Source organism: Nuphar pumila, chromosome 8 (genome assembly GCF_984573655.1).
Source record: "Nuphar pumila chromosome 8, dmNupPumi1.hap1.1, whole genome shotgun sequence".
NCBI classification, from domain to species: Eukaryota; Viridiplantae; Streptophyta; class Magnoliopsida; order Nymphaeales; family Nymphaeaceae; genus Nuphar; species Nuphar pumila.
The window spans coordinates 124,939,728-125,228,085 of NC_143256.1; the positions used below are offsets into that span (position 1 = coordinate 124,939,728).

Genomic DNA, 288,358 nt, shown 5'->3' on the forward strand with positions numbered 1-288,358 from the left:
AAACTAGATCTGAATGTATATTTGTCAGAAATTTGTAGATCCGAATGAGTTCGAATCCAAAAAAATCCTGATCAAATAAGTTCAACCCTATTTGCATTCAACTCCTCTTTCCAGATCCAATTCCTAAAATAATGTCACAACAAAATGCAAAAATTCCATATAGAGGCCGCTAATTGGAAAAATGAGCTTTACTTTTCTGAATTTTCCGTTATGGGTCCAAGCTTTTCAGAAACTACGAAATAGGGACTTCATGTTAGAATCAGTCATAAAACAATGATTCTGAATTTCTTTTTATAAGAACGGTCTGTTAATAGTTCTTAAAATCTTAAGGCAAATATCAGAAAAATTCCAAAAGAGAACAGGCTTTTTGAAATAGTGGCAAAAGTTTACCGTTAATGAAAATTTCCAAAAATTAAAAAATCATTCAATTGGTGGTTGACGTTTGTGTAAGCCGCCCAAAATGACTAAATTCCCCAATGTTATTTTGCAACAAGGGGAGTAATAAATGAACTGTTACATAAGGACAAAAATGTCTTTCGTGTTGATAATATTTGACTACTACTAAATAAATAAAATAAAATAAAATAGGTTGTTGACATGAACGTTGGAGGGCTGTTTGTTAATAGAAAATAACTCAGGTCCCTTTTCTACAATATTAAAAAAATGGGAGATGAGAAAGGAGAAAATAGTGCTTTCTCTTCGACGATTTTAGCGCTAAAAAAACGCACAACCGTCCAGACAGGATTAGGCATTGACCGGACCGGACCGACTGACTCGGCTCGACTCTGCCCGACCGCTGGTGAATTGGTCAAGCATGCTTTCTTGTTTGGTGTTCTCGGACAGCTCTTTTGGCTCATGATGCGATTTAGCCTGGGCTTGACTTCTTGTGTTGAGTTGTGCATGGTCTGGTTTGGTTGTGGTATGGGCTGGGGAAGATCAAGGAGACTTGTTCAATTGCAGTAGGGCTTAATTAGACCCTGGGCTTGCCGTAAGCTCTGGTTGACCGATCAAGATAACTGATAATCCAAAGAGCCGAGAATTACCGATTGGTGGTGAAGAACGCATGATTAGAACTTGGTTGACGCGGCTTAAGTGATGAAGGTTTAAGTCAAACTAAGACTTTGCTATTAAGGAGTGCACAACAACTCACCTGCCAAGTCAGCTATGTTTAAAAAATTGTTGGTGTTGGAAGCACGCTGTTATTGAATCAGGGACATCAATATCATAAATCTCATTATTGGGATATTCTTAGCAATAAAAATATCTCATGATAAATTAAAAATAGAAATTTTGTATACAATATTAAGTAAATAATACAAATATGATAATCAAGATTTAATATCATGATTTGTCTGGGCTTGGGATGGTTTATTGAAATAAATTACTTGTTTTTCTGTTTTTCTTGTGATTCTATTATGCATGAAATTCAAAAATATATTATAATTTTTTTAACATATTTTGATTTTCTAGTTGTGTGTCCCTTGCCTTATTGTCACAGTAAAAAAAATACTTCTCATTTTTAGTGCGGTGAAAAGGTACTTGGCAACTCTTTACACCATGATCGACACACAACTTGCCTAAGAGGAAGTGCAAAAGCTTTGGAGTGATGAGTTATGTAAGCTTTAGAGAGTACTGAAGCTAATTCAAGACCGTGCATATCCCATGCACACTTAGCACAGCTGAAGTCTTAAAGATGTTAAGTCGAGCCGTTTCAAACCAGAAGGTCAAGTATCAAATTCTGCAAGGTACATGAGCAAACGAGGAACCGAAGTTGAACAAAGTCACAGGTGACCTAACACGCCCCCGTGACATGGGTATAAGAGAGTAGAGTTGCAGGTGGGCTAACATGCCCATGTGGTAAGAACATGTAAGAGTAGATGCACTTGTGATAGAAGTTGCACACCAACACTTGCTTGTCGAAGCACTAACGAACACATTGTATTGTCTCGTGCTGCCATCAGCATGAACTTTTCACTTAGCAACGTGCACGTTACTATAGACACCACCGCGACACATACATCATGACATGCCACATCTTGCGAGTGACAAACAAAGTTTGATACATGCCCCTATGCTATGGCATCAATCTCTCTTGGGCCCCTTCACCTGTACCGGCATGCATGGTTTCCCCTTGATAAATATAAAAAAAAAAATCAAAATATCAACATCTGAGGTGCCCAACCTGAACCCTAGATAACCAATTACAGACATAGAAAATTAATGTTGACTTGAGTAACACGTGGATCAGGTTTGAGCTAAGATTTTTGGCCGATATTTGACCCAATTGGAAAGTATGTTTGTGCAAAAGAAATATATTCTATTTTTTTTTTTAATTATGTGTTTGTTTGTTTTTTGGGAAATAACCACACTATATGGGTAATTTGACACATTTTTCAAAATATCCTATAATTTTTTATATTATCTCTATATCCAAAATCGTAAATACCCAGTTTTGGAATGTGCTTTTCATCCTTTGCATGTGCAGAACTTACGAAGCTCGCATGAAATATCAGACTTCCTCATTTTGTTCGAGTTTGACATAATGTTCACAAATATTATTACGTGAACTTCGTGAAGTCCAAAAAAAATGTGAAGACCTTATTTAAAGTGGGAGTTTGTTGCTCCTTAGCCAATTGCTCATTAGATCAAGGTGATTTTGGTGGTAATGAAAATGTATTTTTGTCTAGTTTCTTTATTATTTTTTATATTTTCATAATCTTTCATTTTTTGGGTCAAAACGCCCTCTGAAAAATAAATTATTTTGTTATTTAAGTCGATAGAGCATGTTTCTATTTCGGTTTTGAAACTCAGAAATGAGAACTCTAGAAGGGTTTTCGATTCTCACTCAAAACATAAAAGTTATAGGCACAACAACTGTAAAAACACAAGTTTTCAGCGTTGGATAGAAGAGATACAGATATGAGAACATAAATTGTTTTATTAAAAAAGTCTAATATTTGTGAGGAAATTTGCATATATAGGAGAAAGTTTATATGTGTGAAAGGTAAAAAAGTCTTTTTAAATCCAGATATTTACGATTTTGAACATGGTGAGGTTATAAAAAATTATAAAACATTTTGAGAATTGTGTCAAAACCCTACGATCATTTCCTATTTTTTTTTTTTGCTCGAACTAAACCCAAAACTGAGTGCTTGTTGCTTAGGTGGGTTTGAGTGCACCATGACGGGCTGAAAACCCTACCCATGGACAGCCCTAATTAGCTGATGATTGACTGCATTGAAGTAATCACAAAAAAACACTTTCACTAGAATATGTTTGAAAATTGTATTACGAGACATTCTTGAACTCAAGACAAGAAAGCTGTTTTTTTTGCATTTATTATGTGGATCCCACCACATATTTTCTCACAGACATGTTTGTTTTGCTCTCTCTATATGAAAGAGGTTTTATTTCCTACGAAAGAGAGCTTCTTTCATAGAACAAGGCATGAAACAAAAGCCAATCAAGATTGGGTTCTATGGGACAAGCTTTTTAACACCTAAGCTAAGCCTTGATGGACCAATTGACTAATCCCAATTGATCCTCGTTGGACCCAATCCCAGGTATGGGCCAGACCAATCCAGCCCACAGTCTTAAGCATAACCATAAATATTGGCAATTTTTTGAAAGTTTTATCGTGATATTTGTGAAAATCAATATAATTATGAAGACATGATATATTTTCAAAACATCAACTATTTTAAGAATGTCATGTTTTTCTTGCAATATTATCACACTATTAACTTAATATATATATTTTATCTATTTAACGTTTTTTGTTATGTTTTCATATGAATTATTATATATTTTCTTGATTTAAATATGCTGCTATTTTCTCAATATTTTTTCTGAGAAAAGCAAAAGCGGATTTGGTAATTTGTCTGCCTGTGCTCTGTTTTCAAATGGCAACCACAGGATGAGACTTGTCATTGCCATAAAAGAAAGTCTCTTTTGCTCTTAAAGTCTTTAACGTATGCTTTCTGATTACGAAGGCATCAATGTCATACTGATAAGGATGAACATTTTTTTATGATAAATAATGCTGAGGAGCGAGGACATAATCAAAAGTATAAACGAAAACTGGGCCCCCACGTTTGCCATGAGGGGCGAGTGGCGCCGTTGCTTGACTTTGAATGCTTCAACAACTTCAAGTCATCTCTCTCTCTCTCTCTCTCTCTCTCTCTCTCTCTCTCTCTCTCTATATATATATATATATATATATATATATATATATATATATATATATGGGTAACACATTGGTGCTAAGAAACATGCTAAATGGGTTTTGGTTTTTTTATGGTTTTTCACGGTTTCGATCTTATAAATGTGTTGGGCATAGTTGATTTATTAGAAAATTCACACCGGGATAAGGTGTTTTCTATGAAAAAAATTGATATGTGGAGCCTCCAAAGTTTACAAAGATTTAATTTGGACAGTTGATTTTTCAAACTTTATAAAAACACACCATGTGTGAACGCTTCAAGAGATGATCCTTATAAAATCAAGTATATAAATTATATTTTACAGTTAAAATTTAAAAATAAAACAAAAAGCTCATTTTAGCATATTTCATTAAGCATGAATATATTAACACACACACATATATATATATATATATTTGAAAAATCACAAGCACATGTTATACCCACTCAATTCAACCTTATATAGATGCGTTCATCATGACTTGTTAGTTTTGCCAAAGATCATATCCTTTATGTACAAATATTTTTTTAATCATAAAATTATGGCCTATTATGGGGTCGTTGATTTTAAAAGTCTTTGAAAAACTAACATGTTGCAAATACATTATTTGCAGCCTGTTTTCTATTGAAAAAAAAACTACGTATATCACATCTATAATGTTAGATATACAAAAAAAAGTGAAAATAATAGTGTGCTCTATTGGATCGTATATAAAGAAGGTAACACACACATATATAAAATTCATTTTTATCGATTCCTTTTTTTTTGCTTCATTTATTTTTTTATTGTTTAAGAACGTAGCTTGTAGAACAGATATGTATAGTTAGCAAAGCTTCCTTTATTATGCATATTTTTTAAATAAATCTTTGAAAACCAAAAAAACAAAGTAAACTATTTCCATTTTAAACTACAGCTAGGAAAAAAAGAGACTAGTTTCCTTAAAATAATCATTTAAAACATGAAACGTCATATTTAGAAGAAACACTTTTCAATAGAATTCTATTGATCGAATCTGAAGCTTGAATCCCATAATTCTTGTACTCTAACTTGATATATATATAGTTGAGAGTATCATTGAACCCCCAAAATCAGACAGAAATTGAATGTGCCCATCACGCGCCAAGTGTAGGCAAAAAAGCGCTTAAAAGGTCTTTTTTTTTAAATATGTGCGCCCGATTTTCTGTCAGATCTTTTTCCATCTTATGATACACCCTACTCTTTCTCTCACTTTATATATATATATATAGGGTAATACATCCATGCTAAATATAGCATGATGCTAAATGAGTCATTTTATTAGATTTTCAGTGTTGTTTCAAAATTATGTTCATACAGATGTGTTCAGCGTGATTGATTTACAAGAAATCAATATTTGTATCATGCATTTTGGATGAAAAAAATGGTATTTTGAGCCTCAAAAATTTATGACAATTATAGGTCGTTGATTTTACCTATTTATGCATCTAATTCAAATGTTCCGAGAACTGCTTCTTGTAAACATAAACATATATATCACATCTGTATGGCCAGAATTTTGAAAAAACACCCAAAATCATATAGCATGTTTTATTTCGCCCTGCACCCATATATATATATATATATATATATGTGTGTGTGTGTGTGTGACTGCAAAGATGCAAGTCAATAGCGGTAATATATCTCACCACTATTTTCCTATTTCTCGCTGCTATAGGCATATAACGGTGAGAATTCTTACCGATAAGTCATAAAAAAGATGGCCTTTGTTGAGTAATAACGATGACATTTATAGCTTGCCGCTAAAGAGTGAACCAACACCGGCGATGAATCTCGTCGAAACTGAAAATACCAATAGCGGCGTGACAATCTTTAACGTCGAGGTTGTTTTAATGGCAATATAGGATATGATGGCGAGATTCCTGACTCGCCACTATAACAGCGAGATTTTTATCTCACCGTTATAGGTTATAATGGAGAGAATTGACTCACTGTTATAGGTAATAACAGTGAGACAGGGATTTTGCCTATAACGGCGAGACAAAGTTCTCATTGTTATAAACTATAAACCTGCGAAAAAAAATTCAAATAATGCTGCCCTGTTTGTTCTAGGCCCATTTGAAATGGACGTTCAATCAACTCTCACAGATTGTGTGTTATATCATCTACTGTTGCTGAATGTTTTCATGGCATGATGCTAGTGACAACTAGATCTAACAGCAAAAACTTGGGACTAGTGAGATGCGGCCATCAAGGGTCATGTATGACCAGCAACCTCTTTGGTGAGCAGACTTTGGAAAGCAATTTGTTTGATGAGCAAGCAATTTTTTTGCAACACATACCATTAGAAACAAAAACACAAATAAGCAAAGTCTGTAATGAAGTGGATCAAATCCGGAGAATATGCAAGAACACACACCTCAATCAAGTAGAATACTTGATTGGATAATTACACCACCCACACAAGGGTCAAATGAGAAAGTATATTGCATAGAAAACTTTCTTGAAAAAGAGATGATATAATACAAAGGCCTATTTATAATACAAGAGGCTAAAAGGGGCAGCCAATATAGTTGTTGGGCTGCTCCCAACGGTCATATTTATGATTGTTGGGAGCAACTTCAACAGCTATATTGGAGCTGGCCCAACAGTAAAAAACAAAAAATTATAAAAAACAAAAAGTCAAAAGGTGAAAAAGGGTTGTCAACCCCTAATGGGCTGACGCCTATTACTATAAAAAGATTGCAATATCCTTGTTGGGTATTTCAGTTACAATACATGTATATATATATATATATTATATTTTAACACCCCCCCTCAAACTCATGGTAGAACAATCGAGAGTTTGCCAAGTAAGAAGTGAAATCTTGGAGACGGAAGCGCTTTGGTGAAGAAGTCTGCTAATTGATATTCAGACGGAACATAGGGCAATGTGATGGTCTTTCTCAGGAATTCTTCATGAACGTAGTCGCAATTCATCTCAATGTGTTTCGTCCTCTCATGAAATGTATGATTGCTTGCAATGTATATAGCGCTCTTGTTGTCACAACATAATCTTGAAGGTTTTGCAATATAAACCCCCAAGTCTTCGAGAAGTTGTCTTAGCCACATTAACTTAGACGTAGTTATCACCATGGCACGATACTCAGCTTCAGTGGAGGAAAGTGACACCTTCTGCTGCTTTTTGCATTGCCATGAAATTAGGGAGTCACCTACAAATACACATAAATCAGTGGTTGAACGTCTGTCATTGACATCCCCTCCCCAATCAGAATCAAAATATGCAATGACTTCTAGTGAAGAGGAGGTTGATAAAAACAAGTCAAGATTAATAGATTTTTTAATATATCTAACAATTCTCATTACAACGCTCATATGTACTGTAGTGGAAGCATGCTGAAATTGACTAGCAGAATGAATAGCATGAGATATATCAGGATGGGTAATAAAAAGATAAGACAAAGCCCCAATCATTTGTTTTTAGGGCGCTGGATCTTGCAAGGGCTCTCCGTCATCTTTCTTTATTTTATCATTTATGACTTCTGGAGTATCATCCAATTTTTTATCTAAGAGTCCTGATCTTTCAATGATTTTCGTTGCGTATTTAGTTTGTGACAAAAAATAACCACGATGTGAGTAAGCAACTTCTATTCCAAGAAAGTATCGTAAAAAACTAAGATTTGTCATATCAAAGTTGGCTTTAAGCACATCTTTGATATGGTTAACTCTCAGCTTATCATCCCTTGTGATTATCATATCATCTACGTAAAAAAGTAAGATCACCATTTCTGCATTAGAAGACTTAACAAACAATGCAGTGTCAATAAAACAAGATTTAAAATGAAGTTGTGTCATCACATTACTAAACCTATCATACCAAGCTTTGGGGGCTTGTTTCAAGTCATATAAGGCCTTACGTAACCGAAGGGTTTTCTCATTTGCTAAATCCAAGCCTGGTGGAAGATCCATGTACACATCTTCATTTAAATTACCATTTAAATTACCATTTAACATTCATTTGAAATATAGGTCATTTTCTAATTGATGTTATAGCAATGAGAGTTTTAATAGTGGTCATTTGAGTGACTGGGAGAAACGTCTTATTATAGTCTATCCTATATTCTTGATTGTATCCATTGGCCACTAACCTAGCTTTATATTTTTTAATGTTTCATTGTATTTGGTTTTTATCTTGTATACCTATCTGCATCCTATAGCTTTTCTTTCTTTAGGTAATGTTTGAATTTTTCAAGTTTTTGCTCTTTCCAATGCTTCTAACTCATTGTTCATGGCCTTAACCCATTCTTGATGATGTTTAGCCTCATGGTATGATTGAGGTTCAAAATATGAGTGAATGACCATTAGACACAATTTATACCTTGGTTCAAAAGAATCATATGATACAAATCTACTAGGAGCTTTTGAAATTCTTATAGATTTTCTAAGGCTAGAAGAATCTTCTTCTTGGTTTTGAAAGTATCTTTCTAGGGCACATGGTGGGTGACCTTTGGTACGTCAAGTATAGGTTTGTAAATTATTGTAAGATAGGTCTATATCATCAAGATTTCTTCTCGCATTCTTATTTGCCTCATGCATATCTTCACTTTCATTAATATTTTCATACTTATCATTGACTAGGTCAAAGAGGAATGAATAATCACAACTCTCTTGGATTTTTTTTTTTTGCTAAAACCGTTTTCATTTTCAAGGAATGTAACATTTTGGGAAACATACAATTTGGTTCTTTCAATGTCACAACACCTATATCCCTTTTGGTTTTTGGCATAGCCTAAAAATACACAAGGAATTGCTTTAGGAGAGAGTTTATCATTCTTTTTGGTAAGAACAAAATACTTACACCTGAAGACCTTCAACCTTTTGTAATCAGGATACATTTTACAAAGTTTTTCAATAGGGGAGACATTTTCAATATTTTTTGAAAGCATTCTATTTATCAAATAGACCGCCGTAAGGGCAACTTCGGCCCACAAATCTTATGAAACATTTTTAGATACTAGAAGTGTTCTAGTGGTCTCAATAATGTGTTTGTGCTTCCTTTCGGCAAGTCCATTTTGTTGAGGAGTGTATGAACATGATTTTTTATAAACAATCCCATTTAGGTCAAGATAATTTTTAAACTCTTTTGACACAAATTCTCCCTTGAAATCAGTTCTAAAGATTTGAATATTGGTTTTACATTGATTCTTTATATAACTATGAAATTTTTTAAAATAATCAAATACTTTTGATTTATGTTTTAGAAAGAATATCCAAGAGTATCTACTATAATCGTCTACAAACACAACATAATAGGAAACACCTCCTTTGGACACAACCAGAGTTGATCATCATACATTCGAATGCACTAATTCAAATGAATTCTTAGTTATAAGGTGTCTTGGTCCAAAAGGTAAAGACTTCATTTTGCCAAGAATGCAATTTTCATATACAAAATTTTTTCCTTTACAATTTGAAATAAATGAAAACAATTGTAATTTGGTCACACTAGAGTGTCCTAATCTTTTGTGCCAAATTTCTATATCTTTCTTTTCCACAAAATTACAAAAAAGTTGTTTTGGTAATTCAAGATTGTCCATGACATAGAGATCTCCTCTTCTATGACCTCGCCCAATCGACTTCCCAGACTGGAGATCCTGTATTAGACAACCATTAGATGAAAAAACTATTTTGTAACCATAATCCGTAATTTGAGAAACCGATAAAAGATTTAAATTTAATTTTGGTACTACTCTAATGTTTGATATGTGAAAGATAGGTGTTTTTTGATAAATACCAAAACTTTTAATTTTCATAGATGTGCTATCGGCAGTTGAAACGCAAGAATCATTTGGATTAAACTTGCATTCAGTCAATATAGACTCATTAGGGGTCATATGAAATGAAGCACCGGAGTCAAGGATCAAAGAGGTCTTACCATGGTTGTCACTTGTAGATATGACCGCTCCCGAATAAGAAGTAGCTTGAGCTTTAAGCATAGGTTGTAGTGCCTCCATTAATTGAGCTAAAGAGAGCGAGCCGATGCATTTGGAGTCATCTATTTCACTCTTTTCAATCGAAGCCATTTTTTTGTCTTATTTATGATCCTCCTTCTTTCTTTTTGAACAAAAAGGTTTGATGTGTCCCAGTTCATAACAATGATAACAAATAATTTTTCCACTCTTTTTAAAATCATGATCACCCCGCTTTTCATAGTTATTGGGATTTCTACCATTCTCATTTCTTAAAAAATGAGGTGGTTTATAGCTCTTGGTATGATTTTCGGGCTTTGACATAGCAAGCACATATTCTTCATCTTTAGAAGTGGATGACTTTTTCAATCTATTTTCTTCCATCGTTAATTTTTTAAGAGTTTCAACTATGAAAGGGACCCCTCCTCTATGAAGAAAAGCGGATTTAGTTCATTCAAATTCGAGCCTAAGCCCATTTATGAATTGATAGAAATGCTCTGCTTTGATTTGATTTTTGCGGAGTTCAACATCTTGTAGGCAATGCCACTTTGGTTCAAGAAGAGTCAATCCATCCCAAAGGAGAGAGAGAGCATTGTAGTATTCCCTTATGCTCATCTCTTCTTAAGCCATGGTCCTTACTTTGTTTTGGACATTACATATATGTGTGATATCCTTAAGACTATATATGTCTTTAAGGTATTTTCATGCATCACTAGCGAAGTCAAACTTCGCCAAACTAGAACACTTGTGGATGTCCACACTATTGATGAGTCATCCAATAATTTTGGAATGACCCATCTTCCATTCCTTCCATCTTTTCTCATAGTTGAAAACGACTTTAGTCATTTCTCTCCTTGAAGCGCAACTTCTTTTTCATTCTTGATTTTTGTAAGAATGACTTTATGCTCCTTTTTTGTGCCGTCAACCAATCCCCAAAGTCCCTTTTCCCATATTTTATGTTTTACTATGGATGCCCACATCACATAGTTTGTGTTATTTAGGCATATGGGAATGGGGGCTATTAACTCCCTCTCATTCTCCATTTACAACAAGTGGATAGAGAGAGAAAAAAAAGAAAGAGAGAACGAGGAAGAAAATACAAGACTTTTTTTCAAAGTGATTCGCTTTTCAATGCAACAATTCATGATTTATTGTATTTTGCCAAGCTCACAATTCTCCTCTTGATATTGTCATGATCTTCTCTAAAAATGACTTTTGGAACACCCAAGCTTTGATACCATATAATGAAGTGGATCGAATCTGATGAATATGCAAGAACACACACCTCAATCAAGTGGAACACTTGATTGGATAATCACACCACCCACACAAGGGTCAAATGAGAAAGTATATTGCATAGAAAACTCACTTGAAAAAGAGATGATATAATACAAAGGCCATGAGGCCTATTTATAATACAAGAGGCTAAAGGGGGCAACCAATATCGTTGTTGGGCTACTCCCAACAGTCATATTTATGATTGTTGGGAGCAGCTCCAACAACTATATTGGAGCTGGCCCAATAGTAAAAAACAAAAAATTATAAAAAAATAAAAAGTAAAAAGGTGAAAAAGGGTTGACAACCTCTAATAGGCTAACGCCTATTATAGTGAAAAGACTAAAATACCCTTGTTGGGTATTTCAGTTACAATACATGTGTGTGTATATGTATATGTATATATATATATATATATATATATATATATATATATATATATATATATATATATATATATATATATATATATATATATATATATTAACAAAGTCATGTGTCTCAAACCAGACATAGAAAAGTATAAAATCAATGGTTGAAAAGTTGAAATTCTCCATTCTCTTTTCTTGCTTATGTCTTGCAAAAAGTGCAGAACCAAGAGCCCTTGTACCAATATTCTCTCTTAGTACTTCATCACTTCTCTTTTCTTGCTTATGTTTTACATTTTTGGTGTTAACTGATCATCATATTTTTGGTGCTGATTCAAAACATTGGTCCAATCCAAAAACAGTAACCAAGAATTTTTTGTAATGTTTAAAAAAAATATGCATTGCCCAATATTTGAGATTTCATATTAAACTCAAATATCCAGTTAAATTAGGTCATCCCTTTCATAGTCTTTCTTGTTCTCAATTCATAATAGTAGTGACCGAAAATGCATCCAGAAGACAGTAAGAGCTAATTCTCTGATCAAAAGCAAAAATACAAAAATTCTTCTTACTTTTGCAGAATTGTTGTATGGAGAACCTTGTTGGCTTCTTTCTCTATAACATCGTCTTAACAATTTCTTGTGCTCTTCATCCAGAAGCTTGTTTTCTTCAAATAGCACTGAAATCTAAAATGTAGAACTCGACTTCAATAGAACTTCCATAATAGAAACAATAGGTGTGCATGAGAGAGAGAGATCCATGCCTCTCCTACTCTGTGAAGGTAAATTCATAGGTGATCTTTGTCATGATGAAGAGATTCAACTGCTGCAGCCAATGCTACTATGTATCGCATTGATGGCTTCAGCCTGGAAGGATTATTATAAAATTGATGAACAAAAAAATGTCAATATAGAGCACACAATATTGATTGCTTTATGGACTTGATATCAAAGTAGAATACTGCCCATAAAAAAGGAATTCTTCAATTGTTAAATGTCAAATTTATAGTTTACATTCAAATATTAAAATGTGAAATTTACTCATTACTTCTTTTATATCCAGATCACAGACTCTTCACAATAGTCATTCATGAGAACAAGAAATGACCAATAGAATAAATAATTTGACAAAGAATTACCTCATAGCAGAAAATGTTCAGAGATAGATTATCTGGTTCAAGAAATGACATTATTGATAGAATCTAGCATTACTGTAGTCACATCTGATGCTGCAGAACCATTGATTAAAAATTGTCTATCAAGCTGAGTTTAACCACCTTGATAATCTAGTGATATTACCTATTGTTTTAATCATTTCTAAATCCTAAGATATAAATGAGTTTGAGCTCTCAACTTTGCAAGTGTTTATTCCTGCATTGGGCTCAACTACAAACAAGAGATTCTTGCTACTATTAAAATATGTTAAACTGATTATCAACAAGACTAATTGTGAGCATTTCGTCTCTCATGTTTTTCCATTGCTCATCTGAACTTTTGATTATACTAATGTGTGCATACAAGAAGAAGTCTTACGCATAGCCATTTTCCTTACAAAAGGACTTGTTAGTCAAGTAACAGAATAAGTTAATCTACCTTGCACTCAGGTGTTGCCTCTTAAAATTGCAGTTGTTGCAATGCTTGTAAATGCACTACTGTGTAAGCATTGCGACAACTATACACAGTAGACGGTGGCCCTGCTTGTGATGTCCCTCATGGCTATGCGCAGCATACGGTAGCACTGTTTCAAGTTTTTTTAAATGTTTCAGGGAACTGCTAACTTTTGTAGCTTCTTTCAATGGTGTTGTAACTCGAACGATTTAAACATAAAGCTTGAAGGGAGGGTGGAATTTTTGGCGGCCAAATTTTAGTACATGCAAATGAAGAACTTCGACAACTACGTGAAGTAAAGGAGCATTATGAGGTCCATCAAGCATCCACATCTCACTAAGTAGTAGTTTCTAGATCACAAAGTTTGAGAATAAACAATTATGTAAACTTTTATTACAATAATGAGTGATCATAATGTTATATGACCACCAAAGAAAGTAACTTTTTCATTTTTTCAGTTGGATTTTGTGTAGTTTTTGCAATGGGTGAGGGATTAATCATGTTTTCTTCTCATCTTTAAGGTGTAGAATGGTTTTATTTAGTTATTGAAAGCCATTATATTTTTATTAAATTTCACTGTGTGGTTTATGTGATGTAAAGGGATTGATCGTGCCTCTTTTTCAACTTTTGGATATAGAAAAATGATTTTATTTACTTGTTGAAAATCATTTTATTAGTGACATCATTTTCTTTTTTTTTCAAAAAAATTATGCAACTGATTTCCGGCTCTCCTCTACGAGTAGTTCCTTTTTTGTTTTGTTTTCCTTGAGCTGCATAAATGCATACATGTATAGTATAGTATGTCATGTTAAGTGGAACAAAAGGTATGAAGCAACTTGCAATAGTTGAGATAATAAACTGATGTTTGTTGTGCCCTTAATCAACTGGGGAATCTATTTGAGTCAGTTACATTATGTCTGGCAATCTATCCTTAAATTACAGGAAGTTCCCTTCAATGGCCTCTACTAGACATTTTTTTGGGTGTTCTCCCCATTTCAGGTCATTAATGTCTTGCTTATCCTAATTGATGCTGATACCCTTTGTTTCATGGTGCCAATTGTTTATATGTTTATGGTTGTCGCTCCTGATTCAAATTGATGTCACATTGTTTTGTGTCTGATGAACATTCTCTTAGGGCTTGTCTGTCTCATGGATGCGTAAGTGAAAGCCTTTTCATTTGGAAGTCACTTTTCATGTTTGTTTCTAGAGATGTCAACCAATTGAGTCTGTGCTATCTGGTTAATACTCAAATACATATTCTTTATGCAGTTTTACGTTCGAATTCAAATCCAACCAAGCCCAAATCTAGCATGCATCCTACCTGATTACATATAAAACATGTGTGATTAGCTAATCTGATGTGGATTTTGTCTACCACAGGACTTTCAATGGACACAAACTAGTTTGATTGTCTTCGTCTTGTTCAAATAATCAACAATTAAATTAGCAACTGATTACCCTGATTTTATGCTGAGGTAGCACCTTCATGAATTGTGGTTAGGCAAACCATAAGTAAAAACATCTCTTAGCATGTTTACTTTGATGGATTTTTGATGGAATTCTGTTACAACATCATTTAGAATGCACGGGATCACAATCTCTCAAAACAATGTCATTATCAACTAAATCTTCATTTGAATGCAACACCTTCGTGCTTTCAACTTTGCTACATATGTTGTCATCATTAACACCAACATTCTCATCAATAGTATGAGACTGAATCTTAATTTGTGCCAAGTCATTTGATGCCTTGTCTAAGATATTTGAGTAGTCATAACTTTGTTCACACTCCAGTGCATTACTGATACATTTGTTTGCCTTCAACAAAAGCATATATTTTTTCATAATCTCAGATGATTTGCTCGATATTGATGAACAACCTAATTGATGTATGACACCACGCTTTGCATTCTTTATCCATCTTTTGAGGATGTACTTAGAAGGTAGTTCACGAATTTGTTCCATCTAAAAAACTGAAAACATGTAACAAATGATTCCCATAAGTGACATTGACATATTAATTCTTGCATGCTTTCCCCATATGTAATGATGCACTTTTTTTCAATAACACAAAATTTTATCTCATCTTTCATCGCATGTGTCACGTTATATGTTTTAACTTTAACTTCACTTTAAACCTTTGCAAAACAATTAATAGATTTCAAATATTCATCCTTTAATTTTGAAAACATTATTAGACTGAAGACTGTTCGCAGTTGAAACTCCATTATGCTACATGTTTGAATGGGTAGATTTTCTTCTATTATTCGAAAGTCATGTTTTTTTTGTAACATCTGTTCAGTGCAATATCATATCTTTCTACGAACTGGTGCAATGAAGTATGTACATCAACCCACTTCTTAAACAAGTTTTTCATTGTTTCGCTGTGTTGAGATGTAAACATTTATGTCGTAAATGTATTATTGCAATATGATGAAGCCCATACAACACAGTCTTCCCAAAGGTCCAACATCCACTTATATTTTGCATATCAAGATACAAAGATATCATCTCATACCATCTAGAATCAAATTCTTCAATTATTTTTTAATTATCAAACCATGCATCCCAATGCAGTTTAAAACCTGAATAACTTTTATACAAATTCCCTATATATCCTAGAACCTTTTTCATGATATGCCACATGCATAATTGATGCAATGTATTTGGAAATACCTCTTTTATTGCTACAAACATTAATGGATTTGAACCAGTGATAATCGAGACTGGAGGATGATCACCCATTGCGCGTAACCATTCTTAAAAAACCAAACAAAGCTTTCTATTTTTCCTATACAAGTAACACACATCCAATGACAATCGATTATTTTTCCTTAGCACTTTATCATTTTGATTACATTATTTGTTGTGAAAAATAAATAGAAATTTTACCATCATCATTTTTCTTGTTTTGTATCAATGTAGAACCTAGCTACCCTTGATTGAGTATGACGATCAGGATCTATCCCCTCTGGCTTCATGTTCTCTATCACCTATTTCATCCCCTAATAATCACCACTAAAGCCTTTAGCATGGATCTGACATAAAAATGCAGTGTGGGCTTGACGTTTTCTTTCTCCATCATCAGTAAAACATATGCAAGCTTCTTCTTGTCATGTCTTTTGTAAAATAGTTGGTTACACGAAAATGCAATCAAGGGGATCCTTTATCCCTCATCGGATTAAACAAATGCTCTGCGTCTTGACATTGTCAATGGACATGCAGTTAGCCAAGAGTGTTCTATTAACTATTTCAGTTTGCATGGATAATGGAATTTTCATGGTATAAATCTCAGCATGCCATAAACTTTTGCAATCAAATTCATGTCCAACAATTTGACTATGAAAAAGGTTACATGTAAAAACATCAGCATTGATTGTATCTGATCCATAACATCAGAATTTTGGCAAACATGTCTTAGTTATTTTCTTTGTCTAATCTTCTTGATGACTTATGGTTTCAATTTTGGGATCAGGGTGTCAAATTGGTTGTTTGCTTATAGATTTTTTATTGATTGCTTATAGATTTTTGGTTGTTTGTTTATAAAAAAAATTTTGTTTACTTATAGACTTTTGGTTGTTTGCTTGTTTATAAGGTTGAAGAAGGTTGAAGCTATGGACAGAAGTTTGTGTTCTACAAATCTTAATGTGGCAAGAAAGCTAGACATGTCTGTTAACAATAGAGACAATGTTGACAATGTGGAGAATTGTGACAATGTAGATATGTGTTTGGTTGTGGATGATGATGAGGAATTTGTTACAGAATTAGATAAAGAATATGATGTTGGTCTTACATCTAGTGTTTTGGAAAATAAAATAAGTAAAAAATGTCACTACAAGGAAAACCCTGATTAGCGACGATTTTTTTCCGTCGCAAATTAGCGAAGGAATTAGCGAGAGAACATTATCCATCGCCAATCTTTGAAATATTTTTGAAATTAGCGATGGTACAAATTCTATCTCAAATCTGTCGCTAATTATCGACAGATCGACGACAAAAAAATTTCTCGTAAAAACTATAGCAACTTAGCGACGGATTAGCGGTGGAAAAATTCCCTCGCTAATTCCGTCGCTACTTTTTGATTTAAACCGTCCCACCTAAGGCGCACAATTTTCCCTCTCTCCCCCGTTCAAAATTTAAACTGATGTGAGATTTAAATCGTTCCCAAATGAGCGTTCTTGTGAGCAATTTCCCTGCCTCCATCCTGATCTTCCCCTTCGGCCCCATCGGAGCCCAGGCGTCGAGGATGTCAAGCGACCACTGGCAAGGCTCGTCGAACGATCCCGCTGGCCGATGATCCTGCTGGCCGATGAAGCGGAGCCTTGTGCTTGCCGTCGTAAGGCTCGCCGGACGATCCCGCTGGCCGATGACGACCGCCGCGACGACCGTCGAGCCATCGCCCAACTCTGACACAGCAGAGGAGGGCAGGGGAATCTCGATGAAGGGTGTGCGGATCACGAGGCAGCCCCTGTACCTGGACATACAGGCGACGTCACCGGTGGACCTGCGGGTGCTGGACGCGATGCTGCCCTTCTTCACTGGCTGCTTCGGCAACCCCCATTCCTGCACTCACCTCTACGGCTGGGAGTCGGATGAGGCGGTTGAGCACGCCAGGGAGCAGGTCGCTTCCCTTGTGGGCGCCAACACCAAGGAGATCTTCTTCACCTCTGGCGCCACCGAGTCCAACAACATCTTTGTCAAGGGCCTCATGCGCTTCTACCGCGACAAGAAGCGGCAGGTTGTCACCACCCAGACCGAGCACAAGTGCGTCCTCGAGTCCTGTCGCCACCGGCCTCATCTCCGTCATGGCTGTCAACAACGAGATCGGTCCATTCTGACCTCCGCAAGACCCAATCGAAGATCTTGGGGCCAAGGGAGTATGAATTGCTGGGATCCGGTGGTAGGTCGTTTTCCTCCTCCACCACCACCGACGAATCCGTCCAAGTCCGGCCTATTGCTGCCAGAATACCGCCCGACAGGGAGCAATTTTTTTTATTTTTTATTTTTAAATTTAGCAACGGATATTATCCATCGCTAATTTAAAATAGCGAAGGACTCACGACGGATATTATCCATCACTAATTTAAAATAGTGACAGACTCGCGATGGATCATTTCTGTCGCTAATCCATCGCAAATTAGCGATGAAGGTAGCGACAAATAAGTTTGTCGCTACTTAGCGTCGAAAAATTCATGATGGAAGCTATCCGTCTCTAATCCGACGCTAATCCGTCACTAAATTGTTTTGCGACGGATTTAGGTCGTCGCTAATCCACATGTTTCTTGTAGTGTGTGTGCTAAGTGTGTCGTTAGAGTATATACCTATTAAGGGCATGGAATTTGAGTCATGTAGATACATATGACTTCTACCGTAGGTATGCTAGGATGAGTGGATTTGATACTAAAATAAATACTTCAAAAAAAACAAGAAGAGTATTTGTTTGGAGACAATTTTCATGCACAAAGCAAGGCTATAAGCGACTAACATGAGAGTTAAACAACAACAAAGTTATTAAGAGATGTGGTTGTAAAGCAATAATGACCATTCAATTATGTCCCAATAAAAAAATGGATGTTCATAATATTCGATTGAAACACAGTCAGGTAGTGCATTCTCCATTCAAAATAAATATGCACAAGTCAGCAAAAAGAATCAACATGCTTCAAAAAAATGATATAAATACATGGTCTAAATTAGGTATGAGACCTTCTCAAATGATGAATTTGTTTGCCGCTGAAGCAGAAGAAATAAAAAATGTTTCTTTTACTAGAGTGCATATTCGAAAGAAGAATAAAAAATATCAGGGAAAAGATTGCCCAATTGCATTATAATATTTTATGAAAAAGAAGGAAGAAAATGCAGATTTTTATTATGCTATTTAGGCTGATGACAATGGATATATCTACAATTGTTTTTGGGCTAATGCTAGATCACGTGAAGATTATTATTATTTTGGAGATGCAATTGTATTTGACACAACATATAAAACAAACAATTATCTAATGTAGTTTGCTCCATTAACTAGAATTAACCATTATAATTAGAAGAACGTAACATTTAACAAATGCATGAACTGAAACATTGAAGCAACCACAATGCCCCTGACATCTTGAAATGAGAGGAGAGAGATTAATGAAACTCAATCTCAGTAACAAGACAATATAGATGACAAGATAACAGCCTTATAGCTAATGCCAACTTACCAAAATACGATTAAAATGCATATAAACTATCTACCTCAATAATAAGATGGACAAGATTAGGATCACTGCATAAAAAGAAAATTTAAAGATCATGCCAATGATCTAAAGCACCGATGCTCTCTCTCTCTCTCTGTCAGATCGAACCATAAAAAGAAAATTTAAGAAAATGTCAAGCTCACATTGCATTTTCATGTCAGATTCATCGACAAGGAAAATTATGTTCCGTCATGCTGGTTTTGATCATGCACCGATGCTCTCTCTCTCTCTCTATATATATATATATAGGTCAAAATTTAGTTCGATATGAAAGCATATGTGGGTTAACCTAGATATACTACACTTGTGACCAAATTGTACCCCATAGTAATGTGTGAAACACCAAAAATTCATCAAGACTGAACAAATGATTTCAAAGGATTTATATTCAAAGAGGCAAATGAAAAAAAAAATGCACAAAAAAGTAAATCTCGATCAATATCTTTATTGTTTTGAAAAGAACTTTTTAAATATAAATTTTCATGTTATAGACGTCTCTCTAAAAAAATGAACCTCTTTGCATATTTTTTGAAGAAATGGAGTTTCATTTTTCCTTTTTTGATCTTCAAAGATTCATTGGAAAAAACACATGTTTTAACCATAGCTTTGGTAAATGTGATTGTACCCACCTGATGTGTATTTGATGATTAGAAATATGAAATTTATGCCAGATCGAACCCTATATTTCGCCCTTTAGATGCTTAAAAACATATGCTTCAACCTTATAATTACAAGAATTGGTGATATTTAAAAAATACCATGATTTACTGCAATATTTTAAAATGAAAAAACCAAAAAAATTATGATATTTTAAAAACATAGAAAATTACCGAACTGTACGGCTAATTTGACACGTTTTCTAATTTTTTTCTATAATTTTCGCTATTCTCCTCATGTCCAAAATCGCAAAGGCCCAATTTTAAAAAGTTCTTTTTACTCTTTGCACATGCGAACTTCTTAAATATATGTGAATTTCTTCTCAAATATATAACTATTTTTTGTAGAACAGTCTCTTTTCTTAGATCTGTATCTCTCCTAACCGACGTAGAAAACTTGCATTTTTATAGTTGTTGGAAAGCTGAGATACAAACATGTAACTTCTCTGTTTTAAGTAAGAACCAAAAACCTTCTATGATTCTCATTTCTAAGTTTCAAAACCGGAATAGAAGTATGCTTTGCAAACTGAAACAGGTGCGACTGCACCTTTTTTGTCTGTTCTATGCTATTTTTTGGCCAATTTTACTAGAAATCAAGAAAAATAAAAAATAGAAAATAGACAAATCGAGTAGTTAGCTTTCCAATGCCACCAGGATCACCTTCTATTTTGATTTTGTAACTCAAAAAAAGAATACCTAGAGGAGTTTTTGGCTCTAACTCAAAACAAAAAAATTATAGGCTTGTGTCTCTGCCTTCTAACGACTATAAAAAAAACACATTATTGAAGTCGGATCAGGGAGATACAAATATGAAAACAAAGACTGCTTTGCAAAAAATATATATGTAATTTTTCTCCTAAATATATGTGATTTCCTCAAATATAAGAAATTTCCCCCTTATATATGCAATTTTCCTTATATATATGCAGACTTCCTCCTAAATATGTGATTTTCTCCTAAATATATGCAAAGTTCCTCTTATACATGCATTTTTTCCTAAATATATGCAAAGTTCCTCTTATATATATGTAATTTTCCTCCTAAACATGCAATTTTCTCTTAAATACATATGATTTTCTAAGTTTAACAGGATGTTCATACCTATTTTTATGCAAACTTCTGAGATATATGCAAATTTAGTTAGATATTTGCGAAGTTTTGATGTTTGAGTTGAACAGAATGTTCATACTTATTTGTATGCGAATTTCCTCATTTTATATGGACATTATCATTTTATGAATATGTTTTATTCAAAATTTCTTGTTTTATGCAAACTTCCACATCTTCACGTATATGTTTTGTGGACTTCCCCATCCTCGCGTATATTTTATGCGGACTTCCTCATTTTATGCAGACTTTCTCATCCTTACCTATATTGAATAGTCTATCTTTCAGAGGAAGTTTCTCACCAACCGTTCATTAGATTAAGGTATTATTGGTGGCATTGGAAAGCTAATGTCCTAATCTGTCTTTTTTTTAATGTTTTTTCATATTTTTTGTTCAGGTGACTAAAAAATATAATAAAAAAGATAGAAAAAATAACTGCACTTGTTCATCTCTTGTTTTGAGAACGCTATCAGGTCTGTATCTCAATGCCCGTTTGTCGCTTTTCAGTGAATGAGGTATTGTTGAAAAGATATTTTTATCTAGTTTTTTTTTTTTGAAAACATTTATTTTTTGGTTCAAAACATCCTCTGAATATATAATGTTTGGTTGTTCTAATCTGAATAGTATGTGTTTATTTCAGTTTTGCAACTCAGAAACGAAAACCCTAGAGGACTTTTCGGTTCTAACTTAAAACATGAAAATTATAGTCTTTTATTTCAACTTTCCAATGACTATAAAAACAAAAGTTTTTTTTATGTTAGATCAGATATATATATATATATATATATATATATATATATATATATATATATATATATATATATATATATATATATATATGAGAAAGACTAATTTGCAAACAAAAACCACATATTTGGGAGGAAGTTCACATATATAAGTTCACATGTGTGAAGGGTAAAACAGTCTTTTAAAATCCACATATTTAGGATTTTGGACATGAAAATAATATTGAAAATTATAAGACATTTCGAAAAACATGTCAAATTAGCTGTACAGTATGGCATTTTCCCCTTAAAAACATCACCAAGGTTTCTCACATCACAATTTTACTGTAATATTGCACTTCTTTTAAATACTAAGGATGGTTATCCTGGATCCAATGGCTGGACTGAGAGTTCTTGGAGAGTAGGTTCAGTACTTGGGCTGAGCAGTTGACAATGTACTTGGGTCAGGTAAAACACAGAAAATCACTGCATGAAAACAGTGAAATTGTTGGGCGTGTTGCGTGTAGGGCTGGACAATGGGTGAGCCAGGCTAGCCCAGCCCGTTTAGTGGATGGTTTTAACTGAGCCGTTGATGGGCTGGGCGTGGTCAAGCTTGACCCATTGGCCAACTGGTTCGGGCCAGTTCCGAGTCTAATGCAAAGTTTGTGGCCCGCCTGTTTGGCCCATGGGCCTAATTTGGACTGGGTTGCAAGTCATTGTATATTCACAATATTTCTCATTGATTTCCTTGAAGTCATAGGTTCTTTTAACAAAAATTCTGAAAACACAAAAGAAGAATAGATGGGATCCAAGATGAATCAATTTTTTGAATCACATACTTGATTTGATTTCAATATATATAAATAAAAAACCCGCAGGTAGCTCGTTAGCACGGTCCCATATTTTGTTGGGTCGGGCCATGGGCCACTGGCGAGCGGCTGGCCTGTCATCCAGCCCTAGTTGCGTGTAGCGACTGTCATTGTTTCACACATTGATTTTCCGTGTTTTGTGTGGGCCGAGTATACTTAAAAAGATCAGCCTGAGTACTGGATCTGATCTCTGGTTCTGGAGTTCGAATCCCATGGTGGTTATTTCCCAGCTTGCCTTGCAAAAAAAAGGGGATGTTTATAATAGACCCCTAAGAGACGTGAACTTGATTGCAAAATATGCAATGAGAGAGAAAGAGAGAAAGAGAGAGAGAGTGAGAGCAAATTAAGCACGACGTTATCATTCCTGCTCTTCTATAGCAGCAAAACTGAATATTCGAGGCTATGCGCACAATAGCACAACTCAGAACTATATGATTCCAATTTTTTCTTTGATAAGTTAGTGAGATGGATTGATCACAGAAGACCAATATCGAAAGGGCGCAATTGCCAATGTCTCAATTCAAGAACCAAGTGAACAAAGCAAGGAAAATGGAATCCAAATTTCAGTAGAAACCTGCTGCAAGCTGCTGTATTGATATTGAACTTGCAATAGCCCTACATTTGGTTTTATTAGATGGGCTTCTATTTCAAATGGAAGCTGAAAAATGACCATGCAAGGAAACTATATGGTGCGGAGTCTAGACTCTGTTATAGGCAACCGTCTTGCTGAACAGGCGACGGATGTAAATAACTTGAAGTAAACTCGCAACTGCCAATGCCATGTACTCAACAACGGTATAAGAGTATAGCCGCCTCCTGGTGCTATCATTTGCTGTGTTTCAAATTATAGTCAGATATCTTGGTTAAAATGTAAAACAAAAAGGCAAAGATCTAATGAATTGAGAGACTGCTAATGTCAGGTGGTTGATCATGAAGAGTCGTAGAGGCCCAGTACATGACAACGTCTCATGAGTTGGGTTCCACTCATCCCCTATGCCATCCCCCATCTTCATGCCCCTCTTAAATCTTATGATGCAAGGTGTTTTGAAACAAATCTGACCTTATAGGTATATTCGGCATGGTCAAATTAACAAGAAACAACCCTTTGTTCATATTTTGTTTTGAAAAAAATATGAATTTTTGGAAAAAAATCCTGCACACAAATTGGATTTCAGCCATTTAAGCATCGATCTCTACTAAACTAAATGAATGATGCAGATTACATCTATGGAGTCAGATTTGACCAAAACAATTTGCATCAATAAATCTGAAAGAGGGGTATGCAGATAGGGATGAGTAGAACAGATTTGACATCTCATAGGCCACACAGCTATAGAATGCAGGCCCACTAAAAAACGATGTCATGTTGGCTGTCACATAAAGGATTCGATCGCTTGATTTTAGAAGCATGTTACTGTATTCGTTCCAATCAGTGACCCCCACACTCCCTCCCCTTTTTAAGGAGGGGTGCAGGTGTGGAGCTAGGCGTGATCAGGCCAGAGTGTGCTCTGACGGTATTGAGCACTTTTGGATGTTGTTGAAATCAAGATGAACGGCATCCAAAACATGTATCAATGAGATGTCCGATGGACCGCATCGGAATGGTTTAAAATGAACAGCTCACAATGAGCTTGTTCACTGCTTTGATGGGTGTTGCTCATTTTAAGATGAACGACATCCGAGGCAGCTCTGATGCGATCCTCGCGTCTGGAGCATGGTTGTCACTAAATCTGATTACTTGATCTCAAGTGTGAATATGAATCTCAATGGATTCAGATACATCCGATATCGAACCCGATTCTATATCCAATTAGTGGAATTTCGTTAAGAAAATTGAATCTGATTAGCTCTGAGTCCAAATCCATGTCCGATTAGCTCACATCCGATTACTCGGACTTGGTATTGGCTACATCCTACCCCGCCCGAATCTGAACAGTTTACATCCCAATGTGTGAAGAGTGGTGTAGCTGATCCATTGTCATCATCAATTTATGATTTACTAGTTATTCCAAAAACATGCATGAGAGATATATATATAGAGAGAGATTACTCTGCCGGTGGCGTGCATCTCGTGCTTTCAAGTACTTCTGCTCTGCTGTAACAGACTCCAGCGCTTCCCTAAGCTCAGCAATCTTCACATTCACAGGATCCAAATGCTCTGCAACAACAGGTTAAGTAGTAAACATGAGCCCAATCACAGGCATGCTTTTATACATCACCATGGAACACTCACCATCCTTCACGAGGTCATGCTCATTAGGTATGTGACCGATGTGTATGTAAAACGACACAGTCTCAGGTGATGAATAAAGATTCTTGAAGCAGAACTTGTACGTTCCACTCCTTGGAGCCTTCAATTGAAACTTGTCACCAGATGTCCCCTCGAGGGAGTGAACCACAGTTCCTCCTGGAGATGTCACCTGCGCGCGTCCAAGAGGAATTTAGAGACGTGTAAAGCCTAGCAGCACGATGTTGCCCAACAATGTCTTTTTTTTCTCGATAATCCAAGAGAAAAAATCCACATCACCAACTGCACATTGGCTGGCCTTGAGGTCCTCCCCTGCCTGCCAGGGACTACACCCAGCTTCGACCTAGCGGCAAGGGACGCCACCCATGGATTTCAAACTTGTTCAAACTTGTGACGTCCCGTCAATTTTGTTGGCATTCACAATTCTAAATTCGAAGCGCAAAATTTTATATAGATCATCTCAGCAGTACTAACTACCAAGAACTCCGGCGAAAAGCGGACTTGTAAGAACATGAAGGTTTTTAGAGTGAGTTAAAACTTAAAAGCATGGAAACGTGTTCTAATGTGTCAAAGTTTCGTGATTATTAACAAAGAGTGGACATGTTACAGTGATGGGTTCACTGCAAACATATGTTATCAAACGTTCAAGAGGGTCATCTTATGTCATGGCATGGATGAAATATTCTAAGAGCAAAACAGAAAAAAAGAACTCGCTTTCTTAGCAATCAACCTGCAAAAACCATAAACAGAACGTAGAAGCAAAATGCCCAAAAAACAACCCAAGAGAACTGTTAGAATTGGAGAAGGAATCAACATGTGAATATGTGATACCATCAAATCTACTTTTCTCACAAATTGTCGAACAGTAATCCCTAAAAAGATCATAAACCATAAAAACAACGCCAATTTATACGGAAACATAATGGCAATCCAGGCAGTCGACAATTCAACAGCTCGCTACAAAAACCCATCAAAATCACCAAAAAAATGCGGGAAAGAGAGAAAGCAGATCAGGTCATATTTTAGATAACCGATCAATGATCATATTCAATCCTCACCGCACATCTCACTTGCGAAACTGTGCGATTGGGGCCCACGCACATCTGCATCAAGTGTGGACGTGAGGTAGGGATTGGATTGAAAACAACCGAAGATTCAGTTATTGACCTGATCTGCTCCCGGAAAAGAGAGAGGCTCACGGTGAAATCCATGCCCGGGTGATCCGATTTCCAGAAGACGTCGTGATCGGTGACGACGAAGTTCCCGGAGATGACGTCTCCGGCGTAGAGGACGTGCTCGGAGACGCACTCGACGTCGTTCACGGTGACCGATAGCGCTAATGACCGCGGGAAGAGGTGCGAGAGGAGGCCCAGCGAGACGAGGAGGCCGAAGACGAGCCTCGATCGCTTCCTCCTCTCCTCCTCCACCGATTCCCTCATCCTACCGATCCAATCGAAGAAGAGCGAAGCAGCGATGACGAAAATCGGTGAGAAAATCAAATTCCTGAGACTCCGATTCGATTCCCTCAACATATGAATTCCCGAGGCTTCTTCGATGCGATTCCTTCAAATCGAATTCCCGAGGCTCCTTTGCTACGATTCGTTCAGATTGAATTCCCGAAGCTTCTTCTATACGATTTCTAAACCTACTTCTGTACGACTCTCTCTCTCTCTCTCTCTCTCTCTCTGTGAGTTGGATGGAAACAATGGCGCCGTTCTCAGGTGATGGTGATCATCCGATCGCCCTCTCCAAGACCAGTTTTAGTTTGGGCCTGAGTTAGAAGAAAATTACTAAATTGACACTGGTGGGGCGCAGATCCCCTGCGGTGGCACCGGGCTTGGATCCCGGCAGACCCGGCCCCACATTGGACCTGGTCTGGATCAGGGTTTTAGGTCCTGATTTGTTAGAAATTATGATGGAACCCGGTTCGTCTAATAATTGACCCGGGTTGGGTTGGTTTGCGGATTATCCGGCACACGTGTGCTTAGCAACCTTGTTACTAAGCTTTGATTTCGATTGTACGGTACCTATTTTCCATGACCCAAGTTCTACAACGTAACGAGCATGACCTCTGAGAATTGTGGCTACAATTATTTTTTTTGTTTTTGTTTTTGTTTCATGGTTTTCATTGATTAGACCTTATATATTTATTCTTTATAATTTATTCTATAAGGAAACACACTTAAGTTCTGCCCATCACTTCATATGCGACTACCAAAATGATGATTGTAATTAAGGAGGTCAACGGATTTGGTTTACCCAAGCCCGACAGGAGGTATACTGACAAATAAGAAGACCCAATTAAGACTCGAATTCAGACCATATATGAATCCAGGTATAGTTTGTGAAATTTTATACTAGATCCAGGCCCGATTGAGTTTCGATTAAGACTTACAAATCTTCAATGTAAAAATAATAATAAATATTATTTTACCGAGTATTGGTCCATGTAGTTCTTATTGGGTCTTGGTATGATTTCTCTTATAGTTGACCTGATTAAACTTGGATCCAGACCCGATACCATACCCAAAAATCTAATCTAAATTTGGTTCTACTTGAGTTAGAACCAAACCTGATCCATTAATACCCTTAGTTGGTACTACACAACTACCTAGACGGATGTTCGGCCCTACACATCACCTCATGAACAACAACTTAACCCAGGCCACGTCTCCATGCGCTTGAAATTATAATACTTTTCACAAATATGTGGAAGCAATTATCAACCTATGAAGATGGGACAAACATTGACACCCCTCCAAATCAACAATCAAATCCAACAACATTGAGAGCTATATATATATATATATTTTAGCGATCTACACTACCCATATCACTCACTAACGCCAATACACTTACTTCTCTGGTCTCATCCCACCATACACGGTTGAAACTACCTAATGTGATTTTTGAAAGAATTAACCCTAACCCACATGCACGTACCAAACGCTCTATACATGAGAAACTCTTATCTTGAATTGAGAGATTCTTAACCAAATCTTCAAAAACATCCTCTAGTCCACAGGCATAATGTAGCACAACATCTGTACTGCAAACATCGATTCAATTACTCATCGCATGCCATGCTACCGCCGCATGTCACTTGAACCCAAATCCTGATCAAATGGGATCGGGACTTGTTCGTACCTAGTTTATACCGGGACCATTAACCCATACAAGTCTATAATTATGTCGTACCCAAACTTGAACCCGAATCCAGATTAAATTTAGTTGCAACTTGTTTATACCTGGCCTAGCTTATACCAGAACCCATTAACCCATGCATATCAACAGTTTCAATCATATCTAAAGCTCAATCAAATTGGGTTGAGTTTCGTCTCATTTTTAGATCTGATTTTAAAATGACCCTAGTTGTTTGTACTCGACCCGATGTGCACCGAAATATATAAACTTATATGCGTCAATAAGTTCAGTCACACCCATTCTCAGACCCTGACCCAACTCAAAATTTGTCTGGTTCGGATATGATTTGCGAGTTGATCCTGCATCCTGCATCCTCATGTCCACGTATCTCTGTAACATAAATTGCTAATACCGAAGCGGTTTGGCACAGTGGAGGAAGCCTCGGCCACTAGACGGATGGGAGGTCTGGGTTATATTACCATGAGTGTCAAACCCCTTACATAAATGAGGGCAAAGGATAAGCTTTTGCTCACCCGAAGCTGGGTGACTTCTTGGGTGGAAGGGGTGCTCCACTGGTTTACACCGTCAAGTAGCGATTGTAAATAAGGCCGACTTAGCCAACGTTACGTGACTAGGTCTTTGATCCGGAGCGTGTTTGGGACTTGTTTGTACCTAGTTTATACCCGGACCATTAACTCATACAAGTCTATAATTATGTTATACCCAAACTTGAACCTAAATTCAGATCAATTAAGTTGAAACTTGTTTATGCCTGGCCCAGTTTATACTAGAACCCATTAATTAACTCATGCAGATTGATGGTTTCAATCATAACGAAAGCTTGATCAAATTTAGTTGAGTTTGGTCTCATTTTTAGATCTGTTTTTAAAATATATAACCCTATTAAGACGCTAGTTGTTTGTACTCAACCCAATGTGTACCGGTACATAAAAACTTATGTGTCGATAAGTTCACTCGCACCCATTCTCAGACCCCTGACCCAAATGAAATTTGATCTAGTTCAGATATGATTTCGCGGGTCAAACCTGCATCATGCATCCTCAGGTTCGTGTATCTCTCTAACATATATAGATTGCTAATACATGGTTGGTCAGGTTTCCATTCCCATGAGTGTCAAAACCCTTGCATTAATGAGCCTTGAGTCACTCGGTGAAGACAAAGGTGGCGAACCAGACAATATTCCACAGCTCGGCATCTGACATCATCAACCCGTCCGACCTAGGGGTGGCAATCGGGTCGGGTTGGCGGGTCAGCATACCTCAACCCGAACCCGACCCGTTTATTAAACGGGGTCGGCTGTGGCAAACATGAACCCAACCCGTTTAATAAACGGGTAACCCGCCAACCCGGTTTAATAAACCGGGAAATCTCTGGCGGGTTCCCGGGAGATCTGCGTGAATCCGGCATCTCCGGATGATCTCTCCCCATCTAAATCCGCCCCCTCGCGCAGAACACCGGCAGGCGGAGCGGCGGAGGTGCTGACGGGTGCGGCGCCACGGCCGGTACGGATCATCTCTTCTCTCCACCGGGAGGCGACTCCAAGAACGAAACAACAAAAGAAGAAATCGATAAAAAATAAATTTAAATTTGACGGAAAAAGGAAGCGAGGAGCACAACCTACCGTACGATCTGGATAGAAAAGATTTCCGCGAGAAAGAATTCGTAAAATAGTTGAGGGATGAAAGGAACGCTCACTTCTGAATGGTTCATGGGATCTTCTCCGGCGACGTCCAGCGGGCGCGGTCCGCCAGATGAGCCCGGAGAGGGCTTCTTGATCAGCAGTTTCCGGCAGCCGGATTCCTCTTTCCCGGGCCACGTCTCGAAGAGGGATTTGAGCGAGAGGACCTGCTGAATTGCCTGAGACTTGTTCCAGGACGGTCGTCGCATTCCTTCACAAGAGGTAGAAGAAGAGGAAAGAAGGAAAAAGAGTGAGAAAAAGATCGCCGGAAAACTCTCTCGATCGCCGGAGAAACAAACATGGCGATCTATTCTTCTTACTTATGACCGAAAGCCTAAGAAAGTAATAGAGAAAAAGAAGGAGAAGTGCAAAATCGGACCCTTCTCCTTAAGATATCTCCGGCAATCTTCGCGCGTGAGCTGCGAGATGTCATCCTCCGTCAGCTCCCTCAAGGGCTTGTCCAGCGGCGACCGGAATATTCCTACCGACGCCTTCATCCTCCACCACTTATCCAGGTTATCATGGTCATTTCAGACTAGGGGTTGGCGGGTTGACGGGTTGGCGGGTTGACCCACCCGCCTAACCCGTTTATTAAACGGGTCAGCCGGGTTGGCAGGTTGGCATACCCCCAACCCGAACCCGACCTGTTTAATAAACGGGTTACGCGGGTCGACCCGTTTATTAAACGGGTTGGCTTAAGCCCAACCCGAACCCGCCTAAGAGGCGGGTTGGCGGGTCGGGTCAGAAATTGCCACCCCTAGTCCGACCTGGATTGCGTGGCTGCACCTTTGATCATGGGCACGAGCGAGGCCAACAAGGGCGGTGGTACCGGGCCTACCGGCAAACCACCACAAGCCTCCTCTACCCAATTGGGAAGCCAAGTCGTTGCCCTTGGTCAACTCAACCGCCATGGCTAGCCTGCCATTGATCTGCTACGGTGCAGCCCCATCGAACGCCAGCACGTCAGAGAACTTGGTGCTGACTTGTCAGGTTTAAGACGAGTCAGCGTGTGATGTGGAAAGATGGTGATTACAAGTAAAGGATTAATTGGTCACCTTTTCCTTTAGTGGGGGCAGGGAGAGGAGAGTCTGAGGTGGGTGACGTCACTAGTGGTGCTTGTTTGTTCTTTGAGCGGTCCTGTACAATGAAAAACTTGTCAAGGAGGATTATCACAATATCCAAGATTAGCCTCCTGTTCTGGATAACTGGATGCTTTATAAAAAAAAAAACACGCTTTCAAACACCAACAGGTTGAGTATCCAATCCATCAGGGTTAGGGGTCGAGTTAGCGGTGTCAATGGGTCGGGTTTGGTTCGGACCCAGGTGAAACTGGACACTGGTTTTTGGGTAGGGTAGCGGGTCCAGGCTCAGATCTAATCAGACCCACCATAAGAGAAACCATATTCAGACCCGATAAAAAGTACATGAACCAGACCCAGTCCATACCAGGTAAAATAATATTTTTATCATTTTTACATTGAAAATTTGTGGGTCTTAATCAGAACTCGGGTCAAGCCCGGGTATGGTATAAAATTTCACAAACTATATCCGGCTCTATGTATTAATTATCAGACCTTCGGGTTCGGACCCGGGTCTTCTTATTTATCACGATACCTGGACCCTATAGGGTTTGGTATGGGTCGGGTCCTGGTAAAACCGACCTGTTGACACCCCTAATCAGGGTGCTCCTGAACCAACACAAGTAAGGTAATCGGGTTCGGGTTTTATCAGATTGATAAATGGAAGCTTAAACCTGACTCATTTGAATTTAAAGATTATTTAAAATACATATTTTTGCTTAACCTGACCCACATATATATTACTCGGACCAATTTCGTCTTAGCTCCAAATTATATTTGGGTTGACATTTTAATTCTATTTTCATGCATAGGTATTTCTTGGATACCAAACACAAACCTAAGCCGCTGACAAGCTCTGACTTGGATACCCTTTCTTTAGGAGGCGGCAAAACTACCAGATACAATGATATTGCAATCCCCAGTTTTGAGGGAAAAATTTTCCATAGGAAAAAGTACTCTTTGCTAAAATCTAATATCTCAAACTACTAAAGAGTCACCACGATTTAAACCACATCAAATGATATCTAAGAATTGTCACTCCTACCATGTGGGAAGTTGAGAAACTAAGTCCATCCTATAGTTTTCCAACATCAACCTATCCAAACACCTTGCATGAAAATGTCGTTTGGGACATTTGAGACATACAACTCACCTCGAGATCGAATACAAAGAGTGAGACTGACGTGCCTCTAACGTGAGGGGCACATCGCCAAAGACCTCCATTTCCCTCCAATGAGAGGCCTTGATGGTGCCACGATGGATTGAAGAGCTGCTGAAGTGGCCATCTGATATTAGCTTACCAAATGAGTTTGTAAGAGAGGCGAAGAGGAGTTCCAAGCATAGTGACAAATATCGTGAGAAATTGTGATTTATGAATTCGGCAATTTTTTGCTAGATTTTTCAAAATATCACATGATTTATGAAAAAATATAAATACCATGATTTAAACATGATATTTACTTTTTAAATGGCTATTTATCATGAAAAAAGCATGTATTTTTTAAAATAAATTTATTAATATTTTCTTATAAAAATAAATTTTATAATTTATAACTTATTTTTTTATTGCCAAGATTTTGCCAAAAAAAAAAAACGTTGGTCACTATGGTTCCAAGTCCAAGGAGAGAGTGCCTTTGAGAGATCCTAAGAGTTCCAATGCCTGTTGTGATTCTCAAGTGATGGGGACAGAGTTTGATTAGGCATGATGACATCTAGAAAGTTTCAGAGAAAGTGAAAGAAGGCTTGAGATTGGTTTATAGGGATGGAAACAGGTTGGACTGGGCCAGATTCAAGATTCAACAGTGCTTTTGTAGTTCTTCCTCTTCAATAAATACTTGGGAATGATTTTGATTCATTGGGTATACAAGCCAAGAATTTTAAATGGATTTATAACCATTAGAATGGTACGTTGCTCTTACATGTTGACATTTTTTTATGTGTCGACATATATTCCTCGAGTGTCAACATATCATCATCTCAGTCAACACTTCATTCATATTTTCAACATTGATCAAAGCTCTTTTTTTTCAGTATATGTTGACATTCAGATTCAGGGGTTGACATTCAGATTCAGGGTTCGACATTTTACTTTTTGATTGATGAAAGGGTTGACACTTGCTTACGGATGTTGACACTTCTGTGCTCAATAGATATTCAATCATTCAGTTGCTAGAGGTCGATAAGGCATTCAAGGATGTCGACGCTTCAATCCTGAAAGTTTATTCTTGTTGATTTTTTCATGAGTCAGACACTTCATCTTTATGGGATGACACTTTGAGCTCAGTTCAAGCAGGTATGAGTTTGGTTTGCCGAGATTCGACATGTCATTCATGCGAGTCGACATATATTGCTATTGAACTTTTGTTTTTGGGCTCTTCACGGGTCGATACGTGTTTTCCATGGGTTGACACTTAGTAAATTCTTTGCATTTTTATTTAAACACCTCATTTCGAAGTATGATCTTTTTTACACTTCTTGAAGGAATTTTTTACACTAAAATATAAATATTTTCTGCACTTAATGTCAATTAAAATTCATGCACACTTAAGGTTTAACCATTAATCCTTTAGAGAGTTTTGTTATCATCGAAATCAGTCTAAAAGTTCAAAGTGTTCATGGGAAATGGTATAAAGATGAGTTTTTGAATGGATGATTGGGTTGGCCATTTTTCTCTTGTGCGTCTTTTAAAGGGTTATAAATTTTTTTACAGTGAACTTAGAATTGAGTCATATTAAAGTTCATAAAGTCATTCTAGAACCTTATAGGGATAGGTGTGTTATTTTTAAACCTTCCTTGCAGGTACCTGAAATAATAAAGGAGTTAGTGGAGGAGGCGCCAAGGAATGCATTAGAGGCAGATAAACTTGTGTGTTTGGATGAAAAAGGTTTCTTGGTAAACGAAGTTTGGGAGTCCATTAGATATAAGGGAGAAATGTTCAAGCTAGCTGAAATGATTTGGTGCATAAACCGTAGCCCAATGGGGGCGTTAACACTTTAGTTCTCAATTGAGGGAAGTTAATAGTAACTAAAGAGATGCTGAAAAAAGAAGATTCCAATTAGCGAGCATTTGTGGTCTATGCATGAATTTGGAGGAAAACGTAGATCACATTTTTTATCTAGGAAGAGTGGACCAGCTCTACAATGTTGTGTCATACTTCTCGCAGGTTTGATCTCAGGGGAATGGAATTTATGAGATTTTGAACATTACTGCTTTTACCCTCAATGAGATTCTTAGGATATTTTTTTTTAAAGGTAAACTAGGGTTAGGCAGACCCCCACCAATTATTATTCAACGTACGACTGGGTTTTGAACCTGCAATGACCCACCACAAGGAGATGTGCACTGACGACTCCTACCAACTAAGCAGAGCCCCAGTTGGTCAATGAGATTCTTAGGTTCGTCCTAAAGGTTTATCAATGGGTCAGGTTTGGTTTGGACCCAGGTGAAACCTTGGACCAGATTTTTGGGTATGGTATCGAGTTCACGACGACGTCAAATATTAGAGTTTAATAACTTGGTCACAATTGAACTAGCAAATCCACACTTTTCATGGCTTTGGCGATATACGGCACACGAATTAAAAACCCTAGATAGATCTAGGCCACTCATTTATGTTGGCACTTTATAAAATAGATTTATCCATATAAGAGAGTACATGGTTAATACAATTTCTCCTTATATAATAAATTATATTATCTACCATCACCATTACAATTACTACAACAACAACAACAACAACAACTACGCCTTCATCCCAAAACAATTGGGGTCAGCGATATGAACCAAAAAAGAAATTCATTTTGGGTCTTCCACATGAATCCTTTTCCTCCAATCATTTCTATCCAACGCCATGTCCTCGGTGAGGTTCAAAGCATTCATATCCTTTCCTATCATCTCCATCCAAGTCTTCCTAGGCCTACCCCGACCTCTTTTAACTAATATATTTTCCCATTTCTCCAACCTTCTAACTGGAGCATCATTAGGCCTTCGCCGAATATGTCCAAACCACCATTACAATTACTAATTGCTATAATTATTAAGGTTGCTTAAACTTGATAATGTTCTCAAAAACATTGTTTCATTTGAAACCATGAGGTCTCTCTCTCTCTCTCTCTCTCTGCCTGCACGGAAGTGAAGAAAAGAAGACCTAGAAGACTGGCTCTAAAAATGATTGCTGAGTTAGCTGAGCTTTTTTTGCTAGCCGTTGGCATTCTATTCCTCTGTTTTATTTATTTATTTATTTATTCTTTTTTGCTTTTCCAGCCTTCCCTTCTTATCCTCCCCCATCAGAATGGTAATTGTGGCATTGACCTAGCTACCTTTTTAAGCATGGTGTGGCAGGTTTTACAGACCTCCACGGCTTTGTTGCCCAAGCCCATCAAGCTTATCCACCCCTTTCTCGGCTTTCTCTTTCTACTTTCTCTCACTAAGGAAAAAGGATCCTAAGCATGAAAATAAATATGGTTACATATATTAAATCTTTGTACTATGCAAAATAAAGATGGTTACATATATTAAACTTTTGTACTATGCAAAATAAAGATGGTCACCTATATTAAACCTGTGAACTATGTCGCATAGCTTTGCAGATTCATACATATGACTCCATTTTTGTAAAGTTTTTTAATATTAGTATATAAAGGGATACGGAACGATTGGAGTATTTGAGTGATATAGATTAATTTTGGACAACTCATACCCAAATCTAGTGGTCCATACTGTACACCCTGCTAGGAAATATAAACAAAAATCATTTCACATAAGTCTTAGAAGTCATAATACCAATAATAAGCCGATCATTCATATACCAATGTGCATTGGAGTACCCTAACGTATGAGTTTGGATTTCAAAGGAGTCCCTAAGAATTAACTCATGGGTCTTTTAGGATCCTAGAGGGCTGTTGTTGCCCAAGAAGCATCATGAGATCCCTTCTCTGAGATGCAAAAAAGAAAAGTAAATATTGACCATAGTGACATATGGCTACAAATATTGATCTCTTTTAAGCACAAAATTAGGTAGGCAACTTAAGTATATCTCTATCTCCCTACCCTAACTTTTATTTACATTTTTACTTATCTTCCCCGTCCCAATAGGTAAATCTGAGGTGGTGACTTAGGTAGCTTGAGAGCATAGGCAGAGGGGGGGGGGGACAAACAGCCCAGTCCTGCCTCCCGAAACAGTTAATATATATATATATATATATATATATATATATATTGTAAAAGCCCATTCCTAGCCCAGCCCTGATTCCATATGAAATAGATTTTTATCCCTTTTTTTAGCCCAGTCCAGCCCTGACTGCAGCAAATAGTTTGATTTGTCCATATGAAATAGTTTTTTATTAATAATTGTAGCCATTTTTTATTTTATCTCAAAAAAAAAAAATTGGGGGGTGCTGCCCCCGAACCCCCGACTATCAAACGAGTTTTTTTCTTCCTACACCGCTGTTTGCCCCCCCCCCCCCCTCACATGAATCCAAGCTACGCCACTGTGCTGCCCCCGAACCCCCGACTATCAAACGAGCTTTTTTCTTCCTACACCCCTGTTTGCCCCCCCCCCCCCCCTCACATGAATCCAAGCTACGCCACTGTGCTGCCCCCGAACCCCCGACTATCAAACGAGCTTTTTTCTTCCTACACCCCTGTTTGCCCCCCCCGCCCCCTCACATGAATCCAAGCTACGCCACTGTGCTGCCCCCGAACCCCCTACTATCAAACGAGTTTTTTTCTTCCTACACCCCTGTTTGCCCCCCCCCCCCCCCCCCCCCCCCCCCTCACATGAATCCAAGCTACACCACTGGCTTGAGTAATGGCGTCATTACATACAAACACCTTTAGATCTCATATGCACAAGTTTTGAACCAATCCGACCTCATGGATGGATGGATTCACATGTTGAAAATAGTGGGAACCAGTTTGTGATCATGTTCTTTCGATGGGGTTGGATTAGATCATACATGGCACTTAGACAAAAAAAACACAAATTTTTGACCCAGAAAAGTATCACACATTGTACACCGCCGATTTTTGAAGTCTTATAAAATCATGTCTGCATGCGGTGATCGTACCATTCAAGAGCCAATTCCTACTAAATGAAACATGTAGATCACATATGCAAGATTACTCTTATAAAAAAATGAGCCGTTTGTAGGCAATGGCAACAGCAATATATATATATATAATGTTGGTACACAAGCCAACTCGTTTAATTCAAAGATGAGCCAAGCTCAGCTCGGTTAAATAATGAGTTACGAGCTCAATCCACTGGTAAAGGAGCCCACCCCAAACATAAACTTTTCTTCACTCACTCACTCTCGAGAATGTTGACCAAATACCAGTTGCTGCAATTGGAGCAGTAAAATAAACAAAAGGAAAAGAATGGCCGATAACTTTTAACAGTAAAGAGGCAAAATTAGGGTTTGATGCAAGCAGGGCTAAAAGGGTAGGCCGTACCAATTTCTTCTTAGAGAAAAACCGGAAGTGCACACGTCACCCCTTCACGCGCAAGAAAACCTTTGCATGCACTCAGATCTCATTCTCTGCACTCCCCCCCCACCCACTCACATGTAAGTCTTTGCTAAACCATGGACAAAATTTACCAAAATACCCTTTATATATACCATCGTATATCCCTACTGATACGTAGGGGTGCCAACCGATCGGCTTTGGTTCGGACCCATGTGAAACCAGACCTGATACCGATTTTCGAGTATAGTATCTGGTTTGGATTCAAGTTTAATCGGATCCTTCATAAGAGAAACCATACCCGGACCCAATAATAACTAGATGAACCAGACCCAAGCCATACCCGATAAAAGAATATTTTTATCATTTTTACATTGAAAAATTGTGGGTCTTAATCAGAACTCAGGTCAGGCCTGGGTCTGGTATAAAATTTCACAAACTATACCCTGATCCATGTATTAATTGGATCTTCAGGTCCGGACCCTGATCTTAATCGGGTCTTCTTATTTATCACTACCCGAACTCTATAGGGTTTGATACGGATTGGGTTGGGGTAAACCGGAACCGTGGACACCTTTACTGGTACGGTACCTCTCAAATGGCTTGTTAAAGATAACCTCAAATCATTAACATTTTTAAATAAACTGAATCATCTTGTATGATCTGGAAAAATATATGGTTCCACAATTGCATTTCAAATTAACAAGTAATTTACCATACCGATGTTATCTTTAGAGATTTCTTCCTTCAAAAAAAAAAAAATCACATACACACACACACACACACACACGAGCTCAAAAAAAAAACAAAAAAAGAACGTTCACAAATGCAAATTTCCCTACAGATAACTAATTATAAAGATGGTAGCAGGAGAGAGAGGAGAATGATGATGGAATTGTGGAATTGTGTGCCAAACTATCAACTCCCCCTACTGGTATAATAAACAAATACAAGATGGTAGTAGTTAAAAAAAAAGTAAAAAGGAACATGGTAATAAAAATGTGCGTCAAACTATCAACTCTCCCATGAGTGAGTAGCAGGGGAGGAGAATCGGAAGCCAGCAAGAGCAGGGCTCCTCAGGGAGTGGTCACACTCGTAAGCACTCACCCCAACATTCTCCACCCCACCAATGCAACCCCCCAAGAAATCCCTTGTGAACTGGCTCTTGTACCCTTCCTTCTCAGCCAACATTGCATGTAAGCCAAACCCATCATCACAGTTCACCACCTCCCCAATTGACCCACCATGCCCTTCTTGTGCTAGAACTGAGACCATCTCTGCTATCCTCTCCTCCATATCATGATGCTGCAGGTTTTCTAGGCACTCTGGTGAAGCCTCATCCTTTGTAGTACTGAAGTGCTCAACTGCCAAAAGATTGTTAGATTGGTTGCTTAGAGTTGCACCCATCTCTACTGCTTTTTGCAGCAAGGCAGTTGCTGTCATGTGAGGGAGGGGAGGGAAGGAGAGGCTAAAGGGGTTGGTCATGAGCAGTGCTTGTTGGGTGTCTTGGTGTGGGAAGTCTGCGAAGGTGGGTTTGTGGGGAGTGTGGTCTAGAAGGAGGGAAGAAGAAGGGTATGGCTTTTTATCTAGTGGGTCTTGGGGGTTGTCCCATTTGAGGAAGAGGGTAGGAACTTGGGTGAAAGATGGGAAGCTGGGAAGGGGAGATTGGGTTGTGGGTGGTAGGGTTGAGGAGGGTAGGAGAGGGTTTAAGTGTGCTGAGAATCTTGCACTTTCTTCTGTCAAGGCGTCGCAGAAAGCCCTGTGGGTTATGAAACTGTCCTTCCTGTGCCAAAAGAACAACAAAAAGACAGACAAACAGTGGTCAGCATGAGTCATGAGAGAGAGAGAGGACAATAATAGTTGTAACACACAGTAATTGTATATATCAGAAATTTGAGCATAGGAAACAAAGCATAACAAAGAAAAAAATAACGTCAACATAGGATTCATTCCCTTATTTGAATTTAAATTTGTCATCAAACATAGGCATTCCTTCGAGGCCAAAAAGGAAAAGAAAAAGGGATTATGATAAAGTCATGAAGCATTCATGTACTTGGAGGTTTTTGAACACGCATATATGCAGGTTCTAGTCTCAAATTTTTAAATTTTAGTAAACAAACCATGCAGCACATCAGACTCTCCAAATGTCTCAAAGCTTTAAAATGAAATATATAAACCATGCAGCATAGCAGATTCTACAGATGGATCTACGTCCCCAAACTAAGAGAATTTTGAAGAGAAACTAATGAATTGTTTTACATTGCCTCCATATCTTCTGACATAAGATCATTACTGGCATCAGAGTCCAACAATGAAGTTCAAAAAAATGTTTTCACATTGGCATATTTACCTATATGAATTGAACTCACAAAAAAATTGAGAGACTTCATTTTAGGTTGGCAAAAGAGACCCAAAAAACAAAAGAAAATCACTTTTTTGGCAGGTTTCATGAGATAAAAATCTGGCATCAATAGGTGCCCAAACTTATGAAAACTGCATTTATGGTGTGTGTGTGTGAGAGAGAGAGAGAGAGGAAGAATTCAGTGATAGGAATGGTATGCAAACCATTACATGCCATCCCAGACACCCAACAAAAGGAACATTTTTGAGGAAACTAATTAGTGTTTTTTCATATAGTAACTGTGAGTACCTAGAGAAAAGGGTTCCACAATCACATCTGTATTCCCTTGTCCCACATGTCTTTGAATGAGCCTTCCAGTCAGACTGGACCGCATAGCTCTTTGAGCACTTCTCACATTTCCACTTCTTCTCCCCATGCTTCCTGCAGAAATGCTTCTTGATGCCTGTGAGGTCACCCAGAGCCCTGGAGGGCTCATGGTGGATGCAGGATGGTTCTGGGCACACATAAACTCTCTTTCTCATCTCTTTGCTTGTTCTCTGCCTCAGCTTCCATGGCAGATTATGGCCTCTTCTGTGGAGCTGGAGATTCTGCTCTCTCTGGAACCCCTTGTTGCAAATCTCACATATGAACCTGTTGGTAGCCATGAGAGTCTTTGGAGATAGAGCAATAACTTCTGCATCAGGATCTGCGCAGCCCCACAGTAAAAAACAAAAGGATTAGAAATGAGATAATTATAGGATTGGAGTGAACCAAACATAAAAAAAAGAGAGGTGAAGTTCCAACCAACCTGGGTTGCCAGGGAGATTTCTTTTCCTTTTCACAGGCTGTTGGTGGGAGAGAGGAATGAGAGATGTAAAATTGGGAGCCTGAGCTCCTATCCAGAATTCTGCTTTGGTATTAATGTTACCATAAGAAACGCAGTCCTCTTCAGAAATTGAACTGGACATGGTGGCAGTGGTGGTGATGAGAGAGAGAGAGAGAGAGAGAATTTTTACAATTCAATCTCTAGCACTAATGTTACTAGAAAACACTGGCCTCTTCTGAAATTGAACTGGATATGGTGGTGGTGGGTGGGTTACAGAGAGAGAGAGAGAGAGAGAGAGAGAGAGAGAGAGAGAGAGAGAGAGAGAGAATTTTTTACAATTCAAACACTAGTTTGAGGAGTTCAACAGTACCCATCCTCCTTTTTGAAGCTCAAATCCCCACCTATCCATGAAAAATCAGTTGTTGAGGGCTAGGAAGACATCATTTTCTTTCCCTCTGGAGTACTTTCAGAATCTGGTGGACTTCACCAAGACCAAGACCATCATTCGTTGAAGCAAAAGAACATAAAGGGAATCGGATCTCGTGAAGGGTAGGGCTTATGATGAGTGGTTCTCAGAAAGAGTCGCTATCCCACTCTGGGTTGCTTGTCAGAGAGGGTCTGCAAACCCAAAAAAACTACAACGACTTGACCTTAAATCATGAACACCATCTTTTCTCTGCCCATGGGAAACGGTGTCTCTTCAAGAAAAATATCACAAACCCACCCTCTTATAGAATAGTGAGCTTACAGAGAGCCTTAATTATCTTTCAAGATATGGAAAATAGAGAAAATAGGAATTGGGTAGTGAAGATGGGGTGGTGTACTACTATCAGAAGGGTAGATGTGAGGGATATTGTGATGATTATGATGGGAGACTGAGACCCAACGTCGGCAAAATACCGAATTAGCAAAAGTAGATGGGAGAAAAGAAAAACCCACAAGCCAGAAAAAGGAGAAAGAATACTGCAAAGCAGAGCAGATGAGGCCGGGCTTAAGAGAGGAATCATCCAGATTCATTCCAACATTTTCTTTTGAATTATGACGTGGGACTTTCTGTCTTTTCCTCTGCTCATTGGTGTTAAGGGTAGAGAGTGGTTACCTTGATTTGGGTGGGAATGAATTTTAGGGTTTTAGAGGGTTAAAAAGGCCTAAGTAAAGGCAGCTGCACCACTGCCCATACTTATATTAACATAACTTTTCAATACAATACATGATTGATTCGTTGATCGACTTTTAGAGATGCAGTTAGACTCTCTATGGTAAACCTATGTCAAAAATACACCGCAGGCTTTCTTTTCTAATTTGCTTTTCCAATTGTCAGCATTGCTTTTGCTTTTCTTTACGATGTTGTAAAAGCTCTTTTATTTTAAGATGCTTTATTAGCTTTCATGTATTAATCAGTAACCCGAGGATAACTTTATATCTTCAGGCTCATTTTTGTTGAAAAAACCTAGGACTTAAATTTTAGGGAAAGCTCAATTCTTTCTCCCTTTCTCGTATGTTTTTGGTGGTTCTTTTTTTTCTGTTGGCACTCTTCCATTGAATTTAAAACTAAATATTTTCAAATTTATTTGCTCCTAATATGTGCAAACACAATTTTCTTTTAATACTGCTGTATATGGTTTATAAGAAAAATTAAATTTTGTGTAAATATATGAACTTAATTAGTTTTTTAATCCTAAATATGAAACTCTGTATTTATATTGAGAAACCATGTCCTTTTTTACTGAAGAAAGATTTTATGTCCCTTTAAATTAAAATAGTTTATTTCCCATTATTTGAAAGATTATATGTCCTTTGAAATTAAAATAGTTTATTTCCCGTTATTTTTGCACTGAGCAAAATCTTTTCCATTCACATCGTGGTTTTTCTTAGTTTCGTGGTTTTTTATGAACACTAAAATCTCATCCCTCAACTTTTGTTAAGCCACAATGCGCAATAACCAATTACTTTTGTTTTCCTTACATCATTAAGACCAGCAAAAGAAATTATAATAGGAATTTCTAATTTACAAAATAAAAAATCCACTTAATTAATTTTTAAGCTGTATGATATGCTCCTTTACCTTGTTTTTCCCTCCATGTGTGTAGCTAGTTAAACACCACTACAGTAATCTCTCTCTCTCTCTCTCTCTCACACACACACACACACACAAATATAAATTCACTTTGGTTCTTTTTTAATTAGTTTGCCTGCTTTTTCCCACATGAAGAAACTCGAGGCTGTTCGTGTTGCATCATCAAGTATAACAGAACTTTTTGCTTTCTTTAGTTGCAATTTTTTTTTATAGATTGCAAACAAAAGCCACAAAACCTATATTTGATTCTTCTCCTTTTATTTTTGTATTGTTAATTCTGTTGTCTCTCACTCTCTTTTGATCCGGTGCATATGTGTGCGGGCAGAAAGTGCACAGGATTAACCTCACCATGGAGAATTTTTGAGCTCTCTTCCTTTCCTTTTTTACCTTTTTATATTCTCCCCCAGAGAGAGAGAGAGAGAGAGAGAGAGAGAGAGAGAGAGAGAGAGGTTATCCTAATCTGTTTGTGGGAGATAGCCTGGTTCTGCTTATGATATGGAAGACACCTATTCGGTTTGTGTCTGAAACCAAAGGTGCTGATCCTTGTCGGCTGTGTAGATCCAATGTAATCTGGACCCAATATCAACAGATTAAAATAAATATAGACCTACTTTTGTCTCCCATCATGATCAACCAAACACAATCAGATCATAAAACCCTCATCATCTCAAGATTGGACAACGATCAGCTTGGATTCAGAACAGAACCGAACAAACCGGATCCATGCACACAATCTCTCTCTCTCATGTGAGTCCGGATCGGTGCAATCACATGGCACAACTCTTTGTGCATTAAGCACCTGATCACCCTCCATCAAGCTTTGGACCCACAATTTACAGGCCCTGTCCCCAAGATGGAGGGTGATCAGGTGCTTAATGCACAAAGAGCTGTTCAATCATATCGCACCTGATCTTTTCACCTCTCGTGTTGGTGATTGTTCAATCAATTTGGTTGCCCACTCCCTGCAGGCATGTCCGATGCCTAGGGATTCATGGGGGGCGGAATTTCATTAAAAAATATTTAATATTTTAATTATTTGACCTAGGACCATGGTTGCTTGTTACTCAAGTGCATGTTTGCAACTTGGAAGACATTTTCTTTGTCATGATAAGCATATAGAAAGAAAATAAATAAAACAACAATTCTGGCCATTCAGTGTTCACTCGTGTCCAATTAGGCCAAAGTGTCAAAATATCAACGCTAGTTCCTTGGTCAAATATACACACGCTAGGCAGCCAACCTTAAGTTTGTGAAAACGACAGTACCACATTGTCTTTATTTTAACCAACTTGTCCAAAAACAGATCCCTATACTTGGAACTTTAGGATCTTGTATATATATATAGAGAGAACTGAACATATTAGTCCCCCTTTTTCGTTAGGTCTCGTTAGGCTCCATAGTTTGAAGTGTTTTATGATAGATCTGAACCGTTAGATGTGTTTATCATGCTTGATTTAGTAGGAATCAACCCCTGGATCATGTTTTTTTGATGAAAAATATATTTTTATGAACCACAAAAATTTGATGTCTTTATAGCCATTGATTTTTGGATCACCAAATAAACCTGTATATAGGTCAGATTCCGACGATACAAAAGTTGGTTTCCACTAAGAAAACCTATAGATCACATCTAGTGTTAGATGTGAGAAAAAATACTAAAAACTATGACTTTTAAGGGGCTTAACAAGAAAAGGGGCCCTAAGGAGCGCATTACTCATATATATATATATATATATATATATATATATATATATATATATATATATATATATATATATATATATATATATATATATAGAGAGAGAGAGAGAGAGAGAGAGAGAGAGAGAGAGAGAGAGAGAGAGAGCATATTAGGCCCCATTTCTCATTCTGCACCGTTCTCCCCTATACATTTTAAGTGTTTTATGATAGATCTGAACCGTTAGATGTGTTTAGCATATTCAATTTAATGAGAATCCACTCTTGGATCATGTTGGGGGCAGTATCATGAGGTACTGACCCTCACTAACAGCAGTGTCCATATTCATAACTATCAAGAATGACATGAAAAAAATTTGGGTTTTGGAACTTACTGCTTTTCAGATCCAAAACCCATCTACGTTGTGAACTTTGAGAATTGGATGATGGAAGTTGGACAACCCTCAGATTCAATAGTCAATGGTGGGCTCCAGTACAATCTCAATCATCCTCTGATTCATCATATGTACAGAAAGAATGGGTCCAAGCTTATTCAGACAAGCACCTCACATATCACCTATGGGTCCCAAGCACGTATAGAATCGTGCCATGTGTGACACGCACAGCTGCCAACTTGGACTCTTTCATAAATAAGTCGATTTTTGCCAGCCAACTTAGATTCCTAGAATCATCACCTACTTCCTCAGTATGAAATGCACAGCATGGACCCTAGGGGATAGCAGCGCAGCAAGGTTAAGTTTCAGAATTGATAGCCGACAGCCACTTTGGTGGAGAGAGCCAATGCAATGACTATCAATGATCTTAGTCTAATTCACACGTATCTATCAATGATCTTAGTCAACACAATGAAAGGGAACAGAAGAAAAAAGTTCCCCTCTATGATATCCGTAAACATTTTGGTCATGTGGTGTCCCTACAGAGAAAAGGATATTTGTTATCACAGGAAATGCAAATTCTTGGACCACAGGGCTTCCAAGCATGTAAAGGATGATGTTCCCTGTATTAATCTTCGTGCTTTATGCTTTTCCCTTTCTTCAACAGGTTATCTGAAAACTAGAAAGGAATATTATCACCCACTTTAGAACTTTAGACAAATGACACCCAAGGCTTATCTTAAAGATACACAAGATCACTCAATTTCTATTTCCAGAAAAATGTTCGCGCACGAAAGCCGTGCCTTCATAAATAGATATCAAATCAATTTTCTTTTCCTCTCCAAAACTGTTAACAGCAAACTTAGGTTCAGCAATTTATGAATAAAACTCATATGACAAAGTCCAAGGCTGGGGACCCTTTCTAAAAATGATACCCTCTAGTTCAGCAACCACTACTCTGAAAACAAATGCTTTCAGACAAAATCCAACACAGAGAAAGTAGGATCGCTCATGCACAGGCAAGAGTGCTTGATTGAAGTCTTTGAACATCTTTTTCCTGAATCATCACCATATTTTCCAATGGAAAATGAATTGGTGACTGCTGGTTTGCGATTTATGGACAAAGTCGACAGACCCACGAGCAACATCATCCAATCTTTCAAAAAAGGTCCAGTCTTTCTACAAAACAGGAGAGATGCCATGTTGATTTGTATATATTGCAGAGAGGAAGTAGTAAGAAACTGATTACCAAGCTTCTCAGTGAATTGCAAATGGACTCCTTTTGTTCCCAAACAGCAAAAGAACAATGGCATAGAGAGTCACCCCAGGAGATCCTTCAATCTCTAATTTAAGGTAAAAACTGGACAGACCCCTTCTAGTTCCACACCCTATATGATCATTTTTAGATCGGCTTGGCACCTGCTATATCACTTCTCTTTTCTAGACCACCAGTCCTAAGCTAGCTATCAGATGATTGTAGACGCTTCCTAGTAGACCTCAGCGGCTCAGACAACAAATATCTGCCTTCTTTAAAAACAATACAAGGCAATATTGGTAAACCTGAATTTGCGGCATTGGTCAGAACATCAAATTCTTTCATTAGAAACCAGGGAAAAGAGAATTTTGGCTTCCAATTCCACCAAATTCCGTCCAAACAACCTAAGGTTTGAAATGCTGCTAGAATCAAGTTTAATGTATTTGACAGAAGGCAGTGATGTGTGTTCACATTTGTTTATGACATCCAACAAGAAGCTAATAATAAACCAGCAACATAGGAATGTATTACTAAATACCTGAGACAGAAAGCAGCTAAGAAGCTAAATAATTGCACAGACTTGGCCAACTTATTACAAAAATCAGTGTGTATCAAAAGCAGCTAAGAAGCTAAATAACTGCATAGACTTCGGCTAACTTATTACAAGAATCAGTGTATAGTTATCTAAAAGAAAAAGTTGTTCATACCTTTGCTTTCAACATACTTTGGACGATTGTCCTATACCTGCACACCTGAATGGCCGATGGCAGGCCCCACTAGTGGATTTGAATCGTGTCCATAGCTCTCTCTCTCATTATTTGCTATGCATTACAAATTATGGTTACAGAAAGGGAATATGATTAGAGCTTGAAACCAGATTAGATTTTGCGGTAATTCTTATTCAATATTTTCCGAGTTTGTATTCATTTATCTGAAGCTAAAGGGAAAAATTATGCCTTTAATAGAGCTTTTGCAACCAATTTACATAACATAAAGAATGAACAGATACTTCCCACTATAGTATATATATACATCGCCCACGCTCACTGAGCACCATCATGAATCAGACACGTGGAGTAGATGGAACAGGCACAATTCGACCACGGCCATCCTACACAATTTGCACACCTTCATGAGTAGTCTCTGCAGCCTCTTCAGCATAAGCCTCCTGTTTCATGCAGAAACAATGATTATTTGTAAATAACATCTAATACAAAATGCCATTTCATTTCATAGGAAACTTTAAACTGAATAGAAGTATGGCCGAGGCTTCCATATTAAGGGGCATAGTGATGTAAAACGCCAAACTGCTGTCATAAAACAATGATAATGCACATCACTGATTGACAGATTTTTTTTCTCTTTGTAAAATAAGGATACTTTTTTAATAATTAAAAGGATGCTAAATTAAATGGAAGCCACTGTTTGTCATCACTTTTTCTGAGAGCAGCAATTAATAAACTATGACAACTTTTTTAAGGCATGCCATATAGGATCACCTAGGGACGTTCCAGCAGGTTCAAAAAACAATACAGCATGGCAACAAAACAATATATCCAGATCTATTACTAATTAGAGTGGTATCTCAAGCATCACCCCTCTATGTGGAGATGTCTATCTTATTAACTACTGCAAGCACTTTAATAATTAATTATTATGTTTACAAGCATATCTGTAGCTAAGATTAATGAAATAAGGAGAAAGTACTCTCTTAATAGAAGTCATTAGAAGCTGAGCATGACTTTAGATGGTCATATAAGCATAGTGACAAAAGTTTAAAATACATTTTTTTCGGCAGTAAAAAACTCATAATTTTGAATTTTTTGTTTAAATCTCACTTTTTTCTGTAAAATCTCGGCAATAAAAATTAATTTTAAAATATAAAAATGTTTTTTATAAGAAAAATATAAATAAAAATCACACAATTTTTTCATGATAAATAGCTGTTTAAAACGTCAATATCACATTTAAATCGAGATAATTATGTTTTGCAGAAAAAATCATGATATTTTGAAAATAACGCGAGAAATTGCCGTTTTTAACTTTCATGTAATTTATCGCGATATTATCGCGAGAATTTCATAAATCTCGTGATATTTGTCACTATGAATATAAGTCAAAGTAAGCAGAAAGATGATATTTTGGAAGAGCATTGGTGGCCCAAAACATGGCAACTTATTTAAAACCCAGAATGCTAGGAGTCTTTTAGCAATAGTTTGCAATGTTATCTTCTGTAGATACAATCTTTGAACTTGTTATGGGCAAAACTTTATATATCTTTGAAGGAGGTTTTACAAAGTGAATAAAAACTGCATATGATATCTAAAATGTGTGAAACTGAGATCTCCGGAAATAGAGGTCCGCTCTCTCCCTACCAACAAGTTGCATAAATAGTCTATGGCAAAGGGTCATATTCAAGATGTGAACAAATTGGGTGTTTTAGAATCGGATGTGCACATTCATGCAAGATCCGGTGCTCTCTTTGAAATATCAGCTCAAGCCAACATTGTGCCTCTGCCATTTTCTGCAAAGTTGGGCATTTTAGGAATAACAAAGAGTGAAAGAAAGTTCTGGGGAAAAGTGCCACACCCCAAAGCTGGCTGTAGTATTTTCCCAGGGCGTTATTACAAACACAAAATAAGTCAATTAATCATTTTCATTTCCAACATCTGCTAAAAAGGGAAATGTTCAAAATATTCTATGCAGTGCATCTTGTTCACACATGCACATACATACACAGATGCAAACACATGCCCACACCACTTATTGCCATTATGTAAGCACTAATGCATCATTTACAACAAGAAGATCAATAACCAGTTCTTGTATCTCGACATGTCCTTTTTCTGACAGAGCAAAGGTCATTAACATCTTGCCCAGCTCACTAGGAAGTTAAAAATTGGCATACAGCTTAGACTCCTTTAAGTGTTGCTCAGCTTTGTTTCCCACCCAACCATTGTGTGTTTTAATTCTATAGATCACTATAGATCAGTTCCTTTATACTAATGGGAGCACTGACTACATCATGAAAACCTTGAACTTGAGACTAAATATGTAGAAGTGGATTCTCAGTGTGTTGAGTAGTTGAATCCCACTTTAGCTCCTCATCTTCTTTTGAGCAGCATGTAGATTTCATCATGAGATCATACCTGCAAGTCGTCTCAAGAACTTCAAACTCTCACAGTTTATCTCAGTCACCTTGAGTTTGAGGGGAGTGCCAAATTAAATGCTTTTCATCATTAAGTATGGGGAATATCTGTCAGTCTTTTTTGAATTATGTACTGTAGGCATGAATTCAATCAGTGGTTCTTCATCCTTACTCTGTTGTCAGCAGGGTATTTACACTTCAGAAAATTCTTTTGACTGTTCACAACTTCACACAAGAGAACCAACAAATATGCATGAAAAATCTACTTCCATGGGCTCGAAATTAATTCAAACTTATACAATGAAAAAAAAATACACTAACAAATAAAAGATAATGAAATTTTAGCACTAAGTAGAAGATTAGAAGGCTGACATGAAAAAACAGTACCTTCACAGTGCAAAAGCAATGAGATGTAAAGAAAACTCTGATATCAAAAACAAAAAAAAGACACAACAACAACAAACAACAACAACAATAACTACGCCTTCATCCCGAAACAATTGGGGTCAGCGATATGAACCAAAAAAGAAATTCATTTTGGGTCTTCCACATGAATCCTTTTCCTCCAATCATTTCTATCCAATGCCATGTCCTCGGTGAGGTTCAAAGCATTCATATCCTTTCCTATCATCTCCATCCAAGTCTTCCTAGGCCTACCCCGACCTCTTTTAACTAATATATTTTCCCATTTCTCCAACCTTCTAACTGGAGCATCATTAGGCCTTCGCCGAATATGTCCAAACCACCGTAAACGATTCTCTCGCATCTTATTTTCAATGGGTGCAACACCTACCTTCTTACATATCTCCTCGTTCCGAATCTTATCTTTTATTGTATTTCCACACATCCATCTAAGCATCCGCATCTCAGCTACACTCATTTTTTGAATATGATGTCTCTTGGCAGCCCAACATTCCGTACCATATAGTAAAGCGGGTCTAATAGTCGTCCTATAAAACTTTTCCTTCAACCGCAATGGCATTCTACGATCGCACAGCACTCCAGTTGCACTTTCCATTTCATCCACCCAACCTTTATCCTATGATTTACATCTCCATCAATTTCTCCATACTTTTGAATGATGGATCCCAAATATTTGAAATAATCATTCACCGGTATTTCTTGCTCACCAAGCTTCACTACACTCCCATCACTACTTCGTTGCTTACTAAACCGACATTCCATATATTCAGTCTTACTCTTACTCAACTTCAAACCTCTAGCTTCCAATGTCTGTCTCCATAATTCTAACTTAGCATTAACCCCAGCTCTAGACTCATCAATCAAAACAATATCATCAGCAAACAACATACACCACGGTACATTTTCTTGAATTGATCTCGTAAGCTCATCCATCACTATCGCAAATAAGAAAAGACTTAAAGCAGATCCTTGATGTAACCCAACCGTTATCGGAAAATTGGTTGTCACCCCTTCACAAGTGCGGACATTGGTTACTACTCCTTCATACATATCTTTAATTATACTAATGTACTTGAGAGAAACACCTTTCTTCATCATTGCCCACCAGAGAACGTCCCTAGGTACTCTATCGTATGCCTTCTCTAAATCAATAAAAACCATATGCAAATCTTTGTTCCTCTCTCTATATCTTTCAATAAGTTGTCTAAGAAGATGTATAGCTTCCATAGTTGATCTTCCAAGCATAAAACCTAATTGATTATCCGATATCATGACAACCTTCCTCAACCTAGACTCAATCACCCTCTCCCAAAGTTTCATAGTATGACTCATGAGTTTTATACCACGATAGTTTGTGCAATCTTGTATATCACCCTTATTCTTATATAAGGGCACCAAAGTACTCTTCCTCCACTCATTAGGCATCTTATTTGTTCGCCAAATCAAGTTAAAAAGATTTGTCAACCATTCTAAACCTTTATCTCTCAAGCATTTCCAAGCCTCGATAGGTATACCATCTGGGCCAACTGCCCTTCTTGATTTCATTTTCTTCAAAGCCTCTGCAATTTCTTTCTTTTGAATCTTGCGCATGAAGTCACGATTTATCTCATGAAAAGGAATGGAGAAGTCTCCAAGAACTTGAGCATGACTATCATTAAATAGCTTATCAAAATAATCTTTCCATCTCTCCTTAATCTCCTCATCTTTGACTAAAACCCTTTGCGTTTCATCTTTGATACATCTAACCATACCCAAATCCCTCGATTTCCTATCTCTCATCTTTGCAAGCCTATAAATAACCTTCTCGCCTTCTTTGGTATCCAACTTGTCATAAACCTCCTTATATACCTTAGCCCTCGCGTTTCGAACTACTTTTTTAGCTTCCTTCTTTGCTATCATATATTTCTCCAAATTCTCATTATCACGACTCTTACTTAGATTTCTATAACACTCTATTTTAACCTTAATAGCTAATTTGACATCCTCATTCCACCATGATGTATCCTTACCTATTGGTGCACTGCCTTTAGACTCACCCAATACCTCCTTAGCCACTTTTCTCATGCCACCCGCTATCTTATTCCACATTGATTCTGAATTCTCCTCGAGACACCAATCAGCTTTCTTAACTACCTGCTCTACAAGCATTCCTTGTTTAGCTCCTTTCAGTGCCCACCACTTAATTCTAGGATCTATCCTATGTCTATCCCTTTTGCGGCATTGTCTAATTCTAAGATCTAAAATTAAGACTCTATGTTGTGTAGCTACACTTTCTCCCGGTATAACCTTACAATCGATGCAACAACCCCTATCTCTCTTTCTAAGTAGGAAAAAATCTATCTGACTCGTATTAACCCCACTTTTAAATGTTACTAGGTGAGACTCCCTCTTCCTAAACCAAGTGTTTGGTAAGATCATATCATAGGACAAACAAAAATCTAAAATCCTTTCTCCACTTTCATTTCTTTCTCCTATACCATAGCCTCTATGGATACTCTCAAATCCATCCCTACTAACGCCTACATGTCCATTAAGGTCACCGCCGATGAAAAACTTTTTTCCATAAGATATCCCTTGTACTACTCCATCTAAATCTTCCCAAAATTGATGCTTAATGGAATCATCTAAACCTACTTGAGGTGCATAAACACTAATAATATTAATAATATATGTACCTAATACTAATTTAATAAGTAAAATTCTATCACCCTTCCTACGGACCTCAACTACATTATCTATAAACTGACGACTCATAACAATCCCTACTCCATTCCTATTCCTATTTATTCCTGTATACCAAATCTTATATCCCCAAGGTTCTATCACTTTTGCTTTCTCACCTACCCATTTGGTCTCTTGTAGACATAAAATATCAATCTTTCTCCTACACATAACATCTACTAACTCTACCAACTTACCAGTTAAAGACCTTATGTTCCAAGTGGCTAACCTAATTTTATGGTCTTGGACTAACTTCTTTACCCCCACCCGTCCAACAAAGTGAGGGAACCCTTGCCTATTTGACACCACACCCGAGCGCCGGTGTGACGCGTCGCTTCTGTGCGACGATCTAGCAACCCTTGCCCATTTATCACTGAAAGGGGACGATACCTCGTGGAAAAACGAGGCTCAGGCTTAACCCTTAACCTGAAAGGGGACGATACCTCGTGAAAAAACGAGGCTCAAGCTTAACCCTTAACCTGAAAGGGAACGATACCTCGTGGAAAAAAGACACTCACTGAAAAAAATTAAATGAAAGAAGTGCTAAAATAACATGACAAACTTGGATACTTACACTTACTTCGGAAGGCAGGTCCACAGGAAACAAGTGTATAGAGCTGGGGTTAAAACTGACTCCACTGCAGAAGTTCCAAAGCAAACATAAAAGAAGAAATCAACAATATATATTTATGTTAATTTGATAAAAAGATAAAAAGACAAAGATTAGCAACAGGAGACCAAGGTCAGATAAAATCCAAAATTAGCCAATGTTAAAAACAGGTTCATGTTGACAAAAACACAGAGATAAAAAAAGGCTAGCACTAAAGCAAAGAAAAAATCTCTGGAACAAACCTGTTAGAAAGAACTAGCTGCCATACATATGGAATAAAAAACTCCTCTGGATGATGCTCTTGTTCATATGTAAATCTTAACTGTGTAAACATCTGTTCAAATCCAGCCAATTACAACTTTGCATAAAGAGATGATCACTTGCTATCACTGATTTTTCAAGCAATTATGGCAAGATAAACTGGGAAAGATTAGACACCAAAAGATGTCAAAAAGGCCAGCTTGAGGAGGAATACCAACTGCACTTTACATTACTTTACCTTCATTCCTTCACCTCGCCAAGATCGACAATTAATGATTATGATTTGTAATACCTTCTCAACAGACCATCCACCATCCATACTTTGTGCATCCATGCGACTATTGAAGAAATCCAACACCTACAGCAAATAATGTTATCAGTCTCAAGAATATATTCAAATAGAAATTGTTTAACAGATCTGGCAGACCTTGAGAACTTGAACCACAAGAATTTATCAAACAGGAGGGAAGTTAATACCGTATAAATGTTTTCAAGAAGTTCACTAAACCGTGGATGATTCTTGAAAGGCTGAAAGACCTCCTGCCGGTGCATTATTGCATAAACAATCTGCTCCAAAGGAAAAATACGAGGGATGTCAAGTATCAGATGTACCAAAATCAGTTATACCATTATTTTTATCATCATCATCATCACACCTTGGCCTAGGCTGTGACTCATCAATCATGCATATGAGATTGAAAAAAATTGGTAACTAATATTTGTACAATACCTCAGGATTTTGAGGCAAAGCATATGAAAGAATTGCATTTAAGATTTCCAAAACAATTCTTAGGAAATCTGTGTAGATGTGTAGCTCTGATGACTGCACAAAATGAAAAATCAAGTATTATGAACATGTAAAATGTCCATTCAAATATGTTATATGTTGATGGCTTTAAAGTTTAAACCAAAATCAGCAATATAAAGATCATGAGCCACACCATATCTTCTGCTATGTTGTTTCCTTCAACAAAGCCAGATTCAATCTTAAGAATCTTGTCATTACTGGTCCCTGCTAATTTCATGTACCTGAAGGAATAATGCAAACTCAAACACTGCAAAATATCAAATATTCTGAGGGCCTTTCTCAGAAAAGCAAGATTGCTTCTGAAAAGTAGGACCATCTAGACTTCCTGACTTCACCTGCCAAATTAGCAAAGTTCTGAGTAAAAAAAAAGCCAAGTGTAGCATACTTGCGTGAAAGCATATCAAAAAGGCTAACCAGCCTTTGTGAAGCATATGCACTCAAGCAGTGGACATGCGGAGCCATGTTCGCTAAAGTTGCAAGACAGTTTGTGTGAAGATAGACATCCTGGAAAATTTTAACACATCACAAACAACACCTAACAACAAAAACAATTTGATTATAGGCTTGTATGAACAAAACCTCAGAAGTTCTAAACTGATATGCAGTTAAAATTTAAAAATGAAAAAACATAGGATTTATGTTTACACGTGTACACTGTACTAACTTTGCCTTTTTGGCATGGAAAAGATGTATGAGCCTTTTTGGCATGGAAAAGATGTATGAACTGCATGGGAGTTTTTCTGTGTTTTCTTATGTACAATTGCTCAGTAGTAAAGTTGAGCTACTCGGGAACAACTTAGCAAAAGCAAAAAAGCACATGCAGATGAAGATATCACATGGTTCGGCAACATACCTGCAGTTTTGATAGATTGTATTTTACTGTTCTAATGAGTATCACAACCATCAGAGAACCAAGAGACGTATGATGCAAAAGGCGCTCTCTATACCAAGGAATGTTTGGAAGTATCTGAAAAAGAATCCAAAATCTAATAAACAATAAATCAAGGGAAAAAGTACATAAAAGATAGCACTAGTGAAATGACAAATCAACTCTTACCAGCTTATGGATGCTGGCATTGAAAGATGAGTCTTGACTTAGTATGAGAAGGATTATCAACAGCATGTATATCTGATTAGAGGTCCTCTTTGAAGCATCATATAGCATCTCTAGTACAGGCATCAGCTATCCATAAAATTGATTATAGATACAATAATCAGATCATTGTGCTATGCAAGCTAGAACTGCTTGATAGAAAAATATTTTGAACACAAAACAAATGCAAAGTATATTGTGTGCAGCCTGCGTGTGTGCGTCTATGTAGTCAAAAGCCCCGACTAGTCACCGACTAGTCCGCCTAGTCAGTCTAGGCGTAGGTAAAACGCCTACACTTTGCAATTCCTAGGTGGGTACCTTAAAAGGTACCAATTTTGCCAACTAAGGAGCCTAGTCGCCGACTAAGCTGCCTCCACCTAGGCACGAGGGCAAGTTATTGATTATATATATATATTGTTATTTTTTTGTATATATATAATTATATATGTGTGTGTGTTTGTATGATTTTTTATGTGAAACCATGAAAACATGGTTAGTTATTATATATATATATATATTATGTGTGTGTATATGTTACTTTGTTTTTGATGATTTTTTCTATAAAAGCCTGAAAGCATGATTAGTACTATGAATTATGTAATAAATTATTTATATATGCATGTGTTATTGTGCTTCTGTGTGAAAGGTTGAAAGCATATTTTGTTGATTATACTGAATTATGTTATGAATAATTGAAATATATATATATATATATATATATATATATATATATATGTGTGTGTGTGTGTGTGTACAATTATATATATGTATATTCTGGTTATGTATATTAATATATTTTGTGAAAGCATGTGTAATTTTGTACTTGTGTAATGAAAATATCTTATTAGTAAAAGAATTAAACATATTTTTATGTATATTTCATGTACTTTTTTTATTGGGGTACCGACTAGTCCGGCCTAGTCCTCGACTAGTCTTTTTAAGGGTCTACCGACTAGGCATCGCCTAGCACTTTTGACTACATAGGTGTGCATGCAAACACGTGTCATGAATGAGGTTACACTAGCTTAAGTTCCTTGAGAAAGAAAAATGAAAAAGGAACTCAAGAAGACCTACAATTCATAACAGACACAGCGACGATATTGTTAGAATTCCACTTTGGTACCTGTATTGAGAAAGGAGAGAGAGAGAGAGAGACGAAGAAAAGGATACAAGAGGGGGCTGCGGCTGTCACGATTTCTATATTGAAATCGTGACCTAAAACTGTGCATTTATATTTGCATTATAGAGGTATGGATCCGGGTCTGGTGTATCCAGACTCGATTAATAAAAAGGTTTACATGGCTCGGGTCCTCTGTACATAATCTTTACATGGATCGGGTCGGATCCTTGGTCAAATCCTTTGCACCTTTTTCACCCCCCTTCAAGTTGATCATGGTTTTGGACTATGAACAACTTGCTTTTAAGCATCCAAAAACGATCCTTTGTTAACCCTTTGGTAAATATGTCTGCAACCTGCCTTTCAGTACTGACAAACTCAGGCTCAATCTCTTTTTCTTCAACCTTTTGTCTCACAAAGTGTTGGTCGATCTCAATGTGCTTGGCACGACTGCGATGTACTGGATTGAATGATATGTTGATAGCACTTTGGTTGTCACATAGCAAGGTAGTGTGGGAGATCTTTTCTCCTACTTCAGTTAGTAGATGCCTGATCCATGTGACTTCGGCAATAGCAGCAGCCATGGATCTATACTCAACCTCAGTGCTTGATCTAGCAATAGCCTTTTGTTTTCTACTGCTCCTAGAGACTAAATTTCTTCCAATGAAGACACAATATCCTGATGTAGATCTTTGTTCGTCAGGATCTCCTGCCTAGTCTGCATCACAATATACAGTAAGTCCGTGCTCATCTTCGCCATATGACTGTGGTGAATATATCAATCCATCTCCAATAGTCTCGTTCAGATATCTAAGGATTCTCTTGACCGCTTCCATATGTCCAGTACGTGGCACATGCATAAATTGAGACACTTGATTGACTGAATAAACAATATCAGGTCTAGTGAATGTGAGATACTGTAACATTCTTATTATGCTTCGATACCTGGTGGGGTCATCACACAGATCTCCACCATGAGCGTTAAGTTTTTGATGAAGCACACTCAGAGTTCTTAGAGGTTTGCAGTCTTTCATGCCTGCCTTGCTGAGAATATCTACGGTGTACTTGTGCTGAGTGAAGGTCAAGTCATGAGCTTGGTTATCAACTTCTACACCAAGAAAATAACGTAAAACTCCAAGATCTTTCATTTTGAACCTCTGACCTAGTAAGTCTTTTACTTCTTGGATGTGGCCCGCAGAGTTTCCTATGATGATAATATCATCGACATAAATTAATAAGAGTGATCAAAGGCTGACTTTTAAAAATAAATAATGGTCCAGCATGGAACGTGAAATTCATGTTTTTGAATCTCTAGCGAGAAACTATCAAACCAAGAGCGAGATGCTTGCTTCAGACCATAGATAGCGCTTTTTAACATGCACACATGGGTTTTACAATTTTGTTCTTGATATCCAGGGGGTTGCTCCATGTATACTTCCTCCTTCAAATCCCCATGCAAGAATGCATTTTTTACATCAAACTGACTCAACTCTCATCCATGTTCAACAACCAGAGAAATGATAATTCGAATTGTTCCCATTCTTACAACCAGACTAAAGGTCTCATCATAGTCTTGTCCTGCTTATTAAGTGAATCATTTTGCCACAAGCCTTGCCTTATATAGTTCAATGGTTCCATCTGGCTTGTACTTTATTTTGTAGACCCATTTACACCCGACAACATTTTTGTCAAGTGGTCTGGGAACAACTTCCCAGGTTCCACATTCATGTAAGGCTTGCATTTCATCATTCATGGCTTCTACCCATTTGGTAGAAGTGGCTACCTGATAGTACATGATGGGCTCATCTTCCTTATTGATGGCAGTTAAAAACTGTTGAAGATCCAAGGAGAAGTTGCTATAGCTAACCCACCTATCAATAGGATGTCGTATGCAGTTTGATTTTCTGACCTCAAGATTATGAGAGGGAGTAGGATTGACGACTGAGACATGATCTATGTCACACGGACTCGGCTAAGGAGGTGTTGCACCTGAGTCGACACGCCCCGACACGGGTGCGGACTCGGGTGCGGCTTAGGACTCAGCCCGGACTCGGTCAACGCCGAGTCGAACTCGGTCAACGCCGAGTCGAACTCGGTCAACGCCGAGTCGAACTCGGTCAATGAGTCCAGGCCGAGTCCGTCCACATTTTGGACTCGATCAACTTTGACCGAGTCCAAAAATGTCTATTTCGACTTTTAAATTACATTTTGGATCTGGGTCGGGTCGGGTCCGGACCCGACCCGACCCAAATCCAATTTTCTTTTGCAGTCGAACCCTAAAAGGGGTTTATCGACAGGGGGAGAGGCTTACCCTCTTGATTTTGCTTCTCCCCTTCAGCCCCTGCAGCTTTCTCCTACACCCACGCCGACGATCCAGACTCCGGCGACGGTACGCACAGGCAGCCATTGTCTCCCCCTCCGTCAACAGGTATGTCGATCAACCCTCCCTCTGCTCGCAGAAGAGGGGATCAGCCCCTCTCTGTGCCTCCTATTCACAGAGGAGGGGCTTGGCCCCTCCTCGTTTCGCTTATGCCAGGCATGCCCCTCTGCTCGCAGAAGAGGGGCTCGCCCCCCCTCCCTGCACCCTCTGCTCGCAGAAGAGGGGCTCGGCCCCTCCCTGTACGTCTGATTCATAGAGGAGGGGCTCAGCCCCTCCTCGTTTCCCTTTTATTGTAGGGGTAAGAATTAGGAGTAAGAGAAGGAGGGGGCTCGGCTGACAGGCCAAGCCTTGCCACGCCGAACAACAAAGGAAACGAGGAGGGGCTCGGCCCCTCCTCGTTTCCCCTGCTGCCTTTGGCTTTTTGGCAAGGCGAAGCCCCTGACACGGATAAGTTTCAGCAGGGGCTTGCCCTGCCCCTCTTTTTTTGTGTTAGATAGGGGGTAGCTCCTATTACTATTATTTTGAAATTTGAAGTGTTTATTAACTTTATTTTATTTACTTATTTTCTTTTTAGATTTCACTTTTCAGATATAATGGCGAGTTCTAGTGGTAGTGTCAATACATTTGGTTCAAGTTCTAACCCTGAATTAGAAGTTTCTCAACCACTTTGGAGGCTTGTGACAAAAGGGGTAAAAGCTAGTAGTGGTGGTGGTGGGAATGTGCAGTTTCATTGTAATCTATGTAAGACTGTTTTCACAGGTTCTTATACGCGTGTGAAAGCACATCTTTTGCATATTCGTGGTCAAGGAATTAGGGCATGTTCTGGGGTTGACAAAGACATGTTAAAGCAATTAAAAAAAGAACAAGAGGAAGCTGAAAAGAAGAAAATTGCAGAGATGAGAAGCGATTCGATTAATTTCTCTTTTCCTACTGCTAGTGATATACAAGAAGAGCTTTTAAAGAAAAGAAAGATGGAAAGCAATAAAACAATACAAGCATCATTCAAAAACATGGCAAGAGCAAAAATTGATAAAAAGATTGGTCAATTCTTTTACTCAAGCTCAATTCCTTTTAATGTAGCTAGAAGTCCATACTGGAAAGATATGATTACATCTTTGGCTAATTGCAATTTTAGTGGTTATGTGCCTCCTAGTTCAGAAAAACTAAGAACAGTCATTCTTGCAGAGGAAAAAAATAGAATTAAAGACTTGTTAGAGACTCAAAAATTTGCATGGAAACGACATGGAGTGTCGATTGTTTCTGATGGGTGGACTGATATACAAAGGCGACCACTGATAAACTTCATTGCTTACTCACTTAATGGGCCAATCTTTTTTAAGAATGTTGATGCATCTGGAGAGTATAAAGATGCTGAATATTTAAAAAGATTATTTGTCGGAGTGATAAAAGAAGTGGGTGAAGAAAGTGTGCTGCAAATCATTACTGACAATGCTCCAGTTTGCAGTCGTGCAGGAATGAATTTGGCAAGTGAAGATACATATTCACATATTTTTTGGACTCCTTGTGCAACACACAGTTTAAATTTGACACTTAAGAGTATATGCAATCCATCAAAAGATGATGCACATGCACATGAAATGTGCTTATGGATTGAGGAAATAGAACATGATGTTCGAAATATTAGAAATTTTGTTGTAAACCATCATCATGCCCTTTCTATATTTAATAGGCATTCTGATCTCAAGTTACTGAAAGTTGTTGAAACTCGTTTTGCTTCTCTCATTGTTATGATAAAAAGAATTAAGCAACTCAAGAATGCATTGATGATAATGGTGGCTGATCAAGATTGGGATTTTTATCGGACTGAAGATGATGTCAAGGCTCAAGCTATCAAAAAATGCATCTGTGATGATTTTTGGTGGGATAAAATTACATATTTTGTTGAATGTACAGAGCCTATTTGGGAAATGTTGAGAGCAGTTGACAGAGATATACCCATGCTTCATAGAATTTATGAAATGTGAGACAATATGATTGAAAAAGTTCAAAGCATCATTTTTAAACATGAGAAGAAAGATATTGCACTTGATGAATCAGAATTTTACAATCATGTACATTCAGTTTTAGTGAGAAGATGGGATAAAAGCAATACACCTTTGCATTGCATGACACACTCTCTCAATCCAAAATACTACGCAAAAAAATGGTTGACAGCAGGTGTTGGTCGTGTTTCTCCAAATGAAGATCATGAGATATCAAGAAATAGAATAATATATTTGGGAAAACTTTTTAATGATCCTCACATGTTTAAGGTTATAAATAGTGAGTTTGGCAAGTTTTCTACTGGGAGATTTGATTCTTTAGCAACACTTGTGGCAAGGGACGAGGAAGATCCCCTTAATTGGTGGGCAACATATGGATCAGAGACACCAAATCTGCAACGTCTTGCAAAAGTTGTTATCCCAACCTGCTACATCATCTTGTTGTGAAAGAAATTGAAGTACATATGCTCAAATTCACAACATTAAAAGAAACAAACTCACTAGTAAAAGAGCAGAGGATTTGGTTTATGTTCACTCAAATCTACGATTAATTTCTCGCCGCACCAAAAAAGAGTATAAGTATTTTTTTTTTGTATTCAAAGTTTGTATTTAAATATTTGCATTCAAAGTTTTAAGTTAGATACTAATATAGTCATTTTTTGATGCAGTTGTGGACCATCCAAGAATTGAGATGTAAATCCAGAAGATTTTGACTTTGAGGGAGAACATAATTTACATACTCTCAACATGGACTACCTCGATCCTGTTCTTCCCTCTAATTCAGACGATGAGGCAGATTTATGATAAGTTTTGTTGTTTATCACACTCACAAGCTTCTTTATGTGTTATATTTTGGTAAGTTTGTGTTGTTAAGAATTGCTTTTTTATTTTTGCTTTAAAATTTACAATCTTTATGTGTTAATTTATTGTTATATATATAATTATATATATTTAAAATATATATATTTATAATATATATATATATATAGCCGAGTCTCCGTGTCCAAATTTTTTGGAATTGCGCCGCACCCGCACCCGCACCCATGTGACATAGGACATGATTTGAATGACTTGATGTTGTCGGTCTATGTCTAGAATAGACAATGCCTTTGTATTTGCCCGGTACTTCCTTTGCATTCTGCGATCCCGACATTCCAGTGTTCTCAAACATCTCTTATTCTTGCTGCACGCAATCTGAGGAACATGCTTCATTGGAGCCAGCAAAAAGTTCTGAGCTCAGCCAGGGATAGTAAACTTCAGTTGACATATTCGTTGCGTCAGCTCCGTGATCAAAATTTTGTTCATCAAAGACAACATTTCTTGAGATTCTGATGCGTTTGTTGGTGGGATCATAACACTTATATCTTTTGTAGTCATCTGCATATCCCACAAATCTACACTTCTGGGCCTTATCCTGAAACTTGTTTCTTAGGGACTGATCAATATGCACATAGCAGACACATCCAAAAACACGCAGATCATAATAACTAGGATAAGCTCCAAAAAGACAGTGATAAGGAGACATATTTTTCAGAATAACCATAGGCAATCTATTTATCACATGCACAACATAATGGAAAACTTCTGTCCATAGGTTGATGGGAAGATTGTTGTCATGAAGCATACTCATGGCACTTTCAATGATATGCCTATGTTTTCGTTCAGCAATCTCATTTTGTTGAGGGGTGTGAGGACAGGACACCCTTCTTCCTATTCTGTTATTTCGAAGAAAAGAAATAAAATCACGGGATGAGAATTACCCACCTCCATCACATTGAAAAAATTGAATGGACTCAGAAAATTGATTTTTGACAAAGGAAAGAAAATTTTGAAACAAAGAGAAGACTTCCAACTTTTTTTTTATGAAATATATCCAAGTGTATCGAGAATAGTTATCGACAAAGATTAAATAGTATCTGCTCCCAGATCCAAAGGCAATTGGGGTGGGTCCCCATACATCAGAACAGATTATCTCAAAAGGTTTTGAAGCTCTCTTATTAATGGAATGAAAAGGCAATACATGACTCTTGCATGAAAGACAACTGAAACACTTGTGACTGCTCTCATCCCCATTGAGACTTTCTTTTGGAATGAGATTATTAGAAACAAGTTTCTCAATAAAATGACTTCCACAATGTGCTAATCGACTATGCCATAAGAATGACTTATTACATTCAGAAATACTAAAAACATTAGCAGAAGAGGATGAACACGACTCTAATGAAGGCTTCAAATTCAGATGAACAGGGCGAACAACATGACATGGAGCTTCATCAAAGACATACATATTGCCTCGTCTCTTTCCTTCAGCGAATGTTTCCCTCGTGCGTAGGTCCTTGACCTGCATAGAGAAGGGAGTGAATTCAACTGAAGCATTATTATCATCAATAAGTTTGGAGACAGAGACAATATTTTTTTTAATGTCAGCAACATGAAGAACGTCAGAAAGAGTAAGAGTGGAATGTGACATGGAAATGACAGTTTTTCCAACATGAGAAATAGGATGGTGGGATCCATCTCCAGTGACAATCTCACTTTTTCCAAAATAAAGAATAGGGTTAGAAATCTTACCTGCATCACCTGTCACATGAGTCGCTGCCCATGAGTCGACAAACCAAGTGCCTTCATCACTCTGCTTCAATTTCAACTCTGACAAGGCAGATATCAGCAGATCTTTAATCTCTCCACTGTCTCTGGTATTTGAGAATTTCCTTTTGGTTTCTATCTATGGACCCTTTCCTTTATTCTCTGGATTATGCCAACAATTCGCCTTGATATGCCCCTTTTTGTTACAAAGGAAGCAAGTAGGGATGGATCTTGATCCCTGCGCATGAGCTTAACATATTTGGAGTAGGAAGCAGACCACGCCCTTCGTGTCCACTTCGCCCTTGTCTTCCTCGTCCTCGTCCTCTACCATAAGTCACTCCTGTGGCAAAAACTTCTTGAGAATTTGTGTGAACGTGGGATTCTTCAGAGAATCCTTTCAGAGTCATTTCGTACAGGATCAATTTGGCTCGTAGCTCATCAAAAGTAGGGAGAACAGGAAGGCACAATAGTGAAGTGACTATCATATTGTAGTCAGATCCCAATCCACTCAGAGTTTGTTGCACCATGTCATTGTCACTTATGGCACATCCTATAACGGCAAGCTGATCTGTGATGATCTTTATCTTGTTCAAATATTCCATGATGGTCATGGAGTCTTTTCTTAACAATTGAAATTCTCTTTTTAGAAAAACCATCATTGCTTGAGAAACTTGCGAATATGTCTGAACCAGTCATTCCCAGAGTTGTAGTGTTGTACAATTGTCGGGAATGGCAACAAGGACCTCTTGAGATAGAGTTGAGGTGATGTATGCAACAACTGATTGATCTTTCCTTTCCCAATTGAGAAATTCTACATTTTTGACATATACGATCGAACTCGCCCCTTGATCATCTTTCTCTTCTCTCGGGACAAATTTTGGTGGGACTGAAGTGGTTCCATCCAGGTGACCTAAGAGACCTTGGCTCCTTATAAAAGGAATAATTTGTCTCTTCCAAATCAAGAAGTTTGAGGTATTCAACTTTTCATAAACGAGTTGGTTGAGAAAACTTGAAGAAAGATTTGAATGAGAGGAATAAGGATCCGTAGAGAGTAAAATTCAACAAGAGTGTTCACGAAGTGCAAGAGTTTTCACGAAATGCTCAGCCTTTTTTTTTTCTTTTTTGCGGCTATCAGATTCAGAGAATAAAGGGACTGAACCTTTTCCTAAGCACTCCAGAAAACTGAGATTGACGTGATAAAATAAACTTTCCCACGTTAAATATATTTTCAGGCAAGTAGCAGAAATAAGAATAAGGAAGGGAACTACACAGTAAACATATATTTGAATGTGCAATAATAGGTGCGTGGAGAAGATTGGACATAGGAAGATCGAACAGACAATAGCAATAAAGGGAGGTCAAGCAGGCAATATCAAAAAAATTAAAATAGGGATCGTGATTGGTCTGGTGTTTCACGTGAGTCGATTTCAGCGATTCACGTGAAACACAGTCGCTCCTTTTCACGGTCTGGGTTCACGTGAACAAGATTAACGTGAATCTCAAATCCAAGAGAGAAACAAGCCCACGTGAGATGTGGGTACATAGAAAAATTCAGGAAAGAGAAGAAGAATGAGAGAAGAAAGGAAATGAAGAAGAGTAGAAAAGGGGAGAAGCGAAAAAACTCAAAACTCTGATTGTCGCACCTGACGAAAACTTTTTCCGACCCTTAGACAGATCTCGGCTCTGATACCATCTTAGAATTCCACTTTGGTACCTGTATTAAGAAAGGAGAGAGAGAGAGAGAGACAAAGAAAAGGATACAAGAGGGGGTTGCGGCTGTCATGATTTCTATATTGAAATCATGACCTAAAACTGTGCATTTATATTTGCATTACAGAGGTATGGATCCGGGTCTGGTGTATCCAAACCCGATTAATAAAAAGGTTTACATGGCTCGGTACATGGCTCGAGTCCTCTGTACATAATCTTTACATGGATCGGGTCGGATCCTTGGTCAGATCCTTTGCACCTTTTTCAGATATGACACTAAAATATCCTTTTAGCCACTTAGGACCATGAAGCATAGTTGGCAAACCGGGCGATCTAACTTGGGAATCGCTCGAGTCAGATTGGATCGCCTACTTACTGGGCCGCCGATTCAGGCAAGTCCTGGTTTAACCAAGATCGGTTGGGAATCGACTGGCTCGGTAAGATGACTAGGCGATTCAATCTCAATTCACTGAGTTGTTTTGGATTTTGTACCGGTCTGATTCGATATGAACTGATTTAACCCTTTAAAAGGGATTTTTTTTTAGAAGGGCTTGTTGACCCTTCTTGTTCTCTCTCGCCCCTTCTCAAACTCGAACCTCAGCACTCCTGAGCGACCACAAACAAAGGTTCTCTCTCTCTCTCTCTCTCTCTTTGAGAGGTGAGCCGAGGCCCTTCTCTCTCTCTCTTGTTGAAAATGGTGAAAAACCCTCAACAGTGTGTAGTGTGGGGTTTCCTTATAATTTTTAAGATTTTTTTACCTTTTTTTCTTTGTAATCATTAGGTTTTGCACAGCTGGGGATGTTTGCACAATTTTTTGTCTTTGAGTGCATACTGTGTGCTGCTAAATTATATGCTGCACATTTTTTATTTTTCTAAAAATTGGCATATAGATTGTAGAATATGGGAGTCAGGAGAGGCATCAGAATATTACAAAATGATGCTTGCAACAGGTTGAAAATTGAAAATTTCAGGTATGCTTCTTTATTAGTTTATTCTGTTATGATATGAATTAAATTATTAATGGAATTTTATTATTTAAAACTTAGAAAGTTAGTGATTACTAGTTTACTTGTTCAATTTTTACTTGTTTCATTTCATTATTGTTCTTATGTAAGTGCAGATATATTACAAAACAATGCTTGCAACAGGTCGAAATTTGAAAATTGAAAATTTCAGGTATACTTCATTATTAGTTTATTCCGTTATGTTATGCATTGATAAATTTTATGATTTTCAACTTAGAAAGTTAGTGATTACTAGTTCACTTGTTTCATTTCATTGTTGTTTGAAATATTTTTTTATGCAAATCTTTTGTAGTTTCTATTCTTTGATGCTTTGATTTAGTGAATTTGATGCTTGGAGTTTGATTATTTGCATTCACATTGTAGAAAACATAGTGTTATATTCAATATTTACAATTAAAGTATAATTAAAAAAGACTAAAAAATTTTAGGTCCTAACCTATGTCACATGGGTGCGGGGGTGCGGCACTTTCAAAAAACCCGGGTGCGGCAAAAATATAAAAAATTATATATATATAAAGTCCAAAAGTTGGACATAAATGACCTTGGGTGCAGTCAGGTTGACCGCATTGGGTGCGGGTGCGACACCTAGTTGGAGAATTCCTGTGACATATAGGGCAAAAAAATTTTCTTGGCAAATTTTTTTCAAGTTCGAAAATTGAACCAAAATGACCCTGGGTGCGTTGACCGCACCCGGTGCCGCACCTGCACCCGCATCGCGTCGACGCAGGTGCGACACCGTGCTAGCCGAATCCCTGTGACATAGGTCCTAACTCGTCCAAGTTACCGAGTCGACCCGTTGACCCACGAGTCAGGGGTTGGGCGATTCGAGTCTGAGTGATGGGTTTGCCAACAATGCCATAAAGAGCCACCCAGTTATAGTAGCTCATTATGGTGCTTCTAGGGAGCACCAGATATCAAACAAGCACCTGCATTTTCCCATGTCATACACAACTAAAATTTAGGGGACAACTGATGCAGAGCAGGCCCAGAACACCCCATACCCAACAGCACACAGACGTGTTTCGGGTATGGGATCGAACCCGAGACCCGGATCCAGTTGAAGCCTTTAAATAAACTTCTTAGGGTTGCGTGCATGTGGAGAGAATATTGAATTTGGCAGCAACCATTTTTTCTTGAGCAGCTTTCCTTTGATTTTTTTTTATTCCGTCCATTGTTGGTCTCATTTTCATTTACTTTCATTTTTTTTATTCCGTCCATTTTTTCTTTGCTTCCGTTTGATTATTTTGTCGTTGCTCTGTCACATTTAGCCTACAACAGACTATTGGATTTTTTTTTGAAAAAAGCTTCTTGCCTTTGCTTCAGACGCACATTCTTTATTGCGTTTTCCTTTTCTTCTGTCAGTTTCAGTGCTTTGTTGATTTTTCTATTAGTCGTGGCTTTTCATTTCACTGTTAGTATTATCAAGTTGTAAACATTTCCAGTCCTTAATCCCCTGTTGTTTGATTACGTGAAACTGAGCCTTACTTTGCTTCATGTCGTTCCTGCGTTATTATATGTTGCACGACTGTGCATTGAAGGAGCAGCCACGACAGCCTGTTAACGGAACAACACCGATTCCTCCCTGCAGCACATCGGTACCCAGGAACGTGGGTTGTGAGATGATCGAGTAGCCTCAACGTCAGCCCCATTATTGTATCAATGTCGCCCCTTTAGCTGCACCGAAAACGTGTCCACGCAGATACCCATTACGTGAGGGTGGATCACGGTTGCCTCACTGCATCAAAATGGTATCAGAGCCCAACCCCTCCTCCTTCGTCAACGGCATGACGCAAGACGCGAGGAACGGTCCTATGAGCAGAAAGGCACGAGAGGAGATCATGAAGCGACTACTCAACAAGTTGACGGAGATGCAGGAAGATATGCTATGCCTAGAAAAGGAGGTAGCCGGTCTGTCAAAGCGTATGGACGGGGTCAAAGCACGGATGGATGCGCTTGAATCCAAGGTGGATGGGCACGCAGTGCAATTGAATCAGTTAGGCGCGCGCGCGATTAACCCTGTTGATACTATCGTCGTCGATTCAACCCCGATGAGGCTCCAGCACACGGCGCGACGAGAAGACGTTGAGGAAACCTTGCATAGGAATGCAGGTTGCGGCAGTTCTCCCCATCTCGAGTCAGCAGCGACCCCGGGTTGCCCATGTCTGGGTACCCTTCAACCGAACCGCCAAGGGGCGCAGCGGGTCGCGACGACTGCATCGCAGATCGGGCCTCAGTTGCAGGACCACATCGTTACGTTGGGTCCTGTCACAGGCCTGGGCTCGTGGCCTCGCACCATGGGGATCGCGCCACAGTGTGGGTCGGACCTGCAAGGCCCCGGCGTCCCACTGGGCCTTGCTGGGGACCCGAATACCTCTGTCCGACCCGAGAAGGTAGTAACCTTCCCCCTTGAACCCGTGTGTGGGAGCCATAAGGCGACAAACCCATGAGTGAGAGCGGGGGGACCCGAGTGGACGGGTCTGGATGCAATTGTGGTTGTTAATGTTCATCTTGGCGGCATTCAAGAAGTCGCTTTGCTATTGAATCAAGCTTCATTACAGCGTGGCATGTTCAGGGTTGAGCATATCAGAAGTTATAAATCTGAAGTTGACGTTGTGAAGGAGACAGGGAAGCGTTGCAAAATGAAAGGGGTGGTAGATTTTGGAAAAAACGCTCTGTGGGTATGGTAGGGTGGTCAGTCTTGATGATGATGGATTCCCATTTATTGGGGACAACTTGCAAGCTGGAGATGTGGTCATTGGTAAGTTTGCAGAGTCAGGAGCAGATCACAATTTTAAATGGAATTACTTATCTTCGATGTGTCTGATCTATATGCTTACTGTGGAGAAGATCAGTCGTCGGAGCCGACTTCTTTCCAACTCAAGGAGAATGATGCAGAGCAGGCCCAGAACAATGATGCAGAGCACGTCCCATACGCAACAGCACACAGACGTGTTTCGGGAATGGGACCAGACCCGAGACCCAGATCCAGTTGAAGCCTTTAAATAAACTTCTTAGGGTTGCATGCAGGTGGAAAGAATATTGAATTTGGCAGCAGCCATTTTTTCTTGAGCAGCTTTCCTTTGATTTTTTTTATTCTGTCTATTGTTGGTCTCATTTTCATTTACTTTCATTGTTATTTCTTTGCTTCCGTTTGATTATTTTGTCGTTGCTCTGTCGCATTTAGCCTACAACAGACTATTGGATTTTTTTTTTTTTAAAAAGCTTCTTGCCTTTGCTTCAGACGCATGTTCTTTAATGTGTTTTCCTTTTCTTCTGTCAGTTTCATTGCTTTGTTGATTTTTCTATTAGTTGTGGCTTTTCATTTCATTGTTAGTATTATCAAGTTGTAAACATTTCCAGTCCTTAATCCCCAGTTGTTTGGATACGTGAAACCGAGCCTTTCTTTGCTTCACGTTGTTTCTGCATTATTATATGCTGCACGACTGTGCATTGAAGGAGCAGCCACGGCAGCCTGTTAACGGGACGGCACCGATTCCTCCCTGCAACACATCGGTACCCAGGAACGTGGGCTTTGTGCTGATCGAGTAGCCTCAACGTCAGCCCCATTATTGTATCAGCGTCACCCCTTTAGCTGCACCGAAAACGTGTCCACGCCGGTACCCATTACGTGAGGGTCGATCACGGTTGCCTCACTGCATCAACAACTATCTTCAGTCAACATGCCCAGAAATTCCTTATTAGTTCAACTCCCACAGAGAGTAAGGGCAAGAACTTTCAAAGGGCCAAACTCCAATTACCTAGACATAAGAAACTTAAAAAACGAAAGCAAGCATTTTCCTTCAATAGGAAATACAATCAATAACAAACCCCAGGATGGCATAGTATGTAACCATAAATGAGCTATTTAAGTTGTTGAAACCAATTTAGGACTCTCATCAGCAGCTAGAAGATAGATACTCACCCTAATGTCCCAAAAATTTCAAATCAAGTTAACATTGTAAACCTACACAACTTCATGGAACAAAATCAAAATGAATATCATGTTATATTACAAAAAAATGAAATAATCTATCCAAAGAATGAATGCAAATAATACAGGTTTTCTATCTCATCCAGAGAAGCTAGGCATTTCCCAACATATATTTACAAAATAAAACAGAGCACCAGCAGTTTCAAAGCTAAACATGGATAAGTAACCTGCAGATACATACCAAGGTATCCAAATCAGTCCGCACCAAAACATACTCTAAAAAATCAGAATTTCCATGCACCAATGAATAGAGAAGTAAGACGGAGGTCTCATCAAACAAGTACCTGCATCAGTAAGGGAAGATACTTACGGAAGATCCAAAGAGCCTGTAAAAGAAATGCCTGATTCAAACAGGATACAAAGTGCTTCGCTGACCGTTCACCATAGCCAATCACCATATATATGCTAAAATACCCTTGTTAGATAGTATGATATCAGATTTCCTTGAAGAAAGATAACATTACCAATATAGTGTGTTTTGTCATGGCACTTGCAGAACCCTACTTGCTTTTATCTCTGTTTCTACTGAAAATTTATATGCATTTCTTGACACAAATTACTGTTAAAATATGTATATATATATATATATATACATATACTTATATATATACATACGTATATATATAAGTATATATATACATATATGTATATATATATAAGTATATATATATACATATATGTATATATATACATTTTTCCTCTTCTTGAAATACCCGATAGGGGTATTCTTGTAAAACCACATGTAACCCTTTTCTTTTTACATTTTTTCTTTTCTCCTTTTTTTCTTTTTTCTTTTTATTTTCCCTTTTTTGTAAGACCACAAGGGCCCCACACATGTAGTCGTTGGGGCCCCAACGGTCAGATTTATGACCGTTGGGGCTCCCAACGACTACATGGGAGCCCCTTGTGGTCCCTTCCTTAGCACTCCCTCCTCTATAAATAGAGGAGGTTTCTCCTCTTGTAAGCATGGATTTTTCACCCCTCTCATTCTTTCTTCAATAATATTCAACTTATGACTTTGAGTCATTTTCTACTTTTGTGAGTTTTGTGTGCACACCTTTAGTGTTTGTGTTCTTGGCTCTTGGTGTCACTCTTAAAGAGTGCTTTTGCTCTATTGGTGCTTCCGCCTCTTTTCATTACAATTACCACTCAAGCCTAGCTCCGAAAGATCAACCAAACCAATCACCAAGAGGACAAATACAACTCATAAAGGCACTAATAGGTGGACCATCATGATTTTCTACAAACTTGTGGGACATGCCAACTATTTTTCATGTATGCAGGCATGAAAAATATCTTTGTCCATTGGTACTAGTGACTACTTAATTTGCATATTAACTGGAGATTAAACCATAGTCACTCAGGTTTCTCATCATGGATCATGGGTTGTCAAGACCCAAAATCCATAATATACTGGGGTAGGTTTGAACTGAAAAAAAAAACAGTAAGCTTGGCATTCTCGGAACTCGGTGACTCGGGCGAGTCAACTCGGTGACTCGGGTGAGTCACGGTTTTTATTTATTTTTATAAAAAATTAATAACAAACATATGTTTCATAAATACAAAAAAAGTTTTTTAAAGAGCATATTCATTTGAAATATGAATTTCTCACATATATATGTATATATATATTAAAGAAAAATCTTTAAAAATATTTTAGTATCTTATACAATTTTTAGATATATTTCTTTTTTCTTAAATATAAACAAAGCATTTGATCATCTTAATATCATAATATCTTTTGGTTGATGGGTTCTATATTTTTTCCTAGTTAATAGAAATTTTTATGGCTATATTATATTTTATATAATATTTTTTATATTTTTTCCTAGTTAGAAGAAGCTAGTGTTGGTGCCTAGTGCACCATGCCTTCATGATAGTTACATTAGTACTCTTGTCATGTGTATGTGCAAAACAATAGTCTCATATCGATGGGAAGGGGTGGAAGGTCCATCCAACATATATTATAAATAGGCCTTCCATCCACCCAACTCATCCTACTTTTGGTAAGGGCCTTAAATGTAGCATTGAAGGTTGTGCCTTCAATTCACCACTTTGCTCATTCAAAAGTAAATGGTGTTTTACTCTATACTTTTGATTTTTTTATTTATTTATGGCTATTACTCGGCTGATTCGGCCGAGTCAATGCTAAAACTTGTTGACTCGTCCGAGTTTTAGCTGACTTGGCCGAGTTAACCTAAGGACCTGGCTGAATTTGGTTTAAACCGAGTTCACCTATTTTTTTTTACTCGGTTTGTTGCCGAAATGAGTCAACTCGGCCGAGTCACAAGTTGACTCACTGAGTTTTCCAACTATGCTTGGCAGGGAAGGTCACAACTGACACCATTACAAACTAACATAAATAACTTGGTAACTATTAATTAAGTACTGCTCTTCAGTTATGTGGTCAAAGACTCAAAGGCTCTAGGCAGCACCTAGGCATTGTGTATGGCCCTAGAAACCTAAATACCATATAACATGATATAATCTATAATACTAAGAAATTCTGATGTAGTATGTTAGAATGCAGAAACCGGTCTAGTGGAGATATTTGCAGCCCAAAAATTAAAGTGGACACCTGCTTTACAGATGGATAAAAAAGGGGGGCTAGAACATCAAGAAAGAGGTACACTTACACTCCAAGAGTGTCAAATAGAGAAGCAAAAGGCAGCCTAACAACTGGCCCAGTTTGTGCATTACCCTCCACATCTACCCGATCAACTGCAATATGAAGCTGAGTTAAAATCGCAGTATGTCCAATAACATGAAGGGCTTAAAAGTGTAACCACTAGAAGGTATGATCTTACATTCAATGTCCCTCGCATTCTCTATGGCCCTGCAGTAGGGGTTCTCATGAAAATATGAATTCTCCTTAAGATGGTCATTAGCATTGGTACTCTCTTCAAACAGGAAGGATTCATCAAAAATAATATGCTTCCGATAATGAATGAGAATAAGTAAGATGAGAAGACTGTTATCCGCCAAAGAACTTCTTGAATTTTCACCGCTAGAACTGACAAGATAGTTGAATGTGTAATATGGAAACAGAACAACAGTTGCTGCCAGCAGCATCTACCATCAGTTTGTTTCAGTTTATGCTCAAAACACAAAAAATGTTAAACTCAGATGCTCATTAAGAAAATATGCAAGGCCAAACACAGATTAAAATGCATGAGGTCTGAAATATATCAAGTAATACCCAAGATGTAGAAGCAAGTATTGCATTTTGACACACTAAAGCATGTAACAGTGTAACTAAAAGTACGAAGTGTGAAGTATGAACTACAAATGAACAAAAACAGAGAAATAAAGTATATAAAGTATGATGTTAATCCCTTAATATTATAAATTGCAAGGCCCTTGTGCTTGCCATTATAAGCAAGAAGTGATGCCCAGTGTTTCTCATAATGGAAACTGCTATTATTTCTTCATTTTAAACTACTCCATTATGTCTTCATTTGTTTGTTGACTTCTTTTCTCACCAGATATTTGATCCACATATTATTCTAATATATTTTCAAGCATAACATCATGAAATGGAATTCCAATTTGAACAGAATAAAGAAGGAAAAATTATTTAACATTAAGAGAAATATTTCTTTTCTGCTTAGTGACCACAGATTCAATAAACTTTCCTGCATCATCCACATACCTTTAACCCCAGAACTCCCACACCACTATGTTAATATGTCTAACTGCATTCCTTAAATCACATGCAGATAACAAAACTACAACATAATATATGGACAAGCTAATAGGAGCTTTTTCACACAATCTCAGAAGCCTACAACAAATATGTGCACTGCATCCTCTCTTTCTCATCCATAACATCATACATCAACTCCAGCAGCCAATGACTTTGAATAAAAGAGGAGCATAACCATATAATAAACTTTCCTATTATAGGTGATGCCGCGATGGAGCTGCATCTGAAAGAGTGAAAGCGAAATTCAAAACAACAAAACAGGAAGCAATGAGGCACAACCTGATATTAGCTTAACCAACCATTCAATTGAAAAAGGAGACTATGTGGAGACAGATGAAAAGGCAACTGTTTGGAGGCATAAACCTACAGCCCAAGGCAAAATAGTCATTTAACAGAATCAAGGGCAGGTTAACTTCAGAAGAGGTATGCAGATCTATTTCAAGTATATCAACTGGATCAATTACCCGTAAAGCCATTTTGTAGAACAGAGTTGTAGCATTGAAAACCTCAGGAAGATCCTGGCACATTCTTGGTGCAATTATCCACGCCTCATCTCAGTAGTTTATCTAAAAGGCCAAAGGCTAAATATTATACAGATATGTTACAGGGATTCGGCTAGCAGGGTGTCGCACCCGCGTCGATGCGACTCGACGCGGGTGCGGGTGCGGCACCGGGTGCGGTACCGGGTGCGGTCAACCCGTCCTTGGGTGCGTTGACCGCACCCAAGGTCATTTCGGTCCATTTTTTGGATTTTTTTTTTAAAAATTGCCCTATGAAATGGGATGCAGACCCCTAACAGAGGAAACCATAAACCCTAAGAACGGCAGGAAAAAGAAAAAAGATAGCGACAATGGAAAAGAAAAAGGAAGGAAAGAGAACTAGGGTTAATCTAGAGATCCGATAGATCGAACGAGCAAGGGATCCACCTCAGAGCTGGCCGCAATCGGCGACGACGACGGGCTTGGAGGTTCGGGCGGAGGTGGACCCGACCTTCTCGATGGCGCGGACGACCTCCATTCCCTCGACGATCTGACATAACATGACGTGTTTTTCGTCGAGCCACTCTGTCTTCGTGGTGCAGATGAAGAACTGCGATCCGTTGGTGCTGGGGTCGGCGTTGGCCATGGAGAGGATGCCCGGGCCGGTGTGCTTCTTGATGAAGTTCTCGTCAGCGAACTTCGCGGCGTAGATCGACTCACCGCCGGTGCCGTTTCCGGCGGTGAAGTCACCGCCCTAGCACATGAAGTTGGGGATCACGCGGTGGAAGGTGGATCCCTTGTAGTGGAGGGGCTTACCGGAGCGGCCAACGCCCTTCTCGCCAGTGCAGAGCGCGCAGAAGTTCTCGGCCGTCCGCGGGGTCACGTCGGCGAAGAGCTCCATCACGATCCAACCGGCAGGGGAGCCGCCGATGCTCATGTCGAAGAACACGCGGGAGTTTCCGGCCATCTTTGCCGAGACGCGTTTCAGCTTTCCAGCGACGCTGCGATCTCGTGGATACGACTCAGACGGAACCCCACCATGGTTTATGTAGGGGTGTGCTGGGGTTATTATGTTGCCTTTGTTCATTCCTGGCTGTCGATTTTGTCCACGTGGCATAATCTTGAATTGCTTAGGGTTTTCGTACCTAGGGTCTGGGGTAACCCTGGTCGGTGCCTTAGCGGGTTGGCTTAACTAGGGTTTTAGAGTTGACCTGAGTACGACACGGTTAAACACTGGTTAGGTTCGTGGGAAGAAGGAATATTCGATAAAAGCAATAAAGATTCCTTACCAAGTTAGTTTTTCTCCTTTGTTTTTACATCAATTAAAAACTTATTTTCAATTGCATTTTTATAATTTCGATTTTGCCCTTTTATCTCTCCTTATACACAAAGGATGTGATTTCCTCTTCCCACAATAAGTCTTTTTTTCTTCTAAAAACCAATCTCTTTACTACCAAAGAAGGGATTCTCTTTAATAATTGTTCACGTTAGTGCATCTGACGACAATGTTCAACTAATTGGTGGTAAGAAGTTTTTTTTTTATTTATAACCCCAAGAAACGACACTCGGCATGAAGACCTGATCGCGCTGGCTCAGCCTGTCATACTTACGGTCATCGTGTCCTGTTGGCAGCATAAAACTTTGAGGCTAGGACCCCCCTTCTATATATATATATATATATAGAGAGAGAGAGAGAGAGAGAGAGATAGATACATTTTTGCCCCTGCCACACCCCCGCACCCATGTGACATAGTATTTGATTATTTTACAGACTATTTCAGAAAAATGTTATCTCTTTTATGCCAAAATATCTTGTGCAATAGAAGTAAAAAATTCTATCAAATAAGTGAAAATTATACTTCTTGTTGATCGTTCAGAAATTATACTCGATGAAAATGTACATACCAGCTGCAGAACCAACTTTTTGTAGAACACCAGATTGGCCTCCAGATATGGATGGATAAGATGTAGAAATTAAAGGCATGTGAGACCTTGTAATGTAAGTAAGCAACAACTTGCGAACAACAGAACCTACTAAGGCATTTTCCTGCAAAAAGAAAGATCACAGAATCAAGCAAAACTACCTAAGAGTTACAAAATTCACAATTAAGAAATTTCAGAATTCTGGATCATTACTTGAACCATTGCAGCATCAATGAATGGATGAACATCTTTTGGCCCTGGAGAAGGCCCAAAACGAAGCTGGGTTGACATAGCCACATGCATCAAGTTAAGCACCTCATGATGGAGGAGACATGAATGGGAACTTGCAATGAAGTACAGTAGAATTATCAGCAAAGCACAAATATGAGCTAGTAAAAGCAGGAGAGGATATTTCTTCAAGAGAATAATCAAGATATACCTTATTTCTGACACGCTGATAAAGCTAAGCAAACCCCTTGTTATGAAAATTCCAATACTCTGATCTGCCATAAACAAACCATAACCATAAGCTCACACAGTTAAATTCCTGACAATAAAACACAGGATATCCCACTACTCTGAGCATTAGTGCTTTCACAATTAATGACAAAGTGACCAATTACCATTTGGAAAATGTTTGTGCATTTCTTCTTCCTCAAGGTTGAGATAGAGCTCATCGAAGTTGTCACTCTTCGAATTTTCAATCAAGTACTTCAAGAAAATAGATGATATATGTGCTGCATTTATAGCATTCAAGTAAAGAGTGGACGGCCCAGAACCTGCAGCTGTTAATTCTTGTAAACACCAAACCAGAATTATCATAATCTTGGCAAGATGTCTCGTGTAGTAGTTATTCTGCGCTGCATAGGAACAAAGGAAACAAGAACTCCATGAGCATTCAAAGAATCAAACTTCATGAACAAAAAAAAAATGGCAAACCAAATAATGCAAAAAACACAAGAAAACCAATTCTACTAGATTATGTAATAGTGTAATGGTTAAACAAGATAATGGATAGAGGTATGATTTTTTTTTTAATTGTGCTACAGGCCATCAACACATTCAATAAGAATAGCACACAAATATTATGGACAAGAAAATGTAATACTCATCACAACCAAGAGGGTAACATGATAGATGTTAACAGCTTCCATTATCATTAAACTTCAAGCTCCTTCCAAAAAATGTCCATCCCACTATTTTAAAAGAAGAAAATCAAGAAAGTTAGGCATGATCAACAAAGCCAGAGTTTTCACTGAGAAAGAAAATTAAAACATCAAGAAAAACACTTCCAAATACTTTATCAAAGAAGCACATGGGCCATCACATGAACAACATAACTGGTTCACTGACTGGAACAGACAATAAACCCAATTCTACTAAGTATTAGCTACCAATTGTGCAATGGCAACAATTTTACTCTTTCTAGTTATCACGCGTGACCCGCACCACTCATTCATTATCACATCTATGTATAAAATGAATATACTTTCATGAACTTTCACGTGCACAAGACATCACTTGACCCTGCTTTTTAGGTGACGGGGAGGGAAATTTAACTTTAATCAGTGCTTCACCTATAACCAAAAAGTTGAACAGGTATCATGTGCACAGAGATCTAGATAGGGTTTATAGTTTCTGTAATTTGGCGGTGCTGTCTATTTATGGCCGTAAAAGGATTGTACAGGTCCAAGTAGTTTTTCCAATTTGGTTACTGGACTTTAAGTAACACTCTGGACGACGAATAAGCCTACTGATAGCTCATCTAAACAATTATTTCTACTATTCTCCTATCTCGACTTCTCTTTTCTTGACCTTCATTGTGCAAATTGATCAATTACCGAACACAGATGTCCCGCCAAGCCCCGAGAGTACTGCCCAGCAAACACGAAGCGAGTTAACCCCCAAACGTCGCCAAGAATGTTTCGATTATAACCACAATGAACCCATTTTACCGCTAAAACTACTAATCACAGTCCAACCTCAATGAAATTCTGGTTGCGGAAGTGAAGAGAGCCCGCGATGTTTGTTTTCGGTACACACGATTGCGAATTCGCGCAAGAAGTAATTCATCACAGCAGAAACGAGGGCGTTCCAAATCCATCAGAAAATACTCATCAAGAGATTCACTGTGATGCATACACGAATACAGCTCAATTCTATTCAGCATTTTGGAGGGAATTATAAAAAATCTTTCCGGAAAATCGTTCGAAACGTGTGTGTGTGTGTGTGGGGGGGGGGGGGGGGGGGCTGAGATGGACAACTGACCTAGAGAGTGGCAGGCATTAAAGACCCTGTCCTGCGACCACGGGACGGCCAAGGGAAGCTGGAGCAGCTCTTGCCAGAAATCGGACGAAAGCGGGACCGGTTTCTCTCCGATGAAGACGCCGAGGAGTCGCTCCGAGTCGTTCCGCAGCCGCGCGGCCCTCCTGGGAGTGGACGGGACGCCTCCCATGCCCTTTCCCTCTCCGGAACCCGATTCTCTCCGACTGAAGGAAGCTAGGGTTCGCAGATCCTCCTCCGCCGCGAGTTCCCGAGACTCATCCGCACCAGAAAACGCTAAACCCTAGAAATGCACAGAGAAGAAGAAGAAGAAACGAGGGATCAAAGCGAGAGAGAGATTTTTAGGGTTTTGAGTCTTCGCTTCTTCGTTCTCTTCCTTCCGATCGATTGCTTCAGTAGGACGACGAGGAAGCTGACGAGAGAAGGAGAAAAAGGAAATTTACGAAAATTGCAAATAAAATGATTGTGATATTATTAAATGGGACATTATTGGCTACATGCGACTGCACCGTACCCTCGAATAGAAGCCATCTTTTTTCCTTTTTCTTTTTTTTGGGTGAGCAATCCGATCTACCTGGAGTGTTTAGTCAACAAACAAGCTTTGTGTAGTGTTTAAGCCTTTAAGGAGCTTCAAAGATCAATGGTCTTAAATACATTAAGATTTTGCGATTAAAAAATAACAGTTTTTACATTGGAACCACTCAATCCAATTTGTGTTTCCTAATGGATGAATTATGTCCTATTAATATTTAAAAAAAAAACATCATCGACTGCACATTGGCTGGCCTCTGGATGGTAAAACCCTTAAGGTCTTCCCTATAAACTTAAAAGTATACCCAGTTTCGACCTTGCGGCAAGGGATGCCGCTAGTGGGTTTCAAATTTGTGATGTCCTGTCAACTTTGTGACATTTACAAGATGTTTCAAACAAATGAGATGAGCCAACACCACTTTTTTTTTGTCAATTCTATATTTATTTTTAGTCTTAACATCGTAGATGTGTTTGCATGTTTTATTTAGTGAAAATGAACACTTAGACATCTTATTACGACATAGGCATGACTTGGGAAGGCTTCAAAAGTTTTTTTTTTCAGACAGAGAAAGTTTGTGGTTAGGCTGACTCTACCTGTTTATTAAATTGAAATCAAAGAAAAAAAATATTACAGGAGGAGTCCAAGCAGGACCCCTATCAGAACATGGACAGGCCAAATTAGAAAGATCATTCAATCCGCATTTAGCTTTTGCTGCACCCAAAGTCCGACGTTCGGGACGCCCCTGATTACCTGTTACACTAAGGATGGCAGTGGACCGAGGGAAAACGAGCCCACCCTGCCTCGCACCATTTGGACTGGGGATAGAGGACATGAAACGAGAATAAAGGTTAAAATCAAAACGTGTGCGGGGATGGACTTACTCTTTCCCCAACCCTACCCTGTCCTCATCCTTGATCCTTCTTTAGAGATGGCAGTGGACTGAAGGGAAACCGGGTCTCGCCCCGTTTGGACCGGGGATGGAGGACATGAAACAAGGATGGAGGTTAAAATCAAAACCCATGCGAGGGTGGAGACCCTTTCTCCCGCCCCGATCTACTGCCATCCCTATGCTGTACCCTGCAGTCAATAGTAGTAGATTTTGATGGTTCCAAAGCACAAAGTGTTTTCAAATCCTTGAACTGCCCCTGAAGAATTCCATAACGTGAAATACTTTTTACCACACTTAAAATCATGATTTTAGGTAAAAAGTCATGTTGAATCTGTCTATGAAGTTAGATTGGATCAAAACAGCCTGCAACTGTATGTGTATGATCTAGTTGAGTTTGTAAATGCAAACATTTGCATCAAATACTAACCTAACCATGTTGAATGCATCTATAGAGTGTGACTGATAAAATGAAGCTTGCACTTAATGAGTTTTTTTTAGAAAGTATGGCACTCTATAGTGTAGCCAAGTTTTTTCTTATTAAAATATCGGGTAGATATTTGGTACTAATAAAGGTATGAAACTAATTACAGTTTTTTTATATTTTGGTCATTTTTATAATAGATCGAACCCTTACATAAGCGATCTATATAATTTGTTTAGTAAGAAATGAGGTTTTGAATCATGTGACTGCAACATGTAAGTAGATTTTCAAAGGCTTGGAAGATGAAAAGCTCACAATCTAACAAATTTTGATGACCCAAAAAATCATGTTTTAACATCTGAAAAGCATAATCCAAGGTCCAATTAGCAAACCGTGTTGAATGCATTTACCCGGTGAGATTTAGACGTTAGGGATTTAAACGGTTTGGATTCAGATCTGATGTGGCCAATACCATATTTGAATAATTGAATGTTGGTTAAATGGACTTGGATAGCCAAAAACTCGTACCCAATGTACTTTTTATATGTAAATGGATTCAGATATCCATCAAATTCAGATATTTGTCAGACTAGGTAGTAAAAAATCAAAACCATATCCATATCCCCTTACCATATGCAACTAAAAGTAATCGAATTTGGTTGGACATTGGATAAACTCATCCTTAAGCGAGATCAAGAAAAATCCTAAAGTTCACATCTTTTAAGAATTCGAGTCACTGGCCATAAAGATTCAGAAACTAATTGGGCTAAAAAACTTAGATCGCTTTAACTTATCCAAAAACTGCACCTCAATCATTTCCGCTCATCGACATTTTAAACAAGCTTGTGTAAAAAAAAAACAATATGAGAGAGCTCATCTTGATTAGGAGTGCCAACGGGTAGGGTTGAAACCAGACTCAAACCTGATTTGATATGCTGATATCAGGTTCAGATCCTGATCCAATCAGACCCGAGAAACTGTACCCAGATTCTATAAGGATTACATGAAAACGAATAAAATTTCATTTTTTATCTTTTTCTACATTGTAAATTTTAGTCGAAACTAAGGTTGGGCCTGGTATGAAAGTTCACAAATCATACCCAGCTCCATATATTAATTGGACCCTTCGGGTTCACCCCGATTTCTATTCAAACTTTCTTATTTATCACCAAACCCTGACCCTATAAGATTTGGTACTGGTGGAATGCGGGACAAACTTGACCCATTGACACCCCTAATCTTGATACGTTCTCAAGTTGTTATAGTTTTTTAATATTTGTATGTGTGAAAACCATAATATTAAAAGCTTCTTAAATTAAATCTTGAATGCATTTCTCATATTAAAAAGTTGGGTTTTTTATTACAAAATTTACACTAACGATAAAAACTACACATATAATAAACAATTTCCCCTTTGACATCTATTATTAAGTCGATGACCCCATGCACTTAACTATGAGATAGGTAAGGTGCTATTTGGCCCTTCAGTTGGAGGTGCCAGCTGGTATGATACGGCTGAGTGTTCTTATCAAAAGTCTTAAAATTCATTTTAACAATAGGATACAAGTTCTATGATCTTTTGAGGTCGTTTTTTATGCAATGGCACTGAATGCTTAGCATGCATCTCCACTGCTAATGACCATCCATCTCAATATTTCGAGATTGTTACCACACAATGCCAAGTCCACACCCATCTCAAAGAATGCCAAGATGGGTGGCTGTCAAACAGGACGCTGCATGCCCACCATGAAGTGATGCTGCATACAATATGAATTCTTATATATTTTTATGGTATTTTCTACTTGCTTTCCACCCTCATGCTTTTTTATACACAACCATCTTACCCCTCGCACGTTTGAATGAATGGAATCCAACCTATTGGTCGCTTTGATAAAAAAAAAATCAGTTTTTGTGTTATTTAGTTGTATGCCCATTGCTTGATAGCAGATTGCAAAGCCAATCCTCTCATAAGTGAGTTACATTATGATGTTTCTATCAATCTTGTGCGTTTATTACAACCTATAGATTCTCGTGATCGTGGGGTTGACAGAGGATTTGAGATAGGTTTTATTATACATGACTTTCTTTAAAGAGAGTTTATCTCACCCACAATTATATCATGTCAGTAAAGTATGCTCCTATATATAGAAGAAGGGCTATTAATAATTTACCTTTTTTGGGTAGCCGTTTACTCCATCCATTAGATACAATGTTTTACTTGGAGCATATCGAGAATGAAGAGATCTTTCTAGATAAGACCCTCAACCAGGGCGATTTCATTCACTGGCAATTTTACCCACTAATTAAAGAGTGGGCCCTCCTCTCTTTTTGATGAAAGAGATTCTTCGTGAAATATGATCATGATTATCAACATTATCAAAATAATTTAATCCTTCTTTCTAAAAAAAAACTTAACAACTAATCTTGCTTTAAATTTATCAATGCTATCATTGGACTTTAATTTTTTCTTTAATGGCAATCGAGTCGGATTGGCGGGTCAGCATACCTCAACACGAACCCAACCCATTTATTAAACAGGTCGGCTGTGGCAAACACGAACCGACACATTTATTAAACGGGTAACCCGACACGACCCGATTAACCCGTTTAATAAATGGGTTGGGTCGGGTTGGCGGGTTGGGTTCGGGTAAACAGGTTGACCCACCCGCCTAACCCGTTTATTAAACGGGTTAGTTGGGTTGGCATACCCCTAACACGAACCGACCCGTTTAATAAAAGGGTTAGGCAGGTCAACCCATTTATTAAACAGGATAGTTTAAGCCAAACCCGAACCCGCCTAAGAGGCGGGTTGGCAGGTCGGGTCAGGTCAGGTTTTGCCACCCCTACACCCGATGACTTTCCTTTCTTAAGGTAAATCAATCAATTCTTAGACCTGTTTTTTTCAATTGACTTAATTTTCATGTCCATGACTTTTATCAAACTCAATTTCTTCATACATGGCTGAAAGATTTAATATGACTCTTCTTGATATGGTTAGATGCATATTATTTAACTCTTCGTTATCCAAAGAATTTTGATAAGAAGCAATACATACGATAACATATATTTTAAGCAGAGTTTCATGTAAAGTTATTATTTCAACCCCCTGTGAGTCTTGAAAAGAAAAAAAACCTAGTCTAAGTCATCTTCGTAGATATGATCATGTAGTTCATATAAAAATTATAGAGCAATCAAGAAATAAACTTGATACCAGATCTATAAAGTGTATTTTTATTAGATATTTCAAAGAATCTAAACGTTATAGATTTTACCACCCAAGTAAGGGTTTAATGAAAAGTAGAAATATAATATTTTTGAAAGATCAAAACATGGAAGAAGTTATTTCAGAAATAAATGAAGACGATCCTCTTGATCTACAGTATAATTCTGATGACATGCAAGAACCTATAAGTAACGACAAACCTTATGAAATAACTCATTCTTCTCAACAATCTCAGGTTGAACACAAAAGGTCTAGAACTCCTTTGGTCTTACTTAGATGACTATTATGCCTATCTATCAAAAGAAATGTGTTATACTTTAGACATGAATAACATACTAGATAACCTGTCATATGATGAGGCAATAAACTCACGTGAGTCAACAGATTGGGTAAAAAACATGCAAGAGAAAATTGAGTCTATTAAGAAAAAACAAATCAGAAAATTGACTGATTTACCTGATAAAAAGAAAGTCATCAAATGTAAATGAATATTAAAAAAGAAATTCAAGTTCGATGGTAGCATTGATAAATTTAAAGCAATATTAGTTGCTAAGGTTTTTTTTCAGAAAAAAAAGATTAGATTATGTTGACACATATTCACTTGTTGTAAAATTCGTCTCGATAAAGATAATTCTTGGGATAGTAGCTCACTACGACCTAGATCTACATCAAATGGATGTTAAAATCATCTTTCTTAATAATGAGCTTAAGAAAATCATTTTTATGGAGCAACCTAAAAATTATATAATAAAAGCGAAAGAAGATAAAGTATATAGGTAAAAAAAAAATCATATACAGACTCAAGCAATCATCACGTCAGTGGTACTTCAAGTTTCTTAAAGCTATTACGTCATTGGGGTTTATGGCAAATAAATTTAACTACTTGTTTATGTCTGAAAAAGTGAAAGTAAATTTGTTATTCTCTTGTTATATATGGATGACATTTTTCTAACTAGAAATGACAATGTTATGATTGTCAAAACTAAGTCATTGTTAAATTATCAGTTCGAAATGAAAGACATGAGAAAGACACCGTATGTTCTTGAAATTAAAATCACTCGAGATAGAAACTCTAAACTTTTAAGCTTTGAGTCATGAAAGGTATTTAAATCATATACTCAAAAAATTTAAAATGAGTGATTGTAAGTCAGTTAGAACACCGATGATAAAAGGTGTAAAGTTGAGTAAAAATGATAGTCCAGGTGAAACATGAAAAATTAAACGTCTTTTATGCTCATGATGTTGAAAGCTTGATATATGTTATGCTATACACTAAGTTTAATATCAGTTTTGTTGTTGACCTCGTTAGTCGCTATTAGAATAATCCTAGTTGGTTACATTGTCAAGCAGTAAAAAAAAAATATTTTAATATTTAAAAAAGACTATAAACTTATCGTTTGAATAAGCCTCTTCATTAATGATTTCAAGAAGTAAATAACCAATTGGTTAGCCCAAATTTATTATGATAATTAGGCTGCAATCTCTCTTATAAAGAGAGATCATTCAAAAAGTAAATATATAATGGTAAAGTAGCTGATTGCTTTAACAAATGATATATCAAATAAAATATTCTCAAAACATGTATCCCTCTATGAAATTAAAATATGTTTAATAAAGACATATGAGAAACTTAAAATATAACTCATTCAAAAAATATTAATAAAAGTAAAACACTGCAATAGTGAGAGGCTAAATCCTGCATTGATAGATGTTGATAACCGTGATCATGTTTCACAGATAATCTCATCCGTCAAAGAAAGAGAAGAGCCCTGAAACCGCCTTTACCCCCGACTGAGGATTTTATTTAGATAAGTTTCAAGTGAAACAATATATTTGATGACAGCTACCCAAAAAAAGAGGTAAATTCTCAACCGCCCTTCTTCTATAAATAGGAAGAAAGCTTACTCACTTTATACGATTGTGCGTGAGACAAACCCCCTTTGAAGAAAGGGGTATATAATCAACCCTATCTCTAATCCTCTGTCGACCCCACAATCACGATCCTTCACATGTGACATTGAAAATCACCAGTGAATGATTTTCAATATCCACCACCTATCTTGGTGGATATAAGGGCCTAATGCCTCTTAGGGATTTGGCGTCCGGTGCAAAACAATTGAAAATCACCATCAATAGTGATTTACAACATAATTTGATCCAAAACCCAGTTTGAGAATGCCTATGAACAAACAAATCCACACTTCAATGGCAGCAAACTCCAAAATATTCAGGAGAGAGAGAGAGAGATGCTCTTCGTCATAACAAAAAAAAACAGATGAAACTTGCCTCGCGTTCGTGAAATTTGGAACTACAAAACGTCACTTGGGGCTGGAACCCAAGAAACCCAGTTTTTCTGTCAACAGTTTCACATCGGAATGACTGCTTCCCTCACCACAAACAATAGATTGCTCTTCAATCTTCACGTTCGCACTCCACAGCTCGTAAAAAAAGTCCAAGCCAGAGCTCCCTTCCTCAACATCCACTTCCTCTTCAAATTTCCTTGTGATCTCATCGTTCAACTCAGTTTCAAGTCTCTCTAACTCAGACAAATCAAACTCATACCCATCTTCGATACCACCAGAAACCATCCCTATTTCAACTTCTTCCTGCCCTTCAAATCCTGTAAATGCATCATTCAGACCCTTTTCTTCATCCTCTTCTGGCCTCCCCTCAATAGGCCTTCTCCTCTTCTTGCTAATAGCTTCTTCAAGTTCCTTTCTTTTCTCATTCTGCTGCAACATCTGCATTACAAAGGTGGGGTTCTGCATTGCTCTAGCCAAGAAGGTCATCATCTGCTGCTGCTTTTGCTCTGTTCCCTGGAGCCTCTCCTCCATGGCTCGAAGATGCTCTCTGGTGTTCTGCTGCTGTTGCCTCAGTTTAACCAGCTCTGCCACCAACACAGCCTTGTCCCTCTTCAGCATGTCGATCTCTCCTTCCAAACCAAAATGCCCAACTTCAACACATGCCCCAACTCCTTGCTGATGAACTATCTGGGAAGGTGGCGTCCTCCTCTTCATGTTGATTAGTAGATGCTTCTGCCCTCTAAGAAACCCTTCATTTGCAAACTCCCATCTGTCTGGGTCAACCTTTCTGAAACCCTGAGAGACAAATGCAGTACCCAGTTTTCAGATGAGTAAAGCTGCAAGAAAGAAACCTAAAAGCAGCCAGGGAATCACAAAGTAATCTAAACAAGTGCAGTATAAGCTTCAAATCATTAAAAAACTGACACGAGAGAGAGGGAGGGAGAGAGAGAGAGAGAGAGAGAGAGAGAGAGAGAGAGAGAGAGAGAGAGAGAGAGAGAATCCTTTTTAACATAAAGAAATTCTTAGTTTGTCCTATGAACTCCTGAGGGGAAGGTTTTGTATGAGAAAAGACAAGAATTCCAAATAGAATGGTCTGGAGTTCAGTGGTATATCCTTAAAACACCAGAACAGTTGAAATCCCTCCAGTTTCACAAGGATACTTCAATAGTTCATTTTACTGTCGTGTTTGTCATCGTATATACTGTTCTTGATGGGAAATTATGCGAAAACGATGGGTCTCACACTATTTTAATCGTGTCCGCGTGACATCCCTCAAGATTTTCCCATGTCATAAAAGTGTCATTCCTTAAATTCAGTTTTATACCATTTATTTGTTAAAGTAAAAAATTCTATAAATGGTTGCCTTCAAAATAGAAGAGCTCAGTAAAGATACACTAGTTTTTTAATTTCACTAATCTGAAAATGATTGGAAGACCAAAAGCTACCATAGATTATTGATTTCTCACATTTGGGAAGTTTGGAGCAGATAGTTGGTTGATATTTAACCTAAACTAACCATAATCATACCCTCTCTATTCCATTTAAGGTTCAAAACCTATGTTTCCAAGAGTGAGTTTTCACCCCAGTTTAAGTTGGGGCCATATTTGCATAAGCATGATCACATATAACAAGCAATAAGCATATCAATTATATCACCATGTTGGTGGCTTCAACCAATCTCGTTTCTTTGATCTGACGTGAGTCCACCATCCTAATAGGAAAATAGAACAGAAAGAGGTTATTCTTGACTAGGCATATAAAGGGCAAAAAATGTAAATGCGGGCTTTTTTTCTCTTTTTTCTGACAAAACATAGAGATCACAACCTGTTACATGGCATCATAAAATCCCACGTATTTGATGCAAATACTGCCAAAAAAACAAAAGAACACTTAATGCTCTCATTTTCTGAGGTTAGGAAGGGGGCCAACGGAAATTGTGGAGAACGACAAAAAAACGGGGAAACAAGAAAACATAAAAATCAACAAATACAAAAGAGTCCACAAAAAACTGCCATCTACCAAGTGGTAATCAAAAAGTAAGTTGCTGAACGCATCAAAACCGAACTTTGGTGCTTCTAATCAAACACTTGGTGGGTCTCTTCTGCTTCAATACTGGTGCTTTAATCTTCAAATTTTCTACCACTTTTTTTCCAAGAATCATGCTCCGGGAAGTTAAACCAATTTCTTCATTTTTCCCAATTACTTCCCGGCCAAATTCTTGACTTAAAAATAATTCTACTTGCCGAATCTTGCTGGTTTCAAAAACCTATACTCTGTAACACCAAATAAGGAATCCACCAAAACAACATTGAGACTCATCGTCCAAAAATATCCATATGGAAACTAAAATCCTAGGAAAAAAATACTCGGAATCCAACATTGAGATTACTTACATATGTGTTGAGCTGCCTAACAAAACTGGAGAAGTTGTTGTGTTTGAAGAATCTGGGCAGCAATTCCATGGAAAACCTGTGAGAGTCCCAAACAATGAAGCTGTTCCCCGTTGCGGACCACGAGACCAGCTCGTCCGTACTGGGGTCGTTCACCATGTCATAAGTTTTGTTCAGAAATGGAGGTGGGCTCGGGTCATGCAGACCCTGCAACGGGAGAGGATGGAATAAATTGGGGTCGGAGGAAGATAGTGCCTCTTGATTTATCTCCTCCTTCACTGAAGTGACTGAAGGATCATATGGCTTCATGATTCCCCACAAAAAAAATGATCAAAGAAACTGCTCTCAGTCTTTGCACAAAAGCAGAAGTGCTAAACACGGAATAGCGGGTTAGAGAGAGACGCTGGATTGAGCCAAAAAGAAAAAAAGAGCCCAAAATTGCTGAAAATCCCGATGCCGTTAGTATAATTTTGTGTAGGTTAGAGAGAGAAACCCAGAATATATACGAAAGAACGTATGCCTTCTGCCAAGAGCAAAGAGGCTAGAGAGAGAGAGGAAATGAAACAGTCGACACCCAAAAAAGACGAATAAAGGAGTTTCAATGTTTACAAAGAAAACAAGGAGAAGCAAAGAAATCAATCGGTTAGAGAGAGAAAGTGAAAAACAAAACAAAACGGGAAACCAAAAAAGATGAAAGAAAACTTACAATCTTCACCAGAGAGAGAGAGATTAATGGGCCATACTGTGAGAAATGAATCTACACGTGCCTGACTTTAAGGGTATGGAATGAAATGATGACAGGAAAGGCAATTTCTAGAGAGACGACCGATTTTTTGATGGTAACGGACAAGATGTTCTGGTTAAGAAAAGTATTGAGAGAAATGAAGCTATGGGTGCCTCTCCTATGATGGGTATGGGTTGAAACCAAGGCAAAAAGGGGAGTTTCTAGTGAGAGAAAACGGTTTTTTTTATGGTAAGAAGAAAACCTTCTGGTTAAGAAAAATGAACCAGGATGGAAGGGCGAGGCATGGAGGGATGAAATGGCTTGGTGAAGGAAGGTTCTAGACTTTCAATGGAGATAATTTTGGATGGATGCACCTTCGGAAGAACCTTCTGGAAATTTTCCTTGGTCACTGCTGCATGAGTTTTCCTAAGGGGTCACCAAAGCACTACTAAAATAGTGGTGGATGATACGCATAAACACCTAAAAATCAAGCAAACAATTCTAGACGCGTGTCTTCTGAACAAAAGATATCATGTTAACCCAACGTATGTAAATCTGGCAGTCCTGGCGTTGAACTTGACTTTTGGGTTTACCTCAAAGTCACAGTACTTATTAAGAAAGAAAAAATAATCTATATTGAACAGATGACAGCTGTAAAGCAAAGTCCATGAGTTATTAGCTGCCACGTTGAAAAGTTTAAAGGTTTTCCGATAAAATACCCTTATCATTGGCTTTAATGCCAAATGCAACCAATATTTGCAATTTACAGCATTTACATGGTTGGAGCTTGATCTTTTGGTTTTTTCTGTTTTTTTAAGCCGCTGGTCTGTCAACGGATCAGGTATCCGATCTATCATGGTTCACCCAACACTAGGGCGCAAACGGATCGGACATGATTAACCGAGTTCAACATGTTATTTCCGAATATGGATCCTTTAATTGCATTACTTTTGGATTAGTATGTAGATACTCAAATTTTTAGAATATGCAAAAACCCTAAAAAGTCCACCCATTATGACCATGGGAGGACACAGGTTGTTGTCGCCTGTTCGCTCCCCCCCCCCTCTCCATGTCGTGGACAACAGAAAAGGTTTTGCCGCCTCTATCTCTCCTAGTCAGGATGGCAAAACCAATTCTATCATCTTGATATTGGACAACCCTGACTTTGTCATCCCTTCCTTAGGGATGACACAAACAGGGCCATCCCTACCTCTCTTTTGTCTCCCTTTGCACATACTCTATGAGGTTTGTTTGGGATGGCACCCATAGGTAGGGGTGGCAATCGGGTCGGGTTGGCGGGTAGTGTCTGCGGGTCAACAAACCTCAACATGAACCTGACCCGTTTATTAAACGGGTCTGCTGTGGCAAACACAAACCCGACCCATTTATTAAACGGGTAACCCGACACAACACGGTTAACTCGTTTAATAAACGGGTCGGGTCGGGTCGGGTCGACATGACCCGATTACACTACACGGCGACCAGTTTATTAAACGGGTCAAACCGATAACATAGACCTGATCTTTCAATAATTCAAGATTCAGAAGAGGCGGAAGGGGTCTGAATAGAACAAAGAGACCAGTTCCTATTCAGAATAAAGGAAGAAATCCAAATCCAAAAAGAGAAACAGAAAAGAAGAAAACCTCCACCTGTTGAGAAGAGAAACAGATTTCCCCCGGAAGAAGAGGATCGGGATGAGAAGAAGTAGAGCGTTCACGACGAATGACAAGAAGTTGTATGCGGCTATGTCGAAGAGCAGCCAGAAGGCCGAAGCCGCCACGAGGACTGCAATGCAGACATTTCATTGCTTCCATAACAGAATATCAGCAACTGCAAGAGAAAACCCTATCTCTGATCAGCAATCGGCACCCAAAACCACAAAAACTCTGGTTAATTCCATCTCAAATCGAGTAGGAAACCAGCGAAATCAATAAGCACAAGGCCGATTGAAAATCGTGATAAATGCAGACAAAATTTTTTCATATGTGGTAAATATTCTAGAAAAGAACCTGCTTCCCCACCGAGGGATCGATGAATGGACTTCTTAAGGTTAGGGTTTTTTTAGGAAGGAGACGACTGGTTCTTGTCCATCTCAAGGAGAGGAAGACGAGAGAAATGTGAGGAGAGAGAGAGAGAGGAAGAAGAGCAAGCTTCAGTCGGGGCTCGACCAAAACAACGGGAGAGGTCTCAGGCTCTGCGGTTGCGGCTTGTAAAGTTAGGAGTCAGGGTTAGGGTTAGATAAGTTAATAACTTAATGTATATACATATATATATATATATATATATATATATATATATATATATATATATATATATATATATATATATATATATATATATATATATATAAACGGGTTGCGGGTTGCGGGTTGACGGGTTCGTGTAAACGGGTTGACTCGCCCGCCTAACCCGTTTATTAAATGGGTTAGACGGGTTGACGGGTTGGCATACCCCTAACACGAATCCGACCCGTTTAATAAACGGGTTAGGCGAGTCGACCCGTTTACGACACAAACCCGTTTAAGCCAAACCCGGCTAAGAAGCGTGTTGGCAGGTCGGGTTGGCGGGTCGTGTCAAATTTTGCCACCCCTACCCATAGGTACCATCCTACTTTGGGGATGGCATCTTAATTTCCATCCTGCTCTTAGGATGATACTTTAAGTCGCCATCCTACTCTTGTGATGGCACCCTAAGTTGTTTTTGTCATGGCACTCCAAGTTATCATTCTACTCCTAAAATAACCTCCCAAGTTGTCATCCTGCTCTTATGATGGCACCCCAAGTTCTCATCCTGCTTTTGAGATGGCACCCATCCACCCTGACTTCCCTGTCTTAACCTTGTATCCAATTCATCTTTCCTGTAGGGTCATATCCCAAGTGTCTTGGATGGCAAAATTGTTTGTCGTTGGTGCTTAGGATGGCATAACGGTTCGACCGTCCCACCTTGAGGATGGCCCTAGCTTGGCTGTCTCACCCTAGTGACAACCATGGTTTGGTTGTCCCACCCTAGGGGATGACCCTAGCTTGGTTGTCCTTGTTTTGGGATGGCAAAAGGTTGTCATTCTTGTTGTCTGGTTTTCATGTGTCCCGTTTATATGAAACCACGTTAAAGTAATGTCGTCTAGCTTTGGGGATGACACACCTAATGCCATCTAGATTTGGGGATAACAAAATAGTTTTGTCGTATGGTCAATGGATGGAAAAAAGACTTGTCATCCCTCAGAATATAGAGATAAGCTTGATAGCTTATCTCTATCCAGTTCCAACCAATTCTCTCCCTTTCTGAACATTTTTGAAGAAAGAATGAATCTTTTGGATGAATCTTATCCTCATTTTGGGATATACTTTGACCCATTTGGATTGGATCCAAATCAAAAAAATCTGATGATCCGTATCTCATTCAGAAAACTATAAATAAGGGCCTCCTTCTAAAACTTGATCATATGAAAATCTCCTATACTCTTCTCTTTAAAGTTGTCATACCTACAGAGAGCTGACGTTGAAGTGATTCAACAACCAACTTACCTGCGTGGAGGTGCTATTAGATTTAATAAGAGCCTAAAAGTTAAACGAACCCTCGAGCTCGAAAAAAGTGAAATTTCAGATCATTCTCTGGGATTCGTTCATTTATTTTGAATTTTATTATTTTAAGAATGGATATTAATACACTTTGATCCCTACTTTAACTTTTTTTAAATAATGCATGAGTTGGTGTGATGACGGGTTGCTCGGCAGCGTCAGACAGATCATCATCGTTCTCTTTTTCGAGGGATCCATCTTCGTTTTGGATATTTTATATTAAGTTGGATTTTTGTTAAGACATGTAAACTAAGAATTTATTAACTATTGTTTTGAATTAATTTTTTTAATTAAGTTCTTTAAACCCAGTGGTGTGTAGTTGTGTTATTGTAACCAGCCCAAAATTTGAATCAGTTTCAAATCTACTATTTTACTATGTTTGCAAATAAAAAAAATCTTTCAAAATTTTTGATAAAATTTTGTGGCATTATAACTTTGGTATTAAAGTTTAGAAAATAATTTGATGATTCTCGACATGTTCGGCTATTCGACATCACTGTAAGTATGTTCCAGCCTTGTAGTAGTAATTTCTGAATTGTTTTAAGAGTTCAGAAAAACCTTGTGTGTAATAAAAAATCTAGAAACATAACTAGGGACATTTCATGATGGGTTTTTAATTAGAGACTCACCCTAGTTCATTCTAGCATTGTTTAGATCACTTAAGCAAACAGATGCAATGATATAATAGAAACCCTGAACAACCTCGACGAAGTTGTAAGACAGTAGGTTAAAGCCATGCAGGTCATGGGAGCCAACCTGCAGTAGGTGGCTTAGGATAGGCAGGTCATTGGGGGTGGCGGCATATTTTATAAAAAGTTTATAGATATGACCCCACCTACTTTCTCGAAGAAGACAAACCTCGAGGTAGTCGAGAATTGGATTAGGGAGATCAAGCAAATCTTTTGTGTTCTCGAGGTCCTGAAAGACTGAAAGGTTGGCTTTGGGACATATTGGCTTACGAAACACGCAAAAAAAAGTTGTAGGAGATCAATCATACATTCAGATTTTAGGATGAACCAATGACATGGGCGCAATTCCTAAAGGTGTTCAATGCCATATACTTTCCAAAGCACACGAGGGACAAGAAGATGTAGAAGTTTATCAACTTGAAGCAGACTGAGACTTTGGTGGAGTATATCACGAGGTTTCATAATTTGGAGTGATTTTGCTCTAATCTGTACACGGAGGATCAAGATTGAGCCATAAAGTTCACCCATGAGTTAAAGTCAGGCTTGAGAATAAAGGTCTATACATGTGGGCCAGGATCACTAGACGAGACCATTGAGGTAGCCACTCTTCTAGATGATGATTGGGTAGATGGATAGAAGTCCCAAGGGAATTCATCTTGGCAGTCCTCGGGTGGCCAGAAGTAGTTCGACGGGAAGAGGTTTACACCACTGACTAAGAAAGGCAAACAACAACATCAGAATTTGGGAGCATCGTGCCCTAAGTGTCATCATTTCTATCAGAAGAAACATGTTCTCTTGACACGAGTGTATAACTTCAATGCAGACAGATGTGTTATTTTGCCAGGGAGTGCCCTCAGAAGATGCTCAATGGAGAGAATCAAGTAGCAGGAGGTTAGCCTCAGCAGCAACGCCAATAGCAAGGGCAGAAAAAGGTTATTGGTTGTGTCCATGCCATTGCAACAACTGAGTTGGAGCAGGATGCAAACATCATTGAAGGTATCATCCCTATCATCGGCTATAGTGTTAGATTTTTTTTCGACACAGAAGCAACACATTCTTTCGTTGCCACACATTTTTCTTCTATATTAAATCCACCTTTTGTTACTTTGAGTTATACTTTAGAGATAGTTACACCTTTGAGAGATAGGACCATCGCTCATAATTACTTGTCAGACGTAGAGGTATTTGGTGTAAGTTTTATAAATGATATTTTTAAAAGAATATTTTCAATAAAACTTTTGTTCAAACCGAACACCAAATAATAAAAAACAGTTCACACTAATGATGAAGGTCAGGTCGAACTTAGAGAACGGGAACAAAATCTAAGTATTTCACACAAAATCATACCTTTATTGCCTTAAAAAAAAAAAGTAGCAAACAAGCACTAAAACCTATTACAAGATGTTCGAGTAGAAAAAAAAATTAATACAACCCAATTAAAATTGGCCTAAGACCCTACTTAACTAAAAAAAAAAAGGAAAAAAAAAATGTAAAGCAAAACGCCTCTGCTCGCGAACCACAATCCTTATATGTGGGTGTCAGGAATCTTGGTGCATCCACCTCAATGTCAACCACCTAACCTTGCTTCTCGCTCACAACAACCACCTGCACAAACACAAACACACAACCAAAACAACGAACTACACACGACTATGTTAGTGAAAAATAAAGAAATGAGAGCATTAAATATAAAATAAAAGAATAAAAAGATTCTAGACACAGGTCACAACATGATTTTGTTGGTTTTTGAACAAAAACATAGTGTCCTCTGTTTTAGAACACGACACCCACTAAAAAGTTCACAAAACAATACTTAAAAACTGCAAAAAATGCTAATTTTGCCCTACACGATTTAGAGAAACATTTGTTATGGATAGATTCTTGTAAAACAACAAGACAAAAAATTAAACGACATTGAAGCCTAATAAAATTTTGTAAAAATGTTCGTGACACACTACAAAATCCAACACAATTTATGGAATCGAAAAACTTTATAGAAAGTTACATAAAATGATGACTACAAACTGAAAAACATAAAACCGATAAACAGGAGATTTTTGGACATCATTCGGGAAAATAGTTCGACAATCTATAAAATGGATTTGAATTCTGACAAAAATATGCAAAAATAAACTAGATGCATCCAGAGACCTAGCCCAATTAATGGATTTGAAAAATACATCCTAAATCTCCAGATATGTACAAAACAATATTGGAAAACAAAACCGAAATTCAAAACTAACATTTTTTTTAACTCGACAACTATTCTAATTATTTATTTTGCTACAAAAAAAACTCTAACTAATAAGATTAACAGATTAGAAAATGGATTATTCTTTTAACTAACAGAGAAAATATCAAAAATCAAAATAAAAATACAGCTAATAAAATAAAATGAACTAGATCTAGTCGGCGTCTAGGGTTGGACGATGGCCAACTCTAGGTGTCGGTTTCTTTCTCTCTTTTTTTATTATTTATCAAAAAAAAATATCACAAATAAAAATGTAAACTATATGCTGGAAGAGTAAATTTAATTAAACTAATATAATGTATAAAAAAAAATAGAAATAAAAAACTAGATCTACGATCGAGAGGAAAAGGTAAGGAGGTACCGAACCGGCTGATCTGACAGATTGGGTTGAGGAGAGAGAAAGTTGTGGCCTTGTGAAGTGTGCAAACACCCTATGAAGTTGATTCTCACGTTGATCCTGCAAAAAAGTCGAAAAGAAAATAGAGAAGAAGGAGGAGAAAAAGAAAAGAAAATAGAGAAGAAGAAGAAGGTGAGGGCGTTGGGAAGAGAGGGTTTCATGTGAAATGGAAAGAGGAAAAAAGGAAGAGGGTGTGTGCTATAGAGAGGGCCAAAATTGATCTCACACCCCTCTCTTGCTTTTTAGGTTAAAAAAAATTTACCAAAAATCAAATTAAGTTAAAATTATTTCAAACTAATACCTAAATATATCCTCATTTATACAAACAAAGGTGACGCCTAAGAGGAATGACATTTTAGAAATTTTCACAATGGATTTGGGACACGTGTGGGTTAGATCCAAGATCTGTAAGATGACATTTTGGGCTGGATCTGGAACTGGTTCTTCTTAAAATTCGATCCAAAACCATAAAACAACTATAACTTTATCATTTTAACTCTGATTTGGACGAAATTCAAACCATGACTCCTTGACACCAGAAACAATATAAACTTGGGCATCAAAAAAATAAAAGACACATAAATGCATGAATTTAATAATAAACATGAATGAATTTTCATGCATTATCAATATTGATTATAGGGTAGAACTTATCTTTCAACTTGATCATTCTGGATGTGATCGATTATGATGTGATTTTGAGGATGGATTGGTTACACGAGTACTATGCTTATATAGAGTGTCATGGGAGATAGATACATTTTTTTTCACCCAAATTAGCTCATCTTCGAATATAAAGCGGGTAAATTGATAGAGAATATGAAGTTGCTTTCAACAATAAAGGCTCAACATCTGGTCGAGTGTGGTTGTGAGACCTTCTTTGCAAGTGTTTCATTGGTCGAGCCCAAACTGACCCTGTTAGAGGATATAGTGGTCGTGAAGAAGTTTAAAAATATTTTTTCTAAGGAGCTACCTGAATTACTTTCTATGCGAGAAATGAACTTTGCTATAGAATTGGTGCTGGAAACAACCCCAATATCAAAACTCTATATAGGATGATACCAATGGAGCTCAAGGAGCTCAAAAAGCAATTGCATGAATTGACAGATAAAGGTTTTATTCGACCAAATCTGTCGCCATAGGGAGCACCGATGTTGTTTATCAAAAAGAACAGTTTCATGTGATTTTGCATCAATTTCAGGATGTTGAACCAAGCCACGATAAAGAATAAATACCCTTTGCTGCAGATCAAGGATTTATTTGATCATCCATAAAAGACTAAGGTAAATCCTGACTTGTAATTTTAAGATTTGATCTTCCGAATTTATACCTTAAAGGAAAGGAATAATTGCTAAGATAAAGATTTTTAACATGATTTGTTGGTTGTTTACATGTATTTTCCAAGATCGATCTGAGATCGGGCTATCACCAACTTAGGATCAAAGATGATGATATCCCTATGACACATTCAGGACTTGATGCATGCATTACAAGTTTGTGGTTATGCCCTTTGAACTCACAAATACCCCAACAACATTCATGGACCTCATGAATAGGATATTCAAACTGTATTTGAATATGTTCGTGATTGTTTTTATCAATAATATTCTGATCTATTCAGAGAGTGAGGAGGAGCACAAAGAGCACTTGGAGATCATTATGAGAATTCTTAGAGAATATTAATTATATGTGAAGCTCTCTAAGTACGAGTTTTGTCTCAATTGGGTGATGTTTTTGGGGTCATGTCATATCTAAGGATGGAGTTTCAATGGATCCTTCTAAGGTGAATGATTTTTTTATGAATCTTAGGATGAATTTCTGAAATTTCTTGGATTCTAATAGGTAAAATTTTGGTATTCTAATAGATGAACGCAGTTCTAAATTGAGAACAACCCAAAAATATTAGTGGCATTAGGAGTTTTCTCGTTTTGACAGGGTATTATAAACAATTTATCTACGATTTCTCACAGATTGCATTACCAATGACGAAGCTTCTCTGTAAGAGAGTGAAGTTTGTTTGGGATACCAAATGCAAGGAGAGCTTTCAAACACTGAAAGAAAAGCTTACGACTGCTCTAGTGTTGACTTTGCCATCTAGGCAAGGTGGTTTCATCGTGTACACAAATGCTTCAGGTACTGGCCTGGGGTGTGTTTTGATGCAATACAAAAAAGTCATTGTTTATGCATTTTGTGAACTGAAGGTTCATGTGAGAAACTACCCTACTCATGACCTAAAATTAGTAGCAGTGATCTTTGCCTTGAAGATTTTGAGGCATTACCTGTATAATAAGCAGTTCGAGGTTTATACAAACCATAAGAACCTCAACTACCTATTTATGCAAAAAGAGTTAAATATAAGGCAGAGAAGATGAAACAAATTCATAAAAGATTATGAGTTCACGATTGCTTACCACCCAGAAAATGTAAACATTGTAGCAGACACCCTTAGCCCTAAGGCAAGAGGAGTTTTGGGGAGCCTGTGGAAGTCGATAGAGGATCTCATCGAGTAAAGACCTTTTGGATATGAAGATGGTAAAATCAGATTTGTCAGTATTGCGGTGGTAACCGAGATCATAGAGCGGATCATAGAAAAGCATAATGATGATCCCAAGTTCACTCATATGGTAGTTGCATGTCCGGAGGACGAGTTAGCTTTACACCTGCCTGGGGACAACTCTAGCTTCGTCATCCCTGTTCTGGGATGATAGAAGGTTTTGTCATCCCTGTTCAGGGCTGACAAAACATTTTGCCATCTTTGTTCTGTCTGGTTCCCATTTGTCCAGTCTATATGGGACGACATTAAAGTAATGTTGTCTAGCTTTAGGGATGACACACCTAGTGCCGTCCAGATTTGAGAATGATAAAATAGCTTTGCCATATGGTCGGTGGACGACAAAAGTCTAGTACTCCAAATGTGGAGATAAGTTTCATGACTTATCCCTATCCAATCTCAACCCATTCTCTCTCTTTCTGCGCATTTTAGAAGAAAGAATGACTCTTTCGAATGTGTCTTATCCCCATTTAGGATAGACTCTGGCTCATTTGGACTAAATTTGAATCAGAAAAATCTGGTGATCCATGTCTCATTCAAAAAACTATCAATCGAGGCTTCTCCCTAGAACCTGATCATCTAAAAATCTCCTGTCTGAGTGCTAGCCATAGCGAGAACGAGCCCTAACCCTATCATACTCTTCTCTTTTAAGTTGTCATACCTACACGGAGGTGCTATGATTCAACAGCCATCGTACCTGCACAGATGTGTTATCAGATTAAAAAAGAGAGCCTAAAAGCTAAACTGACCCTCAAGTCAGAAAAGGGTAATTTTTTAGATCATTCCCTTGCATTTGTTCTTTTATTTTGATTTTTATTATTTTAAGAACGAATACTAATACACTTTGATATTTAATGCATATTTAAGCATCTCGACGGTGTGATTTGAGCTACGGAGATCGAAAAACTTGCTTAGGTCCTACCTTCCCATCAAACGAAGGATGATCGACGCTTGTATACAGGTAAGTCTCACCTTTGCCTGGATCCTACATTCCCGTCATATCTAGAGTTGATCTGAATCAAAATCCGATCAGCTTGCATTTTTTAACATGTAAATAGTTTTTTTGTGTTCTAATTTTTTTGGATCTAATATTATCTTATGTATTTCGGATTTGGATCAACCATACCTCCTTAGATCTACTGTTTATATTTCAAATTCATATTTAGCAAGATCTGACCCAGATCTGACAAGTTTGCTACCGAACATGCCCAAATAACAATCAGTTGAGTAAGGGTAACCAATGTTTCCAACTGATTATATGACACAAACCAATATTGATGGACACATGGGTTTGGATTGGGTCCAAAATTTAGACCCGTAGTGAAAACAGGTCAGGTTTTAAGTATTGTAAATGAAGACCTGAACCCGAACCCAAATGGTATTCAATATTTTAAAACCGTTCCGATTCAATTCTGACTCAATTATGTACCTGAACCCGCTTTACACCCGAACCTGAAATGACCCATGCCCTATCCGACTTCATACCTGAACCAGTTCACTTGGCCAAGTCAGCCTGTTCAGAACTCGTTAAATTTGAGTTTAGGTTGAAGTGAATCCCAGAATATTACTCAAGAACTCATTAAACATGATATATCGTTGTTATTTTTTGTTTCAACTTGAAATGATTGGTTGGTATCAAAACATTCTTTTTATATTCAGATTTTGGCATTATCAAGAATAGTTAATAAGTTTTATATTTGTTAGCATATACTTTTAATAAATAGTTGATTTCATTAATTTACTGATAAGTAATTAGGTCTAGAATACCAATCACATCAAGACCCAAACTGAAACCCAAACACGTTATACTGTCCAAACTTGTTAACCCATATGAGTCTACTATTTTCAGTCATATCCAGACCCAAATCAAAACGGGTCTATTAAAGAACCAAACCGATTATACACTACCTAATGCATACCTGAACCTGTTAACTCATATGGATCCATCGTTTCTAGGTATTCTTGAACTTAAATGAGATTGGGTCGGGTTTGGCTCTTACTTTTAGACTTGATTCAGAATCTGAGTCTGTTAAGACCTGACCCGAACCCCACCCGATTACACCCTTGGAGAGAGATATAAACAGTTTGGATTTGGATCGAATGTGGCCAATAATCAAATGTTGCCTAAGCCTCGTCAGTAGGAGCGGGCAACAAGCCTGAGATTTCAGTGTAAGCTCTAAGCTGGATCCAGAACCGTAACCGACCCACTTGACACAGTTTCAACTTTCAAGTCAAGCATGACTTGGCCCACATCCGACCCATTCACGATTGTAATCCCTTGATTCCATCAGCTGTTAGGGGAACTCTGCCAAATTCCACTCGGACTTGCAGTTACCAAACAGTACCCAGAGAAGCCATATTGGTCTCTGTCATCGCTTCACAAGCAATGTCCAAAGCCCAGACAGCCCCCTGTCGTAAACACAGCCAGAAAATCTTTACATGATTTCAATGTTGTCAGAATCAATTTCCCAATCGAATCAGTTTTCAGAAAAAAGGAAAAAAAGAATCGAATCATTTTGACCGACTCGGCCTGTTTAAAAAGTGTTCACACAAGGGTCGGCATGATCTCTATGTTGGGATGGGTGACTGTCAGTGGCAGCAGAACGGCTTACTGCAAGGGCGCTGCATAAAAAAAATGCCTCCGTTAAAAAAGAGGTCATTTTTTATGCAGCGAACACTACATGCTTAGGAAGCAGCTCCACTACTGCTGACCATCCATCTCAACATTTTTCAAGATAAAAACCACACCTATCTTGAGAAATGCCAAGATGGATGGCTGTCAGGCAGGTTGCCGCATGCCCACCAGGCAACGACACTGCATTTAGTGTGAACCAATGTTGTCAGTATCGGTCCGAATTGGCCTATTCGTATCGTATACGGTACAAGGGCACGAATCGGCCCTTTAAAAATCGGCTAATTCGGGCCAAAATGATTCGGCATGACCGATTCAGAGAATCGGTCCTGCCTGAATCGGCCAATTTTCCATGAGTTTTCTGTTCACTTTTTATTTTTTGTTTTTCACTTCAGTTCCGCACCGCTGCCGGCTGCACTCGCCTTTCCGCTTCCGCCGCTCCCAAGTTCAGCCAACCCTACTCCTCCTCTGACATTGCACTCGCCTGGTCGCCCCTCTGTCGTTTTTTCCGGCGACACTCCTCTGCCGTCATCGTGGTCCGTAAGTCGGTAACCTTTCTCTCTCTCCGCTTCAAGCCGAAGGCAGGAGGCCCGAAAGAGAGCATCGAGGATTCAGGACGGCCATTTTTCTAACCAGCTACTCTGGCCGGAGAAGGGTCTCAAACATTGAAGTGTGCTTGTGTTTAAGCCATCTGATCATTTTCTCTGATTCAGCTTAGTTCTTGAATGAAGTTGATGCTGTTCGAGTTTTCTTTTCTAGTTCAATTATCAATTATGAAATAGTGTAACTGTTTTTGGTGCTTTGTAATTCTAGAAGCTGTTGTGATTTTAGGGTTTGGTTTAGTATTTTACTGTAGTTTTTGAAGTCGGCTGCCAGCGTCTCCACTTCACCACCGGAAGCCTCCTGGTAAGCCTCTCTCTCTCTCTGGGGGTTATGAAATGCAATTATGAGTTTGTGAATGCATGTGAAATTGAATAATTGCATATTTTTTAAGGGAGATTGTGTTGTGGTTATTGTTTACTTTATATGTTATAAATTGTTTATTTTTGTATTCTTTTGAATTATATTGATTTATTTTTATTTTTTTCTGATTTTTAAATATTTTTCTGATTTGTTAACATTTTTTATTTTTAAATTTTTTTTATTAAAAAAATATTTTTAAATAGATCGATACCAATCAATCGAGACAGGTCCGATATGATACAGCCCAATACTGTCATTTTTTTTGAAAAAACGATACAGGTCCGATTCTGATATGACAACATTGATGTGAACACTTTTAAAAAAGAATGGTATGCAGAAAAATTGTCGGATCAATCTCTGCCTCTCACATGTTGCACATTCTGTGAAACATGCTTTTGGGAAAAAAATGCATTTTGAAGGAAATTAAGACAATATATACACGCACAAGCCGGGAAAACTTAACAAACAGATGAAATTAGCAAACATGATGTGTTTTTCTGTGGAATTAACAACGGTCCAACCAAACACGCCTTAAGCCTGCAGAATGATATGCTAATGTTGGATATTTCAAACATGGTGAAAGCAATGACGATCATCCATTAAACTGATAGTTGGATGGTAAAGCCCCACTATCATTAAAGTCATCTATTAAACTTTAAATTGGAACTTTTAAAACCATAAGTTTGGGCGTGGAAAATGAATGGAAACTGAACTTTACATAAGAAATATCAAATAACAACTTTATTGATATGATTGCCTTTCAAAAAACTTTATTGATATGAGACATTTTACAGAAAGAATAAAATGTTCGCTTGCAAGTATCACCTTCAAGACGAAGGGCTCGGATCATCTGTTGGTAGGGACTCGTGAACATCACCAAGTTGACGGGGACGTCACTATTTCGAAACCCATGGGTGTGCGTCCTTTACTGCAAGGCCGAAGATAAGCATACTTCATACTGGGCAAATGGGACCTAGGGTTTTACGCTAATGAACTTGGTGAGCAAGATGGTTTCTTCCCTAATTATCTAAAGAAAGAATCACCTTTAAGACTTGTCATAACCAGAGCTGGCAACTATAAGCTTTAAAAGTAGAATCCATGGTCGCCTTTCTCAAGTGCTCCTTGCAGTATTCGTTTGCATAAAAATCCACCTAGAAAAATGATGGCATTGATTCCTAAGCACATTCCGCATCTTAGCTTGTCATCAGAGTTCCAAATTCCTGCCTCCAGAGACGAATCATGGTTGCTCTATATCAACTGGCAAAATTTAAAAATCTCTGAGAAAGCTCAACCTCTGAAAATCCACCAGCCTACCATGTGAAGGCCAAACCAATGTTCCTCTTTGGAATAGCCACAACTGCTGGAAAAGTCACACGCATTTCCTCTTTCCTTTCTATTTCTCATCGAACGAATGAGCAAGAAGGAAACATAACTAGACTGATGAAAAGCCCTCATATTCTTCTCCCTAAATATGCCTGCATCATTTCTAGCTTTTCTTCATTTATCTAAAAAACTTCAGGAAAGATATTTGTCGATCCTGTCATAATCCAAAATAAAAAATCAAAGCGAAGCAACTTTATAACTTCCCTCAAGGATCCTTTGGTCCAAAACGACCCATGAAGCCTGGCCCAGAATGCTGCTCCTTCATTCTCTTCCATTTGCCAAATTCCCAAAATTTCTTCCATAAATACTGAATTATTACTATATGCTGACTGCATTGTATGCTGCCTTCTCCGATTTTCTGCCCTGGTTTCCCTCATGCATCACACAGGCTTTCACAAAACATGGCTTTGGCCTTCAATGGCAGTACCAAATATAGGTTTCTAACAGTCAAATCTGGTACTGATGTAGATCTAGAACAGATCTCATAATCAAGGTGCTTCAACTTCAATTCCAGAAGACTGGCCTTCTGTGCTTCAAACACTATAAAAATATGGGTCTCCAAGAGATCAAACATGAATGATTTTTAACATTGCGATATCCTGTCAGACAAATCACATGGGACTTGGTCATGCTTTAAAAATTCAAGGAGATAATAGTGAACACAAACACCTTTCGTGTGCTCAATTGAAAACACACATGACAATACCTCAGGCTGAAACTAGTTTTTACATTCGGACCTGATGCAACGTAATACAGGGCATGCTTAACTTTGGAGTTGAGGATGAAAGTAAGGGTGCTGAAGAGCATCGTCTACGCTTATTCTATCCACCTGCAACATATACATTCCTCCACTCATTAGTGATAGTATACTGCCATATAGAACAAATTTGGCATTCATAAACCAGAGTCACACCAAAATGCAAGTGTGCACACACCAAAATGCAAGTAAAGTGTGCACGTATCCATCAAGTCTGCCAAGAAAAAATAAAACCTTCCAAGTAAAACTGACAAAAAATCTACCCTGGAACTCTATTAGGTAACATGAAAATCTCTTAAACAAAATCACCCAATCATTACAAGGTTACTCTCTCTCTCTCTCTCTCTCTCTCTCTCTCTCTCTCTCTCTCTCTCTCACACACACACACACACGCACACACACACATATATACCCCCATAGGATTCAAACCCAAGACCCCTCAGTTACGAGGGTGAGACCTAACTGTCTACCTATCTCGTTGGACCACAATTTTCACAGCTAATATAATTTGATTTCATAAAGTTTTTGTTTAGATTTCTGAATTTCTCAGTGTTAATATTATTATGAAGTGAGTTGCTTCTGGTTGCCTCAGGGTGGCTCTTTTAAGAACAATAGACTCAACGACATCCATCCTCAGGCTCGCTACAATCAAATTTCGAGTGTATTAAAAGTTTAATGAAAGCTTCAGTACAGCACAAAATAAACCCCTGCCAAGAAAATAAATAAATAATTGATTTTTCTTTTTAACTCTTTCGCACTCTCGTTTCAAAGCATGTGTTTTTTGGTCCCTTGTAAAATTTCTGGTGCAGATTTAACAAAAACTTGTCAGCATACTATTCTGATCACAAGATTACAATATACTTTGCTAAAGATAATGGATTTTGGTACAGGAAAGGTGTAGGTTTGATAGCCCTCAAGTCAGACATGGTTCTTCAAGGAGCTATTTCAATATGACATAGTTACAAGGGGAATGTGTAAGAACCTCATTTAAAAAAAAAACATATAATTAAATTATTGCAAGATAATCGATATTTGGGTTGGAATCTGCATTTTGGATCTAGGATCCATAAGAGATCCATATGTAACATATATATATATATAAAATAATAATAATAATCATAATAAAAGAAAGGAGTGTTGTGCGATCGTAGAATGCCATTGCGGTTGAAGGAAAAGTTTTATAGGACGACTATTAGGCCTGCTTTACTATATGGTACGAAATGTTGGGCTGCCAAGAGACATCATATTCAAAAAATGAGTGTAGCTAAGATGTGTATGCTGAGATGGATGTGTGGAAATACAATAAAAGATAAGATTCGGAACGAGGAGATACGTAAGAAGGTAGGTGTTGCACCCATTGAAAATAAGATGAGAGAGAACCGTTTACGGTGGTTTGGACATATTCGGCGAAGGCCTAATGATGCTCCAGTTAGAAGGATGGAGAAATGGGAAAATATATTAGTTAAAAGAGGTCGGGGTAGGCCTAGGAAGACATGGATGGAGGTGATAGGAAAGGATATGAATGCTTTGAACCTCACCAAGGACATGACATTGGATAGAAATGATTGGAGGAGAAGGATTCATGTGGAAGACCCATAATGATTTTCTTTTTTGGTTCATATCGCCGACCCCAATTATTTTGGGATGAAGGCATAGTTGTTGTATAATAAAAGAAAGGAGTTTAATACAGGGATCCACAGTTGGATCCATTCGGATCCAACCTATGGATCCATATTGCCTGTAAGGTGAAGACCTAGGATGGTTGGATCTCGGATCCGGATGGAATAGCTTAAAGGCAACCCGATACGGGTTGCCCGATAAAAGAATAGGTTGTTAGGGTTCTGAACGAACCCTAACACACAAGAATCGTGATGGGGAGGGAGGCAGAGCGTAGCTGCCGGAGGAGAGCTCTTCTCTTCTCGGGTTTTCCCCTACAAAGAGGGACTTCGAGTCTGTCTCTCTCGCTCTCCTCTGCCTCTCATCCTTCATCTCTCTCTCGTTCTCTCCTACCCTTTGTCTCTCGTCTCCCTCGATTTCTCGCACGACAGCAGGACCACCGGCGTCGGCAACCTCCCCAACCACGTCAGCCACCTCCTCCTCACCAGAACATGTAGGTTTTCTATTCTTTGTTTTTGGTTATGCTATGGGTCGAGCATGGTGCGTGGGTTGCTTTTAATGGCTTCCATAAAACCCAAATCGGCAAATTTAGGGGTTTTGACTGAGATAAACCCAAATAATAATAATAAAAAAAAAAAACACAAGCTTGCGACTCAAATAGGGGGTTATTAAGTATTCGTAGAATGCTAGTCAAGCATGAACTACGGTCTAGTCAACCTTTGTATTTAGTGAACCACGAAATGCCTTTTTGCTTCTGTGCATTTGTATGCAATGATACATGTCTGCACAATCTATATATGAGATGAATTAGGTAATCCCTTGCTATTTCTGTGCTTTTGTATGCAACATCACGTACTGAATGCATGTACAACATTTGCATTAGATAAACCACGAAATATACACGGATAATGAATGAAGATTTGGGCTTCATCTGCTAAATGGCGATACAGATTCTCGTATTTATTTTAATGAGCAAACCTATTATGTTATAAGATGGCCTCCTAACATTTTGTTATTCCTCATTTAATTAAGTAGCAACTCCTGGTTCTCATTGATTATTTTCGTTGGAAATTCCTGTTTCTGCATTATTCGATTATGAGTAGGTCGTCTACTTATAGCCCCATATGAGAATTGCAGTAACTATTGACCTTTGAGGACAACTCAACGCCAAATACACTGATATATACATACAGAGTCAGTTCACCTGTGATTGGTTGCACTACCTTTCAACCTCAAAACAAAATTATGGATTTTAGTTAATTATATACTTAACCATGGGAATACCTTGCTCTATCTCTGTAAATGCTTTATTAGAAAGCCTCTGTATCCCTTCGATGGCTGCTTTGAGATTATGAATCTATCAACATTCATGAAGTTTCAGCTGAGAGTTATAAAAGTCAAAATCATTTTATTCTTTACCCATTAAAAGGTTTAAGGCTTCTTCTATCAATGCGAATGACTGATTCTTCAAGGAGCCATTGTTTCTGCTTGACATTAAACTGTGTACTTAAAGCAAATTAAAGGTGGGAGAACTGTTAGTATCAAGTCAACTGTTGAATGACCAATGGCTGATAAAGAGCCTATTAGCCACAAGGGTGTAAGAAGCATAGTATCATTGATTGCAAATGTTCAAAGTTGGAAGATTGCTAAGTGATGTTTTTCCAAGCGGTAATGAGACTTGAATGGACACATGGTTATTAGGGTAGTGGCTATCATTTTGGACTTACTGCTGAAAATCATGATTTGTAGCTTTTTGAGAATATGTGTCTTGTTTGGAAATCAAAATGCCTTTTAAAACCGTCAACTAATGTATGAACAATAATATATGCACTTAATCAGAACTGTGTGGCAGCATGGTCTGTCTGTCTGAGACAGAAAGACAAAATTTGTTTTATGTTGAGAAACTTTGGGTTTTTGCACAGTTCAAGGTCTAAGCATGTACGGGACATACATAAGTTAATTCAATGTTAACAAATTTATGTTGATAACCCTATCTGTTATTATATACATAAAGTTGAGTTTTTGAATATTTAATGGCACATGTTAGCATGTTTTATAGTTTGTAACATGTGAGATATTTGATGTATATTAATAAGTAATTGCAAAGTTTGTTTTGGTACAGGTGCATACATGATATGAATGTGTGCAACTCTGAAATTCAATTCCTAGGTTCGGGTTATGTTCATGTGTGTGGATGTTAACATATGTTATGAATGAAAAGTTTCATGTGCCTACATTTATAGGACATGTTTAATTATCGCACATTTATGAATTAGTTTCAAGTGCATGTGCATACATGAAATCTATGTGTGTTTGGCATGTACAATCCTCCATAAATGTTTTCATGTACTTATGAATAATGAATGAATGCATGTGTATTAGGTGATTACATGAAAGCAATTTCACATTGATGGTGAACACATGCATATGACTGTGGTAGCTCATGCACATTGTTAAATTGGTATGAATGAATGTACATTTGGAATCATGTTGGTATCATTGCATAAATTGCATATTGTTATGATTTTTGCATACGATTCATCGATGGTCTAAATGAATCATCACAGGCCTGGAGAGCCTTGAGCTTTGGGTTGCTCTTTCTTTAATTGCATCGCATAAATCACATTTATACCATGATTTTAATTGTGTTGTTTTATTGTTGTCACAGGTGGTAAACCGTGAAGAGCTGCGCATACTGATTTGCGAGCTTATGGTTGCATGTTGATTTGCAAGCCTATGTTATTAATTTTGCATGTTGATTTGCAAATGTAATTTTATTGCTCTATATTGCACTGTTCTATGTGGTTCCACGGGCGGGAGTCCCGTGATGGTTCTCGCAGGGGTAGATGCGAGCTTTTGCCTTATTTTTGCATGTTGAATTGCAAAACTCAATAATTAGCTTTTAATAAAAAGATAATGAATAAGAACAATGTAATATATGTTCTGGGATATCTCATCTGAAGTATGAGAATTTTAGAGATCCGGTCTTGAAGAGACTGAGGATACAAAAAACTCCGTGTGCTTTATTTTGTCCCCTGAACCCGATGTTGAGGTTCTTTCTCCTGACCACGGTTTTAAGGAGAGTCCGCCACTTTACCTGTGGGTGGTGTGTTTGACACAACTGTTGTTTTGGTACCAAGAAAGTGACACTTGTGGGTGTGGGGGTGTCCCTAGTGTCCCCGACATTAAATGTGAATGTTTAATGTTCTGATGGATGGTGTGGTTTCCTGATATCGGTCGAGGGCTAGGTTTGGAACCCATTAATAAAATACAAATTGTGTGTTAAGCTACCCTGAGAACCTAACTTGACCTAGAAAATTCCACCCATCTGGTATATCCACGGGCAACAGTAATTTAAAAGAGGAACTTAAATTGTATACATTTAATAGGGCATGCATATGGAAAAAGAAAACCTTAAGGAAAGATAATAAAGTGTTCATGCATTGCACATAAATCATGCATATTTTTGCTATGCATTAGGACATGCATCTTTTATCTATTCATTTAATTGTTACATGTTGGGGAATGCATGTTGTTTAAGTTCTAATGCATGTTAAATATATTGCTTACTTACATTATGATTCCTGTTATTGATGTATATTCTGCATGCTTAATAATTGTTTCATGTTGTATGAATGTTTACCTGAATTATGTAATTTTCATAATCGCATTCTTCTGAATTATTGCATGAATTCGTATCTGTAGTTATGAGACAATTAAATGATGCTATTGATGTTACCTGTCAGTTAGCTTCTGATAAATTGTTGATTGTCGTAGCGTAAATCTTTACTTATTCTTGTATATGCTGAAAATCACACTCAGCATCCACACCAGATACTTGACACATGATATACCTGCGAGAAAATTTACAGTATTTCCTACTTAGACAGTTGTAGTCTAATTCCTATAATTTACCATTTTTCAGGTGATTGAGTAGAGTTTATGAGCGGCTGCGGGATGAGACTTCGATCAAGATTTTGGATTTATTGTTCTCGGGATAGCTTGAGTATGTTGTTATTCATTGATAATAAAATGAAATAAATGGTTTGGCTTGCTCCCTACTGTAATGTTCTGGAATGCTTAACCTTATAGTAGTACTTGTTTCCGCTGTTATAAAAAAAATTTCAAAATTTGGGTTGAGATTTCGGGACGTTACAGAATGGGCCTGAGGTTGTCCCAGACACCAACAGTAGGTTCATTTGAGAGCTAAAAGAGTGGCATGCATGATTATAGGTCATAGCACGGGCCACTCATAAATCAAATAAAGGACCTGGCCATTATGGTTCCACAAATTTATACAGCTACACAATACATGTAATGAACCGAGTTCAAGAATACCAGGAACACAAACTCAAAAAGGGGCAAAATCACAAGACCCTAGGGGCACTCACAAAACCACACAAAGGCAAACACACATATAAAAATAATATTTTTTAGTTATAATAAAATGCACAAAATATGTATGAGCTACAAAGTGGGGAATTGCGCCATATATATACGAGAGAGAGAGAGCCATTATGATGGTCTAATGGCTAGCTATCCTAAAGACTAAAAATGCCCTTATGGGCAATACAAAATAAATAAAAACAAAAAATATTACATATTGAACCTAAAAATACATTCTAAACTAAATGAATATATATGGGTGCTTCTATGGTGGTACTGTACCACTATAGCTTATGGTGGTACACACTTGATTTACATATATCTAAGCTCCAAAGCAAAATCTAACCGTTTAATCATTTTTAGCATATTATATTTATTATTTTCAGCTGTTAAAGTTGACTCAAATATGATGTTTTATGCCATCTTTAAACCACCGTTATTTTCATGAATTGTGAGCCGTTGATTGTTTACCGTCTCAAAAATGAAATCTTATGATGTATTAAATATGATAAAACCTTCTAATATATTAAATAAATCATCAAACACATTTGTCTGTTAGATTTACCATTTGGTGGCTAGATCTATGCAAACAAGAATGTGTACCGCCAGATGGTGTATATATATATATATATATATATATATATATATATATATATATATATATATATATATATATATATATATATATATATATATATATAGTACCAACTTCTTTCACAAACCACAAAGACTTGTCCAATGAATTCTTTATGAAGCTACAGATGACTCCTTGTAAGATCGGGACTGTCAGCAAAAGTTTCAGATAGTTGATACATGTTCCACTATATATATATATATATATATATATATATATATATATATATCCCTAGCCTTCTTGTACATATCTGTAATAGTAATCTAGTAACGCAAATGGCCATTGATCAAAACTGGGGCTGGACCTTGGCCGGCTTTCTGGGCAGCCTGGAGCAGTTGATGGGGCATGGCCTGGGCTGCCCAGTCAAAAAGACACCTAAGCAGGGCCAGATTGAGCAAGCTGCAGAACATTGCCCACCGCTAATCATACCATCATCAGTGAATTATTAACTTTACTTCAAAACTTGATCCTTAACTTATAACGAGATCAAGGCATCTTCCAATTCAATCTTAAAAGAAGGTACAAGTATGGACCCATGTAAAACAAACTAATAAACAAAGAATGCAATGAATCATGTTGCCCAAGTCACCTCAAAATAATCCTTGCACCACACACACGCACCCCCACTGCCACCACCACCAACAGCAACAACAACTGCCTCCCTAAAGAGTCCATTCACCGAAAAAAGCAAAAATTTGCATCTTTTGCTTTACTATAAAGCATAATATATAGGAAAAATTCCATATGTAGCATTTGTTAACAAATAAAAAAATGATCCTAGAATTATGTCAAGAAAGACTGCAATGTGTCATGGTCACAAGACTCACAGGGTGCCAGGTCAATAATTGACGGACGAACCGCAATGCCCAAATATTGGGGAACCTGCAAAAATTGAAAGTAATAAGCTTTAAGCATAAAAGATGCTAAGATAGATGTACATTTTTGTATGTATACACCTAAGTATACTTAAGTATACTTATAGGTATTCCATTTGTAATTTTTCCTTTTTTGTTTCTATCACTGTATTCAAAGAATACTTGATGTATACCTATTGGGACCTTGTACTTTAGTATGTATAATCTTATTTTCCAGCAAGGGTATACATAACGTACACCTATTAGGATAGAAGTATATATAATGTGAACTTGTAGGATAGATTAGGATTATTTTTTGCATTGTTATTTATTTATTGTTATTGTTTATGGCTGGTCCAACTAGCCATTGGACCAGTCAATGGGCCTTACTATCCATTAGGAGAGTCAAACTAGCTGTTAGACCATCCTAAAGGCGAGTATTTTCAAGTCCCCTTTATATATAAAGCCAAGACCTCAATGTGAAGAGTGAGAGGGGATGAGCGTAAATAAGAGTGTGTGCTTTAGTGCTTTGTAGTGAGGTTGTATTGTTTATTTTTATATATTTTTGTTATTAATGAATTTATCTATTTTATTCTATTTCTTGGTGTTCTTATGAATGTTCAAATATGTTATTCATTATTTTTTACTAAATGAATTATGTTTATGCCTATGTCACACGGACTCGGCTAGGGGGCCGAGGTACCCGCGTCGACACGCCCCGACACGGGGCGGACTTGGTCAACACACCTGGGCCGAGTCCGTCCACTTTATAGACTCGGTCAACTTTGACCGAGTCTATATTCGTCCATTTTTAAGGCAAAAAACTAAAAAAATTTAATGTTCTTTATTTTTTTTAAAATTATATATATAGCCAGACTGTGTGCACAGACAGTCACAGACTGTGTGCACAATCACATGGCCAGTGCTATCTTATTACTTTGATCGTTCACAGTGCTATCCTATTAATTTATTGTTATATATATATATATATATATATATATATAGCCGAGTCACCGTGTCCAAAATTTTTGAAATTGTGCCGCACCCGCACCGATGTGACATAGGTTTATGCATTTAGTTCCTTTTGTTTTTCTTTTTTGTTGTGTCTGGGTTCCATGCCACTTCATGACAAACCATAAAAGAAAAAAATCTACATAATAATGAACAAAAGATCAGACAAATTCATCTAGAAAAAAAGAGCTAAAGCTAGAAACAAACCCAAGTTTAAGAGGATCCTTCTCCTTCACTTGTTGTGAAAAAGCTTCCTCGGTACATTTCCAAGAAGCAAGCCACGAACCACCCTTGACATGAAAACATAATTCCATTAGTGTACATGCATGATTATCATTATGGATGCAAGCACAAGCATGTTTATTAATCGTGATGGAACATTGATCTATAAGTCAACAGAAATGTAATGTTATATGCGCAGAAATGCTGCAGCAAGTCAGATGAATCCACATGAAAAAGGTTCCAACTTAACCCAGTTCACTAGAGAACCAATAGTTTAAGCATGTCTAAATAATGTAACTCACGTGCTCTCTTTTTGTACCAGTAGAATAGTGGTGTGGTGAGCTTCCAGGAACCAGAATGCACATTTCCATGAACGCCCTCAATCTGACAATGACATTTGTTAAGAGTTATTGGTGATAAAAGAAAAAGGAAAAGTATCAGAAAATCCATAATAAATGATGACAAACAAAAGAAGGAAAATATCATCAAGAAAAGATAAGTTTCATTTTTGTGTAAAACTTGGTTTTGGTTATGAACCAGCTTGCAGTATGTCTGTTTTTGTAAAACCCGAGATTTCTTATTTGAAAATATCTCAAATTTTTCAAGTTGGGCCTAGATCCACATTACGGATCCAGGACCCATAAAGGGGGGGGTAATTAGGATTTATTCATTTGAAACCTTGATTTAATGATAATAATGAATAAATAAATTTTTTTAAATTTTAAAAAAAATAAAATCTAATTTAATTCGAGGATCCACAGTGGATCCATTTGGATCCACTTGTGGATCCATATCGATTGGGGCCGGGTTACGGGTCTCGGGTCCGGACCCGAGCCGCGCCCCTGTGTAACAGCCCTTTTAAAGAAAGGGGCAACCCGATAAGGGTTGCCCGATAGGTTTGTTACAGAAAAGGAAAGGGGGGGCAGGAGGGGGTTACGCAATGCGTAACCAACTCCTCCCATCTCGGCATGGAGAGGGCCGATAAAAGGAGTGGAGAGGGGAGTTTTCCCTCTTCACTCGGGCACTCTCTCCTCCCCCATCTCTCTCCCTCTGTCAGTGTGTATCGGAGAGGAGGAGTTTGCCGGCGAGCTGCGGCAACCAGCAGCCATCAGCGACTGCAGCGAGTACACCCCTGTCGCGACAGCAACAAGGAGTGTCAGTCGCGGCCCTACCTTCGCGTCCCCAGCCTTCGATCGCCGGGAAACCCATCGGAATCAGGTACGGTGCTTCTAACGATTCTAGGCGAGGGATCGAATGTGGTTTCGATTTCGTGCAAATCCTTTGGCGATGAGGGTCCATGGGAACCCTATTGCGTAACACAGGAACTGCCAGTGTTCTGCGTATATTTTCTGTTCTGTGTTTTATTGTTTTCCAACAAAATGAATTCGTGTCAGGTCATTTGGGTTTTGGGGGTCTTGGCTGATGGACCAACCAAGCTTGGTCTGGTTGATTGATCAGACCTCAGCCATGATAGCAGGCCCAGCCGAGCTATCGGCATGGCATGTTGTGTGCTTCACATCTTTTGGGTGTCGGTCGTGACTTGTATGAGGAAAAAAAAAAGGATTTTTGATAGGCTGTGGGCGTTAAATCCACAGGAGTTTTCTGATTTTTGAGTATCGTGTATCGACAAGAGCTGGGGGTTTTCGACTCTTAGTGTCGGTCAACCCCAGATTTGGGGATTTTTGACTCTGGCCCTTGAAATCGAGAGGTCTCCGACTGTAGTATCGGGTAAACCCAGTTTTGAATCCCGATTTTCATGGTTGAATAACCCGATTGGGGTTTTTTTTTCGGTTGTTGATTCACCCAGATTGGGTTTCAGATTCTTGTTGATTAAGTAATCCCAGATTGGGAGTTTCCGGTTCTTGGATTCGATAAACTCAGGTTTGGGGGTTTTCTTTATAGAATTGGTGAGCTGATAATGATTGTTTTATTCAGAACAATCATAGTATACATGTGTTAATATATATGTTGGCCGATTGCATCTATTAAAAAAAAAATATGGTGGATTTCGGATTTTTCCTAACAGAAGGGTTTTGTTCACGTTATGAACCTATATATATATATATATATATATATATATATATATATATATATATATATATATATATATATATATGAAAGGGGTATCTCAACTAGGTCGAACTTGTAGTTCTTGTGAAACCATTCACGATTTATCTACCTGTGCATTTATGGCATATTTTCTTACTGTCTCTTTAAACTCGATCTGTTAAAGGAACTGAATCTGTCCTTTCCTTGTGGATATGCCTCTCAGTGTAAACTCTAAGTAGCTATGTTATGATCTTACCTGCCTTATATTGACTGATGTTCGGAAAATCAAGGTCTCACCTTCTGTAAATCGAATTTCAGAATATAGGAGTAAATGACAAGCAAATACAATACATAATATAGTGAGTCAATGAAACTAAACCGGAATGCTTTACCTGTCATACCTAGTTGTAAACCTGTTCATCTGAAATCAACATCTGTGGCCGTTGAACCAAGTTTTAAATGGATATTTCGTTGTAACCTGTATAATTCTAGTGAAAATTCTTGTTATTTAATGTTAAATGCATGATTTGACTAAGGAATATTCATTTGGTTATTATGTGAATAGCTGATGGGGATGTATGCTTTTTCATGTATGTTGTTCAATACGTGGTGAAATCGAGAGTATTGTTGGCTGGACTGAATTGTCTATATTTTTTTTTTAGCTAGGAGGATGGCGGGTCCGGGATTGGTAAGCCCGACCATCCTCTCTAGCACACACATAAACTTACACTTCTACCTGGTGAATATGTGAAGTATTATCTTAGCATATCCTTTTACTGATTTTATAATCATGAATGTGATCATGGATAGGTTATTGACATTTTTGTGAGCACGTATGCTTGATGAGAATCTGTAATGGTACATGTACACTCACACACTGAAAAGAAGACATGGGTTGGTTAATACCCGTAGGTGATGTAGGTAACACACATATAGTGAAAATGCATATGATTGATAATTGACATGCATATGATTGGGTTATGATTGCATGAGTGTACATGCTTTTGGCATTATTGGCATAGTGTTATGGGTAAACACTACTTGGTTTTATTATGTGATGCACCGATGGCCAAATTTGACCATCATCGGGCTGGAGTGCCGTGGGGTGGGTTTTCTTTTATTTATGTTTTTAACAGCATCACTTAAACCACATAAGATGGTTTGACACTTTACTACACTGTTCTATGTGTTTACACGGGCTGGAGTCCCGAATGGGTCCCTGCAAGGGAGGATGCAGGGTTTTCACTTTACTTTTGCATATAGTGTTGCAAACTTAAAGAATGAACTTTAAATATAAATAAAGAATAAGAACAGTGTAATATACATTCTGGGATATCTCATCTGGAGTATGAGAAACTTGGATATCCGGTCTTGGGGAGACTGTGAGGATAAAAAACTCCGTGTGCGTTGTTGCCCCTGAACCCGATATTGAGGTTCTTCTCCTGGCCACGGTTTTAGGGAGAATCCGCCACTTTACCCGGGAGTGGTGTGTTAGTCACAGCTGTGAGTTTATGGTACCAAGGAAGTGGCACTTGTGGGCGTGGGGTGTCCCTTGTGTCCCCGACATTAGATGTGGAGGTCTAATGTTCCGATGGATGGTGTTGTTTCCTGATATCGGTCGAGGGCTAAGTTGGAACCCAGTAATAAAATACAAATTGTGTGTTAAGCTACCTTGGGAACCTACTTGACCTCGGGGTTTGTACCCGTTTGGTGTATCCGCGGGCCACGGTAATTAAAAAGAGGAACTTAAAGATGTGTGCATCCAATAGGGCATGCATATGGAAAGATGGAACTTAAATGAAAGATAACAGAAGAAATCATGCATTGCACATAATCATGCATTTTCTGTTATGCATTAGATCATGCATGTTTGAATCATTCTTGATATCATGACATCATTTGGTGGTAGCATACGCTTTACTTCGTGAAATCATGCTGAAAGGTTGGTTATTTAGTTGTTGATATATGACACTGTTTACTGTTATTGATTGGTGAGTAAATGAAATCATTGGTAGTTATGGAAATTTAGATGTTGAAATTTTTATATTTGCACTCACTCAAATCACTGCATGAAATCTTATCCATGTTCTTTCTCTCATCTGGTTTCTTTAGAAGTAGCTGTGCTCAGAATTTCGGTTCTGACACCCTACTTTGTTGGTTTTTCACAGGAAATGGTGAATAGTGAAGTTGGACATGCATCTGGGGATGGATGAGTTATACTTGGACTTGTCAGCTTCAGTAGAGGATATTGTGGCTCTTTCTTTTGTCTTTCAGTTCTTTTAAATTCTGCAATTGTTACTTTACTTTTAGTTGAAGAAAACCTTGTCTTTGAAATTTTCTTACTCATTAATAAAAGAGTTTTAGTCGGTTGATATGGATGATGATTGCAACTTCGTTTGTGGTGGATGGGCTATCCAATGGAAAGTGGAACTGTGAGGACCCCAGATCTCTGGGAAGGTTTCTGCAACTCTTTAGAAAAAAAAAAAATTCCGCATTTTTAAAAGGGTCTGGATTGGGGTCGTTACAGTTTTATTCAGCTCACACCATCTATTGTTGTAGATACAAAAGCATTTATAGAAGTATATGATTGAATTATGCACATTATAGGTTTTACAAGTCAAATACTTCTAGTTGTAACACATTAATAAACCCTATCTTTTGTTGAAAATAGTTTTCCCTAGTACATGCTGCGTGTAGGGCTGGCCAACGGACACTCGGGTACCTGGCCCGACTCAGGTTGAGCTCGGGCCTCCTTTTGAGGACCCCACCTGAGAATTGTCAAGCCACGCCCGACAAGATATCTTATCGAGTCGAGCTCAGACTTGGGTCTAGGCCCGAGTCAGGCCTTTATTATAGTTTAAAAAAAGGATTTGAGGGAAAACCCTAAGCACCCCCACAAAAACCCATTTTTATTCGCTGATCATCCCACCCCTGAGTACCTCAGCTGGATGGCAGCCCTCCCAAGGATGATTTCCAGCACCAGAGAAGGCTCGGTGCGACAACCCCTTTCTTTTATTTCTCCTTCTCCAACGATGATTTTCAGCACAGTATTTGCTTGTTTGGTGGTTCCGATTTGAGGTTTAGGATACATAGAATATCGTGTGTTATCTTTTTTTGTTAAATCCATTCACATTATGATTTATGACTTTGATTTTGGAGGTTATGGTTTAGGGATTGTTTAGTTTAGGGATCTCCCTCTCTCTCCCTCTCTCACTATTATCGTTTTTGGAAGCTTCCATTTGAAGAAAGAACGATCAAAGGAGCAAAACAAAAAGAAAAAGGAAGATGATGTAAGAAGAAAGAAAAAGGCAGAAGAAAAATGAATAAGAGAAAAGGAAGAAGAAAGGCAAGGGAGGGGCGGGCTATCGTCAGGTCATGGACACCATCGAGGAAGCCCGACCCTAGAGGTGTCAGGTTGGGCTCGGCGGCTACTCAAAGTAGTCTAGCCACACACGCAGGTGTGTGTGTGTATACATACATACATACATATATATTTCCTATAGTATACTTGTTTTATTCACCTCTCATACTATCTATTCGTGTAAATAGTAGACACAAAAGCATTTATAGTAATATATGATTGAACTATACACATTATAGGTTTTACAAGCCAAATACTTCCAGTTATAGCACATTAATAATAATTGAAAATTAAAAAATAATTTACATGATAATAGAGTGCTATTGTCACGACATTTTCACTTTTTTTATATGTTGCAATATTTTGTTTGTATACACACACACACATGTGTGTGTGTGTGTGTGCATGCAACATGGACTAGGGAAAACTATTCTCAACAAATGATAGGGTTTAATAAATTTTTGTAACATCCATGAGATCTTTTTGACACTTCCCAAAGAAACCCCCTTATTTTAATTCCTTCCAAGAAAAACCTTGCCAACATTGTGATGAATCTCTTCATAAGTATCCATGTGAGATAATGATAATGGCAAGCAGGAGTTCACAAATAAGATTAAAACTCAAGCAAGTCAGGTGGCTCAAGCTACATAACCACAGCTACATATTATGTGCACTCCATGTCTGCTTAGAATGATTCCAGGGTCTGATCCAATTCAATAGAAATAAGATGTCAACGGTTTATATTTTGTAAGAAACACATGCATATGAGACAGCAGATAATATGAACCACCCATTATATTATTTCATTTCCCATGTTACCAACTTTATATAGACAGATTCTTCTCCCATTGGATGGTATAAATTTTTTCACTTTTATGTCCCTAGGGATCTGCAGAACACACACAAATGCCTTCTTTATATGGCATAAAAGTCCATAGGTGGTGCTAATGAGATGATAAATTGAGTAAAAAGAAGTCATCAAAAAACATTCCATATATCAAATAATATATTCTATTGGGATACAAAGTCAAACTGTAGACCTTCTAGGTAAACCAGACCAAACTGATTATAATAGAAACAATTCAAGCTCTTTCAAAGGCCCAACATGCATTTTTGTGCATTGGGCACTTTCACAACTGGTAGATCGATCAGTTAGTCCACCACATTTCCATTAGTCTCCACGTAATATCAACTTGTCACCAGTTAAATTCCCTTCTTTTTAAAAAAAAAAGGAAAAAAAAGGACCTGATGTATCAATCAGTTAGAACATCATATTTCATCTTTATAGGAAGATTATGATAGCTTGGCTCATTATTGCAAATACAATGGTCTACTTCGCATGCACCATGCAATTGTATGCAGTTATTGGTAGACAGAGAATGATGGTGTTCACTTTCATGTACTAGCTAAAGCATTATCTATGTTTGGGAGGGAGGGATCATATTCACTCCAGTACCATAGTAGGTCAACTGGAAGTGGAACAAGATGCCACTTCAGACTTTGTTGATTTATTATGCGATGATTTTATTGAAAAAGATCAGTCAGTTATTCAAGATTGGGTATCTGTGCCAGGTGTTATGCTCAGAGATTTAGGAGGTACTCACATTTGACACATGCCAGCCTTGACCGAGATATTTGGGAATGATCCCTTGTTACAGTTTGGTGGAGGAACTGTGAGACACCCTTGGGGAAATGCACTTGGTGCAGTAGCTAACCAGGTAGCTTTAGAAGCATGACACAACCTTGAAATGAGGGACGTGATTATGTTCGTGAAAGCAATGGAATCGTCAGTGAAGCTAGCCAATGGAATCCTCAATTCACTGCTACTTGTGAGGTATAGAAGGAGATTTAAGTTCAAATTCAAAGCTGTGAATATCTTGTAATTCAGTGATATCGATTCCTGTTTGTTCCACCAATTGCAATCAAACTCAGCCCAATCTTTTACTAAATAAAAGGATAAAGCCCAGCACGAACACAACTTTCTCAAGAAAGAGGAGGCTGCAGTTTAGGCTTCTCATAAGCTCATTTGGTAAATCTCTTGTGATATTATAATAAGAGATTAACAATAATGCTTAATGACATATTCATGAGATTCACAATGTTCGCAAATTTGAATCTATCACAAGTGTTATTAAAAATGTGCCTCGCCTTATGGTGAGTCACTTTGCGCCCTGAGGCAGAATATATCACAACAATGTTATTAAAAACGCGCCTCGCCTTATGGAGAGGCACTTTGCGCCCTGAGGCGCATGCTTGAAGCGTAAAACCCCTGATGCATGCACCTCAAGGGTTATGAGGCACGCCTCAGTCAAATGGGGGCATCGTAAAAGGGGAGAGGCCCTAATTAGGCCTCTCCCCTCTTTCCGTCTCTTCCTCTCTCGTTGTTGTCTCTCCCTCTGTCTCTCGTCCCTCCCTCTCCCTCACTCTCTTTCTCTCAGTCTCTCTCGCTCTCCCTCTCTTTCTCTCTTGTCTCTCCCACTCAGTATCTCTCGCTCTACCTCTCTTTCTCTCTCGCCTCTCCCTCTCAGTATCTCTCACTCTCCCTCTTTCTCTCTTGTCTCTCCCTCTCAGTATCTCTCGCTCTACCTCTCTTTCTCTCTTGTCTCTCCCTCTGTCACTCTCGTCTCTTGTGCTCCCTCTCTTTCCGTTTCTCCCTCTCACTATCTCTCTTGCTCTTCCTCTCTCTCTCTCTCTCCATCTCTCGCACTCTCTCTGTCTCTCTTTGCTGTAAGGAAGAAGAAGAAGAAGAACTACTAACTGGTGCTCTTTGTATTTTGGTTCTTTTTTTTGTACTTGTGAATGTTGCAACACTCCTTTTGGAGAGTTTTGGACAAATACATTAGCATTTGGCTGTTAAATTGTTAATGCTAATATGCATTTCCTGATGATGACATGATGTTGAGAAATTTGATTATTAGAGATTTTATTACTTAATTTTTTATTAAATGCTCATATTTTATTTCTTACAACAACAACAACAACTACGCCTTCATCCCAAAACAATTGGGGTCGACGATATGAACCAACAAAGAAAATCATTATGGGTCTTCCACATGAATCCTTCTCCTCCATTCATTTCTATCCAATGCCATGTCCTCGGTGAGGTTCAAAGCATTCATATCCTTTCTTATCACCTCCATCCATGTCTTCCTAGGCCTACCCCGACCTCTTTTAACTAATATATTTTCCCATTTCTCCACCCTTCTAACTGGAACATCATTAGGCCTTCGTCGAATATGTCCAAACCACCGTAAACGATTCTCTCTCATCTTCTTTTCAATGGGTGCAACGCCTACCTTCTTACGTATCTCCTCGTTCCGAATCATATTTTATTTCTTAAATACTTATAATGATCAAGTTGTCGCATTAATGTTGCTTTTACATGTTAATTTCACATTTTTCGATATTTATTTAAGAATTTCTTTCTTATTGGTTGTTGCTTCATCAATAAAACATTTTTTTTATTTCTTTGTATTTTTAGATATTTTTTAAAGTTCTTTTAAGTTTAAAAAAAAAATTGAGGCTTACGCCTCGCTTCAGTTTTTGGTGGAGCGCCTCGCTACACCTCAATGCTTTTCACAACATTGTATAACAAAGATATTATAACAATATTATGAAAAAATCATGTTAAACTTTAAACTATTAGAAGAAAATAATGAAAATATCCTTTTCTTTTGTTTTCTTAAATCCTCACTTTTGTTTAACTTGTTTTTTTTTATTTCCATTTTCTTTTATCATTTTCCACAAAAAAAAACTTTGTTTTCAAATTATACAAGAATTTTTCTTGCAAATTCGGTATTGACACAAACATTCATGGTTTTTATGCATGATAATAATAAAAAAAATATATGCATTATCATTAGTACATGGACATCCTTGCATGACAACAAATCTTGTCAAACAAAAAATAAAACAATATAATTTATTAACTAAAAAGATCTTGCAAGATACCACTTCTTGGAACAGTTATTCTGAAATAGCTACGCAAGCACATTCATATTTATACAATGTGTCACGAAAGAGAGGAGACATGGAAAATCTTTAGAGGTTTAAGCTTACTTGTAAGCAAGCTCCCTTGTCTCCGCAGTCCAACCCTCCAGATACTGATCTAAGAGAGAGTGGGCCCGAGAACTTATCTGAAAAACATGTGGTGATCCTAAGATTAATTCTAACATCACAACACCAACACTCCACATATCATACCTGAAAAAAGAAGAGATCATCATAGGGTTTGTGCTTGCGGATTGGACACAAAACTGATAAATGTGTACTGTATAATCAAATGATGTAAATCATATTTCATTGACAAGTTGAACACCACATTTTACCAAATATGCGATAAGAATAAGAAAACTGAATCCAGCTTCCACAGTCTAAAAAACAATATCAACATACTTGAGTGATAAATCAGGTGGCCCATGAAACCAACTGATATTTAGCATTGCTTCGGGGGGAGTGTACTCAACAGTCTCCTCCAACCTGGAAAAAATGCAGTAGGCTATCATGGTTGAGAGTACTGACATTAGCCACACAAAATAACCAGTAAGTAACTATTAGCAGCTATTAGTGAAAAAGTTGCTGATGCGTTTATCACACAAACTCCCCTTATAAAAAAGATTTGAGGTGTAATAACAGACCACTTGTTACAGAACCAATTTGGGATGTCTTGAGGCCCCAAATGTAGGGGTGGACGGCTGGCTGGGTATCCATCGGATTTTCGGGTACCCGGATTAAAGCCGGCCAGGCTCAGGCACCCATTTGGTGGCCATGCCGGTTAAAAGTCAGACCAAGCCCGACCCGATAAGTTGTTAGGTCAGGCTCGGTAACAAGGTCAGCCCAAGTCGAGCTCTTATTCCCAATATTTATTTATACTATATTATATAAATATAAAATATATTTATATTTTATCAATGCCCATCTTCACTTATTGGGCCATAATGGGTCGAGGTCCAAAGAAGTTCAAAACCTGACCCCCAATGGGTGACTTCTATGTGTTGTAAAGGTTTCTTTTATAGGCAATGAAGGGTTTCCACTCCCTTCCTCTCTTCGATATGGGACTATCCTCCCATAGGCTTTCCATTTTTTATGCTATGATATGAGAAATGCAAAGACTCCCATTCTAAATGCTTTACTATTAATGCTCTCTCTCTCTCATTGATCAACTTTTTTTAATCTTTAGAACATTGAATTAGAAAAAGTAATTGCATGTTGATTAGTCCCATATCGATGGATGAGAACAAACACGACCCTTCCAAATCCTATAAAAATATGCACTAGATGTATGAGCTAAAGAAGAATCTACTATGTTGACTGAAGGTGTAATAGATCAATTAAGAAGGGATGACACTGATGGACAACAAGGAAAATACATGTGTAGGGGATGATATCAATGAGAAGGGAGATCAAGATGAATCAGAAGAAAAAGAAGAAGATGACGATGATGATTGTTGATAACATTTATATTTTATTTTGTTTGAACTTTGAATAACTTAATTGCAAAAGATTAAGTTTTAAACAGTTTGGTTTTGTATATGCTTTTGTATGTTCTGTGAGCCATGTATGACTAATTAGTTTGTTTTATTTGTTTGATACTCACACTATTAGATATTCGAATTTTCCTATCAGTCATAAATGTCATCAATACTTCTTATCTTGGTTCTTGTGTGTTCAATGTTTTATGTGGTTGATGCTGCATTATAAATGCTGTGGGTGTCTTGAATTTTGGACCTGCTTCAACCCCTGCGGTATGGACATGTCTAATTTTATAATTTTCCCTTTTGTATCGGCTACAGTTTTATGTCGTTAATCATATATATATATATATATATATATAGAGAGAGAGAGAGAGACCTCTTTTGAGAGTTTGGTATGACCGTACGAGAGTTTCAAGTGTATTGGTGATTAGGGTTTTGAGAGCTATGTATCTCGCCTATGTATTTGCCCGCATCTTGCTAGTGGATTTTTGCTCCTCCTTTGCCCATGGACGTAAATCTTGTGTCTTCTCTTGTTTGCTCCGCCTCTTTATCTTATGGTTTGTGTGGTTTTTCATATTTTTTTAAATTGTTTTGGTATTTTCGATTTTTTTAAAAAAATCTTAAGAAAATCCTATGATTTTCATGATACATTATGATATGATACTTATTTTAATATTTCTAATACAAGTAATGATATGCATTTTACAACCTTGTATAGGATCAATAACAATGCCGTGTTCCTCTTATTGCACAAAAAAGGTTTCAAAATTAAACAGCAAAAAGATTGAAAAAGCAATTTAATATTGTGCAATTCAAACACAATATTTTAGATGAAACAAAATATTCTAATAGCAAAATTCATCATACCTTGAGGGTCCTTTGGACCCATATAGATGCTTGATTGTAAATTCATCAATTGCACTACCAAAATCAATTATGCGCCTGGAAATTTTAAAAAAGAAAATCATCAGTTATAGAGAGACTGTTGCAGAAATAGACAAGGATTGCTCATCCCAAACCTTCCATACAGGTATACCCAAACAGATGTACATCCAAGTGATTTCAGATAAATGAAAGTATCTGAAGTATGCATCCATATTATGTATGATTGCGCTCAAGTAACAGAGTGTGACAGAATTCTATGTATTCTGATAGCTTGAAATACTACTAAAAATAGCATAACCATTTTGCACAATAATTGAAAAGGAGAAACACCAACTTGGACATAAAACCCCTCCCATTTTTTGTTCCACATAAAATTCCTTGAAACCTCGGTTTCACTACTTTGAAGATAAATTGGTCATCTCTCCATAGTTCATTCGGAAATTCATGAGTAATCATCTAAACTTTGTCACCATAATATGGTAAACATCAAACTTATATTGTTTGAGGACACTGGCTAGACACAATATCCTTCTCAACCGTTAATGTAATACCCGATAAATTTAAGTGATTCTATGTGATTTGGGCCTGGGATCCAAATTTCGGATCCAGGACCCATAAAGGAATCTTTACGAATAAATTTACCTCGTAAATCTTATATGTATATATAAGTGCAATAATTTTTAAATAATTAAATAATTCGAGGGATAACTATTTACGATGGTGCGTAGATGGGTTCAGGATCCACCTTCTGGATTCATATATATGGATCTGGAAGGTGGATCCTGAACCCATCTACGCACCATCGTAAATAGTTATCCCTCGAATTATTTAATTATTTAAAAATCATTGCACTTATATATACATATAAGATTTACGAGGTAAATTTATTCGTAAAGATTCCTTTATGAGTCCTGGATCCGAAATTTGGATCCCAGGCCCAAATCACATAGAATCACTTAAATTTTTCGGGTATTACATCCCTATCCCCTTAAAAGAATTTCGTCCGCGAAATTAGAACGTACCAAACACGTGTGGGTAGTACCAAAATTAAATATCACACGAGCCTAATGATTGACAACTAAGAGATACCTTAGACCAGATCAGTCTGATCGTCCTGTGTGGTTGTCGTAAGGCATAAACCCTCCCGTTAGTCCTCCGTTGACCCTGTTGCGGCTGAGGTATCTGTTGTTGCTGCTGCGGTGGTTGTTGTTCTCCCTGAGCCGTTGGCTTGTTCGAACAAAAATGAGCAATGTGTCATGGCTGCCGACACTGATAGCAAACCCCCTTGAATAGTGGGCAAATTTTATGCTTGATAAGAAAAGGGTGCATTAGACTAACTATGTTCAAAATGGTCAGCCCTACGTACCAGGCAAATTTTATGCTTGATAGCTTGTTTTATCTGCTCATGCCTGGGGTTTATCAGTTTTGTCTCTGTGGCATATATATTATTGGTTCTGTTAGATAGGTTTATCATATAAGTTATGCACAAGCCCCATATAAAGGCTACCTGAAATCGTAGGCCTTGGGTCATGATCAGTCGAACCTTGTGTTTTCAAATGTGAATACTTTTTCGTGGTATTGGCTCCTGGTACTATGCAAACTGTATTATTCTTTCATGAAAGTCCATGTAATTTCAATATGATTGGTTAATATGTAGTCGGCTGGACTGAATTGACTATTTAGTTAGGAGGATGGGGGTTCGGGATTGGTAAGCCCGACCATCTTCCCTAGCATATGCAAAAACTTACACTTCTGCCCGGTGAACATGTAAAATGTTATTTTAGCATTTTATTGTACTGGTTGTGCAATCATGAATGTGATCATGGCTCGGTTATTGATATTTTTGAGCATGTATGCTATATGAGTATGTGTAATTTATGTGCACACTCACACACTCAAAAGAGATATGCATTGGTTAATACACGTATGTGATATAGGTAACACACATAACAAGGATGCATATGATTGAGAAACGACATGCTTATGATTGGGTTTATTTTTGCATGAGTGCACATGCATTTGGCACTTTTGGCCTAGTGTTATAAATAAAACACTACTTTTGTTTCGTTATGTGATGCATTGACGACCTAAATGGACCGTCACCGGCCTGGAGAGCCGCGGGTTTGGTTCTTTTCACATAAGTTTTTAACTACATCACTTAAACCACATAAGTTGGTATGGCACAATACTACATTGTTCTAGTTGTTTATACGAGTTGGAGTCCCGTAAGGGAGGATGCGGGTTTTCACTTTACTTTTGCATATAATGTTGTAAACTTAAAGAATTGACTTAAATAAAAATATAATGAATAAGAACAGTGTAATATACGTTCTGGGATATCTCATATGGAGTATAAGAATCTTAGAGAGCCGATTTTGGGGAGACTGTGAAGATACAAAAACTCGGTGTACTGTAATTTTGTCCCCTAAACCCGATATTGAGGTTCTTTCTCCTGGCCACGGTTTTAGGGAGAGTCCGCCACTTTACCCGGGAGTGGTGTGTTTGACACAACTGTTGTTTATGGTACCAAGGAAGTGGCACTTGTGGGTGTGGGGTGTCCCTTGTGTCCCCGACATTAGATGTGGAGGTCTAATGTTCCGAAGGTGATTCGGTCGAGGGCTAAGTTGGAACCCAGTAATAAATTACAAATTTTGTGTGCTAAGCTATCCTAGGAACCTACTTGACCTCGGGGATTTTACCCGTTTAGTGTATCCGCGGGCGATGGAAATTAAAAAGAGAAACTTAAAGTTGCGTGCATTTAATAGGGCATGCATATGGAAAGATGAAACTTAAATGAAAGAAGAAAAAAATCATGCATTGCACATAATCATGCATTTTTTCTGCTATGCACTACATCATGCATAATTGAATTGTTCTCTAATTCATGATAGAATAGTGGGTGTATATTATTTACTTCCTAAGAAGCATGTTGAAAGATCTTATTACTTAGTTCTTGTCTATGCTCATGTCTTACCGCTTCTTCCTGCTTAGCATAGGTAACTGGTTGCATGTATGGTTATTTAAATGCTGCAAATTGTTATATCTGCACTCACTCAAATTATTATACGGGATCTTATCCATGTTGTTTGTCTCACCTGGTTTCTTTAGAAGTAGTTGTGCTCAGAATTTCGGTTCTGACACCCTACTTTATTAGTTTTTCACAGGAAATGGTGAACAGTGAGGTTGGACTTGACAGCTTCAGCAGGGGACAGAGTGGCTCTTTCGTTAGTTTCAATTATTCTTGCTTTTTCAATTGTTATTTTACTTTCAGTCGAATAAAACATTGTCTCTGAAATTCACTCTTATTTATAAATAAAGAAATTGTTTCAGTTCTTATGAATGATGGTTGCAAGTTCGTTTGTGGTGTTTGGGCTATCCAAGGGAAATTGGAACTGTGAGGACCCCGGATTTCTGGGAAGGTTTCCGCATTGATTAAAAAAAAATATTCCGCATTTTCAAAGGGTATAATTTGAGGTCGTTACAGTTAAAGCCTTTGTAGCTCCATGCATGTTTCCTCATTTTCTTGGAGGTGAGATGAACTTGGCCTTCTCTTACCGTCTCAAGAAATCTGTTACCATTAATGTTTCCCCTTTTTAATGCTTACAATACACCAGTTGACACTTTCAACCAGTGCCTGACCACTTGTTTTGAATATATGAAGCTATCACTCTGAATACCCAACTTTTCTAATACAGCTTCTAGTTTCATCATACAAATGTCCATATTGTTGTATAGTATACTTCCCAAGAACGGCAACTCTCAGATAACCTTCACGTGGGAGAAGTTTTGACAAGAATCATGATGGTTTTCAAACTGATAACAGCAGCTGTATCATGTATGTTACATCATCAGCAGACACAGAACACAATTATATGAAGCATAAAGCTACCGTTCAAGCTTATGGAGCATCATAAGAAGCGTTGATGAGAGATGAACACTGCAAATTCTGCAAGTCTAAAGACACCAGGAAAATGGATGAACAATTATGCAAGTTGTTGAAAGATGATAGAGAACCATGAAGTTAGAAAACTTACAATTTGATGTTGTATTGATTCTCAGCACTAGGATTTCCTCTTAAGCATTTTCCTGTGACTCTATCTTCCAAGCATATCACCATATTCTCTTGAAAATTAGAAGGAAAAAGATGTCAGGAAGAAAGCCTAGCCACAAACATGGAAGAAGATGCAAAGTTCTTCAAAGATACAATATATTAATATAACATTTAACCCAAATGCTGCAGTTCCTTCCATGAACATGTTGATCAAATATCCCTCTTTGTTAATGGGAACGAGAAATCTATTAACTAAGATGAGCAACTCTAACCTAGTCCATCACATGCTAAACATAAAAACAACATTAACTATGCAATTTGAACCCACTAGTCAAATGCATCTACAGCAGGCTGTTTTAGGCATCTTTGGAGTTTATTAGTAACCAAAGATTATAATTTCTTCAACAGTGATCATAAGTTCAGTAATAAATATGCCCAAGTTCAATTATTAGAAAACCAATGAGTTAGACATTGCACAAAGACCAAAATGAAACAGCAACAAATAAATATCATGCATATGAGATATGGTCCTAGTACTATCACTATCAATAACAGAAAACATACACAATTAAATTTTCATTGGATCACTTATTGATGAATTATTAATTCCAAATCAATAAATTAGATTAAATATGACATAAAATTTTGTGAGGGACATTTATATCCATTTTTAGATGACCAACTGTATAGGGTTGACTATGCATATTACACTTGTAAGGGCATTGTTGCCTCATTTTTTATTCAAAATTTTCTAGAATATCCCCACCCTGGTCTAGTCCTTTCCCCAAATACCTTGCAAAAAGCAGTCTTTTCCTTTTTGTCCTATTGCTCCTCAAGATCAAGTGGGATTAAAGGAAAATTCTCTCTTCCCCCTTAAAAACCTTCTTGAAAATTAAAACTTTTTAAAAATATTATCAAAAAATATTTTCTTTTAAACCCATCTACCATATCACTTCTAAAGTCTCGAGTGTATATGCTATGTTTATTTTACCTAGAATTTTTAAGTGCAAACTTGATTCTAGGGCTAGAAAATGCAACTTAATTGGTTATTCTAAGTGATATGATCTTGTAACTAAAGTGTAGTTTGTCTTAATGGATGCAAGCCTTTTAAAAGATATTCTCCATTAATCTAAAAGAGTAAGAACTAAGAAGTAACAAGATGTTGAAATATTGCATACTCCCTAGAGTTCCTTTGAACCTATTGTTGAGAATAGGTGGTTTTATGTTTAAGCCTTCTTAGATTAGAGGTTATTTGAAATTTTAATTAAATAATGGACTTAGATGTAATTTATTCTTTTAGGCCTCTCTCTATTTAACATAGAGAGTAGCTGCCCTAATTAAGTTAACGAGTTTTTCTTGTGCAGCCGTCTCTCTCTCTCTCTCTCTCTCTCTCTCTCTCTCTCTCTATACCTACCTAGGGTTCGGTGTAACTAATCTTTCCTTCAACATGGTATCAGAGCAGCCGATCGTGGGATCGTGATCAATCTTCAAATGATCTACACCAACAAAAAAATTTATACCTTCAAATCAGGTCAGCTGTTCTTATTCGGTGTAAGATCTGATAACAGATCTGGGATTTGATGACCCAGATCTGTCATCAGATCTAAGGGAGCAGATGTTTTGTTCCTGCCGTCATTTTCTGTTGTTTGGGAGAAGCCTTGCCGTGATTTCCTGGATTTCCTGCCGTGATTTTCTGCTGCCGATATATATTATATTATTTTATATATATATAAATATATTTTTCATTTCTTTCTTTTCTGTAATTTTTTTCCTTTATTTTTATTTTTTGTCTTTATGTCATCTAGTTCAGTTTGAACTAGAATGACTGTTGCTAGTCAAGTCCTGTCCAGACTTGACTAGCAATAGAGTCGTTGGACTGACACAGTCCAACAGCTCTATTGAGTCCTCTTTCACCTGTGTATATAAAGGGGTGCAGCCCCTCTTGTATTTCATTCCAATGCATCTTAAGCAATTGGTTTTTCATATCAATAAAGAATACATTTTTATTTTTATTTTGTTTCCAATTATACCCTTTTTAAGGGTTATGCTTTAGTGTCATTCTTGACACTCACCCTTGTGAATCTAAGGGCGTGTTTCGAAGATCCCCATTTCATTTCACATTATCATGGCACAAAGGCTTCGTAAATCCTGAGTTCCAAAGATATGAACCCAATCACACACTATTTGTGCAAAAGGGAAAGAGCATCAATATCCTAATTACATGTAGATGATTGGGGTCATAAGAGATGACAAGGAAGGTACCTTAATGCTAAAACACTTTTTGAACCAAACCTATGGTATAAAGTATTTGGAATTTCTATGGTGCTTTATCATTCTGTTAAACATCATGATATGCCAACAAATTTTGTGATTAGTATTCTAAAAGAGACCATAGATTTAGGGTGTAAGGCCATTGATACACCGATAGAGCAGCCACAAACACTAGGGAGGCAGTGGAGAACCATTCTGAGATATTCGAAGATATCCAAGACTTATGAAAAATATCTACTTCAATATCACTAGAACAAACATAGCCTATGCTGTGAGTATTTTGAGTCAATGCATACTCCAAATGCCCCATGCGCAAGAATGTAGAAATATTTGTAAAGAAGCCTGGAAGTCCTCTTTCCAAACCACAATTGTTGTAACATATAAGTACATACAAATGAAGGTTGGGTCAGCTCCCTAAATGATTGAAAAACCACATCAATGTCTTTTATGTTTGTGGGGGAGAAAACCTAGTATCTTGAAGAAGAAGCAAATCTAATGTCCAGACTCCAGACCTAGTACTGAGGTCAAGTATAGAGCAATGGCACTTGGTGCATTTAAAGTATTGTGTCTTATATCCAGAATGACTGATTGTAATAGATTTACCAATTACTCTTTATTATGACAAGGCATTTTAACATATTGCTTTTAACCTCGCATTCCATCAATGCACAAAGCACATTGACATTGATTTTCATTTAATTAAAACTCTCCACATTCAAACCCAAAATCAATTGGTGAATGTCTTCACTGAATCAGTTAAAGATTGAAACATGTAGACCTCTTGAGCAAGTTGGGCATGATTGACATCTTTGTCCCAACTTGAGTGGGAGTCTGTGAGGGTCATTGTTTTTTTTTTTCAGTTGACTAATTTCATAAGGTTGATTATGTGTATACTCTACCTATAAGGGCATTATTGTCTGTATATGATTTATTATTTTTTTTAATGATATAAAGAGAGGGTCAATTGGAGGACCTTCTATGGTATTGTCAACCCCCGTCCTCTATTCTCCCTCTTTCCCCATTTTCTTATTCATTTATTTTGTCCACTCAATACCCTCTTCTATTCATGAAAACAACCCCTTAATATCCCTTAGGGATCATGTGAGCAAAAACAAATACGGTGCATCACTTAAACTTTAAGGATCATAGGTTCAGGAATGTTTTGTTCCTGTACTACTATATATTTTTCAATTTCCATCAACATTTATACATAAAACTCAAATCTTCAAGTTCTTTGTTGGATCTGGCTCCCTCAGCATGAGTTCTTCAGTAACAATAAAGTAACCTTCTTTAAGAGAAAAATATTTATAATACATTAATGTAAGAAAAATTTATCCTTTGATTCGAATTTCCTTTCTTAAAAAGCAAAATATGTATTAAGCAAATCATGTAAGACTAGTAAGGACAATTAATGTTACTAGTCATCTACACAAATATACAACTCAACACATGAAAAAGGGCTTGAAGGTACAAAGATACATTTTTTGTCGAGTTCATGAAACTAAAATACATACCTAAATAGCAACAGTAGAAATCGAGGATAGTACTCACCTGGCTTTATGTCTCTATGGGTGATGTTGCGATCATGACATGACTTTAAAGCTAGCAACTAAGAAAAACACCACATAAAAACATTCCAATCATGCCCTTATATAGGTTAAGAAATATAAAATTCTAAAGAAAAGAAAAAATTAACATGCTTAGTATTGGGGAAGCTTCGTGTTAAGTGCACAATGCATACTACAAACCTCTCTTCACTAGTTAAGATGAATGTGAGAAACATTACTAAAAAAGAAAAAGTATACATTTCTCAAGACAAGATAAACTAACCAATAATATATCATCCAATTTTATCAAATATTAGCTGCATCAAAATCCTCACATATCAAGAAAGGCTGACAAGAGTACAGCAATCAACTTAGAAATATGCTGCAACATCATTACGTTTAATAAGCATGATACTAAAGTAAATAGAATATAAAATGCCTTGGAAATTCATTTCAAAAGTTGATAGAATATAAACAAAATATATGGAGTGTAATTGGAGTGAGAAGGTTAGGGGGAAGATGTCATACTCAAGGTTGTGGGCTTTGTATGACAATGATGCAACAAAGTATCAACATTTAGGCTCTATATAAAAGAAGTCGGAGAGTCTTATGAAAAGACCACTACAAGAAAGTTTTTGGTTAGATGAAGTGGAGACGAGCTAGTGGAGTGTTACATAACTAGTGCTTTTATTATTAAAGGAGCACTTCTACAAGATCTCAGCAAAATCCACACTCTTATGCTGTGTAATGCACAACTAAAAAACTATGGTGAGAAAAAATGCAGGGATAGGTTAAGATGGACGAATGAGAAACAAAGGACAAATTTTTAAAGGAATAAATTAAAAGATGTTTATATGAAAATTATGTTGATAGTTTTTTCCATTTTCTTCTCATAAAAAAGGAAGAACACCACCATCAATGCCGTCAAAACTGAGAATGCGACAAAGCTATAGTCTTAACTACAACAAAATACCCACACAAACTAATGTTTTTTTGGTGAGAGCAAAATTTTATTAAGTGGCCAAATTGAGGACTCGACCAAGCCAGGTAAAGAGGAAATAGAAAAAACATTCATTAAAAAAAAATAACAAGCACTTCCAGTGAAATCTCATGTCATGCTGAACAATAAAAATAATCGTTCATGAAAAGTATATCTATAATATACATTAGCTAATGGTGCCACCCAAGTCAGAGGAGAACACCTTTGTTTCAACACAACCTGCAATTAAGCTGCTTATTCTAAATAAAGTTTTGCATTGAAAACTGCAAACCTATCTATAAAAAGAAAAAACAAGTGAAACAAATTTCTAGCTTTTTATATAAATTTTTTCAGAGAACAAATGCCTCATAGAACTTCAGGTTTTTCTATATAAAGGAATACAGCTATCATAATTATATTTGCAAGATCTAAGTATCTCGGGCTTTGAGATCCTAATCTGTATATTCATATCAATCAAATGTAAATATTTTGAAGGAATTAAATACAAACAAAGCTCATCTTCCATGTAAAAAACACAAGACAACTTAGAATCTGAATCATGCTAAAACTTTTCTACTGAAAGTTTGGAAGACCATGAACAAGATAAGAAATTAAAAAACATTCAAGCTACAGGACATACCAGCTGCCATATGAGACTGCGCATTTGCTCTTGTCCTTCTTCTGTTTTTTTCAACCACTGCCACCATGAAGAGGGACGCATTATCTGAATGTTTTCCAGATTTTGATCCTTTTCACTGCCAGCACCTCCTCTTGTTGCTTCAGTTGTGTATATCAGCTTTGACAAGGATTGACCCTCATTCCGAAAAACAAGCCAAATTTCATTTTGTTGAGACTCAAAAGATTCTACATATCTAGCTATATGATTCAAGCCTTCTTCATAGTCACTAATTAGGAATCCAAAATTATATGCACAAGCATTGGCAGAATTCCAGGTTTCTTCCAAGTCAAACAGGATTGAGTCATTTCTTTGCAACAGTTGATAGAAGTCTTGTGCTTTGTTCAAGTTATTTGAAAAGCATGTTGAGGCCAATCCTCTGATAGCCACTGAAGCATTTAGGAAAATTTCCCCAAAGTACTTTTCACGCAATCCACTTAAATAAGCATTATTTCCCCTCTCTACCTGTCAAAATCATTATGTTACCAGTTACAGTAACTTTCCATCAAAATGGAGAACCAACACACAACCCTTGAAACTAGATTACCTTGGGAGAACCAACACGCAACCCTTGAAACCAGATTACCTTGGACCAAAGGCATTGCTCTCCAAAATTTTGGTCATCCAAACAAGTAGAGAACCAGGATTTTGGCAAACTGCTGGTTTTAAGCAAGACCAAAGGTTTTAAAAACCCAGGTTTGCCATCTGTCATCCAAATGGTGCCCAATATTTTATTACGTGTGTATCTTCTTAACCAGCTTACTGTTATGTTTAAATCAGCTCTAATCATCCTTCATCTAAAATTGGATAACAAGAGTAGCTACATGTTCTAAATAAAGTAATCCAAAAAGCTTAAAAAACAAATGAAGTCTGAAAGCTAATAGTGCTTAACAATTTAACTCAAGTAATATACACCACAAAGCATATCAAACAAATAAGGTAACAACAATCATTCATGGAAACCAGCTTACCATGATGCGTTTCAAAATGTACAACTCCTCTATACCAGGATCAACAGAAGAATGGTTAGCTGATGAGTTGCATCGTGCACATTTATCTTGATCATGCGACATGCTGGTATTTCCAGGATAACATCCACCAACAAATTTTTTGAAATTCAGACTTGAGTTTCCTTTATCTTGAGAGCAATTCCAGTGATAAGCTAACCAAACTTCACCAAAAGATCCACGATTAAATTCTCTTAAGAATGTACCTGAGAAAGCAATTCACCAAGATTTCAAAATGCTAGTTGTATAAGACGAGAACCAAACACAACCAATTAATAGCATAGAAAAAATTCAACAACAGGAATCAGCGTAAATATCTAATTATTATATTGGCACCTTAGAGACAATATCATACTTTCCCAGGCAATCATTCCGTCACCATTTACAGGCTAAAGACCCTTACCTTACAAAAGTATTACATAATCAAGTTCTTAACAAGATCAGTTCTTTTGCTTTTTCACGGTATCTCAATACATACAAGACATGAACAATAAAATTACGTTGTTAGGAATTGAAACTCTTGTAAGTCAGAATGATCCAACTTTTGAAGCATCATCAAGATCATTGCACCATTCAGTTACAACTGCTACAGTAAATATACAACATAACCTATGCCATAGAGATATGAATTCCACACATTAATAAAAATTCTATGAAATTCAAGACGCAGGAAAATGTATACCTCCCCCCCCCCCCCACACACACACACACATTAGGCAAGAAGTTCCTCAACCACGGGCATACTTCTTGAAGTCAAAACACAAGATCATTAAATAAAAATCATAAAACAATCAATTATAGTAGAAGGCCAAACACTACCATCTCAAATACGTCATGACATGTCATGTGCCATACCACCCTAGATGCATGAATGGATCAGACCACGTGTTCTTTTTTGTTTTTGAAAGGCAAGCTGGGGTTAGGCAGACCCCTGCCAGTTATACAATGATACCATTGTGATTCGAACTTGCAACGTCCCAACACAAGGTGACGTGCACTAGCTGCTCCTACCAGACCACATGTTCTTGTGACAAACTTTAACTGCAAGTTCACTGCCCACCTTAGGATAATTAACTGCAGCATTTAACACCATGGAATAATTTACCTTTGTGAATCTTCCAGTGTGTGCAGATAGCTGCACATGTTTTGTGTGGAGAGAGCAAGGATGCATGTGCACAAGTGTGTTTTAATTACAACACAAATGCAAAGGCCCGTGCATCATCACATCTAGGTCATGTGGAAACATACTAATACCAGACATACATGTTAACTTTTAGCATCAATATGCATTCAATCAGAGAAATCATGCAATGAAAAGAGGAAGACAAAAGAGAGAGAGAGAGAGAGACAGGGCTGCAACTCTTCACATCCCAAAGATGGGAATCATGGGCCTCTCCATAAAGTTGTACATGGTCACTACCATGGACAACTTGCCCTTTAAAAACTAGAATCATTGTTTGGTGAGTCCCTTTGTGAAAAGATCAACAATTTGATTTTTGGTCTCAACATATCTTGCTTCTATTTCATGATCCTCAATTTTTTGCCTGATGAAGTGTTCATCTATCTCAATATGTTTTATTCTCTCATGCTGGACTGGGTTCAATGAAATTTTGATAGCTCTTTGATTGTCACAAAACAAAATAGATGTTGAAATTCTTTCACCCAACTCAGCCAAAAGATATCTAATCCATGTCACTTCTGAAGTTGCAGCTGCCATGGAGCAATACTCAGCCTTTGTGCTAGGTCGCACTACTGCCTTCTGTTTTCTACTGCTCCATGATACTAGATTTCTTCCTACAAACACACAATATCCTGATGTTGATCTTCTTTCATCCAGATCTCTTGCCCAATCAGCATTAGAAGAGGCCATAACCATTAACATATCTTCATTTTGTGCTCTTTTCTTGTACACTAATCCATCCCCAACAATTCCTTTCAGATACCATAAGACTTTTTTAACTGCCTCCATGTGACCTGTTTTAGGCTCATGCATATATTGTGGAACTTGATTTACAACATAAATAATATTAGGTCGGGTAAATGTAAAGTACTGAAGCATGCCCACTACACTTTTGTATCCAGTTGGATTGTCATATGGGTCTCCATCATCGACACCCAATCTCTGATGAATTAGACTTGCAGTGGTTGTTGGTTTACACCAGAGTTACCAGTCGAGGAAGTGGGAGCGGGAAGCGATACGGGAAGCGGGAGCAGGAAGCGAGGCACTTTAAAAAATTTAGGAAGCGGGGAAGCATGGGACCACTTAGAAGAAAATTATGAACCGTCTCGGAAGCGACCTAGGAAGCGAACCAGAAGCGAGGGGGAAGCGAAAAAATGAAAAAAATGGGGAAGCGAGGGGGAAGCGCGCTTCCCAAAAAAGGAGGCGCTTCCCCACGCATTTCGGAAGTGCGACGTTTCGCGCTTCCGAAGCGCGTATCGGGGAAGCGCGCTTCTCCATACACCTAGGCGCTTTCGGTAACTCTGGTTTACACTCTTTGATCACAATTTTATTCAGCAGGTCTAAAGTATATTTATGCTGAGTCAAGATTAATTCATCTGCCCTTCTATCAACTTCCACTCCTAGGAAATACTTCATCCTTTCGAGATCCTTCATCTGAAATCTTTTGTTCAAGAGAATCTTAATTTCTTCAATATGTGCTTCACAACTACCGGTAATAATGATATCATCCACATATAGGAGTAATAGAGTGATCTAATCCTTACCTCTATATATGAACAATGAGTGATCCAATGCTGATCTTTCAAACATGTGCCTCTTGATTTTATCTAAGAAGCTTTCAAACCACGAATGTGATGCTTGATTCAGCCCATATACATCCCACTTTACCTTACAAACATACTTTTCAAGATCTTTTTTGCCAAAACCTTAAGGCTGCTCCATATACACTTCTTTGAAACCCCCATGAAGGAATTCTTTACATCGAGTTGATTTAACAACCAGTCATGATCCAATGCCAAAGACAATAATTCTAACAGTTCTCATTTTAACTACGGGACTAAACATTTCTTCATAATTCAGGCATACTCTTGAGTGAATCCTTTCGCTACCAACCTTGCTTTATACTATTCTATACTCCCATCTGGTTTGTATTTAATCTTTTACACCCACTTTGATTCAACAACATTTTTGTCTTTTGGCCTTTTAACTATTTCTCATGTTTTACACTCATTCAAGGCTTTCAACTCTTCATTCATGGCTTCTATCCATCTCATATTCTTGTGGACTTCTATAAAACTTCTTGGTTCTTCATGTTTCTCTATCTCTGTCATAAATATTTGATGTTCCAAACTGAAATTTTCATAACTTACCCATCGGTCAACAGGATGACGAATTTGTGTAGATCGTCTCACAACTTGCTCTTATGCTGGTTCACTTTCAATCTCCTGTTGTTCTCCATGTCTCTGCTCTTGCATAACTTTTTTGTTGTGTCTAACATATACTTGCCCGTATCTACAACCTCCCTAGGAGTGAATTTGGCTTTCAAGCGAATAAGGAAAGCGCACATTATTGTTGTCATTTCGCTGGTCTTTTGTTGTATTATCATCTTGATGTTGTTGGATTCCTGAAATCAGATAAGCACTTAACCATGGCTCATAAATTTTAGGACTCCTCATTTTTCTCTTGCATTGGCTTCATAGACATGCATTGAAAGGACTTTTCATCGAAAACAACATTCCTTGAAATACGAATGCATTGTTTTGATGAGTCATAATTGTAAAAATATCTTCAAAGATGTGCACTACAAGCACAAACACTACAAAGGGATACGTGTACAAAGACACACCAAGAACACTTGAACAAAAGTACATAAAGGTACAAAAAGAGCACTTGGAATGCAAAAGATTGAATCTATTGAGCAAAGGTGAGCACAAAGGCTCCCAAAAGAATGAATACATAAGAGGGGATCCACCCCTATATATAATACAAGAGGAGACCAAAAGGAGGGGCTCCTACTAGACGTTGGAGCCCCTCCAACGGTTAGAATTCTAACCATTGGAGGGGGTCCAACGTCTACCCCTCCTTTGACTAAGTCAAAAAGGAAAAAAAGGAAAAAGAAAAGAAAAGGAGAAAAAAGAAAAGAAAAAGGAAGAAAGAAAATAAAGGTAAATTACATACATATTCATAATTATGAATATGTAAAATGATAGAAATGCCCCTGGGGCTACACAAGAGTGTATATATGTATGTAATCCTTTATATATATATATATATATATATGAGAGAGATATGATTTAACACCCCCCCCTCAAACTTAGGGCGTGATGACCGAGAGTTTGCTAAGAAGAAAATTAAATTTGGGGGAGCAAAGCGCCTTTGTGAAGAAATCTGCCAACTGGTATTCGGAAGTCACATAAGGGAGATCAATGATTTTCTGCAAGTAGGCTTCTCTGACGTAATGGCAGTCCATCTCAATGTGCTTGGTACGCTCATAAAAAGTGTGATTTTTAGCAATATAGATTGCACTTTTATTATCACAACACAATCGTGTAGGTCCTTGAATCAGTACTCCCATATCCTGCAACAATTGATGAATCCACACAATCTCCATAGTCATGGAAGCCATGGCTCGATATTCTGCTTCTGTTGAGGAAAGAGATACCTTCTGTTGTTTCTTGCATCTCCATGAAATCAGTGATTCACTTAAAAAATACAAAAAACTGTGGTGGAGTGACGATTATTTGAGTCACCTCCCCAATCAGAGTCAATATATGCAATCAATTCTAAATTAGAAGACGAGGAAAGAAATACTCCCTTGTTTATTGTGCCCTTTATGTATCTGATAATACGAAGTACAACACTCATATGAACTAAAGTGGGAGCATGTTGAAATTGACTTACAGTATGCACAACATAAGATATGTTTGGCCGTGTGATACTAAGATACATAAGAGATCCCACAAGCTGCCGATAGGGAGTAGGATTTTCCAAAGAAATCTCATCATCACCTTTCATTTTTGAGCCCACAACTTCAGAGGTCTCGCAAATTTTTTTATTTGTAATGTCGGGCCTGTCAAGAATCTCGCAAGCCAGTTTAGTTTGAGACAAAAAATAACTTCTAAGAGAGTAGACAACCTCAATACCCAAAAAATATGTTAGATACCCTAAGTCTGACATTTCAAACCTTTCTTTTAGAGTGGATTTGATATTTCTGATTCCCTTAATATCACTGCATGTTATTAGCATATCGTCAACATATAACAACAAAATTACAATTCCTGCATCAGACTTTTTGACAAAGAGAGTTATGTCAGTATAACAAGAATTGAATCCAGATTCAACCATTACTTCATTAAATCGATCATACAAAGCCTTTGGGGCTTGTTTTAAACCATACAAGGTTTTTCTAAGCCGAAGAACTTTACCCTTTGGTATATTCATGCCAGGGGGCCCTCCATGTAGACTTCTTCGTTTAGGTACCCATTTAGAAATGCATTTTTAACGTCCATTTGATATATGTTCCATTTTTTAATTGATGTAGTAATGATTAAACATCTCACAGTAACCATTCTTGCCACAGGAGCAAAGGTTTCTTCGTAATCAATATCATATTCCTGGCTATAACCTTTTACTACAAGTCGGGCCTTATATCTCTCAAGAGTCCCATCACTCTTGGTTTTAACCTTAAAGACCCATCTACATCCTATTGTCTTTTTCCCTTCTGAAAGACTTTGAAATTCTCAAGTTTTGGATCTGTTAAGGGCTCTAAGTTCATTATCCATTGCATCTCTTCATTCTAATCTTTCTTTAGCTTCTTCAAAGTTTCTGGGTTCTTCATACGAGTGAATGGCACTAAGGCAGGCCCTATGTTTTGGGAAAAAAGATTCATAGGATATAAATCTGGAAGGGTTTCTCCTAGGTCTTTCGGATCTTCGTACGTTGTTATCTTGAGAGGGCTCACTAAAATCACTATATCTTTTCATCGCACTTCTAAACGTATTTTTATCTCTATGTAAATATGTAATTGGTTCATTTACTGCTTTTTTTGCCTGTTGAACAGACGAGGAAGCTTCATTATCAATGTTCTCATTATTTGTCTCATCATCACTAAAGAGATCTTCATTCCTATTTAGTAATTCAAATAAAAAGGAGTAATCAGCATTATCGAGGAGGGTGGTGTCCTTCTTAAAGCCACTTTCATTTTCCAAAAAAGTGACATTTCTTGAGACATATAGTTTATCATTTTGAAGGTCATAACACCTAAAACCTTTTTGTGTTTTTGAATAACCAAGAAAAGCACAAGGCATGGCTTTAGGAGATAACTTATCATTTTTATCAGTGAGAACAAAACATTTGCAGCCAAAAATTTGTAATCTATTATAATCGGGTTCTTTTTTATATAAAACTTCAAAAGGAGATGTTTGGCTCAAATTTTTAGATGGAAGACGATTTATTAGATAGACAGAGGCCAGGGCAGCTTCAGCCCAAAATCTTTTTGGAATCTTTTGATAAATAAGTAGAGTCCTTGTAGTTTCAATAATATGTTTGTGTTTTCGTTCAGCTAAGTCGTTTGTTGAGGAATTTTGGGACAAGACCTTTGATGAATGATCCCATTACTCTCTATATAGCTTTTAAAATCATTTGAGAAAAATTCACCCCCTGAATCTGTTCTAAAGATTTGTAACTTCCTATTGAATTGGGTTTCTATCATTACATGAAAATTCTTGAAGGTGGAAAAGACTTCATGCTTATGCTTTAGAAAGTATATCCAACTGTATCTCGAATAGTCATCAACATAAATAACATAATATGAAAAACCTCCCTTAGATACTATAGGTGCGGGTCCCCATACATCCGAATGTACAATTTCAAAAGGCTTAGTTGAAAACATAGATCTTGAACCAAAGGGTAAGCTTCTCATTTTTCCCATAATACAATCGTTACAAATGAAATTTTATTTACATAATGTTTTAGCAAAATGAATATGAGAAAGCTTGTCAATATTTGGATGCCCAAGGCGTTTATGTCAAACATTTATATCTTTATGTTGGGCCATGTTACAAAAATAAGTGTTTGGAATTTGAAGAGACTCCATGAAGTAGAGGTCACTATTCCTAGAGCCTTTCTCAATCAACTTCCCGGACCGGCGATCCGGTATCCAACATTTATGTGATGAGAATTTTATATCACATCCGTGATCCGAAAGTTGAGAGACGGAAAGCAAGTTCAAATTTAATTTTGAAATAAATCTAACTTTAGGAACAAAAAAATCTTGTTTTTCAAAATCTCCAATTCCTTTAATTTCAAGAGAAGCCCCATCCACAGTAGAAACAAAGGATGGTGAGAGGTTTTTAGGAATAATTGGTCAATGTAAAAGCATTTGGAGTCATATGAAAGAATGCACCCGAATCTAATAGCCAAAGAATTTTACCCGGAGGAGAGAAAGAGGACGCAACAGCTCCAGATATAGATCCCTTGAGGAGTGGTTGAAGAGCTTCAATAATTTGATTTAGAGATATATTGGCATTGTTGGAGGTAGACGGCGTCTCCTCTTGGAAAGTTGTCGGCATTGCCACCATCTTTTTCTATTTGGGACACGGGTTTTATGTGCCCTGGTTCTTTACAAAAATGACACACGATTTTGGAGTAGTCTCTTCTTCCATATTGTCTGTTATTTTCTCTTCCTCCTTGATTCTTGTTGAAGTGGGGTGGTTTATAAGGTTTGACATTGTTCCCCGGTCTAGATACGACATAAGCTCCATCATCCTCATTCTTATAGGGAACGGCCAACACATTTTGATTGGTTTTATTCATTCCCAATCTAGTTTCTTCTCCACTCAATTTAGTAAGAACATCCTCTAACGGTGGAAAAGAGAAAGAAGACAAAAGAGAGGATCTAGTTTGCTCAAATTCGGGTCTAAGACCATTTAAAAATTTGAAAAAACGATCTTCTTCAAGTTGTTTTTGTCTTAATTTGATTGCCTCTCCACTCCATTTAGGTTCAAGGAGAGAAAGTTCATCCTAAATAGCGGATAATTCCCCAAAATATTCTCTAACCGTCATCTCTCCTTATTGTAGAGTCAAAGCCTTCTTTTGAAAGTAATATTTATGGGACAAATCTCTGGACGTATACATTCGTTCAAGATACTCCCATACTTGATATGCTTTCTTGAATTTCAAAATATTGGCATTAATCTTGGTTTCCACGGAAGAGAAAAATCATGAAAGGATTTTGTAGTTTTTTATCTCCCACTCCTCATGTCTTTTATTGTATTTTTCAAAGGTTTTATCTCTTTCTTCACCGTCAAGAACCTTAATCTCCCTTCTCAATGATAGTAATTTTAGGTTCGGGTTCGGGGAATAGTTCCTTTAACATATCCCCAAAGACCCTTACCTTTGATATAAGCCTCCATATTCCCGGCCCATACATGATAATTAGATCCATTTAATTTGAAGCCAAGAGAGAAGTGGGAGTCATTTTCGCCCATTAGAGAGAACAAAAAGAGAAAGAGATGCGTACCACAAGGAGATATAAGGTCCTACACGATATAGGATGCTACTAAAATATCGAATGAAGAGACGAGTCTTCACTCCAATCACCAAAACTTGAAGGCACGCTTTTTGAGGCACCCGAACGAGAGAACAAATCACACGATCTTCTTTTCTCCCAACCTTGCTTTGATACCATGTAAAAATATCTTCAAAGATGTGCACTGCAAGCCTTAAAGATATGATAAAACCAACCTTATTAAAGGTTTTTCTCCAAAACCTTAAAGAAACATCACTAGCATGCATCATCGACAACAACAATGTGTCGATGCTTCCTTTAAGCTAGGTCATTCTATTGAGGTGTGTGTGGGCAAGAAATCATACAATTGACTGTTAAAATGTAAACTGTAATATATATATATATATATATTATTTAATATTATTATATTTTCTTTTTTATTTTCTTTTTTTATTTTTCTTTATTTTCTTTTTTAGCATCTAGTTCAATAGAAACTAGATATTTGATCCAGTCAAGTTCCTGTTGGAACTTGACTGTGCAAATAGTTGTTGGACTGTAGTCCAACAGCTATATTAAGAGACGTTGGAATCAAACGTCTCTTTTGGAGAGCTCAACTCTCTCTTCCACTTTTTGGTATATATAGGGGTGAACCCCTTCAATGTAAATAACCATGCTTCTTAAGCATTTTGTTCATGAATAAAGTATTATTTATTTTTCAAGTGTTCTTCCTTTTATACCCTTTCAAGGGTCATGCTTGTAGTGTCTCCAATAGACACTTGTTTGTGAGTTATTTGTGCATTTGTTGAACACCACCATTTCATTACATGGTATCAGAGCTACGAAATCCTTAGATCTTGAAGTGCTTCCGCCTCGATTTCTGTGCCACATTTACAAAAGGTGTTTCATCACCTTGTTCTTGGCTCAAGAAGATTTGTTTGAAGAAAGGCGAACTTGTGCTACAAAAATTTTGGTTTTGTATCCTCTCTTATTCATTTGTCTACTCTTTTTCTTTTCTTTTTATTTTTCTCTCTCTCTCCTATTTATTCATCTCTTACCCTTGTAAAAGATGGATGACAATGATAAGATCACCATCATTCCTATGAAGCTAAATGATACTATGTAATGTGGGCTTCGATTATGAAGCACCACATTTGGGGAAAAGGTTTATGTGGTATAGTGGATGGTTCCGATTTGGAACCTAAACTATCTCTTACCAAGAAAGAGGGTGATAAAGAGGTTACTCTAACGGAAGAAGAGAAGAGTAAGGCGTTAGCCACTTATGAAAAGAAATTGAAAGAATGGAGGATAGGGCATGCAAAAATTATGTCATGGCTCATCAATAGTATAGACATTAAAAAATGCTCTAGTCTAGCTAAGTTTGAGCATGTCGATAAGGCTTGGGAATACCTCAAAAACATGTATTCCCTTAAAGATATTGCACATGTATGCAATTTACAAGATAAAGTTCGGACAATGACTCAAAAAGATAAAACTATTCGAGAATATTATAATGAGTTGTCTGAACTTTGAGAAGAGTTGGCGCTTCTTGAGCCCAAATGGCATTGTGCCGAAGACATCGAGCTTCGCCAAAAGCAACTCGATATGGAACATTTCTATCAATTTGTGAATGGTCTAAGGCCGGAGTTTGAATCCACTAAATCGGCCATTTTACATCGTGGAAAAATTCCTTCTATTGTTGATACTATAGAAGAGCTCACTATGGAGGAAAATAGATTTAGAAAAAGTACTCCAAAAGTTGATGATGACTCCGTTTTAGCTGTATCTAGACCGGGGAATCATACTCGTACTTACAAGCCGCCTCATTTTGGAAGACAAAACGGCGACTTTGATAAAAGAAAAGTTATTTGTCATCATTGTCATGAACCGGGGCACTATAGGCCTCAATGTCCAAAGTTAAAAAGAAGAGAAGAAAAAAGAGTTGCATCTGTTGAATCTGAGTCAAAAGATCAAGATGCACCTGTGTCTATGGCTCAACTGATGGAAATCCTTCAACCTCTTCTCAAAGGGGTATCCTCCTCAACCGAAGCCTCAACTGGAGCGGCAGTTGCATCTTTCTCCGGTCCAGGTAACTTTCCTTGGCTTTCAGATTCTGGTGCTTCTTTTCATATGACCCCAAATGTTAATAGTCTATCCAAATGTCTTAAAAATAACTCAAGTGTGTCAAAGGTTTTTACAGCCGATGGCACATCTCTTGAAGTAAAAGGAATAGGATGTTTTGAAAATCTTCAAAAATCCAAAAGATTTTTTATCCCAGAAGTTAGATATATCCCTAAACTTAATTTGAATCTCTTATCTGTCTCGCAAATATCTGATTATGGATGTAATATCTCTTTCTCTTCTCATGGTTGTTGGGTACAGGATCGCCAGTCAGGGAAGCTGATTGGGGAAGGCCATAGAGAAGGAGGACTTTATTACATGGACTTTTTGGAATTACCCAAGAATGCATTTTGTTATAATATTCAGAAATTAGAATTGGATTTATGGCACAAAAGGCTTGGCCATCATCATATGTCTAAAATTCAATATTTTCCAAGTTTGAAAAAATTTTGTAATTCTGAAAATTTTTCTTGTAAAGACTGCATTCTTGGCAAAATGAAAAGGTTACCATTTCTTAGTAGAACTTTTGTTTCCTCACGACCACTTGAGTTAATACATTCGGATGTTTGGGGCCCCGCACCAGTTATTTCCAAAGGTGGTTATACATATTATGTCATTTTTGTTGATGACTTTTCTAGACATACTTGGATTTATTTTCTTAAACATAAATCTGATGTCTTTGCTAACTTCCAAATATTTCATAAAATGGTTAAAAATAAGTTTCAAAATGATATTTCTGTTTTTCGCACTGATTCAAGGGGAGAATTTATGTCCAACGAATTCAAAGACTATCTCAATTTACATTGTATTACACATCAAAGATCATGTCCACACACTCCACAACAGAATGGTCTAGCCGAACCCAAACATCGGCACATTATGGAAACTACGAGGACATTGCTAATTGCAAATCAAGTTCCAAAAAGTTTTTGGGCTGAAGCGGTCCTAACTGCCACCTACTTCATTAATAGGATGTCATCTTCCTCATTAAAGAATACAACTCCAATAGAAAAGCTTGTTAATTTAACTCCAGATTATTCTAGATTAAGAGTCTTTGCATGTAAATGTTTTGTTTTCACCAACAGAAATGACAAACTCTCTCCTCGTGCAATCCCATGTGCCTTTTTAGGATATGCTGATAATCAAAAAGGCTACAGGTGTTTCGATTTTCAAAATGACAAATTATATGTGTCAAGAAATGTATCTTTTTTGGAAAAAGAAAGCTTCTTTGAATTTGAAAAATCCAAGGATGTCACTGAATACTCGTTTTTAATTGATCCAACTTCAAAATCCAATGAATGTGATGTTGGATGTGACCTTGACAATGATCAAAGTCCTATTGTTGTTGAAAATGATGATAATAAAGAGCAAATCCATAGGGATGTTAGTCTACAATATTCAAGACGTAGAGAGCAAAATCTTCCATGTGCATTACAAAAATACTCTGAAGTCTCACCTAGAAGAACGTCTAGAATCTCTAAACCTCCAGAAAAATTTGTGTCTTATGAATCTTTTTCACCCACGTATAGGGCCGCCATTACATTAATACAATCATATGTTGAACCATCATCCTATTCTCAAGCAAAAAATCATATAGAATGGATAGAAGCCATGAAAATAGAATTAGATGCACTAAAAAAGGCCAATACTTGGACGATACAAGATATCCTTTCGGGTAAGAAACCTATAGGTTGTAGGTGGGTATACAAAGTCAAAACCAAAAGTGATGGGACCCTGGAAAGATATAAGGCCCGTTTAGTAGCAAAAGGATATGCCCAAGAGTATGGCATCGATTATGAAGAAACATTTGCTCCTGTGGCCTGTATGACCACTGTTAGAACTTTAATAGCCTTGGCCTCCATTAGAACATGGCCTATCTTTCAATTAGATGTCAAAAATGCTTTCCTGAATGGGAATCTCGTTGAAGAAGTATACATGGAAGCCCCACCTGGTATTAGTATCCCTAAGGGTAAAGCTCTTCGTCTAGAAAAAGCTCTTTATGGTCTTAAACAGGCTCCAAAAGCCTGATATGACCGATTTAGTCATGTTATGCTTGATATTGGTTTTCAACCTTGTTTAACTGACACTGCTTTGTTTGTTAAGAAATCTGATGCATGCATCATTATTCTTCTTCTCTATGTGGACGATATGATCATCACCGGAGGCGACAAACAGGGAGTTGCAAATATCAAATCTCTTCTTAAAACTCACTTTGAAATGACTGACTTAGGTTTATTAAGATATTTTTTAGGCATTGAAGTTGTTTATTCCCCTCGGGGGTATTTGATATCTCAATCTAAATTTGCTCTTGATATCGTTTTCAGGTCTGGAATTACAGATGATAAGAAAGTAGACACTCCAGAAGTTGTCAATGTTAAAATGAAAATTGATGATGGAGAACTTCTTGATAATCCTACTCCTTATAGACAGCTTGTTGGAGCTCTTTCTTATCTTTCCATTACTAGGCCAGATATAACTCATGCGGTTCATACAGTCAGTCAGTTTCAGCATGCTCCCACCTCCGTGCACATGGGAGCGATTTTGCGTATTATTAGATACTTAAAATCCTCTTTTTCACGAGGACTCTTCTTGTCTGCTTCATCTTCATTAAATTTAATTGCATATATTGATGCTGACTGGGGAGGTGATCCCAATAATAGACACTCAACTACTGGTTTTTGTGTGTTCCTAGGTGAAACCTTAATTTCGTGGAGGTGCAAGAAGCAGCAGAAAGTCTCTCTTTCCTCCACCGAAGCTGAATACAGAGTCATGACAACCACCACTATGGAGGTTGTTTGGCTCAGACGATTGCTAGCGAATATGGGAGCTAAAGCAACGCAAGCTTCAAAGATGTGTTGTGACAACAAAAGTGCGATCTACATTGCAAGCAACCGGACATTTCATGAGCGCACTAAACACATTGAGATGGACTGTCACTATGTCAGAGAGGAATACTTACATGGAACCATTGATCTGTCATATGTTACATCAGAATATCAATTAGCAGACTTCTTCACCAAGCCTCTCGCTGCTCCTAGATTTCACTTCCTCTTAGACAAACTTTCGCTCATTGTATCGTAAGTTTGAGGGAGAGTGTTAAAATGTAAACTGTAATATATATATATATATATATATATATATATTATTTAATATTATTATATTTTCTTTTATTATTTTTTTTTATTTTTCTTTATTTTCTTTTTTAGCATCTAGTTCAATAGAAACTAGATATTTGATCCAGTCAAGTTCCTGTTGGAACTTGACTGTGCAAATAGTTGTTGGACTGTAGTCCAACAGCTATAATAAATGTTGTTGAACTAAGCTATAATAATAAATGTTGTTGGACTGTAGTCCAACAGCTATATTAAGAGACATTGGAATCCAACGTCTCTTTTGGAGAGCTCAAAATGAGCTCTCCTCTCTCTTCCACTTTTTTGTATATATAGGGGTGAACCCCTTCAATGTAAATAACCATGCTTCTTAAGCATTTTGTTCATGAATAAAGTATTATTTATTTTTCAAGTGTTCTTCCTTTTATACCCTTTCAAGGGTCATGCTTGTAGTGTCTCCAATAGACACTTGTTTGTGAGTTATTTGTGCATTTGTTGAAGAGCACCATTTCATTACATTGACCTCGTTTTCTTGAAAAAATTCAGTAAATTCTTTTGACACGTATTCACCACCAACATCACAATGAAAATTAAGGATTTGAACAGAAAACTGAGTTTTGACACATGTATGGAGTCTATGAAACAAGGAAATACTTCGGATTTGTTCATGAAATAAATCCAAAAATAGCTAGTAAAGTCATCAATAAATATGTTATAAGACTTACTACCAAACATAGAATCAACAGGGGTTGGTCCCCAAAGATCAGAATGAACAAGTTCAAAAGGCTTCGAAGCTCTATTATTTCAAGAAACAAAAGGTAACACATGACTTAAAAATGCAACAACTAGGACATAAACCACCACTACTATCAATGCAAACACAACCAAATTTATGAATAAGGTCATCAGACACAAGTCTATTAATAAATCCCTAAGTACAATGAGCAAGATGATGATACCAGAAATCAAATTTATTGGACTCAAACTCATTAGAAATGGAGATATCAAAGACAAGCTTTGAAGCAATAACACGACTAAATGAATAAGGTTCCTCCTTGATGAGGTGCATGTTTCCTCGCCTTTTTCCCTTCAGTGTACATCTTCATGAGAAGATCCTTCACATACACAAAAGGGTGAGTGAAAACAATGAAGGAATTTGTATCATCAACAAGTTTAGATACAAAAAACAAATTCATTTTGATATTGGGAACACTAACACATTAGACAAGGATAATGAATTGGAATTGGACAAGGGAATATGAGTATTTTCAATGTGAGATATATTGTGACGAGTACCACCCCTAGTAATAACTTTATTTCTACCAAGATAAAGGACCAATTTAGATAACTTACCAACATCACTTGTGGTATGGTTAGCTGCCCCAGAGTCAATGTACCAAACACCTTTATTTCTCTTAAAACTCAAACCAGCCAACACAGAAATAAGAGACTCTTTATCATCTGAACTCTAAGAGCTAGATCCAGCCTGCTGACTTTTTTTCTGAGACCGGATTTTATTCTTGGTAGCAACTTTTAGATTGAAACCAGCATCATCCTTGTACCAACTGTTAGCCTTAATGTGGTCAAGCTTCTTGCAAAGATAGCAAGTGGGGATAGGCTTTGGGAATATTAGGAGTAGGTAAAATACCTCTACCTCCTTGGTTGCTTACTCTACCACATCATCTGCCACCTCGAAACAACCCTCCTCTTCCACGAAATGTATTAGTGACCAGCACCTCCTGAGAGTCTTGAGATGACTCTCCATTTCTACCCATGGACATCTCATAATGAAATAACTTGGCTCTCAACTTACCTCTTGGCTACCAACCTGGCTCTATACCTCTCATGTGAGCCACATGAGCAAATGTCTAAGCAAAATCAATGTCATATTGTTGACTATATCCCTTGGTTACCAACCTGGCTTTATAGTTTATACCTCTCAATTGAACCATCTGCCTTAGTCTTAATTTTGTACACCCATTTGCACCCCACAATATTTTTTTTGTGGTAGTAGTTTTACAAGCTCCCAAGTCTGCATTCTTTCTAGAGCAGTTAACTCTTTAGCCATTGTCTTTTGTCATTCTTCCTTGAAAACTTCCTCTACATAAGAACTAGGCTAAACATAGGAATGGATTAGGGCCAAGAATGTTCGATGCTTTGGAGAGAAAGTCTCATAAGAAACAAAATGAGTGGGAGGAACAAAAACACAACTATGGCGTACCTAAATGGTAGGAGTAACTTGAATTGCATCTACAGGTTCAACCGGGAGGGAATCATAATTGGCCTCTAATGGTTCAATCTCTTCCTGCTCTACACTTTCTAAAAAGGGTACAATCACCACTCCTTGCCTTCTCTCATATGTTTGCCCAAATCTACCAATGATACTCCAACATCACTATGAACATGAGTAATCTCACTTTCCCTTTCTTTTTCAGGATAAGACAACAAAAAGGATATATCTTGTACACTTGCCACCTCTTCCTTATTCTAACCAAAGTACGACACATTCTCCACAAACTCATGTCTGGAAATCTAAATTTTCTTATTAACAGAATCATAACATTTATATCCTTTTTGTCCTACAAACCCCAGAAAACAACATTTCATTGCACGAGGAGAGACCTTATCCCTATATCTCTCAAACAATAATACAAACATATACAACCAAAGACTTTCGGCATACAATAATGGGGTGATACACCATACAATCTCTGATAAGGTGATAGATCTTTTAATACCCCAGATGGCATTCTATTAATATGATAGACTGCCATTGTTGCACACGAAGTCTAGGAATTTAGCCTGTGATAGCCATACAGGTAGCATCAGCCCAATAGACTTTAGGTATATGGCTAGTAAACATGAGAGTTCTCATTGTCTCTAGAATATGCATGTTCTTTCTTTTAGCAACACCATTTTGTTCAGGTGTGTAAGGACATGACTTTTAATGCATAATTCCTTTCTCCCGCAAGAAATTCTCAAACATATAGTTAAAATATTCTCTCCACGAATCTAAGCGAAGGATTTTAATTTTAGAGGAGAACTGAGTTTCAATCATTACACAAAATTTTCTAAAGATATCAAAGAGCTCATTTTTGTTCTTCATGAAATAGATCCAAGTGTATCTTACACAATCATTAATGAAAGTAACAAAGATGAACCTCCCTTGGACAATATTGGTGAAGGTCCCCAAACATTAGAATGTACAAGATCAAAAGCTTTAACTGACTCTAATAACCTAGATCCAAAAGGCAGAGCATGACTCTTTGACAACTTACAACTTTCACAATTTTTTATATGCTCAAACAAATATTCTGGACTCCTTGAAACTATCAGAGGACAAAAGACACAAAAGAAGAGAACTAGAAATGTGGCCAAGTCGCTGATGCCATAGCATATAATCCCCCAAAGTTGTTGCTCCTAGACTAACTTTTGATCCCTTCTACAGCTCCATATTCAGCCAATCAAGGTAGTAGAGGTCTCCTTTTCTATGGTCAATCCCAATTTTCCTCCATGATGGTTGATACTGCACAATACAATCAAGTGAAGAGAACCTAACAATACAATTAAGTTTGGTCGGTTGTCCAACGGATATGTGGTTCATAGCAAAAAAGGGAACATAACGAACTTGAGAAATATTCAATTTTCCCCCAGGAAAAGAAAGGGTAATGGATCCAATCTTGGAGATAAGTCTAAAAGATCCATCAGCAGTGAGAATAGAACCACTGCAGGAAGAACAATTAACTAGAATAGATTCATGGGCTGTCATGTGACATGATGCCCCTGAATCAATCAGCCAATCAGGACTATCAAGGATACCTGCAAAAGCAGTACCAGTAGAGGAGGATGGGGCATAAGAGTGAGGAACAGCGGCTGATTGGGCCAAGAGTTGTCGGATCTCTTGTTGAATACGCTCAAGAGCCTTAGTCTGACCACCTGACAAGGCAACTGAAATGCTACTCAAGGTAGGTGAGTATGGTTGCACACTACTAACAACTTGCACCTCTTTAGACTTCTCAATACCCTCGCTAGGGGAAGCCACAAAAGCTCCTCTCCTCTTCTTCTTAAGAGGTGGACAATTATTCTTCATATGTCCAAGCTCTTTACAATAATTGCATTTGACTTAAGCTCATATCAAATCTGAAGCCTACAAACCTACCACCACCTCTACATCCACTTCTTCCCCCTTGATGCCTAGATGTAGCCAAAGCAATCTTTTCAGAAGATTTCACACCAAGTGTCCTCTTCTTAGTTTCTTCTACCATCAGTCCAAATAAATTTTGCACAAGGCTGGGAAGAGATGCTCTATGCAGAATTCCATTACGCACACTATCAAACACAACGCGTAGAGCCAGGAATAGGTCTACAACATGTTGATCCTTAGCTTCAGCCTTTAATTTCTTACATTCCCCACATTTCTTACATTTTGAGCATTTTACATTAGGAAGCATGGGAGTGAGAGCATCCCACAATGGTTGAAACATTGTAAAGAAGACCTGAACTGACTCTCCTTCTTGCTTCAAGTTTTTGAAGTCTTACACCAACTGATACCTACTAGCCCAATTAGACAGCTCATAGATTTGCTTCAAGTAATCCTATGCCTCCTTAGCTTCTTCGAACTTCACAACATTTAGAACAATATTTTGCTCTACCAAACTCAACAACCAAGATTTAACCTTTGCATTGTCTCTATCCCATTCTGGAAAAGTAGTCTCATAATCCGCATCTTCACTTTCTGGCTTTCTCTTAGACCCATGCAAATATCCACCATATCCAAGCCCCTTTACAACAGTTTTAACATATTCAGCACAGTAGAAATAATTGGTCTCATCTATTTTGATGGGAATGATATGAATTGAATCCTTCTTGTCCATATTTCACAAAACCCACAAACTACGAAATTCAGAGTTCCTGCACACAAGAACAACAAAACACTTCCAATCCAAAAATAAGCAATACGCAGCACCAGAAACTCCAAATGTACCGCGTACAAGCAAAAGATAGCACCAGCCAAATTCACGAATCCACACTATTGCTGTTTCACAACTATAAGCCCAAGAACATCCACCCAACAGATTCTATTAGCAAGAGACTTTCAAGAAGCACTAACCCAAACAGCAACCAATGTTCAAACACATGCAAGACTGATTTGAACCACAATATTATGTATATTTCACCAGAAAGCAACAGATTAGGGTAGTCGATGAACACAGCATGCCCAAAATATAGCTATCGTCTGTATTGGTACCTCATAAACTCAATAGAACTTGCAAAATACTTCAAGAAATTTCACACAATCATTTGCATAATAATTCAGCACCAAAACCACCAATAGGAAGCAATTCCAACCAATAACATCAGCCGATGAGACCAAAATAAGCAAAATACTCAGTATTGGTCCCTATTTACCACTTTTTCAGTAAAATTTTAGAAAAATCCAAACAAATCCAAAAGTGCACCGATGATGACGATTTGTTATTCATAGGACTCCTAAAATCATGCGTTACCAAAGCCCCATAACAATCGAATCAAACTCAACCAGTCACCAGAAGTTGCTCATGTCACCAGCACGCAGTTTGAGGTCCAAGAACGAACTCTGCAACCCAGAGAATGAAGCCCCAATACCTCTTGATCACTCCCAGCAATCTCCTCTCTTGTGTAGCTATGACTCGGATACCATATCAAACACAAGAATAGACCCAAGAAGAAGAACAAAGATGCACAAAAGAGGAGAAAGAAGATGCTCTCAAAAAGAGACTTCATTAAGCAAAAGAATGAAAAGATACTATTCTTTATTGGGGTCGACCCCGCTATCCTAATAAAAGACAAAAACTGTTGACTCTACTTCTAGATTACAGTAAAGGTACAGAAATAACCATATAAATAATCATATATACACAATGAGGAGTAGCCTATGTCACACGGACTCGGCTAGGAGGTCGACACACCCGTGTCGACACGCCCCGACACGGGTGCGGCTTCGGACATGGGGCGGACTCGGTCAACGCACTGGGGCCGAGTCCGTCCACTTTATAGACTCGGTCAACTTTGACCGAGCCTATTGTTGTTTATATTTAAAATTTACAATATTATTATTAATTTATTGTTATATATATATATAATTATATATATATATATATATTTAAAATATATATAGCAGAGTCCTCGTGTCCAAAAATTTTGAAATTGTGCCACACCCGTACCCGTACCCGCACCCGCACCCATGTGACATAGGGAGTAGCACATAAGAAAGGTAACATACAAAGTAAAATACATATTCTTAACAGCAAACATGGGCTGATTATGCAAATACAACACAGACATGTAGATGATGCACTACAGATATGTAGATGATGCACTATTCAAGCTAATGAGTAAAGTCATATATACAAATTTAGCAACAAACACATGTACAAAGTACTACAAAGTATTTTCACAATGGGCACTCATACATGCATACATGTTCCATCCCATGTATACATCTGTTACAACCAACCATATTTTGTTTGCATCTAGATCCAAATAATAAGCACATAAACCATCATATAAGAAACAGCAATACATCATTATTATTTATTCAGCATATCAACATCAACAGTTATCATGGTGAGAACAGAATAAAATTGATGAAGAAACCTGAAATTTGACGAGTCGGAGGAATTGGAGACACCTTCATAAAATGGAACTGATCCAATTAAACTCAGGAACCCCATAAAACCTTCAGGATTTATGCACTGGCCCTTATTTTCCTCGGTATCCAATTGAAAGTTCAAGCATAATTTTGAATCACTGTATAAGTATACAGGCAAATCTCCTAACAAAGGCATTTGAAAGTGTCAGCGACTCCTGAAAGAAACAACATGAATCTAAAGAATATCTAACATACAATGTGTATCATAAGAAACATATAGAAATAGAATTAGCCCATTCAAAAGCAAAATTGCCACATTTTCAAATTTAGAAACATTGTCTCCTTAAAAAACATACAGCATGTTTTTACTAAGCAAATAACAGCTTTCAAATGCATAGACAATACCTGTCACACAGGTACCAGTGCAGGCATAGGGTACAACACAGTTATGAAGGGTAAGGCAAAGGAATTTATAAAAGGACAGGTATTGGGGTACAGCCAGATCAGATAAAGGCCCCCAATATCCTGATGGAATCCCTATTTCACATGGCAATGTGACTTGTGTGAGTTCTACGTCAGTCGAGGTAAAAAATCGAGCATCAAACAGTCTACAATGACTATAGCAGCAACACACACACACACATATATAAAGGGTAATGTTTGCTACCCTCGTGGGTAAGGAACCCACTGGTGAAGCTGTAAATTTTTTTATTTTTTTCGCACATGACTCTCCAGATGTGATCTATATGTTTGGTTTAGCAGGTTTAGCAGAAACCGGCTGTTGGATCATGTTTTCCCAATGTGTATGTTAGATTTTCCGGGAGTCGAAAAATCAACGACCTACAATGTACCAAATTTTCATCCATCAAAAAATTGTATTTTTAGGTCAAAAAATATGATCCAAGGGTCAATTCCTACTATTTTAACCATTTTAACATATCCATGGGATTTGATTTAGTCAAACAACCTCCCCATATGAGTTCCATCTATGGGGTTCCTGTTAAAATATATGTATATATGTATGTATATATCTATATATACATATATATATATAGTTATATAGGTAAATTCCCTATAGTGGCATTTTAGTCATTTCACATACATGTAATAAAACTGTTTTTTAACAGTTTATTTTTTCTTTTCTTTTCTTTTCTTTTTTATTTTTCTGATATTTTGGAGAACCATTGGGGGCTCTATGGTCAAAATGACCATAGAATCGTCGGGACTCCCAACGGTCATATTTCTGAACGTGGGAAACTCCCAACCTCTCTATTAGGAGCTCCTAATGGTCCCTCTCCTTCCCTTGAATTGTATATATAGGGGGTGTTCCCTCCTATTCATTTATGCTTTTCACTCAAGCATTTTCTCAATAAAAGATCTATATTTTTTACTCTTGTGTCTGCCCTTTGTTGCCTATTTGTGTTGTCCCTTAGTGGACTTGTGAGTGTGATCTTGTTAAGCCCTTAGTAGGCATTGGGTTGTGCTTGTGCACTTTTGTGATTGATCTTGTAAGCTCTTAGTGGCATTGTTTTACTACTGCTGTTTCATTACAGTTCCTTACCCATGAGGGTAGCAAATACTTTATTTATATTTATTTATATATATATATATATATATATATATAGGGAAGGGGGACCTTCCAAACAATGGAAGGTACAAACCATCCAAACTACTTTCGAAAATCAATTTTAAAAGTATTTTTGACAAATATGACCGTACAGATGTGATCTCCATGGTCAAAAACCTAAGAACCAGCTCTTGTAGCAAATCTTTTTGATGTATACATAGGATTTTATAATGTGCTAAAATCAACGGTTAGAAATTTTTGAAGTTTTTTAGAACATAAAAATTCAACTTATGAATAAAAAGAGTTCGCAATAAGAGTAAATTCTTAGGTTTCTTATCATGAAGACCACATCCGTGTGGTCGGATTTGCCGAAAACTGCTTTTAGATATGATTTTTAAAAGTGGTTTGGATGGTCTGTACCTTCCTTTGGTTGAACAGTCCCCCCGGCCCCCCTTTCTCTTTTTTTATTTTTTTTTTAAAGGCAAGCTAGGGTTAGGCAGACCCCTACCAGTTATACAACTATACCATTGGATTTTGAACCTGCAACGTCCCAACACAAGGTGACGTGCACTAGCTGCTCCCACCAGACAAGTGGTACCTCCCCCCTTCTCTCCCTATATATATCTACAATATATATAGTAAGTGGTAGCTGCCTACGACTTTTCTAGCGTACCACCAGCCTACCAGACTTTTGAAGTGTTTTTCCATGTCTCCTTACATCTGACCGTACAGATGTGTTTTACATGCTTGATTTTATAGGAATCGACTCTTGGAACGTCCGATTCAGACACAGAGGTAGGTTTTTATAAGGTTTAAAAATCGTCTAATATTTTCATACATATTTAAGGCTTAAAAAATTTATGAAAAAACATGATCCAAGTGTTGTTTTCTAGCAAATCGGCCATGCTGAATGTAATGAGATATTGCGGAAATATAAAGAGTGCATACAAGCACATACAATAATGAATAAAAGAGAAAATATCACAAGTCCACGAAGGGACAATACAAGCACAAGCCTTTAAGAAGGCAACAATATACAAAGCCTCTTATTGAAATGAGAGAGGAGCTCTCCAAGATAAAAATACACAAGGGGATCACCCCTATTTATACAAGAGAAGGAGGAGGAAAAAGGAGGGCCAAAGGGCCTCAAAAGGAGAGCCAAAAGGGGGCTCCCATAGAGTCGTTGGGAGCCCCCAACGGTCACATTTGTGACCGTTGGGGGCTCCAACGACTTCTATGTTGGAGCCCCTTTTGGTCCTCAAAATTAATAAAAAGAAAAATAAAAAAAATAAATAATAAAAATTACATTTGATCAAAAAGGAAAAAATAGTTATTTTCTAAAACAACTGTGAAATTACAAAAATACCCCTATCGGGTATTGATGTAATAAACAGAATATATATATATATATATAATAGGTACATTTTAACACCCCCCCTCAAACTTTACGGGGGAAGGACGGAAAGTTTGCCGAGAAGAAACATGAACCGAGGAGCTGGAAGAGCTTTGGTGAAGAAGTCTGCCAACTGATATTCTGAAGTGACATATGGCAGAGCAATAGTTCCTCGTAAAAATTCGTCACGAACATAGTGGCAATCCATTTCGATATGCTTCGTACGTTCATGAAAAGTATGATTGCTTGCGATATAGATGGCACTCTTATTGTCGCAACACAGCTTGGAGGCTTCAGTAATATCAACTCCCATATCTTTAAGCAAACTGCGAAGCCATACAAGTTCCATTGTTGTGGTTGCCATTGCCCGGTACTCAGCTTCAGTGGATGAGAGTGAAACTTTCTGCTGCTTCTTGCATCGCCAGGCAATTAATGAGTCCCCTAAAAAGACACAAAAACCAGTAGTTGAGACTCGATCATTGGGATTACCTCCCCAATCTGCATCAGTATAAGCAAGAAGATTCAAAGGGGAAGAGGAGGATAGAAATAGCCCTTTATTGATGGTATTCCGAATGTAGCGAATGATTCGGAGAACCGCACTCATATGCACGGTTGTAGGAGCATGCTGAAATTGACTGACTGAGTGAACCGCATGAGTGATATCTGGTCTGGTGATGGTTAAATATATAAGAGACCCAATGAGTTGTCGGTACGGTGTAGGATCTTCCAGAAGAACCCCATCTTCTAACCGTAACTTGGCATTAATAACCTCGGGAGTCTCTACCTTCTTATCATCAGAAATCCCAGACTTAGAACATATATCTGCAGCAAGCTTCATCTGTGACAAAATATATCCTCTAGGAGAATATGCAACCTCAATTCCAAGAAAATATCTGAGAAAACCTAAATCAGACATATCAAAATTATCTTTTAACATATTTTTAACATTAATAATACTACTTTGATCATTTCCAGTGATAATCATATCATCAACATAAAGCAACAAAATTACGATACTAGAACTTGCATTTTTAACAAAAAGAGCAGTGTCAGTATAACAAGAATGAAATCCTAATTTTATCATGATATCACTGAAACGATCATACCAAGCCTTAGGAGCTTGTTTAAGACCATATAATGCCTTTAAAAGCCGAAGTGTTTGACCTTGCTTAATATTTATTCCGGGTGGTGGATCCATATAAACTTCTTCACTTAAACTTCCATTTAAAAAAGCATTTTTTACGTCAAGTTGATAAATAGGCCATTTTTTGGTTGATGCGACAGCTATTAAGGTTCTGACACTTGTCATACGAGCTACGGGGGCGAATGTTTCTTCGTAATCAATACCATATTCTTGGGAGTATCCCTTAGCAACCAATCTTGCTTTATATCGTTCCAACGAGCCATCGCTTTTAGTTTTAACTTTGAAGACCCAACGACAACCAATAGGTTTTTTGTGTGAGGGTAGATCAACTACTTCCCAAGTATTGGCCTTTTTTAAAGCATTTAGTTCAACTTGCATTGCTTCAACCCAATGAGGTATAGATTTAGCTTGATTATAGTGGGTTGGTTCAAAATAAGAGTGTAGAGTTATCAAACATGCCCGATAGTTGGGAGTTAAAGAGTCATAGGAGACAAACCTATTTGGGGGTATTGATATTCTAGAAGAATGCCTAACTTGTGGTTCCTCAATGGATTCGGAAATTTGAGAGTATTTTTCGAGGGCACTAATAGGTTTTTCTTGATTTCTTCTTGAGTAAACATTTATATTGGCATTGCTATCATGAACATTTGTATTTGAATTATTATCATTTGAGAGTGTTATGTCAAGAGGGGATACCTCGTGAGTGTCATCTATGTTTTCAAGAGAATCTTCTTGTATGTCATCAATAAGATCATATAAGAATACATAATTAATTTCATTTGTCTCTTCTATTTTATGAAAACCGTTTTCGTCTTCGAGAAATGTTACATCTTTTGAAATATATAGTTTATCATTCTTAAAATCATAACATCTATACCCTTTTTTATTTTCACCATATCCAAAAAATACACATTCAATTGCTTTGGGAGATAACTTATCCCTTTTATGTAGTAGGACAAAACATTTGCAACCAAAAATACGAAGTCGATTAAAATCGGGTGAAAACTTAAAGAGTTTCTCATAGGGAGAAGCATTTTTTAACTTAGAGGAGGGCATTCTATTGATTAGATAGGTTGAGGTAAGAACGGCTTCCGCCCAAAATTTTTTTGGAATATTTCTAGACACAAGCAATGTTCTAGCGGTTTCTATAATGTGCCTATGTTTCCTTTCCGCTAGGCCATTTTGTTGGGGAGTCCTAGGACATGACTTTTGATGACAAATGCCATTTTGGCTTAAATAATTTTGGAATTCGTGAGATAAGTATTCACCACCGGAATCGGATCTTAAAATAGATATGTTACTTTGAAATTGATTTTGAACCTTTTTATGAAAATCTTTAAAGAAAGTAAATACTTCCGACTTATGACTAAGGAAATAAATCCAAACATACCGAGTAAAGTCATCAACAAACGTAACATAATATGAATAACCCCCTTTAGACATAACCGGAGAAGGACCCCAAACATCCGAATGCACCAATTCAAAAGGCCTTGATGAGAAAAAAGATCTAGTTGGAAAAGGAATAGACTTCATTTTTCCAAAAATGCAATCTTTGCAATTAATTTCTTTTTCCTTACAAAATTTGTTTCCAAAAGGAAAGAGATACATTTTGGAATAACTTGGATGACCAAGTCTTTTATGCCAAGTTTCCATATTTTTTTCTTGGACATAAGAACAAAAAAAATTTGTAGGGAGATCAAGATGGTCCATATAATAGAGGTCTCCCTTTCTATGGCCTTGCCCAATCCGCTTCCCGGACCGGAGATCCTGCACAAAGCAACCATTAGATGAGAAAGATATTTCACATCCATGGTCGGCAATTTGAGAAACCGAAAAAAGGTTTAAATTTAATTTGGGAACAACTCTTACTTTTGGAACACAAAAATTTTGAGAATCTTTAAAAGAGCCAATACTTGAAATTTTCAAAAAAGTTCCATCGGCCGTTGAGACACAAGAGTCCTTTGAATTGATGCAAACATCACTAAGTGCATTCTCATGAGGGGTCATATGAAAAGAAGCTCCGGAATCAAGGATCCAAGAATACGTACCGGGTGATGATGTCGAAGCAATGGCCGCACCCGATGTGGAGGAAGAAACTTTAAGCATTTGTTGGAGAGCCATAGATATTTGTCCAAGAGTTTCTTTAATGCCATTGTTTTTGCCTTCATCTTCTTTGGAGGTGGTTTCTTCAAGAGAGGCTACTTTAGGCTTGAAGGCTCCCATAAGCTTTGGACAAACGGGTCTAATGTGACCCGGCTCATTGCAATAATGACAAACAATCATTTTTCTTCCTCCATTGTAGTTCCCTTGTTTTCCAAAATGAGGAGGCTTATAGGTTCTAACATTGTTACCCGGTTTGGATACGGCAAGGACTTCATCAACATGCTTACTCATGCCAAGCCTTGTCTCCTCTTGAGTGATTTCGGCAATAGCATCCTCAATAGGAGGAAAAATAGATCTATGGAGAAGTGAGGATCTCACTTGCTCAAATTCGGGGCGTAGCCCAAAAAGAAATTGAAACAATCGCTCTTGTTCCATTTGTTTTTGTCTTAAATCAACATCTTCCATAGAAACCCACTTTGGCTCTAAAAGAGCCAATTCATCCCATAGTGGGTTAAGGGCACTATAGTAGTCTTGAATGCTAGAATCACCTTGCTTGGTGGTTCTAACTTTTTCTTGCAAGAAGTATGCTCTTGCAAGATCCTTTTGGGTATACATACCCCTCATAAAGGACCAAGCCTCATTGGCTCGACGAAATTTAGCTATATTAGCACATACCTTAAGCTCCACATTGTTCATAAACCACGCAAGGATTTTTGCGTGATTGCTTTCCCAATCTTCTACTTCCTTTTGATGATTTTCAATGGCCTTGAGACGAGCATCTCCCTCAAGAGCTTTTTCTTGATCTTCTTCCATTTTTGTGAGCATAAGCTTCGGTTCCGGAACGGTCCCCATGACATAACCCCAAAGCTTCTTCCCTTTGAGATTATTCTCCATTGCCGATGCCCACATCATATAGTTCTTTCCATTGAGTTTGAAAGAAAGATCAATCTTTGTCTCCATGATGTTGCCAAGAAGTGAGAAGATGTCCACCAAAATAAGAGATACACGAACCACACCTTTCCTTCAAGAATCGAGTGGCTCTGATACCATGTAATGAGATATTGCGGAAATATAAAGAGTGCATACAAGCACATACAATAATGAATAAAAGAGAAAATATCACAAGTCCACGAAGGGACAATACAAGCACAAGCCTTTAAGAAGGCAACAATATACAAAGCCTCTTATTGAAATGAGAGAGGAGCTCTCCAAGATAAAAATACACAAGGGGATCACCCCTATTTATACAAGAGAAGGAGGAGGAAAAAGGAGGGCCAAAGGGCCTCAAAAGGAGAGCCAAAAGGGGGCTCCCATAGAGTCGTTGGGAGCCCCCAACGGTCACATTTGTGACCGTTGGGGGCTCCAACGACTTCTATGTTGGAGCCCCTTTTGGTCCTCAAAATTAATAAAAAGAAAAATAAAAAAAAATAAATAATAAAAATTACATTTGATCAAAAAGGAAAAAATAGTTGTTTTCTAAAACAACTGTGAAATTACAAAAATACCCCTATCGGGTATTGATGTAATAAACAGAATATATATATATATATATATATATATATATATATATATATATATATATATATATATATATAATAGGTACATTTTAACAGCTGAATACATCTGCAGTGTCAGATTTGCGAAAAATAACCTGAAAACACTTGTTCGCTTGCAGTAGGCCAGAAAAGTGATAGGCAGCTACCACTTTTCTTATATATGTATACATACGTATATATCCAATGTATACGTGTAAACAACAAATCATAACTTATTTCTGTAGTGTAACTGAACCATAATATTAATCTATTTTTTATCTAAATCTTTTTCAAATGTTTACTGATTATCGAGAAGCCTAAACCTTTAATTGCTAATTGAAGTGAACACACAAAACACATCAAAAAATGACAAAATAGATCCTCAACAATGACATGGAAGAGTTATGTCTAACTATGTCAACATTTAGTAATATAGCCCTGAAGGTAATATACTTGTGCAAGAAACCCATAGATCAACCTACCATGATAGAGACCTATTGCTTTGGGTGAAGCTTGTGGTAAATGAAATATTCTTCCTTCATACTCTTTAGGTTGAAAAATATAATCCATAGTCTCCTTCAGATTCTCATATAAATGGAAGCAAGAAACATTATGATCACTTCCTCTAACCTATAGCAATAGCAATTCATATTAGCAGTTGATAAAATCAATGGTTCCCAACGCAATTAGACAACAAAAGGTACAAATGCAAAAAAAAACATTTCAGTATTTCAAACTATCCAAACCCGTCAAAAGCAAATAGATGGACAAAAAATATTTTATCATGAAAAATGAAGTTTCCTACGCACACTGTCATCTAGTTATGCTTAATTTTTTATGAAGCATGTCCTCAAAGGCTCAAACTGTTAACTAAAATTCACATTGAGGTTCATGTCCCACTACATTTGACTAAAAGTAGACCTCATTATGTATGACATCTTCCACTTACATAACCCATGCCAATGCTACGTCAAATTTTCGTGTTATTTTGTTTCTAAATGTTTTCCTAATTCTCAAATCAAAATCTTAGGTTTCGGTTTTGCAACTATCCAATATTCAAATATGTCAGTGATGTGTCTTTGAAGGATCTTTCATCCAAGTCAATGTTTGCTAGGTGTTTTGATGCAAACAGCTTCATCATATTGAAGATCTCCACGTAAAGCTGACATTTAACTTGCTCAAGCTAAAATTTCAGGCTCGTAAGCTTGACATCACTGCCTAAGGTACTCTCATAAAGAGTCTTTTGATGGCCTTTGCAAAAGAAAACTCAATCCCTTCTGCAGCAGACCATATGATTTTCCTTTTTTTTGGGGTCTGTGTATTAAAGGAGGGAACGATCATAAAACCACTATTTCATGTCATCATGTAGTTAGAAATTTTTATTCCAACTCATTATTTAATGTGATCTTTGTAGACGCCGACAGTCTATTTCCTAAAACAAAAATACAAATTTAAGCCACTTGTCTGCATGGATAGCTCCTTTTAAAAAAATCACATTATTGCATGATTGGACTTTTGCAAGCCTTTCATTTGTTAACATAAAAAAGAAAAGGAAGAAGTTTGACTTAATGGTGACAACTCATATATCTATATATACATACACGCATACATACATATATATATAGAGAGAGAGGACATAGTATACTTGCTACACATCAATGTTGAACAGAGTCCTTTACAACTTATGTTTGATGAACGAATTCCTTTACCTGTCTCCTACCAAAGCCAGTATACGCCACTAAGAAGATAAACAATTGAAGTTAAAAGAAAAGAAAGACAAAACCCCTCAAAAGCATTGGATTAATATGTTACGGACCGTCACCCTAGTCCGTCCCTGAGGACCAAACCCCCACGACCGTGATCTAGATCCGGAATCTCTCCTGGTAGGGACACCCCTCAGAGTCCCTACCAGGAGAGACTTCCCAAAGTCCCAGAGTGAACAAGAGTCTGGAGGACACCCCTCCCTGCGGGAATCCTTCATCACTTGAGCTTCTTCCTCTCTCTTGAACTGGTTTAACATAGGACTCTTTTTTAATTGGTTTATTAATGTGTTTAGGACTCTTTGTTAGGTTCTATAAATAGGTTTACTATTTGAATAAGATTTAATGAAGTTTATTGAGTGAATATTCTTCGTTCTTGTTTTCCAATTCCCAAGGAATCGATATTCTCCTTCCACACGCCCCTTCCATCTCACACAGGCCGGCGGGATTGATTGTCTCCCTCCTGCCTTGTAGACGATCAGCCTTGGAACAGCCTCTGACGTCCCATCTTGAGAATCATGCCATGTCAATCGCCCATTTTCATTCTCCCCTTGCCCTCTTTTATTTCAGACAACTCGAAGCTCAGCTGCTAAAACCGGCCCCTCATGAGGGAAGGCTTTACCAGACCGAGAGCCCTATTGTAGAATTTGCCCTTTCTTAGTGTCAGGTTCTAACAATTGGTATTAGAGTGAGGCTTTCCCGCATATCAAGGCAAGATTCGCATTCTTGATGCTTCATCTGATTCTTTTCTACCCCAGCAAGGGCTCACACCCTTCACATTTTTGTTCAGGGGTAATCCAGCTTTGTTCTTGCGATTCTTGTTGATCTCCTGTATCAATCTTAAATCTGCATGATGATGCAAGCTCAAGAATAGATTGAGGAGCCCCGTGCAAAGATCTAGGGCCATAAAGGCAGGTCAATGACATATTCAACATGATGCAGAACACGATCAGGGTCGTGAACGTAAAGTTGGATGAGCGATTTCATCAAGTCCTCCAGATTTTGGACAGTATCCAAAACCGTGAGGCGTAGGAAAGTGGCTTTGGCCATTCCGAAGGTTCAGGTGGTCACGACTCAGACAATAGATCCATGCAGGGACCCGTTACTGCACGCCATCCCTTATTGGACTACACTAAAATCCACCGATGATGATCCTACCAATTGGGTTTTCTGTGTCGAGCAATACTTTTGGATTACTACAATGCCCGAGGAAGACCGAGTTACCTTTTCCTCTATCCATCTGGAAGACGAGGCCATACGCTAGTATCACTGGCTCAAGACCCAAATGGGTACCCTTCCCTGGGAAGCCTTTTCTCGAGCCCTGGTAATACGTTTTGGGCCCTTTGCATACACCAACCACCATGTGACGTTGTCCAACATTCGTCAGCAGGGCAGCATCATGGAATATCAGGCCGAGTTTGAGCGGCTGAGTAACCTGGTGACAGGCTGGTCTCAGGAGTCGCTTATGGGAACATACCTCACAGGGCTTAAGACAAACATGCAGATTGAGGTCCAAGCAGCGAGGCCTACATCCTTAACCCACGCGTTCGAACTGGCCCACGTAGCTGACGAAAAGTTGTCTCGATGGAACTCCCGCTGGACTAGGGATAAGGGGACACCCAACCAGAAGTATGTGTCCCAAATCAAGAAGCCATCAAGCCAACCAGGCCCAAACCCTACTCGTAAGATTGAGTCAGACCGGTCAGCAGGGCGCCTCAAGGACCCGAACCCCCCAGGTCACAGGTCAGCAGAGCAACTCATAGTTCAGGTCAAGAGACTTACATGCAAGCAAATGGAGGAGCAACCTCATAAGGGCCTTTGCTTCAATTGCGATGAGGTATGGGTAAAGGGGCACCGATGCAAAACCCTTAACATGTACTTGTGCGACAATGAGGCCGAAGATGGTGAGGACAGCGAGGTCGAGCTGAAGGACGCAAGTGAGGACATGTCGGAAGAGGTCTAGGAGATCTCATATCACGCCTTGGCCGGAGTTGAGGTACCGCAGACGATGAGGGAAACTCGGAGGATCGGCCAACTAAGCATCTCGATCCTCATAGACATGGGGGTCCATGCACAACTTCTCCTGCACAAAGACCACCAAGAGAGCCAAGTGTAGAACGATGCCCCAGCACCCCTTTGAGGTGGTAGTGGAGAACGACAGCAAGCTACGGTGTATCGCTCTCTGTCTTGTAGTCCGCCTGGAGATTCGTGATGGTCTTGTCTAAAAACATGTATGTCCTGCCTATGGAGGGCGCAGACGTTGTGCTTGGCATACAGTCTAGGGGTGGCAATTTCTGACACGACCCGCCAACCCGCCTCTTAGGCGGGTTCGGGTTGGGCTTAAGCCAACCCGTTTAATAAACGGGTCGACCCGTGTAACCCGTTTATTAAACAGGTCGGGTTCGGGTTGGGGGTATGCCAACCCGCCAACCCGTTTAATAAACGGGTTAGGCGGGTGGGTCGACCCGCCAACCCGGCTCCCAACCCGCCAACCCGCCAACCTGACCCGTCAACCCGCCAACCTGCCTACCTGCCAACTCGACCCGCCAACCTGACCCGCGAACCTGAAAACCTGTTTACCCGACCCAACCCATTTATTAAATGGGTTGGCGGGTCGTGTCGGGTTACCCGTTTATTAAACGGGTCGGGTTCGTGTTTGCCACAACCGACCCGTTTAATAAACGGGTCGGGTTCGGGTTGAGGTATGCTGACACGCCAACCCGACCCGCCAACCCGCCAACCCGACCCGATTGCCACCCCTAATACAGTCCTTAAGTTTCATCCCTTGGAACTTTAAGAATATGATGATGTAGTTTAAGTTTGATGGACAGTCGGTGGAGATCCATGCACCGCCATGAGCACCCCCAGTTGGTTGAGTCCAAACAACTCACCAAGGTGGTAAGGGAGGGAGTATGCAAGATCTATCTGATAATGGCGGTGGACAGGACGGTCCCTGCGCCAAAGCAGACCAGAGTGGATCTAGAAGGACTACTCCAAGAGTTTTGCACCATCATTAGAGAGCCGAAGGGCCTTCCTCCCCCATGATCTCGATCACACCATGATCGTCCTGCCAGGATCCAAACCGGCTAACGTCCGGTCGTACAGGTATGCTCATGCATAGAAGTTGGAGATCAAGCATCAAGTGATAGAGATGCTCAAGGACAGGATCATACAGGCCAGCAAAAGTCCATATTCTTCTTCAGTACTATTGGTAAAGAAGAAAGATGGATTTTATTGGTTTTGCATTGACTACAAAGCCCTTAACCAGATCATGGACAAGGACAAGTATCGGATCCATGTGATTGATGAACTTCTAGATTAGTTGCATGGGGCACACTATTTCTCGAAGCTAGACTTGCGGTTGGGCTATCACCAGATTCGTATGGCTCGAGGATGAGTTGTCCTGCTTCAGCATAACAACAGTGATGTTTTCGTTCCTGGACGATCTTCAAAGGGAGTACAAGGTGCACAACTTCCTCATCACTATTTGGACAAGGATTCAACAAGGAGAGGTCAACAAATACGAGATTCGGGGGGACCCGATGATACACCGAGGATGGATAGTCGTTCCACATGAGTCAGACCTGACGAGGGTCTTGATAGAGCAGTATCACGCCACACCTTCAGCCAAACACGAGGGGGTGCAGAGGACATATCGGCGATTAAGCAAGGAATTCGCCTGGGCAGGGATGAAAAAGCAGGTACGACAGGTCGTCGACCAGTGTGATGTCTATCAGAGAGTCAAATATGAGGCAGCCTCTCCTGTCGGGTTACGGTAGTTCCTGTCTGTGCCCGACTACGTTTGGGAAGACATCTTGATAGACTTCGTCGATGGCCTTTCGTCAGTCCAGGAAAAGTCAACGATTTTGGGGGTGGTGGATCGATTGACCAAGTACGACCACTTCCTGGTTGTTGCTCATCCCTATATAGCCCAAATTATGGCAGATCTGTTTGTACAGGAAATATTTCAGTTGCATGGTATGCCCCGCACGATAGTCAATGATTGTGATCCCTTGATTATCAGTGCTTTTTGGGTCAAATTTTTTCGGATGCAGGGGACAAAGTTGGCCATGAGTATTGCCTACCACCCTCATAATGATGGCCAAACGGAGGTGCTAAACCGTTGCCTAGATGATTGCCTCTATGCGTTCATAGGCGACCAACCTAAGGCTTGGGTAAGACTCATGCCCTGGGCCGAGTGGTCCTATAACATAGGTCATCATTCCGTGATACAGGCAACACCCTTCCAGATCGTTTAAGGGCGACCACCTCCCACCATTGCGGATTATGTCGAAGGTGCAACGCGGGCAAATGCCATAGAGGCCTCGTTACTCTAGCGAGATCAGTTGGTGTGGTTACTACAGCGAAACATAACGAGCATGCAGGAGAGAATGAGGCGCGCTTATGACAAGAAGCATCGGCCATGCCAGTTTCATGACTCCTTCGGTTGTTGTCCTTTCGACAAGGCATCGTTAGACGTGTCCCACATCGCAAGTTGGCACCTTGATTCTATGGGCCTTTCCTGGTCGTAGAGCAAATCGGCACGATGGCCTATCATTTGGATCTGCCAGCAATAGTCGAGATCGATTTGGTGTTCCATGTCTGACATTTGAAACCATATAAGGTTGAGCCATCGGATATACCACCAAACTTGCCTGATTTAGGGGAGGCATCGCAGCCCCAGCCCACTCACATATTGGGAAAAAAAAGACGCAGACAAGACAGACATCTAGTCACATAGATACTTGTGCAGTGGGACGAAAGCGAAAGCAAGGTAGACAAAGCGACGTAGGAGGAAGAAGACGAGAATTTGACCCATTTTTTGGAGTTTTTGCCTTGAGGATAAGGCGAGTTTGAGAATAGTGGATTGTTATGGACTGTCACCCTAGTTCGTCCCTACGGACTAGACCCCCACGACCGTGGTCCAGATCCAGAATCCGTCCAGAGAGGGACGCCCCTTAAAGTCCCTACTAGGAGAGACTTCCCAAAGTTCCAGCGTGAACAAGACTCTGGAGGACGCCCCTCCTTGTGGGAATCCTTCTTCACTTGAGCTTTTTCTCTCTTGAATTGGTTTAACATAAGACTCTTCTTTAATTGGTTTATTAATGTGCTTAAGACTCTTTGTTAGGTTCTATAAATAGGTTTACCATTTGAATAAGATTTAACAAAGTTTATTTAGTAAATCTCTATTCTTCGTTCTTGTTTTTCAATTTTCGAGGGATCAATATTCTCCCTCCACACGCCCATTCCATCTCAAGTAGGCCAACGGGATTGATTGTCTCCCTCCTGCCCTGCAGAGGATCAGCCTTGGAACGACCCCCGATGTCCCCTCTTGAGAATCATGCCAAGTCATTCGCCCCTTTCCATTCCCTCCTTGCCCTCTTTCATTTCAGACAACTCGAAGCTTAGCTACTAAAACTGACCCCTCACAAGAGAAGGCTTTATGAGACCGAGAGCCCTATTATAGAATCCGCCACTTCTTTAGTGTTGGGTTCTAACATAATAATTTTGAATTTTCTAGATATAAGAATCCAAGACACTTTGAGATCCCACAAAATGCGAGATAAAACTCTGAAGGCTGCATAAGACATGGAGATGGTGAGTAGCAAGTGGACATAATAGAATGATCTTTTGACCAATGTAATCATGATCAGTAACAATTGATCATATTGCAAACATAGTAACAAACAAGGTTGTACGTATTGTATTGTACGATGCGGTACTATATATCATTACTATGAAGAAAATTGATACGATATACACTCGTATCGCGATATGAGTGTGAATCCTATCTGTATCGCATGCATCGTATGATACAACCTTATATTATACCATATCATACGATACATGTTCGGCACACGTGATTTGGAGGCCGATCCATGCGTAAGGGAGAGGACTGTTGCAGTTTGCTCTAGTAAGAATGCATTTCTACCATTTTTCACTCAAGAAAGTGGATTAAGGTAAAAATCAGGCTCCACACTCCAACAAAGATGGCATGATCTGGCATGGCAACGGAGCACTCAAGTAATGAGTGAAAACCGATTAAAAATCGAGTGCAACTATTGCCATAATATTTTTATTTATATAATATGAAAGTACGAGTCTTGTGGCATGTTCTTAATTGCAAGATATTTAATATTTTGCATTGTTCTTATGAGATAGTTGATGTTTGATGATGTCTTTTGCAGCTCATAGAGTCGTAAATGTTTCATATATGATTTTATGGTTGTATTTTGTGTAATTCATCATTTTTTTAGAATTATTACTATTTTTATTTTTCATGATTTTTTAAAACTTTTGAAAAAAAATATTAAAAATTATGATTATTCACTTTAGTGGCTCTATTAGGGATAATGCAGATGTACACACATTTTTTTTACATAATTGATTTGCTTTGTCAGCAATATCCAGTCTTGCTAATGATGTGTTGGGATGCTTTTAAGTTTCTATGTTTGATATTCTGCTTATTGATGCCCATACTGTTGTTCTGATGCTAATTCTGAATGGTTTTTTGTACTAAGTCAATCCTTGTGTTGCATCTGTTGCATTGAGAATTATTTTCTTGCTGGTCCTTTACATTCTACTCCAAGAAAATACCCTAGTTGCATCCTATTACGAGAGCACTTTGTTTGCAATCATAGTCACAAATGTCGTTCTCGGCGAGCGAATATCTAGGGTGATTTATTATTATTTTTTGTTTTATCAGAAAAATCTAGGGAAAATATCGGTTCATTAAAAAGATTATAAATAGATATTCAATGAAAAATATTGGGATTTTTTAAAAATAAAAAGTAAAAATATTGATTAAAAAGTTTAAACAAATAGAAAACCACGGTTTATATTGCCATTTTTCTGATAGAAGGTAAAATATTACCTTATAGGTGTACTAGGATGGTTTCCTATTGAGTTGCTATTTCTGTTTTCCAAGAAATAGTCCTATATTGAAGAGGATAAGCCAAGTCGGTCACTCTTCATTCTATTTAAGAGACCTCTTTTGCAAGTTTATGCTTTACGTTTGGGTTATTCACGTGGAATTGCGCTTGTGATGACCTTTCAAAAATTTAAAAGTATTTAATGATGGATGAGTTGGCAGGTGGACTAATTTATAGGTTTGCCCCTGCCTATAATAGGCATTTTCTTTAGTTTGTTTGTCATGGCTTAAAAGCTGCGAGATTTCAAAATCTCGCTATAATACTGGAATTATTGCGGTTTGTCAATAAAACCCGAAAATATAGCAAGATTTTCAAATTCTCGGCGATATTTGTTATCGTATCATTACCCGTATCTGTCGGGCCCAAAATAAGATACGTATCGTTGATTCTCAGAAAAGTATCCAGGTCATTATCATCTATCATTGAATATGTCGATGATGGAGGAATCCTGCAGATAAAGAACCCCTCTGAACTTTTATATGGTATTGGGGAATGATAAGTTGGTAACTTAGCAAAGTAACAAATGCAATTCAATGGCTAGATCAAGCATGGAAGCAAAATATGGAACTATGACAGACATTACTGAAATAATTTGAATCAGAAGCCATATATTTTGTTCCATATTTGTTGCATCAATAAAAGAGAAGTATGTGTAATGAAACACAAGTGCACAAGCACAAAACAGTCCACTAAGGGACTATACAAGAGCCAAGAGACAATGCACAAGAAGATAAGCACAAAAGTGTTAATAAGACTTACAAAGACCCAAACACAAGAAGACAAGCATAAGAGTACTATAAGGCTAAGCCAAACACAAGAAGACAAACACATAAAAACAATAGCATTTATTGAGATCCGCTTTGTCACCCATTGAAAAACTTGTTAAACTCTCTTCTGACTATGTTAGATTACGGATCTTTGGTTGCAAATGTTTTGTATTAACCAACAAAAATGAGAAGTTTTCCCCTAGAGTTATTCCTTGTGCCTTTTTTGTTATGCCAACAACCAAAAGGGGTATTGGTATTATAATCCTAACACTGAAAATTATAGATTTTTAGAAATGTAACCTTTTTGGAAAAAAATTTGATAAAGATCAAGCTCATGAAGTAACCGAGTACTCATTTTTATTTGATCTTGGTTTCAACCAAGATATTGATAATTGGATTGTGATTGTGATTATGATTTTGAGAATGTTGTTGAATCACGAGATAGTGAGTCTCTTAATGAAGTACCTCATGATAATCATACTTGTTTACAACACTCTAAACAGTGATTTTCAAAACCTCCATGTGCACTTGAAAATCTCTCTAATTTAGGTGAAGAATAACCGCAAACTAGGAAATCATCTAGAGTTTCAAAGGCTCCTTCAAAATTTATTTTGTACGACTCTTTTTCATCTAAATATCAAGCATGCATAGCCTTACTTCACTCATATGTAGAACCCTCATCTTATGTCCAAGCCAAAGAACACTCCAAATAGGTTAAAGTCACGAGGGTAAAACTAGATGCATTAGAAAATGCTTAAACTTGTTCTATTCGAGATCTTCCACAGGAAAAGAAACTCATAGGTTGTAGGTGGGTATATAAGGCAAAAACCAAGAGTGATGAGATCCTTGAGAGATATAAAGCTAAGCTAGTTACCAAAAGATATATACAAGAATATGGCATAGATTATGAAGAAACCTTTGCACCAGTTGCACGCATTACCATAATTAGAACCCTCATCGCAGTTACTTCAATTAAAAACCGATTTATTTATCAAATGGATGTTAAAAATGTATTTTTAAATGACAATCTTATAGAAAAAGTTTACATGGAGGCGCCTCCAGGTATGAGTATACCTCAAGGAAAGATTTTTCACCTATATAAGACATTGTATGGCTTGAAACAAGCTCCCAAAGCTTGGTATGATAGATTAGGAAATGTTATGCTTGATATTGGCTTTAGATCTTGTATGGCTGACAGGGCTTTATTTGTTAAGAATTTTGATGCATATATTGTCATTCTACTCCTCTATATTGATGATATGATAATCATTGAAGGAGACAAACATGGAGTTCAACATATTAAAAAAAATTAAAACTAATTTTTAAATGACTTATTCGGGTTTTTTACGTTATTTTCTAGGAATAGAAGTTGTTTATTCCCCTGTAGGGTATTTATTGTCTAAGTTTGCCTTTGATCTTGTTCTCAGGTCTGGTATATCAGATACCAAAAAGGTAGACACTCCTGAAGTAACAAATGCCAAAATGAAAATGGATGATGGGGAGCCTTTATATGATCCAACTCCTTATATACAGCTCATCAAAGTTCTTTCTTACTTGACAATTACTAGACCTAATATAGCACACATTGTACTAACAACTAGTCAATTTCAGCATGCTCGCACATCTATTTACATGAGATTTGTTTTGCGTATTATTAGATATCCGAAAAATTTATTTATAGAGGTTTGTTTATGTCTTCTTTGTCTGCATTAGATTTACTTGCATATACAAATGCAGACTGGAGAAGTGATCCTAATAATAAGCATTCAACCAGAAGTTTTTGTGTCTTCTTAAGTGAATCATTGATTTCGTAGAGGTGCAAAAAGTAACAAAAGGTTTTTTTCTCTCCTCAACTGAAGTCGAGTACCAGGCCATGGCTACTACCACAATGGAGGTGGTGTGGTTGGGAAGATTGTTGGCTGATCTGAAAATCAAGATTCTATGAGCTTCAAAGATGTGATGTAACAACAAAAATGTTATCTGCATTACCAACAACAATACTTTTCATGAAAGAACGAAGCACATTAAGATGGACTGTCATTATGTTTGAGAGGAATATCTTCAAAGAACCATTGATTTGTCCTATGTCACATCTGAATACCAGTTGACGGACTTTTTTACCAAACCTCTCTCTGCTCCTAGGTTTTACTTCTTTTTAGGCAAACTTTCAGTTATTTTACTGCAAGTCTAAGGGGGAGTGTTAAATTGTACATATATATTTGTGTATATAGTATAGTATATATGTATGTATATATTTTTATATTATATATATATATTTTATATATATATATAATATATGTGAGACCAAGTCAAACTTGTTGACTTGCTCTCAATGACTAGAATTCTAGCCGTTGGGAGGTCTCTCTCTCTCTCTCTTAACTCTCTCTTCTCTCCCTATTGTGTATAAATAGGGGTGTTCTCCCCTTTTTACACACTTGATTTATGGAATAAAATATACATTTTTTATATTGTGTTCATTCTTATGAGTGTCCTCTTTGTGGGATTTGTGAGTGTATTCCTTAGAGAACACTTTTGTGATTATCCACTCAAGTTAGTGGATTTTTGGTTCACGATTAAAGACTCCTTGCATCTTTACAAAGTAATCTAGTCATATCCACAAATCCTACTTTAGTGATACAGCAAAGCACATAGAGAAGTATCACGTCAGTGGAGAAAGGACAAAACATACAAAATCCCCAATAGGTTGACATAAGCTTGCATAGGGACCTACAATAACCAACTTGCTTTCTTCTTTTTCTTCTTCTTCCTTTTTTCTCCTTGCGGGCATAGCATAACTATGATAAAATTCCTACCACAGTTCCATCATACTGGATAGCAAAAATACCATATGAAAGATAAACACCTGAGGAAATTAAAATATAGCATAAAGCAAATTTCAACTTACCAGTATCCTGTTTATATTTGCAAGAATCCAACTGAGGTAGTCCATTGATATAAGGTTGGAACTGGTGGTGCTATTATCTGCACATCACAAATGGAACGTGCATTAACACAAAAAATAAATGGAAATCATAAATATTAGCATGTAAAGAGAGCGAGAGAGGAAATATGTGCATGAATGTTGTCAGTATTTTTTTTTTTTTGGAAAGAAAGTTTGTTAGTTTGTGAGTGTATATTCGCATACATGCTCATTCTAAATGTTATAACTTTGACAGTACAGTGACATCCAAAATGGATTTTGACCAAAATTATTCAAAAAAACAAAAAAGGAAAGGGATTTCTACATGCAAACTGGAAAGCACCTAAAAGGAAAGGGAAAATTATTCAACTAAAACCTAAGTCCACCTCAACATGCAAACTGGAAAGCACCCAAAAAAAAAAGCAAGTAAAATAACTGGATAGAAAGGATATTATTTAGGAATGTATTACCTGATTCATAATAGATTTGCGGATGAGTACCAGTTAAGGTGAAAGTAGCACTTACTTCCGGATCACCTTCTTCACTAACTAGGGTCTCAGACATACCATCAGATGGAAGTGGAACTACAACGGCAGCCATATTATCCATGCTGCCTGTCTCAAAGGCCCTATTTACAATAATATCAGCCAAAGACTCAGCATTGCCATCAGAGATTTCCTTTATTCCCTTGTGTGATGCCCATATCATATCACAAATATCTTGGGCAGTCAATTTATCAAACACTCCATCAGTTGCAGCCACAAGGTAGGTATCATTACCAGATAAAGTTTGCCAATCTGTCACCTCGGGTATTGGAATAACACCATAGCTGATAGTAAAAAATAAAGCAAACAATGTGATAAGCTGGAAAACACCATGATTAATTGAATAAAAAGAAAAAGATGAGATCACAAAGTAAATAGACACAACTGCATACTAGCACAACGGACATTTCACAGCAATTTAGAAATACACGCAGATAGCGAAATTACAAGTAGCATAAAAAACGAAATGAATTCAGAAGAATGTGCACCTACAGGTTTCTTCCCATTGTGCCTGAAACAGTCTTCTGATATTTGAAAAGGTATAAGATAAAGCATACAATCCGTAGAATAGCAGACAAGACACTCCCCCATGTCAATTTAGATTAAAATTGGGAAACACACCAAGGGAGTGGAAAAGACTTTAAAAGAATGAATCTCATTAACTTGAATGAGGAGCAAATAGCTTGCTGTATACAGCATGCACCAGTTGATATGACACAAGATTAAAATACTCCTCAATGTTATACAAATAACAGTGCAAACGCCCCTAAATGTTACACAAATAACTAACACAATGAGAGGGGAAAAAACTGACAAATATAGCAAAAAATAGATTAAGATAACAATATCTGAGAACTATAGCAGAGAACTAAAAAATATATTAAAAGGAGATCCAAAGGGGCAACACCCAAGAACGAATAACTACTATAATGTGTAAATTAAACGGATTCTTTAACTTCCCCACCTTCCAACTCTGCATGAGATTAACAGGAATTTGCCACAAGAAAATGGACTTCCTAAAAAACCTAGAAGATGACACAATCCACATGAGTAATGGTTAAGAGAGAGCACCATCAAGAAAATGCTTGTAGATATAGAGAACTCGTGCATTTTATTAAACACGTCTCTAGAATATGTTTTCACTTGCTATGTAAAACAACATCTTCATAGGTGGAGATGGAGATTCTTCATCCATAACAGAAACAGGTATAAAACAAACTTTGCTGCAATTTATTCTACCCTGAGGGTGGAAAAACAAAGCCTGGCTAAAACACATAATATGCAATAACCTCCCTCGCCTATTGATGAATAGTATGGCCACCCAAAATCAGCACAAATATAGACCACTAGCCCCGGTATCAACAATGACATAAGAAGGAAGACACAAGAAGCAGTCATCAACAAATTGCAAATAGTCTGAGAATCACAGATACATGGACAAACAAAAAGGCATATCAAGATTAACACTACATAATGCATAGGCAATATCAAAGGAAGCCATCATGAGATATGTGAGAACATTTACGTTTCATAAGGGGTTAAAGAAAGGTGTTACACATAGTCACAAATATCAGTCTTGACTATATCTCGGCAAGGAAAAATCTCAAAAAATAAATCCTGATATTGCGATGAATTTATATTCCTGATATTTTCAAAATATCACAAGATTTTTCCTGTAAAACCGTTTTTTATTTTACAATGATAATTTCATGATATTTTGAAAACAATTGCCGATATCTATGACAATGGTGTTACATAGGCAATATCAAGGGAAGCCATCATAAGATATGAAAGAACATCTCCATGTCATAATGTGTTAAAGAAAGGTGTGTCATTAACACAGCATAGCTTCAAATTAAACTGCTCAAGTGGGAAATCCTCCACAAGAAATAAGTTTTAAAGCATTCCACATGAAGGGGTGAGCTTGTAAGAAAGGAGACATCATTTATCTATATTCACAGTCGACTATTTAAGCCTGTCAGGCACGGGCAAAACCAGGTCAAGTGATATCATATACCCAAACAGGTAAATGATGTGGAATATGACCTGGCTCCAGTGGCATGACGTTCAACTCCTTGGGGTTGAACATTACACCTTAGAAACACATCGCACATGGTACCAGTAATAAACATAATAAGCATTTAGAAAAGAAAATGAATTGCCACAATTCCCTTTGAATGTGTGGATTTTTATAACTAGAGTGTCTTAAATAGTACAGACCCTTACCTTTTAAATGAAACGTCACCAATAGCTCTCGACACAGCTAGCTCACCATTGACTCGAGAAACCCCTCCCCACTCTACTACAAAACCTCCAGCAGCTTCTACACGAGACCTTTCATCATCCCTATCTGGGTGATGGTCTTCTGTTAGCTCTTTAACACAAAAGCATGTTGAGCCACCATCATAGGAAAGTTTATAGTTTCTTCGCCTTCGCAAAGGACCAGTTTCACTATGCAATGTTCGACCAAGATACTTCAAACGCTCTGCAGTTTGTCACATAATCCATCATCTTTTTTATTATTTATGGATCTCTTATAAACTGCAGAGAATAGCACCTCTAACGTTTCACAAAAGGCAAAGCATGAACAGGACTGCATACATGAATATCTACATGAATTATAACAGACATGACTAAACTGATAAAACCTATAGACTAGAGTGCACTCATGATAAAAAGAACAGGTAAAACACTTGAAGAGATAGAAAGTCAATGTATAACCATTAATCTTGTGACAGGAATTTAAACATTCTGAGCAGAGAAAAGCCTTTGAATCTCCAATATTGGCAACTAAAATGTGACCATCCGCTTTAATGACAATAGTTGCTGTGGAGCCAGATTCCAAATTGTTCTCAAAGGCTTCCTGAATTTGATGCCAATATGAAAGTAATGGAGTTCGTAAGAGAGAATATTTTTTCCCCAAGAAAGAAAGGAAACGATGAATAATATTTTCTAATTGCCTTGGAAAATGTTGCATCAATATCATGAACTGTACGAAGTAATGATTCCTTCAAAATTTCCATGTGGAATGATTCATCAAATACCCTAGATAGTACCTGTTCGGATCTGCAAAAGTTGTGAAGACTTATCAGATACCATAAACAATGGAATCGAAAGATTCGAAACAATCAAGCGGGAAAAAATCTCATAGCTTGGTTATAGAATTGCAAGAATGTAAAGATCATTATGCAAGAAAAGAGATAACAGGCCTTTCAAAATCAAAATTATGCTGATTTGAATTCCATGACCAATCAAACCCTGGAACAGTCAACTCCTTTTCTCCATCAAATGGCAACCTTCCAGAAGCTTTCTTTAGTGCAACAGTATATATTCCATCCAGAATAAAATATAAATGGAGAAAAAAATATTCAGGAAGAAGTTTTGAAGCCGTCTCACTAGCTTCAACACCGTTGTGACCATCAAAAACTGCTACCAGTCCCACATTCATCTCCTTAGGCCCTTTCCTGCCTGCAGAAAGACCAGAATTGAAGAAAAAGTGATAATGGAAAGAAATGAGGGAAAAAGAAGAAAGAAGAACATCATTCCAACAGTCTCCTAATTAAGCAACGTAACATAGCAGAAATTGTTGCCTCAATTGGCTCAGAATCATTGTATGAAGTAGAAGGCTGCCCTTGGAAGTCATACACTGTAATAGCCTAAATGCTGAGACAAGGAACTTCAACTGGTCTGCATTACAGATGTGGGAATTGTGATTTAGGTGAATGATTTAATAAGACAGATTTAATAGACATGAAGTCCATCAAATCAAATCCGATGCACCAATATACCATACTTAACTAAACTGAGTTTTCAAACTGAGTAACTGAACTGGGAAGCATGTGAAGTCCCTAAAATCATATTCACATGCAAGTTGTCCCTAATACTTCAATTGAATAATATTTCACACATCTAATAGTATTAACCAATTGTATTGACAACATCAAATGCACAAATGACCTTGCACAGGTTTCCCTTAAGAATTAAGACCAAGTGCCATCACAAAGTGAGTAAAATGACACATAATACTTATAGCAGCACCTTGCCCCCTCTTCTGTAGTTTTTCTTAGGTCCTCAACCTATTTATTTTTTTCTATCCTATTATATGCTCACAATTTTCAAATGATAAAAAGAAACTCTGACATTCTAGGGCAGAGCAGATCCCCACACATTCATCAGCATACATTGTAGCAATGATAGCCCTAAACAACACTGATGAGGAAAAAGAAATCACTATCATGTTGTTGTTTTGTGAAACCCTGTGCTTTCAATTCATCATAAAGTTCAGGTTATACTGTGTTATTCTTCACATATATTCAGGCTCAACTCAAGCCATCTAGTCCTTTGAGATACAAAAATGCATATTGAATGATTCCAAATCAATCAACACTTTCACATGCACAAAACCACTTTGCCGATAACTTGGACATTTTAATGTGTCTAAGCAACACTAAATCTCTAAAGAACTTTAAAAAAGAAAAGCTTTGTACCCTTCTAGATCCAACAGAAAGGTTACCCTTCATAGCTAACCAACTTAATGATTTAGGCACCTAAATAATCTATACTTAGGAAAAACAACCAAAAAACTAAACAAAATTAGGCATCTAATCCTTCCAATTACAATGATGAAGGCTGTTCGGACCTCGGATGATCATGAAATCAGAAATTTCAATAAGTAATGTACTTAATCCATTTAAAACCAGTGATAGTCTCTACAAAGCAACCAAAAAAAAAATGAGTGCTCAATCCATCTACAGAAATAAAACAATCAAGATAGTCCTCTCATCAGTAATCAACTTCCATGTTATGCACCTAATCCACCCAAAGCGAGTGCTAGACATCCAGGAGAATGGCCGAAACTAAACATTTAAATCTTCTATGAATTGAAAATGCACACTCAAAAAATTGCCAACTCCAATAACCAGGAACTTAACCAATAGAAACCTAGCATAAGAGATAAACAAAATTAAGCATCTATTCCTTCTACAAAAGAACAAACCAAAAAACAAAAAAAAAAGTACAAGAATTAATGAACTCCAGAAATTCAGGCATTCAACCAATCAAAAACAATAGTCAGCATTAAGCAAAATTAAGTATCTAAACGTTCTATAAGATGATGACCAAAGAAAAGATAAAAACTGCACAAGATTAATAAAGTCCAGTAACTCAGGCAGTTAGATCGAGAACTGGCATTAATCTCTGCAGAATTAATCAAAATTAAGCATTTAATCCTTCTACAATTGATGACCCAATAAATGACAAAACCTGCTTAAGGATCGATAAACTCCAGCAATTTAGGCACTTAGACGAACAAAAACTAGGTGTAGTCTCTGCAAAACTAAGTGAAATGATTCCTCTAATCCTTCTACTAATTGATAACCGAAGAAAGGACAAAATCTACTCAAAAATCAATAAACTCTGGTAATTCAAGCACTTAACCGATTGAAAACTTTCATTAATCGCTACAGAATTAAGTGAAATTAAGCATCTAATCCTTCTCCTATTTGATATTCCAAGCAACGACAAAATATGCTTAAGAATCAATAAACTCCAGTAATTTAGGCACTTAGTCAATCAAAAACTATAATTAATCCCTACAGAATTAAGTGAAATTAAGCAGCTAATCCTTCTATTTAATGTGGATAAAACCTGTTCAATAGTTAAACTCCAGAATTCAGGCACTTAACTGATCGAATACTAGCATTAATCTCTACAAAGTTAAGCAAAAATAGGCATCTTATATTTCTATACATTAATAACCCAAGCAATGGCAAAGAATCAATGAACTCCAGCAATTCAGGCACTTAGTCGATCGAGAACTGGATCTATGCAAAATTAAATGAGATTAAGCATCTAATCCTTCTTCTAATTGATGAGCCAAGAAAAGACAACCTGCTCAATAATTAATAAACTCCAGCAATTCAGGAACTTAACTGATTGAGAACTAGCGTTAATCTCTACAGAACTAACGCAAAGTTAAGCATCTAATCCTTCTATAAGTTGATGACCGAAGCAACGACGAAATCTGCTAAAGAACCAATAAACTCCAGCAATTGAGGCACTTAGTCGATTGAAACTAGCATTCACCTCTACAGAATCGAGTGAAATTAAGGATCTAATCGATCGGCCCAATTGACAACCCAGTAATTCATAAATTCGGTTCAGACATTTAACCAATCAAAAAGTATTGTCAATCTCAGCAGAATTAAGCGAAATTAAGCATCTAATCCTTACTAATTTCATCAACGAAGAAGACAATCACGTCCGCTAAAAAATACAACATTTCAATCTATCAGGAATCCATTCCCATGCAAAGAAACCCTATAAATTTATTGACGAGATCTTGGGCGATAAACGACGTACCAGGGAAGGGAATTATGGTATTGAGGGCGCAGAAGGCGCGATCCTCCTGGCTCCGCCTCCGCCCCTGCAGTGTCGCCACCTGGCAATCCGCCCGGAGATCTCCGGCTGGGGGACGCCACCGCGCGCACTTCGGCGACCGGACGACCGCCGGAGCTCCGCCGCTCTTGTACACCGTCAGGCAATTCGAGGAGTCGTCGGAGACACACGGAGCGACGGAGAGGAGCAGCGGGATCAGGAGGCCACTCCACGGTATCCACAACGACGACGACGGAGGAGCGAAGGAAGAACGCTCCCCGCCGGACCTTCGTCTCATCGCGTGCGTCTCTCTCTCTCTCTCTCTCTCTCTCTCTCTCTCTCTCTTTTTTACCGATATATTCCTTTCCCTCCATCTCCTGTTTTACCGATATATTCCTTTCCCTCCATCTCCTGTTTTTTATTTTCCGGTGTTAGACAACGGGTCAGTTTTGGGTCTGGCCTTACCCGGTTGGATCCGAAACTCATACGAACGACGGAACGAGTTGACGATGGGATTAGCCGATTAGGGCTAGGTAACCAGACGAGCAGCTTGCCGTTCGGCTCGGCTCAAAAATTGGCCTCGATGAGCCAAGCTACGACCCAGCTCGTTTAAGTAAATGAGTGGAGCATGAACGTGGCAAACTCTGTCCGTATAGGCTTCTTTTACATATTATATATTATATTATATTATATATATATATAGAGAGAGAGAGAGATCATACTTAGTATGCACATTATATATGTTTTTACATGTATTATATATATGTATTATACATATATTATGTATTTATAGATTATCAATTTTTAAAAAAACACTTAAAAATCAAAATTTTTAAACGAGTCAGCTTGTGATCGGCTCGTAATGAGCTTGGGCTCAGCTCAACTCATGACGAACTTACAAGCCAAGCTTGGCTTGTTTACCAGCCATAGCTAAGACCATAATTACCAATAACCAAAATGGATACGTGAAGCGAAAATGAGGAAGTGTTAAAAAGTTGTAAGTAGTAGAAAAGAAAGCGCCATGTTTTACTTCTCAAGTCATAGAATCATAAAGCTTTGAAACCTTTTGAATTTTTTATTTTGAAATTTGAGGATTATGTTATCTTTATTGATGATTATACTCTTTATGAAAAATAAATCTTATATATTTGGCATCTTTTGTAAGTTCTATGCCCTCATTAAAGCTCAGTTTTCTACTCCCATTATACATTTACAAAGTGATGGTGGTGCCCAGTTTATATAAAAGGATTCATTGATTCTTAGAAAATAGAATTAACTACAAAATGTCTTGTCCACGAATACCTCAATAAAATGATATGGCTGAAAAAAAACACATACATATTGTTGAGACTGTGATGTCCATGATTCATAGTAGTGACATTCCTATTTCTTCATGGATTCAGACTTTTAACACTATTGTGCATATGATAAATATATTGCCCATGTTTATTCTAAAAAATAACTCTCCTTATTATGTTTTGTTTGTAGAACATCTCAATTATGATGCCTAGAAAGCATATGGCTCCATATGTTATGTTCATGTTGATATAAAGCCTTAGACGCAAGTTTGATGATAAGGTTATAGCATGAAAATTTGTTGGGTACGTGGACGGCTATGATAGTTATAGATGTTAGGTGTTTGATAATGTTTCTTTAGTTGAAATACAGAAAAGACAGACGATAAGTTTGAGTTTACCAACCATAGTTGAGTGTTGAATTGTCCTCTAACATTCCTACCCCGCTAATATTAAGAAATTACTCATGAGTAGCATGTATCCCTTCGAGGGAGAGGGAAGGCAAAAAGTTGACACTACAAGAAAAATGTGTAATGGCGACGGATGCTATCCGTCGCTAATCTATTGTTGTACATGTTTACGATGAATTTTGTGATGGAGTAACGGCGGATATCATCCATCGCATAACCCTAGTCGTTAAATTGCAACGAAATTTATCTGTCATCAATCTGTCGCTATATTGCGACGGATCATGTATGTCATGAATTCATCGTTAAACACAGACCGATTTGTTTAAGCGACGGAATTTAATCTGTCACTATTTTCGTCGCTACCATTTATCAATAGATGAATATCCATCGCTAATTAACGACGGAGTAGTGATGGCTTAAATTCCGCCGCAAACCGACGACTACCTCAAATTGGCGATGGAACAGCGACAGATATTATCCGTCGCTAATTTGTTATAAAAAATTTAAATAATTTTTTAAAAATATTTTGAAAATCGAGAAAAAATTCTCATACAATTCATATATCCTGCTTATAAAAAATAGTACAAATAAAAAATGCATACAAATTAAATAGAAATGCTAAGTTAAACAAACTTTAACTATCAAGTATAGTCCTTGTGAAGTTATAATTAGTTACAAGTTTGTCAAACAAATTAAACAAAAAAATATAATCCTTGCCAAAATTTTGGGCATCATCCTCTTCATTTTCTCGATCTGCCCCTTCCTCCATGCCTTCATCAGTTTCTCTATGTTGGTCATCTCCATCATCCTATAAAAGAGAACCAAAATGTTAGTATTTATAAATAAAACATAATGAAATAAATTATATGCAATCCATCTAATCTAATGCAACAAAGTAAATGGCTGAATGACAAATAGACTAGTAATAAACTGAAGGACATTAACAAAATTATAAGAAAAAAATTATAGCAACTCAATCATGCATACCTGATGAGTACCTGAGCTCATGTTGAATGCAGATGAAATTCTACTTTCCTGAAAAAAGTTGCACAACTCATTACGAACAAGGTTGGGAATGACTTTAGTTAAAAAATATTGCATTTTGTCCTCAAGACGCTGATAAACACCATACCAAGACACAACAGGGTCAATAGGACGTTGGGAGTTGATGCTGTCGGGAGAACTCTGTGAGCCCGGGCTGCAGGAGGCAACGACTGGTGTGGTGTTCATGTTACTCTCAAACACGAACACACGACCCTTTTTGGGTTCACCTATAGCAGTCACTCATGCTGCAAGATCAAAAGACGGATGTTGAGTGGAGTCATCGCCATATTGTTGTATCATTTGCTGCTCGTATGACTCCTACAAAATAAAAATTAGAATACAAATTAATAATTAAGAATTACAATGTTTATGATAACACAATTCAAAGCAACTTGTATATTATAATGTTTATTAATACAATAAATATATATTGTTGTCGCTCTCAACTTCTCTGATACAAAATCTCTCGTGCTCTTACGTTTATGTGTTTCAACAAACATATCCTTGTAAAGCACAATGCTTCCTTCTTCTGCTTCCTGCAATGTGACATAATATAAAAATTTGATTAATAAGTATGCAAAAATACTCACAAATTTGACAATATATATATATATATATTGATGACTTATCATTTTCTTCTGGTGTCTCCCAAAAGTCCTAGATCCACATGTGTGTAGATGCGCATCGGGCATCACTGGTTCGTTTTGTGCAGCCTTTGCTGAGCAGTTTCAAAAATCATTGCTCGCTCACTTGTTGCACATGCCCTCCCAATAATCTCTCCTGACAGTAGCCGGCCCATGGCCCTTCCACTACAGTGAATCATTTATCCCACTAGCTATTTTTTTGCTGCAGTCTTCATATTGTGCAGCATGTCAGCAAATCGATTGACAACCACCTTCTGCCACACTACCCTCGCGTCCTTCTCCTCGCTTGCACTCGCGAAGCGATGGGAGGCCTATAATTACTTTTAGAATGTTAGCACATATTTCAATAAAACATTGCTTGTTATGATAAATGATTGCATACCATGAATGAGGGAATTAAGTTGTCCAACACCTCCCTCGGGTACTCTTTCCATTACACTACCGGTCCTAGAAGATGATGCAGTAATGACTTTGTAATTCCTCATATTATTTCTTGTTGCTCAAACCTCGCACTGCATATGAAAAGATATACATTAACAATCGTCTGTCAATATACACTTTTTATAAGTTAAATATTGAACAAGTGACAATGAAATACTTATGATCGACCATCGATATACACTATTTGAATTACTTATCGTAGGTCACACGGAGAAGACCTTGCATCCGACGTATCTGGGTCATGTGTAGGCGAAACAGCACCTACAGAACAATGAGTTAGAAATTCATATAATATAAATTTCAACTAATCAAATATACAATTATTTAAATGATATACCTATCGAAGGAGCCTGTGAAGATGAAGGCTTAGACTGGCTACCACTGGGTGCTCGACGATTGTGTCCTCCATGAACCATATTCTAACAAATTAAAATGTACTGACAATACATTCAAACATTGCAATACATTTCAACATATTCAAATCATTATAATCATTCAGATCAAATTGAAAAAACCTTCATGCAAGACATTCAATAATTGGAACACATTTCAATATATTCAAATCAATACAATATATTTCAATGCATTCAAATCATTCATATGAAATTGAAAAAAACTTCATGCAAGACATTCAAACATTGCAACACATTTCAATATATTCAAATGAATATAATACATTTCAATACATTCATATCATTCTAATCATTTAGATCAAATTGAAAAAACCTTCATGCAAGACATTCAAATATTTCAATACATTCAAATCATTCAGATCATTCATATCAAATTGAAAAAAACTTCATGCAAGACATTCAAACATTGCAATACATTTCAATATATTCAAATCATTATAATCATTCAGATCAAATTGAAAAAACCTTCATGCAAGACATTCAATAATTGCAACACATTTCAATATATTTAAATCAATACAATACTTTTCAATACATTCAAATCATGCATATGAAATTTTAAAAAACTTCATGCAAGACATTCAAACATTGCAACACATTTCAACATATTCAAATGACTACAATACATTTCAATACATTCATATCATTCTAGTCATTTAGATCAAATTGAAAAAACCTTCATGCAAGACATTCAAACATTTCAATACACTCAAATCATTCAGATCATTCATATCAAATTGAAAAAAACTTTTTGCAAGACATTCAAACATTGCAATACATTTTAATATATTCAAATAATTACAATCATTCAGATCAAATTGAAAAAACCTTCATACAAGACATTCAATAATTGGAATACATTTCAATATATTCAAATCAATATAATATATTTCAATACATTCAAATCATTTATATGAAATTGAAAAAAACTTCATGCAAGACATTCAAACATTGCAACACATTTCAATATATTCAAATCAATACAATACATTTTAATACATTCATATCATTCTAATCATTTAGATCAAATTGAAAAAACCTTCATGCAAGACATTCAAACATTTCAATACATTCAAATCATTTAGATCATTCATATCAAATTGAAAAAAACTTCATGCAAGACATTCAAACATTGCAATACATTTCAATATATTCAAATCATTCTAATTATTCAGATTAAATTGAAAAAACCTGCATGCAAGACATTCAATAATTGCAACATATTTCAATATATTCAAATCAATACAATACATTTCAATGCATTCAAATCATTCATATAAAATTGAAAAAAGCTTCATGCAAGACATTCAAACATTGCAACACATTTCAATATATTTAAATGAATACAATACATTTCAATACATTCTAATAATTCAGATCATTCATATGAAATTAAAAAAAAACTTCATGCAAGACATTCAAACATTGCAACACATTTTAATATATTTAAATGAATACAATGCATTTCAATACATTCATATCATTCTAATCATTTAGATCAAATTGAAAAAACCTTCATGCAAGACATTCAAACATTGCAATACATTTCAATATATTCAAATCATTCATATCAAATTAAAGAAAACTTCATGCAAGACATTCAAACATTGCAATACATTTCAATATATTCAAATCATTCTAATCATTCTAATCATTCAGATCAAATTGAAAATACCTTCATGCAAGACATTCAATAATTACAACACAATTCAATATATTCAAATCAATACAATACATTCAAATCATTCATATGAAATTGAAAAAAACTCCATGCAAGACATTCAAACATTGCAACACATTTCAATATATTCAAATGAATACAATACATTCATATCATTCTAATCATTTAGATCAAATTGAAAAAACCTTCATATAAGACATTCAAACATTGCAATACATTTCAATATATTCAAATCATTCTAATCATTCAGATTAAATTAAAAAAACCTTCATGCAAGACATTCAATAATTGCAATACATTTCAATATATTCAAATCAATACAATACATTTTAATACATTCAAATCATTCATATGAAATTGAAAAAAACTTCATGCAAAACATTCAAACTTTGCAACACATTTCAATATATTCAAATCAATTCAATATATTTCCATATATTCAAATCATTATAATCATTTAGATCATTCAGATCAAATTGTATTACAAGTTGTATTTTACTAGCTCGTGAATGACTCATCATCACTTGTCTGACTTCCATAGTCTTCTTCCTCCTTCTCCTCCTCTTCGTCATCATCTTCTTCTTCTTCATTTAGCGTTCATCCACTTCGTATATCATTTGGATCACATTCTTCCATGCATGTGCCATCAGCCAATGGAGATGTGACATGCATACCATGCGCGACATCGTGACCATAAGAGAAGTCATACATATCATCTGATTGATAGTATTCATCCTCTTCACCAATCTTATCTTCATGTAACTAATCATACTCGGGGTATAGTTTGGACTTTACCTTACAAACTGCCAACCATTCATTTTTATCTGACTTTCTTGTAATCGAATATGATGTATAATACACTTGTTGAGTTTGCGAGGCTAATATGAATGGTTTATATGTTCTAAACCTTGACTTACCATTCACCTCCACAATGCTTAAGACTTTGTCGACTCTAGTTGTGAGATCAAACCATTGACACTTAATAAAGTTAACCTGTTATTTGTTCCTAAGTAAGTCAACTCCATTATTTCTTCTATAACACCGTAGTAGTTATGTTCATTTTCACCATAGTTGTTACCCTTGACGCACACACCACTATTCATCGTTGACTTGTTGACATCGTAGTCTTTTGTATGAAAACGATAACCATTTACGATGTACTCGTTATAACACTGCACAACTTTAGATGGACCATTCTGTAAATCACATATTTCTTGATCTTTAACATCACCATGGTGGACCTACAAGCATAAACATGGAGTATGATCACGACAAGTATCTTATTGTTGTATAAAGGAAAAAATGTATACAATCGTCTTTACTAACTCTTTCAACCATGACACGAATTTATTTTCACGTTCTTTCTATACTTCTGCATCAGTGAGTTGTGAAAGTTTTCTTCGCAATTCCAGATCAAATCGTCTACACTTAACATAAACATATTTTACTGAACCTTGTACACACATATAGAACTTAATGTTATGTATTAACTATACTTACTCAGTGTATGGGTCGATTGCTGAGCAATTGAAAATGATATATATTTGTGTTGCGTCTTGCTCTCGATCTTCCAAAAGTCTTGACCGACAACTGCCAAATGCATGTTCAAGTGGTTGAAATATAGACAATTTGTCAGTTTCAGTTAATTGTTTTTCATCATCATTATGAGGTGGGCATGTGTAACGTGTTGGAATGTGAGGTTCAAAGTACATAGATGAGAAATTTGAAATCGCTTTCAAGGTATACGCCTCACAAATAGAGCCCTCTACTCTTGCTTTATTCTGAACCTTTTTTTTGAGGTCAACATGCATCTGTCAACAATATACATCTCAGATTAAATAAATTTCTCAATAGTATTGAAAAGAAAAACTTAAATAAACATATACCTTTCAAATGGGTACATCCACCAATATTGCACATGTCCACCAACCCTAAGTTCATATGACAAATGTATGATCACATGTTCCATAATATCAAAAAATGTTAGTGGAAATATCTTCTCCAGCTGACAAATAGTAGTTACGACAGATTCCTCTAGTTTTTTTACCTCAGATACTACAACTTCAGTTGCGCACAATGTTCTAAAAAATCTACTCAACTTGGACAATACCCCCTGTATAGGTTTGTCTAATATATCATGGAATGCTAAGGGTATCAATTATTGCATAATGACATGACAATCATGGCTCTTCAACCCATATAACTGTCCATCGTCTATCTTCATAGCCCGAGCAATGTTAGAAACGTAGCTGTCTGGAAATATCAACTGTCTCAACCATTGACATACCAACTTTACTTGATTTGTATCAAGCACATACCTTGCCTTTGGTTTCAGTACTTTGCCATTGTACTTTTTGAGTTCCAATTCTGATCTTTTACATACCACTTTTAAATCCATACGTGCCTTCGGATTATCCTTCATTTTTCCTTTCACGGTTATTATTGTATTGAATACATTATCAAACACATTTTTCTCCACATGCATGACATCTAAATTATGTCGTATCAATAACGTTGGTCAATATGGCAATTCCCAAAATATAGATTTTTTTGTCTAATTGTGATCCTTCCCAAAGCCAATAAAGGGCGTTGCCCTACGGGCATCTGTCAATTTACATGGAAAGTATCGCAATCTTCTTAAAATCTCTATGCCAGAGAACCTTGTTGGTGGACCTTCCATTTCAGTTGTACCTACTCAAAACACATTCTTTTGTTGTCGGAACGGATGATCGCTGGGTAGAAATCGACGGTGACAATCAAACCAACAAGACTTCCTTCCATGTGTCAATCTAAACAATTTTGTATCCTCCATGCAGTACGGATATGCTAACCTCCAATGTGTGCTCCAACCAGATAATATATCATATGCAGAAAAGTCACTGATTGTCCATAAAACAACATCCTTCATATTGAAGTTTGTTTTTTGTGAGCATTGTACGTCAAAACACCATCATCCCACAATATTTTCAGTTCATTAATCAATGACCTCAAATATACATCAAGATTTTGGCCGAGAGACGTCAGACCAGGGATCAATAGAGACAAAAAAAGATTTTGATGCTTCATACACAAGCTTGGAGGAAGGTTGTATGAAGTGACAAATACTGGCCAACATAAGTATGGGGTTGATCTACTCTTAAATGGATTAAATCTATCTCTACATAAACCTAACCTAACATTTCTTACTTCCAAAGCGAAGTTCTGATGAGTACAATCAAAGTGCCTATAAGTTTCTGCGTCAACAGGATGTGTGATCTTGTCTTCATTATGTCGAACTTTATTTGCATGCCATATCATTTGTTTAGCTGTCCTCAAAGACATATAAAGATGTTGCAATCTAGGGGTGAGAGAAAAGTAGTGGAGTGACTTATACGACACTTCTTTTGACCTTGTGCTACCATTTTCCTTTATCTTTGGCTTGAACCGAGGATGTCCACATGATGGACATGATCTGCTTTTTTCTTGATCTTTAAAATACAACATGCAGTGATTGGGACAAACATCTATCTTTTGATACCCCATACCTAGAGCATTGACCATAACCTTCGCACGGTAGAGATTTTGTGGCAATTTTTCATCTTTGGGCAACATACTCTTCACAATAGAGCACAGACGGTCAAAACATGATTGACTCAAATTAAACTCGCACTTCAAATTCAGTAGTTGAAGAACTGCATACAAGATAGTATGACTCTCGCAACCATTCCACAGTGGTTCATCAACATCTCTAAGTAAGTCATATAATGTACTAGCTGCATCATTTGTTGCTTATTTCTCTATCCCAGTTGGTGCATCACTATGTCCTAAAGCAGAACCCATTTTCGGTCCTGCGACATCAAATATCAGGTCCACATATGAATTATTGTGCACTACATCCACCCTTGCATCATAATTATTCTAAAATTCTTCATTGTAAAACGTCCAATTTTGATAACTACTAACAAAACCCTTCATGTATAGGTGATGTCTAATGTCATGAGGTTCTACAAATCGATTATTCTTACACATCGTGTAGGGGCATATGATCCGACTGGTAGGATCCACTATACTGACACTTGCCGTTGCGAATTCAATAAAACTGTCAACACCATCCATATATTCATACGAAACCTCATTATCAACTATCCTACGATACATTCATTCACGATTTGCAACCATTTTGTCCTAAAATATTACAAATATTTTCATCACTAGTTAAAAGAAAATCTTAATAATGCTATGATGACACAAATATATTCATTTGAACAAAAAATTTATGATACAATTTCACATAGAAGGCATAATCAAATGGAAAATAACTTTATGCAAGCATGAATACAGAAACATCAAACATTGCAATACATTCAATTCATTCATATCAAAACAATATCAAACATGTACCTGCAGTAAACACACTCCAATATCCCGCTAACTACTACCATGCCTAGCATGAAATCCGTACTCCAAAAATAAGAACACTTCTATTCTCATACATTAAAGTCATGCTCAACATGATCTCCAAACTCCATCAAAGCAGTCCTAGATATCTACAACTAAGTGAGTATGTGAACAAAAAAATGTTGCATCTAATAAATTGAATAACATGTGATGCGCTTGCATCACTTACTCAACTCGGGTATTTACCCGATTTGAATTGCTTTTCACAGAAAATCCTTTATAAGCACAGTGCTCAAAGCTCCTTATATTTACTGAAAACAGTAAAACCTGCTGAAAATCACATCAGAAACTTAAATAAATGCTAAAACAAATTAAAACAAAACAAAACAAAAATTGAGGCACCCCCCTGGTTGTCAAAAACACACAAAGACAGTGGGCTTTGCCCCTTGCCTGTCGAAAAACCCGAGCGGCATGGGCCGAGGCCCCTGCCAGACTGTAGGAGGTAGGGCCTCACCCTCCCTTCCAGAAATCGAGGGAGGGGCAAGCCCCTGCCTCATAAAGGAGAGGGTGGCAGAGGCAAGGGGCGAACCCTTGCCTGCCGGAAAATGAGGCGGCAAAAGCAAAGCCCCTGCCTGACCAAGAGGAAAGAGGCAAGGGGTTGCCGAAAATCCAAAGGCGGCAGGGGGCCTCACCTCTGCATGCCTTAGGAAAACAGTGGCAGGGGCGAGGCCCCTACCGAAAAAATCCAGAGGCAGCAGGGAGGTTTGTCCCTGCCAGACGAGGAAAAACGTGGGTAGGGGTAGCCTTCATGCCAGACATCCCAAGGTGGCATGGGCCTCACCCCTGCTTGTTTGGTAAATAAGGGGGGTAGGGGCTTCGCCCCTGCCGAAAACTGCAAAAGCGCTAGGGGCATTGCCCCTGCCTACAAAAAAAAATAGAGACAGGCAGAGGCAGAGCCCCTGCCTACCATAAAAATGAGAGGGACAGGAGCATCGCCCCTGCTGAAAAATAAGGCGGCAGGGGCTGATAGAGAGGAAAGAGGCAGAAGGGCTTGGCCCTGCTTGACCAAGGAGAAAGGCGGCAAGGGCATCGCCTCTACCGATCTGTTGAAAAATGACAGGCGACAGAGGTGACGCCCCTGCCTGATAGAGAGGAAAGAGGCAGGAGGGCTCGACCTTGCTTGACCAAGGAGAAAGGCGGTAGGGGCATCGCCCCTGCCGGTCTACTGAAAAACGACAAGCGACGCCCCTACAGAAACAAGATAAAGAAGAGGAAGGGCGAGAAGGAGATGATGAAGAAGAAGAAGACTGGGGGAGGGAGTTACCTGAGAGACTGGGGGGTGGTAGCCGGTAGCCGGAGAGAGGGGTGGAGCGGTAGCTGGAGGGCGTGAAGGGGGCGGTCGCCGGTAGCTGGAGAGAGGGAGGGGGCGGTAGCCGGAGGGCGTGAGGGTGGCGGTCGTCGATAGCCAGAGAGAGGGAGGGGGCGGTAGCCAGTGAGAGAGAGAGAGAGAGAGAGCGGCGCGGGTGAGAGAGAGAGAGAGAGAGAGAGCAGCACAAGTGAGAGTAAAAAAAAATGATTTCGTGCCCTAGAGGGATTTACATCGACAGTTCGTGGTGAACTAGCGACGAAATATATATTTCAGTCGCTAGCCCGTCGCTAATCAACGATCATTTTACATCAGAATTTAGCGATGAAATATTTCCGTCACAAACTTCGTCGCAAACTAGCGGCAGAGTTATTCCATCGCTATATCTGTCGCTAAGTGCGACAAGTTTTGCGACATAAAATTTCAGTCGCTAATCCATCACCACGTAGTGATGGAGTTGACGACGAATGTTTTTTCATCGTTAATTTCGTAAATATTTACGAACTTAGCGACAGATGTTTTGCTCTCGTTAATCTGTCGCAACTTTGCGACGAAAAAATTCCGTCGCAAAATTCCGTTGCTATTTGGCATTTTTCTTGTAGTGTGAGGTTGTAGAACCTACTATGAACAATACACGATCACAAATTCAAGGAGACTCTAGATTGTGTCTGACATGGTGGTAATATTCAAGATTCAAACTGGATAACAACAAAGTAAACAATTCAATAAGCAAAAGGTCATCAGGAGTTCATCATCTTATTGAAAGGTGAATTAGTTATGAAAGTTTCAGTCTTGACTATCAAGCTTTTATTTTAGAAATTAAAAAGTATTAAGAACTAAAATTGTTTGCAAAAGCCTACAAAATTACAAATGAATTGAAGTCATAAATGAGGAAATGAAGGCTTTAAATGAATGTCGAACATGAGAGATTGTTAGAAGACCAAAGGATAAGAAATTAGTTGGTTCAAAGTGTGTATTCAAGATAAATTATGTTAGATGAAAGCATCAAAAGATATAAAGCATATGAGTTGGATTTTGTAGACTTTTATTCCTATAGTAAAAGATGGGGACTATAAGAATGATTTTATCTCTTGTCCTAAATCATGGCTAGGCGTTGAATCAACTGTGAGAAAGATTATAGAATTTATGTTTGCAGGTTAAAAAGATCCATATATGCACTTAAACAAACTTCAAGATACTGGTTCGAAAGCTTTGTTTTTTATGAAATAAAAAAGCACAACTTCAAAAGGTCAACGTTGGATCATTCACTGTTTATATACAAATATATGGATATGATTACATTGTTATTTTTCTATATCGATGACATTATAGTCACAGAGTTGTGAAAATCATATCCAAGAAATAAAAAAAATTCTTAGTGGAAGTTTTCAAATGAAAGATTTGAATAGAGATTCAGAGAGTGGCTAAATGCCATAGTTATTTAACACAACTAATCTCATGGCAACATTTCATGTAGGGCTTGCACTTTGTAGTCGTGAGCCCCATGCAATATTGTCATGTGAATGGCTAGTAAACGCTTTAGAGAAGTTGAAGTATTTTCTTAGTGTAGAAGTTGATCATAGAGGAGACAAGCTTATAATAATGGCATATTTTAAGCCTTTATCAACTCTAATTTCTCTTGGTTCAAAGCTGAAATCTTATAATGGAAAGATTTATGAGGATCCTACCAAGTATCAAAATATTGTAGGTATGCTTCAGTATCTCAATCTATCTATATTGATATAGTTTATAGAGTAAATTAGGTCTCCCAATGTATTTAAGAACCACTAATGGAACATATGAAAGTGGTAAAAAGAATCATCAGTTACTTGAAAGGAACAACTAAAGATGAGTTGACATATATTAAAAGATCTTAAAATGAAAATGTGCTTTTTGTTATGGCATTTTTTTTTATGTAAATTGAACAAAAAATCTTGATGAAAAGAAGATCAATTCCAGGTTACTGTGTGTGTATATTGACAAAAATATAGTATTTTGGATTAATAAAAAGTAAAAGACTTCAGCTAGATCTAGCATGAAAGTAGAGTATAGATCTATGGTTGCAATCACATCAAAAGTGACATGGATTCATCATTTGTTAAGTGAAATCAGAGAGAGAATTTCAAAAGCAGTGTTATATTGTGATAATCAAAGTGTTATAAAGATTATATTAAATCTAATAAGCATGACACGATAAATCATATTGAAATAGACCAACATCTCATTAGGGGATCTTGAACTTGGGGCCATATTTGTAGGGGACGAAGATCAAATTGCAGAGATCTTCACAGAAAGTCTTACAAGGCAAAGATAAGGGTTTTTAAAGTCCAAGTTGTTCATTGTTGGAAACCATGTACAACTTGAGAGAGGTTGTTAGGATGCACATATTGTTATTATTTTGTATATGGGACGTGTAAAAGGGCATTATTGTATTTATTTTCTTTATTGTAACCCCATGTTATTATGGGGAGTAATACTGTAATTTTTAAGCTTCTAATATAAATAAAAGAGAATTGAAAGGACAACCCATATTGGGCATCTTTACTCTGCAACGCCAATATCCTGTTTTCATCCTCTCTCTTCTCTATAGGTTGTTTCATTGGAAAAGGGATATTGAAAACCTAAAAGTTGAATCCATTTCATATGATGGGAGGATGATGCTATGCTATGCACTATTTATGGGACTACTTTAGAAAGTAATTTATTTGAATATGCTTTTGTTGTATACTCAATCATTATTATTCTCTCATGCGAGACTTTATTTTTAATTTCACCCTATTTTTTTTCTCTTACATTTCTTTTCCTACTGTCTAGATTCTTTCTTTGTAAAACTTCTCTTCTCCCAAACAAATTTAAATAACCATATTCAAATCCTTTCTTATAGTATTCATTTTTCACTGTTGATCATTGTCACACTTTTGGCTTCATTTAAAATTCTAATCATTCAAATCCTTTCTTATAGTAAATTTACTTCTCAATGTTGGATAAATTGGTTCTTTTAAAAATTCTTTGTTTTTTTGTAAATTCAGGTGCAACTCATAATTTCTAGTTTGCATTTGTTCAAACAGAAGTTGGCTCTTCATATATATTTCTCCTATAAATGCTTTTCCTTTTTTTGTCTTCAATATTGTACAAGTAATATGAATTCTTGGCATTTAGAGGATACTTGGGATGGAGAGTTTTAAAGATTCTATACCTTCTATATATGGCGTTCCTCAAATGGTAAAGTTGTTTTTCTTTTTCTGTATCTTTTGTATAAACATTTGTTATACTGCTCTCTTATTGTTGGTGCTTCTATTAGCTATATGCAGATTATTCAGAGCATTAATAAGTGTGATATGGATATTCTAAGGGATTTATTTTGTAGCATATTGATCATTGGTGCAAACTTAAGAATTTATTTATGACTTTTTTGGATTACTTGTGTTAACCTTTCTGGTGATGGGTGTTTATGAGAAATGCACGCGCATGCGTGTGTTGTCAACATCAAGGTGCACTACATTTTTTGTTTTTCTATGCAACTCGCTGGTGGCACAACTTCAATTCAAGTTGCTGGAGGTGGGCATTTGACACCTTTGCTTGTAATACTAATCTCTTAAACAAGTGGATGCTACTTGTAATCTATAATGGAAGTGGTCACTTTCTCTGCTCTCTAGTGCAGAGCTGATTTCTGATGAGTTTTCCTCAATATTATGGTGAAAGGAAAGGAGGAAAAAATCCATTCCACAAATGGCATGAAGATAGAGCATAGATTAGAAATTGAGGTTCATTTTTCCTAACAACCTGACACTTAAATATTTATGCAATGCTGACTCTTTAAATAATATATTAAAACTGTATATTTGCCTGTTAAAAATGTGAAAATGGGTATTTTCTATATATTTTAAAGCTCGTCTTGTTCTTTTTTTCCTTGAAAATATTGTCATTTTGGATGTTGAATTTTTTTTTCTTGGTTTTATTTATGCAAATGTTCAGTGTGTTTAGGAGGCTACTTGGGCTGACCGAGTTAAGGTCTTGGCAATTAGAGCCCCTTTAGGGTTCCCTGTGAGATGAGGCATGGAACAGAGTTACTGGAAAGAAGTTGTGTGTGTTATGAAGGAAGCTTCAAGCTCATATTGATCATGGGTAGAGAACTGAAGTTAAACACTATGAGATATAATCTCTCATTGTAAGGAAATAGCTCAGTGGTAGAGCTGTTGGTTGTTAACTGATTGGTCATAGGTTTGAATCCTACTTTGACAAGATTAATCAAGGGACTCACTTTGACTGTTCGGAGTAGGTAACCTGTTCTCTTTGTTTGCTTTGACTGTTCTGAGTAGGTAACCTGTTCTCTTTCTTTGTTTCTATTGCATTCTATAGTATCGTGCCACATTATGTTCTGCGACATTTGAGAATCACTGTAAATACCTTAATATAGATCTGGGATAATCTTTTGTTCTATAACTTGGGAGCTCACATATGTGATCTACATGGTAAAAAAAACCTAAGAACCAATACTTGGATTAAGTTTTTTTTATGTGTAAATATGATTTTATAATATGCTAAAAATCAACTCTTGAAATTTTTTATTTTGTTGGACTATAAAAATCCTATTTATGCAATAAAATTGGTTCTTAAGATTTTGACCATGTAAATAGCATGTGTGTACTTTGATTTGCAAGAAAATAAATTTAAAATTGATTTTGCAAGTGGCTTGGACGATCGCTCCTCTCTCTCTCTTTCTCTTTATATAGTAACGATACAATATTCTCGGAGCACCTACTTCATTATCTAAATCATTGGATTGTTTCTAATTCAATGGTTCATGTTTAGATGAGGTTGAAATTAGGATAGCTTTTCATAACAAATGGCTTTGAGAAAAGTAAACAAGGGAAGGTGGTTTCCAAATTTCAAAGATGAAATGACGATCTCTCTCTTCCAATGCATAAACTGAATGAATGATGAATAAGTACGCATGACATGCATCTATGTTTATCATCTCACAATTTTTTTTGCTTTTTGTAAAAAATTTACCCTTTATTTATCTATGTGCATTGATGCATAAGAACAACTCCTATAGATGTGAGAAGAAATAAAGAAAAATATGAAATTAACATGCAAACTCATATACTTTTCAATCTTTTACATTTTCAGCACAACTAACATTAAAAAAACTTAAGGTTTTTTTTAGCACCGACAGAGAGAAAGAGAGAGAGACAAGAAAGAAAAGGGACAATCAAGATATGAGAGAGAAAATAGACAATCGAGAGAAGGGAGAAGAAGCGGTAAAGTCAAGAGAAGAGAGGCAATAAAGAGGAAGGGGCAAGAGCCTGACCCTAACTAGGGTAGGGCTTGAGCCCCAAATAATAGTTAAATCAAGGCTTTGACCTCCATTTGACCAAGGTGCACATCTCACGCAGAGGTGAGCTTCACCCCAAGGCACACACCTCATAATCCATGAGGTGTGCACCTTACCCCCTTGTGCTTTTTGCATATGCCTCAAGGCACAAAGGGCCTCGGCTTGAAGCGAGGTGTGCCTTTTGTGCCTTGAGGAACATTTTTAATAAGGATGAATGCTCAACATGCATGGTGGGATGTGGCAAAGTAAATGAGAGAGAAAGAGAGAGAGAGAGAGAGAGAGAGAGAGAGAGAGAGAGAGAGAGAGAGATGTTGAAATCATTTTCTCCCCCAACCACTACATCCTTATGTAATTTTTGGGAACCATTCATAATGCAAAACTATTAGAATTAGTGCCTCTTTTTTCTTCTTTCATTACTTTTTTGGAAGCCATTAAATATGGAAGACTATCAAAATTTCAACCTCATCTAAACCGTTAGATTGGAAACAATCCAATGGTTTAGATAAGGGAGTAACAATGGACGTATAAAAATCTTAACTTACACATTAGCAGCAGTCGTGACCACAGCTAATGCGTTGTTTTTGCGGTGCTCGTCAAATATATATATATATATATATATATAGTAGACATAGGTGCTTAATGATACATACTTAACGGGTTTTTCAGGTTCTGTACAGATGTGATCTATGTACTTGATTTTATAGGGATCAGCTCTTGAACTATTTGATTCCAACACATGGGATTTTTTGTAAATTTTTGAGTCTCCAATTATCATTTTTTCATCGAAAACACATGATCTAGGTGTGAATTCCTCATAAATCAACCATTCCCAAACACATTTATGGGGTCGAAACTGCAAAAAAAACACCCGAAGAGCAGAAAAACCATTAAGCACCTATGTTCTACCCGCTCTCTATGCATATATATAAGCTGAATATATTAGCCCCTCGTTTCTCTCGTTCTGCACCATTAGGCTCCATAGTTTAAAGTGTTTTGTGAAAGATCTGAACCGTTAGATGTGTTTAGCACGCTGAATTTAGTGAGAATCTACCCTTGGATCATGTTTTTTCGATGAAAAAATATATTTTTATGAGCTGAAAAAACTTGATGCCTTCTTAGCCATTGATTTTGGATCACCGGAAAAACCTTTATACATGTCGGATTCCGGTGATCCAAAAGCTGGGTTTCACTAAACAAAACCTATGGATCACATTTATGGTGTTAGATGTGAGAAAAAATATCAAAAACTATGATTTTTAAATGGGCTTAATGGGGCATAACAGGCACATTACTCTCTCTCTCTCTCTCTCTATATATATATATATATATATATATATATAGTGATGCATAGCTTATGCACTCATTATGTGCTCAATGGAAGGTCACTCACTTTCAGCGTGATGGCTCAGTGTCTTTTTTGCGTAAAAACACATTTAGGCACTAAAAGGGCTGCTAATGGTCTTGTGACATTTACTGGCGCTTTTTAAAAAGGTTTTTAAAATATTGCACATGTCCTGTTCAGCATTTAGTGGCGCTTTTAGTGCACCACTAAAGTTTTTTCGCGCAAAAAAAGACACTGAGCATCCATCACGCGGTGTGACGCAGAGTGACCTTCGTTTGACCACCTAACAAGTGAGCAGCTATATATATATATATATATATATATATATATATATATATATATATATATATATATATATATATATATATATAGGCGGAGAAATCTTTAAGTTATTTAATGTTGCAAAATTGCATTATAAAATAAGAGATATGTTCATCTTATCGTATTCAAAGGGAATACAATGGGAATGATAAGGCCGTGTGCCTTATCGTTTAGCCATCGAAGTTCATTAATCCATTTCAATCATTCTCAGTTGGTAAATTTTTGTGCCAGCATATAACTACAAACTCTGCAGAAAAAATAGAAACATTTCTTTTCAAATTTTACATGTAAAAAAGAAAATAAAGAAAGACAAATCTCTTCCCCTTCCATATAATTTCCTTTTTGGTTTAGTAATTCCTTTAAGTAATCACACATGGTTATGTTTCTAGGTTGTCGGTGTAAGGTTGGCTAAGCGGCATTCTTTTGATATTTGTGTTGCAGAAGGCTTCTTTTGCAATCAGTCTTGCATATTTCTGATCATTAAAGAAAGTGACCCTTAACTATGCAAAAATTCTCATTTTATTTCCCATCATCGACGAAAGAAATCTTGGCACATGACATGCCGGGGATGTGACAATCTTAGGTTACCAAACTTTGGCCAAGTAGAGCCACCCTGCTCCTTGGCAAGCTCAACAAGTTCTTGACCAATTAAAAGGAAAAAATCTACTCACACAATAAATTCCAATTGCTAGTAAATCTAATTGTCTTTCTTGAAAGGCTCAGTATCTAACATTTTCTCTTCTCAAAGTGCAAACTAAGATAACATATGTCGATTTCTATATTCACAGGGTAAACCTAATATTTCACCAAATGAATATGAAGAAGAGGGACACTGTAGTATCCATGAATTGCTTACATACACTAACATTAGATGTTAATTTTTCTTTCAATTTGTGTACATAATTACAGGACATGGGATTGGGGAGGGCAGGCTTCATGGTTCCCGACTGTGTACACGGCTGTGTAGCTCCATAATCTCTGGGTGGTTTGGATCCAAAGAAAGTGCGGCCCTGCAGTCACGGAGTGCGCCGGAAACATCTCCGATACTCTCATGGAAGGCAGCACGCAAGTGCAGAAGATGGAGATCAGCTTTGAATGCAATTGCCCTTGTCAACTCGGCAATTGCTTCTTTCTCTTGATGGTTGTCCATTAATACTGTCCAACATGGAGCAGGCGTTAATTACTGACACGGCAAAGAGGAAATAATGGCAAGATCAATATTCTAAAGAATATTTACACCATGGTACAACTAATAGCTTCTTTTTTTCTGAAGGAAATGGTCCAACTAATATCAAAGAATAATTTGTATACAACCCCTGTGATTGTATGGTTAAGTGCAAGAATAAGCACAGGCACAGAGAGTGCACACAGACACACAAACACACGTGAACGAGTGCAGGGCACATAAGTGCCCATGTGCGTGCATGAACACACACACATGATAACTCTCTAAGAAACACATACAGAACAACCAACAGTCAGCCGTTCGATGTGCAGGCGCTTCAATAAATACACAACTTATTAGTACAGTAAACAGAAGGCCATGGATATACAAAGTCACAAGAGCTAATGTTTGCTTTTCATATTGATTTATTTTGCTCTTTCAATCAGCAAAGTGTACAGAGATGGAGACCACAATGCAAAACGCATGACAGGCTCGAACTCACTAAGATCAACATTACAGATCTTATGGCAGCCTCTAATGATGTATTTACTTTCACATTTTACCTATTGTATAGACAGAACCAATAGCATTCAACCATTTAATTGTAAGATTTTGAATAGGAATATAAGAAAACATAGCCTATGCACCTAATGGAAAAATGAACATGCTGCAGAAAAGGTGTATTTTTTTACCGTGCAGGTAAACATGATAAGCAAAAGCTCCTATCATAGAGAATGCACATAAAAGTAGAATACAGATGAAAAAAGATTCTCAGATTAACAATTATAAAAAAACATGTTTATTGTCAATCAATTGGCAATCAACAGCATTCATCTGCTTTCATTTTGTCATGCTGATCAGGATGATTAATCAGCAAGCAACATAAGAAAATTGGTCAGAATTTCAAATACTAACCAAAGGTTCATCTATATAAGCCAATTAAGGCACAAAACGAAGAATTTATCCAGGTATATTTCTGCCAATCAATATTTTATCATGATTTTAGCCTGTATATTTGAAGGATAGATTAAGGGAAATAGGTTCAAACATGCCAACTATGCTTTGAGAATCAAGAAATGGAGAAAAAACATTTGCCTAACCTGCAGCTCTGTATCTGTATGGGTATACCCGCAGGGGGTCTAACTGGGTGACCATTTTCAGATCCTCCTTTGTAAGATCACGATCACAATATTCAGATCTCTTCTCATATGCTGAAGCATTGTTCTTAGCCTTCTCAATCAACTTTGTCATTTCTTCATACGCTGCTTCTCTGTTGTTCTTTAGGTAATGCACGCGAGCAAGCCCTTGGTGAGCCCGGGTATGACGGATCTTGAGGGCATTAATATAACAATCAGCAGCCATATCCAGCTTCCCACACTCCACATAGACACTACCAAGATTGTTAAGAGCCTGCCCATAGAGTTCAAGAAAAGTAGAATACATTTCAGGAATTCATAACAAGAACTAATACAAACTAGAAATACAGTTAACAAGCACATAACTAGGGAGGGGAGTGAAACGATTTTCAAGATATTTATGAACCTTGTGGCACCTATGTGTATCAGTGATTGGACTCTAAAATTGACATTGTATCAGTCATGAGAAAATCATGGACTGAAATCACACCCACCAAATGAAATAAAAACAGCATCGTATTGCGTATGTGGGTACATCCACCAAAAGAAACAAAAACAGCATCATGTTGCATACATGGGTACTTCAAGATGACCAGTATACCCAGGCATGCAAAAAATAATGACAAGATGCCTTAATTTACACCCAAAGGGGGTCCCACATTGCAAGCACTGAACTTCTTTTTTCTCTAAATTAATAGTTGTCATATTTTCAAAATATTTTGTAATATTTTCCTAAGATTTTATTTGCAAAACAACTGGAATTTCAAGATATTTCCTTTCTGAATAATTTCATTGAGTATAACTACTTGAAGTGAAAGTATGAACCCACTTGTCATTATCTAACCACAAGTTCTACATAATCCTGTCATTTTTCACTATTATGATAAGACAAAACAACCTTTTAGACAAATAAATACCGCATACAAAGAGTCACAAAGAGGGTTGGAAAATGATTGAGACCATGAGTAAAATCTAATGAGCAATTATGGTGTATTGCTCATTCTCTCACACCGACAGCATTTGTTGACTCAGGGATTGCACAGAGGATCAAACAGTGATCCCATCAAGTCAGTTTGAAAGGAAATGTTAGATTGACCAAAAGGGGCTACTTTTAACTATTGAAAATATATCTGTCATTATGATATATTTTGCTCTTCCTTTTTTGTCTTAGACCATGACATATTTCTCAAAAGCATTTCGACCATGATAATTGTACTGAAAAAGCATTAATTTACTATTGAATTTTCCTCTCAATTGCTTTAAAAATTGTATCATTGTCAAAGAGGCTGTCTGGCAAAGGAAGGTTTCAGCTCCCTCAGAAGGGCAGGAGTAAGAAGTGTGCTCCAGGAAGCAGCTTAGAAAACCAAATCTATCACCTAGATAAGATGCATGTATTGCAACACAGAAATCAGAAGCATTCATTTCCTTTATATGACACCAACTAGTAGACCTAAACCTTACTGCAAGTGAAAGTTACTGTTTCTTCAAAGCAATTGATCACTAAATTACTGATACTCATTCAACAACATCTGCAGGAAATTAAAGATTCAGGTGCTGTTACATGCTTGACGGACAAATATTGAAAGAGAGCATCATTTGTTATCTGCTTATAAAAATTAACCATATGATATTCGGAAATATACGAACATTTTCATGGATGAAAAGTTCAGGAATCAATTACTCGAAGTAGATAAAGTAAACTGATTGGAATATTTCTTTAGCTAGTAACAAGTTTACAACTTGATTTGTATTTGGAGAACTTAAAGGCTGCAACACAAAAATTCCTTAATAACTGAACTACATATTACACAGAATATGAAATATTGCTTGCAAAGTTGCAATTTAACCAAAAAAAAGATGAAGTTGAGCCTGATGATAGTAAGATCATCACATCTTTGTTGGAGGAAATACTAGCTGTTTTTCTACTGAGCCAAAAGGATAAATAAAATCATATGACTAGTATCTCAAACCATGAATCGGAAGCATCAACCAACAGCAGTCTATGCTTGTATGCGTGTGCTTACATGTTCAGCTAGCAGCATGACAGAGAGAGAATAACCTACCTGTCCCTTTCGAAGTCTATCTGAAGGACACTTCAAAGCATCTTCAAGAAGTGACACAACCTTCATGGAGTATGAAGGATCAGGGTTACAATCTGCCAAAGCATATGCTTTAAGAAAAAATGCTTCAAATGACCTCTGAAGTTTAAGTGTTTCCTCTGCCTTGTGAAGCCCTTCTTCACAATGCCCAGTGTCATACAAAATCCAACCCTCATAAACAAGACGCTCTGGTTCACTAGCTGCATGCTTGCGTGCTAGTTGGAGACTCCGCATGGCTGCTTCAGGACAGTTTAACCTGATTTGGCAAAAAAGGAAAAAAACAACTAATTAACTATTTCACGAGAACTACAACAAAGCACATGATGAGTTCAAATGTAGGTCATTCTCATAGAGAAGAGAGAGCGTAAGTGTACCTAAGCAGAAGCAGGGACTGTCTGAAGTACAGCACACCTTTTACGGGATCAGACTCTAACATCTGGTATATTACAGACAATGAACCAATGTCATCAACTGAGGACCACCGGTCATAAAGTTGCAACCAACAATCAGCAGTTGTCCATGGTTTGACATGCTCTTGAACGAGAGTGTGCAGCTGGGAAGCAGCCACACGACCCTCAAACATCCTATATTGGGTATTCAAAGTAAGGATTGCCTGAATATCTGACAAAGCAGCTCTGTAATCCTCAATTAAGAGATAGAAGCAAAACCGGAGCTCCAAGCATTCCAAAGTCAATTTAAATCCTAGAATTCGATTTATTTCTGCCAATGCTGCTTGCATATTTTGTTCTCTCATCAGAGTGGCAGCTCGATACATGTAAGAGTAAATAAGAGTTGGGTCCAACTCTGTTGCTTTCTGAAGATCCTGCCACCTCTTTTCACCATCACAGTACAAAGACCTTTCCTGGTACATCCACCCTAGAGGATTATGTGAGGCAATCACTGAGCTGATTTTCTCATATGATGAAAGTTGATTCCCCTGTTTAAAACTGACTCTAGCCAAACCAGCAACGGAATAAACATGTCCACATTGGTAAGCTGCATCAAAGAGCTGCCCGGCTTTGTCATACTCTTTTCTCAACAGCCTCATGCATCCAAGCTGATGAAGTGCCAACTGTTTATGTCTAATATCACTTGCACACTCTACTAGTCTTTCCAAGAACCTAACAGTAACATCTGAAGTTGGGTTTCTGTTCATCGCAACCTCACTAAGGAAACAGAAGAGAGAAAATGAAGCGTGACTGACCATGATCAATCTCTGATGTGCATCTGCATCACAGAAAATTCTAGTAACCTGCTCATCGTTCAAGCAGTCTGGAAGATCATGTAGAAACACTTGCAGACATGAAGCAGCAACCACCGGGGAGTTCTCCTGCAAAGCATACTCCATAAGGTCAATTGCATCCTGCCTGCCGCAAACCATAGCAGCAAGTTTCCTGTCACAAACATCCTTAAGCTTTTCGCAACAAAATTTGTTTGCGAAACTCAATATTTCAAGTATAGCATTTGCAGGCAAGTCCATCAAATCATTTGTTTGGCTAAACTCACCAATCGCTCGCATACTCATCGGCGAGATACAATTCTCAGATAAATCAATTTCTTGTTGTGATGATTCTGTGAAACACCCATTAAGCATGGTATGAAAAGGAATCGATAGAGCTGCCATCTTTTGGCGATCACACTTTACCTTCTCATCTCCTATTCTGAATATGACAGAATCAGAAATACCTATAGTGCCACGATCATGGGTCTCCATATCTTGGGAAGCTTGAGCTCCAAAATCAAGCTGTGAAGACGCAATGTCCAAGTACCCAAACTCCTGAGTACATTTCCCACAAGAATTGAGCAAATCAGCAATCAGTTCTTCCCCTTGCTTCTCATACTTCAACCAAGCACCGAAGACCATCCTTTCATGTACGGTGCTGGCATTCTGCCAAGCAGACCTAAGGCTTCGTCGAAGCAATTTCATCTCCCCTAGACCCCTAAACACATGAGACTGCAGCAAGTAGAGGCTTGCCCTTTCATGCACGGAAGAAAATTCGAGCTCTTCATGAATCTGAGCTAGAACCTCAATGTAATCGAGCGGCTTAAAATATGGAAGAATTGATGGTTCTGCGACCTTTACGAGGGGTTCGCTATGACAACCAAACACATAATCTATAAGCATGTGAATCAAACCAGAAATATGTTGAACTTAATTGAAGCACAAACCATAAACTACAAAGGCCAATTGCTCATAACAACTGTTAAAGGGGTAGAATCCAATCACACCGCTAAAGTAATGAACCCAAATGCATTCCAAACTAAATTATAGAATTAAGCCCCCATTCAAGAGAAATCCCCAAAAAGAGATTAGGGAAAAAGAAAAATGAGATCCAAATGATAATTTTTGCACTAGGAAACACCAACTTCAATATATATCAGATGCCCATAAAACTAAAATATATATACCTAACATGGGCACACACAGAACTATCCACAGAAACCAACCAAAATGAGGCTGAATGTAAACCGAATGCCCAAATAAAAACTAACCCAAATATTGATTATTGAGTGCCACATAAATCGGAGAAAACAAACAAAAGCAAAAGATCCTAATGAATCCATAGATACCAACCAAAATGAGGCTGTAAACGGAATGCCCAAATAAAAACTAACCCAAATATTAATTATTGCGTGCCACATAAATCGGATAAAACAAACAAAAGCAAAATATCTTAATGATGCTAGAGAGAGAGAGAGAGAGGCAAAACTTACTTGCAGGAGTATGTAGAGAGCTTGGTGAGCTTCCCCCTCTCAACCTGAAGCCATGATTGTGGGTTGAGGGCATGGAGTTGGGGCTCTTTACATGAGTCTGAAAAGAAAGACTTTCTCATACCACCAAACAGGAAACCTCCCTGCTGTTCCCAACTCTTCAAAATCTCACTCTGGATCCCACACAAGATGTATAGACCCCCACCTTCCCACAGCAAATCACTATAATCTTGGCACCAACAAAAAAATAGAACTCACAAAAGATACCATGACACCCCACAACCCCAAACAAAATCTCTAGAAACCTTTACACCAACAAAGGGGAAAAACCACCCTCCTTGATTTCTAAGACTACGACCCACAAGAGAAGAACCAACCAAAAAGGAAATTAAAAGAGAAAAGACCCTCTATGTTATCCCACAAACTATGTCTACTGGGGCGAAAACATAAAAAAAAAAGGGATAAAAACACACAAACTATACTCACAAAAAAGAAAAACTAACACCACTATTGGAAACAGAAACACGAACGGGTAGCAGAGGAAAAAAGGAAAAAAAACTCTTCTCCAAACGGCTCTATTTTCATAAGAAAAATGAAAAAATCTGTGAGAGATAGAGGAAATCGTCTCGAAACGCCCCCGAAATGGGTCACACCGTGTGAATCAGTGAGCCACGCAACCTTTTATTCCGTTAAAAGAGAAAAGAACTGAACAGAAGATAACAGAAATCTCTAATACGCTCATTATTGCTGGGGAAGGAAGGAAACCATTGTTGCATATGCCAAGATTCCTAAAAGGCAATTAAAAAACTAACACATGTGTGCATTGGTAGCATCGCAATAAAAAGCAATAATAAAATAAATCTCGCACACTTTATTATTATTATTAATGAAGGATGATCTGGTGAGGACTGACCTCCCAAGTAGTGGTGTGAGGACCATTCTCCTCTAACGGCCCATAAAAGGCCAAGCCTTTTTGGCCCGTAAAAGCCCACTTGCTCAAGATGAGGTCTTAAGACTTTTTGAACTATTTTGATATGTCCAAACTAAGTTTGAAGTTCGAATCTCATGGGTGGCGTTCCTTGCTGGGTCTATTCTCCGGTGAGTAGGGGACCTTCAGCCAATGTGCGGTCGGTGATGGGCAGTATTTTTTCTTGAAGTATTCAAAAAACAAAAAACAAATACTAAGTTCAAGTTTGAAGCCAAACCATAACACACATAAGGGTGTCAACGGGTTGGTTTATCCGAACCAAACCCTATAGGGTCCGAGTGTGATGATAAATAATAAGACCCGATTAAGACTTGGGTCCGGATTTGAAGGTCCAATTAATACATGAACCTGAATATAGTTTGTGAAATTTTATACCAGACCCCGGATCTGACTTGAGTTCTGATGAAGACCCATAAATTTTCAATGTAAAAATGATAAAAAATATGGTTTTACTGGGTATGGTCCGGGTCTGGTTCATGTAGTTCTTATCGGATACATGTATAGTTTTTCTTACAGTGAACCCAATTAGACCCGGGTATGAACCCGATATCATACCCCAAAACCGGGTCTAAATCTGGTTTCACTTGGATCGAACCAAACCCAACCCAACCCAACCCGTTGACACCCCCCTAAACACACAGCATCCACACTTGCTGCCCAATACTTTTTAAGTGGACTTGCACATGGGTAAGTTATGTCACAGGGACACGTCATTTTTAGTTTCAATAACAAAAGAAGTCGTAAGCTCATGATACATGCAAATATTATTTTATTTTCAGGTTCTAATACTATTTTTATATAGTAAAATATCAAATATTAATTTATATTAATTAAATAATAAAAAACCCATGTTCTCGTGTCCTAATTTTAAAAAATTTTGCGAACTCACATCTCAAACTCGTACCTAACCAATCACAGCTTATACCCACACTTTGTACCCGTGTCTTTGTGATATGGAGGAAAAGCATTATGTGGATCAATCTTTAATTCCTAAATAGGGATTGAAAAAGGTCCATACCATATCTTTAAGGATAAACGATGCGGTTGGGCAGCATTCGACGACTCTTTTGGAGTTATTCTTGGTCCAACTCATGGCATAAGTTGGTCCAAATTCTATAATAGCTCATTATTCAGTCCAACTAAAATGAATTAGATAATCATGTTGTTAATTTAGCTGAGGGGTCTTAATTAAGGATATCAACTGGTCGGGTTTACTCGGACCTGACCTAAACCAAACCCTATAGGGTCCTGGTATGGTGATAAATAAGAAGACCCAATTAAGACTTCAGTACAGACCAGAAGGTCCGATTAATACATGAACCCCGGTATAGTTTGTGAAATTTTATACGGCCGACCTGAGTTTTGATTAAGATCCACAATTTCCAATGTAAAAATGATAAAAAACAGTGTTTTTACCGGTTATGATTCGGGTCGTTCATGTAGTTCTTATCGGGTTCATGTATGGTTTCTCTTATGATGGGTCCGATTAGACTCGAGTCCGGACCTGATATCATACCCTGGAGAACTCCAAATTAAAATTTTCTGAGCTACCACATTTTGTATGACTTATTATATTTTAATAACAATAATAATGGGAACGGCCAATTAAAACATCATGTGCAAGCAATGCCACTAGTTTCTTAAAAAAATAAAAAAACAAAGAAAATATTTGGAGATGATCTTACGAAGAGTAGCAAGTTGATGAAAATTGAGACTCCAGGGGAGACCAGACCATAGTGGACTTTGTTTATTACAAATACTATGGCCATTGAACGCACATGGGTGCGTGGGCCCCAACCACTCGAGTTGAATGACCTTGTGATCTCTTTCACACCCTTCATTTGTAAGTTACCAGATGACGTAAAAACCCTCAGCCTATTTAACAATTTCAAACCACCCTTCCTTTTCTTCCATAACTCCTGCTTCGGCCATAGATGCAGAGCCGGTAGAGAAACATTTATCTATAAATTTTGGTACGAGTTTCTAATAGACATTGATACTAGATTTTGGTACATGATGCTGATAAGAGTTTCTGAAAATTACATCCCATAGTTTATGTTAAAAACAATACCAATACCATTATATATTATGGTAAAAGAAATACTAAGAAAAGCCAAAGCACTAAAAAAAAAAAAAAAAATCACCTAATTTAACTATGCATAGCTATAGCAATGGGCCAATCTCTCGAGCAACGTGTAAAATCAAAATATTGAAAGTAATATTTTTTAAGATAATAAATAGAAAAAACATAGAACAATCTCAAGCTAATGATATAAGGGTTGCCTCTTACAAGAATTTATGAAAAGTGTATACACAAGTATGATGAGAATGATTTTTTGAATGTCTTCTCAAATCTTATTCATGAAATAGATATAAAAAGTACAAAAAATATAATTAAATTAAAAAAAAAACCCTCCCATGGTCTTCTCAATGGAAGCGAGAGAAGCCTGCTGTTGGTTTTAATGAAAGTAAGCTAGATCCACATATAATAAGAAAGGTATAAGATGTCCTATTATCTCATGTGAGATACAATTATTGCCACCACCATAGATAGAATCATGTTTGATTTTGGTTTCAGTTATATAAGAAACTGATTTCTTATATTTTTAGGGACGAGTTTCCTATGCATTTATAGATGAAACCAAGTTTAGTATTGGTTTCACTTATATAAGAAACTGGTTTTCTTTGCTAGTCGAGTTTCATATGCATTTAGATTGGGGTTCTTGGTGTTTCTCAAAACCAGTTTCCTATTATGCTTGAAACAGAATACTACTAAGGGTGAAATGTGGTTTCTATGCAACTATGAAGCCTTTGGCTCCAAATAAAAATTAAAATTTCCTGTCCCTTTCAACGTACCTAACTATGTCACAAAGATACAGGTACGGAACATTGCAGTACACCTAAAAGGTTTCCTGCTGAACGCGCAGAACACTGTGTTCTGGGCATCCTGTGCGTTCACCATTTGTATCGGGCGCAAACAGCAGTCGCTGCTGTCTGTGCAATCATACGCCTCCTAAATGGCAGCCTGACCCATGAAGGCATACTCACCAGACTGTTACAGGTATCATTTGAATGAAAATTGAAGAGTAGATATCTGGATACAAATGAATAATTACAATTCGACCAGCTAGATGGTCAACCTCGTAGTGAGCAGATTTTCGACGATCCTTCTAGCATATTTTTTTTTTTTTTGAAAAATGATCATAGTGCAAGACAAAAATGATGCGTTTCTCAAAATGCTTTGCAATTTTTGAAATCCACCCAATGTAAAAATTCACAAATATTTTACTGTAAAAAATCTTTACGTAATCTAATTTCCTGCAAATATGCGGACTTCTTCACAGATACTTAAATGTGCTGATTTCATCTCAAATATATGATTTTTCTCCCAAATATAATATAAAATGATACTTGTGGATTTCGAACCTGTGATATCCCGTTGATCATGACTTTCAAGGTCACCTCTACCAGATGAGCGAAACCCTTGTGAGCTTACGTGGACACTAATTACTAGTAGAAAGTCTGAGTGGGCAGGGGATTAAAGAGAAAACCAGAAAGTCATCTATGATAAGGTGAAACCATCCCTATGAAGGAAAAAACCCACGTGCTTAAAGGACACATCCTCGTAGCAAAGCACTACTTTAAAAGAGGGAGACAAAACATCAATAAATTGAGCATCTAGATTTCACCCACTTAGTCCACTTGATGCATCATATCTTGGCTCCACAACTTTATAATCTTTATACAGCCAATTGGTTTCCTTGTACGAAAGCCAAAAGTTATACAGTACAATTGGTCGGTGCTATGTTCCAACTGGATATCAGGAAAGCAGTATGGATCATCATCTATAGGGTTCATAAAAAAAAAAAAGGAAAAAGAAAAAGAAAAAAGATCATCTATAGTGATAATATATGGTAGTTTGGCATCACACGAGTCATAGTCACGTGTCTCGTTCTTGAGAAAATATCGGTGAGGGAAAATCTCGCGATGTTTTGAAAATGTATATACAAATACAAATACAAATACAAATACAAATACAAATACAAATAGAAAACCAGGAAATAATGTTTTTTACGGCATAATATCAGGTTAAAAATGCAATGTGTTTGAAACAAGTTATGTCTTAAAAATTATGCATTTGTTTGGTAATAATATCGCCAAGGGGCATCCTTCTAGCTAAGGAGGTTGAAATTAGGTGCGGTGCATATCATATGAGTTGGAAACCCATGAGGAGATGGCTCTTGTGTGCAAGCCTAAGCAAGTATGGCCATGAGAGCGGGGGTCTTGACCATGGAGTTTTATGCACCTGGGTTTGTGAGTGTGAGCTCACTTTCTTCATTAACATATAAAAAAATTGTTATAATATCTATAGTGAACATATACAAAATTTGTTATAATATATATATAGATATAGTAATAGGTAAATGCTAAATGATAGGTGTTAAATGAGTTTTTCAAGATTTTTTCATTTTATTTTTAAAATTTAACCGTACAAGTGTGATTTATGTACTTGATTTTATAGGTATCAATACTTGAAGTGTTCGATTCTGACACATGGGTGTGTTTTTATAAGGTTTAAAAAATCAACAGTCTAAAATCTTTGTAAATTTTTGAAGTTTTAAATATCACTTTTTTATCGAAAACACATGCATGATCCAGGAGTGGATTCTTCGTAAATTGACCATGCCCAACACATTTATGGGATCGGTATTGCAAAAAAAAAAACACCCAAAGGGCAAAAAAAACCATTTAGCACACATCAATTTTGCACCTACTCATCTCTCTCTCTCTCTCTCTCTATATATATATATATATAGTAAAGGGTTCCTTAGGCCCCCCTTTTTCCCTAGGTCTTGTAAGGCCCTTTCAAAAATCATAGTTTTAGGTATTTTTTCTCTTATTTAATACCATAGATGTGATGTATAGATTTTGTTTAGTGGGAACCAGCCTTTGGATCATCAGAATCTGAGCTGTATACAGGTTTTTTCGATAATCCAAAATAATGGCTAAGAAGGCACCCATTTTTTCTAACTCAAAGAAATATGATTTTTGGTCATAGAAATAATCCAAGAGTTGATTATCACTAAATCGAGCATGCTAAACACATCCAACGGTTCAGATCTAACATAAAACACTTAAAACCTATGGGGGCATAACGAGAAATGGGGCCTATTATGTTAGGTTCTCATATATATATATATATATATAATACCACGACAAAATTTTAAAATATCGATGATATTTGTTGCTATGATATGAACTGGATGAAGCTCATGAGTCCCCACCTGACATTGAAGGTTCACCAAACACCTATTAACATGACATATTCCAATCTCTTAAATGTTTAAATGTAACAATTGTGGTTCTTATGTTCTTGGTCACAATTACCCGGCTGCCATGCTTGTCCTTAGCGATCGTGCTCCAATCAGTAAATGCCGACCCATATTATTAAGCTGTTCTATTAGTACTAATAATGAATCATGTCTAATATCATTTGATTTTGTACACCATCACTACCAAGTCTTGTCCCATCTACACGTCAGTTACTTGTCCATCACCCCATCTGTTAGAAGTCATTTCATAGGATTCGTCAAGTGCTAGAACGAGAGGTGTCAACGGGTCGCGTTTGGTTCGGACGGTGTAACCAGACCCGGTAAAACCATATATATATATTTTTTATCATTTTTACATTGAAAATTTGTGGGTCGTAATTGGAACTCGGGTCGGGTCTATATCTGGTATAAAATTTCACAAACTATACCCAGGTCCATGTATTAATTGGACCTTCGGGTCATGACCTGAATCTTAATCGGGTTTTATTATTTATCACCATACCCAAACCCTATAGGTTTGGTTTGGGTAAACCCGACCCATTGACACCTTTAACTAAAACTAACAACGGGTCAGGTTTGGTTCAGACCCAGGTTATACCAGACTTAGAACTGATTGAGATATTGGTATAGAGTCCGAACCTGGGTATATTTGAACCCACTATAAGAGAAACCATACACTAATCTTATAAAGATTACATGAACCAGAACTGGACCATACCGGGCAAAGTAATATTTTTTATTCTTTTTACATTGAAAAATTGCAGCTATTAGTCGGAACTCAGGTCGGGCTTGGATCTGGTATAAAATTTCGCAAACCATTTCCTTGCTTCATATATTAATCAGACCCTTTATGTCCGACCTGAATTGTAATCTTTTTATTTATCACCAAACGCTGACCTTATAGGGTTTGGTATGGGTCCGGTCCAGGTCAAACTTGACCCATTGACACACCTACCAGCAACCCTCCAATTCATCCCAGCTTGAGGCCAACATGAATAGAGTTAAAACGTTCGGTCATATATATATATATATATATATATATAGTGATTGGTAGCTGTGAAATTTATAGATACTAAATCTGTGGTCAAATGTGCATCCCATCTATCGCGAGTGTTGATGGATGGCCAGTGCAAAACAAAACAAAAAATAATGTTTTTGATGAGTTTTTCTGTCAAAGGGGCATTAACAAATCCCAACCAGGTCTTGACATTTTGGTCTGAATCTGAATTCTACCAATATCCTAACTGTTTTAATGTAAATGAGTCGGATCTAGGTATTTCTAAAGCTGACCTTATCGGATATCGCCTAGTTGGATTTAGAGTTTGATGGAGAAAAAGGTAATACTGAATATGTAACCCATTAATAATCCTACCAAAAATATTCAAAAGGTTAAGTACCATTGATGCAGGTGACGGAAACTTACATTCTTTATGTAAATGTCAAATTTACCCTCAAGAGCTTCCTGTTTGTGATAGATTAGGGCAACTTTGATTGAAGCAAGGTTTTGATATTTGATTCTTCAAAAAAATTTAGATTTAAATGTTACTGGGATCTATGGTTGTGAAGTAAATTTATTTAATTTCAACTTCACGATAAAATAAAGGAGGCAAGCACGAGTCTGTTTGAAGAAGAAATGGTAGATACAACTAACAGCTATGATCCCGTGTTTCACCACCAATGTTCAGCAATTCGTGTTTTTTTTTTTTTTTTGCGTTTAAAATGTTTATGTTGGGTGAAAAGAGCAATTAAATTAAAAAGAAGGGTCAGTAAAATGAGAGGAGGGATTTTTCCCCCATCCCATTGGCCTCTCTCTCTCTCTCTCTCTCTCTCTCTATATATATATATATATATATATATATATATATATATAGAGAGAGAGAGAGAGAGAGAGAGAGAGAGAGAGAGAGAGCCGAACTATAACCATCAACATTACGATACGAAAACAGGTTCAACCAACATTGAACCTACCGGGTAACCAAACACGAGACATGCCAAGGAGCCCCAAAAAAGGAAAAAAAGAAAAGTAGAGATGCAAGGAGAAAAGGAAGAAAGAAACAAGAAGCAAATACAGTTAGGCGACGAGCATCACCCTGGATCATGAATGGTCCCTGGAGGCAGATGGTGTTGCAAATCAGGGATGTTGATGCGGAGAATGACGTATACGTCTGCCAAAATAAGGTTCACCATTTTGTTGAACACTGCCGGAATATGCCAAAAAATAGCGTTGTTGCGAGTCATCCATACGGCCCACCATGACGAGAGAAGCCAAGTACGCCAAATAATACGCCATTTGTTGCAATGACGAACTGGTTGAGGACCCCACAACAAATCATTGGCGAACGATTCTTGGCGCACGCTGACCCCCGACTTATTCCAAGTCACCTTAAAGATGTTTTGAAAAACAGAGCACTCCCAAAAAAGGTGAAAGGCAAATTCTTCAGCCGCTTCACACAACACACATTTACTCGGCAGATGAAAACCGATGGATTTGAGGAAGTTGTCAGTCTGCACCCGATCGTGTAAGATTAGCCAAGCCAGGAAACATGATCTCAGAGTGGGACCCTTGCCCCAGATCAGGTTCGTCGGAAATCGGTCCACCCTCGACGGAAGGAGAGCGAGGTAGCCTTCTTTAGAGCGGAAAGATCCGTTTGGAGCAAGGTTACGACCAAAGAACTGAGACTGCGAGTCAACATTGCCATTATGAGACAGAACTGCAGACCATGCTTGGATCCATGATCGCCGAAGCTTTGACATAGATCGCTGACGCACGCTTGTGGCCCCCGCCAATGATTCCACACCACCGTATTTAGCTAGAAGCACGCTTGCACACGGAGACCCAGGTTGGTGTGCAAGCCAGCTCTACTTCACAACAAGAATCATACTCCTCAGCCGGGGGTCCTTGATTCCCAACCCCCCCTATTTTGGGGTAGTCGAAGAGTGTCCCACCCTATTAGGTGGCGCTTGTTTTTGGGACCTCGCCCAGACCACAGGAAGTGCGTCACTACCTGAGAGAGAGAGAGAGTAGTATAGTAGCTGCACAATCCTTAGGTGCGCAGCTACCTGAGCAACTGTACTGTAATGGACGACAACAAAAAAAATGCTAGCCGTCCATCAAGGCCGTGTTGGACGGCCAACAAAGTTCCACTGGTAGTTGCACACCTAAGAGTTGCGCATCTACCACATTATATATATATGTGTGTGTGTGTGTTGGGGGGGGGGGGTGAAAACCTCCTCAATGAAAACGATCCCAAACCATACGGATGTGTTCAACATGATTGATTTATTAGAAATCGACACTTGGATCATGAATTTTGGATTAAAAAATGGTATTTAGAGCTTCAAAAAATTATACACCATTAATTTTTGAATCTTATAAAAACATATCCATGCATCATGCTCCAACAACTATTTCTTATAAAAACAAGCATATAGATCACATTTGTACTATCAAAATTTTATAAAAACACCAAAAATCCAATAAAACATCCATTTGGTTGGTTGGAGAGGTTTTCAAAATCCTATATATATATATATATATATATATATATATATATATATATATAAGGTTATACATGGCCCTTTACCATGGAAACTGAGAAGTCCTTAGAAGAAAGTAAAAAAGAGGCAATTTGGTCATTTTTATGATAGCTAACCACCGTCTATCAATGACCGTGGTTGGTTCATTGGTTATTTGACGGTAGGATGTAGTTGTCCTAACGTTGAATAAAGGTGATGATGGTTCTGCAAATAGGCATGAGGTAGGGATGAATTTGTCTTTGGTTAATAAGTTAGGAACCAATATGAAAAAACCCATCTTTTCCCCTCTTTCTTCTTGTATTTGTGTTCTAATTTACAAGAATTATATCCAAGTGGTGAGCAGCTTTCTTCTTGAGAATAGCTAAGGCATAATTGGAAGAAACCATAGAAGCAATTGTATTTAGAAAAGGAGATGAAAAGAATTGGAGACAAGGAAATAACCAACCTCTCAGTTTTCAGCCTATATGTACTGTTAAACAAACTGTGATAAATTTGATATGCACACAACTTATCAAGTGAGGTGGGTGTAAGTCTGGTCCATTTAATCCTGTTTACTAGCTCACTCCATCAATGCCCATGATGGCATTGGACCCATGCATGATGGCGCCAAGTAAGGTATGTAACATGACCTAATATCAGGTGAACTTCTGGCCAACCTACAAATTAACCTACCTACAAGAAAAACATGTTACTTGTAATGCACTCCCATTCCAACTATGCCACTCCCATTGCATCATGCTAGTTGCAGATCGGGTAGTAAGAAAAGTTCACCAAAACCAACTAAAAATTATAAAATATATGGAGATGTTTTACTAGTAACCTTTTCTACATATGCAAAGAAAATCCTGGAATTTTGTAGCAAAGATATTAATCAAGAAGTAAACCAAGAAGCATGCCTGTTCATTAATAACATTTTCCATTTTCTTTTTGGATAGTTCAAGGGGAAATCTTCCCATCACTGACCGCACATTGGCTGGCCTCCGGTTGGTAGAACCCTTGCGGTCTCCCCAACTCACTGGTAGGGATGACAGTGGACCGGGGCAGGGGACAAAGTCTCCACCCCGCCCCATTTCAAAATCCGAACCTTCATCCCCGCCTCCATCCTCGCACGGGGATGGATTTCAACCTCCACCCCGGCCTCCATCCCCAGTCCAAATGGGGTTGAGGCGGGGCGGGCCCCCGTTTCCCCTTAGTCTATAGTTATCCCTTAAAGGATTAGGGATGAGGCAGGGCGGGGCACGATGGGGCTAGGCGGGGATTGGGATGGGGACGGGGCGAGGCGGGGAAAAGCTTAAGTCCATCCCCGCACGAAGATAGATTTTAACCTTCATCCCCGCCTCCATCCCCATTTCATGCCCTTCCTCCCTGGTCCAAACGGGGCGAGGCAGGGCGGAGCCCCGTTGTCCCCCGGTCCACTGCCATCCCTACTCACTAGGGAGTACATCTAGCTTCGATCTTGCGACTTTTCAGTGCTCTTTTCATGATTCTTACCCTATATATGTGTTCAACATGGTTGATTTACTAGGAATAGCTACCTAAATCATGTGTTTTGATAAAAAAAGCGATATTTGGAGCCTAAAAAATTTATAAAGTTTTTAGACTGTTGTTTTTTTAACCTTATAAAAACCCAGCCATGTGTTGGAATCAAACTCTGAAAGATCGGATCCCGATAAAATTAAGTATGTAGATCACATATTTACAATCAGAATTTAAAAAAAGAAAAAGAAAAAGATAGAAAATCTCATTTAGCATGTTTGCATAACTTAGTTCTAAGCACACGTGCACACACACACACACACACACACACACACACATATGATTAATATTTGGTGCCTTCGAAGGCACCAAATTATATGAAACTACTGAACTGAAAATCATATGCTTTATGTTTTTTCAATAACTTAAATCTTATGGATGTGATCTTCAATGTTTAGTAAAAGTTTTTTTTTTGATAGTGTAAACACCCTAAATTTTCCTCATCCATTCTCAGGCAACCCCCTCGTGTGCATGCCAACCCTGATAGGTCAATATAGGAGTCCAACCCCGAGTCTGTTTTATAAAATTACCATTTTACTCACTTTCATTAAAAAAATTATCATTTTACCCCTAGGTCACCCTAGACCCATGTCAGTCAGAGTCAACCAAGCTCATTCTTAAGCTCAAAATAATTAGAATGTCAGTCATTTATAACTCACCTGAGCTCACAACGAGCCAACCATCTTTATTTCTGACCATTCCTGCCAAAATGGGATCATTTCTTCAGAAATGAACTCATTTCTCACTCATCTTCAGACGCTCCTGCCTCCAGCCATAAGCTCCAACAAGGAACTACAACAACAAACATTAAGGCACCATATGACTATCCCATCTCACACACAACCCTCTCTCCCAATTCACGCCCAATTCTCCCCTTGGCAAAATCTCCTCCAATCCTCCTTCTCTTTCACGCCCAGCAGTACGGTGTTACTACCTTGAAGCAAGCAAGCCTACCTTCAGCTCCTCCAAATGATGCCATTGCTCTAACAGGCAAGCAAGTCACCGCCTGCTGCTGACGCCCAACATACTAAAGGGGACGTCTAGCCTTTGCAACCATCTTCATCAATACCACAACCTCCACGACTTCCACAACCTTTCCTTCAAACCGGATCATCTTCAGCCTTCCCCCAAGGTAAAATACCTATTCTTTTCATTATTTGTTTGTTTTTTCTTGCTGCATAATAACATGAGATTTTTCTGTATTATGTTATGAATACCATAGGAAGTCAATTAAAACTGGATTCATGATTGGTAAAAAACCTTGCTCCATGGATTTAAACCACATGAAATCTTGGTCTTGTCATGACAAGGGTATGCCAATGAGACGATCCATCCGATGAATGGATCAAATCTCTCATTTCGGTTGCTAACATTAAGCATGAATTATACTCCCCTGGTTACTTTTTATTTTTTTCTATTATTTCTTAGCATTAGTTTCATGTATATTGCATGTCTTAAGTGCTGCATTCAATTTGATTTTATCATGTTATATCTACTTTATTTGTTTTAGTTTAGTCTCATTAAAATTTCATTCATAGTTGTAGGTTTTGATCTGTGCACAAGTCCAGTTATTATTTTATATCTAATTTTTTGTCAATAAATTCTGAAAAATTTATTTGTGAGTACCTTCATTTATCCGTGATCCTCTGTCAAAAACCCAGTTTGATTCGGGTTCTGTAATCCCCTTTTAAAAATCAAACATCAAATCAGGTTTTTAATCCGCTGGAAATTCCAGATCTCCTTTTAGCAGAGTTGTTGGTACGAGATCTCCCAGATGAAAGATACAATTAATACTCAAAAAAATGAAAGACATTCGTAATAGGATCTAGTATTTAATGTGATTTTATGAGCATTTTTCATTGTTATTTACTATGTTGAACAAATACATCTCTCTGGACCCCTCTGTAAAGCTTGCTATTAGTCTTGTCAGGGTTTAGACCGATTTTAATCTTCTGTGGCCCTCCGATCCGTATGTTGGATGCTCTGACAATAAAAAAAGGAGTTGTTCTTCATAAACTCCTCTGTCATTTCCCAGAATTTCAGGATTTTAAGACTTATATTTTTATTTTTTCTAGATTTTATAAGTCTGCCTATCAATTCCCTATTAGTTTAATTTTATCAGAATTAGAGGTTCGATAGTCCTCTGTGTCTTTTGTAACCATGAGTTCGATGCCAAAATAGTAAAAAGCGAAATTGTTCCTCTGTGTGTCAGAGAGATCCTCCTAAAATTTCAGAGTTTTGGCCACTGTTTGACATTTTCCCCTGATTTTTTATAAAAACCTGTCAGTCTGCCCCAATTCTAGAGTCACAGGATTCTGACCGAACTTGTCGGAGCTGTAAATATTAGACCATAAGTAAAATCCTAAATCTGTAAAAAAAAAAAATTGTTGCCTAATTGTCCTCTATCACCCCATAAAATTTGGTGCTTTTCTATGGTAGGTTAGTACCCGAAACCCTGTTGTCATTAGAGAAAATCTAGGCTAAAAGGCAAATTCATCTATTTTTAAGGTTTTTATTTGAATTTCCATATTAAAAATACCAAAAAAAATATTTTTTAGATTCTATTATGTTATTAGGATTAATTTAGTGTCCATACCAAATTTGGTATAATTTCAAGTTTATTTGCCTTGTATGTTAGTTAATTTATCAAATTCAGGCGAAATTCATTGTTTTCTTGATATTTTTGCATTTTTAGTGTTTTAACATGCATATCATCATGTCATATTATATTATAGTTTATTTTCATATCATTTGCATTCATTGAAATTTCAAAATCCTCATTTTTACAAAAATTCTTTCTGAAAACTCTGATTTCAACGCCATAGTCTTGCTATTAGGGGCATTTTGGTCATTTTTATCTTAATTTCAAATTTCTAAACTTTAATTTTTGTATTTTCATTATATTATATCATCTTATGTTTGATTTTATCTTTATTTGGATTTCAAAATCTCATTTCTATAAAATATATTTATGAAAAACCCTGATTTCAAGGCCATAGTCTTGCTATCAAGAGCATTTTGGTCATTTTTATCCTAATTTTGAATTTCTAAATCTTATTTTTATGTTTTCTATATATTTTCATCATTTATTTCTTATGTTTATATCAGAGAGGTATGAATCAGGGTTTACATCTGGATAATATCTGATAATTTCCTAATATTTTTGGATAAATTGAGATAAACTATATTTTTGTGCTAACTTGTTTTATAGTTTTGCAGGATTACTCAAGTGAAAGACTTAGCTCTTTTATTTATTTTCTTTTATCTCAATTCTATGTAATATAAAGTTATAAATTTGGAATAAGAGTTACATTTTCTGTTTAGAATAGGATGCATTGCATATAGTTTGCTTTCGTATAATTTCAATATCTGATGTATTATTTATGCACATTTTCCAAATACACTATGGTTGACATGAATGACACATGCATAAGCTCTTAGAGAGTTGACAAACTTGATGGAATTCGTATTTATGACCATAGTCAGAATACAAAAGAAACTCAGATTTGTGATCTTCATATTAGCCACATTCAGCCTACACTCTTAGGCTAACTTCAAAATGCACTGCATTTCACAAAAACAAAAAAGGATTTTCTCAAGTTTCCTCAAAAAATGTCTTTCAAATCCATATTCATTCATTTCATTCAATTTACATCATTTTTTTTCTAACTCAAATTCCAATTCTATTTTAGAGAAATCGATTTTCTAAAAATTTTTTAAGTCTTTCTCAGAAATTGATTTTCTCAAAACTTTGAGTTTTCAAATGATATTTCAAATATTTTCTTAGTTCAAATCATGATTTTCAAATGTTTAACATTCTTAATTTCAAGGTTCAAAGTTTCAAAATTAATTTTCTCAAAGATCTTTGAATTACATCTGAAACTGGTTTTCCCATAATTCCCAAGTCTTCTTTAGAAATCGATTTTCTCAGAAAAAGCAATTCAAATCTCAAAAATTAATTTTCTCAAAGTTTCAATTGTCTTGAGAATCCATTTTCCATTTGAAAAGTCATTTTCCAATGTAATTCATGATTTTCCCAGGAATTCTTTTCCCAAGCATTTTTCAGATATCAGAAGCAAACATCATATTTCTCAAAATATGCATTTTTCAAAATTGCATAGCACATGCCTGATTTCTCTGTGCATTTTAGGAAAATAGAGCATGATTTAGATATTTGAACTTAGTTAAAGCACACTTTTGATCCTTGGTTCGATTACCCCTGGTAAAGGCGTTAGGAATGGTTGAACCTCGTACCGACAGGCGAGTCCCATTCTACGAAATTTTCTCACAAATTTAAAAAATAGAGGCGAGTTAATTTTTCAAAACTTTGGTCGAGTTTGACTCGCAGAATCGTTTCTCTCTCTCACAGAGAGAGGAAATTTTTTTGCGATGATAACAAATAGGCAAGTAGGAGTTAGGCAAACCCTTACCAGATATCTTTTAAGTCCTATGTAGCAGAGGGAAGGTGTGTTGACAAAATCATGGACTGAACGAGTGTACTTAAGAGCTCTAGACTTTCACGCATGAGCATTACCTACACTCATTCGGTACATTCTAATTTTGTAGACAAATTTTTTTTAAGGGGGTAGGGATGTAATATCACATATTTTCATACTTAGTTGAATTAATAAACTATTAAAATTTTGGCTAAGTGTTGTAGAAATATCAGTAAAACACTCGATGTTAAGTTATGATATTTGAATTTGGGCTTGACCCAGTTCTCATTGATAAGACCTAAACGACCCAAATAAGACATGCTAAATACTTTTATTTTCAATCTTTAAAATCAAGTAAAATTTAAGCAAAATTCAAGTTAAATTCAAACAAAATTAGGAGGCAAAATTTAAATTATATATCGTTAGATGCACCTAGAAATTATGAGTTCAACGATACTTAATTTTTCTGAATTCAGGTTACGGTTGACCCAAAAATCATATTTTTTCAAAAAAGACTCGCTTCGATGGGATTGGGTCTGAACTGGATCAGACTATATCTGATCCATATGATCCAAGTTAATATGGATCTAGACTAAGTCCAAGACCCATATTAATTAAGATCTGATCCAGCTTAGGTTTCATATGGATTTTAAATATGGATTTAGATATGAGATCTAGATCCTAATTCAAAGAAATTAAAGTTTTAAATCATAATAAAGAGTTAATTTGAAGATATTTAATGTTAAAAAGACTCACCCTCTAAATTTTTTTGGGTATTTATTAATTAATTATTTTAATATTAAAATAAATAAATTCTAAAATTTATTGGATGAGAGCAACTAAGGTTTCTAGAGGGGTCGCCACCCACTAGAAGAGTCCATAGTTGCCATAAGATGAAAAAGAAAGGTGAGTATTAAGAAAAAAGAAAAGAGGTTTGAAAAGTCAAATTGGAGATAGACTTTCATATGAGAAGCTTGATCTCTAGTCCCTATTAGAAAACCCTAGAGAGGGGGGCGGGGGGCACTCTCTAGAGGCCCCATTATAAAAACTTCAAAAAAAAAAAAAGAAAGGAGAAAGAAAAGAAAGAAAAGAAAGAGAGAAAGAGTGATTTGAGGAGGAAAAAGAGAAGAAGAAGAAGAAAAAGGAAGATAACTATATTGTCTTTTTTCAGTCATCCGACGTTTTCTCCAACCTTTTCGAATTTCAAATAAGGTATGGGTTCTTTCTTTAAAAAAAGTTTAAATCATATTTATGTGAGATTTTTGAAGAGATCTATAAAATCTGATTTGGTTTCTCATGTTCAAAGTATGAAAAATGGATATACGCATGACTCTTTAGGTGTACATCAAATTTAAACTTTTATTTTATGGCGAACGTATGTTTTATATGTGATCATTGCAATTATTACTTATGAGATTTGGAAGAAAAACATACAGATTATTTATTTCTGTCGATCTCATGACAATCATGTGTACACATGCACTTTATATTAGTTTTCTGTTTATGAGACTACATATACGTGTATGTAATACATATGTGTAGAAGCTTTTATATATATATATATATATATATATATATATATATAGTATGGTGGACAGTTAAAAAATAGTTAAAGCGTAGCTGGATTGCATCGGCTGGACAGATTTAAAAATCTGTCAAGCCCAGCCGTCTGCATTGGCTGGACATATTAAAGAGATGATGGGCATTTGTATTCACCAATAAGCCCAGCTAAAGTCCACCCGAGCGTGGGTTGGTTGGGCAGATTTAAAACACAGAAAAAAATTAGGACTGGTACAGTTTGGGCCGATTTAAAACTCAATCTAAATGAAATCAAATAAATCATTTTGATTTGAATTAGAACCACTGTGACAAACATCGTGAGATTTAAAAAATCTAACGATAATATCGCAAGAAATTGCCTGAAAGTTTAAAACGGCAAATTCTTGCGAGCTTTTCAAACCATGACAAATATTGTGATATTTACGTTTTTAGCAGATATTTATCGTGAAGACCCTAGAGATTTTTATTTTTAAATGTGTTTTATTTATATTTCTTATAATTTTTTTTTTATATTTTATATTCATTTTTTATTGCTGAGTTTTTGCTGAAAAAAATGCAAGATTTATGAAAATTTTCAAAATCTCCCGAGATTTTGACTGCCGATATTTTGCCATTTTAAACTTTTGTCACTATGATCAGAACCTTCAAAGGTTGATTTTTTGTTTAATTTTAATTTTATAAGCACATTTTTTGGAAACATTTAACTGATTTAGGAGAGAATCGGCTCGATTTGGGTTGATTCTGTAAATTCAACTAAAAATCAGTAGATTTTTGGATAGGCCGATTCAATATGTTTCAGTCGCTTCAAATCAATTTTGATAAGATTGGTTGGACTTGAACAACCTTGCTAATCTATGAAAGACCTTCATTCTACCAATTATTAAAAAAAGTACTATGGTATGGACCAATTTTCTGATTGTTTTTTTAGCAACCCCCCCCCCCCCCCCCCCCCCAAAAAAAAAAAAAGTAAAAAAGTTTCAACAGTAGGCTTGATTATCAGGTCAACCTGGCATGTTAGTTTACTCTTACAAGTTGGTGCTTCCAATGGGACTAGACCAACCAACAGCCTTAGAGGGCAAGGTGGATCCCAGGGTTCTTTTTGAACAAAATTAACTGGGTTCAAAGTTCAAACGGATTCCATGGGATTATCAACTTGTAATCCAAATTTGTTGAACATTCAATTTAAGATCCAATAGACTATAGATGTTACATGATGTGGGACTCAGACAAAACTTATAAAAGAAATTAGCTAAATACACATTGACTTCATTTCACTATTTTACTTCTTCCAGTAAGAAGGATCCTATCTCTAATTACTCAGAGAAACTTTTCATTGGCATATTTTTACTGGTTTTGGTTTAATTAAACTGTGTTTGAGGCAATTTAACTAAACCATACTAGCCAAAGTAACAGGAACTTCAGAGGGACAGATCTGGGTCGGATCTAAATGCATTTGGATATCGTCTCTCTCTCTCTCTCTATATATATATATATATATATATATATATGTGTGTGTGTGTGTGTGCGCGCGCACCCAAAGCCATATCATAAAATGATAAAAATGCCTTACTAATATGACTACATGATTTGTTTATAAAAGAGCATCCTTCCAATCTTATTATTGTCATGTGTAAGAAGGATTTTCAAGTGCATAAAAAGTCGTCAGCTCACAATGTAAGAAGTTAACAACTGAAAGATCTTGATTTTATTAAAAAAAACACTATTCAAGGTTAGCAAACAAACTATGCTTAACACATCCGTAGAGTTAGATTCAGTGTGATGTGATCTTGATCTGCACACAAGTGCATACCAAAACTTGAAGAATACATTATATATATATATATATATATATATATATATATATAATTGGGATTGTGTTGTCCCTTTTTCTGTTAGGTTGCCATTAGGATCCTTCAAAAATCATAGTTTTGGGTGTTTGATATTAGATCTGAACAGTTAAGACGCATTTATCATTGTTTATTCAATAGAAAACCTGTTTTTGATTACACATCTCTATGCTCGGATGTGTATTTTAAAGAGGTAAAAAAATCAATGGTTGATATTCTACTACAATTTGTTAATAAAATATTCATATTTTTACATCGAATTAATTCAAAATAAATCTTGTTACTTAATAAATAAGCAATGATAAACACATCCAATTTTTTAGATCTAGCATAAGACAATTAATACTATGATTCTTAGATGGTCATAACAGTGACCTAACGAAAAGGGGCAGCAAAACATTTTAGTATATGAGTAATGGGTCGGTGCTAAACCCATTTGGTGATAAACCGCGTGCTAAATGGTTTTTTCGGACTTTTTTCATTTTATTTTTAAATTCTGACCCTACAGATGTGATCTATGTACTTGATTTTATAGGGATCAGCTCTTGAAGCATTTGATTCCAATACATGGATGGGTTTTTATAAAGTTAAAAAAATCAACGGTTCAAAATCTTTGTAAAGTTTCAAGGCTCCAAACATCATTTTTTTCATGAAAAACACATGATAGTGTAGATTCTTAGTAAATCGACCATGCCCAACACATTTATAGGGCAAAAATCACATAAAAACCTGTTTAGCACGTGGTTTAACACCAAATGAGTTTAGCACAGACCCATTTTCATATATATATATATATATATATATATATATATATATATATATATATATATATATATAGTGAAGCGCCATGCTCAGTTTAGTGGTCTTCAACGTGCCAAACCATGTCCTATTCTTCTCTATTTTCAGCCCTAAATGACACTATTTGGGACTCAGTGAAACCCACATTTGCATTACAAACAACAAAATTAACTCTGCCTCTCACTTCCAGCTCCTATGAGCAAATAAAATTACCAAATCCAGCAGGTGAGACTCAACCTGGTTTTTTCCTAGTTTGATGTTCAATTGACTACATTTCAACTCCATCGTTTGCCAACTAGTAATAGGAATTTGAAAAATCCAAAAAAATGATTTACTTTCCGCGGCAGCATCCAAACACCACTTGAATGTTTACAAGAAGTTATGCCCTCAGATCAGACTCCGCTAATCGTCCTTAAAAAAGTTAACTGCATATTTTCAAATGCATTACCATGAGGGCTTTGCACAGCTGGCTAGGTGGATTGGCTTAAGGCGCTTCAAGTTGAAGGATGCCACAAGTTCGATACCCAATGTGTGCATTCCTCTCTGAAAGGCTGAAATGTGGCACCCAAATGGACCCTTTCAATATCAAGCACCTTCTATTTCATTTCTCATGCAAGAAACACAAAAATGTGGGACAAATTCTTAAAAGTGAAATATACTAACATGATGCATACATTTTAGTTACCAATGCCTACAGGCCCATAGAATCTTCAGTGAGCCCCTGTTTTGATGTCAAAAAGCCACATTATTTGGTCAGACCTTTGCCTTTTCCTCCGGTTTGCATCCTGCTTTTTCACGTGTCTTTGTTTCCCATTAAGCATCATCCCAATTAAAACCCTTTCCTTGCTGATCTTTTTAGGCAGCAAAAATTACAAGGTGTCCCTGAAATTCAAAGAGAAAAGCAGTGCTACCACTGATTTACTGTCACAAAAATACAGGTATGACTGAACATATTGATAAGTATATATATATATATATATGTGTGTGTGTGTGTGTGTGTGTGTGTGTGTGTTCTCATCATGTGGTTGGAATATTAGTAGACCGTTTTTTGCATGCTCAACTTTGGTAAGACCAAATACAATCAATTATTGATTATTGGTGCCACAGCAACTACAGGAGCATGTAGTACACATGTTTTAGAGTGCATGATTTTTCAGAGTACAACGTCACCAAGCCTTTGAAATCTGACTTGTTTGCCAGTAGCAATTGTCCTGAAATTGGTCATGTGCCCCTCAACCACTTCTCCAACCAAGTTGTCAGAACTTTGATGCATGATTCATAGAGGGTTGGGGGTATGACATCCTTCTCAGCACTGTTTTTTTTTGAAAGGCAAGCTGGGATTAGTCAGACCCCTACCAGTTGTACAACTATACCATTGGGTTTTGAACCTGCAACGTCCCAACATAAGGTGACGTGCACTAGCTGCTTTTACCAGACAAGCAGAGCCCCCTTGGTCCTTCTCAGCAAGTTTGGTATGGTAAAAAATCATGACCCGCCCATTAGGCCCGTGGTTCTAATCAGGCCGGGCCAGGCCTATTATATTTATACAATATATATTATATCATAAATAATATAAAATGTGTATTATTTATAATATTATGTTATTTATATAATGTATTATATATTATGTTGTATATGATATATATAATGTACATAATATATACTAGGGGTTGAGCCGGACCATGGGCTGCCCCCATGTCAGCTCAGTTCGGGCCAGGCTGGGCCAAAAGCCCAGTTCGGGCCGAGCTTATGCCTAATTTATAGGACCAAACCCAGCACGTGGAGGGCTGGGCCGGGCCGGCCCATTCTGTGCCTTTTTTTTCCATATACATTACACTATTACAGTAATATTAATGGCTGACTTTTAAGTTTTTCTGTTGTTTGTTTCATAAACAAGAAAATAGCAAGTAGCAACCAATGTAAGGATGGGGGTTATACGAAAGACACGGATCTGAGAATATAAGAATTAAAGAAAAGTTGGACATGGGGTCTCATTAATAATGGGTGCAAAAAGATGTTCACATGAGGCTTATAATTTTTCTTTTCCATATGAAAAGCGTGATCAATGATAAGTAATAGATCTCATTTTGACTGACTTTTTGATATTTTCCTACATTTGTTTTAATCACGGGAAAGAAACCCTTATATGAAAAGAGAATTTTCCCATTAAACAAATAGGCGCACGAGTGGTGAAGGAAGGAACCTTTCATATGCAAGATTCACATTTCAAGGAAAAAATGATACATAAGGGTGTGAAAATGCTTCTCTATGAGGTATGAAGACCAACCATTTCCTCCGAAAATGACTGGACTGCTTGGTAGACGTTTGTTTGACACGGTGGGAAATTGCCATTCACACTAAAATGGGTTATTTTTTTATGAAATTTCAGATTTTGCATGTTTGGGTGAAACTACATGCCCTGAGTAATGAATTTGCACAAGGACTGAAAACGCATCGGGCCATGATCGGTCCACTTCTGAATCCAGTTTTTGTTCTGGATACATGGATATGATGTAGATCCAGTGCATGTGAAATAAGAATCATGGCATGGCCCCAAACAGATCAGATGTGTGCCGGATTCTGTCTGATCCAAACCTGAATTTGAATTTGGGATATTGGTTGTACATGCATAGATCATGTCAAGTTCATCTAAATTTAGACTTCTAGGAATTGGCACCAATTCTGGACCTGGTGAGATCTGGTCAGGTCAGAACACTGAATTCAACACATACACCAACTTTGTGCTGACTTGGCCTTAGCTGGATCAAGCTGGTCAGGTTGATCTAGAGTGGCTCCAATTTTAAACCTGTCAGATGGGCCAGGTCCAACTACAGTCCTTGCCAGCATGTGTGAGACAAAATACTCAATCTGGGTCTCTGATCAAGTTGGCAGCCAAACCCACTTAGATTGACCCTATTTGGCAAACTGGACCCACAAAGGGATCACTGCACAGATGGATCCGTTTGTGAGATCCATTTAAAGCCCTTGGAAAGAGCAGTGCTCCCTTGCATTATTATCCTAAGCACTAAGTTTATACCACCTGCATTTATACTGCTTGAAAGTTAATAATGAGCGCTACCATTTGAACATAACCACAGGATGGGGGACCCCACCACATTTTAGCCCTTCATTCCCTGAACCGATCACGGAGGACGAAGGAAATTTGCAAGGGGCCCACAAGTCACATGGATAACGCTCAAGGAGGGACCCGCAATGAAGAACATGCATTTTTCTGAAAATGTGATTGTAATGTTGGAACACATAATGTCCACCTTTTTAAAAGGGCAGCCAGATCCCAAGTTTTTTTTTCACATTTTTGGTTCATTAGAGTCATGAGAAAACATTAACTGTGTAAAAGAAAGAGGAAATAGGTAAGAATTGAATACAAAATTTCTAATATAATAGAAAAAGAAAAGAAAAAAAAGGCTGGTTCTTGTCCTGACAGGTGGGATAAAGTGGAATTTGAGTCTGTAATGAATCTACCAACATATCCAAGTTTTATGCATAAACGGATCCATCCAACCAACATCTCAGGCCTCATTTGGAAGTAGTAAAAAGCTTTATGTAAAAATTGAATATTCATATTACATGAAAAAGCACAAGGCGTACAACTGAGAAAAATTTTACCACCATCTCTCCACCTTTATATGTGCAAAAATTTTTCATGTGTGAAAATCATACACAAATACAAAAATGTGAAAAAATGTCACTCTGTTTCATTCATTGCTTTTTTCACAGGAATGGAAACACCATAGTTTATTAATGATAGTATTTGTCTCCCCTTCAGGGTGTTTTCATCAATGAGCCAGTCCATGCTCTCTCTCTCTCTCTCTCTCTCTCTCTGTTGCGATTCTAAGGCTCATTAATATGTACAGCTTGTACTTCCAATTAGCAATCTGGATCCAACAGGTCCAAAAGTTTGCATCCAAACCTTGAGTCAGGCAACCATTTAGGGGGCAGAACCATCCTTGGATCTGAACCAAAATCAAATAAGCATATATATATATATATATATATATATATATATATATATATATATATATATATATATATATATATATATATATATATATATATATATGAGAACTAGTGTGAACTGAGATTTTCATATTATTTCTTATTAAACCTGATTGTATGAATGCGATCTACATACTTGGTTTTAAAGAGACTGGCCCTTGAATCATCCGATTATGATGCATAAGATTTTTTAAGGCTTGAAAATCAATGGCTCAGAATTTTCATAAATATTCAAGGATAAAAAAATCATGATTTAACAGTTGATTCCTAGCAAATGGATCATTGCTGAATGCATCTGAAGTTGCAAAAGAAGGGTACAAAATGCCTAGTTTAGGCTGGTTCTCATATTTTCAATTCTCACAGTACTTTGAAAATATAGTGATTTTATCATAATTTGCTATTTTTAACATATTATAATGAAATCACGATATTATCTCAAAATATTGCCAACATTTGTGACCACGGGCTCAAGTCCCATCTCCAAGGACCTAACAGACCAAGAAAATCCCAATCCAAGCCAGCCCGTGTAGCGAAGCCATCATGGCTGACTAATCAATGACCAGTTCCAATTGACTGAGTCCTGTACTGCCGAGCTCATGCAAAATCCAATCATGCTAAAAAATATGATAATATTTTTGAAAAATATTTGGCTTATATTCAACCAATGAAATCACCTCTTTCAAACTATAACAAGTTTATCATGATGTTATCAAGATATTAACACTTTTACAAGCTTATGATTTTATGCATTTATATGTTTCCTTTTCATTCGTTTTTTCGACCAAGAAAGCTGGGGTTAGGCAGACCCCTAACAGTTATACGCCCATATACCATTGTGATACGAACCTGTACGTCCCAACACAAGGTGACTAACTGCTCCTGCCAGACAAGCGGAGCCCCGTCGGTAACTTTTCGGAGATTTTATCAACGAAGTTTTCAAGTTTATTTCAATAATTTCCCTAGCTGAGAAAACCAAGTTCTATGTCAAATCAGACTGCAATTTTAGAACAAGCCAAGCCGTGCACTCGTTGATCGAGCTTGAGATCCGAAACCCAGGCCCAAGATGATCTCATATGGGATCTATACCCCCAAGCCCATCGACTGACGATGCTCAACATCCACACCCATGTCATAAAATATCGGCAATATATTGAAAACCTCATGATGTTATCACACGATATTTATAAAGGATGACAATATTTTCAAAATATCGCCTGTTTTGAAAATATCACATTTTTATCCCAACACTAATGACATAAAACCCTTTTTAATAATTTTTATATTCTCACATATTATATATATCGATGCACTCTTGAATAGTTTTAAAAAAAAAATCGCAAGATTTCGTTTGCGATATTTTCCATAGAATGAGATCCACGACACTCTACCAAGGGAGCTTTTGGTAAACCGGAAAATTGAAAAAAGGCAAAAAAAAGGAAAAACAGGAGCTATATGGCGGAAAAGCAAGAGGGGGCAGTAACGTCAAAACCCAAAAAGTTTAGGGGCGTTCTGGTCCTTCCCGTGATTCGCCCTCCAAACAACCTCTCCTCCAACCAAAACCCTTTCTTTCGAGAAAGTACGGAAAACACCAAACGGCAGACCAGCTTCATGGAATCCGATACGGGTGGAGCCCCAGAGAACCGGTTCGACGAAGCCCCCGGAAACCGGTACGGGAAAGCAGTATAGTTCCCCTGCGTGGCTCGCACGTGTGAGAAAAGCAGGAAAGCGGAAGGCCACACGAGCGCGAGGTGTTAGGTGGCAGCGTCCTGGTTATCTGCAACACAAAAAAAACACACGGAATTACCAAAATAGCCCATCGCTTTTATAGTTGTTACAAAGAAAAAAAAACAGTGCGTACGGACTCTGAATGGTTATTAGTCGATGGTAGCCCTGAGCGACTCTGAGCTCATGGTTTGGTTCGAGTCTGAAATAGATCCCACGAAGTAGACTTGAGATCCAAATCCGGATCATAGTTGATGCGAATAGAAATATATGAATCTTCAAGCAGGAACCAGAAATCCAAATAAGAGACAGGTCTGATGAAGTAGATTAAAAATCCAAACCCGCATTTTTTGTACGGACCTATAAGATCCGGTGAAAACAACGCGAAACGATGTGTTTTAGAAGTAGAACTTGACCCCCAACACAATATAACTCAGAGAAAAAAATGAATCAGATCCAAGTTTAAACCCTAAGAGCGTTCAACCATAAGAGTCCGGATCTAATCAGACAGCATTTGAAGTAGATTTTAAGATACCTATGGGAAAATACTGTATCGGATTTGGATCATAACCCTGAGAGAATCCGACCCAATTGGTCATAGGTCAAGACACATGCTTATGGTATCCTAACCTGACATACAAAAATGGACCCATTTCACTTAATGCATGTTTTCGAACGAAGTTTCAATTCACCCGGATCTGGGTTGTGCATATCAGACCTGTACCAGACATTGCAAAAGGATCCTACAACTGGTATTGGACCCAGACCAACCACGGCCCAAACGATTCAAACACGAAGAAAAAGAGGACTTTTTTAGGGGCGGGGCACTACCGTCGTCATTGAGGTAACCGATGAAGTTGGGCTGTTTGGATCCGGTACGACCCGGTGTGGGAGGCGGCATCGGGTTTGTGGGCGAGCACGTATCGCCGGGACTGGTTCTCACATTCCGAGTCGACTCGCGCATCTGCTGACTCAAGTAGAACTCCAGGGGCGACGAGGACTTCGGCCGCCCCCAAACGGGCTTTAAGCGTCCCCTGCAGATCACGTTCAACAAAAACAACAAAGTCACCCACAACTCCTTATTGACTAAAAAATGATCGACGTCTCTCATTTTTTTCGACTAGAAAATCATGGAAAATTGAAGGGTATTTACGTAATTCTAAGTAGTTTTTTTTTTCCGAAAACGGTACCGGACATACCGGTCTTTCCGCTTCTCCAAGAATCGCTGCACCGACTCCTTCCTCGTTTTCGGACCATCTGCATCAGAAAGGAGGAATGAGAATAAATTATTACCCAAAATATCCCTCGAAACAACACACAGCCCCTTACACAACTTTAAATGACAAAAAAGCCCTCGAATTATTGCGTGGGTGTTTTTGTCATTTTGCGCATCCTGATCACGACACAATTTGTGGGCACGGCAGAGTCCCGTTCCGTCCCACCAATCAACGCTTACACAGTGCAAAAGACCCACCACAACAAAAGGAGGGGCATTCTAGTAATCTTATAGAAAAAGGGAGGGCTGAAAAACAAGCGGATCCGCTCGGGACTGAGCTGACGTTTGATTCTTAAAGAGCTTGTTCAAACTCGTACATAGGTTGGGCAAGATGAATATGAACAAAGGCTCGGCTCGATTGGTATAGGCGGGTTAGGTGGTAAAATATATTTTTTAATATATTTTACATGTATATTTTTTTAATCTAATTTCTTTTACCTCTAGAATAATGTACTTTTTTTTAAAACATATATCAAACTCGGCAAATTTAACTCGGGCTCATTACGAGCTCCAACTTGGCTTGGCATGCCACCGAGCTTGAACACTTCAAGCTCAGCGCATTCAGCTCGTTTACCAGCCCTAGATTGGAACGTACCGGTTGGGGACGACGACGTTGGTGGTGGGGCAAGGGGAGGAGGAGGGGAGGAGGGCGGCCTGGCTCGTCTGGGGGGGAAAGCACGGGGCTCCGGCATGAAGTTGGGATTCGCGGTCAGCAGCATGATGGCTCGGGCCTGAAAACACCATCGTCCAACTCAAATTCTGAAAAAAAGAAGTCCGAGAGAGAGAGAGAGAGAGAGAGAGAGAGAGAGAGAGAGAGAGAGAGAGAGAGAGAGAGAGAGAGAGAGGACCGACCTTCTCGGTCGGGACGTCGTCGTAGACGTTAACCTTGCCGCCGTAGAAGATGGCCATCTGAGCTACGTTCTCCTCACATGGGGGCCTGCTCATATCAGACGTACGGGCTATTTTAGAGAAAGACTGGAGAGAGAGAGAGAGGCGAGGGGGAGGGATAGAATTTGCTTTTCCTTAAAGGGTAAAAATCGGGAAGATTCAGTGATTGGACTACCTGAAACTGAAGCTTAAGAGAGAGAGAGAGAGAGAGAGAGAGAGAGAGAGAGAGAGAGAGAGAGAGATGTCACTGTTTCCTAGTTGGAGCAAAGAGAAACATTAATAATGGTTGCTAAAAGAAACCCTCTCAAAGCTTCTCAGAGAGAGAGAGAGAGAGAGATGTCATTGTTTCCTAGTTGGAGCAAAAACCGAAACATTAATAATGGTTGCTCAAAGGAACCCTCTCAGAGCCTCAGAGAGAGGAGAGAGAGAGAGAGATTTTGACCGCAAGGAAGCAATTACTGTCATTGAAGGGAAAAGCGAGAGTGACTAATGAGGGCGTTGATGGAATCACAAGAAAAATAAACACACAAGCAGAGAGAGAGAGAGAGAGAGAGAGAGAGGCCGCTGCATTTCATACGCAAACAAGAGTGCAACAATACCATCTTGGCACTGAGTGATGACAGTGATTAATTGGCGAGTGACGTAAAGAATTTTGTAATCATTGAGCAACAAAACTATTATCTAGCGAGCAATACGAAGACAGTTGATTCCATGATGCGGCAAATGTGAGTAATATGAGGATACATGGTTGCATTTAAGATATAAAGACAGTTGGTTGCATGATATGCAGTAAAAGATCAACTATTTTGTAAATAGACAGTACAAAGTTACTAGTATTGGTGGGCATGCAAGGGTGAGTTTGGATTTAAGCAACTAGTTAATCCACCAAGGGTGTGTTCAGATTGAAGGAATTTAAAGGGGCTGATCTTTCCAACAACAAAGAGAAATTTAGTGGAATTGAGATTCAATTTTATGAAAATTTCAAATTTCAGAGACCCTAGATTTCACAAAATTCATATTTGTCTCCGGAAAGTGAGCAAGATTCGCTCTTTTTCCAGTGTTAAACTGAAGAATTTTGATGGGATTGGATTTAAATTCTACCCAATTCCTCAAAGCCAAACATAGAAACTACAAAGATGCATTTTGAGTCGGTTTTCTACAGACGCACTGCCCATACCTTTACACTTAAAGGTTAGTTTTAATTCGAGTTGATTGAAACCAGATGGGAGAAACAAAAGACCAAAACCAACTTGAAATATGGCATAAAATTGACACCGACGAATGTAGAGTGACTTGGTGTTTGGCGATAGAGCGGAAAGAATGGAGAAAGAGAAGCAGGTGAAGAAAGAATGACTCCCACTTTGTTTTTAGATAGTTGTGTATGGACAAACAAAACCTGAAAAACTTTGCCTCGATAACGCCAAACAAGGGTTGATGATGACATTAACGATAATGACGATAAATTGTCATCCTTGAGAAATTTGGGTATTAAGCAAATCACAACTCTACGCCAATATTCTTCGGTCCATTTGGATTTGGACGGAAATGAAGAGCCGGTTCCCGTTCCCAGGATTCATCGGATCCATCACAATCTGGACCCGGGTCCACGCACGGCTCATGCCCGAGAACCTTACGATTCAGCGGCTTCTCCAAGAAGGGCGAATCGGTCATTTTTGTAACCAACGGATATTCACGTCATAATGGGAAAAGTTCAAGGGTGAAAGAGACTTTTCCTTAGAAAATAAAAATTTGTTAAAAGCAGCCCCTTAACGACCAGCATCCCCGAATTAAAAAAAATATAAAATAGAAAAAGCTTGCGACAAAAAAGACTCACATCGGGAAATCTCCGGCTGGTTCCCGGACAGCCTGCCGGAATCCTGCGTCTCCGGCGACGTCCGATCGGGCCACGTGGAGACCCTCCGTCCTTGCGCAGCACTCCGGCGCCACTGTTAGGACCTCCAAATCCATCGGTACGGATCTTCTCCCCTCTCCATCAGAACCAGACGGCGAGCCCTAGATCGAAAAAAACAACAAAAAAGACTAAAAAACTCAGAAAGAGGGGAGGAGCTCGCCGTACGAACAATCCAGATAGCAAGGATTTCCCCGAGAAAAATTCCCAAAAATGGCCAAAAAAGAGAGGAATGCTCACGTCGGAGAGGTTCGCAGGATCTTCTCCGGTGCTGTCTGGTGGGAAAGGGCAGCCGGAGGCGTCCGGCAAGGTTTGCGGGTGCGATTTCCGGCTGCCGGTTTCCTCCTTTCCTGGCCACGACTCGAAGAGGGCTTTGAGCGAGAGGACCTGCTGAATTGCCTGAGATTTGTTCCACGACGGCCGTCGCATTCCTTCACAAGAAAGGGGAAAAAATGAGAGAAAGATCGCCGGAATCGCTGGCTCTGCGCTATTTTCGACGCCGGAAAAACAGGTATTCCGAACTAACCGTCCGTCTTTCGACCGAAAAACTAGAGTAGGAGGGAAATAAGAGAGCAAGGGGGAGAAAGGATCGGACCTTTCTCCTTGAGGTATCTGCGGCAATCTTCGCGAGTAAGCTGCGAGATGTCCTCCTCCGTGATCTCCCCCAGGGGCTTGTCCAGCGGCGACCGGAGCGTTCCTTCCGAAGCCTTCATCTTCCTCCCGGTTTCCGGGTGGCCCGCCGGATTCCTTCTCCTCCTCGCAGGATTCCTCCCCCTCCTTTTTTTCACCAAAATTATTATTTTTTCCTCAGAAAAACCCCGAAATTATACTCTCTGCATCTCTCTCTACTTTTCTCTCTCTCTCTCTCTCTTTACTTTTTTTTCTCTCTCCTCTGCCCCGCTCGTTTTCCCGCTCGCAGAGTCGCGCTCTGTTTTCTTACGGCGTCTCACCCCGAGTTGACACGTCATGTGCCCTCTGTTCGGCGTGAAATGTCTAAAACGCCCTCATCCGTACGACTTCATTTATGATGTGACGATTACACCCTTGCGGCTCTAGTATCCAACTTTTCCGGGTAAGTTCGGCGAAAATGTTCTCCGACCGAAAATGACGAAATTGTCCTCGTTTCGACTCTTCTGTAGTGGGGTTCTCCCATCAACGCTGGATGGAGGGGGCATTGAGTGCCACTTTGGGAAAAGCGAAAAGACTTTTCTGACTTTTCGTATTTTAGGGATTGAAGGTCAAATGCATAGTAGATTGACAAAAATGCCCATCAAGGTCTTGGCGAGACGGAGTGCTTTGCCGGATGCGACTTTTGTCGAGCCTTCGCCGGGCACAGACGGGGCTTGACGAAAGTGACCTAGTTTGGCATGTGATTGGGTTAAACCCAAATTTATCGAAAACTCTATACGATGGAAAACACATTTCTTTCTTGAGAAACAGTTTCAAATACTTGAAAATTAACGATTTTGAAATGTGTGGGAAACACTTTTCATATCACATGAAAAACCTATTCATCGCGTTAATAACTTCAATCAAGTGAAGCCACTTTCCCTTGAAAGGAATGCCTAGACGAGAGTGTTTTTTCATTATGTAAGATGTGAAACCCATTTTGATAAGAAAGATGACCTTTTATGCATTTATGGTGCTGACTATATTTGGTTCACCCTATTTAGGAATGAGGCCTTCGTTATTATAAAAAAAAGTTTTATTGGAAAGAACATGAAACAAACGCGTGTAATAGAAAGTTTCGTTTTAAAGAATGATCAATGTTGTCAGTATCGGTATCGGCCCTGAATCTTTGGGCCACCGATTCATCTGTATCTGCCTATACCGATATTCAACTGAATCGTATCGGCCTAAAAATAATAATAAATTATAACGTGTCAATCATAATGTCTCACATGTTGAAACCATTAAGATAAATCTAAAATAATATTTAAATTTTTCTATGGTATTTTCTTATAATTATTAAAAATAGCCGATTGGGGCCTGTAGCGTATCAAATTTCTGCCGATATGATGCGTACCGGCTGATATTCACCGACACTGGTAACTTGGAATGATGAGATACATGTTTTTCTGTTTTTTTTTTATTGGCAAACAAAGGTTTTATTCTGCAAAGAGAAAACCCTTCCATCGGTAACCACACATTGACAAGCCTTGGGTTGGTAAAACTCTTGAGGTCCCCCGTACCCACTGACCATACACCCAACCTCGACCTTGCAACAACGAACGTCTCCCGTGGGTCTTGAACTTGTAACATTCTGTTAACTTAGTGACATCCATAAATCACTCATATCAGATGAGCAAAACCCTTGTGGGCAGTTATTTGTTATATAAAGCTTTTATTGCATACCCTAGAAATCTTTTTCTTCTGTAAAGAAAGACAAGGTACATGTTATTTAAAACGGTTGATTACTTATTTTTGTTAAAAACTCATATATGTCTTCTCTCATTTTTTATTTTAAAAAACGAAGTATGTGCTATATGAGTGGGAGAGATTTCATAATCTAATGTACTATTTTTTACTTTATATTTTGAATCTATTCCTTTCAAGCTCTGAAATCTTATATTGCATTTAAACAATTTACTTACAACATTTTATTATTTTGTTAAACATAGCTCCATCGTACACTCATGTACAAGAAATATAAATAAATGAGTTAATATTTAGTGCTATACGAGGCACAAAACTATTGAGCTGAAAATAATAAGTTCAAGCTTTATTGTCTCAATCTAACCATATAAATGTGTTCAGAATGGTATTTTTGCTATGAATCAAACCTTGGATCTTGTTATTTCAATCTAAAAATATGATGTTTTGAGTGGTGAAAAAGTAGTGCTTTATGGGACCATTTGAGTTTTTCCCTCAAAAGGTATGCTTACTTATCACAATTACATAATTCAAAACTTATTTTCTTCTAAACAAACCTGTAGATCGTAAGTAGGGCTGGGAAACGAGATGAGTAGCTCGCCTAGTCTCAGCTAAAAAATTGAGCTCCAGGAGCTAAGCAATGAGCCAGCTTGTTTAGGTAAATGAGGCGAGTCTGAACATGGCAAGCTTGGGTTGTATAGGCTCATTTTACTTTTTATATATTTATAAATTATATATTTTATACATATTATATATATTATACACTATCAAGCTTTAAAAAACATTTAAAAATATCTTTTTTATAAAAGCAAGCCAGCTTGTGATTGGCTAGTAAGACTCGGCTCATGACGAATTCATGAGCCGAGTCTGAACAGGAGTATACCTTCGCGGAGCTGAGCCTGAATAGCCCCAGTTCGTTTCATTTTGGCTCGTTGACTCAGCCTCATCACAAGGTCTGATCTATAAAAAAAAGAAAAAGGTGTTTTATACTCAATAGTTTTGTGCCTTCAATAGCACCAAAATACCAATCATAAACCAATTGTGTTACAGTTGCAAATGTAATCAAATATTTTATGAACAAAAATAAATTATTAGTTATCATGATGTTGGCAAACATGTGAAGTTAGACATGCCAACTAGCTTTCAAAGAATGAAATACTAGCAAATGACTTTAACTATTTCAGATAGTGTTTACGATTCTACCATTAAAAAACTAATGCGAAACTTGATAACTGTTTTATTTGACTATCAAAATAACTAGTGGGTCCAATACCACTGACAATTTCTAAGAGCAGAATACCATTATTTATTTTATTAAACATAGCTCCGTCGTACACTGTCTTATATTGCATTTAAACAATTTACTTACAACATTTTATTATTTTATTAAATATAGAAGAAATATAAATGAATGAGTTAATATTTAGTGTTATGTTTGCTAAGGATCAAACCTTAGATCGTGTTATTTCAGTCTAAAAACATGATGTTTTGAGTTGTGAAATTTTAGTGCATTATTAGACCATTTGAGTTTTGCCCTTAAAAGACATACATACTTAACACAATTACATGATTCAAAACTTATTTTCTACTAACCAAATCTGTGGATCCAAGTAAGGCTGAAAAACAAGATGAGTAGCTTGCCCGGCCTTGCTCAGCTCAGCTCGGAAATTGAGCTCCATGAACTGAGCTATGATCCAGCTCGTTTGGGTAAATGAGCCGGGTACAGACATCGCAAGCTCAGGTTGTATAGGTTCATTTTACATTTCATATATTTTATACATTATATATATACTACCAAACTTTAAAAAACATTTAAAAACAAATTTTAAAAAGTGAGCCAGCTTGTGATTGGTTCACAAGACTCAGTTTGGCCCGTGACGAGCTCATGAGCCGAGTCTGAGAAGGAGTATACCTTCAATGAGCTGAGCCCGAATAGCCCCAGATCAGCTCATTTCGCAAGTTTACTAGCCCTCATCATAAGGTCTGATCTACACAAAAAAAAAAGAAGGAAAGAAAGAATAAAGATGATTTACTCGATACTTTTGTGCCTTCAATAGCACCAAATACTAATCCTAAACATATTGTATGCATTTTTTTAGAATTGCAAATGTAATCACATATTTTAAACATGTGAAGTTAGACATGTCAAATAGCTTTCAAAGAAAACATACTACCAAATGCCTTTAACTATTTCAGATAGTATTTACGATTCTACCATTAAAAACAAATGCGAAACTTGTTAACTGTCTTATTTGACTATCAAAGTAAGTAAGGGGTCCAATACACAAGATAAGTGTTACTTTTGTATTAACGTCTCTGTTAAAATGCTTTACACGACCCACATAGTTCTTACAGAGACTATGGTAGTTTATCTTATTTTCAACTGTTATTACCTAAGGGTGTGTGAGTACGCCAGATCTTAGAACTATCTAGTGAATGTTGAGATCAAAAGTAATAATACAAATCATAAATATGTAGGGATTTGTGGTCAAAAGACCACCTCAACGGTTGCATCCCTTCCAACGGTTGGCCAACAGGCTTGTGACAGTTAAACTCACATTAACTCAAGTAAAAACATAAAACAGAGATAATCAAATATAAAGGAAAACATAGTTACAATGTCTGGTTCAAGGGTTGTGATATTTAGGGTTGAAGGGGTACTTCTCCTTTGGATATGTCCTAATTATGCTCCCTGTTACGCTAAGGGCCTTACAGGCCAGATTTATGGGTGCATGCAAGTTCAGTGTGTACTGAACTTTGTAATACAAAATTCATTAAGTGAAAGGCTAGAGGTTGTAGATAAATGATGTCTGTGGTGATTTCCTGTGTAACAGTGCACGCCTTTCGATTTGGGTCTGCCCTTCTGCTTGTCTAAAGTCCTTCAAGATACACCTGAAAATAAAGGTTTGAAAATTTATATTTTAAATAAGATATGCATATCTCTGACGACGAAGAGTTTTTAGGGTAGAGAGATACATGTATCTCTAAACCCTAGATCGCAAATTTAAATATAATAATTGATCCACTAAACGCTTACAACTTAGAAAGTCTTGTGATAAATCAAAGAAAAGCTTTTTAAATTAGCTTATATATGATTAAAAATTAAAAAATATATAAAAGATAAGAAAAACTAAAATATGTTAACATCATAAAAGAATCATGATAATTTAAAAAAAAGATACAGTTTGAAAAGATCATGATTTTATTGTAATTAAATATTAGGGACAGTTGCGACCACGGTTGGAGCCAACCGGTGCACTCCTTGCACTTGCTAGATCACTCCAGCCAATGATGGTTTCTTAAGGGTATGTTTGATGGCTTGTTCATGGTTGGATGAAATGAACAAAAAGAACGGAACAGAACAATGGTTTTGTTCGTTCCATAACAACTGTTCCAAGTCCAACGTTTGCTTGGACCGTACTCAAATGTTATGTTTCAAATGTCCGTTGTTTGATGACGATGTGCAAACAACTTGGACGGTCATGGATAATGGGTCCAATTACTTCTTTTTGGATCGTATGTAATTGAATACAAAAACAATGAAAATCTGTTGAAAGAGCATCAAAGCACATTTAAAAGACTCATTGACAGGAAAATTGTGCATACATGGATACAACTGACGACCCCACACAGGAGACTCCCATCCGCGATTCCCCGCACGGATCACCTCCGCTCGCTTTCCAACCAGTTAACTGAGGTGGTTTGGTTCAGTGAGTTGTATATAACTTGAAGGGCTTGAACTAAACAAAAAAGGGATGATGGTTGGTGTTAGGTGTAAGAAGGAAGGGAGAGAGAATTCAAAGGAGAAACTGGGTTGTTTAGAGGAAGTGGTCTTGATGAGGTGGAATAGTCCCATATTGCTTGTGCTTGAGTTTTTTGTGGGCTTTATAAGTCACTTGTGAACTCGTACACTTGTTCTTGAGAACAAGAGAGTGGGATGACAACCACACGCGCGCGCGCCTGCCTGCCTTGCCGTGTCGGGCCGGTTCGGGTTTGGGTTCGGGTTAGTGTTCGGGTTCGAGTAATTGGCCCTTTAGGGCCATATCCAATCAAGACAAAGCACCTTTTTACCCAAAGTTTCTTTGGATAATTTGGATTCTGTAACGGGTTATGGGAAAGGATAACGGGTCACGACTCCTCGTATTCTATGCCCGTTATGGCTCTTCAGATTTCGTAACGGATCTCGATCTTTCGAAGTCCGTTAACGGATCACGTCTCCTCAGAATCCGTAACGGGTCCTTCACGTTTCATAACCGTTCGTGGGTTATAAAAGCATGGTAAGGGCTGGTGTTACGAGGAGGCTGAGATAGACGCATTTCTGGAGCTCTGCGATTTCCCATCTCCCCTGTTGCTCTCTCTCTCTCTTTCCTGAGTTATCCCGAAAGGGGTGTTCTGCAACATTTGGTTCGTGGAGGTTGTTTTCGAAAGACGATCCACCGGAGTGCACCGTTCGGTTCGTCGTGGCTATTGTATCTTGGGGGAAGGACGCCGGACCCTGATTTGCACTGTATGTGGGGGCGAATCTTCTCTAAGGGGAGTACTTTCGTACGCCTTAGCCTGTTACATAATCTAAACATGTTTCTGTTGTTTTCATTATGTTCTGTGCATATGTTTGCTCTTATGCTATCGTCTGGATTTTGGTTGTATGTGGAAACCGACATGCCTGCACCCTATTGTTGTTTCGATCATATGTTCATCATGCTATTTACACTGTTGTATTTCCTGTTTAATATCGTGTTTTATATCATGATGACGATTGTGAAACTGTGTGATCCGAAATATGATCCAACAATTGGTACCATAGATTAAACCAAAAAAAGTGGTCATAGCTAGAATGGATCTGATGAAAAGAAATTCAACTGCATTCTTGTTTTATAGTCAAGACTTACACATTCCACAACCAATATTATTTATGCACATCAAACAAGCGACACTGCAGGTAAATAGTACTTGGAATTTTAACATTTGGGAGATTACTGCATGTTTTATAGTCAAGCACTGTTCTTAACGATGCTAACGAGATGAAGATCAATAAATAGTAAGGTGTCAACCGAAATGGGATATTTTAATGAACCTTTTCATCCTTTTTGAGAATCCTACATAGTTAAAGAACTCATTTTTCCAAAATCAAACATGAAATTTTCTCTCATGGTTAGTCATAAATTGATAGGTACAAAAACTCAGATACCAAAACCAAAATTATATTCATCTACCATTGATGGTTATTATTGTTGAAAATGCAACCCCAACAATAGCGATAAGCAAACCATCAAATAGCAAAAAGACATGAACATACTACAACTAAGTAGAACAAATAAAACCATTTTCTCCTTTTCATTTCTTTAACACGTAAATAAAAACACTAGTCAGGAAATACATGGAAGGATATCCATTTCTTCCATTGCAATCAAAGAGAAAAATCAGATTTTGATCCGAGAAATACAAAAAAAAATGGGTTTTTCCCCTTTTGCTCGTTATTTTACAAAATGCAAGAGCTGGGAAGAAATTACCGTCGACTTGATCAGTGGTGGCGCAAATGATAGGTAGAAGAAGCAAAATCCAAAATGGCAAGAAACCCATTCTAAAGAGACCTTCCATCTTCCTCTTTCATGGCTACAAACACTCCATTTTATTCTCCCCTTTCTCCTTTTCCCAGAAATAACAACAAAATCTAGAGAGAGAGAGAGAGAGAGAGAGAGAGATTCTCCTTCTCACATAAACAACAATAAAATCTAGAAAGAGATGGAGATCTGTCTGCTTCTTCTTAGTTCTATGCCTTCGTCAACATCTGTCAACAACGCATCTTAGGAACACTTAAAAAATGCATAAAAATCAATATGAAAGGTCGACGGGGCGGCGGAGTCACCATGGCCAGCGGCAGACGAGGAGGAGGAGCAACCGCAACCATTGTGCTGCCGAAGGGATGCCCCCTCTTGGCGCCGAAGGCGGTGGTGCCGCCACCCATCGCTCCAGCGGAGCCCTTGCATACTGAGAGAGAGAGAGACGCATCGACGGGCGTGGCGCGCCCGTGGATGCATTTTTTTCATCCCTTTCGTTCCTGTTCTTTTTGTAACAGGGGGGAGGTGGATCAAAAATTACAAACCATTATGGACGCGGCATATGCGCGGAACGCCGTCCGCCGCGTCCAATGTTTGTCTGATTTTGTTGTTCTTAGTGGGATTTCCTTCCGAATCCCGCTGAGAACAGTGCATCAAACATGCCCTAAGTGGGCATGATTCACCAACTTGCCCTCAATATCAAATCATAAAATGCTTCGATCTTTAACAGTGGGACGTTGACTAATATTAAAAAAACCCATCTATTTAAAATGAAAAATTGTTCATTGCATCCATATGAAATACAGACAATCTATCCGTGTTTTTCATCTTAAAAAATAACTTTGTAATCTTTTTTTTTATAACTTTACGACCTCATATAAAGTAAGAAACTATTTAAAATAAACTCTTAAAAATTTGTATTTGACCTAATAAAATATTTTAAGTTATTTGAGCTTCAAACACATAGTTTTATAAAAAATAAGAATGAAAACAAAACCTAGTTTCTAAATTAGCTTTGAAACTTTATTTCTTTTCTTTTTCCTATGCCAAAAGGCCCTGATCACCGGTTGTATGTTGGCAGGCCTTTCGTCGGTAAAACCCTTGAGGTCACCGCTTTCCTATCAGGGAGGTGAGTAATGCCCTTCTTGGGTTTCAAACTGCTGATGTCCCAATTTGGTGACATTCACAAGTCACCCTTACCATGCAAGCGAAACTTCATTGGGCTTTGAATCTTTATTAAGTTTCTGTGGGCTTTGTCTTGCATTCTCAGCCCCTTATGCTAGTTTAATTGGCAAAAATTAAGTTCAACCCAAATTTGATATATTCGTATGGTTTATGGTTTCATGCATGAATGGAGTAGTGCTGCATGCTGTACGTTATAGGGACACTTCCAAATTTTCTACCTTCTTGTGTATTCATGGAAATTGTACCATAATAGTATGTCACATGTCTTTTTTTAGTATGCCGTGTGAGATTACCAAACAGGCATGCCTTAAAACTAGGGGTGTCAATGGGTCATGTTTGGCTCAGACCCACGTGAAACCTGACTTGGACCAGATTTTTGGGTATGGTATAAGAGAAACCATATCCTAAATATATATATTTTTATCAATTTTACATTAAAAATGATCCGGGTCTGATTTAAGCCTTTCCTATTTGCTATAGTGATGGATGAGCTTACTAGATTAATTCAAGAAAATATACCGTGGTGCATGTTGTTTGTTGATGATATTGTTTTGATTGATGAGTCTAAAGCTGAGGTTAATGCTAAGTTAGAATTATGGAGACAGACATTGGAAGCAAGAGTTTTTAAGTTGAGTAAAAGTAAGACAGAATATATGGAATGTCGGTTTAGTAAGCAGCGAAGTAGTGATGTGAGTGTAGTGAAGCTTGGTGAGAAAGAAATACCGATGGATGATTGTTTCAAATATTTGGGATCTATCATTCAAAAGTATGGAGAAATTGATGGAGATGTAAATCATAGGATAAAGGTTGGGTGGATGAAATAGAAAAGTGCAACCAGAGTGTTGTGCGATCATAGAATGCCATTGCGGTTGAAGAGAAAGTTTTATAGGACGACTATTAGGCCCGCTTTACTATATGGTACGGAATGTTGGGCTGCCAAGAGACATCATATTCAAAAAATGAGTGTAGCTGAGATGCAGATGCTTAGATGAATGTGTGAAAATACAATAAAAGATAAGATTCAGAATGAGAAGATACGTAAGAAGGTAGGCATTGCACCAATTGAAAATAAGATGAGAGAGAATCATTTACGGTGGTTTGGACATATTCGGCGAAGGCCTAATGATGCTCCAGTTAGAAGGATGGAGAAATGAAAAAATATATTAGTTAAAAGAAGTCGGGGTAGGCCTAGGAAGACTTGGATGGAGATGATAGGAAAATATATGAATGTTTTAAACCTCACCGAGGACATGGCATTGGACACAAATGATTGGAGGAGAAGGATTCATGTGGAAGACCCAGAATGATTTTCTTTTTTGGTTCATATCGCGGACCCCAATTGTTTTGGGATGAAGGCGTAATTGTTGTCGTTGTTGTTTGTACATTAAAAAGTTGCGGGTCTTAATCGAAACTCGGGTTGGGGTTGGGTATGGTATAAAATTTCACAAATTATACCCAGGTCCATGTCTTAATTAAACCTTTGAGTCCGGACCTGGGTCTTCTTATTTGTCACCATATCTAGACCTATAGGGTTTGGTCCGGGTAAACCCAACCCATTGACACTAGGGGTGGCAATTTCTGACACGACCCGCCAACCCGCCTCTTAGGCGGGTTCGGGTTGGGCTTAAGCCAACCCGTTTAATAAATGGGTCGACCCGCGTAACCCGTTTATTAAACAGGTCGGGTTCGGGTTGGGGGTATGCCAACCCGCCAACCCGGCTGACCCGTTTAATAAACGGGTTAGGCGGGTGGGTCAACCCGCCAACCCGACCCGCCAACCCGCCAACCCGCCAACTTGACTACCTGCCAACCCGATCCGTCAATCGGCCAACCCGACCCACCAACCTGAAAACCCGTTTACCCGACCCAACCCATTTATTAAATGGGTTGGCGGGTCGTGTCGGGTTACCCGTTTATTAAACGGGTCGGGTTCGTGTTTGCCACAGCCGACCCGTTTAATAAACGGGTCGGGTTGAGGTATGCTGACACGCCAACCCGCCAACCCGCCAACCCGACCCGCCAAACCGCCAACCCGACCCGATTGCCACCCTACATAAAACCACCAGCCGAGGATCTAGTGATATTTAATATCACCAAAAATTGGTCATATTAAATATAAGCCACAGAAAACCAGATTATTGATCAGCACCAGCTGACTTAGGGAAAGCCACGCAGCACAGTTTTGCCATTATCTTTTGACAGACTTCTTATTATTGTGGGGTCCACAGTAGAGGACACTTTTGTTGCATATTTGATATAATCAATTATCAGTACTGTTGGATTCTAAATGATCTCTTGCCAAACCCAGATGCAGTGGTCAAGTTGGGTCATGCTTCAGGCTACGTTTGAGAGCTGGATTTGGAGAGTTAATAAATGCTACCTATCATATTTACCCTGGCATTGATGTTTGGACGTCATGATTTGGGAGGTGCAAGGAGTGATGCACAAGTCCTCTCTCGTCAGACGTCAGAATCGGGTGCAATCACATGGCGCAATATTTGTGCATTAAGTATCTGATTGCTCCCCCCTTTGAGCCCCACAACTGACAAACCATGTCCCCAAGATGGATGGTGATCAGGTGCTTAATGAACAAATATTTGTGCAATCATATTGCACCTGCAGCTGATCGTTTGACCTCTCCACTCCTATCACCCCTCTCATCTCATCCAATGTTATCAATATCGGTGTATAGTCCGATACGCATTGTATCAGCAGAACGGTTATTTTTTAATAAATGTAAAAAATACTTTTTAAAATTTATTTTAATGGTTTTAACATGTGTCACATTATGGTTGATACGTAATAATGTTTTATTATTTTTGAGCCGATACAAAACGATTCAGTTCATCATATGTATCGACCGATACAGTGGAATCGGTGGTCCAACGATTCGGGGCCCATACCGATACTGACAACATTGATCTCCTCCCCAACGACGGCTGCAAAACATAAGCCTTAGAAAGCTGTAGTTGAGGTTTTAGCTTTTTTGGGTGCCTACCTACCTTAAAGGCTTAAGTTTTTTTTGTTGGTAAAAGTACATGAGCCAATTTTTTATAGCGACTTAAGCTAATACACATAAGAATTAAGCCTTACATAAAGAAGATTGATGCTTTAAAAAATGATTTTCCCAATAAAGTTTCTGGGGTAATTCAGTTGCTTTCAAAGTTTCCTTTTCACTTGAAAGTGAGAGTATGGTCCTAAAAAAAAAAAAGAAACTTATTTTAAGTGCAAATGTACATGTTAAAATAAATATAGCTTCGCATTGTATATGATGATTAAATAACTCTTGAAGCCGTTCTATTTTAAACCATGCAGATGCCATCCATCCAAAACATGAACAACATCGGCATCTTATTTGTACAGGTTTGGATGCCGTTCATTTTGAAATCAATGGCATCCAAAGGTGCTCTAATTATGGTTTGGATTACTGTGGGAGCACACTCTGACCCGATCCCATCTCGTTAAATAAACTACGAAGCCATTATAAACAAATAAAAGGGATGACAAGAAGTAAATGCAAAAAAGTGTACAGATGATGGGTAACAATTTTTTTCCCAAGCTCCTAAAATGTCAACTTCTGTTTAGCATTTGAGAATTTTTAAATAATATTTTTAAGCCATACACCAAAAAAAGGCATTGAAGCTCACCCGTTGATATGCCTAAAGGCTTATGCTTTGTATTTTCCACAATTGCCTCATTCCTTTGAAAACCTTGGGCTTGATCCAGATGTCTAATGGAGAGAGCACAATTTAACCTTTTTGGATCCATTTGACTGAATGAGTTGGTTCACCTTTGGGTTTTCACGAGACAAACCAGAATCCCAATCCAATTATCATCTGAAAGTTGCAATTGCGTGTAAAATCATGAGCAACAAGGGAAACGTCTCTTTGGATCCGCTTTGGGGGTTTCACATCCTGATCCAGAATCCGACTCTGCATACCATCTAAAGCTAATTGCATATAAAATAATAAGCAACAAGGTGAAATTACTGAAATAACACGTCGGATCCGAGTTTGCTGCGTCTTTATGAGGCTACCAGACCCCATGATTTCGGCCGTGGTTTACCGGCATTACGGTGATGCTCAAATCCAACCCGTTCGGATCCCAAGTAGGGGTGTCAACGGGTCAGGATGGAACGAGACCTGATCCCGATTTTTGGGTATGGTATTCAGTCTAATCGAACTCACCATAAGAGAAACGATACCCAAACCTGATAAGAACAAAATAAACCAGACCCGGCTCATACCCGGTAAAACAATATTTTTATTACTTTTACATTGAAAAATTGCAGCTCATAATCGGAACTTGGGTGAAAAATTGCAGCTCTTAATGCGAACTTGAGTCGGGCCAGGGTCTGGTATAAAATTTTCACAAACTATACCCTGGTCCATGTATTAATTGGACCTACAGGGTCCGAACCCAAAGTCTTAATCGGGATCCTATAGGGTTTGGTTCGAGTCGGGTCCGAGTAAACCCGACCCGTTGATACCCCTAATCCCAAGCCCCAAAAGGGAGGAGAGGATGCCGTCGTCATTTTGAAGAAACATCGGTGTTCGTTTCGGGAAAGGGCGCAGAGCTCGAGGAAGCAGAGCGCGCCACGTAGCCACCACCCAACCATTCTCGCGCGGATCAGGAGAAGCTGTCCGTACGAGGGAGCGTGCATGTATGCGTAGGGGTAAGGGGGGTTGGGAGACGGGAGGGTGGGTCCCACAGAGAGTGAGGGGAGCGTCCACCCGGACGGGTGGAGAAGGACACGCGTCACGGTCAATCACGGGGGAGAGGGGAATATGGGTTGGGCCCACCTCACATGGGTCAGGCTTGCGGGCCCCGCATTAAATGGGAGGGAATAGGATCCTCCCCAGGCCGGAAGGATATCGTTGGGAAATTGACATTGTAAGGGTACAAAATGACGAATTTAACCTTATGATAAAAGGCCAGACACAGGGTGGGGGCCCACGATCGATACGAGTCGGGTACGACTCGAGTTTAATTCGAACCCGATCTCTTAGAACCCATTGAACACTATACTGAACTGGTCATTGTGCGCTGGCTAAGCTAATGACAACCCCTTATCACCCACTGGATGTTGGCTAGGGGTGTCAACGGGTCGGGTTTGGTTCAGACTCAGGTGAAACCAGACTTGGACTGGATTTTCTGGTATGGTATCGTGTTCGGACCTGAGTCTAATTGGGTCTACTATAAGAGAAACCATACCCAAACCCGATAAAAACTGCATAAACCAAACTCGGACCATACCTGGTAAAACAATATTTTTTTATTATTTTTACATTGAAAAATTAAGTGTCTTAATTGGAACTCGGGTCAGGCCGGGGTCTTGTATAAAATTTGTCAAACTATACGCAGATCCATGTATTAATTGGGTCTTATTATTTATCACCATAATTCCCGAACCCTATAGGGTTTGGTCTGGGTAAACCAGAGCCATTGACACACCTAATGTTGGCGGACCTCTTGTTTGCATAAAAAAAAAAACTGTTGAGGCCACTCTTGTTCACTAGGAATTACATCCAGTTTTGACCTTGTGACAATTCAAGTGATACCCTCACATGGTTTCGAACTCATGTCAGTTTGTCAACTTGATGAAGTTCACGAGTTGAGCTTATCAGGTGAGCGAAGGAAGGTGCAGCCATTGATATAGCATATCTGGAGGTGTGGATAACGAGGCCACCTTCTCCCTTTTGTCCAGTGTGGACGTTAAAGGTGGTTCGCTAACCTTGAACTTGCCGGAGAACCAAGCAGGATATAGTTAGCGACATAGGAACCGACTGGATGTCAGCGAATTGGTGCCGCATTGGGTGATCATTATATATGCTGTTAGTTATGTTCCACCATTTTTCCATTCATTCTAATACTAAACACGCACCATGAGCAACAGGATGAGAAATTCTTGATTTGCCCGTTGTTAGTCATCATGAGAATGAAAGGAAGAAATAAGAGATTATGTATGAATGGCTGAGACAATGTAAAACTTGGTAACGGGATTTCCTGGACACAGAAAAAATCTCATAATAAAATAAAAGTTTTTGATTTTGACAACAACAACGCCTTCATCCCAAACAATTAGGGTCGGCGATATGAACCAAAAAGAAAATCATTGTGGGTCCTCCACATGAATCCTTCTCCGCCAATCATTTCTATCAAATGTCATGTCCTCGGTGAGGTTCAAAGCATTCATATCCTTTCTTATCATTTCCATCCAAGTCTTCTTAGGCCTACCCCCGACCTCTTTTAGCTAATATATTTTTCCATTTCTCCATCCTTCTAACCGGAGCATCATTAGGCCTTCGCCGAATATGCCCAAACCATCGTAAACGATTCTCACTCATCTTATTTTCAATGGATGCAACACCTACCTTCTTACGTATTTTCTCGTTCCGAATCTTATCTTTTAGTGTATTTCCACACATCCATTGAAGCATACGCATCTCAGTTACACTTATTTTTTGAAAATGATCTCTTGGCAGCCCAACATTCCGTAAAGCGAGTCAAATTGTCGTCCTATAAAACTTTTTCTTCAACCGCAATGAAATTCTACAAACACACAACACTCCAGTTGCACTTTTCCATTTCATCCACCCAACCTTAATCCTTTGATTTACATCTCCATCAATTTCTTCATTCTTTTGAATGATAGATCCCAAATATTTGAAACAGTCATCCACCACTATTTCTTGCTCACCAAGCTTCACTACACTTTCATCACTAATTCGTTGTTTACTAAACTAACATTCCATATATTCTGTCTTACTCTTACTCAACGTAAAACCTCTTGCTTCCAAAGTTTGTCTCCATAATTCTAACTTAGCATTAACCCCATCTCTAGACTCATCAATCAAAACAATATCATCAGCAAACAACATACACCACAATACATTCTCTTGAATTGATCTCGTAAGTTCATCTATCACTATAACAAAAAAGAAAGGGCTTAATTCGGATCCTTGATGTAACCCAACCGTTATAGGAAAATTATTTGTCACCCCTCCATAAGTGTGGACATTGGTTACTACTCCTTCGTACATATCTTTAATTATACTAATGTACTTGAGAGAAATACCTTTCTTCATCATTGTCTACCAGAGAACATCCCTAGGTACTCTATCATATGCCTTATCTAAAACAATAAAAACCATATGCAAATCTTTGTTCGCCTCTCTATATCTCTCAATAAGTTGTCTAAGAAGATGTATAACTTCTATAGTTGATCTTCCATGCATAAAACCAAATTGATTCTCCAATATCATGGCAACCTTCCTCAACCTATACTCAATCACCCTCTCTCAAAGTTTCATAGCATGACTCATGAGTTTTATACCACGATAGTTTGTGCAATCTTGTACGGATTCCTATCATGGTGGGTAAAAACTTCACCCCCTGCATTAATTTGAGATGAAAATTGTGTTGCCTAAAAACTAGGGGATGGAAGTGGATAGGAAGAAAACAGAGATTCGTCCAAACTTGTCCTGTTTGGGGGTGGGGATGGAGGGCACCAAACGAGAAATGGATCGGGGATGGATGTGAAAACCAAAAACTCATACGGAGATGGACTTATAACCCAGGCTATCCCTTATCCCTGTTAATGAAATTATTAATATACCCTTATTATATTACAAAATAATATATATATATATAACCCTAAGTTCCTACTTCTTAACCCTAAAAAATGGGCCACCTTTTTCTCCTCTTCTTTCTCTAACGGCTAAAGAAAAACCATGTAAATCTTCTACCGAGAAAAAATATGGATATGTTTGAACCCGGGGAAGGGGTGGAAGACATGAAACGAAAAATGAATGTGGATGGAGGTGAAAATCAAAACTACCACAGGGATGAAAGACAAATTTTGAGAGGGAGAGGGGTGTTATCGGCACCTACCCGGGTCCACTGCCATCTCTAGTAAAAACTGTCTCAATTGAGAAAAAAGTCAATGAAAAAAAGTATTTTGTTGTCCAAACAGCAAAAACAAAGTCTAGAAAAGCCATGTCAAGAAATCATGTTTTCAAAAGTTGGATCGACCAAATGGGCCATAAATGTGTTGTCCCATCATAAAAGCATAATTCCTACCGAGTGGCGGAGCCAGGAATCTAAATTGGGGTGGGCACAAATATACAGTAAAAAATTTTTTTATTAATAAACTATGCTAATAATATATTAAAAAAATAAATAGTTATTTTACAATTGCCAACAATGATTTTTCATATTTAAAATATAATTCATAATTGATTCATTGTTAATTCATTAAAAAAATTAGCAATTGATAAAATCATGAAAGTCTCATCTATAATAATTGATAAAAAAATAATGAAATCCTTAACATTCTAACCAAAGGCAAGCATTTATTATTCATGGATTCATGTTTAATGCTAATTAAAAAGGAAAAACACATAAAAACCTTAAAATCATGATTAAATATTCATAAAAATTTATAAAAATCAAATCAAAACCCTAATTCCTATAAACATCATAAATTTGCATTTATGCTAATTGATAAAAAAATAAAACCCTAATATTCTACTAAAACTAATAGGAATTAAAAAAAATACAAAAACCTTTAAAATTATAAATAAATATTTATGTCATTATAAAAAAACTAAATCAAAACCTTCCCACTCCCAATCGTTATTTTGGCACGAAAAGAAGTCAGGTCAGGTGGTGTTCACCCTGACCGGATCTCTCATTGGGTGGGCAGTTGGTTCACTGCACACCCTGATCCGACTTTTACTCGGTTAGGGTGGGCACTGACCTTATAACCCCTATTGGGAGGATATTGTGGTCAGGGTGGGCACATGCCCACCCTGGTCTCAATGTGGCTCCGCCACTGATTCCTACCTCATGTAAGTTCACCCTGAAGTTGGGGATTTTGGAAGAAAGGAAATGGAGAGGTCATGTTCAAATATTTTGGAAGAATCAAGAAAAACCAAACGTGACTTTGCAATTTGAGGAGAAACTGTAAGAAAGTTCATTGGTGCTTTATGAGTTTGCTAGCTAGGATTCAAGTGAGGGGGGGGGGGGGCAAACAAGGGGTGTAACAAAAAAAAAAAATTGGTGTGATAGTCTGGGGTTCGGGGGCAGCGCCCCCGAAAAATATTTTTTTGAGATAAAATAAAAAATGGCTACAATTATTAATAAAAATCTATTTCATATGGACAAATCAAACTATTTGCAGCAGTCAGGGCTGGGCTACAAAAATGGATAAAAATCTATTTCATATGGAATCAGGGCTGGGATAGGACTGGGCTTTAAAAAAAAAAAAAAAATTAACTGGGCCGGGAGGCAGGACTGAGCTACAGCCTACATGTACCAAAAGATGTTGCTGAAGTTGCGAAGTTTGTGTCGCCTGTTTCAAAATTTTAAATTGGCAGACACCAAGGGATGTTCTATATTGGTAAGAACACTTGATCCACTCTCAAGGAGTAGTTGGTTAGGTTTTCGTAAGGGGCATTTCTTACAAAGTAGTGTTTGATTCATTGTACCATGGCGGGGCCGCTCCCATGGCCAGCGGGGTGGTTGGGAGGGTGTTGAGATGAAGGCACCAGATAGAATCCCGTTGGTGCATGAATGTGTCCGTAGCCACATAAGGTAGGGTGGTCATGAGGCCCCCCATCCGGGGCTTTTATCGCTTCGATGAGGTCACGAGGGTTCGTCATCATTAAAAAAAGAAAAGAAAGTAAAAAGTAAAATAAGTATTTGCATTTATGAGTAGGCCCCACTACATTTCTGCATGGGAACACTTGTTTCATTCCCACGTGAAAAAAGAGTCACTCTCTTGTGAAAGAGGGCCTCTTTCATACGAAAGAGGCTGAAACAAATGCCTCCTAAAGAAGTTTGTTATGTACTTTATTAAGAGAGAATTTATGAGACAACAAAAAAACAAGAAAAACAAAAGGAAAAAAAAAAGGTGATGTTTCAGGAAAGAGTTTTATAAACTTTTGCTGCAAGGCCTAAACCAAATGGATGACTGTTCCAGTTGGGGAGGAGTTTTACACTGTGGATATTGACTTAGGTGTAAGGTCAACATAACATATCTTGGCCGGTAAATGGATGTCTAAATCATCGTAGTTGTAGTAGTAGTAATTTTTTATTTCTTATTTTTTTACTAGGAGAAACCTCCCTAAGATCAGAGACCTAGTCACGCTGGCTCAAACTGCTGTACCTATTGTCGCTGTCTTGGCAACCTAAAAACTTAGAAGACACCATAGCAGCAGTTTCTTCAAGCTAAAATAAAATTTATTTTTTGCTTCTTTTCTATCTTTTTTATAGAATTTTTTTCTGATAGGCACTGCTTTTCAATCTTGTGTACAAAAAATAGGTGAATTTCATGTTGGAAAAGTTATAAAATAAATAGTTTTATATGATAGGAAGGTGTGTAAACACATGTTCCTCCTAAATTCTTTTAAAACTGTTTAGTCCCATATTGAAGAGGGAGAGAATTTTTGTGGTTTAAATAGAGTTTTTTTATTTACTTATACTTTAGAAAACTCTTAGCTTAGGGTAGCTTGCGGATGTTGTTACACAACATGTAGGAATGGACGCATTGACCACACACATATATGTGTGTAAGCGCAATTGGGTCAAGAGAAGCAATATATGTGGCACTTAGATAGTGAACTTTGCACTTCCCACACTTGCAGCAACATGGGGGCACATTCAGAGGTGACTAGGTATGTTTTGATGGAACCAAACTCACCTTGACTTTTTACTGAACTAACTTTGACTTTCAGTTTCTCACATTGATTTGACATGATTGAGAGATTTTAAAGACGTTTATGAGCCTTTGTGACTATTGATCAGTTTGGGAGGTTCTTGTCCGTTGGTCAAAGGTTAGTGACTTTTTTTTTTCCAAATTTTTAAAAATTAAATTTATAGCTAATTAGACTCATTTATTACAAAAAATCACTTTGTCTTCCTAAGTCTATAAAAAGTCTTCATTCTCACCTTGTTGTTCTTCAGTATTTTTTCTAATTCTCATGCTTTTCTTATTTTCTGTCAGTTTTGTTTTTGCTTGGCTTACAAGTTTGTGTGTGAGAGAGGTCACTTAGTCTTGCGAAACAAGAACTCTCTTGAAGTCCAAGCTTAGTTATATCAGGAGGATTCACTCACACAATTTCGCATATTTGAAAATCTCAAAGCCAGATAATTAAAGTTTTAAGATAGTGATCTTAAGAATATGCCTCTAGGCTTGAGATCTCCCATTTATAAAATCCATTTTTTTGACCACCCTGTACCGATATTTGAATGAGTTTCAAGTACTAGCAACTCAATAAAGATTTGGAAACAAACAAAATGAAGGGAGGGTGATTTGAAAATTGTCACCAGTTCATTTTCTTTGCCATGAAGCAAACAAGGGATTTACAAATTCTTAACTCCAACCACATTGAAAAGCTTGTCACGGTCCATTTGAACCCCCCCAGCTCTAGGCATTACCAACAATGCTACCCAAATGCATTAAAAGTAAGGTTCTGTCTAAGCAATCTAGAGACTTCCCATGGATGGATCCAAGATAGTTGGATTTAATTATAAATATGGATCCACTAAATATAATACAAGTTTACATCGATCATTAACAAAAATATCAATTTTGTAGATATTATTTCAACATGAAATATGTTGGTAAAAATGATTTTTATCAAGAAATGCTAGGAAAATCTGTGTGGCCATAACAATACCATAAACATTACAATATGGCAGGAACTATTGTTTGCTTTCATGTTTTAGCAAGTTTGCACGTGATTGATCATTCTGATCTTGATCAAGATCCAATTGGATCTGACCAGGCCATCTTGAATCTTCTACATTGAGATCTAATCCATCATCATCACTAGTTTACTACTGCTGCTACTAGTAACGAATCAGAATGCGACTCCTTGGCTAATGCAGTCTTAACTTGAAAATAAAGAAAAAAGAAAAGTAATGCATTAAAACCTTAGAAGTCTTGTATATCTACGAGTGTATTGTCAACTTCTGATACATATAATTAACTCAAGGAAGTTGGATTCAGATTGAATTCATATCCAAACAAGTCCGACTGTAAATCTCATGTTAAATAAATATAGACATGAATTGATCATCCAGTGCAAGAGCTTTAATCATAAATTTCGGCTTAATGTATTAGATAGGTTTTGATTTGTCTTAGCTATCTAGTTCTTGCCAATTTGATTAGAACTCTACCTATCACATTAATTTATCATGACTTTAAGATGTTGCTGTGATAGCACGCTCTTATATTTCCTAGTAATTCCAATTTGCAGTGTGATATTTATGAGGCTAGGTAATGAATATGAAGTTAAAAGGAGCCAAAATTAACCTGCTTCCAACTCCAAGGGGTTTTCATAAAAGGAGTGCTAAAACTAAGAACAACCATAGTTAGAACCTCTATTAAATCTAATAAGCTATACGTAGAGTAACATGAAGACTTAGATTGCAGGTCCAAGGTCTGACATTCTTATGAGCAATCCAGCACCGGTAATGGAAAATGCAGATGCCATTGGACTGGTCAAGGCTCGCAAAGAAGAAAGTGAAGAGTTCATGAGTACATGTGAAGTGAGAAGCAAGAAAATAGGAAGCATTTAAGAAGTGATTAAGATGTTTTACAAAATGCAAAATATTTTCAAAAATTACAGCTATTTAAGATTTATTCTTCAATTTAATTAAACAACCCAACTATATTATTATTATTATTATTATTATCATTATTATAGGACATATAATGCGTTTTTTTGGTGAAGATTTAACTTTCAGTGTTGAAAAATCTATGCTTTCCATGATAAGGGAACCAAGTTTGGAAAGTGCTTAGTTTCCAGCTTTTAAAGCAGTTTCTCAGAAACCTTCTTGTAATTAACCATGCTCTTGGTAATATCCTAACAACTAAAAATATTTTTTTTCCAAAAAAGCAATAGTTTCAATACTTTTAACACCTCTACTATCAAGTATCTTTTGTTCAAATCTCTGCTTACCAAGTTTTTTTTCATAATCATCCCTTCCTTATGAGACAAATTCAACATCATCCTTTCCTTATCCCAGTTTTCAAAATCATCCCTCCCTCTACCAATCACAGCAGAGGTTCCCTTATCCGATTCAGCTGCAGCGACTGATACCGATACTCAACTGAATCATTCTGCATCGGCCCAAAAATAATAAAACATTATGTGTCAATCATAATGTGATAAATGTTAAAACTCTTAAAATAATATTTAAGAAATTTAATTTTTAGTATTTTTTACATTTATTAAAAAATAGCCGATTCAGGAGTGAAGCGTATTGATTTTCTAATACGATACTGATGACATTGGTTAAGTCTACAGATTCAGATGCAAGAGAGGATCAAGATCCGAAAGGCACCAGAATTATGAATTCAGCATAAGAAGTTTGCAGCCTCACCCAAGAGTATAACTGGATACATATGAAGGCCACCTCATAAGCTCATACAAAATCCGCATATCAAGGAGAGATTTCAGCTCTCTTCCAACCGAACTCCTATCATCATATGAATTGTAACTTATCCATGCAAATTATTTATACTTGCCATACAATGAAAAACATGATAGACTTTACACTCACCTATTGAGAGCCCTTTTGTTAATGTCTTGAAGTAGTTGATATAAGCAGGCTTTGTAATGAGATTAAACATGCTGATGACAAGTGTGGACTGGATTGGACACAATTGAATTCCCAGCTATCATTGTGCTTAGTGGTCTTCAGAAAAGCTGATGCACCTTGGGAGATAAGGACCTTTTATCACTCTTGAAAAGATAAAATTCAATCTAAACCTTAAAAGATTTGTCAAGTTGCAGTATAGTAAACTAATAAGTTAGGGCAACCACAATAGGGCTGGGAAACCAGATGACCTGCTTGTCCTTCTCAAAGAACTCTTTTAAACAAGTGAAATAGCTTTGCAAGGCAAACATAAATGAGTCTTCTTCGGCTCAGCTTGGCTCGTATAGACCTGTTAACTATATATATATGTGTGTGTGTGTGTGTGTGTGTGTGTGTGTGTGTGTCGGAGGAGTGTGAAGTTTGTTTCTTACCGGAATATAAATTCTTAATTTTCACGGATATCGGAGCAAATTTTTTGGATAAGCATGGAGGGTATTTTTGTAATTTTATCACAATCTTCTTGTAGGATCAAATTAGAACCCTTGTAGTTTCAACAACACTAGACTCCATGTAAAATTGTTAGACTTTTATTTAATGAGACATCCTCCTCCATATTGTGTATCTCAATCAAATAGAGAAGGCTAAGTGTTGTTCTGCGAGAAACACGTAAAATCCTTACTTTCATGTGTTGCCTTTTTTTTCTTTTTATTTTTTCGTGTTTTTTTCTTTGATCCATCGGTGGTATCGTAGGATCATTCCCTAACACATTTTATACCATAAAGTAGATGGTTTAAGTATTTGGCTGCAATGATATCGAATCCTGCCCGTTACAACTTTGAAACAATGCACTCATGTTGTGAATAGGGCACCTTGAACTTGGCTGAGTAGCTCTAGAATCCAAATTAATCCCTTATTTTTTAATTCTGAAATGTGTCTTTTTTGTGAACGAGCTAGCTTGAGCGCACCGCAAGAAATACTCTCATTAAAAGCATGCTTTCCATGGAAAGGGAACTGATTTTGGAAAGTGCTTAGTTTGTAGCTTTTCAAGTGGCTTCTCAGAAAGGGAGATAGGCAAAACCTTTTGGTATGCTGCTGGTAATATCCTAACGATTAAAAACATTTTTCCCTAAAAAGTGATAGTTCCAATTACCTTTAACACCTAGTATCAAGCATCTTTTTTTCAAATATCTGCCTAGCAAATTTTTTTTAATATAATCTTTATTTTGAAAGGCAAGCTGGGGTTAAGCATACCCCACCAGTTACTCAACATACCATTGGGTTTTGTTGGGACGTGCACTAACAGTTCCTTTCGCCCCTCCCTTATAAGGCAAAACGTCACATGATAGAAGAGTGCATTTGTCCTAACATTTTGAAATGTAAAGACAATTTTGGAAAATCAAATAAGAAAGATATGTTTTTAGGGCCATTAGGAAAAATAAAACTCTTAGAAAAACAAGAAAAATGTGAAACATCAAGGGATGCACCGAAAGGTGATCATGGAATCCCTCGTCTTGGATTTGCTTAATAAAGCTAGGACAATTTAGCAAGAAGGACCACATGATCAGTCACATCTACTGCGACTTAATAGTGTTGCTAGGACATCCTGTCTCTTGGTTGGCTATGATATTGCAGATTGGTTTACAGGCTGCTTTAGGGCTCCTTAGGTTATCTTTCATGCCAGCAATATATATATATATATATATATATATATATATATATATATATATATATATATATATATATATATATATATATTGTGCTTAGTGGTCTTCAAAAAAGCTGTCATTGTGATGCTCCTTGAGGATAGGGACCTTTTTTTTTTATCACTCTTGTGAAGATAAAATTCAATCACAAACTTTAGAGATTAAGTTTATTTTGGACTTGTTTGAAAGTGGGAAAGATGTAAGAAAAGTGATACAAGGTGAGAAAACGGTATGATTTTTCCGATCTTTCCAAACAAAAGAGACTTTTTCTCTGAAAGAGTTTTTCTAAAAAATACACTTTTTGATAAGAATTTTTCTTTCGAAAGAGGGAGAGAAGAATGTTTACTACTAAGAAAATGGTGATTTACACTCCGCACCACACATCTTACCACCACCCATTACTATAATCACTATCCATCTCACCACCACCACCACCACCATCACCTCCCGAAAAACCACCCTTCCCATGATGATTTTTTACCATCCACTATCACCCACCTTAAAAAAAACCACGCCGAAGAGAGTTTTTCTTCCTTTCAAAAGTGCCCTTTAGGAGTAATGCCTTGGCTGACAGTAATAATGGCGGGCAATCACATTATAGGGCTGAGAAACGAGACTCATGAAATAGGGTCTGCAAGACAAACATGAACAGTGAGTTGCTCAGCTTGGCTCGTATAGACCTGTTAACTAGTGACCGATATATTTTTATACCATAATGTAGATGGTTGAAGTATTTGGCTTGCAAGTAATAAATTTAGATTTCAAAATCCTATTGCATATTTAATTTGTAAAAGAGGCAGCTTCGATCTTGGCTCAGTAGTTTTGGAATCCAAATTAATCTATTATTTTTAAATTAAAAAAAAGGTCCTTTTTTTTTGTAAACAAGCTAGCTCGAGCTTGCCACAAGAACTAGACGAGATTGAACACCGTTTGTTCGGTTCATTCGGCTTGCTTACCAGCCTAATCATGCATTGAATCTAAAGGCCAAGCCTCCAATCCAATGCTATAACATATATACACAGTCAGCTTATACAGGAATGAACAAAAAAGATGGAGACTTTGAGAAGGAAAATGAGAATTGGAAACTTCATGATGAACTTGGTATCTTGCTTCGAATTTTCCATGTTCACTCTATAAACGGATCCCAATTCACTAAGGACACGACTCCAACCATGCCATTAGCATCCATATCTTTTATGGGGTAAGGGTAACTGATCCAACCAAGAGCACTGAGTAGCCTTGGTGATCCCCATATAGTAAAACTAGGGATCAACGGGTCGGGTTTGGTTCGGACCCAGGTGGAACCAGACCTGGCCCCTGTTTTCGGGTATGGTATCAAGTCCAGACCCAGGTCTAATCGGACTCACCATAAGAAAAACCATACCTAGACCCAATAAGAACTACATGAACCAGTCCCGGGTCATACCCAGTAAAATAATAAATTTTATCATTTTTACATCAAAAATTTGTGGGTCTTAATCGGAACTCAGGCCGGGCCCGGGTCAGGTATAAAATTTCACAAATTATACCGAGATGCATGTATTAATCGGATCTTCAGGTCTGGACCCGGGTCTTAACCGGGTCTTCTTATTTATCACCATACCCGAACCCTATATGGTTTGATACAGGGAAAATCCCTTCTAGCCCCGTCTGCAACTGCTACAGGTCGAAAGTTCGCGTGAACCCCTATCTATGCAGATAGGGTGTGGACACTCAATCACTGTTGATTTCGTGAAAATCCTGCAAATGGAGCCTTAAACTGCAGTTAAAGACCGTCTTCTCATGAAAGTGGATCAGGTCAGAGGCAGCTCTGATGGTAATCTGTCAAACCGTTCTCTGGTGCCATTCATCCACTCAAACATTAAGGTTTTAGGTTTATTTTCAGTTGTATGCACTAGATGCCTTTCATTTTTTCCGTCAATGGCTCGAAAGTTTTTGTTGGACCCATCTAAGAACACAGTTATAGTGTACGTGTTCTGGAGGTTTTTCATCCTCATGTAGCTGAACATCTACGATACCGGAGAGCTCTAACAGATTACCATCAGAGCTGCCTCTGACCTGATCCACTCTCTTTTTTTTCGTATAAATGATGCATGTGCCATCTGATGATGGCACCTTAATTACCCTCTCCGCACAGACAAAGGTTCATACCTACCCTTACCCTTGTTCTTTTTTATTTAGCAAGCTGGTGTTATGCAGTCCTCTACCCGACAATGCAAGTGAAATACAGACTCATTAAAAATTAGTATTATTATTCTTATAAAATTCACTTAAGTCCAAGCTGCTTGAATCGTAAGCAAAACACACACACACACACACACACACACATATATATATATATATATATATATATATATATATATATATATATATATATATATATATATATATATATATATATATATATATATATATATATATAAGAAAATGAAAACCAACAAAATACAAAACATACTAAATGAAACATGATAGTGAATTTCAGTACTTTTTTGAAATGTCAACCCCATAAATGTGTTCAACATGATTGATTTACTAGAAATTAACACTTGGATAATGCATTTTGGATGAAAAAAAATGGTATTTGAAGCCTCAAAAATTATGAAAATTGTAGGCTGTTGATTTTTGAAACCTTATAAAAACATACTTATGCATAGGAATCAAATATTCCAAAAAGTGATTCTTATAAAAACAAGCATATAGATCACATCTGTATGGTCAGAATTTCAAAAAACGCACTATAAATTCATGAAAATCCAATAACATGTTTTATTTAGTAGGTTTAGTATTTTGTAGGTTTTCATTTCCCATCTATATATAGACAATTATATGGTGGGTATGGTAAACTCTGCCTGTGTATAACTGTTTAGTTATACACTGCCGGTCCCAAGCCCGGATAAAGGAGGAGGGTTGTGGTAGGCCGGTGACAGCCAGCATAAAAACTTTGTCATACCCTATGAAAATGAACCAATATGAGAATTTCGTTGGGGCGTTCCCTACTGAGCGACGCGCTGTACTCTCTAGGCCCGGAGGCAGTGATAAATGGGCAAGGGTTGCTAGGTCGTCGCCCAGAAGCGACGCGTCACACCGGCGCCTGGGTGTGGTGTCAAATAGGCAAGGGTTCCCTCACTTTGTTGGACGGGTGGGGGTAAAGAAGTTAGTCCAAGACCATAAAATTAGGTTAGCCACTTGGAACATAGGGTCTTTAACTGGTAAGTTGGTAGAGTTAGTAGATGTTATGTATAGGAGAAAGATTGATATTTTATGTCTTCAAGAGACCAAATGGGTAGGTGAGAAAGCAAAAGTGATAGAACCTTGGGGATATAAGATTTGGTATACAGAAATAAATTGGAATAGGAATGGAGTAGGGATTATTATGAGTCGTCAGTTTATAGATAATGTAGTTGAGGTCCGTAGGAAGGGTGATAGAATTTTACTTATTAAATTAGTATTAGGTACATATATTATTAATATTATTAGTGTTTATGCACCTCAAGTAGGTTTAGATGATTCCATTAAGCATCAATTTTGGGAAGATTTAGATGGAGTAGTACAAGGGATATCTTATGGAGAAAAGCTTTTCATCGGCGGTGACCTTAATGGACATGTAGACATTAGTAGGGATGGATTTGAGAGTATCCATGGAGGCTATGGTATAGGAGAAAGAAATGAAAGTGGAGAAAGGATTTTAGATTTTTGTTTGTCTTATGATATGATCTTAGCAAACACTTGGTTTAGGAAGATAGAGTCTCACCTAGTAACATTTAAAAGTGGGGTTAATACGAGTCAGATAGATTTTTTCCTACTTAGAAAGAGAGATAGGGGTTGTTGCATCGATTGTAAGGTTATACCGGGAGAAAGTGTAGCTACACAACATAGAGTCTTAATTTTAGATCTTAGAATTAGACAATGCCGCAAAAGGGATAGACATATGATAGATCCTAGAATTAAGTGGTGGGCACTGAAAGGAGCTAAACAAGGAATGTTTGTAGAGCAGGTAGTTAAGGAAGTTGATTGGTGGTATTGGGTGAGTTTAAAGGCGGTGCACCACTAGGTAAGGATACATCATGGTGGAACGAGGATGTCAAATTAGCTATTAAGGTTAAAAGAGAGTGTTATAGAAATCTAAGTAAGAGTCGTGATAATGAGAATTTGGAGAAGTATATGATAGCAAAGAAGGAAGCTAAAAAAGTTGTTCGAAACGCGAGGGCTAAGGTATATAAGGAGGTTTATGACAAGTTGGATACCAAAGAAGGCGATAAGGATATTTATAGGCTTGCAAAGATGAGAGATAGGAAATTGAAAGATTTGTGTATGGTTAGATGTATCAAAGATGAAACACAAAGGGTTTTAGTCAAAGATGAGGAGATTAAGGAGAGATGAAAAGATTATTTTGATAAGCTATTTAATGATAGTCATGCTCAAGATCTTGGAGACTTCTCTATTCCTTTTCATGAAATAAATCATGACTTCATGCACAAGATTCAAAAGAAAGAAATTGCAGAGGCTTTGAAGAAAATGAAATCAAGAAGGGCAGTTGGCCCAAATGGTATACCTATCGAGGCTTGGAAATGCTTGGGAGAGAAAGGTTTAGAATGGTTGACAAATCTTTTTAACTTGATTTGGCGAACAAATAAGATGCCTAATGAGTGGCGGAAGAGTACTTTGGTGCCTTTATATAAGAATAAGGGTGATATACAAGATTGCACAAACTATCGTGGTATAAAACTCATGAGTCATACTATGAAACTTTGGGAGAGGGTGATTGAGTCTAGGTTGAGGAAGGTTGTCATGATATCGGAGAATCAATTTGGTTTTATGCCTGGAAGATCAACTATGGAAGCTATACATCTTCTTAGACAACTTATTGAAAGATATAGAGAGAGGAACAAAGATTTGCATATGGTTTTTATTGATTTAGAGAAGGCATACGATAGAGTACCTAGGGACGTTCTTTGGTGGACAATGATGAAGAAAGATGTTTCTCTCAAGTACATTAGTATAATTAAAGATATGTATGAAGGAGTAGTAACCAATGTCCGCACTTGTGGAGGGGTGACAACCAATTTTCCGATAACGGTTGGGTTACATCAAGGATCTGCTTTAAGCCCTTTCCTATTTGCGATAGTGATGGATGAGCTTACGAGATCAATTCAAGAAAATGTACCGTGGTGTATGTTGTTTGATGATGATATTGTTTTGATTGACGAGTCTAGAGCTGGGGTTAATGCTAAGTTAGAATTATGAAGACAGACATTGGAAGCTAGAGGTTTTAAGTTGAGTAAGAGTAAGACTGAATATATGGAATGTCGGTTTAGTAAGAAACGAAGTAGTGATGGGAGTGTAGTGAAGCTTGGTGAGCAAGAAATACCGGTGAATGATTATTTCAAATATTTGGGATCCATCATTCAAAAGTATGGAGAAATTGATGGAGATGTAAATCATAGGATAAAGGTTGGGTGGATGAAATGGAAAAGTGCAACTGGAGTGTTGTGCGATCGTAGAATGCCATTGCGGTTGAAGGGAAAGTTTTATAGGATGACTATTAGACCCGCTTTACTATTTGGTACGGAATGTTGGGCTGCCAAGAGACATCATATTCAAAAAATGAGTGTAGCTGAGATGCGGATGCTTAGATGGATGTGTGGAAATACAATAAAAGATAAGATTCAGAACGAGGAGATACGTGAAAAGGTAGGTGTTGCACCCATTGAAAATAAGATGCAAGAGAATCGTTTACTGTGGTTTGGACATATTCGGCGAAGGCCTAATGATGCTCCAGTTAGAAGGTTGGAGAAATGGGAAAATATATTAGTTAAAAGAGGTCGGGGTAGGCCTAGGAAGACTTGGATGGAGATGATAGGAAAGGATATGAATGCTTTGAACCTCACCGAGGACATGACATTGGATAGAACTGATTGGAGGAAAAGGATTCATGTGGAAGACCCAAAATGAATTTCTTTTTTGGTTCATATCGCTGACCCCAATTGTTTTGGGATGAAGGCGTAGTTGTTGTTGTTGTTGTATATGGTGGGTATGGTACCACTATAATATAGCCCTTGGATCTTTTATGATTCAACGGCTATTAGATTCGCAAAACAAGTCGTTGTCCAATGTGGCACCCACTATATTGAAATGAGCTAACTCATGCATAATAAAGGAATCAAGCTGGCTAATCCTTTGTCACTATTTGAGAGATAGATGTGTTCTTAGTGTTCCTTTCTTTCGTCTTTCAAAAAGGAAGCATGTGATCAAGTTACCCAAATGTCTTTAATCTTTTGTCACTAATATATATATATATATATATATATATATATATATATATAGGGAGAGAGAGAGAGAGAGAGAGTAATTCAACATTACCACTCATGAAGATCAACAAACAGTTGAACCCATGAACTGAACAAGAGCAAAAGCTAAAACCAAATAATGAAAGCACAAGAGAAAAGAACATCAGACAGATAAAACGGGCTCACACCGAAGCCGCTTGCCCAGATTGCAGCAAAGGAAATGTAGTGTCAGCAGGAGGGAGCAGAAGATCACTAAGATGCAAACGCAAGATCGCATAAACATCTACCAAGATTTTATGCACCAGGTTATGAGTGTTAACTGGAATATGACGAAAATGAGCGTCGTTTCGTGCCATCCAAACAAACCATCAAGAAGTAAGCAACCACGTCCGCCAGATGAGCCTCCACCTCTTGCTGCGCCTAATACAAACTGGCCCCAAGATCAGATCTAGTGCAAAAGACTCCTCCTTACCCAACACTTCCATATGCCTCCAGGTCCTGCTAAAGATTTCCACAAATATTGGGCAAGACCAGAACAAGTGAAACGTAGATTCTTCAGCAGCCTGACAAAGCACACACCAACTCTTCAAAATGAAACCACAGGATGAAAGAATCTAACAAGAGATGTGAAAATGGAAAGTTACCCAAATGCCCAAATTGTAAGTCCTTGTAAAGTTTCGTATATTTATTTATACTGCCACATGGTATTGGTTTTTTCTTTTTAAATTCTACACGACTTCTTTTGAAGCCCCACGACGTGGTTCTTTATATATATATACAATAAGAGAAATATAGTAATTTATGGAGAAAGAGAGAGACATTTAAACAACTTGACTACATTGTTATTTTTTGAAGAACGGAGGAGAGGGACACTAAAGACGCCCCCCTCTCTCTCAAATAATGACAGGATTATCCCATTTGAAGTGAGTCGGCTCACATTCCTTCATTATGCATGAATCATGCTCACTTCAATAGTGGTTGTCAAATTGGACAACCACTTGTTTTGGGACTCTAACAACTGTTGGATCATGAAAGATCCAATGGCTATAAGTTGGATACCACTTAATTATGATGTAGTGTATCATCATATAATTGCTATATATATATAGTAATACTCCGAAGCATATACTTCCACCTATTAGAAATCATAGTTGTAAGTTGCATCTTCTCAATCAAACCTTATAGATGTACTTGAAACAATTTATTTGATAGGAATTATGTTTTTTAGACATATAAATAAGATCTTTTAAGTCATTAAATTTTGATACATTGTAAGCCATTGATTTTTGAAGATCATAAAAAAATGTATGTATATAATAATCACATGATCCAAAACTTGTTTTCCACTAAATAATGATTGTAGATCATATCCTTAGTTTCTGATCAACAAAAGAATGTTTAATTTTTTTTTTAAAATATAAAGCTTTTATTAGGTGCGAGTAGATGCACAGGGAGCACCCTATCATTACTAATATGTACCATATGAGAAATGCATTTTGCCGGCCCTTCTTTTTGGATTGCTCCAACCGGTCCCACTTGAACCGTCCAAGCAGTGGATGGACGATCCTGATGAACCTATTTGATTTTTGAACCCATTTCAATTTGTTTTAAAAGTTATGGGCGAGCAAATAACAAAAACAAAAAGGTCCCGCCATTTGAATGATCTCTCTATCTCTCTCTCTTTTGCTGCTCTGTTGTCTCTCACCTGTTAGGAAAGTTTTAAAATTGGTGATTTCTTTCCACCAAAAGTGCTTTAAAAGGTTTACTCCCATATATAAGAGAAATCAATTTTTCTAGTGTTTTAAATACAGACTTTGTTCTCTATTCTTTACTTTGGTAAGCCTTGTGTCTTTGGGTGACTTGTGGACGTTGCTGCGCATTGTGCAGCAACGGACACACCGTTCGCGCGCACGCGCGTGTGTGCGCAAGGACGCTTGAGGCACAATGTGGCATTTTGTTGGCGCACTTCGCACGCTAGCAGCAGTGCGAAGTGCATATGAGGCGCAAATGTCTGTTTTGATTTTTCGGTTTTGAGATATCTGGCCCTTTGAAAGGTTTTAATAACATTTATATTGAGTTTAAGGCGCTTTGTGACTGTTGAACGGTTTTGTAGGCCTTTGATTGGCAGTCAAAGGTGGGTGACCAGTCAAGTACCTTTTCGTCCTATTTTCAAACTGTCAGATTTATGGCTATTAATCTCATTTATCGCAAAATGTTTTGGCCTCTCTAAAAGTCTATAAATATCTTCTATTTTCGTCTTTTGAAGATCATCAGAATTTCTGACTCTCCAGTTTTCTCCTTTCTTTCTTCTCGGTTTGGCTTGCAGAGTTCATGTGTGGGAGAGGTCATCTGTTCTTGCGAAGCAGTGACTCTCTTGAGGTTCAAGCCTAATTGTATCTTTGGAACTCAGTCGTAACAAAACCCTTTTTCGCATCTTCGGAATTTCCGGAGTGGGGCGATTGCAGTTCTAAAAATAGCGATCTTAAGAACGTGCCTCTAGGATTGAAATCTCTTTTCTAAAATCCATTTTTCACAAGGTTGGAATAACATCACCTTCATCACTTGGTAGCACCGCCGGAGTATATGGACCGAGATCATTTACTGCCGAAGAAGGAAGCACCGCCGAAGCTCTTTGCTGCAAAGGAAGAGAGCAGCATTAATTGGACCTCGCCGCTGCCAAGGTCAACCCTGTGTTGCTCACTGTCGAGGAAGATGGAACTGCCTTTCTCCTGCTACTCTCCCTCCCCCATGCTCCTCTTTGCTTCTCTCACAGCCTCGGAAGAAAGGCTTGTTAGAGCCTCCGCTGCAGAGGTATCTCTTGTATTGCTCGCTGCTGGGGAAGAAAGAAACCCACCACTGATGAACTTCTAGAAATTAACTTCTCTCTCGTTGTCTGTGTGTTGCTTTTGTGTCTCATATTAGTTCTTTCATTTCACTTTCTGCAGGATGTAGCTTGAGAAAAGTATTACAGCTGGGTTCAAGTGTTGAACTGTTGAGTTTTATTTTATTTTTTTTTATAGTAGAATGTAAACCGATTTATATTGCAAGCTTCAACTGCAAAATAAAACACTTGGAAAGTCCACTACTTGCTCACACATGTAATATTGATCTTCAACTTCTGCAAATCATAGATGTACAGTGAGATGAAGGATTCTGGTGTACATGTCCAATGAGGTATATTTTATTCTAGTAGCTTGAAACTAAACATGATCTGTAAAGCTGCTTTGAGAGAGGAACAGTTTGGTAATATTCTGTTTGACATTCTATGGAATACCAAAATAGTTTTAGGTTATGTTCTATAGCAAAAATAGACCAATTGAAGCTTCCCATAGGCAAATCAGCTCATCATTGTAACCCTTGTGTGGCCTATAATGGTTACATTCCATAGTCTAATAAATATGAGTTTAGTCCACTTAATATCATATTTAGCTTTCCGTAAAAAAAAAATCCAAATTATTCTATGGAATACCAAAATAGTTTCAGGTTCTGTTCTATAACAAAATAGACCAATTGAAGCTTCCCACAGGCAAATAAGCTCATCAGTGTAACCCTCGCGTGGTCTATAATGGTTACTTTCCATAGTCCAATAAATATGAGTTCAGTCCACTTATTATCATATTTGGCTTTCTGTCAAAAAAAAAAAATCAAATTACGCAATGTATATTCTTTTTTTGCTGAAAATGTTACAAAACTCAGCTCAATAAGGAGTGTAGGTGCCATATAATCTGAATAAGCAAATGAAGACAAAAACTGTGAAATGATCGTGTCGCTGTGTGGGTTGACAGAGAAGGGTTGGTGGTTAAAAAAAAACAAATGGTTCAAAAAGACAGAGAAGGGTTGAAAATATGGGTGTTGGGTGTGCAACCCCGGAACATGCACTGTAGCTACAGTTGTTCCGGGGTCCCGACTGAGCGCGTGTGGCACTCAGTCGGGTGTAGGGGGGGTACATCCCGCAGGCTGATGTACAGCGGTGTACGGCAGCCCCTACACCCGACTGAGCACCATGCAACGCTCAGTCCGGACCCGGAACACACGCATTGTAGCTACAGTGCGTGTTCACGGGGTGCACATATAATCCGCCGGCAAAATATATATGAGTAGAGTCTGGGTGCTTCAACATTAGGTGCTTGGGATATGCGCTTGATGGGTTTTTCAGGTTTTTTTCATTTCATTTTTAAATTTTAACCGTAAAAGATGTGATCTATGTAATTGATCTTATAGGGATCAGCTCTTGAAGTGTTCAATTCCGACACGGGTGAGTTTTTATAAGGTTCGAAAAATCAAGTCTAAAATCTTTGTAAATTTTGAGGCTCCAAATATCATTTTGTTCATTGAAAACACATGATCCCCGTGTGGATTCTCGTAAATCAACCATGCCCAATACATTTATGGCTTCCGAACTGCAAAAAAACTCCGGAATATAAGTGTTATAGTGCACAACCATTCGTGCATTGTAATATCATTCTCGAGTGGTTTTAAGACGACATATGCCTCTTAAAAATGGCATTTTCTTAACTTTTACATTGGTTTTTTTTTTTTATTTCCCTAGCCATTCTATTTTCTTGGGAACCCCCACAAACCCTTTCATGTTTTCTCTACCATTCATCCACCACTTGCATGTTCTTCTATCCACCGAAAATCACTGAACCTCAACTTTAATTCATGGTCAACATTATCCTCTCTCTCTCTCTCAAACCCATAAGCCTCGCATGGGAGTAAAGAGCATGTTATTTCAAGAAGATGAAAAGCCACCTAAGCGACACTTTATAGACCTCATTGCCATTTCATTTTTTATTCCACATTCACTAAATAGAAATTGGTCTTTTGTTGTTGCTTGTGAATGAAATAGATGAAGGCAAAGCTTTTAATGCATATTTTCTTCATGGATATATAAGAAGAAACTAAGAGTGGGATTTCCACCATCATTTTCAATTCAACATTCCATTTTTGCCTTCTTTATGACCCAGAAAAGATGAAATAGATAAGGAGAACATGTTAGAGATTGACAGCATTGGAGGCTTGATTTCTAGCAGGTTTCGATGGGCAGCCAATGGGAGTCCTTATAGAGCATTTTTTAAGGAAGGATAAACTGGTCATTATGTGTTAAATTAATTAGGAGAACATTGACCAAAAAGCCAATATAAAAGCTAAGAGAATGTCACTTTTAGAGGGCATATTTTGTCTTAAAACCACTTGTGCATGATATTACAATGCATGAAGAGGGACGATCAGGTGCAATGCGATTATACTAAAAAGTGTGCCACTGCACCTGTTCGCCCTCAATCATTTCTTGAGGCCCACAACTAACGGACCCTATCTCCAAGATGGAGAGTGATAAGGTGCAGCGGCACACTAAAAGTGTGCAATAACATTGTACTTTATCTTTTTTTATGCACGAATGGTTGTTCATTATAACACTTTCAACACGCACATGTATATAGAGAGAAATACGTTAGGTGTGATACGTGCTAAATGGGTTTTTCTGTTTTTTTGGTATTTTTTTGGCAGTTCTTGGGCATGGAAATATATTTTTGATGAAAAATGATATTTGGAGCCTAAAAATTTTTGGACTGTTGAGTTTTTGAACCTTATAAAAACCCACTGATGTGTCGAATGCTTCAAGAGCTGATCCCTATAAAATCAAGTACATAGATCACATTTGTATGGTGGGTAGTGGTCATGTGCTGCAGCACATTGTTTTTATGCAATGTGGTTACACATGTTTCAAACTCTACATAGCTTCATTAGAATATTGGCACCTTAATTTTTTATTTCTTTCAATAAAAAATCTGTTTTTTATTAGAATTATTAGGTATAATTTAAAAAAGAAATTAGAGGGGCTCTTACTCACACACAAAGAAAAGACAAAGATAAGCATTCAAAAACATTAATTTATTTGATATATAGCCTATAAGTATATATAGAGTTGGAAGGCCTTTCTATGCACTTTTCATGCACAAATAACAACTTTTAGCCTTTTTTTTATGAGCTATATTTCTAGCTATGAAATTTCAATTTAATAAATCACTAATAATGGTTAGATATTTTATATAACCTTAAATAACTTTTGTTGAAATCTATCGATATTCTAATATGGTTATAATTATGTTCATGTAATGCCATTTTCGTGTTGCATACAATTATGACTTTTGCAAAATCTTATCTTGGTTTTACAAGTTTTGGTTGAAAGATAAGTTTAAGTTGGGTCAATTTGGACAAGAAAAAAAACTCAACCTCAAAGATTTAGATACATTGCTTATAATGTTTCATATATTAGGTTAAGGGTAAATTATGAGTGAGTGATATGTGACTCATCATTGACTCCCTCTCAATACTCTTTGAGAGCTCAACATAGCCTTCATTTAGATACACCAATTTTGAAAGTTGTCTTTGAACAAACAAGAAATTTTAAGCTTTCAATATATTGTCACTTTGATAGAAAAAGTAGAAGGGCTCTCACTCACGCACAAAGAAAAAAACTCAAGAGTCCGAGTTAATTCATACCATTTTAACTATAGTCCATATGGTTCGATTTTGCCAAAAAACATCCATCATACAGTTTTTGAAGGTGTAGTGGGTGGACCATCCCCCTCTCATAAAAAATTATGGAATGAAGAAGTGCTTTCAAAGACTATAAAAATAAGTGAACAAAATGAAAATATAACATTGAGTTTGAGATAACGGTTGAAGGATTTGATTAGAACCTGGGACATTCTTATTTGTCTGTTTATTAGCTGTATGAATTGACATAAAGCAAAATCGAAAAATATTCTCATCACAATTATTGGGTAGAATAAATAGGCAATTTGGAGAAGAATATATGGAAGCATCATAATGCCTAAACAAAAAACGTGTGAAGCGGGTAAGGATACAAAAACATGTGGTTAGATGATAAAAAGCCACGCTGAAAGTCAAATGATGTGAAAAAAACATTTTATGTACCCATAAATGCATTATTTTGCCTTGTTGATATGCTCTCTCTCTCTCTTTATATATATATATAATCACTAGAATATGAGAACTAGAAATATGAGCATTTTCAATATTTTTTTTTTTGCAAATCCAACCATGTGTACGTGCTTGGCATGGTGAATTTGCTAGGAATCAACGATTGGTTCCTGCATTTTAGATGAAAAAAATGTGATTTTTGAATGCTTGAATATTTATGAAGATTATGAGCCATTGATTATAAAGCCTTAAAAAAATCTCATTTATGCATCAAAATCAGATGATTCAAGAGTGAGTTCTTATAAAACCAAACATGTAGATCACATCTATCTATATGGTTAGATTCAAGAAAAAAAAACAAAAAATCTATGAAGATCGTGGTTCACACATTACTTCTCATATATATATATATATATATATGTGTGTGTGTGTGTGTGTGTGTGTGTGTGCCAAGCTAGATGAGAGACTACAAAGACAGTTTTTCTCCTTTAAAGGATAAGATGTAAACATGCTGTCCCAAGCTCCTTTCTATAACTCCATTACTATGAAAGAGGTACTACTGCATAGGACCAAGCATGAGGATATAGTGCCTGATCACACCAACTAAGGGTGTAATTTGGTTGGGTTGGGGATTGGATTGAGTCTTGTTAAACCTGTTTTTGAATCGGGTCTGAAAAATGAAAATTAGGCCTAGACAAAGTTGGTTCAGGTCTAGTTTTGAGTTTGATTATCACTAAAAATCATAAACCAGTATGGGTTAACAGTTTGGGATGTAAACCGGATAGAGTCATTAATAAACCTGCTTTTTAATCAGGTTTATTCGTGTATGCTTCAAGGTCAAGGTGTCTTAAAATTGTAGGCCCATAAGGGTCAATGGGTTGGGCTGCAAACTTGCTCGGGTTCAAGCGAGTCGAGTCTTAAATTAGCCTACTTTTACCCTTGTCCAATGTAAGACTACCAGCAAATCTATATTTGGCGCCATCGGTTCAAACTGTGGTTGGGAGCATACATATTGAAAAGGCATAATTACAAAACATACTTAAACAGGGCAGGGTCCATTTGGGCCATTACATCACTCAAATGCAAGTCAGTCTGAAAACTGAACTTGTAACACTATCTAGGATGTATTCACACTTTGTCTAAGAGTTTTAGAGCCTTCTTTACATAAGAGAACACCTGGATAAGCTGTCATGGTTAGATTGGATATCTAGCAAAAACCATAGGTCAAACCTGATTTGCATGTTGCTTGTGGTTGGGTTCGGGTCAACCCGAATATTATTCTTGTCATCATTTTTATACTTGTAAGTAGGGACAGTTAATGGTTCTGGTTTGGTTAGACCCAAGTAGAACCAGACTCAAGCCAGATTTGAGTATAGGGATGGCAGTGGACTGGGGGGGGGGGGAACGGGGCCCTGCCCCGCCCTGCCTCGCCCCGTTTAGACCAGAGATGGAGGTTAAAATCAAAACCTGTGCGGGGATGGAGGTGGGGATGGACCAGAGCCGGACCTGTAAAGAGGCCAATGAGGCTTGGGCCTCAGGGCCCCTGGGCCCAAAAAAATTTTAGGGGCCCATTTTTAAGGCCCGAGCTCCCCTATTTTATTTAATATAATATAAATATTTGAAATATTATATTTATTTAATGTGAATGCAAATTTTATTGTTATTTTGATTCTTTAAAAAAAATTCGGAGGCGCTGCCCCCGAACTCCTACTATTAATAGGGGGCCCATTTTTTCCCTCCGCCTCAGGCCCCATAAAACACAAGTACGGCTCTGGGATGGACTTATGCTTTCTCCTGCCCCGTCCTCCATCCCCACTGCCCCCCATCCCCCATCCTTCTTTAGATATGGCAGTGGATGAGGGGAAATGGGTTCCGCCCCGTCTCGCCCCGTTTGAACCAGGGATGAAGGACATGAAACAGGATGGAGGTTAAAATCAAAACCCGTGTTGGAGTTTATCCAGCCATATGCCAAAGTTGGCTGAAAAAGACAATTGGCAAACACTTTATGAACCTAGGACATTTACTTGAGTTTGGCTCTTGTGGGCTAAATCTTTCTCATGCTTGGCTATCACTTAGCTCTGGTTAGGGCCTATGATTGGTGGACGTCAGATGGGATTCATAGAATCCCCAACACCAGCCACTGTTTGGGAGCACGGATATGGCAAATCTGAGGAGATCTGATAAGATTTGGCGCCCTCGAATCTTTTCCATCTTCCAAATCCAACTACGACCTCCATTGGTTATAGTTGGCAACTCCAACGTGCAACGCCCTTGTCATCTCCCTTCTCAACTTTCTTTTAGTTTACTTTGTTTGTTTGGGAAATAGTAGTTGGCAAAGCGATGTCAACTCCTGCCAGTTGTCCAATACAATGTTGTCAGTATCGGTATAGGCCCTGGCCAACGATTCAGGGTGAATTGGCCGATATCGATACTCGAGTGAATCGGTCAAAAATTAATTAAAAAACATGACCGGTCAATCAGAACATGACATGTGTTAAGCCATTAAAATAATATTAAAAAATAATTTTAAGCGTTTTTTATATTTATTAAAAAATAGCCGATTCTGGAATGAAGCGTGTGTCGACCTTCTGCCGATATGATACGTATCGGCCGATACCCACGGATACTGACAACATTGGTCTAATATGAAGGCTCCTAAATCTTGAAATTGAGATATTCAGGATTGGCTCTCAAACAGAGCTGTAGCTTTTGTGAGTTCTGCTGAGACTTCACTCTAAGGTGTGTTGGGTACAAAAAAGTAGGTGTTTCCTTAATAACACAAAAAAGGGCAATAGGTATATTCGTGATATAGTGAATTTGTTGCTGATTCCCCCCCCCCCCCCCCCTTTTTTTCATGTTCGGGTGCACCTACTTATCCAGATAAAGAAGATATGATGAGACTAACACAATATCCCAGCTTATCCTATTTTTTTAGTTAATTGGGTCCATTCAAGCACATAATTTATGATCATTATGACCCATAGGCATGCTTTTAAACATGGATTTGAATGATGATGAATTAGAGAAAGGTGAAATGGTGATTTTGGCTTGAAAGTTGAAGCTGTAATCCTCCGTATAACTTAAGGAAAATTCTATTTAGGGGCAACCTTTAGGCCCTAATACCAAAAAAGAGCCTTGTGTTTCTGAATTTCCTTACATGTAGGGCTGGGAAACTAAATAAGCAGCTCGCCGTTTGGCTCGTGCTCAGCTCTGGTTAGAAATTGAGCTTGGCAAGACAAAATATGAGCCAGCTCATTTAAGTAAATGAGCAGAGCACGAACATGGCAGGCTCCACTCGCCTTGGCTTGTATAGGCTAATTTTACATATTATATGAATATTATATGTATTATATATTAGCAAGCTTTGAAAAACAATTTTTTTAGAGAACAAGCCGGCTCCTTATGAGTTCATGAGCCAAGCCTAAGCAAGGGTGTACCCTTAATGAGCCGAGCCTGAACAGCCCAAGCTCAGCTCATTTACCAGCCCTACTGATATGGGCTTCTGTTTGTCTAAAAACTACCCCATCGAGACCTACTCTTATCATTAACCATAAACTCAGGTTAAATCTCAGTTAAAATATGACACATGACCATGATATCCTCAAATGACTAAAGCATGAAGTATATGAGGTGACAATAAGATAAGGACAGTCACATTATCCCATTTTTCTGTGGAAATGATATTTTATTTTAATAAATATACCAAACGCTTTACTTTTACTTTATTATAAATTTTCCAAGAGCCATATATCAATTACATTGACGAGATTGTTATGGTTCTAAATCGATTACAAGAATATGATTTGGATGTAAGAGTAGAACAAGCAGAACGCTTCAAATTAAAGGTCCACAAAACACTGACATTGTCCTCTGAAAGTTATTTGATTTGAAGCATGTCAGTTTCAAACAGACTGCGACAACCAGTCTCCAAGCTCTAGGCTGCTTTTAAATGTAAATCACTTGGACATATTATAGTATGCAATCCTCTCTCTGTCTCTCTCATCTATATATATATATATATTTTTTTATATATATTTATGGTAAATATCTGACACTAATGAATGCATGAAACTATTGAAATCATTATAAAAACTTTCCAATTTCTTGTAGATCAAACGTTGCAGATGTATTTTATATTGATATTTAGCAGGAAATAAGTTTTGAATCACATGATTGTGACATGTAAGCTGGGTTTTGAAGCGATTCAAAAAATCAACAGCCCACAATCTATCAAAACTTCACAACTTAAAAAAAAAAATGTTTTCACGTTAGAAAAACACGATTCACCAGGCAAACAAACCATGTTGAATACATCTATATGGTTAGATTGAGCTGATACAGCTCGTAACTATGATTCCTAGCTCAATAGTTTCGTACATTCATTAGTTCCAAACATTTTATAGTGTACGTGTGTGCGCAAGTGTTTCCTTGGGAGGGAAGTGGGGTGGGGAAAGGGTTTGGTTGCACTGAAAGGTATGTTCCATGCCATTAAAAATGCAAGTTTACCATATATAGTTATTTTGTGTTCATATCAGGTATTTAAAATTTAAATGCTGTCCTGTATTAAACCCAACTTTTCTAGTAATTTTATATTTAAAGGGTAATGGAAACACCTTGAAAATCCAAAAAAAAAAATCTGCGATTTTTTTTGCCAGAGTAAGATTAAATAGAGAAAATTTCCACAAAAGGAACAATTTGAACAAATTTACCTTGCAAAGTGCAGTTCATTCCCCATCAAAGATGGAAAAGACCCTAGATTCTGACCACACCTACTCTTTACACAACAGCTATTGTAGACCTAACCAACTGAAGTACTTCATTGGACTGTATTACTGCGATTGTACCCAAGCTAGGTGTGGCTTTTGGGACACAATGAGGCTGGCACTCTAGCAAATCATGCTTTTTGCATCAATTGATGACAAGACAAAAAGGAAAGGAACAGAAATGACAGCACATGAACAGGTGGGAAAAAGATGTTCTCTTCTCAACAAAAGGTGCAATTTACATATAGGAACTTAATTTGTTATGGGTTTAATTTTATAAGAAAGACAAATAATATTATATATACTTTTTTTAATTTACAGATACACAGGAACCACGAGCAGTCATTCTTATGTCCCTAAAAAAACTTAGGGCACGTTGGGGTGCCTCAACTCTCATGGGATTTCAATCATTCTGATTCCATTCCCCAGGGCAACCCGTAAAATCTCACGGGTTGCCGTGATTTCGAATCAGAATGATTCGAAATCATAGGCTGACTGAAATCTCATGTTGGGCAGGCTTTTAGAATCTCTTTCTCAGGTTTCTCTGAGAAAACGATTCTGTGGGAAAGAACAGAGCGTACCCTTAAAACCCGAGCTTGTCAAGCATGCACAGCAAAATGAATAGCTCTGCTCCCACGATTTTCTAAGATCAGCTTCTTCCATTCTTGCAGCTCTCTACTACTGAACCTAACCTGCAGTAGTGTCATGCTACGCGCTGCATCATCGAAGATGTTGCCAGTACTAAAAAAAAACGAAAGCACCTGACTTTTTAAAAAATTGTTTGGTTGGACGCTTGTGTTACATTTTACCATAGAAACAAATATCGGGCATTTTGAAAATCTCACGATTTGTTGTTAGATTTTCATAAACCATATATAGTCGCTAAAAGAATGCGATATTCACAAAATATTGCTTATTTTTAATATATCACGTGTTTATTGTGATATTATCATGTTATTAACATGATGTTATATTTTTTTTATTTTATGGGTTTTCTTATATATTTATACATTTAAATATAACAATATTTTACCAAGAAAAATAAAAAATTATGAGATTTTCTATTGCCAAAAAAAAAACCCATTAATAATTAAGATTTGTAACTGTGACTTTTTTCCTTTGTAAAATTATTTATTTGCCCTTAACTGCAGTTACAAAAATAAGGATATCTACAATCATGATATAATTTAAAGAAGTAAAAAGTTTAAAAGCGTCATTTTAAAGAGCTAACTAGAGTTAGGTGATTTAAAATGTAGATCAAAGCAGACATCTAGCCATTTTCTTAAAAGGTAGGCTTTTATATTAAAATATTTGAAAACTAATGCGGTTAAATGTAAATTTACCATCTATATAAATTACCCTAATGAAAAAGACGACCCCATGCATGAAGCCTAAGCTACTCTTTCTGTAAAAGACAAAAAGTTTCCATAAATTTTGACCATGACTATTTAGCCACAGTGAATCATAGTGACAAACGTTAAAAACGGCAAAATCTCGTTTTTCAAAACTCGCTAGAATTTGAGAAAATTTCATAATTAAATCTGGCACTTTTTCAGCAAAATCTCGGCAATAAAATTTTTTTTATAAGAAAATATTAATAAAAATTATTTAAAAATAAAAATACATGGCTTTTGCAGGATAAATAGCCATTTAAAATATAAATATCTCATTTAAATCATGGTATTTATGTTTTTTTCATAAATCTCACGAGAAATTGCTTTTTTAAACTTTTAGGCAATTTCTCACGTGCAGTGAATCTTTAGTGGACCATGGTTGGGTGACTTGAATAGACTCAGCCTAACTATGACACTTTTGGTGTGTGGCTATAATGAGCTTGGCTATGTGTAGGCTCTTCTAAAGATTCACCTTAGTCTTTTAACTCTTCTCATTTGACACGATCCCGTGTCCAAAATCACCTTCAAAAGGACACGTGGTTGACTGACCCAAGTTGATGAACAAAATCCCACGGTCCAAACCAATGTTGTCAGTACCAGTATCGGCCCTGAACCGTTTGGCCATTGGTTTAGTTGTATCGGCAAGTGAATCATTTTGCATCAGCCCAAAAATAATAAAAAAATTGTTAGGTTGTCACCTGTTAAAATCATTAAAATAATATTAAACAATTATTTTTTGGTATTTTTTATATTTATTAAGAAATAGCCGATTCTGGCTTGCAGCGTATCGATTTTCTACCGATACGACAGGCTCATACGCACCGATACTGATAACATTGGTTCAAACTAATCAAAGCCGTCCTAACCTAAATAACAAACCAAGCAGCGATGGGTAAATTCGTCATCTCAAGAGTCAAAAGATAAAATCGTTCGAATCCCCTCTTTGACCGCCTCCTCATTTGGCTTTGGCCCCACACACACACACACACACCATTTCCCGGTCAAGCTCCGGACGGTCTGACAGTATGGGACCCATGTGAGGACGTGGCAGATCGCCATTGTCTTGTATCATAAAGTGGGTCCCACAAAAATTTGCAGAAAGAGGCACGCCCTCCCCCCCCATCTAGGGTTTGTAGATTCTGTCGTCACGCTTCCTAAACGTGGGGCCCGCGATTGACAGTCCTGTACGAGACACGTAAACGAAGACGCACGAGCGCCACTGATGCCGCACGTGCAAACCCTATCCCCCACGCAAGTCCCAGCCACTTAATTTTCTAGCATTGACTTTGACTAAAAATGAAATTACAAAAAAAGTTATGCTCCCCTTCGAGATGGACGAATATGGGCTTTTGACCAAGGAAAAGCAAAAAAAAAAAAAAAACCCACAAGTGGTGGGACCCAGTTTCACAAGCTTTCTAAAGTAGATGGCCTGTTTTGACATTCTATTTTTCCTAAATGACAAAAATATCCCTAAACTTTTTTAGAAAGATTTCCTAAAGTACACAACATACGATTGGGTTTTGAACTTGCAACATCCCAATACAAGGTGACGTGCGCTAAACGCGCTTACCAAACAAGCAGAGACGATTATTGTTGCTTTGTTTTCACTAGTCCCGGATATATTTATAAATGACTCACGTAATTGAAAGTTAATCCTTCACCATCAGTAACGCAATTATTATTATCTTCTTCATTATCATTGTCATTGTCATTGTCATTATCATCTTTACGGTCGCCGCGGATATCATTATAGTGAATATGTCTTGTCCCATCTACATGGGGTCGGCTCAATCGTATCGGTATCGATGCTTATCGGTAGAAAATTCGATATGCTTCACCCTTGAACCGGTTACTTTTTATAAAATATAAAAACTACTTAAAATTATTTTTAATATTATTTTAATGGTTTTAACATGTGTCTCGTTCTGATTGATACAAATTTTTTTTTTATTGTTTTTTGGCCGATTCAGAACGGATTCACTTGAGTATCAGTATCATTGAATCATTGATCACCTGAATCGTTAACCAACCGATACAGGGACGATACTGACAACATTGGATCGGCCTTTTAATAGAACTTCTTAAGATTTGATAATTCTGTATAAATAGTTGCCAAGTTGATATTTGACCCAACCTTTCGATTTTTAGTTTAGGCCCACAATATGCCTAAAGATATTGGAATTTCTTCTTTATGACCAATCCATCATGTACATCAACTTGGGTCCATTTTCGAGCGTCGCCAGTGAGGGTTGTTGGGAAGGTGCTGAGATGAAGGCACCCGATTAAACCCCATTGGTTCATGGGTTTATCCGTAGCTTTCAGAGGTGGGTCACCTAAGGCAAGGTAGTCGTGCGGGTCCACCCAAGATTAAACCCCATTTGGTTCATTTTATGACTAATTTCACTGAAATTGTTGTCATTGAAATAAATCAGCCTATAGCAGCCACTAATGTGTTGAAATTAGACTGGTTATACAAGTGGGCCCAGTTCAAAGTAGCATTAGCTGGGAGCTGGAGTTTTCAGATGTCGATATTAGAGAAAACAAGTGGATCTCCATAAAAATCTCATTATCTTACAGACTGTCATCAAGCCCCCAATCACAATGGATGTGTTAGTCTTACCTACTTGACCCACAAAGGGTCTGCTTATCTGGTAGAGGCAACTTGTGAACGTTTTTATTTATTTTTAGGTTAAGAGAATATTTATAGGCCTCCAATTGCTAAAAACCTTTGAGTTCCTTTATTCTCACTAAGAAGTACTTATAGTTAGGGATGGGAGTAGACCTGGGGAAACCCGCTCCGTCGTCCCACCTCGCTCCATTTGGACTAGGGATGGAGGACATGAAACAGAGATGGAGGTTGAAAACAAAACCTGTGCGGGGATAGAGGCGGGGATGAACTTACTCTTTCCCCCACTTCCCGCCCCGTCCCCAATCCACCTTAGTAAAATAACTAAATTACCTTTAAGGATGTCAGTGGACTGTGGAGAAATGGGCCCCCACCCCGCCTTCCCCATTTGGACCGAAGATGGAGGACATGAAATGAGGATGGAGACGGGGATGAAGGTTAAAATCAAAACTTGTGCAGGGATGAAGGCAAGAATGGAGGGTAAAATTTTGAGCCAAAGCGGAGGTCAAGACCTTGTCCCCCGCTTCCACGAGTGTCACCATGCAAAGATAATGTGTGTAAGTAAGCTTCATCTGAGATTTAAATAAAACTAGCTCTTATGACAATACTTTTTTTTTTATGATAAGCTGGTAGGGATGGCAATGGACCAGGGCAGGGGGCGGGGGACAGAGTCTCCATCCCCGCCCTGTCTCAAGATTAGAACCTCCATCCCCCCTCCATCTCCGCACAGGGATGGATTTTAACCTCCACCCCTGCCTTCATCCCCGGTTCAAACGGGGATGAGGCGGGGCGGGATCCATTTTCCCGTAGTATATTGCCATTCTTTAGAAGAACTGGGGATGGGGACATGGCGGGGAAAAGTGTAAGTCCATCCCTGTCTCCATCCTCGAACTGGGATGGATTTTAACCTTCATCCCCGCCTCCATCCCCGTTTCATACCCAGTCCAAATGGGGCGATGCGAGGCGGGCCCCACTTTCCCCCCGGTCCACTGCCATCCCTATAAGCTGGGGATTAAGGCCCCCTTCTTTTTTCAATAGACAAATCCTACTGGTGGCAGTTTATACAACCACCCATGCCTTGAACTTGCAACGTCCCATCACATGGTGACTTGCACAGACTACTCAAAAGTTCCAAATTTTACAAATTACAAGATTCATTGTGCAGTAAGGATTAGCGTTGAACCACTGCCCAGGCGCTCGGCCGAACGGGTAGGGTTTGGGCTTAATTTTCAGAAGAAGGCCTAATTAAAACTAGGCTTAAACCCAATTTGAGAAAATCATGAGTCAGGCCGGGCTAGCATGCGGGATAACGAGTTACCGGCTTATATATATACATATATATATATATATTCAAATGAGTGAAAAAAATAGATCCATCTTGGACCATATCTATTTTTTTGTATTTTTAAATTTTTTGTTAAAAAAAAACCTATAAATTTAAGAAAAGAAAAGAGAAATATTGTAAATATTCTATGGCTTACAACTTGCCCTGACCCCGCCTGAATCAGGCCCCATGGGCATAATGGAAGGACCGTGGGTTTTGTATTAGACCCGAGCTTGACCTGAACCAGGCGTAGACCACTCGGTTGGTTAATGGCAATAACCCGTCAAGCCCCTTCACTAAGGATTACCAAACTGCAAAGAATATTGGTCGTAACCACCGAGGTGGTATCCCATGTGTTTAGCGGGGTCCTATGTCAAGCGGAAGGCCCAGGTTCGAATCCCTCCGGTCACATGAGGGCCTAAGAGATATCAGGTTGGGTCTGCCGAACCCCAGCTTGCCTTTAAAAGAAAAAAGAAAAAAAGAATAGTGGTCGTACAAAATAGAAAAGATAAAGCTTACATAAGGCTAACAGAGACATTTTCTCTCCAAGATACAGACTCATTTTAAAAATAGAAGATGATTACCACATAACAAAAATCAACACATTTAAGGGTATTTTTGTCATTTAACAAGTAAAAACCATAAAATAATGTACAGTTCATTCGTCGGGTCCTCCTGACAAAAAATTATTATCCTGACATTGACCAAGAGACCCCTTATGTGAATCAGTAAAATCACCTCAGGATGAAAAAAAAAATTTAAAAATAATAAAAATAGAGAAAACAATCCAGTAATACTCTCTCTCTTTCGTACGGTCATTTCTCTCCATACTCCCCTTTCAATCTTAAAATAATTTCTCTTTTTATTTATAAGTTTATTTTTTCTTACCTCCTTTATTTACAAGTTTATTTTTGCTTCTTTTCTTCTTTTAAAAGAGAGAAGAAGAAGCCGAAGAAAAAAACTGAAGTAGCAGAAAAAGAAGGGAGGAGAATCGCAGTCTCTCTCTCTCTTTGGTGCCAGTCATATTTCTGCGGCCATGGCCGTGCAAGGATGGCTAAATGCCGCCTCGATGCCGTCTGGCCGCCGGATTATTCTCTTCTCAGCCGTGATAGTAGTGGTGGTGATGGTGGCGGTGGTGATTGCTACCACCAGAAGGCCTCCTAGTAAGCAGCCTCTCCACCTATTAAATCTTTTCTTTCACCGTCTTTCATTAATCCCCACCCCCAACCTTTTCTCATTTATTTCTCTCTCTCTCTCTCTCTCTCAGGTATGGCATTAATGGCGATAACTGACCATCATCAAATTGCGAGAGTGATGGAAGAGGTACCTCTCTCTCTTACTCTCGGATTTTCAGGAAACTGTTGTTTGTAAAAGAGAAAATTTTTGTTGATTAAAATAAATGAGTTTAATTAAGTAGACCTATCATTAGAAAGGGTTTGGATATTTTAATTATTTTGGGAAATGTTCAGGACTCCAATGTTGATTTTGGAGGAAATCTTAACCCCTAGGGCCTGGATGGTACTTTTCTTCACCAAAATCAAAGCTGTAATTTCTGTGCTGTCTGTCAATATTTCCTAGATTGGCCTTATAGGTGCATATGGCATTCACATCCCTTCCTTTTGTTTCCTTTAGAAGGCAGTCTCAGAAGGTTCTGTCTTCCTGAATTTTACTTCTCTTTGATCTTGGGGAGTGGTATAATGATTTCCTACAAGGCACGAGCCATCTGGGGAGTCATGACAGAGTGAGGGTGAGGATGCCATGTTGTTTTCTAGGGATATTTCAGTCATTTTGATCAATGGGAGTGCCTGATTTTGTCATTGTACTTGGGTGAGTTCTGTGAACAAACTTCTAATTATGACACCCAGCTTGTTATTTCCCATCTTATTATCAATGAGCTTAACTACTGCCAATCCCAAAAGCGGTCAAGAGCCAAGCAGTTTCAGTCATATCGTTTTGTTAGAACATCCAGAAATAACTTATGGTTACTGTTTTTTTAATGACAATAACCACAGGGATCACTTATACTAAGGTGTGTGCTTCTTTAGATAAGGGAAAAAACCTCCATCACTGACCATTAATTGGCAAAAAAACCCCTTCCTACCCACTTTCATCTTGCGTCAAGAGACGCCACCCGTCCCAAAATTCGAACTTGTGACATTCTGTCAACTTGGTGACATTCACAAATCGTCTCTGCCAATCAGTGGAGCTCTTGTGGGCCACTAATATGAAAAAACTACTCTTTTGCATGTTAAATCTGTTCATGATTTGCCCACAAAAGCTCCTCCTACCTAAGTAGGTAAGTCAGTATAAGATTCAAGTTGAAAGATACCACGAGTCTGATAGCGAAACAATAATCACCATGATTTGTGGGGAGGAGGTGGGGGCACGCCTAACATTTCACACATGCCTCTCA

The 288,358-nt window shown here is 37.6% G+C and overlaps 7 protein-coding genes and 1 pseudogene across 13 annotated transcripts; all 8 read right to left on the reverse strand.

Annotated features, from left to right (window-relative positions):
- Positions 1-23,427: 23,427 nt before the first annotated feature.
- On the reverse strand, positions 23,428-26,681 carry LOC149830605 (transmembrane emp24 domain-containing protein p24beta3-like). The gene is made up of 4 exons (XM_090015494.1): positions 26,442-26,681; positions 25,228-25,414; positions 25,045-25,152; positions 23,428-23,826 (listed from the first exon to the last, which is right to left on the reverse strand). Exons 1-4 carry the CDS (start codon positions 26,679-26,681, stop codon positions 23,693-23,695), a joined length of 669 nt encoding a protein of 222 aa, XP_089871620.1. The 3' UTR covers positions 23,428-23,692.
- Positions 26,682-38,643: 11,962 nt separating this feature from the next.
- On the reverse strand, positions 38,644-40,962 carry LOC149830606 (protein indeterminate-domain 12-like). The gene is made up of 3 exons (XM_090015495.1): positions 40,779-40,962; positions 40,280-40,676; positions 38,644-39,412 (listed from the first exon to the last, which is right to left on the reverse strand). The coding sequence occupies exons 1-3, from the start codon at positions 40,936-40,938 to the stop codon at positions 38,644-38,646; spliced, it is 1,326 nt and encodes a 441-aa protein (XP_089871621.1). The 5' UTR covers positions 40,939-40,962.
- A 6,105-nt stretch (positions 40,963-47,067) lies between these two features.
- LOC149830607 (uncharacterized) lies at positions 47,068-78,869 on the reverse strand. Of its 3 annotated transcripts, none has more exons than XM_090016636.1 (18): positions 78,453-78,869; positions 76,808-77,044; positions 76,624-76,687; positions 76,398-76,527; positions 76,167-76,308; positions 72,884-73,135; positions 72,713-72,797; positions 70,258-70,360; positions 55,229-55,354; positions 55,025-55,138; positions 54,557-54,675; positions 54,305-54,392; positions 54,094-54,186; positions 53,841-53,930; positions 53,602-53,721; positions 53,345-53,436; positions 53,073-53,130; positions 47,068-47,368 (listed from the first exon to the last, which is right to left on the reverse strand). In XM_090016636.1, the coding sequence occupies exons 1-18, from the start codon at positions 78,637-78,639 to the stop codon at positions 47,312-47,314; spliced, it is 2,157 nt and encodes a 718-aa protein (XP_089872762.1). In that variant the 5' UTR covers positions 78,640-78,869; the 3' UTR covers positions 47,068-47,311. The 3 variants fall into 3 exon arrangements, with proteins under 3 accessions (XP_089872762.1, XP_089872761.1, XP_089872763.1); XM_090016635.1 differs by having other exon boundaries at positions 53,067-53,130; XM_090016637.1 differs by having other exon boundaries at positions 53,067-53,130; positions 76,808-77,039; positions 78,453-78,867.
- LOC149830608 (peptidyl-prolyl cis-trans isomerase 2-like) lies at positions 74,568-75,464 on the reverse strand (annotated as a pseudogene).
- Positions 78,870-85,801: 6,932 nt separating the features above from the next.
- Positions 85,802-89,261, reverse strand: LOC149830609 (heat stress transcription factor A-2b-like). 4 transcript variants are annotated; one of them, XM_090016641.1, is made up of 5 exons: positions 88,229-88,368; positions 87,855-88,108; positions 87,660-87,702; positions 87,492-87,546; positions 85,802-86,630 (listed from the first exon to the last, which is right to left on the reverse strand). In XM_090016641.1, the coding sequence occupies exons 3-5, from the start codon at positions 87,674-87,676 to the stop codon at positions 85,851-85,853; spliced, it is 852 nt and encodes a 283-aa protein (XP_089872767.1). In that variant the 5' UTR covers positions 87,677-87,702; positions 87,855-88,108; positions 88,229-88,368; the 3' UTR covers positions 85,802-85,850. The 4 variants fall into 4 exon arrangements, with proteins under 4 accessions (XP_089872767.1, XP_089872766.1, XP_089872765.1 ...); XM_090016640.1 differs by having other exon boundaries at positions 87,660-88,108; XM_090016639.1 differs by lacking the exons at positions 87,492-87,546; positions 87,660-87,702; positions 87,855-88,108 and adding an exon at positions 88,932-89,261 and having other exon boundaries at positions 88,229-88,528.
- Positions 89,262-102,692: 13,431 nt separating this feature from the next.
- On the reverse strand, positions 102,693-182,840 carry LOC149830610 (uncharacterized). Its single transcript, XM_090015496.1, has 23 exons — positions 182,528-182,840; positions 179,377-179,635; positions 179,128-179,233; positions 178,703-179,030; positions 178,394-178,652; positions 176,093-176,451; positions 175,608-175,684; positions 163,726-163,873; positions 155,461-155,684; positions 153,547-153,651; positions 152,690-152,954; positions 135,139-135,380; positions 134,132-134,632; positions 132,517-132,574; positions 128,678-128,765; positions 124,626-124,700; positions 122,680-122,763; positions 122,344-122,487; positions 113,177-113,258; positions 112,860-112,942; positions 111,615-111,669; positions 104,100-104,222; positions 102,693-103,992 (listed from the first exon to the last, which is right to left on the reverse strand). Exons 1-22 carry the CDS (start codon positions 182,838-182,840, stop codon positions 104,157-104,159), a joined length of 3,921 nt encoding a protein of 1,306 aa, XP_089871622.1. The 3' UTR covers positions 102,693-103,992; positions 104,100-104,156.
- Positions 182,841-201,902: 19,062 nt separating this feature from the next.
- LOC149830611 (ETO1-like protein 1) lies at positions 201,903-209,150 on the reverse strand. Its single transcript, XM_090016642.1, has 5 exons — positions 208,330-209,150; positions 205,989-207,707; positions 205,579-205,870; positions 203,480-203,789; positions 201,903-202,369 (listed from the first exon to the last, which is right to left on the reverse strand). The coding sequence occupies exons 1-5, from the start codon at positions 208,446-208,448 to the stop codon at positions 202,149-202,151; spliced, it is 2,661 nt and encodes an 886-aa protein (XP_089872768.1). The 5' UTR covers positions 208,449-209,150; the 3' UTR covers positions 201,903-202,148.
- A 24,594-nt stretch (positions 209,151-233,744) lies between these two features.
- Positions 233,745-239,058, reverse strand: LOC149830612 (protein TIFY 4B-like). 2 transcript variants are annotated; one of them, XM_090015878.1, is made up of 8 exons: positions 238,769-239,058; positions 238,414-238,604; positions 238,099-238,277; positions 236,229-236,313; positions 235,972-236,107; positions 235,300-235,357; positions 234,932-235,134; positions 233,745-234,152 (listed from the first exon to the last, which is right to left on the reverse strand). In XM_090015878.1, exons 1-8 carry the CDS (start codon positions 238,884-238,886, stop codon positions 234,130-234,132), a joined length of 993 nt encoding a protein of 330 aa, XP_089872004.1. In that variant the 5' UTR covers positions 238,887-239,058; the 3' UTR covers positions 233,745-234,129. The 2 variants fall into 2 exon arrangements, with proteins under 2 accessions (XP_089872004.1, XP_089872003.1); XM_090015877.1 differs by lacking the exon at positions 233,745-234,152 and having other exon boundaries at positions 234,795-235,134.
- Between the last annotated feature and the right edge of the window lie 49,300 nt (positions 239,059-288,358).

What these genes read in the sequence shown, in the direction of transcription:
- LOC149830612 (XM_090015877.1), bottom strand. Translation starts at nt 238,886, where the DNA reads ATGAAGGCTTCGGAAGGAACGCTCCGGTCGCCGCTGGACAAGCCCCTG. An exon ending in CCAGCCGGAGATTTCCCGAT is followed by an intron (nt 236,314 to 238,098) that starts GTGAGTCTTTTT and finishes TGATATGAGCAG; the next exon opens with GCCCCCATGTGAGGAGAACG. An exon ending in AACGTCGTCGTCCCCAACCG is followed by an intron (nt 235,358 to 235,971) that starts GTACGTTCCAAT and finishes TTTCTGATGCAG; the next exon opens with ATGGTCCGAAAACGAGGAAG.
- LOC149830606 (XM_090015495.1), bottom strand. Translation starts at nt 40,938, where the DNA reads ATGTCCAGTTCAATTTCTGAAGAGGACTGCGTTTCTTATGGTAACATT. An exon ending in AAATCTCCCTGGCAACCCAG is followed by an intron (nt 40,677 to 40,778) that starts GTTGGTTGGAAC and finishes GGGGCTGCGCAG; the next exon opens with ATCCTGATGCAGAAGTTATT. An exon ending in TGTGGAACCCTTTTCTCTAG is followed by an intron (nt 39,413 to 40,279) that starts GTACTCACAGTT and finishes CTTTTGGCACAG; the next exon opens with GAAGGACAGTTTCATAACCC.
- LOC149830609 (XM_090016638.1), bottom strand. Translation starts at nt 88,534, where the DNA reads ATGAAGCCATATGATCCTTCAGTCACTTCAGTGAAGGAGGAGATAAAT. An exon ending in TTAGGCAGCTCAACACATAT is followed by an intron (nt 86,631 to 88,228) that starts GTAAGTAATCTC and finishes TTTGTCTCTCAG; the next exon opens with GGTTTCAGAAAGGTTGACCC.
- LOC149830610 (XM_090015496.1), bottom strand. Translation starts at nt 182,840, where the DNA reads ATGAGACGAAGGTCCGGCGGGGAGCGTTCTTCCTTCGCTCCTCCGTCG. An exon ending in TCACCATGATAACTGTTGAT is followed by an intron (nt 153,652 to 155,460) that starts GTTGATATGCTG and finishes ACTGTTGTAAAG; the next exon opens with GGGCTTGGATATGGTGGATA. An exon ending in AAGGATCCTCTTAAACTTGG is followed by an intron (nt 111,670 to 112,859) that starts GTTTGTTTCTAG and finishes CAATTTTTGCAG; the next exon opens with GTTCCCCAATATTTGGGCAT.
- LOC149830605 (XM_090015494.1), bottom strand. Translation starts at nt 26,681, where the DNA reads ATGAGGGAATCGGTGGAGGAGGAGAGGAGGAAGCGATCGAGGCTCGTC. An exon ending in ACCCGGGCATGGATTTCACC is followed by an intron (nt 25,415 to 26,441) that starts GTGAGCCTCTCT and finishes GGACGCGCGCAG; the next exon opens with GTGACATCTCCAGGAGGAAC. An exon ending in AGATGCACGCCACCGGCAGA is followed by an intron (nt 23,827 to 25,044) that starts GTAATCTCTCTC and finishes TTTGAAACACAG; the next exon opens with CAAATGATAGCACCAGGAGG.
- LOC149830611 (XM_090016642.1), bottom strand. Translation starts at nt 208,448, where the DNA reads ATGAGAAAGTCTTTCTTTTCAGACTCATGTAAAGAGCCCCAACTCCAT. An exon ending in CTCTCTACATACTCCTGCAA is followed by an intron (nt 207,708 to 208,329) that starts GTAAGTTTTGCC and finishes TGGTTGTCATAG; the next exon opens with CGAACCCCTCGTAAAGGTCG. An exon ending in CAGTCCCTGCTTCTGCTTAG is followed by an intron (nt 205,871 to 205,988) that starts GTACACTTACGC and finishes TTGCCAAATCAG; the next exon opens with GTTAAACTGTCCTGAAGCAG.
- LOC149830607 (XM_090016635.1), bottom strand. Translation starts at nt 78,639, where the DNA reads ATGGGAGGCGTCCCGTCCACTCCCAGGAGGGCCGCGCGGCTGCGGAAC. An exon ending in GGACTGATTTGGATACCTTG is followed by an intron (nt 55,355 to 70,257) that starts GTATGTATCTGC and finishes TTTTATGGATAG; the next exon opens with CTGATGCCTGTACTAGAGAT. An exon ending in GGCGAGGTGAAGGAATGAAG is followed by an intron (nt 53,437 to 53,601) that starts GTAAAGTAATGT and finishes GGATTTGAACAG; the next exon opens with ATGTTTACACAGTTAAGATT.